The 282,600-nt window shown below is 48.5% G+C and overlaps 8 protein-coding genes and 1 long non-coding RNA gene across 15 annotated transcripts; 6 read left to right on the forward strand and 3 right to left on the reverse strand.

The window, feature by feature from the left end:
* The first annotated feature begins 1,291 nt into the window (after positions 1 to 1,291).
* FHAD1 (forkhead associated phosphopeptide binding domain 1) lies at positions 1,292 to 122,230 on the forward strand. The gene is made up of 34 exons (XM_090268634.1): positions 1,292 to 1,417; positions 4,823 to 4,929; positions 27,915 to 28,121; positions 37,710 to 37,959; positions 43,950 to 44,059; positions 47,144 to 47,377; positions 51,278 to 51,401; positions 53,081 to 53,211; positions 55,432 to 55,521; positions 56,582 to 56,686; positions 62,885 to 62,968; positions 63,699 to 63,848; positions 64,703 to 64,898; positions 74,330 to 74,400; positions 76,630 to 76,782; positions 80,964 to 81,071; positions 81,230 to 81,337; positions 84,725 to 84,832; positions 88,549 to 88,656; positions 92,988 to 93,161; positions 94,168 to 94,393; positions 95,999 to 96,083; positions 98,028 to 98,134; positions 99,055 to 99,214; positions 101,271 to 101,403; positions 105,470 to 105,599; positions 106,041 to 106,165; positions 108,825 to 108,908; positions 109,331 to 109,551; positions 110,090 to 110,255; positions 113,340 to 113,420; positions 115,876 to 115,929; positions 119,847 to 119,996; positions 122,080 to 122,230. The coding sequence occupies exons 2-33, from the start codon at positions 4,837 to 4,839 to the stop codon at positions 119,961 to 119,963; spliced, it is 4,293 nt and encodes a 1,430-aa protein (XP_090124760.1). The 5' UTR covers positions 1,292 to 1,417; positions 4,823 to 4,836; the 3' UTR covers positions 119,964 to 119,996; positions 122,080 to 122,230.
* LOC150014221 (uncharacterized) lies at positions 76,150 to 88,881 on the reverse strand. Its single transcript, XR_016509634.1, has 4 exons — positions 88,747 to 88,881; positions 87,410 to 87,479; positions 86,602 to 86,734; positions 76,150 to 77,313 (listed from the first exon to the last, which is right to left on the reverse strand). It is a non-coding gene; the product is annotated as an uncharacterized LOC150014221 (long non-coding RNA).
* Positions 122,231 to 129,786: 7,556 nt separating the features above from the next.
* Positions 129,787 to 144,248, forward strand: EFHD2 (EF-hand domain family member D2). The gene is made up of 4 exons (XM_090271459.1): positions 129,787 to 130,168; positions 141,438 to 141,585; positions 142,529 to 142,663; positions 143,600 to 144,248. The coding sequence occupies exons 1-4, from the start codon at positions 129,861 to 129,863 to the stop codon at positions 143,729 to 143,731; spliced, it is 723 nt and encodes a 240-aa protein (XP_090127585.1). The 5' UTR covers positions 129,787 to 129,860; the 3' UTR covers positions 143,732 to 144,248.
* A 6,379-nt stretch (positions 144,249 to 150,627) lies between these two features.
* Positions 150,628 to 156,402, forward strand: CTRC (chymotrypsin C). The gene is made up of 8 exons (XM_090268635.1): positions 150,628 to 150,709; positions 151,543 to 151,634; positions 151,720 to 151,817; positions 152,611 to 152,736; positions 153,581 to 153,717; positions 154,479 to 154,624; positions 155,533 to 155,685; positions 156,335 to 156,402. The coding sequence occupies exons 1-8, from the start codon at positions 150,670 to 150,672 to the stop codon at positions 156,347 to 156,349; spliced, it is 807 nt and encodes a 268-aa protein (XP_090124761.1). The 5' UTR covers positions 150,628 to 150,669; the 3' UTR covers positions 156,350 to 156,402.
* Positions 156,403 to 163,941: 7,539 nt separating this feature from the next.
* CELA2A (chymotrypsin like elastase 2A) lies at positions 163,942 to 174,366 on the forward strand. Its single transcript, XM_090268638.1, has 8 exons — positions 163,942 to 164,023; positions 164,608 to 164,696; positions 165,909 to 166,006; positions 167,106 to 167,234; positions 168,362 to 168,498; positions 169,936 to 170,081; positions 171,025 to 171,177; positions 174,292 to 174,366. The coding sequence occupies exons 1-8, from the start codon at positions 163,984 to 163,986 to the stop codon at positions 174,307 to 174,309; spliced, it is 810 nt and encodes a 269-aa protein (XP_090124764.1). The 5' UTR covers positions 163,942 to 163,983; the 3' UTR covers positions 174,310 to 174,366.
* Positions 174,367 to 175,348: 982 nt separating this feature from the next.
* CASP9 (caspase 9) lies at positions 175,349 to 188,904 on the reverse strand. 2 transcript variants are annotated; one of them, XM_090268637.1, is made up of 9 exons: positions 188,642 to 188,904; positions 185,192 to 185,588; positions 182,905 to 182,939; positions 181,766 to 181,942; positions 181,299 to 181,388; positions 179,910 to 180,057; positions 177,512 to 177,691; positions 176,813 to 176,922; positions 175,349 to 175,497 (listed from the first exon to the last, which is right to left on the reverse strand). In XM_090268637.1, the coding sequence occupies exons 1-9, from the start codon at positions 188,771 to 188,773 to the stop codon at positions 175,408 to 175,410; spliced, it is 1,359 nt and encodes a 452-aa protein (XP_090124763.1). In that variant the 5' UTR covers positions 188,774 to 188,904; the 3' UTR covers positions 175,349 to 175,407. The 2 variants fall into 2 exon arrangements, with proteins under 2 accessions (XP_090124763.1, XP_090124762.1); XM_090268636.1 differs by lacking the exon at positions 181,299 to 181,388.
* A 1,721-nt stretch (positions 188,905 to 190,625) lies between these two features.
* Positions 190,626 to 213,286, forward strand: DNAJC16 (DnaJ heat shock protein family (Hsp40) member C16). Its single transcript, XM_090268640.1, has 15 exons — positions 190,626 to 190,722; positions 192,558 to 192,742; positions 196,698 to 196,764; positions 198,337 to 198,676; positions 200,486 to 200,670; positions 202,615 to 202,719; positions 203,426 to 203,584; positions 205,152 to 205,282; positions 206,135 to 206,318; positions 207,180 to 207,362; positions 207,518 to 207,594; positions 208,557 to 208,637; positions 208,740 to 208,838; positions 209,361 to 209,531; positions 209,945 to 213,286. The coding sequence occupies exons 2-15, from the start codon at positions 192,576 to 192,578 to the stop codon at positions 210,342 to 210,344; spliced, it is 2,349 nt and encodes a 782-aa protein (XP_090124766.1). The 5' UTR covers positions 190,626 to 190,722; positions 192,558 to 192,575; the 3' UTR covers positions 210,345 to 213,286.
* A 405-nt stretch (positions 213,287 to 213,691) lies between these two features.
* Positions 213,692 to 222,066, reverse strand: AGMAT (agmatinase (putative)). The gene is made up of 7 exons (XM_090268639.1): positions 221,733 to 222,066; positions 220,595 to 220,797; positions 218,182 to 218,230; positions 216,937 to 217,132; positions 216,064 to 216,243; positions 214,809 to 214,893; positions 213,692 to 214,102 (listed from the first exon to the last, which is right to left on the reverse strand). The coding sequence occupies exons 1-7, from the start codon at positions 222,002 to 222,004 to the stop codon at positions 214,029 to 214,031; spliced, it is 1,059 nt and encodes a 352-aa protein (XP_090124765.1). The 5' UTR covers positions 222,005 to 222,066; the 3' UTR covers positions 213,692 to 214,028.
* Positions 222,067 to 242,453: 20,387 nt separating this feature from the next.
* LOC150014228 (protein DDI1 homolog 2) lies at positions 242,454 to 276,595 on the forward strand. 6 transcript variants are annotated; one of them, XM_090268641.1, is made up of 10 exons: positions 242,454 to 242,641; positions 250,225 to 250,354; positions 252,946 to 253,182; positions 254,765 to 254,891; positions 257,701 to 257,880; positions 258,180 to 258,307; positions 260,522 to 260,650; positions 267,149 to 267,252; positions 268,833 to 269,022; positions 273,934 to 276,595. In XM_090268641.1, exons 1-10 carry the CDS (start codon positions 242,504 to 242,506, stop codon positions 275,817 to 275,819), a joined length of 3,249 nt encoding a protein of 1,082 aa, XP_090124767.1. In that variant the 5' UTR covers positions 242,454 to 242,503; the 3' UTR covers positions 275,820 to 276,595. The 6 variants fall into 6 exon arrangements, with proteins under 6 accessions (XP_090124767.1, XP_090124772.1, XP_090124768.1 ...); XM_090268646.1 differs by lacking the exon at positions 273,934 to 276,595 and adding an exon at positions 271,169 to 271,231; XM_090268642.1 differs by lacking the exon at positions 257,701 to 257,880.
* Positions 276,596 to 282,600: the final 6,005 nt, after the last annotated feature.

Below are 282,600 nucleotides of genomic sequence, written 5' to 3' on the forward strand. Positions count from 1 at the left end.
CCGCTCTTTCTCTGGCTCTCTCCTACCCACTAGGAGCTGGGCAAGCCTCCCTCCTTCTCCCAGGTGGTGTGCTGGGGCCCAAGGCCAGCATTCATTTCACGTTGGATTGCCAGGGCCAACAGGAAAAGCAGCAGGTAGGTCTGGGGAGGGGGCGGGGATGCAGTGGGTGCACTTGCCCTAATCAGGGAACACCCAGGGAAGGTGCCTGGGGTGAGTAAGACTTAATGGGGACAGAGGTTCCACAGGAAGGAAGCCCAGTGTCTGGCAGGCAAGCTTGGTGGCAGGTGAGCTTGGTGGCAGGCCCCAGCTGCACCCTTGGCCTAGTCCCCTGTTCCCTCCTGGCCTCCAGCACAGCCAGGCCTTCAAGACAGACGGGTGCCCAGCAGGTTCATAGATGAAGGAAAGCATGTGTCTTGTGGTTGTGACAACTGTCACCTGTAATCCCTGGGGCGGGGGGGCGGGGGGGCGGAGGAGGCTTCCTTGCCACACCCACCCAGATTCAAATCCTGCCTATTTTCTAGCTGAAGAAACTTGAGCACATTCCTCCATGTCTCTGAGCCTTAGTTTCCTGCTAAGATAGAGTGATTTAATAGAAATAATTATCATCGCTGACATTTTTCAGTTGGTCTTCTCTGCAGTGACCGTGGGTGGGGGCTTCTTAAGGGCAGTGACTGAGCCAGGTCAACCCTGGAGCTACTGACACTAATAGGGACTCAGGGGGTGTTTGTAGAGATAAAGAAAAAACGAATGAATTAATAAACGTCAGTTTTGACAAGGAAGGACAGGGTTCCGGATGTGAAGGTATCTTCTCCCCAGCACTTGGAAGAAACCCTCATTCTTTCCATATTATTCCTTCCACCCCATCCCTCTGCCATCCCCACCCCCGGAAGTGGTGATCCTCCCGGCTATTTTTTCACCTGCAACAAGAAGCACTAGGGATTTGGGTGGGGCAGAGAGTACTAACATCCAAGCTACTCTTGGTTCAGTTCCATCACCTCCCACGCCTACCCACGCCCCCACCCCCAACGCGCCCAGCTTAGAGGATTGAGCCCATTCCTTTCCTACTGTAAAACCTAGGGCCACTTCTGTGAACTCTCCCCGTCTGTGAAATCAGGCTGAACCTCTAAGGCTGGGGATGCCTCGAGGCCCCGCAGCAGACGGTCCTGTGCTAGGGTTCTCCCAGCGCCCCGCCCCTCGCCCCGCGCCGCAGGCCACGCCCCCCACCCTTTCGGCGGCCGGGCGGCGTTGCCATGGAGACGCGCGTACACAGCCCCAGCGGGTGCGCGGGGTGCCGGCCTCTGGCAGGAGACTCCGCGGGAGCGCGGCCGGGAGGCCTCGCCCGGCAGCGGGCCTGGCGCCTCGCGAGCGCGCCGGGCTCTCGGCGGAGGACGGAGCGTGGGCTTCTTCCTCCGGCCAGGTGAGTGTGGCACGGGAGGCGGCGGCGGGCAGAGACCTGGGGCCGGACGGGCCCGCTCTGCGAGGTCACGGGCTGGGATGGCGGGGAGTGACCCAGCCTCACCCCAGCCTCCCTCTGATTCACACTCCTGTCCCCAGAAGCACCCCAGAGGAGGTGTCCCAACACCACCCATTCCTACCTAAGTGCAGCCCCACCTCCCCGAGGTAGCCCGCGCGGGTGCTCTAGGAGCCCCCCTTGGCACCAACTCTGGGATGTCCCGTGGGGTACAGCTGGAAGGGGCGCCCCCAGGTTTTCCGAATTTACAGACACCACTTCCCAGAGGTCAGAGATCCCCCTTGCCTGACCTCCCCTGTGAGGGACTTCGACAGCTCCCAGGCCGCTGAAGACCGTAACCCTCAGAAGAAATGTTGCTCGTATACCCGCTTCTGACCCAGTGAAGGGTCAGGGGGATACCCACGCTTTGTTGTGGCTGGTGCTCTGTGGCACTAAGGATGAATTTACAGTTGAACACATTCAAATTTCTTTCCGCAGTGCTTTCAGGCAGGGAAATGACTGCACAGGGCAAGATCAAGGTGGAGAAATATTGCCCAACCCAAAAGCTAAAGGGATTTTAGGTTTTGCAAAACGTCATCTAGGATAGATACTGAAAGGCAAATGAAGGTAGTTACTGTCAGATTCCTAGCCAGCCGGCTGCTTTAATTGCTTTGAGGTGTCATCTTGTATTTTCCTTCATTCAGCAAGTGTTTACTCAGGCGTTGCTCCGGGCCTGGACATGAGGTAGTAAGCAAAACTCTCAGGAACTCCGAAAGGCTTGAGGTGTTAGCCTGCCCATCTTACAGATGCTGGCAGAAGACAGGAAACACCTGGGCCGGAGACAGAGGACCTGATTATTCACAGAAGAGCAGACACAACACGCAACCAGGGCTTCACATTCACATTGGTTCCCGGGGAACAGCAGAGGTGGGCACTGTGCACACAGTGGGTCTGTATCCCAGCTAAGGAGCTCCAAGCTCAGAAAACCCCAATCTTTGGAAGGGGCTGCTAGCAAATTCACCAGACCATTGCCCCTAAAGGGGGCATTCCAAGTATCTTCATTGTAAGCATTAGCTCTAATCTCCCAGGCTGTTTGCCCTACAGACATCCTTTGAAAGATAGTGCGATGCCTTTGCTCTGAAGGTGGTACAGACACTAGAAACCCATGAAGAATTATGTCAACAAAAACAACACAGTTCTGGCTGTCCTGAAGTATATATCTTGGTGAAAGGAAACACAACTAAATAAAAGAAAAGGACAATGTCAGAGAATGATAGGTACAAGGAAGGAAACGCAGCAGGGGGATATGCTAGCTAGAGAGTGATGTTAACTGGAGGGTGCCTTAGGCCAGGGTGGTCAGATGGTTGCCATGAAGGGGATACATCTGAGCAAAGAAAGCACCAGCCCCGGGAACACCTGGGGTGAGAGCAAAAAGCAAATACGCACATCACCCCAGTTTTGGAGTTTAGTCGAACGGCGTTCCTGCAGCAGAGACATTTGCACAAATGTGTACTTTAGATTAATTAGGCTTGATCGTGTTCCTTGTTAACATGGTCTTCTGCAATTGAAGATGAATAACTGAAATGATTTGATGGCAAGAGGGCACACTTCTTTTGGAAAAATGTCTTTCCTCCTATGTTAACGGCAGCAAACTTAATAAAATGCATTTCTCATGATATGAAAGCATTGATATTTGTAAGGCATCCATAGGCCTCAGAGTTTACAAATATAAAATAAACCAGGTGGTTTATTTTTATTTCTCTTATGAGGTAGGGTGTTTTTCTTTCCTTCCAGAGGATAGAATCCCAGTTTCAAAGCCTCTGTTATTGCATGTCCCAAGTGTCAGAAGGCAGTGTAACTCGCCAACCCCACTCTGCCCCACCCAGCGACCATGGAGGTCTTGGAAACTGAGCTGCGGGAGAGTGGTGCACTTGTTACGTGAAAGTGCTCAGAGTTCTCTCCCTGTCTCTTACTGCTGTGTGACCTTACCCTCTCTGAGTCTCAGTTTCCCCATCCGTAAAGTGGGGCGATACTGATATCTAGTTCACAGGGTTCTCAGGACAGAAAGAGACAATGTGTACAAAAGGAGAGCACAGTGCCTGGCCCTTAGTAGGCCTTCAAGAAATGATGGTGGAGATGTTGATGGAAAGCAGAGGCAGACCCAATATGGATATGATCACAACCATAGATGACTTTTTAAAATCCACAGTCCAGCAACTTCACGTTTCAGTGACCTTTCAGTTGAAAAGAGAGGGACCTTTCGTTCCTTGACATGGCCTTGAGATGAGGATGTCACATTGTAATTGGACACATCTCAAATCAGAATGCAAGCATCACGCGAAGTGTCACCAATATTTTGGAACATGCTGAAGTCACAGAAATTTTTATGTTTTGAAAAACATGTACAGAACCTACTTTGAAATGCATCATTAAAATCCAAAATGGATGAACGAACGGGTAGATGGATAGATATGTGATCAAATACATACAACAAAGTATCAATTGTAGAATCCAGGTGATGGGTATACAGGAGTTCCCCATTCACTTCTTTCAACTTTTCTGTGCATTGACATTTTTATAATAGAATATTCGGAAAATATATGTGCAGAGTCCTGATTGTATGGCCAAGCTATAATCCTGATACCTTGCCTACATCATCTTTTTTTTTCTAAGTATATGAAGAAGTTGAGTGACTTTTTTTTTTTTAAATCATTTAAAGCTCATTTCCTCAAAGACTGACCCAACACTTTAAGAAGCTCTGTAGAAGCTTCGTGTTCCTTGGATCAAAATTCAAGAAGCCCAAGATTAGTAACAGTAATGAAAGTCGTAGTACAAATGTGTGTTTCATGTGTAGCAATTGCCATTCTAAATGCTTTACACATCACTGCACTTAATCCTCACAAAACCCTTTAGGGTACAGTATTATAAACCCCATTTTACAGATAAGAAAACTGAGGCATAGAGACTAAGTAACTCACCTAAGGTCGCAGAGGTAGGAAGTGGAGGGTTAGGAGTAATGAACACAAATACTTGGTATGTGAGATAAATATCCCTATACTAACTTTAATGGGAGTGGAGAACAATACCAGTAGGATTCGGATTTGCTGCTGGGTTGGTTTAGCTATAGTTTATACCCTGAGTTACGTAAAAATGTCTTCTACTTGATTATCAGAACTAAGTTCACCTAGGCTGGACCTCACAGGTGAAGAGATAGTCTTTAAAATATACAAAACCATAATGGTGATCATTGGTAAGTCCGTCTGTCCCCTCCCGCCTCTGCTGACTTTTCCTTTGACAGCAATGATGTATGTCCTTCATTCTGAATGAAGGTTACATCTTTCTAATGAACTTTTTTCTGAAAACCTTCCACAGGGAAAGCAGAGAGCATGAAAGCCTATCTAAAGAGCGCAGAAGGCTTTTTCGTCCTGAATAAAAGTACTACGATTGGAAGGCACAAAGACTCAGACCTTGTTTTAGAGGTAAGAATTTTCCCCAGCCCTCACCACCCCTGCGCCCCCTCCAAAAGCTCTTACTGTTCTGTGGACTCCTCAGATCTCTCTTAAAGCACCACCTCGGGCTAACAGCCACCTCTTTCCTCGATGTGTGCCCAGTAACCAATGACCAAATGTGCTGGATTTCCCTGGGAAACGTAGTGAAAAAGAGCACAATGCCAAGTGCCACGTGCCCTCTGGCCTTTGCTGAACCTGTGTGCGGGTGTCCCCACCCATCATCCCCTCCCCCAGCAGCGTGATGGGGTGGTTTGGAAGGTGGGCAGAGAGTCAGCCACCTTCACCTGCTTCACGCCTGATAGCCAGAGCCCGGGCAATTTTATGTGTTTATTTTTAGAGAGAGGAGGAGGGAGGGAGAAAGAGCGGGAGAGAAACATCGATTGGTTGCCTCTTGCGTGCGCCCTGACCTGGGGCCAGGCCCGCAACCCAGGCCTGTGCGCTGACCTGGAGTCAAACTGGCGTCCTTTCGCTTTGCAGGATGACGCCCAGCGCACTGTGCCACAGCAGTCGTGGCGCTTGCCAGAGTTTTTGGATACTGCTGGGGGATCCTCAGAGCCCACGGACCTCCAAGCAGTAAATCAGGGAAAGCTGTGGGCGGGGCCTCAGCATTTTCTCATTTCATTTCATTCCCTGAATTAGCCGTGGTTTGCTCCACAGCCTCAGCTCCTTGACATCCGAGGAAGTGGGAGAAAGAAAGGAATATTAAAAGCAGCGGCTTTGAGCCTTTTATTTTAACTATTGAAGGGGGTTAAAATATTGAAGCAGGAAGAGAAAGCAATGGAATCCCTTTATAACTGTGAAATTCATGTCTCAGACCTCACACAACAGATTTTCTTTTAACTTTTTATTTTGAAATAATTATAGATTCACAAGAAGTTCCAACAATAGTAGAGAGATAGAGTCTGGGTACCCTTCACCTAGTTTCTCCCAGTTGGTTACTTATTATCTAGCCTTAACCATATCGAAACCAGGAAATTGACATTGGCTCTATGCCATTTGTCACATATGTGGATTCATGTGCAGCCATCACGCTTTAGAACTATTTCATCATCAAAAATCTCCCTTGTGATAGTCACAATACCTCCTCCATCCACCATCCCTAAACCCTGACAGCCACTAGTCTGTTCTCCATTTCTATAATTTTTATCTTTTTGAGAATGCTTTATAAATGGACTCATATGCAATCTTTTTTTAAAGTATATTTTATTGGTTATGTTGTTACAGTAGTCCCAATTTTTTCCCCTTTGCTCCCCTCTGCCCAGTACCCCGCTTTCCCTCCAGCAATCCCACCCCCCTTAGTTCATGTCCATTGGTTGTGCATATAAGTTCTTCTGCTTCACCCTTTTCTATATTATTCTTAACTTCCCCCTGTCTATTTTGTACCAGCCAATTATGCTTCTTAATCCCTGCACCATTTCCCCATTTCTCCCCCTTCCCCCTCCCAGCTGATAACCCTCCAAATGATCCCTATACCTATGATTCTATTCCTATTCTGGTTTGCTGAGTTGAATTTTGTTATTATTTTTTAGATTCAGTTGTTGATAGTTGTGAGTTTGTTGTCATTTTAATGTTCATAATTTTGATCTTCTTTTTCTTAAGTAAGTCCCTTTGACATTTCGTATAATAATAGCTTGGTAATGATGAGTTCCTTAAGCTTTACCTTGCCTGGGAAGCACTTTATCTGCCCTTCTGTTCTAAATGATGGCTTTGCTGGATAGAGTAATCCTGGTTGTAAGTCCTTGCTTTTCATCACCTTGAATAGTTCTTGCCAGTCCCTTCTTGCCTGCAAAGTGTCTTTTGAGAAATCAGCTGAAAGTCTTATAGGCACCCCTTTGTAGGTAACTCTCTGCTTTTCTCTTGCTGCTTTTAAGATTCTCTCTTTATCTTTCACCTTTGGCATTTTAATTATGATGTGTCTTGGTATGGTCCTTTTTGGGTCTAGCTTGTTTGGGACTCTCAGTGCTACCTGGACTTGTATGTCTATTCCCTTCAGCAAATTCAGGGAGTTTTTCTTCATTATTTTCTCACATAAGTTTTCAATTTCTTCTTCTTCCTCTTCTCCTTCTGGCACTCCTATGGTTTGGATATTGGCATGTTTAAAGTTATCCCAGAGGTTCCTAAGCCTCTCCTCATTTTTTTCAATTCTTGTTTCCTCATTCTGTGCTGGTTGACTGTTTTTTTCTTCCTTATGTTCCAAATCATTGATTTGAACCGGTTTCCTTCCCTTCACCATTGTTTTGTGTGGATTTTCCTTCGTTTCATTTAGCATAGCCTTCACTTCTTCTCTTATGCGCTTGCCACTCAAGCATATCTGTCAAGCCTGTGAGCATCTTTATCACTAGTGTTTTGAACTCTGCATCTGTTAGGTTGGCTATCTCCTCGTCACTTAGTTCTCCCACTGGAACCTTGATCGGTTCCCCCTTTTGGGCCATACTTCTCTGTCTCCTCATCTTGGCAAGTTCCTGTATTTCTTTGCCTCTGTGTCTTAGGTAGAGCTGTCGCTTCTGTTACATTGTAAGGGGCGGAGCTTTAGGAATTCGTCAGTACAGGGTGACCCATTTCACCACGTTGTGGCGCTGTATGTGGGGGAGGTGTCAGAGAGGGAACAATGCTGCCTACTCAGCACTTGCCCCTTTTCCAGTCACCTCTCCCACTTCCGTATGGGACTGGTGCCTCTCTAGCTGTTGCCCTGGCCATTGTTCTCAGAGTGGGTGGGTCTGAGGATGTTCTAGGATCGTGGGGCCCTTTAAACCAGTGAACTCTGCTGAGAGACTGGCAGTTTCTTCCTCCACCCCAACCTTCACTGGTTTGCACAGTCAGAAGCAATGAGGCTTGATTTTCCCCGTGGCTGGGACCATGAGCTGTGTGGTCTGGTCTGGTGCTGGCAGTGCTCCCCAGGTGTCCCTCCTGACTTTTTAAAATGTGTGATTGTGCTTTCCATCAGCGTGCCACTGCTTCTGCTGCTGCTGCCGCCGCCACCACCACACCATGTCCTCTCCGCCCCTCCTTCCTGTCTGGATGAGTATTTCTTCTTTATATCTTTGTTTGTTGGACTTCCATGCAGCTCGATTTTCTGGAACTTCTGGTTGTTTCTAGTTTTGAAGTAGCTGTGTTCCTTCTTAGTTGTGGAGGGAGATGCAGCATGTCTGTCTACGCCTCTGTCTTGGCTGGAGGTCCTCATATGCAACCTTCTGAGTTTTCTTTTTTTTTCCCCACCTTGAGATCCATTTATATTATCCTGTCCTTTTTATTGCTGAGTAACAGTCCGTGATATAGATGGAACACCTTTGTTTATTCACATATCAAAGGGTATTTTGACTGTTTTCAGTTCGGTGTTGTCACAAATAAATCTGCTATAAACATTTGTGTACAGGTTTTGGTGCAAAATAAGTTTTCACTTCTCTGCGATAAATGCTCGGGGGTGTGATTGTTGGATCACATGGTAAGTATGTGTTTGGTTTCTAGAGAAACAGCGAGACTTTTAATCAGGGTGACTGTGCCACTCTTCATTCTCATCAGCAATATATGAGACATGGTTTCTCTGCAGCCTCACCAGCTGTTAGTATTATCACCATTTTTTATTTAAGCTGCTTTAGTGTGTAGTGATATTTGATCATGGTTTTAATTTGCATTTCCTGAGTGGCTAGTGATGCTGAGTATCTTTTCATATAGCACTTATTTGCCTTCTGCGCATTCTCTTTGGTGAAATGTCTCATGTCTTTTGCCCACTTCTAATTGGTTTTCTACTCTTGAGTTTTGAGAGTTCTTTATATATTTTAGATATGTGTCCTTTGGCAGATATATGGTTTGCAAGTATTTTCTCCCGTCCAGAGTTTGTCTTTTCATTCTCTCCACAGCGTATTGCACAGAGCAAACGTTTTAAATTTTGATGAAGTTGAGTTTATCATTTTTTTCTTTTATAGATCCTCGTTTTAACACATCACCAAGCCCTTAATTCCGAGGCTTTTCTGTTATGTTTTCTTCTAAAAGTTGTGTGGTTTTGTGTTTAAATCTATGAACCTTTCTGAGCTCACTTTTGTATAGGATGTGAGGTTTAGGTCAAGTTTTATTTTTATTACATGTGGGTATTCAGTTGCTCCAGAACCGCTTGTTGAAAAGACTCTTCTTTCTCCATTGAATTGCTTTTGCAACTTTGTCAAAAATCATTTGGCCATTCTAGGGCAAGGGGAGGGAAATGGTTATTTCTGTGTTCCCTACTACATTTCATGGATCTGTATGTCTGTCCCTCTACCAGAATGATGTAGTCTTGATTATTGTTGCTATCTGAGTCTTAAATCAAATACAGTGGTTCCTCCTACTTTATTCTTCTTTAAAACTTTTTTTAACCTCTTCTGATTCTTTTGCCTTTTCATATAAATTTTAGTATTAAGCCTGTCTATACAAAATATCTTGCTGCAGTTTTGATAGGAATTGTCTTTAAACCTATATATCAGTGTGAGAAGAATTGACATCTTTACTAGGTTGTCTTCCATCCATGAACGTGGTATGTTTCTCCATTTATTCAGGTGGTCTTTGGTTTCTTTTCTAAATGTTCTGTAACTTTCAGCATATAATTCCTATACATGTTCTATTACAGCTACACTTGTCCCCTCCCCCAACTGGCTGTAAATGTTATTATATTTTAAATTTTGGTGTCCACATGTCACTGACCTTAAATACAATTAATTTTTGTTTGCTTATCTGGTACCTTGCAAACTTAACTTCCTAGAAGACTTTTTTGTAAATTTCTGAGGATTTGATACACAAACAATCATGTCACCTGTAAATAAGAACAGTTTTTTTTCTCCTGTGAGAAAAGGAGATCTGAATGCCTTTAATTTCCTTTTCTTGCTTTATTGCACTGGCTAGGACTTCCAGTACTTTGTTGAATGAGTGGTAAGTGCAGTATAAATCTTCCTGCTTTTTTGTTCCTATTCTCATGGGGGAAAGCATTCAGTCTTTCTCCATATGTATGATGCTAACTATAGCCCTGGCTGGTTTAGCTCAGTGGATTGAGCGTCGGCCTGCGAGCTAAGTGTCGCTGGTTCGATCTTCCAGTCAGGGTACATCAGAGAAGGAAAACTCTGACTCCAAAAAACCTCCGCTGCCTTGCGGCATACCTCTTCTGGGGAAAGGCTAAGGGAGTAAACCCCGACAGAAAATCCGGAGCCGGAGTCCCTAAGGCGGTTTGACGTTGTAGTCAACACCGGCAACTCCTGCGGCGCACCTGAAGCCAAGCTGTATCGACTCCGTCTTTCCCTTGGACCCTTCAGCTGCGAAGAGAGGGGGGGTCTGCTGCATGGGCAACAGCAGACCCTCCATATTACCCTGCCCAGGCTCTGTAGCTTCAGCGTCATCGAGACAGATACCATGTCACTCCCGAGTCGGACTGCACAGCCATTCTCGGCGGTGCAGATAGACTCTGAAGAAGCTACACCATCGTCTCTTGAGACGGACGGCTGCCGACGACGACGATGATGCTAACTATAGCTTTTTTGTAAAGATTCTTAACAAATTGAGAAAGTGCCCCCTTTATTCCTAGTTTTCTGAGAGTGTTTACTATAAACTCAACAGATTTAAAAATAGCTCAATGAGCCTCCCCTTGAGATTCTCATCCACGTCGTGGTCTCACAACAAGGACACAGAAAATCTGTTCAGTGCACATAGTGGGAGTAAAAAAGAAAAAGAAAGAATTTCAGTGTGTCCTTTATCATAACAAGGCATAGATTTTAGGTCGTTTTATTTCCTGTCTGACCAAAGTTGAGACAGAGAGCTCTGCTTTGCACCTGACTCTGATATTAGAAAACTATTGTAATTTTCAAAAGCACAGGCTTTGAAGATAGACAGACCTGGGTTTGACTCTCACTAGACCACTTTTTGGCTGTGTGACTTCAGGTGAATTTATCAAATTAAGACCTCATCTTATCTACACAGCACTTACCTCACAGGTTTATGAGGATTAAGAAAGAAATGCACATAAGGTGTTTGGCGCCTGATGCTAAGTAAATTATTATTGTCTCATAAAATGGAGACTGAGAAGAATCCTCAGGGGTACCCAGGGTGGAGATGAGGATCCACTGACATTACCAAGCTGTTTGGAAAAGTGAATTAATGAGGACAGTTATTATGCAGACAGACATTGAGTTGCATTCATTGTATGAAAAGTAACTGGCCGCTTACTGCTCCTTAAGAAGTCAGTCACCACCACCAGCAGCAGTCCCATTGATTTATGAAGAAATAAGTTGCATTTCCAGAAGCACCAGCTCATATTGGCTCCCTGGAGAACAGATGATACGTGAATTGCGAAATGTTTTGTGAATAGACTTGATGGGCACGTCTGTCTTCTCTTAGACAAATTCGTTTCCCAAAGCTTAAGTGGATTTGGGAGAAGAGATTTGCTTTAAAAAGGGATGTGGTGACACAGCTCCATTTTGAAGACTGAAACCTGCAAACATGTCAGCGTTTTCCAGTTTTATAAAACAAGACGAGGTGAAAGTTGCCCCTTCTGCTGACTTCATTGGGCCTGTCTGATTACAAGAATCACCCTTGATCGGTACTGGGCCCCCCTAAGGTATAACTCAATAGTCAATTTACAGTTGCCACTAGAAGTCATGCCACTAAATTAAGTTCAGAAATAGTAATAAAATGTTGTCCTTGAAATTGCCCAGAGGTTACATCTAACAAAAAAAAAAAAAAAAGATTGTTGTATTTACTCTGGTAAATCCTAAAGAATAGGCAGTCATACTTCTAAAGATTTATACTCCTTTGCAAGGCTGACATATTGTTTTGACTGTTGCTGTAATGCAGGGTAGGGTAAAAGTAGGTTTACAGTTGTGAGTATATGAAACATAGAGTTTATGCTTATATTATTATTTATGAATTATTGTATTGTTTTCCATATGAATGACTGTATAAACCTACCTTTGCCCCACCCCGTATTTTGAAATCATTTACTTTTTCTGATAATGGAAGGTAGTTACATGCTTATTATTTTTAAAACATGAGGGAAAGCAAAGTATAAGGAAGAAAAGTCACTTGTAATCATTTGGCTCAGAGAAAATCAATATTGATATTTGTAGGGTTTGCCCTCCAGACTTTTCCTATATCCTGTAAGGAGTTTGGTTCCCTAGCAGCAATAGGAAGCCTGTGTTTGCCAGCCCAGGTTTGCTGTTGTTGTCACTCATTCATTCCACAAATATTTACCTGGAGCCTCAGCACTGACACAATCCTGGGGACACAGCAATGACCGAATCAGGCCTGGTCCCTACAGTAGGAAGCTGCTAGGAGAGAAAGGCCTTAAGTCAAAGATCCCACAAAGGCATGAATAGTTGCATGCCAACACTGGGGCTCCAAAGGAAAGAAATGTGGAAGACAAGGAGGACAGCTAGACAGGGGAAGATGGGAACAGCATGTGCAAAGGTCCTGGGGTGATAGAGCATATTGTGAGCCCAAGGGACCGAGAGAAAACCAGTGTGTCCAGAGTAAGAAGAGGAGGGAGGAGAGCTAAGAGATGCAGAGGTCTCCATTGTGCCGCCGTAAAGATTTTTGTCTTTATCTGAAGAGAAATTGGAAGAAGGCACTGAAGGATTTTTAAATTTCTTTTATTGATTGATTTTAGAGAGGGGAAGTGGGAGAGAAAGAGAAAGAGAGATCAATTTTTTATGCAGTCATAGGTGGATCCTTATACGTGCCCTGACTGGTGATGGAACCTGCCACTGTGGCATATTGGGACGGCGCTCTGACCAACAGAGCTACCCGGCCAGGGCAGCACTACAGGATTTTAAGCAAAGGGAAGACCTGCGTTTTGAAATGACCGTCCCGCCTGCCGTGTGCAGATTGGCAAGCAGAACCTGCCCTCTCCCATTTTACAGGGCTGGAAAGCTTCGCCCTTGTTCATCTCAGAGCCAAACCTTACAAGTTTTCGCTTCTGTGATCTGATGTGGCTTGTGAACTGTAGTTTTTAGAGTTGGATGTGGCTGTTATTTAAACTCTGCTGAGAAAGGGGCCCCATTCTTCCAGAATGAAGAAATACTGGTTGTCAGATTTTATATGTCGGAAAGTGCTTGATCACCATGAGCCCCTACATATTCTGACCCCGTGGGTTTGGGGTCAGGCCCAGGAATCCTCACATTCGTACACTCCCCACGGTCAAGTGGTGACGCACCATCTTGATTACTCATGCTTCTTCCCTTCTGATGTGGGGGCGCTCCTGTGTGTGTGTGTGTGTGTGTGTGTGTACTATTTCAATAAACTTTGTTTTGAGAAAAAGAGAAGGGAAGGTTAAACAGTGGGGAGCTGATGGGCCCTAACCTGTCCCCAAGAACTCCCCTGGCCCCACACAGGGGAGGTTTCGGGATCCCCTTGAAGACTGGGCTCTCGGACATCCCACCTCAGCACAGTGGACAGTGGCGATGGAGGAGAAAAAGCAAGGACAGAAATAACGGGAATGAAGTGCTCGTGCCTGTGCCTCTGCCCTTGGACGTCAGCGTCCTGCCAGCTGGCTCCTTTCTTGTTGCCAGAACACCCTCTATATCATGTGTCAGCCCCTTCTCATCTGGGCTCTGAAGGTCGTAGAACAAGACCGACCTAACAAACACACCAGAAGCCATACAGCCAGACGACTCTTGTCCCTCTGCCTGGCACCTGCCAGCTCTGGGCTGCCTCTTTAAAAAGAACCGTTGGAGCCTACGTCATAACCGCATTGATTATTATGAAACAAGGCTGCTGTGACTGTGTGTTTACATCATTTCATGGCCGTGTGGGTATGTCTGCTGTGGTAAGGGGCACACACACCTGTAACTCTCGTGGGTGTTGCCAATTGCCCACCATAGGTTTACAGATGTAGTTAGTGCCCCGCCAGCAGTGGACATCCATTCTGTCCTAGTGTGTCTCCACTGGTGGGTCTTCACTGATCTAGGGTGTAAAATGTGGCCCCCATGTCATTTTAATGCACTTTTCTCGTATGAGTGAACCCCTCCATTTTGAGACGTGAGGTCTGGATGTGGACTTTATCATCCCCTCTTTGTCTCTATGGAGATGCACAGAAAGAAACAGGCCTGGGGTGCACTTTCTGGCTCATCCCCCTGCCTGGGTCTAGCTGCCACACTCCCCCAGGCTCCCCTCCCCCACCCCCAGAGTACTGTTCCTCTTGGGGTTCACCCATCTGATCTCATCAGGCCCTGGGGAACTTTTTTCTCCCCTGTTGGGGAACAGCAGCTGGAAATGAGGGCTGATTTCACTGGTCGGTTCCCAACACCATTATGGGCCTACTTCCCTCCAGCAGGTGGGTGGCTTCCAACAGGAACAAGTTGAGAGTAAAGGGCTAGATCGTAGTCATTTCTCTCTCTTTCTCTCTCTTTGTGTGTGTGTGTGTGTGTGTGTGTGGTGTGCGTGTGTGGTGTGTGTGCGTTGTGTGTGTGTGGTGTGTGTGTGGTGTTTGTGTGCGTGTGGTGTGTGTGTGTGTGGTGTGTGTGGTTGTGTGTGGTTGTGTGTGTGGTGTGTGTGTGTGCATGTGTGTGGTGTGTGTGTGGTGTGTGTGTGTGGTTTTGTGTGTGCGTGTGTGTGGTGTGTATGTGGTGTGTGTGTGGTGTGTGTGTGTGGTGTGTGTGTGGTGTGGTATGTGTGTGGTTGTGTGTGTGCGTGTGTGGTGTGTATGTGTGTGGTGTGTGTGGTTGTGTGTGCGGTGTGTAGTGTGTGTGTGTGTGGTTGTGTGTGGTGTGTGTGTGTGGTGTGTGTGGTTGTGTGTGGTTGTGTGTGTGGTGTGTGTGTGTGGTTGTGTGTGGTGGTGTGTGTGTGCGTGTGTGTGGTGTGTGTGCGTGTGTGTGGTGTGTGTGTGGTTGTGTGTGGTGGTGTGTGTGTGTGTGTGTGTGTGTGTGTGTGGTAAAATACCATAAGATTTGCCTTCTTCACCATGTTTAAGTGCACAGTTCAGTGGCATTAAGTGCAATTATGTTGTGGGGCAACTATCTCCCCCACTCCTCTCCAGAACTTTGTCGTCTTGCAAAACTGAAGCACTGTGCCCATGAACCATCAGCTCCCCATTCTGCCCCCTACCCTCAGCCCCTGGCAGCCGCCATTCTGCTTTCTGTCTCCATGAATGTCTGGTCCGGGTGCTTCATATAAATAGAGTCAACCAGTATTTATCCTTTTTGTGACACTTCCCTCAGCAGAATGTCCCGAAGGCTCGCCCGCGTTGTAGCGGTTGTCAGAATGTCCTTCCTTCCTAAGGCTGAATCATAGCCATTGCTTCTGTACAGACCGCATTTTGCTGTCCCTTTGTCTGCTGATGGACAGACACATGGGCTGTTTGCACCTCTCGGCTGTTGTAAATAATGCTGCTGTGAACATGGGTGAGTGGGTGTCTCTTCAGGCCCCTGCTTTTGGTTCTTTGGGGGATACCCGGAAGTGAACTCATGGGGTCATATGATAATCTTATTTTTAATTTTTTGAGGAACTGACATAGCAGCGGCACCAATTTACATTTAAACCAACAGTGCACAGGGTTATACTCACCAACACTTGTTATTTTCTGGTGTTGTTGGAGCTCTTGTTTGGGGAGTGCGTGCGTGTGTGTGTGTGTGTGACAGCAGCTGTTCTAATGGATGTTAGGTGGCAGGACATAATCTTTTGAAAGCACAAATAATACAAACAGCTACAGCATATGTTTATAGACTACTGAACGCACCTTGCATGTTTTCATATGTATTCTGTGTGTGTCCTGTATATGTATTTACAGAATTACATCCTCAAAACAATCCTGTGGGTTAGGAACTACTATTGTCATTTTAATGTTCATTTCAAGATGTGGAAATGGGGCTCAGGGAAGTTAAGTAACTTGCCCAAAGTCACACCGTCGGTCAGATAAGAGGGAGCCGAGTTTCAGATTCTAGGCTGACTCAAAGCTTCTAAAGAAAGGAGCTTCATTCTTTGGGTGTAAATTTAGCTTTGGAGAACCGCTAAAAATCTAAATCTCTGAAATTCCATGTGAGTTAACTGAGATCATGCGGTAGTTGACTAAGCTAGGGAAATTCCTAGTGAGGCATCTTAAGGGAGCGTTGTTGGTGACAGGTGAAATGAATTTTCTTGTGATGCTCGTTCAGTCAAGAAACTGGCGCAGCGCCATCTACCGGGGGACTTGGGTAAAGAGGAAATGTTGGCCTGGTGCTTTCCACGGAAGAAGGGAGTGTTGGGGCTGTAAACAGAGGCCCCACAAGAGTCCTGTCTGCGGGTCCCGAAACGCCGCAGAATAGACCAAGTTTGAGCTGCCTCTGTACAGAGAAGCCTGGGGATTTGCCAGACAGGGCAGGCAGGAAAGGACCTCCCCAGATTTTTTTTTTAAAGGGGGGGGGGGGAAGGGAGGGAGAAAGAGAGGGCGCAAAATATAAATGTGTGATTACCTCTCCCATGCCCCCCAACTGGGGACTTGGTCCGCAACCCAGGCATGTGCCCTGACTGGGAATTGAACCAGCAACCCTTTGGTTCACAGGCCAGCGCTCAATCCACTGAGCCACACCAGCCAGGGCCCCAGATATTGAAACAGCAGGTGCTGAGGTCTGGAGGTTGGTAGCAACATGTGGAGAGAAAAAAAGAGGGTTGGTGAGGGGGTCCTCTGGAAAGTAACCTCACAGGGTGATCTGATCATAAATTCCTAACTGGGTAGGTCATGATGGATAGTCAGGTCCCAGGCCTGTGACTTCTTTAGCGAAAGGTTTTAAGCCAGCCCCATCCATTGTTCTTGTGCATCTAGGATAAAACACCTTTGAAATACCAGAAGTAATACCTCTTCAAGGGAGCATTAACCTTCAGGAGAGCACTTTATCTTGTTAACTATCCTGTAATCGAATCCCTGCCTTGCTTTTTCCCCACGTCCACATAATCTTCCCTACCTTTCCTCCTTCATCTCAAATGCGTAAAAGAAGCAAGACTGTTATTCTCTGGAGCATTTGAGATCTTGCTCCCTGACCTTATGTCGTCAGTTTGGCTCAAATTAACTCCTATAAAAACTCTCTGCACCTTTGGACATTCTTACCCCAACAGTGTAAACTGTAAGCCAGGCTGTGTTTGAAGGTGGAACCTCCCCCGGAGAAGGCTTTTAAGATGGGAAGAAATTAATGATCGTTGTTATGTGGGTGGAGATTAGACAGAGAGACCCTAGTGCAGAGCGGCCAAGTGTAGGCCTAGGGTACCAGGCGGCTGGCTCTGAGCCTGGCTCTGCCCTCATGAACTGTAGGGCGCAGGCAAGTTTCGCAGCCATTCTCTGTTGTGATTTCTGTATGGGTGCCATGGGGACAACAGCAGTGACTATGTTTGAGACTGAATTACCGCAGTGCTTAGAACAGTGCCTGGTGGTGGTAAAAACTGTAGCGACCTTTGATTATTGTATTTGTTTTCTACCTAAAACAACAGAAACATATTATCTCAGTCAGTTGGGGTGGACTCTGCTGGTTCCTCCGCCCTAGGTCACATGAGGCCAAAGTCAAGGTGTTGGCAGCCATCACTCTTAACCAGAGTCTCTAGGAAGAACCCACTTCCAGGTCCATTTGGTCCCTGGCAGAATGCAGCCTGTGCAGCCGCGACTGGGGTCGTCATTTCCTGCTGGTTGTCAATTGCAGGTCGTTCTGAGCTCCATGAAGGTGCCCACATGCCATGGTTCCTGGCCCCCCTCATGTAAAGCCAGCAACAGTGGGTCATTCTTGTGCTTTGAATCTCTCTGACTGCCCCTTCTGTGACTCATCTCTCCAATGCAGCCAGATGATGTTCTCTGCTTTCAGGGGCTCATGGGCTTGGTTGTCTGTCTCTGCAAACCACCAATCTGTTTTCTCTATCTATGAGCTCCATTGTTGTTGTGGTGGTGGTGGTGGTTTTTTGAGATTCCACATTTAAGTGAGATCATACAGTATTTGCCTTTAGCTGCCTGACTTCCTTTACCTAGCAGAATGCCCTCAAGGTCCATCCATGTTGTTGCAAATGGCAAGATTTCCTTCTTGCCATTTGCCTGAATAATATTCCATCGTGTGTGTGTGTGTTCTTTCTGATATGCTGTTGAATTCAGTGTGCTAGTATTTCGTTGAGGATTTTTGTATCAATGTTCATAAAGGATATTTGTATATAGTTTTCTTTTCCTGTAGTGCCTTTGTCTGGTTTTGGTATCAAGATAATGCTATTCTTCCATTTCGCCTTTTGAGTTTCAGCTTCTTCATCTGGGAATAGTAACAGAACCCCCTCTATAGGGCTGTTGCACAGATTAAATAAGAGAATACACACAAAGTGCTCCAGTAGGGCCCAGCTCCCAGGAAGCCCTCAAAATACGTTAGCCAATAGTGATGATGAAGATAATAATAATAACAGAAAAGTTTAGTTAATAGTGGGGCAGCTCAGCAGGCTGGAGCTTACACATTCAGCCTGTATTTGCAAGCAGGGCTCTGTCCAATAGTAGCTGTAGCAGTTTTCCATGTAAGAGGAAGGAGCCAGGGGTCTTCTAGGGCAGAACTAGGAAGCTCTCTCTGCGCCTAACATGTGGCAGAACCACGTTCCCTTATGCAAAGTCATTCAAAATTTTCTGCCGCTTTGATTTCTTAATAATGGCTTGACAGCTTTTAAGGAACTGAAAGTAGCAAGGCCTGGGAAGAGGAAATACTGAAATGCAACTCACAGAATTTCCCTCTTGGATGTGTTATCACGGGTTCACAGGGCACAGAGATCAATGGGAATAGTGATGAAGAAGACGTGGGTGGCACTTCCCAAAAAACTAATGAGTTCTATGTTTTTAAAAATATTTTTAGAACTGTTTGAAGTTTACGGGAAATTGAGCAGACAGTACAGAGAGTTCCCATCTGTTCCCCCAGCCCAAAACTCACATAGTTTCCCCTATTGCCAACATCTTACATTAGTGCGATACATTTGTTACGACCAATATTGATATATTGTTATTAACTGAAGTCCGTAGTTGACATTAGGGCTCACTCTTTGTGTTGTACATTCTGTGGGTTTGCGTTTGGGTAAGTGTATGATACGGAGTATTTCATGGCCCTAAAATCTCCAAGCTCCACCTATTCACGCCTTCTCATCTCTGCCTGAGCCCCTGGCTACCACTCATCTTTTCACTGTCTCTATAGTTTTACTGTTTTCAGAATGTCATATAGTTCAAATCATACAGTATATAACCTCTTCAGTTTGATACCTTGCACTGAGAAATATGCATTTAATATTCCTGCATGTATTTTTTGTGGCTTGAGAACTTATGTCTTTTTATACTGACTACATTTCATTATATGGATGTACCACAATCTGTTTATTCAGTCAGCTTTAAAAGGGCATCTTGTCTGCTTCCAGTTTTTGGAAATTATAAATAAAGATGCTACAAACATGTATCCAAAATAAATGAGTCCTAAAACTCAACAATAAAAAAAAAATTTTTTTAAGTGGGCAAAAGATCCGAACAATCTAAACAGACACCTCACCAAAGAAGATATACAGATGGCAAATAAGCATATAAGAAGATGCTGAGTATCAGATATTATTTTGGAATTGCAAATAAAACATGGAATATCTCTTCATTTACTTAATCTTTGATTTCTTTCATCAACATTTTGTAGTTTTCTTCATATAGTTCTTGTACATACTTTGTTGGATTTATATTTAAGTACTTCATGGTTTTGGTAATAATGTAAATGGTATTGTGTTTTTAATTTCAAATTCCACTTCATTGCTGGTGTATAGAAAAGCAAATGACTGTTTTAAAATTATTTTTTATTGGTTTTGCTATTACAGTTGTCCCAATTTTTCACCCTTTATCCCCCTCCACGCAGCACCCCCAGCTCCCTCAGGACATCCCCACACCATTGTTCATGTCCACAGGCCATGCATGTAAGTTCTTTGGCTGCTCCATTTCCTATGCTGTACTTTACATCCCCATGGCTATTCAGTGACTACCTATTTGTGCTTCTTAATCCCCTCACCTCTTCACCCATCCCCCACACCCCGCTTCCATCTGGGAACCATCAAAATGCTCTCCAGATCCATGATTCTATCTTTGTTCTTCTTGTTTGCTTAGTCTGTTTTTTAGATTCAATTGTTGATAGATATGCATTTATTGCCATATTATAGTTCATAGTTTTGATCATCTTCTTTTTCTTAAATAAGGCCCTATAACATTTCATATAGTAATGGTTTAATGATGATGAACTCCTTTCGTTTTTTCTTGACCGGGAAGCACTTTATCGGCCCTTCCATTCTAAATGATAGTTTTGCTGGGTAGAGCAATCTTGGCTGTAGGTTTCTGCTTTTCATGTCTTTGAATATTTCTTTTTTTTTTTTAAGTATATTTTATTGATTATGTTGTTACAGTACCACAATTTTTTCCCCTTTGCTCCCCTCTGCCCAGTACCCCTCTTCCCTCCAGCAATCCCACACCCCTTAGTTCATGTCCATGGGTCGTGCATATTAGTTCTTTGGCTTCACCCTTTCCTATATTATTCTTAACTTCCCCCTGTCTATTTTGTACCAACCAATTATGCTTCTTAATCCCTGCACCATTTTCCCATTTCTCTCCTTTCCCCCTCCCAGCTGATAACCGTGCAAATGATCCCCATACCTATGATTCTGTTCCTATTCTGGTTTGCTTAGTTGGATTTTGTTTTTAATTATTGGATTCAGTTGTTGATAGTTTTCACTTTATTGTCATTTTAATGTTCATAAGTAAGTCTCTTTGATATTTTATATAATAATACTTTGGTGATGATGAGTTCCTTAAGCTTTACCTTGTCTGGGCAGCACTTTATCTGCCCTTCCATTCTAAATGATGGGTTTGCTGGATAGAGTAATCTTAGCTGTAAGTCCTTGCTTTTCATCACCTTAAATACTTCTTGCCAGTCCCTTCTTGCCTGCAAAGTTTCTTTTGAGAAACCAGCTGACAGTCTTATAGGCACCCCTTTGTAGGTAACTCTCTGCTTTTCTCTTGCTGCTTTTAAGATTCTCTCTTTATCTTTAACCTCTGGCATTTTAATTATGATGTGTCTTGGTGTGGTCCTCTTTGGGTCTAGCTTGTTTGGGACTCTCTGTGCTTCCTGGACTTCTATGTCTATTTCCTTTGCCAAATTTGGGGAGTTTTCCTTCATTATTTTCTCACATAAGTTTTCATTTTCTTGTTCTTCCTCTTCTCCTTCTGGCACCCCTATGGTACGGATGTTGGTACATTTAACGTTGCCCCAGATGGAAAGGTTCCCAAGCCTCTCCTCATTTTTTTCAATTCTTGTTTCCTCATTCTGTTCTGGTTGACTTTTTTTCTTCCTTATGTTCCAAATCATTGATTTGAACCCCAGTTTCCTTCCCTTCACCACTGGTTTTGTGTGAATTTTCCTTCATTTCATTTAGCATAGCCTTCACTTCTTCCCTTATGCGTTTGCCTTACATAAGGATATCTGTCAAGTCTGTGAGCATATTTATCACCAGTGTTTTGAACTCTGTGTCTGTTAGGTTGTCTATCTTCTCATTTGTTAGGTTGGCTATCTCCTCGTCACTTAGTTCTCCCACTGGAACCTTGATCCGTTCCTCCTTTTGGGCCATACTTCTCTGTCTCCTCAACTTGACAGGCTCCTGTGTTTGTTTGCCTCTGTGTCTTAGGTAGAGCTGTCGCTCCTGTTATGTTGTAAGGGGCAGAGCCTTAGCTATTCATCAGTACAGGGCAACCCATTTCACCACATTGTGGTGCTGTATGTGGGGAAGGGATCTGAGAGGGAACAGTGCCACTTGCTCAGCACTTGCCCCTTTTACAGGCACCTCTTCCACCTCAGTATGAGACTGGCGCCCCTCTAGCAGTTGCCCTGGCCATCGTCCCCAGAGTGCGTGGGTCTGCAGATGTTCTAGGACTGTGGGGGCCCTTTAAACAAGAGGACTCTGCTGAGAGACCGGCAGTTTCTTCCTCTACCCCAACTCCCACTGGTTTGCACAATAAGAAGCAATGAGGCTTGATTTTCCCCAGCCCTGGGACTGTTAGCTGTGCAGTCTAGTCAGGAACTGGGAATGCTCCCCAGGTGTCCCTCCAAACTTTTTAAAATGTGTGACTGCGCTTTCTGCCAGCTTGCTGCTGCCGCTGCCACCACACCACATTTTCTCTGCCCCAGCTCCGCCTCTCCTACCTGTCTGGATGAGTATTTCTTCTTTATATATTTTTTTGCTGGACTTCCATGCAGCTCAATTTTCTGGAACTTCTGGTTGTCTCTAGTTTTGAAACAGTTGTGTTCCTTCTTAGTTGTGGAGGGAAACGCAGCATGTCTGTCTAGGCCTCCATCTTGGCCAGAAGTCCTGAATATTTCTTGCCAATCCCTTCTAACCTGTAAAGCTTCTTTTGAGAATTTAGCCGAATCTTATGGAGATGCTCCTATAGGTAACTAACTGCTTTTCTCTTGCTACATTTAAGATTCTCTCTTTATTTTTAATGCTTGGCATTTTAATTATGATGTGTCTTGGAGTGGGCTTCTTTGTATCCATCTTATTTGGGACTCTGTGCTTCCTGGACTTGCATGTGTATTTTCTTCACCAAATTAGGGAAGTTTTTTTCATTATTTTTTCAAATAGATTTCCAATTTCTTGCTCTTTCTCTTCTCCTTCTGGTACCCCTACGATGTGAGTATGAGACCTCTTAACGTTGTCCCAGAGGCTGCTTACACTATTTTCATTTTTTAGATTCTTTTTCCTTCTTGTTGTTCTGGTTGGTTGTTTTTTTGCTTGTTTATGTTCCAAATCATTGATTTAATTCTCAGCATCATCCACTCTACTGTTGTTTCCCTGTAATTTTTTCTTTATTTCAATTAGTGAATTCTTCATTTCTGACTGGATCTTTTTATGCTGCCAAGGTCCTCACTAAGTTCCTTGAGTATCCTTATAACCAGTGTTTTGAACTCTGCATATGATAGGTTGCTTATCTCCATTTTGTTTAGGGTTTGTTTTTTTTTGTTTTTTGTTTTTTTTTTTTGAGTTTTGATCTGTTCTTTCATTTGGGCCACGTTTCTTTGTCTCATTTTGGCAGCCTCCCTATGTTTGTTTCTATGTATTAGGCAGAGCTGCTTTGACTATGTGTCTTGGTGGTGTGGCCTAATACAGTGGCACAGCCTCCCCTGTCCTCCAAGCTGGGTACTTAAGTTGTGCCCTCCATGTGGGCTGAATATACCCTCCTCTTGTAGTTATGCCTTGATTGCTATAGGAGGGATTTACCCAGACCAGTCAGCTGCAAGGGCTGGCTGTGTCCACTGTCCACTAGCCTCCACCCTCTGTGAGGATCAGCTGTGCAGTGGCAGAGTGGTGGTGCTCTGACATGGTCTGTAGTGTCCACTGGGTATGCAGGCTTTGGGATTTCCCAGGTGGTGCAGGTCAAGGTCAGCCCCCACTTGTGTTTTGCCCAAGGTGACCCTGCCTGAGCCATAAAGCAATCTGAGATGGCTGCTACTTGTGCTGGGCTTGGAGATTCCCAGGCAAAGCCAAACTGTGAGTCTAGGCATGGTTACTACTAGTGCTGGGGCTGGGGCCTCACTTAGCAAGAGGTATGGGGGTGGGGGCTCACTGAGGCCAGCTGTTGCTTGTTTGAGGGGATTTAGGAAGTTGTGAACCACAAGCTAAGACCAGACATTTATATGGAAGAGTCACAGTTAACAGTTTGGATGGGCCCATAAGTTGGGTGGGATGGGCTCTCATTGGATCTCCAGGGTGGGGCAAACAGTGTTAGCCAGGTTGATGGAGTCTCAGATATGGCACCAGCCTCCTGGCTCTGTGGCTCTGTCGGGGGAGGACTCAGAAAGGAACAATTGCCTCTGCCCACCTTGCTATCTGAGAGAAAACTATCTCCCAGCCCTCACCTGAAGTGATGCCAGACACTTCAGTTCCTCCCCATATGCCACTAGTGCCTTTCAAGCTGCTACCCCAGTGCTAGAGCTCAGAGACAGTGAGTCTGAGTAAGTCTGTGTGTGGATTCTTTAAGGAGAACTGCCTGGGACTCCAGAAGTTTCTTCTACTGACTCAATCCCTGCTGGGTTTTGCAGCTGGAAGTTGTGGGGACTTATCCTCCTGGCACTGGAACCCTGGGCTGGGGGGCCTGGTGTGGGCCTGGGACTCCTCACTCTCGAGATATCCCTCCCAAACTTTTACCCACCACACGTGGATCTGGGACCAGCCCATTCTGCATCTCTGCCCCTCCTACCAATCTGGATGGATGTGGTTTCCTTAATTCAATAGTTGTCAGATTTCCATTCAACTCAATTTCTGACAGTTCTGAGTGATGGTTGTTCTATATTTTAGTTGTAATTTTGATGTGGTTGTGCAAAGAGGCGAGCCGTGTTTACCTATGCCACCATCTTGGCTGGAAGTTCCCTCACTGAAAAGCAAAGGACTTTTGAATATTAACCTTGTACCCTGCAACCTTGCTATAATTGCTTACTGGTTTCAGTTGTTGCTGCTGTTGACTGGATGGAATTTTCTACATGGGCAATCATGTCACCTGCAAACAGACAGTTTTATTTCTTCCTTCCCAATCTATATACATTTTATTTCCTTTTCTTGTCTTATAGCATTAGCTAGGACCCTCCAGTACAATGCTGAAAAGGGCTATCCCTGCCTTGTTCCTGATCTTAAGGGGAAAGTTTATAATTTCTCGCCATAAGTAGTATGTTTGTTTTAGGGTTCTTGTAGGTGTTCTTTATCAGGCTGAGGAGGTTTCCCTCTTATTCCTAGTTTGCCAAGAACTTTGTTTGTTTGTTTGGTTTTTTAATGAATTAGTATTGGATTTTGTTAAGTGCTCTTTCCTCATCTATTGAGATGATCATGTGATTTTTCTTCTTTAGCCTGTTGATGCAATAGATTACATTGATTTTCAAATGTTGGACCAGCCTTGCATACCTGGAATGAGTTTCAATTGGTTGCAGTGTATAATTCATCGTATACGTTGTTGGATTCAACTTGCTTATATGTTTGTTGAGGATTTTGCATCTATGTTCGTGACAGGTAATGGTCTAGTTTTCCTTTCTTGTAATATCTTTATCTGGTTCTGTTGTTAGAGTAATGGCCTCATAGAATGAGTTAGGAAGTATTCCCTCAGCTTCTATTTTCTGGAAGAGACTGTAGAGAATTGTATGATTTCTTCCTTAAATGTTTGTTAGAATTCACCAGTGAATCCATCTGGACCTGATACTTTCTGTTCTGGATGGTTATTAATATTCATTCAAATTTTTTAATAGGTACAGGCCTATTCAGATTATCTGATTCTCCTTATGTGAATTTTGGTAGATTGTGTCTTTCAATGAATTTGTCCATTTCATCTAAGTTCTCAAATCTGTGGACATAGAATTATTTGTGATATTCTTTTATTATCCTTTCAATATCTGTGGAATTACTCGTGACCTTAGTAATTTTTATCTTCTATTTTCTCGGTTAGCCTCCTAGAGGCTTCTCAATTTTGTTGATCTTTTCAAAGAACGAGCTTTTGGTATAATTAATTTTTCTCTATTGTTTTCCTGTTTTTTTTATTTCATTCATTTCTACTGTAATTTTAATTTCTTTTTTTCTACCTGTGTCAGGCTTTTCTTCTTCTTCTTTTTACCCTCACCTGAGGAGGAAGAGAAACAAACATCTATGTGAGAAACATCGATTGGGTGCCTCCTGTATGCACCCCAACCAGGGACCAAACCTGCAACCTATGTCAGGATTATATTGCTCTCTTTACTCTAGTTTTGTAAGATGGAAGCTTGGGTTGTTGATTTTAGATCCTTCTTCTGTAATAGATGCATTCAATGCTGTAAGTTTCCCTCTAAGCACTGCTTTTGCTGCATCCCACAAATTTTGATAAGTTGTAGTTTCCTTTTCTGAATTCAAGATAACTTTTTATTTCCCTTGAGATGTCTTCTTTGACCTCTTTGCATTGAGAAGCGTGGTTTTTTATATCCAAATAGCATGGGATTTTCCAGCTATTTTTCTGCTATTGATTTCTAGTTCAATTCCATTGCAACCTGAGAGCATACTTAGCATAATTTCTATTCTTTTAAATTTATGGAGGTATGTTTTGGGGTGCAGAATGTAATCTGTCTTTGTCAAGTTCCATGTGAACTTGAAAAGGATGTACATTTTGTTGCTGTTAAGTAAAATAGTCTATAAATGTCAGTTGGGTCCAGTTGATTGATGGTCCTGTTCACTTCAACTTTATCCACAGTAATTTTCTGTCTGCTGGATCTGTTACTGATAGAGACATTGAAGTCTCTAACTATCAAAATGGATTTGTCTATTTTTCCTCACAGTTCTATGTGTTTTTACCTCACGTAATTTGATGCTCTATTTTTAGGTACATACACATTAAGGATTGTCATGTCTTCTTGGAGAATTGACCCTTTTATCAGCATATAATACCCCTCTTTATCCCTGAAAACTTTCCTTTCTCTGGAGTCTGCCCTATCTGAGATTAGTATAGCTACTCCTGCTTTCTTTTTGTGTTTCAATATATTGGGTGCCAACGTATTTGGCAGAAATTTGCAAAGTGAGTAAGAGCACAGACATTTGAATCAGGTAAACCTGGGTACAAGCCAGGCTAGTCAAGCTGAATGACTTAGGGCAGATTTAATAATTCTGTGCTTCAGTTTCCTCATCTACAAAATGAGGAATGATCCCTCTGGATTACTGTGGAAATGAAACAAGATAATGCAATGAAGCGCCTAGCAACTTTTCTGGCATGCAACGTTTAATTAATATATTCTGTTAACACAAGCGATTATATTATCACACAATAATATAATAAAGCTATATAGTATAAGCTCATAATAATATAAGCTATTGTTTATTATGAAATTGTGGAACTTTAGTATAGATTTGTAGGTGCAAGGACTCTTTGTATGAACATTAGATGAGACACTGTAAGTAAACTTAGAAAATAATTGCAGAGTCCTGGGTTAGAGTGGATACCTCACGGGCAGCGTCTTGAGAAGACAGAAGACTTCTCAGCCCAGGTTCCCAATGCCAGGGGATGTGGTATTTCCAGCTGGCTGCTGAGTTTTGCTCATTCTTCTTATTAAAGTGAAATTACAAAGGAGCCTTCTGCCCCCACTGCCAATTCACAGACACACTGTCTAGGGTCTTTTTCTTTTGGGGAAGCACTGTCCCACCAGGACCCTTTAGTTAGATCAATTCTGACAGGCTTTTAAGATGCAATAGAAATAATTAATCATTGTACATCGTAACTTCATTGTGCATCAAGGTTTCTTTAAAAGTAGCTAATAAACTCTGTTATTTGGCATAATCTCAATTTTGTTTAAACTTTTTAAAAAGATCGTATCTGGGGGGTAGGATCCTAAGTGATTTTAGTGTCTTCTTTGTGCATTTCTCCAGTTCTCAATTTCTGCAATATTAAGAAAAAACATTACAGTATTTTAAAAATTAATAGAACAAAGGAATGAACAACAACCGTTACTAAACCTCCCCTGAACTTAATATGCCCTGTTCCATGAACTTGGCATTTTTCTTGCAAGAAAATGAACAGTTAGTTGTCACTTACTGACTGACCATCCTGGTTTGTGTTTGGGCCATTTCTGCTTTCTGTCCTGCCATTTGAAACAACCAAACGCATACCTGTGTGGAGTCAGGGAAACAGAAAATGGCCAGTACCCTGGCCAAGCATGTGCCCATTCAGACTCCCCTGAGGTCCCTTTGCCTCTGATTTGCCTGATTCTTCTCCACCCAACAAACTTGGGTACCTGTCTGGGTCTGCAGTCAGAGCGCACATCCCAGCTTCACTGTGCACTAGCTGTGTGACCTTGGGCAAGTCACTTAACCTCTCTGACCCTCAGCACCTTCTTTTTAAAATGAGCATTGTGGTGAGCACCCAACCAGGTGAGGCTCTTGGCACCCCGTGGCACTAGTAACTGTTAGGGCCCCGTCGTTATTAATGCTTCCCTGGCTCTGACTGCCCCCCACCCCACCCATTTCAGTCTGCTGACATCGACAATCATCACGCGCTCATTGAATATAATGAGGCCGACGGCAGCTTCGTTCTCCAGGACTTCAATTCCCGCAACGGCACCTTCGTCAACGAGTGCCACATTCAGAACGTGGCTGTGAAGCTGTTACCCGGAGACGTCCTGAGGTTTGGGTCTGATGGGCTGACCTACGAACTCGTCATCGAAAACCCATCCTCGGTGAGTCCCACAGGGTGAAGTGCGGGTGGGGCAGGTAAGGGAGGGTGAACAGAAGTGCTGTGCTGTGTTGCCTACCGGTGCGGCCCGAAGCTTAGATAGGGCCAAAGGTGGGGCCCATCCAGAGCACATCCTCTGATTTCACGCTGCGCACACAAGCGGCAGCTGGGACATGGGTCTGTGAAGTTCAGACCCATCCCGGTGGGTCCTGGGAGGAGCGAACCCTCGCGCCATCTTCTGGGCATTTTGTAGAATTACATGCAAGAGTTTTATGACGGCCAACGCGGAGCTCCTGGAGTTTTCCTGAAAAGGTGAAGCTAGGGGAGGGGAGGTGGAAAGCAAACGTGTGCTTTTGGAAATTCAGAGATGGATGCTTCCTTTTTAGGCAGGTCAGCGCCCTGCAGCTTCCTAGCTTTGTGACCTTGGCCAGGGCTCTCTATAGGCGTGGGCTTCTGAAGACTGTGTGGCCCTGAGAATAATCCATTCGTAATGCATGTAAGTCAGTGTCCAGCCTTGAGTACACACTCAACACATGGCAGCTGCCATTATGACCCAGGTCAGAAATGTCCCTGGGATCGGGACCTAAAGTATGGCCCCAGTTCAAGCAGAATATAACACAAAATTTGCCTGTGAAAGTCCAGTCACAAGGAACACAATTCACCAGGGAGGCAGGATGCTCAGGGGTTGGCAACAGACTTTTAGTGACACAGTCTTTGGTCAGAATCCCAGCTCAGCTGTGGCTTACGCCGTTCGCTCCTGAGCAAGCCACTGGACCCCTCAGAACCTCGGTTTCCCCCTCTACAAAATGGGGCCAACGCCAGCAATGACCTTGCAGGCTTATCTCAAGGACTGAATGAGATGATCATCATTGTAAAACTAGCACAGTGCCCATTCGTGATGGACACACAATTAATACCTGTCGTATGTATCCCAGAAACTCACTCCCCACCACCGAGAACACTGCCTGGACTGAGACCCCCCCGAGGGTTAAAATTCTTTCTGGAACAAGGCTGAGTCAAAATAAATAAAATTTAGAGAATCTAGACAGAGTCGTGGGGTGCGGGCTCACAGACAGCCCTAGGTATGCACTCCAGGAAGATCCCTGGCATCCCTCAGGCTGCGTGGCCATGGCACTGCATTGATCACGTTTGGCTTTGCAAATCTGGGGCAGTCTTTTTCTGCTGCTGCCCAGCTGCCTTATCTACTTGGACCAACAGTAAAGTACGTTTGCTCTTCTAGGACCCGCTGGCTGCCCTGAGAAGGGGCTCCTGACCCAGAAGAGAATAGACCTGATCAGGGGTTCTTAACACAGGTTCTAAGGATGCCCCACATCAGGACCACGTGTGGAGCAGACCAACAGTGCAGGTCCAGAGGACTCATAGCAGGGTTGGCAGATGAAATACAGGCCACCTGGTTGAACTTGGATTTCAGATAAGCAACAAATAATTGTTTAGTATAACTATGTCCCAAATATTGCAAGGGACCACTTAGGCTATAAAAATCATTTGGTGTTTGTCTGAAATTTAGAGTTAATTATACTTTCTTTATATATCTATTTATTCATATATTTATTCATACAAATCTGGCAACCCTCCACGTATTCCCTGGGAATGCGGCCTGGAAACAATCTCACTAGCTCCCCGGTGATTCTGATGCACGCCCCTCCTAACAGACGAGAAGCCCAGTTTAAATTGTTTGTGTGGTGCATTTACAGGTTTGTTTAGTCTGCACGTCCAAGTTTGGGAAGTTTGGGTCAATGTTTCTCTCACATGTCTGATTACAGGAATTTGTCTGGTATGCTCAGTAAAATTACAGGTTCCCAGGCACCTTCCATGGGAAATTCTGATTTTGTGGTTTCTAGTGGGGGAGGGGAAAATAAGTAATATCTGCATTTTTTAAATACAAAGATAGTCATTGAAATATTACTAACAGAAGCATAAAATTTGAAATCTAAATACTCACCCAAAGGGGGCATTGTTTAATAACATACAAGGAGTTCATTCCTATATGACCTACTGTACCACTTTCTTTAAAAACAGTTTTATTGAGATATAATTGACATACAATAAACTGCACATGTTTAAAGAGTATAATTTGATAGGTTGTGACATGTGTATGCACATGTGAACATGTCCATCATCCTCAACTGTTTTCTCGTGAACACGGCATTTGTTTGTTTGCTTTTAACAACTTCACTAAATTGTAATTTATATACCATAACCTTCACCCATTTTAAGTGTACAATTCAATCAGTTTTAGTATATTTACAGAGTCCTGCAGCCGTCACTACATCCCCTTCCAGAACATTTCCCTCCATGTCATCCCCCTAGAAAGAGGCCTTGTAGGAGCTCAGGGTATTTTTTTGTTATTTTTAAAATTGTGGTAAAATGCACATAAAACTTACTATCTTAACCATCTTAAGTGTCTAGCTGAGTGGCGTTAAGTACATGCACATGGTTATGCAACCATCTCCTGACTTCCTTTTATCTTTCCGTACTGAAACTTTGTACCCATCCAGTAAAAACTCCCTCTTCCTTCCCTGCCACCAGCCACCACCCTTTCTGTGTATGAATCTGACTACTCGAGGTACATCGTGTAAGTGAACTCTTACAGTATTTGTCTTTCCGTGACCATCTTATTTCACTTAGCATAACATCCTCGGGGTTCATCCATGCTGTAGCGTGTGTCAGAATTCCCTTTTTTAAGGTCGAATAATATCCCCCTGTATGGACAGACCACATTTTGTTTATCACTCATTCATCAATGGACACTTGGGTAGCTTCTACTTTTTGGCTATTGCGGATAAGATTGTCATCGAGATGGGTGTACAAACACGGAAGAGGTACTTTCATCAGAGGAGTGTGGGAAGCAGTGAGGAAGAGCTCTGACCTTGACTAGAGAAGAGGACACTTTGTGGAAAGAGAAACCAATAGAGTAGCAGGAGGAATCCCTGAGGTCGACGACACTACCTGCTTTCCCTTATTTAATGCTTACAACAACCCAGGAGGGGGGTCCTCTCCCGATCCCCATTTCACAGACAAGGAATCCAAAACTCAGAGAGGTTCAGTCATTTCCCCAGGGCCACACAGCTAGTCAGCGTGAATTCACCTCTGTCCCGACTTGCGGATAACGGAGGGGAGAAAACCATTTAGCCTGTTGCGAACTAGAGCGGTATTGCCGGCTGGTTTGCAAATAGAGCAAAGCACACCGTGGTCACTTAAATATACATGGATTTCTTAAACTCTTATTTCTACATGTGGTAGCATCTCACTTCTTTCCCCAAATGACTGCAGGCAGCTGTACAAATGTTGCCTCGGCCTGCACCCAGGACACGTCATAGCAGCCCGAGCCTTTCCTGGGAGGGGCTTTCCCTGCAGGACTCTCCCCCACCCCCGAAAGTGCTCTTGGGTGTCCCTAGATTGAGAGACGTTTGTGCAAGCATCCTCTTAGTTCTTATTAATGGAGGGGTGCTTTGCGGGGCCCAAATGAGGGCAGCCTTGTGACAGCAACACATTCCTATGAATTCCATTTCCTGATGACCCAGATGTGCGTTGTGTGGGGTTTTTTTTTTTGGTTTTTTTTTTTACTTTTAAAATTTGATGTGTCTATTTTTAAAGAGAGGAAAAGGGAGTGAGAAAGGGGGAGAGAAACATGGAAGAAATACACAGATCGGTTGCCTCTCTCATGCCCCCAACCAGGACCTGGCCTGCAACCCAGGCACGTGCCCTGACTGGGAATCGATCCAACGACTTTCTATTCACAGGCCGGCACTCACGCCACTGAGCCACACCAGCTAGGGCTGTTTTTGTTTTGTTTTTTTAAAGAAAAAAAATAAGACAGTGCTGAAAAGCAGCTCATCAAATATCTTGAAGCCCAGTTTTTCAAAGAACTTTGTGGGCACTTTGATTCCTGCGTGCTCTCGTTTATGATTGATTTTGGGGTCCCAGGGAAGGGCACTGTCCCCACACTTGCCTGCCAGAGAGTTTCCCGGGAGAATCGTCCTCGTGCCACAAGTGTGGGATGATCAGAACCGCACTATTCCTAACAAAGAGTTCCCAGTGAAGACATTTCCTTTAGCCTTGTGGTGAACATAATCAGTAGACAGGGATGAAACAGTGGTTTATGGGGGCAGTGGGGGGTGCCTGGTGGGGAGAAGAGAGGGGATCAAGTATGTCTGCAGACAGCACAGTGGTTAGAGCGTGCGTCCTGGAGTCGGGCCGTCAGGAGCGCAGCGCCAGCCCCGCTTGTCCGCTGCCTGTGGGATCGGGCCCACATCGCTTCCCCTCTCAAAGACCCCGTTCCCATTGCTGTAAAATCGGGGCGATGCTAGTTCCTACCACGTGAGTTACTGAGGTGTTCGGTGGGCATGCATGTGGTGGCCTGGCCCAGCACCTGGCACCTACGACAGGCACACCATCACTCTCAGCTTTAGAGTCAAGCAGACACACATGGTATCTCCTATGTGAGTGCTCCTTTGGACAGGTGACCTTCCAAGACCCCCCAGCTAGCAGATAGATGCATTTGCAAATAAATTACCATGGAATGGCATACAGGATGGAAAAGTACATTGGCGCCCAGGATATGCCCAGGAGTAGACTTTGTATTATAAATCATCTCTGTCTCACCGAAAGGTAACCTAAGGCTGCCATGTTGCACAACTCCAGGCTCACCTTCACTTCAGGGTCCCCGTGGATGGTGCCCCCTGGGCTGTGCAGGGCCATTTGCATTTACCCTGAAGCAACCCTTAAGTAATAGCATCGGGCCTGCGCCTCAGCACCCGCTGTGGGAAATCGAAGTCACCATGTCGGGCATGCCTGCCGTATAATGCTTTTGGTTTGCTGTCAGCTCTTTCAGTGCCTTCCAGCTGTCCTAGTCACAGTGGTGGCGTCCTTATACAGCAGCTGCATGAGGAAACCTGTGTCACCCAAATGTATCAATCGTGTCTTTCTCAGAACAGAGATACGGCAGATCTAATGGAAATGCCCAGGCTGAGCCCACCCCTTCACCCATGCATGGTGTGGTTCCATCAGCCATGCCCCCACGATCGGGATCTGGCTGACCTTGACCACAGGGCAAGCCCGGAGCGCCACGGCACTGACCATGATTGTCGGTGTGTGGGCTTCCCTTTAACCTGCTCTGCCTTGTTCCCATCTGGATGCCATCCTCTGTCCCTCTTGCAGCATCCTGACAGCCTGTAAAGAGCGCCCTCTGTCGGTCGTATTCCTCGCTGCTCACTGCAATAATGGGGCCGCTCTGCAGAGTCCAGTGAAGAAGCCAGGGCCTTGGAGTTCCACAGACCCAAGTTCACTGCAACTTAACCTTTCCGAGCTTCAGTTTCCAATATCTGCCACGCAGCTATTCAGTTATCATAGGCCCCTCTTCCCACTTCAGAATTTTTAAAGAGGTCGTGAAGACCACCCTTATCATTATATAACTGATGCTCAATCATGTTTGCCCAATTATGTCAGTATGGGTTCATGTGTATTTATTGTATACTTTGGGTTTTCATCATAATCCTACCTACAGTATCTATTTCACTGCTCAAATTAGTCCAGCCTTGGCCACCGGGGCCTATTTCAGGTTGATGGCTGTGTCCTTTGAATGTCTCCACCCTTCAGTCTGGAATCAAACAGGATCACCACTTCCAGGCTGTGGGACCTTGGACAAGTCACTTAACCTCTCTGAGCTTGTTTCTCACTCTACAATATGGGGGTGAAAATGCTCCCCGTACTCCACAATGATTCTGGTGATAGGTGAAACCACATATGTTAAACATACAGCACAGTCTCTGGCATCTGTGTGCCTTCTCTGCACGGCGGTTCATATCACATATCAGTGATTGCTCACAAATAGAGCACACGACACGCTCTCTGAGGGCAAAGTCTGCTTCCCCACCTTCTACCCAGTCTCCAGGGCTCCCCAGCAAAATGCACGTGTCCTGTAGGCACCCTAGGTGCAAACTACCTTGATTGCTTTAGGGTGTCCCCTTCAACCCACACCCTTTACAGGGTTAGAAGCAGATACCGGAGTGATAACACAAAGGGCAAGTAGATAGCCTGAAAAAAAATGGATTGTGATTTCTTGAGTAAATCATTGACCTGTGTTTGTTCAAGCTGATATAAATTCAGCAGGAGGTATGGTCACAGTTGACCCAGGTGGTTGGCAACCTGCTACGTTAAAGGTGGTGTAGAAAAAATCAGGAATATAACATATGCTCCATCAAAAACAAAACAAAAAAACCAACCATGCAATATACCAGATAACAGAAGGGGGGGGCATGGTTTGTTTTTTTTTAATTGTTGACACTCTTAAGAGATATCCCCATTCCCCACACCCTTTGCCTGCCTCCACCCAGCCCCTACTCCCCTTTCTCTCTGGCCATGACCACACTGTTGTCTGTGTCTATGAGTTATGCATATATGTGTTTTTTGGCTAAAGCTTTCACCTTCTCCCATCCAGGTCCCCCTCCCCTCTCCCCTCAGGCAGCTGTCAGTCTGTTCAATTTTAACTAAAGTTTCTAAAAACAGGCTTGTTAATAACTGACCTTGACTCCCAAGATCCACAGACATCCTAATGTGAGCACAGCCCAGAGACAGCTTGCAATGTGACTCTTTTTCTTTTTCTTGTTTTTCTTTTCCCTGCTCCCTGTTTCCTTGTAGTTACCATCAGTAATGTCTGAGGGAACCTTGACCTTGCTGGCCTATAACAGGGCAGGACTGCTAACTAGAAAAAACCACCTTTAACCTTCTGACTAAAGCCACCCTCAATCAATAAGCTTTAAAGGAAAACAAAACTTTATTTTTCATTTTTGAACCCAAATTGCCCTTTGGAGTCTCTGCTGCATTTACACAGCTTTGGTACCTTCCCCTTCAAGGACCCTATTGTTAGAGCTCTGTGTGCTATTGTGCAGGCGATCTAGCCAGCCTCCCAAGCTGAGCAGTTCAGGGTATAGTCCCAGCCAGAGCTGAAAACCAGCTTCCTTATTTGTGCCACTCTGTTCACAACAGCATATTTACAGCCTTCAAGAGGTGGAAACAACCCAAGCGTCAGTGGATGCAAATGGATGGAATATACAAAATGCAGGACATGCATACAATGGAGTATTATTCAGCCTTAAAAAGAAAGGCAGTTCTGACACACGCTACAACATGGGTGAACCTTGAGGACATTCTGCATTGTCACCAACGGACAAATACTGTATAAGTCCGCCTATCTGAGGCACCTAGGGGAGTCCACAGAGGCAGGCTGGTAGCATGGTGATTACCAGGAGCTGGGGGGAGGAGAAATGGGAGTTGCTGTTCCATGGGAATCGAGTCTCAGGTTTGCAAGATGAAAACGTTCTGGAGATCTGTCCTACAACACTACTGAACTACATACGGTTCTTAAAAATGGCGAAAATGCTAAGAGGCATATTGTATATTATTTACCACAGCAAACAGCTTCCTTCTCCACGACTGGGCTCCACTCCCTCATGCTGGCTACATTCTCAAGCCCCCCACAAAGTCACTCCAGATCCAGGTACCCAGCCAAGTTCCTCTGGGTCTCCTTGGCTCTGATTGGATCCCATGCCCCATGCTGAGTCAATCACTACAGCCAGGGAAAGTGATTGGCTGATTGCTCAGCCCCGCCCACAATAATGAGCTGAGTGGGTACCCACCTGTCCGCTACAGAAGTGGAGCCCTTGAGGCATGCGACATGACCCCCCCTTCAGCACCTTTGCGGTCAGTTGATGGCAAGGCACATTTGCCTGAGCGTCCCAACATGAGAGGGAATTCCTCCACCCTCCCAGTAGTCTCCAGATTTGTTTTCTAGCAGGCTGGGGTTAAAACACATTAGAATTTACCCCTCATCACCTTCATCCCATTCATTCAGTAAATCTTTACCAAACCAATGGGAAGCTGTTTTAGAAATGATGGCGGTAAGACAGCCCGGGAGGAGGGGTAGGGTGGGCGGAGAAGGGCGGGAGCTGCTTCTGAGAGTAAAAGAAGGAAGGAAGCGCAGGTGGAGAGGCTGAGATGTTAACATGGAGAGAAATTCAAAACTACGTGAAGGTGACTGCCCAGTCCACTCCCGGGACAGATTTGAGGTGGACCAGTGTCACTATGAATGCTGGGACAGACGTCCCCAGGCAGCTGGAGCTTGATTGCCCTCAACACTATTCTCACTCTCTCCGAAAGAGTCTTCATGGGGGACCCACAGAATTCTTGACCTGTCTGAGAAACACTGTCGCTAAAGGATTGGTTCAGGAGCCTGAGTGAGTGGAGGCAATTCCTGGGAGGTTATGGGAAGTCCTGCCTGCCGGTGCTCCTATTTTGGAAGCAATCTGTCCCGTTTCTCACTGTGTGACTCTGAGGTCACATTCTCTCCCGTCTACAGAGGAGAAAGGTGACCCTGGGGCCAATTGCTATGTGTCTCTACACAGGCGCAAGCCTTTAAACCTCACTTCTGACTGAAAGGCATGTTTTTCCTGCTAAGAGAATTGGGAGAGAGAGGAGGGGAGGGAAAGAAACAGAGACAGAGACAAGAGAGGCTGAAAGGAAGAGGAGAGAGAAAGGAGAGAAACAGAGAGAGTGAGAGAGGTTGTCAGACCTTGACCCCATTTGCTCGCCAAGCCTCCTCCGTAAAACGGAGATAAGAAGAGTCCTCCTGCCCTGAAGAGCAATCGTAAGGAATGGATAGTGAGGTGCAATAAATGATAATAACTGATAGCACTCCCTGATGTTATTGTTTAACCACTAGGCACGGGGAGAAACCACCCAGCATTAAACCGGGACAAAAGCCAGGGGTCAGCACCTCTCACTTGGCACCGGCCTCTCCCCGGTCAGACAGGTTTTGATGTGCTCTCCATCCTAAGTAGCTACAAACATTTTGCCCGGGGCCCAAGAGAGGTTCGCTGGCTAGATATTTGTGGAGCATCTGCCAAGAATCAGAAGCGGTGGGTGTTGAGGGTCAAAGGTTAAGAGACGGTCAGAGTCCCTGCCTCCCAGAGCTCTCGGCTTCCGGGGGGTATGGATGGACGGATTAGAGGTGCCGGAGACACATGCAGTGCGGATGGAAAGAGAGCAGGCTGTAGAGTCGTGGCGAGCTGGGCTGCAATCTCAGTACATCACTCACTCACTCTTTTCAACCTTGAGGGCCTGTTTTGTATGTGCCAGGGATCTGTTCTAGGTGCTGGGGACACATGGTGAGCGAGATAGACCAAAAGCCCTTATCCTCTTACAGGTGACATTCTGCCAGCTCTGCAGCTCAGCAGCAAGTCTAGGGGCCTGGGAACGTCACCAGGTCTTGCTCAGCCTCAGGCTCGTCACAGAGGTCAGGTGAATTAAATGAGGTTAAATGAGGTCATGCACGGGATCCTCTCGGCAAGGTGCCCGGCATGAAGGCCACGCCCAATAAATGCGGTGCAACAGTGTGCAGTGTGACCCACAGTGGGGACCACTGTCGCAAACTTGGGGAGAGTCAGGCAGGGCTTCCTGAGGGAAGCCACTTATAAGCGGAGCCCTAGGGCCACAATTATGTGGCTGGGACATAGGGGTGGAGAGCACCCCAGCTGACGGTAACCTCCCCTGACCCTCTTGTCTCCCCTTGCAGGTGTCCTTCCCATGGGTGAGGGGTCCGGCACATTGGCCAAGGCCACAGCAGCCAAGCCAGTCACCCTTGCCGCCACAGATGCCCTTCTACCCGGGCATCCGGCCAGCGCCGGTGCAGAAGAGCTGGTCCCAGGGCTTCCCCAGGCCCACCAGGGTCCCCTCGGCCCCCGCCAAGCGGCCAGTGAGCGCGGCCGGGAAGATGTTCTCCTTCGTGGTGGACAGCGCCCACGGGCCGCCCGTCATCAAGCAAGGTACTCACGGCGCTTCCACTGCGGCTCGGGGGCGGGCTTACAGCCTTGGGTCTTGCCTTTTGCTTATTTTCTCTGATTCTAGAGTAGAACGTAGGCAATTGGGGGAAAATGGTAAGAAAACAGTTAAAAGATCAGCTGTCACCCGATTCCCGCTGTGGACTTTCTGGTGCAAATCCCTCCGGAGTTTGGCTCTGCCCACATGTACACGTCAGGACCTTGTGGCGTGTGTCTGTGTGTGCATGTGTGTCCATACAAAGGAGTATGAGGCGGGATGTGAATTTATACACTTTGACTCAGATGCGCAGAAATACCCTTGCCTTAGGAGGTTTTTAAATGTTGTATTACCATTTTACAGGTGAGAGGAGCTGAGGCTTATAGAGAAAAATTACTTGCCCAGAGGTGACAAGTTCAGCCTAGTCTAATGTTCTTCAGTCAGATTTAAGGCTGCTTATGTTAGTGGCTGCCACTCACAGCCTGGTCACCTTGGGGACACACAGCCTTCAAGGTTCCTTCCCCCATGACCTCCCCCTGGAAGGCCTCATGGCATCTGGGGAGGAGACAGTCTTGTCACTGTCTCTTGGCCTCACCAGCCTCACTGGCAGCGTCGCTGGGTCTGCTTAGTCCCTGGCGTGATTCCTGGGTTTCCTCCATGGCTTCTGGTGTCAAGGTCCCATTGTCTGTCTTTGAGTCCCAGCCCCAGACCTTTCTGAGTCCCCAGTTTGCTCAGGAGCATTCACCTTGTCATATTCCTCAGGCGTGGAAATCATAGTTATTGCTGTGAAATACACAGACGGGGAAGTAAATGAAACGTATCTCTCCAGGTTACATCATCGTCACTGTCGCCGTCACCAGATGAACCCTCATGTACCCACCACCCAAGTTAAGAAATTAGCCATTTCCCCCTAATATTTTTATATGAAAATGTTCCAATATATAGCAAAAGAAAAAGAATTTCAGAGAACCCCGTCTAGTTCTACCGTTCACAATTTTTCTCTCCTCTTTATTACACCTGTCTATTCATTCTTCACTCATTAATCCATCTCATTTTTTATACTTTTCAAAGTAAATTGCACCCATCCATTGTCTTCTCCCTAAATGTCTTAGCATATATACCATTAACTAGGATTCAACAGTTCTGAGGTTTTTAACGTAAAATTAACATGCGATGTGTATTAGTTATCAATTGCATTAAAATTCTCTCAAAATTTATCAGCCTAAAGCAATATATAGTTTCTGGAGGTCAGGAATTTGGGAGCATCTTAAGAAGGTAGCTGTGTGCACGGTCTTTATAAGCTTGCAGTCAGCTGTGGGCCAGGGCTGCGGTCGCCTGAAGGCTTCCCTGGTGCTGGAGAATCTGCTTCCAAGATAGTACACGCACATGGCTCTCTGCAGGAGACCTTAGCTTCTCACCACGTGGACCTCTCCAGAAAGCTGCTAGAGTGTCCTCATGACGTGGCAGCTGGCTCCTCCTGAGCAAGTGATCCCAGAGAGCAAGGTGGCAACTGCAGCATCTCTCATGACCAAGCCTCGGAAGTCCCTCTCTGTCACTTCTGCAATATCCTGTTGGTTGCACAGTCAGCTGTACGCAGCAGGCAGGAATGACTGGCCATCACCTTGGAGGCTGGCTACCACACTCTGCCCCCGTGGTCCTCAGTGATTCACCCCATCTCCACCTCTCCCTCAAAAGTCTCACCTCATTACAGCAGCAGCTCAAATTCCAGAATCTCACTTAAATCAAGTCCAGGCATGAATGGGACTCATGGCCATGAGTTTCTTAAGTTCAGCTCAAATGCTGTCCCTAGCGATCCGAAGACCTGGGAACCCCAGAGACGAGTGGTCTGTCCCTCACACCCAACACGCATTGGTGGGAAAGACAGAGCTAACTGCTCCAGACACACCTCTGGTTCCAAAAGGAGAAAAACAGGAAAGGCGCAGGGGCCACTGGCCCAAAGCAGTTCTGAAATCCAGCCAGAATAACGCCAGCGGTTTCTTGATTAGGCTTCAGCCCTCCTCTTGCCCAGAAGTGACTGTCCGTGGCTCTTAGCCCCACACCCTGGCCCCTTAGTTCTGCCCTCGGAGTCATCCTGCCTTTTCCGTGAAAGGCCCCTCGTGTTTGCAGCTGCATAGTGTTATCTGTTTCCTACCTGTAGAAACTTGGGGTCCAAAAGCTTCTTTTACTTTTCTGTCTCTTTCTCTGTCAGTCCAAGCTGGCAGTGTCTCTCCTGTTAGGTTTCACCCTATTAGGCAAAAGCCATGCCCACGTATTTCTTCTGAATTCTTTTTCCACCATGGAGTAGATATTCCTGTTCTAGAATCTCAAATAAACGGGACCATATAGTATGTATTCTTTTTTGAAAGGCTTTTTCACTCAACATTTTTGAGATTCATTCATTTTTTTTTTCCATGTTTGGGCTTTGTTCCTTTTTAGTTTGTTCTGTTATTTGTCCCTTTCATGTGAACCTATAGAGAGGTTTTTCATCCATTCTTTTACTGTGGGACTCATGAGTTGTTTCTTTCTTTCCTTTTTTCACTCAGCCATTTTAATTTTCCCATTAGAATCGGTGGACTTTGCCACCTGTTTCTCCAGTGCTGTGCTGAACCTGGGGCTTCTCTATGGGGCGTACATGCTCCCCGGGAAGAGAAAGAGGAGTCCTGGGGCTTAGAGGCCCTCACATCTGACTGGGCTTTATTACCACAGCCTCCCACCCAGGGCTCTTCTGTTTGCAAACTTCCACCCTCGTTCCCCCAACTCTCTGCCCTATCCCCAGAGAAGGGCTTTCTTCTTCACGTGGTGGAAGTTGTCCAGTGTCAGACTCTGGGTCTCTATACTCCAGTCTTTGGAACAGACTCTATGCTCTAGTCCTCCAGGCTGGCTCTTGATTTATTAAAAAAAAAAAAAAAAAAACCTATTTTTTAGGGTTCTAAGAAAACCCTTGCCTCTCTTAACAAAGCTTGGCTTTTCGCCCTGGCCAGTGTGGCTCAGCTGGTTGGTGCATCGTCCCATACACCCAAAGGTTGTGGGTTCGAGTCCCAACCAAGCCACATAAGTAGGTTGCAGGTTTATTTGGGTCCTCTCTCTTTTTTTCTTGATGACTCCGGTGAAAGCCTTTCATGAGTTACTGGTTTCGAGCGTGGGCCAGGCACTGCACTTGTGTCCTCAACACTCCTGGGCACCTTCCGCCACCGAAGGTACGACACAGAATGGAGACAGGTGCGGTCTGACCTCTTTCTGGCTGCGTGAGCTTGGACAGAGGTTTTCTCTCTGTGCCCCAGTTTGCACATCTGTAAAACAGGACTTGTAAACTCATTGTAGGGGCCACAAACTGAGATATGGTCCCCAGTCACATAGTCAGGGGGCTGACATTAACAAAGTCATCACAGAGCGACATCGATAAAGTGACGACTCCAGGCAGGAGAGGTCCCCAGTGCCCTGAGGGCTCATGACTGTAGGGCCTGACTTAGTTGGGGGATCAGGAATGTATTCCAGAGGGAGTGACGCCCAAGCTGAGTACCGGAGGCGAGTGGCATTCACTAAATGTGCAGGGGAGGGAGCTCTGTGGAAGGACCTTGGCGTGGCGCGTGATGGGAGGGGTGTGGGGCGAGTTTAGGGGATGGTCAGTGTGGCGGAACGGTCACTCCCGGAGGAACACAGCTCAAGAGCACATGAAAAGAGCAATGAGAAGTGATGGCCGCTATTAGGCAGGGAGGGGACACGACCCAAGGTCCAGCTGCACCAGGTGATGTCTGACTTTGGATGCATTTGCCACGGCAGGGAAAGCACCGCGGGCGTAACTGAGAAGGCTCCTGCTCGTCTCAACCGGGGGGGAGAGCAGTGGCTCTAACACGCATTAAATAAAAAGTGTGCAGTGATCCCTCCCTTATCGCGGGTATTACATTCTAGACCCGCCCCCCGCCCCCCCCCCCGCGATAGGTGAAAATCTGCGAAATAGGAACCTTACATTTATTTTAGTATTTATATATATTTTAAGGCTTTATAAGCCTTTCCCACAAACTTATAAACTGTTCCCAGTCCCTTATTAACCTTTTCCACACTTCTATAAACAGTACTTATGTTCTTAAACATATTCTACACTCTTAAGCCTATGTAACTTTAACACACGTATACAGTACCGCAAAATCCCGCAATAGAGCGAAAAATCCGCGATAAATAATTAAATATAATATTTTTAAAAATCCCGCGATACAGTGAGGCTGCAATAAGTGAACCGTGATGTAGAGGGGGACTACTGTAGACTCAAAATGAATAAAGGATTGAATAACTGTCCACAGATGTGACAGTGCGCACTTCATTAACGGTTAATGTTAACACTCGTTCATGTTTCATTACCCTTGAAAACAATTGGTTCAATTTCTCACTTCACAAAAAGGCAAGAACGCACTCATAGATCATAGTCGGTTGGGAATTTAAAATACAGCGCTCGGAGCCAAGTGAGCTCAAAAGCAGAATTATAGGAAGCCTTTCAAAAGTTTCTACACACACACACAAAAAAAATATTTTCAGTGTCGATGTGAATACATTGTAATTTTTTTTAAGTTTTATTTTTTATTCTTAGAGAGAGAAGAAGGGAGGGAGAAAGAGAGGGAGAGAAACATCAGTGTGTGGTTGCCTCTCGTGTGCTCCCAAGTGCAGACCTGGCCCACAACCCGGGCATGTATCCTGACTGGGAATCGAACCAGTGACCTTTCGGTTTGCAGGTCAGCGCTCAATCCCCTGAGCCACACCAACCAGGTCTGTAATATGTTTGGTGTGCTATAAAGTGGGGCCTCCAAACATAACAATGCCAGAACCCCTGGAAGTCTAAATTTAAACAGTCCTTATGTAATAATATTGGAGGTAAATTTTTTAAAATATCAGGAAGCCCTGGCCGGTGTGGCTCGGTTGGTTGGAGCGTCATCATCCCATAAACCGAAAGATGGTGGGTTCGATTCCCGCTCAGGACACATGCCTAGGTTGCAGGTTGGTTCCACCCCCAGTCAGAGCATGTTCCAGAGGCAAGCAATCGATGTTTCTCTCTCACATCAATGCTTCTCTCCCTCCCTTTTCATCTCTCTAAAGTCAATAAAGCTGTCTAGAGTGAGGATAAAAAAGTCAGGAACACCAAAACCAGATATCTATCAAGTGGATTCTAGTTAAACACGCTTAGGGACACTTGTACAATGAATGGACTACAATGCTACTATTAAAAGAATGCAGTGTATCTATAAATACTGGCAGTGGGAAGGAATGCTTGGTACATTGTCAAGTGAAAAAAAGCAAGCTGGAGAAAAACCTCTGCAATACAAACACTTTTTTTGTTTGTTTTATTGCAATAAAATATAGCTAACATTTCATGCTAAATGCTCTAGACCAAGGGCAAGAAACCTTTTCCGTAAAGAGCCAGAGAGTAAATATTTTAGTCTTTGTGGGCTACATGTTCTCTGTCACTGCTATTCAACTCTGCCACTGTAGCCGGGTTCAGCCACAGACGATATGTGAAGGAATAACTGTGGCTGCCTTCCAATAAAACTTTTATTTGCAAAAACAGAGGGCCAGATTTGTCACTAGGTCCATAGTTTGCCAACCCCTGTTTACATCATTATTTCGTTTAATCCTCAAATAGCCCTTTATAACAGGCCGTGAGCATCCCTGAATTATATATAGGGAAACTAAGGATTAGAGAGGTGAAATGACCTGCCCAAGGTCATCGGCTCTCAGGTGGCAGAGAAGAAAGCCTGGGAAGAGCACATCAGAGCGAACCCGCACCGTTAACCCCGGGGAAGAGGAATGAGGCGGCTCTTTCCCTTCTAATATGTCTCTAATCTTTACTTCCATTGTTTTTCAATGAGCATGGACCCCACTTTGTCATTTTTTAATTACATAAGGCATAAATCGCAGCGGGAAATGAATGTGAAGGTTAATCTGAAAAGACTCCCTCAGGCCTCAGGGCCACTAACAGTCTCCCCTGTGCTCTCTGTTGACCTTGCGTTAGTGTGGACCGGCGCCGCGGAGCTGTCGGGGCACCCAGGGGCCGAGGGCATTCCCGGGGCAGCGCCTTCCGTGGAGGTTTATGTGGACCAGGACGTGGCCCAGCAGGACAAGGTGAGGGGCCTCAGGGGAGGGACAGAGCTACAGCAGCAAGCAGGACCGTGGAGGGAGCGCCACTGCCTCTTGTTCTAGAACTGCTCTTCTTGGTGCATCTGAGAAACCACCTCTTACTCCCAGGGCATTCAATCGAAACTTTGGGAACTGGAGCCTTGGCTGCTGTGGCTCAGTGGATTGAGCGTCGGCCTGCGAGCCAAGTGTCGCTGGTTCGATTCCCAGTCAGGGCACATGACTAGGTTGCACGTCAGGTCCCCAGTTGTGGGCGCGAGTGAGAGGCAACCACACAGTGATGTTTCTCTCCCTCTCCTTCTCCTTTCCCCTCTCTCTAAAAATAAATAAACAAATAAATAAATTATTTTTAAAAAATAATAATAACTTTGGGAACTGCTCATTATATCCCAAGAAACAACATCTACAACCACAACGTACTGAGCACCTACTGTGTGCTGGACTGTGTCCTGTGCCCTCAACATGCGAGTAACTTATAAATCTTCACCATCTTCAAAATAGATTTTTTTTTTCCACCCTCACTTTACAGATGAAGGAACTGGCGCTCAGAGAGGTTAAGTAACTCACCCAAAGGTTGCACAGTGTGGGGGGCAGCATTGGAATTCAAACTTAGTAACTGTCTGGTCAACCATGAGGGACGGGCGGTGGGGGGGAAAACGTGCTTCTTGGCAGGAAGAGGAGAGCGCTGAGGTCGGAGAGGACTGAGTGGGAAGAGAGAGAGCCAGAGAGGTTTAGCGCCGTGAAACAGGATCGGAAGCCAGAACAGAGGAATCCAAGCAGTCCTGGGAAGGGTCCAGGTTGATTTCTCCCTTGGACACAACCTGAACATTATTCTAAAAGAAGCAGTCACGTGAGATCTTGCTTTCCCGAAGGCCCATGGCCTGAGCCAGCAGCCTTCTCGGAGTCCGTGAGGAGGGCCACCCGGGGTTCTGGTTAGACACAGGAAGCTCTGACACAGGTGTCCTGGGACCAGACTCTGAGAAACGTGGCAGGGCGGTGACAGTATGGTGAGACAGGCAGGGATGCTGTGTCAGTTACCTACTGCTGTCTGACAAGCCACCCCGACACTTAGTGGCTTAACATAGCGATTTATTGTTTCCCAGGTTGACCTGGAAGGTCCTTCTGCTGGTGTCCCCTGGCCTCACTCATGGAACTACAGTCAGCCAGTGGCCTCTTAAGAGCTTGCACAGAGATTGCCCGGCATCACTTCCACTGCATTCAGTTGGTCAAAGTGAATCACAGGGCCCACCAACCAGAGGTGGGGGGTGGGGGAAGCAGACTCCACCACTGGATGGCAAAAGCTGCCATCTTCCTGGAAAATTTAAAGGCCTTCTAGCTTCAGGCATGGCTAGACGCAAGGGCTCAAATGATGTCGTAAGACCAGTTCCCACCACCAGTATCTCCCCTGTTGCCCTCAGAGTTTGGCTTTCGACAGCAGGCTGACTTCATGTGCTGGAAAAGACAAACTCAAGCAACTGAGACTACACATTTAAAGTGTATGACCCTAAAGGAATCAGATCCTTTCCCTCAGTGATTGACATGTGACATCTCTGAGAAAACCCTGATGGGCTCGCCTGAGTCACATGCACATGGAGAGGCGGGACAGGAAGGAGCAGGGCATAAGATTTCCAGCCTTACCCAGACCACACAGAAGAGGGAGCTCTCCCTCAGGGAAGGGCAGAGTCCTCCCTAAAAAGCCAGAAACCACAGCTGGACACCACACCTGCAGGCTTCTTTATACTCCGGTGCCCAGCACCCAGCCTGGCACATAGTAGCTGCTCAATAAATGTTTATTGCATGAATAATCAATAAGCACCTGGCTAAGCAGGGAGGCCTTACACAACTTACCACTGAGTAAAACAAGGGAGGCTGCCCAGGACATCTTGTTGCCACAAGCATTTGCAGGGACCCAAAGAAAGACCCTTGGGACAACGGGGAGGGATATGATTGCGGGAGAGGGGGTGGGTTGGGTGGGGGAGAGAAATTAGGGGAAAAGGGGACAACTGTAATTGAAAAACCAAAATAAAAAAAAATAAAAAAAGGAAAGACCCTTGGCAGCAGTTGGCATTGCCAGACAGGCTTCTTTGTGACCCTGTCCTTCCCCGGGTCAGGGCCTGAAAGATTGTGAGGCTGCTCGGACAGCCCCCCAGGCAATGAGCCGACCTGAAAATTGCCCACTTACCTCCTTCCAACCCATGGAAAATTGTTGGAAGAGCAGGAATTCCTTTAAAAGCAGAGATTCTAAAGCTGCATTTGAAAATGCATCTGGGATTTTTTTTTTCTTTCCTGTCTTTCTGGCATTTTATTGATAACTTCTGGTGACAAGTTTTGGGGGTTTGTTTTCCTTTGGGGAAAAACCTCACAAATTCTTTGACTGCAGAACCTTTCCTTTCAGAGAGAGGGAGGACTGGGTTAATTATACCTGTGGGTAAAGGCAGCCAGTCATTTTTTTTCCGCCCAGAGTTTGCATGAGCCCACATAACTAAGTCACTATTCCTGCCTCATTTACCTTCCAGATTCAATTTCCTGAATAAATTTTTATGTGAATAACCAAGAGAGGCAGGGAATACCAGGAGAGTGGAAAGAGACAGGAAATATTTCAGAATGTATTAAATTTTTTGAAGTTAAAAAATAGCCCTCATTATAAGAGAACGTGGTCGAATAGAATGTCATTTTTCTAATTACCTTCCCTAGGTTCCCCAATGTACTGGGCTGAATATTATAAATTAAAAAATACGATAAGCAAACTTTCTAGCAACCAAAGTTCCCAACAGGATGGTTATTCTCAGTATGAAAGTATAATTTTTAGGGGAAAGGAAAGTTTTAGTACCTGTGTGGCATAAAGCATCCATTTACAGGAGTCTAGACGCAAGTAGATCATTTTCACTGAACTCTTGTCTCCACAAGGTTTTCCAGGTGACAGTGAGAGCCCTGAATGCCTGTCTTTCCCCTCCCTGCCTGCCCTCACTTTCTGGAAAAAATTACACCACACTTTTCCTATGTATTTTTAAATGGGCTTCATCTTGTCCCCAGACCCACACCTAGTAACCTTCCCATCTGGCCTCCACCCAGGATGAAATAATTCTGCTGCTGGGAAAAGAAGTCAACCGTCTCTCGGATTTTGAACTTGAATCCAAGTACAAAGATGCCGTGATCGCAAACCTGCAGAATGAAGTGGCCAGCCTGAGTCAGAAGCTGTCGGACGCAGCCATGTCCAGGGGTGAGCGGGTGGCCTCGCAGAAGTTTCCGGGCCTGGATGAAGACCTCGATGACCAACAGAGAGAGATCCAGGACTTGAAAAGCCAGGTAGGGCTCTGAGACAAGTCAATTGAGCACTTAGAGTCATGACACAGGGTGACAGCTCTCTAGCAGAGCCCAAGGAGAGTGGAGGGAGCCACCAGACAGCTAGAAGTGGGTGGTCAGCACAGCATGGTGGGAAAGGACACAGATCCCAGGGATCAGAGACTTGTCAGCTTTCTAGCCTCATAAGAACAGTATGAACTCTGATGAAGCACCTGCCATGCGCAAGAACTGGTACAAGTGCTTTAGAAGCATGAGCTTATTTGAACCTCCCAGTCCTCCTACACGTACCATTCTGCAGATGAGGAGACAGAGGCAGGCCCAGAGATGCCCAGGGACTTACTTGTTCTAGCTCACACAGCAAGTTAGCGACGGCAGTACACCCTCAACCCCTTGCCGACACAATGCTTTCACCCACTTTAATATTTCCACCCTCCTCAGTCACTTCAGTGACCACCTCTCACACCCACCCCCCGCCCCAGCCAGAAAGCGCTGTGGGCAGCTTGCCAGAAAGGGGGAGACGGGATCCCCAGTGTTCCAGACGCTGAGGCCTTTCCCAAACCCTGAAGGCAGGGGCTGACTCACTCATGGGGAATTTCATCAAACAAGAATTCTCCACCCAGAAGTTTTGCATTTACCAGTCATGTTCTTCCTCTTGAAAAGTAGATCCAATATATTTTTTAAAGAGCTACTCTCAGATTGGCCATAGATTGTGTACATACATTACAGCTCAACAAAATGGATGAAAAAAAGAGCAACTGACCACTAATGAATATTGGCCTCAGTACATAACGCTGCTTAAAACGCTGCTCAGGCCCGGAGCCTCTGCTCTCTGGCTCTGTCACCGCCTTTCCCTTCTCTTAACCAATTCAAGATGCACTGCCTCCGTCCTAGACACGGCGCCCTAGAAAAGGACAGAGGTCATGCCTGGAGAACCTAGGAGAGTCTACCGGGAGACCGTACGCTCCCTGAAGGCCAAGCCTAGTCCCAGTTACCGTCCATGGTCCTTCCACCCGAGAGGGCCGTGTCTGTTCATTTATTCATTCATCCATCCTTTCAGGCGTTCATCCGTGTGTTCGTTCATTGGCATAAGTATCTGTGGGGTGCCTGCCTTGTGTCAGCCTCTTCCAGGCTCTGGGAGCTCAGCAGAGAACAAGACAGCCGTGATCCTTGCCAATTACGTTCCAATAAGGGAGAAAATAACCAAGTCAACAAATAGACGCTCTGACATTTAAATGAGCAAATGACTCTCCCCTGGACCCGTTTTTGAAAAAACAATGAAAGTAGCTGGTCCTTCTGGAACCAGCACTACAAACAGCTGCCTTGACAGGTAGCTGACTCGTTGATGCCCATCTTTGTCTCTTCTGAGCCCACTTTGGCCACTGGATGGAGAAATATCCCTTTTCGTTGTTCTCCCATTCCACAGCTTTCCTGAGCAAAGGGACTTGTCTGGCCCAGGCACACGGACAAGGATGACTATTCCCCACACACCTTTTTTTAGTTGAAATATATCTGACCTGTAACATTGTGTAATGCCCACGAGTCTCTGACCATCCGCAGGTCACATCTGAGAATTGTTTAAAGTGGCCAGTGATATCGGGGAAGGGGTTTTTAATGAAGAAGTTGTCTGGAAAGAATTACACTGACTCGTCGTCCTGTCGCCTTCCTCCGTCCCTGGATCTTCACTTACAACCGAAGGAGACTATCTTATAACAAGGCGTATCCGAGCAAAGGGCTGCCACAGGTTTGAACGCGAAGCGAGTTTGATCCACTCATATTTTCGTTTTCTCAAATATTCTGTTGCCTGTAGGACATTCAGCCAGAAGCTTACGCCACGTGGCAGATGGGTTTATTGGTCTGCTTATTTTATACGTTCTCCCTGGTCCCCCGGTAGTATGTACATCATGGTCTGCCCTCAAGATCTTCAGTCCGCTGCAGTATCACCAGAAAACGCTCACCTCCGTGCGCTCCTGCACGCCTGGGCTGATTAGCAGCCGAATTATTATCTGGAACCGATCGCTCCGCCTTGCACTGTTAACTTTCTTATGACTCAGTGTCTACTTTATTACACAACAGAACAGATCAACTTCTTGGCATTTATGCCAATTGCAGGCAACATTGATGTTTATTTTGATAGTGAAAGAAATGAAGGGGTTGGAAGACTGTTTGGAGTTTTTCCACAATCTGAAATCCTGAAACTCACACTTCGATGGAAATATTTTATATGTCAGAAGCACTGGAGTCTTTGGAGGGGTGGTCTCCCATCCCTTCTGGAAGTTTCCGTTGTGCCTCTGCTATCATGTAAATAAAAGCACTCAACTGAGGAGAGCTAGAAACATTTTTTAAAAATTATCCCAAGTACCTTTTATGGAAAAGTTGCATTTACCCCACAGAGAACAGTAAGAGGTAAAAGAAATTTTTCACTCGGAGTTTCCGAAGCACACGCGTGCAGAAGCACAGCCTTGAGGGGGGTGGGGACAGTGACCTTTGTCCCCCCACCTTCTAGCATGTTACACACACCCCCCCCCCCATTTCTCAGATGCCCCAGGGAAAACGTAAATCTAACTGCCCCAAATGTCACAGAATCTGAAACATGATGGCCCAGGAAATGAGTCAGAAAATAAAATGAAACCTTGATGATTCTATTAATACTACCTGAGTAATGATGACAAGATTTTCTGGGATGAAAACCAAAATCAAAGATCATGAGCGCCATCTGCTGGCGAGGCCTTTACCCACATTCAGGGAGCATGCCCCACCCCCGCCATTTTTACTCTGTGCCTGCACCAGGATGTGACCATCACCAGGATTCCTGCGCTTCCTCTAAACAACAATCACAAGGTGTTTAAGCGAGCCTAGACGAGGCTTACAAACGCACACAGAAGTATTATCAACCTGCCCTCCCCTGAGAGAGACAGAGAAGCTGAAGCAAAAACACGCTGTGGGTAGTCAGGTAAAACGAGTCACAGCTCACACCCGCAGACCGTGTGCCAGGCATGACCCGAGCACTGGCACATAAGCTAACTTACTGAAATCTTTCACAATCCTGTCGGATTGGGACCGCCATGACCCCATTTGCAGAATGAAAAATGAAACTACGTTCGGTGCCCTCCCCACGCTCACACAGCCTTGGAAGAGGCAGAGGCAGAATTCGAAGGTCCCACTCTGGCTCCCAAGCCCATGCTATGCTTCACAGCCTCCAGCTTTTAATACTGCTTCCTAGCGCTATGGGGTGGGGGTGGGAAGATCTGGAACCAGGCAACTAAAAATAGGTTTGAATCGTAACTGCACCTCTGACTAGCTATGTGACCCTGAGCAAGCGACCTCACCTCTCTGCGCCTTGGTTTGCTCACTTGCAAAATGGGACAGCGATGGGAACTTCAGCCTTCAGTGGTGCTGTGACAAGCTGTCAATGGTGCTGTGACAAGCTGTCAAAGAAGTAGCATCTGTGAACGGCCTCTGTAAGCTCCGGAGTGTTCTATGATACATAAGTGATTCTTTTTATCATGGGAGGAAATTAATGTTATGACCTGCTTCCTTCTCTTGAACTTTTCTCTGCATCTAGTGGTGCTGGATGATCTGGAACCGAGGGCTGGTCTATTTATGGCTGAGAGTTCAAAGGTCATAGGAAGTTCAAAGGTCATAAGGGATCAGGGACCAGCTGTGCCTAAGCCCCTGCGTAGGCACAAAGATAAGCTTCATGTTTTGATTACATATAGAAATAATGGTCACTGAAGGAACAGGCCCTCTCCTGTCCCTTCCACGAGTTAAAACTGAAAGGCTTGGTTTCCCCAACCCCTCACCCCAAGGTCAGTCCGACTTGCTGTCCGCCTTTGGAGAAATAGTGGTGGGTCCTGCAGATGTGGGCTGGCCCCCGTCTGACTGTGCGTTGCCCCTGCCCCACAGGTCAGTGCCCTACAGAAAAGCTACAACCAGATGCTGTGTCACACCCTGTCCGAGAGGAACGTAGAAATCACGTCCCTGAAGAATGAGGGCGAGCACTTAAGGAGGGACAGGGCCATCACAGCAGGTGAGCTCTCGGGCGCTGGGCTGAGAGCCGCCCCCGTCAGGCTCGGTCCGGCGCCACAGCACAGGGCACCCATGACCGCCACCCCTGTCTTCCTGGGCGGGGGTGTGGCCTCAGAGACCCGCTCAGCAGCCCTTGGGCAGCCAGGGTCAGGGAATTCGAGTCTGCCCCTAGGGGGGCTTCTGGACACCCAGTTCCCAGGGCAGGGCCTGCTGAATGTGTGAGTGGATGTTGCCTCTTGGCCAGAAGGACGGAGCGCTGGCTTCAGCAGGAGAACGCGGGGCGCTGTGTGGCCTGGGCAGTTCCATACGCCCACTTTCCGTGACCACCAACTAGAATGTGGACAAGTGGGGTCACCGCTTCCGGGCATCCCATCCATTGCCTTACCCAAGGGAAAATGTTTTCCTAACGGACCAGCAGAGGTTGTTCCACGCCGAAGAACTGGGGTGGAGGAGGGGCAGCCAACTGTTTCTCACCCTGGCTACTTCATTCCTGCGTAGTTAGTGAGCACCTACTAGGTGTCAGGGTCTGTAGTACGTGTGCGGGAGAGCACCCCAAGCAAGGCAGATCCCTGAACTCACAGGACTCACATTTGGGAGGGAGTGACAGGCAAAAATAAGGAAACAGATCAATAAACAAGCCCGTTTCAGACAAAACTGGGCAACGTAATGGCAAAGTGCTTCAGAGGGTGGAGTGAAGGGAGACTAGTTCCGTGGGTGGGCAAGGATAGGTCTCTAAGGAGGAGAAAGGGAAGAGCAGAAAGATCACAAGTGCAAAGGCCCTGAGGTTACAGCCAGCTGGCTGAGCGGGAGGAGCCGAAGGCCAGCTGGCTGAGCGGGAGGAACAAGGGAGTGCCTGGCTGGCAGGTCCGAGGGAGGCAGGGGCTGGATCTCAGGGTGGAGTCTGGGTCCAATTCTAAAGGTGATGTGAAGCCATTGGGGGTTTTACAGCAGAAAATGACATGTCTAGAGACCTGAAGAGGGTGGAATCATCAGCAGAGAAGAGGGCAAGGAGAGAAGCAGGTGTTGGGGAGCAGGCAGTGAGTCTGGGTTGGGCCTCTTGTTCTTAAAGTGCCCAGCACATGGCAGGGAGTGTGCGCATTGCTGTAAGAGCTCAGGAGGGCCTAGAGCCCTGTGAGAATCACCGTCTCCATGTGACTCTGCACTCTGTGCTGTGCCCGGGGCCAGCCTGACCACTAGCTTTTCCTCTGCCTCACTCCTCACACACACACCCGCCCCTCCCCTCGCCCTCAGGCCTCTGCTGATGCTCCTTTCTAAGTTGGAATAGCCTAAGATATTTGCTGAGCACCCCTTGCAGGCCAGGCACTGCTCTGGGCACCAGAAATCTAAGGATGGACTTGCTGGGCCCTTGCCTTCCTCCCCGACATCTGCCCATCAAATTCTCTTCCACGCTTCAAGCCCATCTCAGACGTCACTTTGTTTGGTCACCCCGACCACCAGACCAGCCTTCTCTGGGTCATTCCCTGAGTCTCGGGCCCCAGCCCAGACCTCCATAGGCACATCCAAGTTCATAACCCAAGCACGGGGCTGGGTGATGCTGCAGTAACAAGCAGCCCCCCACCACTCTCCGTGGCCCACAATTGGCTGATAGCAGAGGTGACAACAGTCATCCTTATTGCCTCTTTGACCTCAGTGAGTCTTTTTTTTTTTTTTTTTTAACAGGAATGGTGTCCTCTTTGCAAAAGGACATGTTAGCAAAGGATGAACAACTTCAACAACTCCAACAGGAGGTGAACCGGCTAAAAACTGAGAACAAAGAAAAGGATCACCAGCTGGAAGCCCTCAGCTCCAGAGTGAGTGTCGGGTCGTCCTCATCCTCCTCAGGTCCCATAGTAGCCGTCAGGCAAGGGGAGCATTCGGTCCTTCTCACTGACCTTGGGCCCAAACGTCCCTGCCTTCTCTGACACCTTGGTGAGATGAGGCCATGCCCAAGGGCACAGGCAGGACAGCTGCTGGATGGGCCACCTAGAAAAACTGAAAGCTGGGGGCCAAGTTCTTTGCAGCTTTTCAAACACAGCATGTATATGGCTCAGAAAAAGCAATGGGTGTATTCAAACCCAGCAGACGGTTTCTAACCCCTGTTATAAGTTTGTCTGATCCCAACAGCAGGCACGTGATCAGCACGTCTTGCCACTGCGAGGCTGAATAGCAAAGCAGAGCAGGGTTCTCTGTGGGCAGGGGGGGCACCGGCTTCCTCACAGTCCCAGTGGCCACTGGTGCTCCCAGCAGATGTGTGACTCTCGCTTCTGCCCTGAGACTCCAGCGTGTGTAAGAGTTCCTCTAGGTAAAATGAGCCTGGTCAGCAAGTTAAGAGCTTTTTAAATGCAACTTTGACTGTTTACAAACTTTTCCTTCAGTCCTGACCTTAGAATCCTTATCTGATAGGGTAAGAGTTCTTCGTATTTGTATGATTTGTCTGTTTCCATGAGCCAAGGTCAAACCCAGTAGCTTTCAACTCAGGTGGCAACTCAGATTCACAGTGGCTGCCTGATCAGCTGCTATGCCTGAGTCGGTGCCGGGGTGGGAACCGACCGTGAAGTTCCAAAGAAAAGGCAGAAGTAACGTTGGGTGCTCAGTACAAACCCCAATTTGGAGCTAGTGAAAGGCTGAGCCTGATCAGGCTTTGGGGTCAGACAAGCCAAGGTTCATCCCCAATAACCTATTTGGCCTCCACTTCTCCATCTGTGAAACGGGGGTAAACAAAACCATTTCCTGAGATGTGAGCTGGTTTTGACTGCATTCTCTTGCCCCTGCCCCTGGTCGGCCACCTTGCCAATCTCTCTGCCTTGGTTTCGCCCAAGCACATGGTTGTCCTAGGTTCCTGTGGTCAGTTTTGTGTGAGGGTGTGTGTGTGTGTGTGTGTGTGTGTGTGTGTGTGTGTGTTGTACAGCTGATGCTGAGTGGGAGAATATGGAAAAACCTCACGTGTCAGGCTCTTCTACTTCCTGAAGTGCGTTAGGATTCTTTTTCTTCCATTTCCCCTCCCCCTTGACCTTGAACAAGCTCTGCCTTCTCTCAAGCCTGTGCCATCCCATCAGCACATAGGGTCCCCACCACCATATGGTTTCTGTGAACATCTGGGGTGCCTCTCTTTTTTTTTCAGGGTGCCTCTCTTTTTAAAAATAACATGTCGTGGTGTAAATTTTAGAAAAATAAGTAGATGGCCTTAACGAGCAAAATTAAAAAGAGAAAGGAAATGCTACCCCAAGAAATTAATATTTATATTTCAATGTATATTCTTCTAGCCTTGTTTTTATATTTTGCCTAGAAGTAAATAAATTATGTATTTATATCTCACAGTGAATTTATACTGTACACATTTTAAAATCTTAAATGCTTATTGTTTCCCCATGTTATTGAATAAAAGCTTTTATCATGGGTCTTAAAAGCTGCATGATATTTTCCTGGGTGTACACAATACAATAAAGTGGTCTCCTGTTGTTGGACGTGTGGGTTTTTTTTTTTTTGTTTTTTGTTTTTTTAATGTTGCTAACAATGCTGAGAAGCACATCCTTGAATCTACAGATTCGCTGATTTCTCTAGTCATCGTTAGAATACATTTCTACAGTGGGAATTTCTGGGTCAGTAAGGAGGCGCCTCTTTATGCTTCATGCCTGTTGTTGAATTGCGCTCCGGAAAGGCTGTTGCCTTGACCCATCCGCACCGGGGCAGTCGTGTCTTTGAGGTGAAACTGCAGAAAGCACTAAGCCATCCCAGTTCACCAGTGAGCCCTGCCCCCTCCATATGCTCCCGAAAGCTGCAGTCAGTGGTCTCAGAGTAAAATCGTCCCGTTCCTCCGCCCTAAGTGCCCAGACTCGACAAAGCTGGGTTTTTCCTGTGGTGTAACTTGCTGGCTTTTGAAAGAGACTCTAGATGCTTCCTTCCTCAGAACTCATCCCATGCTTCCATCAGACGCCAATGGTCTTGCCTCTCGGAATTCGGGGAGGCCAACGCGTGGGGACTCGGGACCCCCAAACAACCCCGCCTGGCCTTGTTGTTTTTTTCCTCCACAGTGCTCAGTGCTCAGAGAGGAGCTGAAAAGGGAAGATGCTCAGAAGCAGCTCCGGAAAACCCAAGAGCAAGAGTTAAAACTCTGCAAATCTGTGAGTTGAACTCCCTCACGGCTGGGTGTCCACCAGAAGGTTAGACTTTGACCTTCAGGTTTTGGCGAGGGTCCTTGGCCCGTTAGATAGCACAGGGTCTGGGGCTTTAGGATGGTTTGTGAGGATCGTCTCATAACTCTTTGATTTGCTGCCTCTAGGAGGGCGTGGGTGGCAAGACCATGGAAAATACACCTTCCCAGGATCCCCTGGGCGTTGGCTCCAGCGCCCATGCCGGGCTTCCCTTGGAGGCCCAGGTGGCCGCCACATGCTGCCACAAATTCACTGTGGTCCCTGCCCCTGAGCCTGTCGTGTCCGAACTGTTACGTCCCACTCTCACACCTTTATCATAGCCATGGGCATTATTACTGACACAAAGTCTTCCTTAAGTAATTTTATTTAAATACATCAATTTTATTCCAATTCATAAACACAAAACAAAAAGGCATCATTTGCTTTATATAGAAGGTGGCAATAAAAAAAAAAATACAGGGAGAATATGACCATGAAAATGAAAATATTCATCTCTGGGGCCAGCAGAACCCTGGTCCGCATTAGCGGGCACACAGTTTCCCATCTGCTGGGAAGGCAGCGCCCTCGGCCGGCACCATGGAGACTCGCTCTCCTCCCTGTCAGGAACAGCCCTGTTCTCTGCCCCCAGTGGGGAAAAAAGAACATCTGCATTGTTTCGTTCTTCCAAACTGCATCCACTGTGTCTTCCAAACAGCCCTTATGTAAACTGATCTCAAAAACATACCCCAAGAGAAGAGATTCCAATGAGCTGACAGGTATCTTGTACTGTTTAATCCAGGGTACACGCCGATTTTCAAAAGAAACATATCCTTTCCCTTTACCCAGCACCTTTGGTGTATCCATTGCAAAAAGTCTACTTTGCTCTACAGATGTAGAGTTTTTCCCCCGGGGATGGAATTTAGCTAACACCAGACTAAGGTTTTCGCCTTAATGAACCAAGGAAATGAGTTGTGGAGAGTCAGCCCTTTCAGCTCAGGAGGCAGGGCCTACCTGCCAACGGGGAAGCTGACTTTTGTTGAAACTCTTTCAGCAAGTCCAAGACATGGAGAAAGAAATGAAGAAGCTCAGAGAGGAGCTGAAGAGGAGTAGTGCTGAGCAGGGCATGATCTCTAAGACGCTTCGAGAAAAGAGCAAGGTACGGTCAGGGCAGTGTGGGCCCAGTGACCCCTCTGGGCCAGGGGCTCCGCACATGTCATGTCCGTTAATCCTTACAATGATCCCGTGTGGTCTATACTGGCATTAACCCCACTTGACAGTCAGGAAAACGGGGGATCCCAGAGGTGAAGGAAGTTACCAAAGGTCACTCAGACAAAGGAGTTGTGGCAGAACTTGAATCTAGGTCTGCCTAAGCCCAAAGTGCCTGTGTGTAAGCACTACCTTAGACTGCTTTCCAATGTTAATTGTAAAATTATCCAGAAAATAGTTGATCCATGAAGTCAGGTTTGCCAATGATGTTGTCCAGACTTAAACGTTCTTACTGATTTTTCTGTCTGTGCCTTCTATCTTTGAGAGTCGAGGGAGGTATGCCTTTAAAAATCTCATCATGCAAGTGGATTTGTGTATTTCTTCTTTTAATGTTGCCAATTTTTGCTTTATGTATTTTGAGGCTGTGTTACTAGGTGCATATAAATTTAGAATTTTAATGCTTCCCATTGGGGAAAAAACCTTTGATACCTTTTAAATATTTTTTCTGTCATTCTTTAAGGTTTGTTTTTTTTTCTCTTCTAAATAGCATGTTATTTTTATAAAATCCAGTCTGACAAACTTTGTGTTTTAGCCCATTTATATAACATGCAATTGCTGGTATATTGAGGTTTAACTTTACCTTCTTGCTCAATACCAGTTGTGTTACATTTCTGTGCTATGTTTCTTTTTCTCTCCTTTCTTGTGTTCCTTTGAACTGATGATTTTCTATCATTCCATTTTTGTCTCTATTCGCATGGAAATGTTTCACTGTTTATACTCTTAGGAATAGCAAGACAAGAGCTTTCACCCTTGACTTACCAAAATCCAGTATTAATTGAGTTTTTCGCTCTTTTAATGGCCATCCTAAAGACTGTAACATGCATTCCTGACTTACCAAGATCCAGTGTCAGTTGATTTTTCTGCCCTTGGCTTTGACAATGCAATGGCGTCAGAGCACGTCAACTCACTTACCTCCTCCAGATTCACACTGTGTCATTTTTCTTCTGTCTGAAGTACGCCCTTGAGTGTTTTCCTTCAGTGTAGTTCTACTGATGACAGATTCTCTCAAATGTGTATATGTGTCTGAAAATGTATATTTAACCTTCATTCTTAGAACACATTTTGACTGAGTACTGAATTCCACGCTGGCAATTATTTTCTTTCAGCACCTCATAGGTAGCATTAGGTACATCTTTCTCGTGCCTTTTGGTTCCTGTTGTTTCTGTTTTGAAGTCATTGTCAAGCCTAACTAATCGAGTCGAGTCGGCAGCCGTCCGTCTCGAGACATGATGGTGTAGCTTCTTAAGAGACTATCTGCACCGCCGAGAATGGTTGTGCAGTCCGACTCGGGAGTGACACAGTATCTGTCTCCTCCCGTGTTGATGACGCTGGAGTGTCCTCTCCAGTGAAGCTGAAGCTACAGAGCCTGGGCAGGGTGATATGGAGGGTCTGCTGTTGCCCATGCAGCAGACCCCCCCTCTCTTCGCAGCTGAAGGGTCCAAGGGAAAGACGGAGTCAATACAGCTTGACTTCAGGTGCGCCGCAGGAGTTGCCGGTGTTGACTACAACGTCAAACCGCCTTAGGGACTCCGGCTCCGGATTTTCTGTCGGGGTTTACTCCCTTAGCCTTTCCCCTGAAGAGGTATGCCGCAAGGCAGCGGAGGTTTTTTGGAGTCAGAGTTTTCCTTCTCTGATGACAAGCCTAACTAATACACCTTTGCATAATGTCTTGGGCTGCTTTTAAGATTTTCTTTTCCCTTGATTTCCAGCAGTCTTATGATTTATCTAGGTGTGGGTTTATTTTTGCTCACCTTGTTTGGAGTTCATAGGGCGTCCTGAACCTTTGAATTGATGCGCTCAGACCATGGACGACAAAGGCAGCAAGGAGCTACTGCAGGCTCTGAACAGGGGGCTTATGGGATTATATTTGTGATTAGTGATAATGGTGAAAATGATAGCTATGATTTCTCATGTATTATGCCAAACATTTCATCTCTTTCATCCTCACAGCAGTTCTACCTAGAAATTGTCCTTTCCATTCTTACAGATGAGGGAATCCAGGCCCCTAGTTACTAATACAGTAAGTAGCCCCGAAGTTAGTAAGTGGCGAAGGCACGGCTGGGAGCCAGGTTTGTCTGATACCAATGACCATGGCCTAGCCACTAGGCACATGTGACTATTCACACTGAAATTTATCACAACTAAGTAAAATTTAAAATTCAGTTCCTCAGTCACACCAGCCACATCTCAAGGGCTCAATAGCCAGATGTGGCCAGCAACTGCCCTGCGAGACAACGCAGACAAAACGTTTCCATCACTACAGAGAGTTCTATCAGACAGAGCTGCTCTATAGCCTGGTAACTCTCACTATACCGTGAAGAATGTTCTGGAAGGAAAGGAACATAGAGGCGAGGAGGCCAATTACCAGAGGCCACAGGTTCTCAGTGCCCGGCCGGGGCCTTGTGCAGGGCAGGAGCAGAGAAGTGGCGTGGACATGAGGGGGCTTGGAGAACAGTGGGTGTGAACGCTGGAGAAGGGGGCAGCTTGGGGTTGGGGGGCTGTTCACTGTGGCGGGGAATATCAATAAGGGCAGAGGCCAGGGTTGGATTTTGCTTTCGAAGAGTGTGAAAAAGTGCTGAAATAGGGGTAAGAGCACGTTAAGGCCTGGGAGGATTGTTTGTGGAGGAAACTGGGCCCAGAGAGGCTGGATGGCTTTTCCGGGACAACATGGCCAGTTAGAGGCTCCCACAGTGCTCAGAAGTGAGCCATAAAGGGCTTTACTGGGTCCTTTATTACATCTGTGTAAACCAACCCCCTCCGGCCCCCTAATAAACAGCTTGCGGAGTTGTTTCAATACAAAATCCTTTCATTCACTTAGGAGAGTTTGCCCCGTTTCCTCATAATGCCAGAGCCCTGAGCTCCAAACGTGCTCCCAAAATGTTTCTTGTTGAAAAACGAATGGGGCAGCTGCAGGGCCCTGAGATGGCCAGCAGAGGGTAGCACCGAGCACTCCCAAACTCGCTGTTGCCCAAACAAGGGGGAATAAATCTGCAAGCTTCCTGGCTTTAAACACTTCCTCTTAACAGCCTATGATTGATTCATTGCTTAGCAAGCCTCCCAGGGTGGGCTCAGAGCCCCCTTAAGAAGTGCGGCACTAGTCTAAACATTTTGAGTCCCCACACCATCTGTGTGTGACAGAGCAGGGAAATAAATACCTTCCTTCCCCAGGGCCTCAGGGCTTGTTAAGGGCCGAACTGGATTGGAGTCTGCGGTGGGACAAACAGCTGAGCCCAGGATGCAGGGCTTGGCCCTTTGCCCTGGGAGCCGGATCCCCGCGCGGAGCCTCTGCCCCATGCATGCCTGTGACCGCTGCCACATGGGCTGCAGCTGTCCCTGCCCCTCTGGGCCTCCCCTGGCCATTACACCTCCTGGAGGGATTTCCCCAGAGTGCGTTATGGTCACATTAGCAGCAAGTGCCTGCTTTCATCGTCCTTTCAGGTGGAAGAAAAGCTTCAGGAGGATTCCAGAAGGAAATTACTTCAGCTACAAGAAATGGGGAACAGAGAGAATCTCATTAAAGTCAATTTGGAGAGGGCAGTAGGTCAGGTAGGCACACACGGTCCAGAGCCCCCTTCCTTGACCCACGGTCCCTGTGGGCTTTCTGCACCCAGGTGGCCGGAAGGTGGCGGGCAGGTGAGGAGATCAGCTATGGTTTGATTCTCCCAGTTGTGTTGTGGGTAGAAGCTTCATGGGCCTTCTGCACCCCAGTGGATGTCCCTGAAGAGCCTTTCCCTGCGGGGGAGCTGCCCACTCTGGTGGGTCATCGTCGCCCGGGACCCTGGCCAAGCTGCCAGTCCTCAACCCCTGCCCCAGTTAACCAGCCCTGCTGTTCCCTCTTGGGAAGGGTTTGAGCCCCTTAACCCCAATGGTGTTTCTAGTACTTTCTGCCTCCTGACGTTGCCCACTATCTTGCCTCCTCTGTGCCCCCAGCAGATGTCCCTGTCAGTATCCATAAGGAAACGCTGCTTTTCTTAGGAAAGTAAAACCCCAGAATGTCAAAGCTCATGAGAGATGGAGACTCTCTGGGCAGGGAGGTGAGCAGGCCTGGCCTGGATGCTCTGGGGGTGCCACATGCTAATGTTCTGACCTGAGATGGCCCAGGGGCCCCTCCCCTTCCATGTGGTGCTGACATCAGGGCCAGAACATGCAAATGAGACTTCATCAAAGGCTGGGGGGTGGGGGTGGGGTTGTAGGATGAGAAGCCAGGATTGGGGCACTAACCCTCCAGAACATGACCTACCAAGGGCAGCCCCCCTTGGGCTCCTCCTCAAGGGGCCCCTCCTGGCAACCATGGCCCTGGGGCATCCAAGAACATTTAGCATGTACGTGTGTTTGTACTTTTTTTTTTTTTTTCTGGGAGGGTGGCTTCAGCATGCTGCTCTGTGGATTCTCAGAAGGATCTGTGGACCACCAAAAAAAGGCTAAGAGCTGCATTCCTAAGGGTCCTTCCATCCCTCCCAGCCCCCAAAGCCATTCCATTCCACAGTGTCCGAGCCTGACCCAGCAGCGTGACTGATCTTTGTCAGAGGCGCACACGGGTTAAATAATGATGCTGACTCTTGGGCAGGTTTTAAAGCTCCTTCGACAGATGCCACCACCCTCACCCCAGAGTTATTTCTCCTGCGGGGTGCCCACCCTTAGCGAGGCAGACAGTCTGCCCCCCCCCCTGGGCTTCCGAACTTTGTGTACCGGGGCCAGCCCTTCACCCTTCCTGCACTCTGCACTCCCCAGCACCCACCTGATTTGAGGGCATAGTCTGTGCCACTGGCCCAAGTGCCAAGGTCCTGATTATGATTCTAGAAAGAAGTCATCGTGGAGACGACCCTCAGAGACATTGAGATTCCTTCGGGTCTAGACTCAAGAGAGAGAGAGATGAGCCCCCTCTCTGTCCCCAGACTTTCCTACCCCGGCACGTTGTCTCTGTGATCCTGCTCTCTATCTAAGATTCATGTGACCCCAGGACTGAGCCCATCATCCAGGAAAACCTGTCCCTCCACCCCTGAGCAGTCTTATCAGTGCCTCTGGTGGGGGGAGGGGCATGACACACTGGGCCCGCCCTACATAACCTCTTCCTTGGATGAGTCGGGCCCCTCCCCTTGGCTGTGGCACCCCCATCGGCTCCTGGCAGGCCCACCACAGGGACATCCTTAGGAGAATGTCACTTCACTGCTTGGTTCCCCAGAACGCCACCATGTGCAGTCAGCTCTTGTGTCGTGGGACCCACTGACTTCTAAGTTGCTTCCCTGGCCCTTCAGGTCCCTTCAGGACTCTGTTGACCACGTTTTGCCCGTGAACCAAAAACCCAGGCCAGAGGCCACCAAGCTGGTAGATTTCCAGACAAACGTGGGCTCCCGGGCCTCTCCCTTCTCATGGAAATTTGAACTTGCAATCCTATAAGCCCTGATTTAACTGAACTGTGCTCCTTCATCAACCGTAACCTGAAGACGCCAACACCAAGGGGCATTCAGAAGCGGGTTGAGCTGAAGTGAAGGACCCCGTCTCTGACAGATGCTTCTGGTTATAAGCATTCGGCGAATATTTATTGAGTGTCTACTCTGTGCCAGGCTGTACCAGTCCCTGGGGACACAAAGAGGAATACAATAGATGGAGTCTCCAGGACTCGGAACATGTCTGGCACGAGGCACGGAATGGCAGAAGGGAGTGAACTCTCCCGCCCGCAGGCACCCTCGCTGATTACGTGGTCTCCTTGGGCTGACAGCCTCAATATTTCTTTCCCAGTCTGGTGCCAGCTTAGCAATTATGGCAGAGCGCTCCCAGCCCCAGACTTCCCACTGGATAATTGACAGCGAGCGGCTCTTCTGAGGGCTTGAGACATGTGCGCGCTGACCACACGCATCATCTGGGTTAGGCAGCCAGGCCGAGAAAGTAATTAAAGCCTGCTGTTGCCTTCCCTTCTGCGGGCACTGCCCCTCCCAGCGAGACGTGGAGATTTTAATAACCCTTAACGACCATTAACGGGGCACAGACCCTTCTGAGTCCCCCTCGTCCCCAGGGATGGCGAGGCTGCCACCGGGCTTGCCAGCCCCAGCTGCCCGGCTGACCCAGTTCCCTTCACTTTGTGCCCCAGCTGGAGCACTTCCGGAGTCAAGTCATCAAGGCCACCTACAGGCGAGCGAAGCCATTTCAGGACAAACCCATCACCGATCAACAGGTTGGTCCAGCTCGTGCACCGTCTTCTCCGGGGACCTGGGGCTGCAAACACTGGGAGCCTATGTCCCGACTTTTTGTTGGTGGCACACGTTTCTCACACTGTCATAAAGATTTGTTTTGACTTCACAGGATCTTGGGGGGGTTTCAAAGTAAAAGCCAGTTAAACTCCCTTGAAATGTTTCTGCGAACATCCAGTTAAATCACCGGGTATTTCTGGTCACCAAACACGCACGTGTAACCTTCATTAGCACTGGGAGGAAGGGCTGCGTCCCCACAGATGACGCGCTCTGGCGCATTCCTCCTGAGCAGGAAGGGTGGCGGCGAGGGTGGACTTCTGGCTGCAGTGACGGCCTTGTTCATCATCTGATAATCCTGCCCACCCTCCATGTCAATGTGCGGGTGAAGACGCGTGCCTCTCGCTGGCCACAGGGCAACCTGGCCTCCTCTCTGTGAGCCCACAGCATCAGGCTGTGTTATCAGTCGCTCCTCAAAGGCAGAAAAATCTAGAACAAATGAATGACAATGGATCTTGGGATCTTAAAAGCCGTCTCCGAGCCCAGGACACGTGGGCTGGTGACAGAGTGGATGGCCTCCTCCACCCAGAGCCATCGCCAAAACCTGTCAGACCCTCCTTCCTCACCGGCAGAGACGGGATGATGCACCCCAGCCCCTTCCTCCCAGAGCCACCCTGTGTTTTAAATCCTTTTTTTTTTTTTCCTCTTTACCACCAGTTACTAGAGAAGATTACCCAGGTCACCGAAGACAGCATCAACTTCCAGCAGCGAAAACAGAGCCTGCAGGAGACGCAGCTGAGCAGCCGCAAGCAGGAGGAAATCACGGAGGACATTGAGAAGCTGAAGGCGTCGCTAGACAGCTGCCAGGTGGGCCCCTCTCGGCTTCTCACACCTGTCCCCCTTGTCTAAGTTTGTGCTGCTTGTTCGGGAAACCACCCGGCCCTCCTGGAGCAGGTCAGGCAGGAATGCTCTGCTTCTTTGCACGCCTTTTTCTCCTTGGGGGAACTTATTTGAGTACTGAAAGCGAAGGACCTTGAAAACCGCCCCCGGGTGAACTTGGCGTGGCCAAGGATTAGGAGCTCACAGGCCCCATGTTATTTCCCGAGAAACCAAAGAAACATCCTTGCCCTTCACGGGCAGCTTCTTTTCGACCCTGCCATGGAAAGGCTGCCTTTGACCGTGGAGGGGACGGGACCTGGGTGTCCGGCCAAGTCCCTGCGCCCCAACACGGAGACCCTACTTATCAGAGCAGGCAGCTGCTTCTGCTTCTCTGGAAATCAGTAGCTACTATTCGGGGAGTCTGTGCAAAGGTTGGCTTATCAGCTCTTTCAAATCAGGAAGCCGCACTTTCTGACCGGCGTGTCTGTTGACATCAGCAGAAATTTTGACGAATAAAAATAGCCAAATTTGGTTCTCATTTCAGCCAACTGTCCTTGGCAATTTGGCTTTGAAATTGAATAGACCTCCGTGGGGGGGCGGGGGCGATCTCTCTGACCACCAGAAGCCCAAGTTAGAGAACAAACAAAAGAAAGGCTCCTCCCACAACGCCCCCACCCGCTACCAGAATAAAGGAGATAAAACTAACAGGGCCATCCCAGGGCAGCCAACCTGTGGCCCTGCCGGCTTCATGGCAAAGCCAAGAACATCGTTCTTCACGGGTCACGGCAGGTAGTATTTGTGGCGACAATGTCCGGGCACCTCACAGTCTCATCTCTTTCCAGGCTTGCATGGCCATGCCTTGCTGTAGCCACGACCTGAAGAAGGAGGTGGACCGTCTTCACGGCCTTCAGGTGAGCCCACCGCTTTCCGGGCTCCAGAAGGTGGCGCTGGACGTCCTGCGTCTGCTGCAGTCCTGGCTGGAGGACACGGAGCGTCTCCTCCAGGACGTCGGGATCCAGCTATCCAACTCCGACAAAGGTTACTGCGACTCTTTTTCTCACATAGCTGCCTGACTCTAAAATGTCACGTTGAATCTTATCACGGTGGGACATCTGTTGAGGAAGGCGTCTCAGGCATGTGGCCAGGTGTCCCCTTCTCTAGACTTACTTTCCTTGTCTGCCTGAGAAGTGCTTTTCCTTGGAAAAAAACACATGAGGCGTGATTACTAAAGAAAAATGAGACCTGACAGAGGCCAAAGGAAAATTAAATCAAAATTGTACTGCATCTTACCTCTCAGCAATAATGACTGTTCTATATATTTGTAATGGACTTTTTTCAGTGTAGTTTTTGGTTCACTACAAAATTGAGAGGAGAGTTCCAAGAATTCCCATCTGCCCTCTGCCCCAAGACAGGCACCAGAGTGGTACATTCATCGCAACTGACAAACCTACACTGACACCTCATTATCGTCCAGAGTCCGTAGTTGACATTAGGGTTCACTCTGGGTGTCGTACAGCCTGTGGGTTTGCACAACTTTATAGGGACGTGGATCTGCCATTGTATATCATGCAGAGTGTGTACTCACTGCCCTAAACACCCTCTTTGCTCCACCTTTTTATTCACCCCTCCCCGACCCCTGCCCCCGGCAGCCCCCGATCTTTCTATAGTCTCCATAGTTTTGCCTTTTCCAGAATGTCAGAGAGTTGGAATTGTACAGGATAGATGCCGCATCTTCAGATGGGCTTCTTTCACTTAGTAATAAGCATTTGCATTTCCTCCATGTCTTTTCCCGGCTTGACAGCTCATTTCTCTTTGGTGCTGAGCAACAGCTACTCCATTGTCCGGAGGCACCAGTTCGTTTGTTCTGCTGCTGAAGGACGGTCTGGCTGCGTTCAAGTCTCGGCCGTTGGGAGTAAAGCTGCGCTAAACATCCACGTGCAGGCTGTTGAGTAGAATAAGTGTTCAGCTCCTTGGGGTAACGGTCAAGGAGCGAGACTGCTGGGTCGTGTGGTAAGAGTAACTTAGATTTTAAAGAAACCACCAAACTGTCTTCCAATGTGGCTGCACCATTTTGCACTGCCACCAGCAAGGAATGAGTGAGAGCTCCTATGGCATCTGATATTGTCACTACTAGTCTGTTCTATATGTGACTTCCAAGGTATGCGCCCGTGGAAATAGCTGTGTGGTTCTAGGCAAGTCACCCACCCTGGGCCTCAGTTTCCTTGCCTGCAAACGGGAGTAATAAGGAATGCTCATGTTGTGAGGTTTAAAATGCAATGATATATGTAATGGACTTAGTACAGTCCCTGGCGTGGTGTAGGCACTAGCCCTGTGTTTATTGATTTTTTAATTTTCCAGAAGATAGTGTTATACCCATTCTCTTTAGCCTTTTTCCTAATGGTATACCAGGAACGCCCTTGTCTGTCAGTGCATGCAGATCTGCATCGTCCTTGTTACTGATGGCGAGGAATCCCATTGTGTATGAGGATCACGGTGTCGTTTGCCAGTCCTCTATCAGGGGCGTTTATGTTGCTTCACGTTTTCCACACTTACAGATAATGCTGAAATAAACATTCTTGCACATTCTTATACCTGTGCACCTTATCTTTATCACCCTAGGAGTGGAAGGACATGGACCACTTCCACTCAACAAAGATTTATTGCACGCCTACCAGACACCGGGCACCATGCAAGGCAGAGATATAATGGGGTCAGAAACAGGTAGAACCCGGGTCATAGGGTGAATGAGTGTTGGCTGCAAAATTCCTCCCACTTTACATTCAAAATTTTTATAATAAAATATTGGGGGAGAAAAAGAGGCACTATTCTTGCCCTTGTAGATCTTATGGTTTGGGGGAGGGATAGGGTGGGGACTAATTAAAAAATCATTCACATAAAATTTTAATGCTGATGATTTCTACGAACAAGAAGTGAAGGACTTTAACCTGGTCAGGAAGACCAGGATGCATAGCAGTTATTTGCCAAAGAGGGGAGGGGGGGAAAGGCAGCACTCTGGGTAAAGGGAGCAGGGTGGGGGTGCATGGAATACACAAGGGCCTGAATTTAGAAATAGGGGTGGGGGCGGGGCAGGGCCTGTGAGGGAGGTCAGCGGGGACTGTGTCATGTGGGGGCTTGCAGGGCCCTGGTAAGAAGCTCTGCTTTATCCAAAGAGCAGCAAGAAGCCCTTGAAAGGCTTTAAGGAAAGAACTGATGGAACAGGTTTGCACTTGGAGACAGTCATCTTGGCCACGAGTAGAAAATGCACTGGAAGGCCGCCAGCACAGAACACCAGTTAGGAGCTGTCACAAGAGATGACAGCGGCTAGCACTAGAGTAGGGGTGGGGATGAAGAAAGAGAGAAGATTCCCGGGGCATTTAAGAAGAATAGCAACAGGCCTCAGTGTGGGATTGGATGCAGATGGAAGAAAAGTGACAGAGAGAAGGGGGTCTACAGACCTCCTGTTTCTGGCTGCGAAAGGACAGATGTGGTTCCTTCATAAAATCCAGAGTGAGAAAATGCGGCATGAAGACCAGTCTGAGGGTGAAGATGAGTGTGAGGTGCCTGTGAGACACCCAAGATGAGGTACCAGGGATGCAGCTGTCACCCTGGATGTCTAGTCTGAAAGTAGATATTAGGGTTTTAACCCAGAACCCAGAAGAACATGTGCCACACAGTGGGTGCTTATTACCTGTGAGATGGATGATGGATGGTGATGGATGAATGATGGACAGATGATGAATGGATGATAGACAGATGACAGATGGGTGGATGGATGGATGGACGGATGATGGATGAATGATGAACGAATGATGGATGGATGATGGATGGATGATGAACAGATGACGGATGGATGGATAGATGAGTAGATGGATGGATGGACGGAAGCTGGATGGATGATGGACGGATGACAGATGGATGGATGGATGATGGATGGATGGCTGAATGGACAGATGATTGATGGATAATGGATGGGTGGATGGATGGGTTGACGGATGACAGATGAACAGATGGATGGATGGTCAAAGCCATGTGCATGAATAGTATCACTTAGGAAGAATTTATTGACTGAGAAGGGAGAGCCCAGGGCCACACCTTGAAGGACTCTAACATTTTGAAGGTTTTTAATACTCCTTGCCAAACTTTCCTCTGGTGAGACTGCATGAATTTCACATTTTTACAGCAATGAATGAGAACAGAGGAGTGATTTTTCAACTCTGGTGATTCTACACCCCCAGTCAGGATGTCTCCAAAGTAATCCAGAAGGTGGTATAAAGTTCTTCCAAAAAAAAAAAAAAAAAGATTAACTTTTATATAAATACCTGCCCCTTGCACGTAACACAGAGAAGAGGGGCTGCTTTTCTCCCATCAGCGCATGGCCCTCCGGTGCCAGCGTGACTGCTGCTGCAACCGTGGCAGAGTCCTGAGGGTGCGTGAAATCGTGACCACACCTCTATCTGTCCCTCAAGATCGGAACTAACACAGAGACAGAACATGCTCTGTAGTCAGAGGGTGGCCAAGCTCTGTGTGGACTGTCCCCTCCCCAATCCCAAGACATTCTAGTCATTGTAGCCTGTGTCAAAATCTGGTCCTATGTTACCATAAAGAAGTGCAGACTGTAAAGGTAAGCCGCTGGGCCAGCAATTCCAGAAAGACTCATTTTAGGCAGCGGGTCTCAGACCCGCCACCTTCAGGGCGTCAGGAGGCCCGAGCAATATGAAGCAGGTCTCCGCAGATCCCTTCTACACGGATGCGCACTGTGGGTCTGTCAGGACGGGAGAAAGAAGGGTGTTCCCAAAATAAGTTTCTCCTTTCTCGATGCCCCTCCCCCTGTCCAACACCTCTCAGAATACCGCTCTGTGGGACACCTGTTGGGGAAATACAGACTGTATTCTGGGACTACAGCTCTTTTGTTCTACAAAGTCAGAGAGGCAGCGGGGAGGGCCGTAACAGAAAGGGCAGTGAGCAGGGCCCACCCTTCGTCCTGTCAGCAGGGAGGAAGTTGATGGTAAAAGGCATTTGTCTTTCAGTACAAGCAGTATTATGGCAAGGTCCCAAAAGACTTAAAAGAGAGAGAGAGAGAGAGAGAGAGAGAGAGGTGAGCTAGAGTATTCCTTATGCTTTCTATATGAAGTACTACTGTACTGAATTCCTAGCACAGAGTCTTCTATACAGGGATGATGGTGATGGTGATGATGATGATGGTGGTAGTGGTGGTGGTGGTGGTTTTCGGAAGGAGGGGGAGGAGGATAATGGTGATGATGATGATAGTGATGGTCCTGGTGGTGATGGTGGTGATGGTGGTGATGGTGGTGGTGGTGGTGGTAATGATTAGATGGTGATGGTGAGGAGGATGGTCATGGTCAAGGCGGTGATCATGGTGATTATCATTCATTACTCAGCACTTATATTCTAATTGCTGTTTGAAGCAGTTTTTATACACTATCTCATTTCTTCCTTACAACTCTATGAGGCAGGTACTATAGCCTCATTTTAGAAATGAAGAAACTGACTCAGGAAATGTTTTAGGAGTGTTTCACTATGATAAGGGGACACAGGTACTTTCCATTACTGAGGCCAGCAGGGGATCCCCGGCCATTCAGCGTCATCCACAAACAGCCTAAGAGCCTTCTCTGTTCGCAGTTCCTGAGAGATGCCCAGGGTTTTTTTTAACTCTCTTAACTCCTTCTGGGTGCGTGGAGCTGAGTTTGTTGTTTTGCGTGCATTGTGTACTCTTATCCTCCCACAACCCAATGAGCTAGGGACTATCATTGCCTTTATTTTGCAGGGAAAGAAGCTGAATCTCAATGACACTAAGAAACTTGCTTGAGGTCAGACAGCTGGTACATGATAGGGCCGGGACTTAAACTGAAGTCATTTTGATCCTAATGCCTGTTTATTTTGTGACCCCCACATCCCTCTGAGGATCCAGAGGGGCACCAGGTACATGCCTGGTTAATGACAGGCTCTGTCATTAACGTGGGCAGAGACAGAGCTAAGTGTTTCCGTTCCCTCTGGTGCCACCACGAGCCATGCCCGAGGGAAGCCTCTTTTGCATTACGGCCGAATGCTTCGGTGTCTGGGTTTGGAGACCAGCCAAGTTGGCATCTCAACTGCGCACTCACGAATTGTTTGAGAATGTTGACTGCTCTGTGCCTCTGTTTACTGGTTTATAAAATGGGGATAAATTCTCATAAGGTTGAAATGAGACTTAAAGGCTGTGATGAACAGACAAATATCAGAGGTGGGTCACAGAGCCTTAATAACTGTGATCTGCCGTCGGCAGCGGCCTCCAATACTTGCGGAGTTAATGTGGCCTAAATGTGGGCGGTGGGCAGAGCCCTTTCCTGACCCCCTTCCTGGAGTCATGACAATGGGCTGCGTGTCCCTGCTGCCATGTGGTCTAGCTGGGACTCCATCCAGGCCCCTGCCCTTTACCACACACTGCCTGCCTTTCAGAATATTGTTCTAAGAGATTAAAAATACCTAACAAGCTAGGTTTGGGAAGCCTCCCTAGGAGAACCCGGGTCCGGTCAGTGGAGGGGAGAGCCGCTTGCAGTGTTTGGCTCTGTCCTGAAAGGCCCAGCAGTTGGAGTTGCTGCTAATGGGCTGATGGGTGAAGGGTTGGACGTGTGGTCCGGCTTGGGAGATGGGAATCCTCTAAGGAGGAACCTTGAAGCTGAGTTTCCCACACCTCCCGCCTGGTTTCTCGGCGTTTTTTGATAAGGGAAAGAACAAACTTTGCATTTTTCTTTGCAAGCTTAGATTTTGTGTCCATTCCTGAAGACTTTGTCACAAACAAAAGGCTTCCCTGCATCCGCAGAAAAACGCCCTTTCTCTGATATCCCAGATAGGCAGTATTTTTAAGTGAAAAAAAAAGCATGTTGCAATACAATACGCTAGTGTGCTCCCATTTGTGTTTTTTTTTTTTTTAATTGTCAGTATGTGATCAAAAGGAAAATACAGAGAAAAATCATAAACCTGTTGAGAATATTACCCAGCATCTAGGGACTTCACTTCCACTCAGCTGTTCCACAGATATTTATGGCAGGCCTACTATGTGCCAGCCATTGAAGATACAGCAGTGAACACTTTGCACGTGTGGATTTCTGTAATGTCTGGATTTTTGTAATAAGCACCTATGACTTGGTAACCAGAACTTGCTCCTTCTCCCAAAGAGAGAAATCTTGTCATGATTACTGTTCACCATCCCATCCAGAAACCTAACCACCCGTTCTCTCTTCCCCTTCGATATCCATGACTCCCTTCGGTCCCTAACCCTCGCTAGACCCTTCCCCTTGGGTTGCTGGGTCACAGGTTGCCACTGAGCACAATCCCAGACCCATCCCAGTGCGGCCACCGCACATCCAAGCTCGTGCCCAGTTCTCACAGCCCAAGCCCGTGCCCGCCCCCCCAGCCACCTTGCCTCCCTGCCAGCTTCCCAACGCACCTGTCCCCCTGAACACCTCACGGGAGCCAACCCAGCCTCTGGAGACTCTGGAGCCTCCAGCCTCTTTTAAGAGAGAACGACAGCCCTAGGTCTGAATTCTGACCCTACCACTTACCAGACTTGCAGCCTAACCTTGCTGAGCCTCCGCTGGCTCATCTATAAAGACAAACACGTTTCCTCGCTGGGCTGTTTATAATGACAAGAAAATACCAGGTGTCGGCTCTTGGCTTGGTGCCTGGCACACAGCAGGTGCTTAATATTTGACATCTATTATGACATTATTCTCACTCTTCCATGATGGAAATTCTCAGAAGGCTGCATTGGCGGAGATCAGGGCCCCCGGGCACAAGCATGTTCAGCTCCCCTCCTCTCTCCCTCTGTACCCACATCTTCTCCCTTCCCTCTGTCTTCCCCGCCATATGCTCCTTCCCTGCGTCTCCCCTCCTCGCTCCCTCCCAGAGAACAGTACACAAGGTCCTGAATGAGGACTCTGTCGTAGGCACCTGCAGCCTTTCTCTCTCTCACTCCTGTTTGCCATCAGATGTGACTTCAAGGTAGTCATTTTTCACTGGAACCCACTACTCCTTCAGCGCCTTTTCTGCCATTCATACGCCTCCCTTCCCGGTGACCCCGAAGGAGTGCAGTGCACCCTCTGTCTGCACTGCCACGTCCTACTTCATCTTTGCCTCTTTGCTCTGCCCCTGTGGAGTCACGGGCACGGAGCCATCCTGCACGGGCCGCCCACCTCTGTCCCCAGCCTCGGTTCCCTCTGGCCTGCCCAGCTCTCCCAGTTCGCTGTCTCAAAACCCTCTCACCCCTGGGCCCTCCCGGGCCCGGCACGCCCTCCCTCCCTCCTGATGGTCTGCGCGTGTTCTCAGCTGTCCCTTTCTCCAGTCTCTGTCCCTGCCTGAGCTGTCCCCTACTCCGTGTGCTTCAACAGCCACCGCCATGCAGTGATGGCCAGCGGACGTCTCTGCAGGCTGGGCCGCCAGCAGCAGGGGTGCAGGTCGGTGCTGCCGCTGAGGCAGCAGGTGGGGCCCCCGGCCGGGGCCATGTCCACCAGGAGGAAGGGTGCTCTCCCCGAACTCACACGAAGGCCCCGGAGCGGCTGGGCTGGTCTTGCCCACTGAGTGTGCCCAGATCTCTGTGGCCCACCCCTCAGCACCCCAAATGCAGTATGTCTGACACTGAGCCCGTCTGCTCCTTTCCTCTGCCCAGCCCCCCACATCACCCCACCCCGTCTCTTCCTCCGCCTCACCATGGGGCCACTACCCTACTCCTATAAAGGCTTTCTCTCTTCATCCTCTTTTCTTATACCTGTTGCTCCCACCTGGTTTAGAACATTAGCACCAGAGATCTGGCCACGCCTGGGGCTCTTAGCCACGTTTTCTGCCTCTAACTCAGAGGAAGGGGTTTTGCTCCCAGGAGACAGCTGGAGACGTTTTTATTACCACAGCTGGGGTGGGGGTGCTGCAGGCACCCGGGGAGAAGCAGCCGGAGAGGCCGCTGGCCGTCCCGCAGTGCAGGGTGCAGCCCAACATGTCAGCAGTTAGGAACCCTGCGGCTCCTTCCTCTCTGTTGCATCCCAGTTATTTTTCTGGGGGGAAAACAGAACATGGCCTATCAAGCCAATTCGCTTCTCCATCCGCAGCTGAGCTAGCAGTGACTCGGAGCGTGGAGTCCCACTAGCTTGAGCCCACGTCCAGGCTCAGCCACCGGCCAGCAGTGTGGCGCTCAGCAGCTGCAACCTCTCGGGGCCCGACCGCCTCATCTGTAAAACAAGGCGACGACCAGACACAGGAGGGTGATGGGCGGATCGCCTAACCGAGGGCCGCGCACGTAGGACGTGCTCAGTGCATCTCGATGATGTCTAAGTCAAGCTCACGCGTTTTACGCTGGTGTCCCAGGCCTGCCACACGTTGACCTCACTCAGCCTTCCAGTGCATCTCCACCCTCCACTCCCCCACACCCCTCATCTGCTGCAGCCCAGTTCAGCTCAGCACTGACCGCGGGTCATGCTCTGCATCCGCACACCCCTCCTGCTTTCACCACCGACCCCCCCCCACCCTGCCCATGACTTTCCCAAGGCTGCTGCAACAAATTACCACCAACTCAGGGGCTTGACACAAATATTTATTCCCTTATAGTCTGGAGGCCAGAAGTCCAAATGCAGTTGCACTGGGCTGGAGGCTCCAGGAAAGAGTGCTTCCTTGCCTTCTTCAGTCTCCAGAGCTTTGTTCTCTGCTCTCCTTGGATCGAGGTCCTCCCTCCTCACAGCCTGGAGTGTGGCATCTTCACATCTCTCTGCTTCTGTCCCATCACCTCTCCTCTCTCTGTCTGGAGTCAGGTCTCCCTTTTCCTCCCTCTTATAAGAATCCGCGTGTCTGTCCTAGGTCACCCCCGATAACCCTGGGCAGTCCCCCCTGCCTCAGGACCCTTAGCTTCATCGTGTCTGCGTGGTTCCTTCTGCCCTGGAAGGCAGCACACGCAGACTGCAGGGATCAGGACCCAGGTGTCTTTGGGGCCATCGCGCAGCCTGCCACATCCTTCGTTCTGAATTCTGCCCGCACCTGGTGGCTCCTGGCCAAGTAGCCTTCTTTTGTCTCTCCTCCTCTGAGACTCTCACTCCTCCCCACACCGCCCTCAGCAGTCACCAAGGTGCTGCCCAGAGGCGCAGCGCGTTCCCTTTCAGGCCATTGGACCTTGTCTCGCAGGCTGAACTGTTAGCTTCATATCATCCCCCACACTCAGCTTTGCACACAGTGGGACTTAGTCAGTAGGTGTTCTGTTGCCGTTCTGCTTTTTATCTTCCACGTCCAAAACCAAACTGGGCTTTCAGCCCAACTGAGCTGATCAACCATTTTAAAAGCACGAGTTTGGGTGGCAAGTCACGTTTTCCTGGTGGGAAGGCAATGTTACCCTCGTCCACTTGTTGGCAAGCTCTGTAAGACTTTATTTTGGAAAGCACAGGAGGTGAATCGAATAGATACTTAAAATCTTCTTGCTTCTCTTTTTTTTTAAGGATTGTCTTTGTATCTGAAATATCTTCTGGAACATTATAAAAAAATCACTATTCGGACCCAGGAACTTCAGGTAATCTTCTAGCTTTTAGAAAGTTCAGTCCGGCACCTCCTGGGCATTTACACGGTGCTGTGCATTTTAACCCCGTTTTCTCTGTTGGCCAGTCAGTCCACATCCTCCAAGAGGGGAAATGAGATCTCCATCTGCACAGGGAAAGATTCAGGCAGGGTGGCTGGGATCACCCAGGAGGGCAAGGGCAGGTGCTTGCTTCCCTCTATCAAAAACCAGAAAGGCTTAAATGCCATCAGATCTTGAAAACTGTGTTTAAATGCAGAGGAAGAAGTATAGCTGGCCAGAGTCCAGGCAGCAGATTTACCAAAAGTTACACCATGTCAACATTTTAGAAGCAAAATGATCCTTAGGGACCCTATCACCCTGGTAGTTATTACCATACTAGTACTGTGAAATAAACAGCCACACAGCTTGAGTGGCATTCCCCAGCCACTGCTGACTGCCTGCAGCCTGCCGCCAGGAAGACCCCGCTGGTGATGGGCAGGCTCACCCAGGAGTCTGCGTGTTGGCCTGCCCTTGGCTGATCTCACTCAGCTGGCCTTAGCTGGAGCAGCTCTACTGGCTCAGCGAGCCTTCGATCCTCCAGCAGGCTGGCCCGAGCACACTTTCAGGGTTAGCAGAGGTGAGAGAGAAAGCAAGACCAATCATGGAGCACTTTGCCATCATCCTGTTTGTATTATGTCTGTCCTATCTCGTTGGCCCACGCAAGTCGCATGGCTGAGTTCCATGTCAGGGGGCAGGATCGAGTGAGCGCTGAAGCTTTCATAGTCAAAGACACAGAGGGTGGAGTGTTGGGGCCACCACTGTGGTTGACCACAGAGACCCAGGGGTCTGCAGACTCTTTCTATAAAGGGCCAGATGATAAATATGGCTTTGCAGATGACTTTGCCGGTGGCTTTGCAGGTCATACGATCTCTGTCACACTCATTTGTCTCTGCTGCTGTAGAGCAACGAAAGAAGCCACAGAAAACATGTAAATGAGCGTGATGGCCATGGCCCTGTGCCAAGAAAGCTTTATTTACAGAAACTGGTTTTGGACCAGATTTGGCCTGCACACAGTAGTTCATCAGCCCCAGCTCTAGTCCATTCTGTTTACTTTACAGATACAGACATGAAGGTCAGAGGCAAGGTGGCTATTTTAATGTCACACAGCTAGTTGGTGGAAGGATTAAGACAAAAGCTTAGGCCTTCTGATCCTGGCTCAGTGCTTTTTCTCTTACACTCAGCAAATAATAACTAATAATTCTAGCTACCTTTTCCTGTGCACCTACTATGTGCTTAAAGCTTTCCGTCATTATCTAATTTAATCCTTAAAACTCTAAAAGGTGGATTCTAGGATTAATCTCATCTTCTAAATGAAGAGGCATCTAGAAAAAGACCAGAGCTAAGATTCTGTCTAGATTCAGAGTCTGAGCTCTTAACCATTGTACTGCTGTGTTCTTACTAGTAACCAGGCTAAGCATAGATTTTCTTTGTTTTTAAGAAAGTTTTGTATAAACCTTTGTCCTTCCCGCTGTCAACATGAGAAATACACAAACCTGAAAGAATTTTGATGAGTTTATTTGAGCCAAACTGGCAATTGCTGGGAAATAAAATCTCAGAATTGAGAAAATGCTCCAGAGAGTGGTAGTTTAACCACTTACATTATCCATCAGAATTAAAGCGGAAGACATCAGGAGGTTCCATGAAATTTATTGGTGATTGATTAGGAAGGCGGGAGAAAGCCAAGCAGGGGTATCCCTGGGATTGGATAAAAAGTAAAAGAAGTAGACACATATTTCTTTTACATAGGCAGGTATAAGATAGTTAACAGTTAACAATTAACATGATAATAATTATAATGAGAGGATCTCTGATGGGAGATTGTGCCCCGAGGGGTCTGGAAAAAGGGATTACTCAGACATTCCCAAGATGTGCTATCTTAGAGGACAGGCTCAGTTAAGGCAAAGATTGACCTTTGTTAGGGAAAAATACTGGCCTTGGACAAGACTCCCTACCATGACCTGCTTTTAGCTAGACTGTGTTAATTTCAGACCATCCTCTGTGGTTACTTCAGGTCTCTGAGTTTGAAAGGCTATCATGCAGGCCTCCCCTGAGCTTGTCAGGTTTAGTATGTGGCCCTTTTTTCGTCCACACTGAAAAGTTAACAACTTATTAAAAAGTGTAGAAGTGACTCCTATCCTTAGTCCTGTCCCCCATCAGCTTCAGTGTCCTTTCCTCTCATTTCAGATCAAGATCAGCAGTTCTCAGGAAACTCATAAGTCTTTGCTGCAAGAAAAGCTGCGGGAGCATCTTTCAGAGAAGGAGAAGCTGAACGAGGAAAGGCTACAGCAAGAGGAGAAGCTGAAAGCCAGAGTCAAGTGGCTGATGGGAGAGAAGGCGGTAAGGTCCCTGTTGTTTTCTTTACTACCAGAAGCTGATGAAATGGCCTTTTCTATAAGAAATTAAGAGCACGTTCTTTGGTGGAGAAATCTCAGCAACTCCTCATGTGATGTGTGGGATTAAATTATTTAAACGCATGCATGATGTTGGAGGAATAAGCATGAAGCTTGAATTCTAAAACTCAGAGCAAAAAAGAAAGGTTATTGAAATTTCTGTAACTGGTACTGTTGTCAGGGGGAAAGTAGGCTCTTCCAAGGAACCACAAGGAATGCACTCCAAGCATCCACGTGGGAGATTATGTGCAGCAAAGTTTATTCAGGTGGAAATCTGCCCCTGGGTTTCCAGTGTCCCATCTCCGCCGGTCCTGACATGGAAAAAGTCCAACCGTGGCCTCAGCAAGGCCAAAGCCAAGGCCAGTGTCCACAGTTTCTGCTTCACATTGAAGCTCAGTCCTTTGGAGCCTGCGCCATCTGCTGCTGCCCCGGTAGCTGCTAGACCCACGTGGCTGAATGCTCCCAGGCAAGAGAGAACCTGCAAATACATGGGGTGAGTGTGGGTCACCGAGAGAGAGAGGGAGAGAGAGAGAGAGGGAGAAAGAGAGGGAGGGAGGGAGAGAGAGAGAGAGAGAGAACTTCTTTGTTCCCCTGGGGTTATAACCAGGAGCTTTTTCGAAATACCCAATCAACTTCCCAAGCTTTCACGGGCTTATGATAGAGCCACCCCCTAGTTAGACGCACAGGCCCCTATGGTCAAGTGCCTACCCTTGCATCCCACAACAATCCAGTATCAGAGGGCGGACAGTGCTCCTGGGAAGGTTTCCTGTGCTCTGAGGATTTAGTCCCGTTGGCGCCCGTCCCCTGGAGTGTGCGAATGAGTCTGTAAAAGCTATAGCTTCCTGGCTAATCAAGCAGGCTTATGCTCCCCCGTTGATTTAGCTCAATGTCTAATTCCCTTTGCTCTCTTTCTTATTAATAACTAGCTAACTACCTACAGTGACAGTACCTCATTTGTTTATATACTGCAGTTGATTTTACAAATTCAAGTCATCACTGCACATCCCGGTTTGTAAGTGCATTGCAAGACCAACTTTATATCATTCCAGTCTTTTGCTTTCTCTTTATACGTGTTTATTTCAGCCCGTTGCTTTTCCTTTACACGTATCAGGGAAAACAAGTAGCCACAATTGCTACTCACTTTTCTAGAAACCAAGCCAAATAGAGGATACTTGATAGTGGCACCTCCCAAGCTGAAAGGTGCCGGAGGATCACCCGGGGATCTTGTGTGCCTGCAGATTCGGACTCAGCAGCTCTGGCGTGGGGCGTGGGGTTCTGCATGTCTCACAGGCTCCCAGCTGATGTTGGGAGCACAGGCCTGCAGACCGTATTTTCAGCAGCCGGGTCTCGGGGAAAGGCCTTCCCCAAGCTGCCTGATAAGAACCACTGGGACGCTGGTTAAAAACATGGATTCCTGGGCCACCACGCAGACCCGCTGAATTAGAATCTCTGGAGAAGGCCAGGAAATCTCATTTCAGGAGCCCATTCTCATCTCTTCTTGCTATTCGGGGACCTGCTATGGATTTCACCATCTCACTGCCATCAGCTTGGATCAGTGGCTCCTGACTTCAGTTGTCCTTTTGTTACTCAGGAGATTAAACAATAAGACTGCTCTGCCCTCTCCCCCTCCCCCAGGTTCTGATGGAATTGGGCTGAGGGAGGGGCTCATCGTCGTCGGCAGCCGTCCGTCTCGAGAGACGATGGTGTAGCTTCTTAAGAGTCTATCTGCACCGCCGAGAATGGCTATGCAGTCCGACTCGGGAGTGACACGGTATCTGTCTCCTCCCGTGTTGAATCGACATCTTGCGATGACGCTGGAGTGTCCTCTCCAGTGAAGCTGAAGCTACAGAGCCTGGGCAGGGTGATATGGAGGGTCTGCTGTTGCCCATGCAGCAGACACCCCCTCTCTTCGCAGCTGAAGGGTCCAAGGGAAAGACGGAGTCGATACAGCTTGGGTTCAGGTGCGCCGCAGGAGTTGCCGGTGTTGACTACAACGTCAAACTGCCTTAGGGACTCCAGCTCCGGATTTTCTGTCGGGGTTTACTCCCTTAGCCTTTCCCCTGAAGAGGTATGCCGCAAGGCAGCGGAGGTTTTTTGGAGTCAGAGCTCATACATTGTGATTTGTAAGTGTTTCAGGCGGTTCTACTGCATCCCGCCCCTCCTCCACTCCCCTCGAGACAGCAGCAGCGGATCCGCTGGACCCCAACCATTCCCCAGCACCTCCTTTCTTCCCCAGGGGGGCCGACTGGACCTGCTGCTTCCTCCCCACTTTGCCAGGCGAAGCTCAGTGAGCCCCGGCTTGGTCTTCCTCTGTCACACACGCCACCCCCTCCAGACCGCTGCCTGTTTCATGCTTCCTCCAGTTCAGGCCCAGTTTCCTCGGGAACTCTCCCTCCTCCTCCGGCTCTTCTTCTCTTTGCCTCCTTCTCCGCCTTTTCTGCCTTTTGTGAAATAAAAGGTTGAAAAGGAAGAACCACGTGACCGAAATCACACCCGATCCACGCCGAGGCAATGTCAACCACCAAGGGCAATGAGGTATTTTAAAAAGCCAGTGTCACTCAATAGAAAGGAAAATAAACCCAGAAGAAAAGGAAACCTTCACCTTCACAGAACTAACCCCCGACCTGCTTCCTCCCTCCTCCCTGATTAACTTTGCCCTTCCCAAAGGTCTTATTTTATTTTTAATTCGGGGTTGACTTTTTCCGCTGCGGGCGCACAGTGCTTCAGCCCCACCGTGTTCCACCCGGCAGTGGGTACCAGCCTGGACTTCCCAGGTGCCCACTCATCACATCAGTCCCGACAGACAGGGCGGCAAGGGCCGGCTTCAAACCCCTTTTAAACACAGCCAATCTCAGCGCATACCCCCCGCTGCAGAGGGGGGAGCAGCCAGGGGTCCACCCAGAGAGACAGTGGCGCTGCTCACGTTCACCATCATCCCATCAAGGGTCATCATTCCCCAGACACTTAACACTGATCAGCTTGACCCCAGGGACTCTGCTAAAAGTGTGGTTCCAGACTTTAGCACCAGGCGCCCCAATTTTAAATGTACCTTCTTCATACCATATAACACCATCACCCCTACTCTCTCTAAAAGCACGTGTGTCAAAACTCATTAATCAGCCCTGGCTGGTGTGGCTGAGTGGATCAAGCGCCTTCAGCCTGTGAACCGAAAGGGTGTGCCAGGTCAGTTCCCCGTCAGGGCACAGGCCGGGGTTGCAGGCCAGGTCCCCGGCTGGGGGCGCGCGAGAGGCAGTGAATGGATGTCGCTCTCACACGTCGATGTTTCTCTCCCTCTCTTTCCCACCCTCTTCGCCTCTCTCTAAAAATAAATAAAATCTTCTTTAAAATTCATTAATTAAGCTTCTCATGAATCCTGACTTGCTTGAGGACGCTGTTTCAATGGTAAGAAATTTTAGGTTTCTTTATCAAGCTAACATTCTGTTTTATTATTATCTGGTACTAGCGTTCACCTGGTTTCTGCACACACTAATGATTTAGACCGGGGTCAGCAAGCTTTTTCCATGAAGAGCCAGATCGTACACATTTTTGCAGGCTCTGCTGTTGTATTGTGGGGACAGTCACAGACAACCCCCAAGCAATGAGCATGGAGGGTTCCAATAAAACTTTATTTACAGAACTAGGCAGAGGACCAGACTCAGCCCACAGGCCATCGTTTAGAACACAGGCTCCAGAGTCCAATGGGCCAGGGTTTGAATCCCTGCTCGTGTGATTTACGAGTAAATCGGGCAGATTCCTTAATCTCTTTTTTCCTGTTTCTTCCTCTGCGAAGCAGAGATGACGGACAGACAGCAACCCTTATTAATGAGTGGTGATCACGTGCCAAGCGTTTCCTTGTTCATCATCGCATCTGCTCCTCACATCAACCCAACGCAGGAAGCACTGTTGCCGTCCCCATTATACAGACGGGGACACTGAGGGGTCTGTAGCTTCTCACTTCCCCCAGGTCACATCCCTAGAAAGGATGGACCTGGGGCTCTAATCTGAGCCCGCCGATTGGAGCCCCGGGTTCTATGACTTGGGAAGTACTAAGCCAGGTAGGGCCTGACATAGAGTCCGGGTTCCTGCCATGGTAACCATGCCTATTAAACAAGAATCATTGGCTTTCAGGCTTTGGAGGAAAGAATTACTCAAGAGAAAAACAGAGCAAAAAAAGCATTAGAGGAAGAACAGAGGAGAGTCCAAGAGCTGGAGAATCGCTTAACCTGCCAGACGAAGGTACGCAGCGGTCCGGGCCACACCCCCCACCCCCATTCCAATCCCAGGCCCTTGGCTGCCCACCAACTCCTGTGCGGTTGTGAAGCACAAACCTGGCCCAGAGTCCAGACTCCTGCCATGGTAACATGGACTATTAAACAATGGTCATTGGCTTTCAGGTTTTGGAGGAAAGCTTTATGCAAGAGAAAAGCAGAGTGAAGGAAGCATTAGAGGAAGAACAGACCAGAGTCCTAGAGCTGGAAAATCGCTTAACCCGCCAGAAGGAGGTACGCAGCTCGGGACAGGGGCGGGGTGGGGGGAGGACAGAGTCAGCTCGGGCCCAAATCTGGCTTGAGGGTCACAGGTGTAAGTGTAGAGCCTCAGGCAATGGTGGCGCTTTCCTTGAGTTATCTGTCCTTGGGAGGGCTCAGCTACTTCGGGAAGAAGCATGGGGGCTCTAGGAGAGGACCCTAGAGTTGTAGTCTTGACAACCAGTGGGAAAAATTGTCAACAGCATAAAATACAGTCATAGGCAGGGCTCGGGAGAGAAGCTGGGACTGGTGACACTGGTGTCCTCTGCGTGGAGGTTGTCCCAAAGCATAGACGTGGAGGAAGGGAGGAGCTCTGGGACTCCAGGGCTGGGAGAACCCTCCAGCTGGGAGAATCCTCCAACAACATCCTAGACCCATCCAGCCTCCAGCTCCACCGTGAGGGAATTTTACAGCCCAGGGCCGAGGCCTTGGGCTGGCTGAAGAGTCTTCCTTTAGGTGGCGTTGAATCACGCTTTCCCCCCGAGGGTACCAACCCTCCACCTGTCCCCTGTGCCTCTAGAAGACAAGGCCCGCCTACTTCCTCGTCCACATGATAATCTTTTAGATGCCAGGAAAGAGAGGCAGGGGCTCCTCTGCAGACCCAAATAGTCTTTTGTCTCCTTCTGTGCCTCACAGGACAGGAGTCTGGCCTTGGTTCCTTCCTCTGACCTGCCCGGCTCTCCAGAGGTCACAGACTGGCAGCTCCTTGGCTGAAAGGGCCTGTGGAGATGTTATGTTTGGCCCTAGAGTGTTTTATTTTGAATTCATGAAATTCACCTAAAAATCCAGTATTCCATCCTCTCTTGAAAAGTCAAAATACCCGGCTTTCATTTCAACTTGGCAAGAATGAAATGAATGACCCAAGCAGCAGCCATCTGGCCCAGGCCTGCCGTTCCCTGTAGCATTAACTGCAGTGGAGTCTGTCCGGGCTCTGCAGGCACCAGAGTCTCCAACCCACCGTCTGTTTTCTTCCTAAAGTGTTGAAGGCTGGGCCGTGGCCTTGGGCAGGATCTCCTCTCCCTGGCTGAAGGCGTTATACTCCTATTGATGTGCCCACCCTAGCTCTGGGGGAGGCTCTATTACCCCGTGGACTCATGTCTCCCCCACAGTCACCCTCGGGTCCCTGAGTCTCTTCCACACAGTGCTTTCACGAGCTCTTCAACCCTGAGGCAGCACAGAGAAGTGAGGAGAGCAGGCTTTGCAGCCAGAGACACACGTTCAAATCCTTCCTAGGCTGCTTCCTGGCTACCGCAGGTCTCTCAGCACCTACCTGTGTGAAAGGGCAGCTGCAGGGATTAGGGATAATGTGCCGTGGTACCAAGAACCATTTGACCCAGATGATGCTCCCTGAGCGGTAGCTGCTATTATTGTTATCATTATGTCTGCTCCTGTGTAGGCCCTTGTCTCCATGCCCACCCTCACTCTCCCAGTGAGATCCTTGCCCACCCACCCCTGAGGGAGGAGAAGGAGGCGCTGGGTGGGCAGAGCCTGGGAAGAGAGGAGATCTGCTCTAGCGAGCAGAGGTATTCACGTGTGGGGGTCTCCCCTGGGGTCTGCGTGCAGCGGTGTTCTGCAGCCCTCTGTGAGTGGTGTCACTGAGGCCCGGCTCTGAGGTATTTCTCCAGGGTGGTGACAACAGGGAGGGTCACAGGTCTCGCCAGAGCCTAATGCCACCCCGAGGTGAGCAGCTCAGGGCTGGGGAAGGCCCTCAATGTGGAAATTTCGAGGTCCTTGAAATCAGGGACCTCAGGAGAGAGATTTAGGGAAGGCTTGATGGGGGGCACTCGTGGCAGGGAGGAACTGCTCCCAGGTCACCCCGGGCCTGGGAAACATCAACTCAGGCCTCCTGGCAGAACCTCACATGATGTCTTGACTGGGGAATCTGAAAGAAAAGTCCCAGACATAGATGTCCATCAACCGCAAATGATTATTTGAGTTTTCTTTTTTTTCTTTTTAAGGTTTTACTTATTTATTTTTAGAGAGAGGGGAAGGGAGGGAGAAAGAGAGGGAGAGAAACATCAATGTGTGGTTGCCTCTATGCACCCTCAACTGGGGACCTGACCCACAACCCAGGCATGTGCCCTGACTGGGAATCAAACCAGCGACCCCTTGGTTCTCAGGCCAGTGCTCAATTCACTGAGCCACACCAGCCAGGGCAAGTTTTCTTTTCATTAGGCCTTCTGCCACATTTTCAAATGAATCTCTAAGGCCATAACATGGGTTTTGAGGTAACGTTAAAGGTTACCTGCCCAGGAACTTGGGAGCAAAGTGTCTGAGGGGACAGGACCTGCGTGTGAGACAGGCAGGGAGCCACCAAGAGGGGGATCCCGAGTGTAGACCTGAGGTCAGGTGCACTGGACCCGATCGCGAATCACTGGAAAGTGCCCGAAAGTCTCCTTCACAAATTACAGGAAAATGTCTTACTCTTAAAACCTGCCTCAAGCCCTCAGAAACCTGCCTGCTGCCTCTCTGCCTTGTTCAGGGCTGCTGGTGGGACAGCCGAGCGCTGGCGTTTCTCAGATGACTTCTCTCTGCTAAATATATAGCATTCCCGCCGCACGATGGATTAAATACTTTCTGCAGGCTCACCTGGGGCCCTAACCACTGCCAGTGATGGAAACCACGTTCCGAGCTCCAGACATCAGACAGTCAGCTGATGTTTCAAACACAACCCTTTGGAAAGTTGAGGTGCCCTTTCTTGCAGTGACAGTTTATTATCCCTCAGTGATTTCCATTAAACCATTTAATGGAATCGCTTCTCAGCAAATAGCTCCCTAAATAAAAGGCCTGGCGAGCGAGCACCTGACCACACTCTCTTTCCTGCCAGAACTCCGCTTGCGAGGTCCAGCCCCACCCCTTCTGGAAACCCATGTGTTGTGGTTCAGTCATTCAAGACACTACGCTCCTCTGGAGGCCTGATTCTCTTTTAAGAGATTTATTTCGATGATGGGAAATTCCATTATTAATGAGATTCTTCTTCTTATCAGGGAGTCTGTCTGGCACAGTGGGAAGAGCTCAGATTCCGAAACAAGGCAGGCCCGGCTCCCTCCGCCCCTGTCCCCACAAGGCTTTCCCCTGCCTGGGACTCAGATCCTGGCCTCCCTGCCAACGAACCGCATGAGCCTGGGGGCTCACACCAACTTCCTGTCCTTTGGTTTCCTCATCTGAAAAATGGGGCCTCGAACTGCTCGGATAGGGTTGCTGTGCGGGTGGACTGGGTGTGGGGGTGCCGGCCGTGGGCCCCGGCGTGTGAGACCACGCCCCCAGCATTATAGCTCCTCTCGTTGTCCTCGGCATCATCATGAGGAGCTATTTCCCCCTGAATGGGCAGGCAATCAAAAAAGCCGGGTCATTGATTTTCAGGTTTTGGAGCGCAGCATGGCCCAGGAGAAAAGAAAAGCGAAGGAAGCCTTAGAGGCAGAAAAGAGGAGAGTTCAAGATCTGGAGAACCAGTTAACCCAGCAGAAGGAGGTACGAGGAGGGAGATGTAGAGTGGGAGGAGCTCTGGAGCCAACGTGAGGCCGTGCTTTCGGGTCCTGAGGGCCTGTGGTGGTCGAGTGGGCAGACACGGGGCAGTGCCAGTCAGCGAGGCCAGTGTCACCTCATACAGCTCGCTGGCTACGTAACCCAAGGCAGATCACTTAACCTCCCATGCCTCAGTTTCCTCATCTGTAAAATGGGAGTGGTCACAGCCCCAGTGCCTCATGGGGTTCCACAAGTTCATAGACATAAAGTACTTGGAACTGCGCCGCGGACACGAGGGTGACCACCTAGGAAGAGAGATGATGTCCAGGAGAGGGCCCTGGGGTGGAGTCGGGGTCAGTTCCTGCGCCAGCATCCTCCTGATCACCGCCCGGAGGTATTCATGATGCATTCCAGCACGGACGCCGGAGGAAAACTCCCTCCCGGCTCCCGCGTCCTGGTATCATAACATTAGCAAGCAGCCCGCCCCCCACCCCCGGTAAGGGGAGACACAGACATGCAGTCATGGGGTAGGTAGGAACGCAACGAGCTCACATGGAGGTCGCAGCAAGTGGCCGGGGGTCAGTGCCTTCTGGGGTGGATGAAAGGCAGAGAGGGACACGCGGGGATGTGTGAGAGCCAGGGCCAGCAGAGCTGGAGACATCCGCATCTAGCCTCCTCCACCAGCCTGGGCCTGGGCCCTGGGCTGCCGTGAAAGGCAAGCCCCAAAGCACAGGACAGACCCGGCCATGCCTTCCCAGAGTGTCCACTCTAAGGTGGAGGGACAAGCAACCACCTAAACAAACACAGAGGACGACTCCACAGGGGCGGGTGAGAGAGCGGCCTGCAGGCAGGGAGGGCTTCTCTGAGGTGGTGACCCTGCAGTGAGACAGGGAGGAGAGAGGGGGCACCCAGGGAGCATCTGAGGGAAGAAAATGTCACGGGTAAGGTGGCCCAGTGAAAAGGACAGGGACCGGAGTTAGCCAGGGGGACAGGGACCGGGGCATAAGGAACAGAATGAAAGCCAGAACAAGATGGAAGCCGAATTAGGTCAGGGGAAGAAGGCGGGAGGAAAACTCAGACGGTGGGAAGTGAGGCCAGGCAGGAGAGCTCAGGTGGGTGTTGTGTCTGTTCTGGTTCAAATCCCGGCTCTGCCCTACTGTGCTGTGGGGACCCTGGGCCTCTCAGTGCCTTCATCTGTAATGTGGGTGTCGAGACAGACCCACCCCAGGGGGTTACTGAGAGGAGTCAGTCAGTGCATTCATTGTGAAGCACCTGCCCAGGCGAGGTCAGCATCTAGGTGGAGTAGGGAGGATGGTGTGCCCACCAGGGTGAGGAGGAGCAGGGGCGGGGAGTGGAGAGTCAAGCCAAGACCTTGACAGTGGGACTGTGCCAGTCCATGCAGGGAAGTGAGGTCAGAGTCCAAGTGGGTGAGGCAGCACCACACAGAGCAAGGCTCGTTAAGTGTCAGACCCAAACCTGGTCAGCGGCTGTCCCCTGAGCGTCCCTCGTACACATGGGGTGTGGAAGCCCGGGCACTTGCTGGGCCACGTAGCACGCTCCGTGCCAGCCTAAGTGTGAACATGTAAGCATGTCTCCTGCCTCCAGATGGGCGGGGTTTGAATCGGGACAGGTCAGGCAGGGTCCAGACAGAGGCCAGTGTCAGGGGGGTTAGGGCAGGGCTCTGGCATCCGAGCTTGCAGCCCCGCATCCTGGTGTGTGACCTTGGTACATTACCTGCCCCCTGACTGCCTCCCTTGCCCCCTCCGTGTCCTCACCTGTAACATGGGGATCATCGGGCCGATGCTGTCCGGGGGTTGCAGATTAGATGTCAATACGTGCAGTGCACGGTGCCAGGCACCACACTGCAAACACTTCAAGCGTGCTCAGTGTCACCATTGGTATTGTCATCTGTAACGTGCCAAGCAGTGCGTAATAAACGATGGGAAGGAACACTCCCCGCAGGAACTCACAACAGGCAGACACAGACTGCAGGGTGGGGTCTAGACCCTCTTACGCAGGCACAGAGGACAGTAGGAAAACACCAAGCTCTGCGGGGAGGTGGGTCAGAGCCCTGACGGGATGGAAAAGCCTGTGTGCAGAGCAGGGCAGGTGGGCGAGGGCCCTGATACGGTGGGAGGGTCGTCTTCCTCCAGGGCCACATACCCCACAAAGTCTCATCCCACCCCCAGCAAAATAGTCCCAGTAGTTTTTCTTTTTACCAAATAATGCGTGTTCACCAAAGAAAATTCAGAAAATTATAGACTCGTGAAAAGAAGACAATGTAACCTCTATAACCCCAACTCCTGCAGGATAACCTGTTGGGAGAAAGCCCCTAAAGTCTAAATTCAGGATCAGTTCCAAAGAACTGACTCACAGTTCTTCAAATACACACGGACAAAGCAGCTGCCCCCAGTGGTGGTAGGCGGGAACAACCCACACCCCTCCCAGCACAGGGTCCCTTTTTTACAGGGGTTAATAGTAAAACCATAATGAGGGTTGTCACGCTGCCCAACGGAAAGAACAATGCATTCTTAAGTTAACAGATAGCATCAGGCAGGTGTCACACCCTATATAGTCACTAACCTCCTTCCTGGGGGCATGAGGTTTATCTCTGGGTCCATCCGGTTTTCTGGGTAGTCGGCCTAGCTTGGAGCTGCAAACAGGTAAACAGTCACAGAGGGTTAAACAGGGCCCAGCATTTCCCAGACGCCTTTGCTTTTGGAACCATATTCGGAGGTGGATTTAACGGTGGGCGCACCGGGCTCTGGCCCTGGGCCCCGACTTCTGAAGGGCCCTGCAAAATCCCAACTTTACACTTTTTTCTAATGACACCAAGTTTGGTTTCATGACTACGCTGCATAAAATATGGTTAACATGTATTTTTATTTTCCCTGTCTCTCTATCTCTTTTTTTAAGGGGCCCAATATTTTCTTCTGCACCCAGGGGCCTCAACCAACCTTAACCCGCCTCTGGCCATATTGCATCTCTAATTGAGTTCCCCCGCACCCATATTTACATCTTGGTACATATCTCTCCGGTCTTTTGTCTGTGCATACATGTACATATTTAGAATGTTTTTCTTGGGACCTTTATGTCTTTATGGGGGCATAACTGCAAGCGTCCCAACAGCTAGGAATGGAGGCTTCCAACCCCACTCTGGCCGGGTGCCTCCTGCGGCTTGTGTGGCTGAGGCTGGGCTCCAGTCTCCTCCCCATCACCAGACCTATGCAGGGTATATGTTCTCAGTTCCAAACTGTCTGCGACATCAATTTTTGGACTCAAGCCTTCGTAGACTGGATAGAGACCACCACTGTCCTTTGAAGCCACAGGCATCTGGCCTGCTGGGGCAGGAGATGTCTCCCTGGCTCTGGCTCTCGTGACCCACCTCCCAAGAAGCCACATACTTCCAAAGAAGGCCTGCGTTGGTGCCAACACACACCAGCTTACTCATAGCCCAGTGCCAGACGCTTCGAGCTGAGCAGTCACCAGCATGTCACTTCCTGAACACCAGCCCCCAAATCCCGAAGGATGAATAACCCTCCCTTTGACGCGCATGAATAACCAAGACACAGTTTCCGGTTCTCATCTCTCCCCATTGAGCACCCTATTCCTCGAGCTCTTGCTCCCAAACCCTGACTCACTGGTTTCAACACCTAACTACTAATCCGCTTCCCTTTCTCTTTCACACGCACGTCCTCCAATGCCTTGTCCTTGACATCCAGATTTTAGAAAGCAGCGTCACCTGTGAGAAACAAAAAGCCAAGGAGGCCATCGAGAAGGAAAAGAGAAGGTTGCAGGATCTGGAGAACCGCCTAACCAAGCAGAAAGAGGTACGTACGCGTCCCTGCGAGGAAAGACGCAGAGGCGACGGCATGGTGAAGAGCAGGCCCGGGAGGCGGGCGGTCTGGGTTCAGTCCTACCTCTGCCGCTCTCTGGCTGTGGGACGTTAGGCAGGTTACTCACCATCTCTGTGCCTTGGTTTCCCCACTCATGAAACACAGATGATACCAAAAGAACAACCTCACTGAGCTGGGAGGCTCAGTGGTTAAAATACACATAACACACCCAGGAAAGCGCCTGGCACTCTGTGAACGCTGAGTGTATGGGCTGCTTTTATTATTAGTATTGTGAGCTCAGAGCTAGGAAGCAGTGGGGCGGAATCCAAGCCCAGGACAGTATGAGTCCAGAGCTCTTCATTGTCACTCCTCCTCTCTCTGCTGTGCGCTTGGTGGCCTGGGGTAAAAGAGGGGGCGTCAGGATAGGGCGCCTGAACTTCTGATCACCCTGATGCTGTTTCTCCACCAAAAGTTCTCATTATCATTATCATCACCTTCATATCAAACCGCACTTATGATTATTACTGGGAGTAGGAGAAGCAGTAGAGGGAGAAGCTGGCACATGACCCTGCCCTGGGCACCTCCATGCTGTAGGACAGAATTCACTCCCCTGGACCCCAGCAGAACAGGGACACACACACACACACACCAGCAGAACAGGGACACACACACACACACACCAGCAGAACAGGGACACACACACACACACACACCAGCAGAACAGGGACACACACACACACCAGCAGAACAGGGACACACACACACACACCAGCAGAACAGGGACACACACACACACACACACACACACACACACACTCGCACCACAATGGACAGCATCTGACGAGTCAAAACAAGCAATAAACACACAGCCTGACAATAATGGGATAAATTTAAATGCAGGTAATCATGATTTCAAAAGGTATTCAAGACCAGATGGGACTTAAAAAAGGATATTCACATCAGCCTTGGATCCTTTTCTCCAAAGAAAGGTTCCCAAACATCAGCATGTATAGATAGAATCACGGGCAATTTATTTTAAGTGCCCATTTCCGGTACCGGCTGCCCCCAGAGATTCTGACTCACTGCCGGAGGGTAGGCCCAGGAATCTGCATTTTTAACAAGCAGCCCCAGGGATGCTGGTGCACCTGGAACGTCACTGCTCCAGGCGACGTGAGTCACTGAAGCACACCTGGGCTCTATGTCAGTCCTGGGCACTTTGAAAGGGCGTGTCCAGAGAAGGCAGACCAGAGTGGGGGAGGACATGCAGACTCGCCAGCTTCCAGGGGACTCCCTGCGCCAGCTTCTGGGGGACTTCCACACCCAGGCACAATGCCACAGGCTGAGAGAGAGCCCGAGACAGCCGCCCTGATTCCCCAAACGGCTTACCGTGGGATCACCCATAAAACACTTCATTTAGGGGTACAAGAAAAGGAGAAATTAAATCTTTTAAGTAGATTAGTTAGGGCATAAAATAGATCAGGAATGAGACTAATGCAGAATAAATGTGTATCATGAAATCAATGAAGGGGGGGTCACAAGTTTTATTCTAACAATTATGGTGGAAGGGAAGCCCAGTTGGCTGTGCAGTTCACTAAATGAAAATGGACTGATTGCTCATGAAAACTGGACCATTCTTGGTACTCGACCCAGAGAGAATGTTCCCTGAGGATCATCATATAGAGAGGACTCTGTTATGTAACCAACAGTGTCCTGGACAGCAGCCTTAGAACAACAATGACATCAGAGGGCGGGGTCTTGTGACAACCCTCAAGGCAGACTGGTGGCATCACACCAGACAAGGAGAAACAGGACTCCGCCCTCTGATGTCAGCTCCCCGCTGAACAACAAAGACCAAGGAATTACAAGGTCAAAGACACACTCCTACAGAGTTGCTTATTTGAGTGCTGTTTGAGCTGTATACACAGAAGAGCAGTTGAAAGATTGATTTCATCTACACAGGCAAAAATAGAATCTATAAAAAAGAAAGAGGAGAAAGTGGAGAAGAAAAATAAGTTCAGACTTGTGGGGACAGGGACCTTTGTTCTGGGGTCCTTGAGTCAGCTGCTGAGTAGCTGGCCAAGAGCAAAGGTGCCCGCCAGGGTGACCTGCAGCTTCGTGGCCCAGCAGAGACACCATCTCGGTTTGCTGTGGATTCTCCGGGACACCTTGAGGGTCTCCCCGTGAGCTGTAGGTGACAGGCTGCTCCGAGGGATGGCTGCCAGGGTCCCCAGTGAGCATCCCCCTAGGCCAGGTCCACACATGGTCCACACTGGGATTTCTCAACAGTAACAGCGATGTTAAGACCCACGCCCCCAAAAAAAGAATCAAGAGTTCAGGGGTGACGCTGAGAAAATGAGGTGACTTCCTGGGGGGGTGGGGGGCACTGCATAGTGAAAATGGTGTTTGGGGGCGTTTTTACTTGTTTGTTTTTCATTAAAAAATCAGCTTCCCTTCCCAGCTATAAAAGGAGCACCAATTTGCTCTTGAAATTTTGAAAACTACAGAAAATCACTTAGAAGAAAATAAAAACTGCCTGTGATCCCACTGAGCAGAGCTCCCACCAGGGACACTGTGATGGGCTCCTTCCAGGCCGTCTTTATGCTGATGATTTTTATCAACTTCGATCTGCTACAAAGTGACTTGTACTCTTAAAACTGTGCACCCGGATGGGGACACTGCTTTTTCACCATCATCTCCATATCATTGAACGTCCCTCCACAGCCTGCCATTGCGGGGTGACCCAGGTTTGCACTGTGGGGGCTGGGCCCCCCAATTCATTTCCCCTCCCCCCAGAGTCAGGCACTGGGACTGCTTCTCACTCTTACATGGAGTAAGAGAAGTTTGGAGGGACACCCCTGGGCACGTGTAGGGTTAGGTGCTTCTGATAAACTCCCGAAAGTAGAATTACTGGGTCATGGGGTATGAACATTTTCAGGTTCATGATACATGTTCTCAAAGGACACCCCCAGAAAGGTCATGCCAGCTTATACTGCCCCCGACACAGAATGCCCAGCCCTACACCTCAAGAATATATTTTAGGTCAGAGTAGATAAGGTTTGTGGAAAGTCTCCATGCTGTTTGATTCCAATGACATGACATTCTGGAAAAGACACAACTATGGAGGCAGTAAAAGGATCAGGGCCCTGGCTTGTGTAGCTCAGTGGACTGAGCACCCGGCTGTGAACCAAAGGGTAGCAGGTTCGATTCCCAGTCAGGGCACATGCCTGGGTTGCAGGCCAGGTCCCCAGTTGGGGGCGCGTGAGAGGCAACCACACACTGATGCTTCTCTCTCTCTCTTTTTCCCTCCCTTCCCCTCTCTCTAAAAGTAAATAAATAAAATCTTTTAAAAAAAAGATCAGCGGGGGCGGGGTGGACAGGAGGAGCACAGAAGGAGCACCGAGGGTTTTGGGGGCAGTGAAGAGTCTCTGTGTGACACTATTATAGTGGATACGTGTCCTTGCACACGTGTCTGAGCCTGCAGAACGCGCACCAAGCGTGAACCCTCATGTCACCTGTGGACTTGGGTGACGATGCTGGGTCTACATAGATTCATGAACTGTAACAAATGGACCGCCTAGTGGTGGGTGTCGATAATGGTGGAGATTATGCTTGTGTGGGGTGGGGGCGTATGGGGCATCTCTGTACCTTCCCTTCAATTTTGGTATAAACCTGAAACTGTTCTAAAAATAATAATAAAGTCAAATAAATAACTGAAGCTTGTCAAGCAGCCAGCGTAGTACCCGTCACGAAGCCCACACAGCACTCGGTTTGAGGAGGGACTCAGGGGTTGGCTAGAACTGTGACAGTCAAAGAGTGGAAGAACGGGCTGCGGGAGGCAGGACAGGATGTATGAGGCCGTGGTGACTGGAGTCCAGTCTGGCCGGGGCCCCGAGGGGCAGGGGAGGTCATCCCAACACCAAAGCCACGGGGAAGAGTGGAGAAGTGTCCTGAAGGCAGGTTCTGTGACTGGGGGTGTGAAGGAACTCGGCCCATTTACCCTGGGAAATAGATTTAGAGGGAGACATGACAGCTCTCCTCAAATATTTAAAGGGCTCACTCATAAAAGAGAAGTGAAACTGACTCAGTGAGCTCCAGGTAACAGAACTGAGCTCAGAGACCAGGAATCGCAAGGAGACAGGTGCCAGCGGAATATAAAAGAGAGTTCTGTCACCCCTGGAACCTTCCAGAGAAAGCATGGACCTTGGACTTGAGAATCAGCAGAATAATAACAGAATAGAGTTCCCCTGTCTGGAAACAGGGGCGAGGGAGGCTAGGATAAATGTATTCCTGCATCTCTGTTCATTTGATGTCTGTTGTTTGTCTAGGAAATCGATTTAAAAGTGCAGAAAGAAGACGTTTTGAATAATAAATTAAGTGACGTACTGGCCATGCTAGAGGAGACTCAAAAAACAAAGGCAGCCGAGAGTCTGAAAGCAGAGAGCCTTGGCACGAGATTAAATGAAACCTTAGCTGAACTGGAAACTGCCAGAACAAAAATGGTGAGAGACAGGGGAGGTTTCCTCGCAACGCAAGACTACACCACCGCAAGCACGCGTGGTTTAGACCGGTAGTTCTCAGCCTCAGCACTACTGGTGGGGGAGGGGGGGAGGACACATGTTCTGCGCACTGTGGAATGTTTAGCAACATCCCTGGTCTTTGACCACCAAATGCCCACAGCACCTCCCCACCCCTCCACCCCCACCCAGTTGTGGCAACCAAAAATGTCATCAGACTTTCCCAAATGCGTGTGAGTTTCTCCAGCAAAGAATGTGTACACTGGGAGGAAATGATCGTGGAGGCCCAGCATGTAAGTGGGAATGGGGAGCAGGGGAAGGGGGGCATCTGAGAGCAGAAGACGGAGGGTCAGAGAAGCAGGACGGGGCGAGGAGGAGGCCCTGAGATAGCAGCGCCGAGAAGAGCCGCAGGAAGGAGGGGGCGGTCGTGGGAACGGGTCTGAGTCGCTGTTTGGGGACCGCTGGTAATTTGGGGGTTTTAAGAAATACAGATCCATCCACTTTTTTTCTTATAAAAGTGTTCATTCATTGATTCAGTGGCTATTTGCTGAGCATCTAGGTCCCGTGCTGTGGCAGCAATCCAGGCGCTGATTGATGCTGGGGGTGTTTGGGAAATAAGAAAAGATAAACATCTGCTCTCTTGGAGCTTCCATTCTAGACGGAGTGAGAAAGAGAAAATAGATAATTTGGATGGTGGTAAGCACCTCAGGGAAGACAAAATAGGACGGTGGGATAGAAAGTGTCTCAGGCTGTTCCTATGCTTAGGTAGTCAGGGAGGGCCTCTCTGAGGAGGTGGCACTGGCGCTGATACCTGAAACATGAGAAGCCAGCCATGTAGGGAGCCAGGGGAACAGTGTACCAGCAGAGGGAATACTGTGCAAAGGCCCTGAGGTGGGACCAAGCTCAGTGCCTGGGGGCGCAAAGGGGACCCGTTTCTGCTATTTCCTGACCAGGCTCCTGAGATTGTGTTAACCATTTCTCTTTTTCCCAGGTCGTGATGGAAGGGCGGATACAGCTGCAGCAGCAGACAATCAAGGCCCTCCAGGAAGAACAAGAGTCCCAGAAGCGTGGATTTGAAGAAGAAATCATGGAATACAAGGAGCAAGTCAAACAGCACTCCCAGACAATCGTGAGTCTAGAAGAAAGACTCAGGAGAGTGACTGAACACCATAAGAAAATAGAAGGAGAGATCGCAACTTTGAAGGACAACGACCCAGGTAGAGCGCAAGGGACCGCGAGGATATCTTAGTGCCAGGGCAGGTTGGGATTGTCCCGTGGGGCCCAACAGGCTGATGGATAAAAAAGGGTCTCTGCTCATGGAGAAGCTCGCTCAGTCCCAGGAGCCCCCTTTTGTTCTTGTTACCCAACAAGGTTAGGGGCCCTCCAGGCGCAGGTTCAACGGAAGTAACAAGTCTGGACACCCTTTGTGCGGAGCCAGTCAGCCGGGAGAGGCACAGGCTGCCCTGGCCGGTAGGGCGGTGGGAGCAGCATGTCAGGAATCATCTTTTCTACACGGAAACCTCCCAGGCAGGGGCCTTTCAAAGGCTTCCCTCCACCAGCAGCAATTTGTGACTTTGTCTAAAGCACTTTCATAACCAGCCAGGGTTTGTTTCTTAAAAGATAAGGCCAGAAGAGGCGAAAACAGAACTCAGAGCAGTATTTATTTGCCCTCAGTGATCAAGGTACCATTCTTATTGCAAAGACACCAGCTATGTGGAGAGGTCCTTCAACTACTCTCTAAGGCAGTGGTCGCTGCCTCTGCTTACTCAGAGAAGAGTTCTGGGAGGAGAGGCCTCAGGCCAGGGTTTCTTGATGTCAGCACTACTGACACTGGGGACTAAATCATCCTTTGTTGGGGGGCCATCCCGTGCACTGTAGGATGTTGAGCAGCATCCCCAGCCTCTACCCACTAGATGATAGTAGCACCCCTCACCCCAATGCAACAACCTAACATGTCTCCAGACATTGACAAATGTCTCCCAGGGGGAGCAAACCCACTCCGGGTTGAGAACAACGGTCCTGGCCTCAGCCAGTTGACGAGGTGCCAGGGCTCACCTCATGCATTCATTCACCCAACACTCTTACCTGAGCATCTATTATGTGTCAAGTTCACTCTAGGCACTGCGGATTCAGTGATGCGCAAGAAGGCAGGGTCCCTGCAGTGAGCCAGAATTCTACCCTGACAGGTGACCCAGGACGAACAGGGCTCCATGGCAAAAGGACAGGGAATGGGACTCAGTTTCCCAACCCAGGTCCAGGTCAGAGGGAGACTGCTTAAGCTGGGACCTGCAGGGTGACACAGCTTTGTCACCCCACACTTCAATCGGTGCCTGCCATACAGCAGACATTCCATAAGAACTGTTGGATGAATGAGTGAGCGTATGACCGAGTTGTGAGGGTGGAAGCAGAATGCCGTGGACTGAGGAGCAAGTGGACAATGAGGACAGGACAAGACCCTTGTCTGAGCGGAGGGGAGGAGCTAGGGCAGGAGGTGTGGCCTGGTGGTTAAGGCTCCACCTCTCACCAGCCTGCTGAGTGGGTGCAGGTTCCGTCAATCCTGTGCCCATTCTCTCATTGGATGAAGTTCATGATCTGTGTCTTACAGAGTAGGTGGAACAACTTCATCAGCTCATCATGGTGCAGGGTGGTCCTCAGCCTGTGATGGACAACACATGGCGGGCCCCATTCAGCAGAGAGGGTTGTGGGGTGTAGGGAGAGTTTACAGCTCGGGAAAGATGCCCGTGCGTTGATAAGTTAAGCATCGGGGAAGGGGGGCATCCGCAGCAGGACTGTGATAACGTTCACTTGTCCCTCTGGTTCAGCCCAGGAGCAGGAGACACAGCAAGACCGTCCAGCAGGGCCCCCGCTGCAGACGAGTGCCAGAGACCCAGTGTGTGACCACTTGCTGTGAGTACCCAGAGGGTGTGTCAGTGACAGAGCGCCCTCCCTGGTGAGCACATGAGCAAGGACAGTCAGACTCCCGCTTCTGGCCACATTGCCGGAATCTGAAAAAAGGCATTGAGTCCGGGTCCTTCTTGCTGTTATTTGAAATACTTGATTCTTTTAGCAAGTCAGGATGGTAGTCATGGAAAAATCTGGGTGGGTCTATGTTCATAGCCCAACTCAACTCTCTTCAATTGTGTGACCCTGAGCAAGTCATATCACCTCGCTTGACCTGCGCTTCCTTGTTTGTGCAATAAAGAGGTATGTGCCAGGGCATAGAAGTCGCTCAGCAAATGCTCGCTAAATCAATGGTGAGCTGTCTTTCCCAAGAACCTGCTCGAGGCAAGCAGACAGTGCAGGTTTCAAACAGCGGAGACCGCTTGGTGGAGAGGTCCTAGACAGGGTTAAGTTAAGAGGCCAGACTGAATGACCTTGAAGGTCCCTCCCAACCCAAAAGTCTGTACCTTGAGCCCCAAGGAACTGACAATTTCCAGAGAAACAAAACTCATTATTGGGGAAACCATCACCAAGCAGCATATAAAAGAAGAAAAGGCATTCCTGGGGTTCAGGAAGGATTCGGGAAGGTTCTAAAAGGAGGCAAACCACCAGCCTGATCCTTGCACCAAATTCCAGTTACCAAAGTCTGATGTCACAGGGGCCTTAAGCCCCAAAAGGCAGAGATACCCAGCCTCCTGGTAGGTACGCTCTCTGGGGACACCAGCAGCCATGACTGGGAGGAGAGTCAGTACCCACATTGTTCCTCTCTGTGTCACCCCATTACCTTTGAGTCTTAAAGATTCAGCCCCAGGTTGGAAGAGTTATAGCCAAGGAGCTTAGATGGATAGATGACAGATGATAGATATGCACATATATGTGTGTACATATATGTTGTTATTTCTGTTTCAGTGATCACCAGTCTTACTTTGACATTCAACCTGCCAGTATTTTGCTTTATTTCACAATACATACACACTCTACCTTCAAATGTCTATAAAAGAAGAGCTTGAATTTTAAAAGCCTGTGAACTCAAGTGAAATGACACCATTTTCTACCCAAGGGCTCTGAACCCCCATCAGAATGTGCAAGACCTCAACCATTCCCCCAACATACACATGCACGCATACACACGTGCACATACATATGACATATGGCTGCTGAGGTATCTCACACATACTCAGAAATACGTCCCATTCATCTTCCCACGTAAGCCCCAGTGAGGCTCCTCACCAGTTACGCCAGGCCCTTTCCCACGGAACACCCACCACTGGGCATAGCCCTCCGTCAACCACCCTGAGCCTCGTGGTACCAAAGATGTCCTGCCCTTTGAGGTGTGGTGGGGGAAGAAGCTGTCCTCATCTCATCCTGCCTGTGTCCCCATGGTTATCTGGGTCCCAAAGCCCACACTTCCACAAAGGGTCCCATGAACACTGTTTTTTAACTCCCAGCCCCACCTGCCTCCATCAGAAACTAAAAGAAGCTGGTGTAAGAACAGAAGCCACACTCTCCTCCTCTCTCCTTCCTCATCTTCAAAGAACCCCTGGGTCCCCCACCCCCAGAAATAGTCTTCCCCCCTCTTTCCACCGAAGATCAAAAGTCCACAGGCCTATCAATTCATCCTGACAGATGCTTGAGCAGAGAGAGGTATCACACTCATGCAAGTTCTATTTCAAACTCAGACAGAACCCAGCCAGGATCCTTTTTCTACCTCGATGTATTTCTTTTTAATGACTGTACATCAAAATGAATTTTTGTTTTGAGAATTCTTCAAGCCCGTGCCTGTCCCCCTTGCTGGGATCGGTATCGCGTAGACCGTCACTGATGGAGCGTCACTTTGCATTTGTACTTGGTCCCTGCCAGGCACCACGGAGACTGAGTTGAGCTGACTTTGCCTGTTTCTGTGAATTTCAGAGAGGACTTACTGATTGCTCAGAAGGAAATCCTGTCTCAGCAGGAGGTCATTATGAGCTTAAGGAAAAACCTTACGGAAGCCCATGGCCGAATGTCGGATTTGAGAGGTTCGTATGCTTGCCTGTGTCTCTGACTTCCTGGCCCACTTCGAGAAAGGAGAGAAACGAGGCTGGGGAGCTGGGAAGCGTGGCATTAAAATTCCCGCTTGATCTCCTTCCCTGGCTGTTTCTGTTTCAGCCCTTGGCACAGGGTCAGGCGAAAGCTGTATCTGGGCTGTGGCACTGATTCCAAATCAAGGGGCCCCAGGGGACATCCTGCAGAGGGCTCTGGACCTCTATAATGAAATGCAACTTTTTAGGGGGGAGAACCTCCTTTTACCACTGAGAATTTCCTCTGGGAGCAAAGCCCCCCGCCCCCCACCAGGACAGGGCAACAAGTGCACAAGCCCTAGCACTCACCAGCTTTGGGACCTAGGGACAGGTGTCCTCTCTGGGGTCCCCTTCCTCTGATGCAAAATCACCTGCAACACACCGGCTTCCAAAGGGTCACGTGCACCTCAGGGCTACATACAGTGGGGTGAAATGACACGCAGCTCAGACCCACCTGAGCTGTGTGCTCATCTCCACCTGTCAGTGGTGGGAGGCTGTTGCACCTGGTGGGCACCTGAGCACAGCAGGTCCCAGAGGCCTTAGCCAAACAGAGGCAGAAGCAGGCAGCGGATTGTGGACCTGAGTGCCCTAAAATGCCGTAGTTACCAGTCAGAGACGGACAGCATCTGCCGGTGGGACACTGGGCTCAGGCGGGAGCACATGGTCCTCACAGAGCCAGCACTCACTCAAAGGTACTGCTGGTGTGCTATTTGCTGTCATTTGCTAAGATGCAAGCAGACCTCCTGGCTGCTGCTGAAGCCCCCAGAAACTCCCTGGAAGGCAGACCTCCTTGTGATTCGTACCCTGGCAGACCTGCTGTGGCCCTAGCAGAGACCCAAGGCAGGACACCCCCTCCCCAGCTTTCCTGTTGCCCCCAGGGGAGCTCAGTGAGAAGCAGAAGGTGGAATTGGAGAGGAATGTGGCCCTGGTCCAACAACAAAAGGGCGAGCTGAGTGTGCTCAAGGAAAAGGTGGCACAGATGAGCAGCCTGGTGGAGAAAAAAGACAGGGAGCTGGAGGTCCTCAAAGAAGCCCTCAGGTGCGTGGGAAGGTCTGCGTGGCATGGGGAGCCCGGGCACACCCAGGGGCCCAAGGAGCCTTGCACAGAGGGAAGGGGTTCAGGGAGTGCTGACTGAAGAGACGAGTGGATGGATGGATGGATGGATGGATGGATGGATGGATGGATGGATGGATGGAGTGACGGATGGGCGGATGGATGGATGAATGGTGGATGGATGGATGGAGTGATGGATGGATGGATGGAGTGATGGATGGATGGATGGATGGAGTGACAGATGGGCGGATGGATGGATGAATGGTGGATGGATGGATGGAGTGATGGATGGATGGATGGAGTGATGGATGGATGGATGGAGTGATGGATGGATGGATGGATGGAGCAATGGATGGATGGATGGATGGATGGATGGATGGGTAGATGGGTGGTGGATGGGTGGGTGGATGGATGGATGGATGGATGGGTGGATGGATGGATGGGTGGATAGATGGATGGATGGATGGATGGATGGATGGATGGATGGATGGAGTGATGGATGGATGGATGGATGGATGGATGGATGGATGGATGGAGTGATGGATGGATGGATGGATGGAGTGATGGATGGATGGATGGAGCGATGGATGGATGGATGGAGCAATGGATGGATGGATGGATGGATGGATGGATGGATGGATGGGTAGATGGGTGGTGGATGGGTGGGTGGATGGATGGATGGATGGATGGGTGGATGGATGGATGGGTGGATAGATGGATGGATGGATGGAGTGATGGATGGATGGATGGATGGATGGATGGATGGATGGGTGGATGGATGAATGACGTGTGTTCCATTGCTTCACAGCCTCATCCATTAAAACAGGGTTTTGCTTAGTTTGTGCTTCTCAAACGTTCCTGCCTAATATTCCAGAATACAGGTCTCAGCTTAAATGCCACTTCCTCCAGGAAGCTCTTTGTCACTCACCCTCACCAAACCTAGGCAAGGGCTCCTCCTCTGCCTGGGGTCCCTCAGTCAGGCTGTGTTTTATTGCCTATTTAATTGTCTGCCTTCCCCATGAGGTCAGGGTCTGTGTAGACCTTGCCTGGAATTGCCTCCCAGCATTCACGTGGTGCCTAACACACAGGGAAACTAATAAATATTTATCGAACAAATGTATAAACTGGGAACATCAGAGGTCAGCTTAAAATAAATATAAAATACCCCAGTCCCACGAATTTGTCTAAAAAATACATGCGAGTTTACATTTTCATCCACAGCTTATCCATATTTTGACATAACAATGTTTTCCCCAAGAAAGTTAGAGTAGAAGTGATGTCTTATGTGTACCCTGTGGCTTCTCATCCCTCGCAGTTCATAGCCAAAGCATATTCACACAGTGATTAAAAGAACAGGCTCCATCCCTGGGCAGGTGGCTCAGTTGGTTGGAGTATCATCCTGTACACCAAAAGGTTGTGGGTTCGATTCCCAGTCAGGGCACATACCTATGTTGTGGGTTCAATCCCTGGTTGGGGAGTGGACGGGAGACAACTGATGATGTATCCCTCTCACATCAATGTCTCTCTCTCTCTCTCTCTCTTTCTCCCACTTCCTCTCTCTCTAAAAATCAATAAGCATATCCTCAGGTAAGGATTAAAAAAAAAAAAAACCGGCTCCAGACCCAGGCTATCTGGGTTCAAAGACAGGTGTTTCTGCTTGCAAGCTCCGTGACCATGGATAAATTGCGGTGTATCTCTGTTCTTGCCTATAAAATGGGGCAAAGAGAGTCCCTCATTCATTGGACTGTTATAAGAAACAGAAGGGCTAACCCCTAAAAGGAGTAAGAAATAGAATACGCACAGCAGATGCCCCGTAAGTGGCACAGCAGGTATCCCACAGGCCCAGGTGGGAAGCAAGAGCGGGTAGGTGCTGACTTCTCCTGCCACTTTCCTGTAAGTCCCCTGAGGTTCAATTCTCTAGAAATCTGTGGGCGGGAGACTTGAAGTTGGAGTTCCTTCTCCTATTCTGCGGGGGGGACAAAGGGAAATCCGTGGTTCCCAGAACCTTAGGCAGCACAGTGACTCATCTTCTCTGCCCTAGAGCCTCCCAAGAGAAACACAAACTCCAGCTGCACAAGGAGAAGGAGCAGAAGCCCAGGCACGCGGCCCAGATGTGTGACATCTCCGTGCAGATAGAGCCGGCCCCCAGCGACATGGCCGTGAGCAGCCAGGAGGTGAGTGCCTACCCCGTCCTGGGCACCTGGAAGGACTTGCTAGGGAGGGGAGAGCCCAGCCGTGGCTTTCTCTGCTTTTGAAAACCTTCTCCTTCTAAGTTCCACAAACAGTGCTTGCTTCAGTGCAACGCAAAAGTGAAAAAGCAGGGGCCCTGCCTCTCCGATTGCCGTCACCAGACGGCTGTCAGCGGGTTGGCGTGTGTGCCATGGGGCCTTACACATCCTTCCACAGCCACGTCTGTACAGTGGACACGACCTGCCTTGGACCCTCCTCTCAGAAACTGTGACCTCAGGAGGTTACCGTGAGGCAATTCGCTCGTCTGGCAAGTGGGAGAAAGGACAGCCACTAATCACCTCCTGGGGGTGCTGAGAAATAAATTTTATTTATAAACACAAACACAAACATATAAATATATATATATATATATATATATATATATATTTACTTCATAGCTTTTTTTTTTGCAAAATAATAGTATCAAGCCATATGTATTCTATAATTTTTCCCCATATACCACTATTTAAGGGGCATCTTTTCAAGCAAGTCTATAAGAGCTACCTCCTTCTTTTAAATGGCTGCATAGAATTCCATCATGTCCCTTTTGTCCCAGCAGTCCCCTGTTGATGGACATTTAGGTTGTTTCTGCTTTCACACTTAACTCTGATCGATATCCCTGTATGCGTGTAGAACAAGTCTCTAGATGTGGAATTGCTGGGTCCAGAGGATGTCCGAAATGGTGCGTGATGGGGCCAAACTGCCTTCCCAGAGAGCAGTACCCTTTATGCTCCGTGGCTGTCTCGTGGTGACTTCCCTCAGGGGACTGCCCGGACACCTTTGTGCGCCTGAAGTCCCAGGTGCACAGCAAACGGGGAGTGTGTCGGAATGAGAACAGCCGTAACCACTGCACCCACAAAGGCAGCACTCACATTCTGCCCCCGTGACTGGGGCTGTGATGCTCCTGTTGTCCGCGGTTGGCTGAGCGTGGGCACGGTGCTCCCTGGAGGGCCAGGGTTTCCTGGAGTCCTGGGGTGTCACTTCCCCCTTGGCTTTATGAAACTAGAGAGCAGGGCGGTTCAGTAACAGGCTCCGGATTGTCACTTGGAAGCGGAGCCAAGTGTGTCAGCTTGCCTGCCTGCTTCCTCAAAGATGCCGCCCTCCTGCCAAGCAGCAGTGAGCCAGGGCCGCACACAGCTCAAACGAAAGGGCCCGGCGGCCCGGCAGCTGTCCTTGGCACCGGGCACTGCCCAGGGCACTTTCACAGAAGTGTCTCCTTGCGGCTCAGGGTGACCTCGAGCTGGGGCTGCAGCAGGCCCACACGGCTAAGCTCCACAGGGCAGAGGGCGGGTCTCACTCCTGCTGGAATCCCGAGCTCTTAGTGCAAGACCTGGCCCGTATTCATCACTCATTCGACCACTATTGAGTGCCTGCTGCATGCCAGGTCCTGTGCCGGGTGCGGTGGGGGACACACAGGGCTGCCACCCACCCCAGTCCCCTTCCCACTCTGCACGTGTTCGTTGGAATGGACTGCTGACTGGTCACCGTGATGGCTAGTTTCCATGACGAGGCGGGATCGGCAAAGGCAGAGGGAGGCTGCAAGATAAAAGGAAAAAAGGATTTGTTCTTTCTCAGAATGGTTTCCATACTCAGGCCACTTCCTGCTTTCTAAGCCAGAGGGGGTCAGAGGGCTTAAGAGTTGTATGAGAAAGAATCTCCATTTTCTCTAAATAAACAAGTTCCCAGGGGCCATGAGCAAAGGGTCACGTCAAGCTCAGGCGTGCTCTTCATGCAGAGGAAAGGCTGTCTCTGGGCCTCCCTCCCTGCCACCCTGTGGTCAGTATCGCTCCCTTCCCCTTCACATATGTGCACACATGCACGTATGCACATGCTCACACACTCACACACACACACACACACATACACGACACTTCAGGTGTTTACTTCCAGGGCAAGTACGCCCTCAAAGAGAGCGAGGCCAGCACAGAACTGACCGGGAAGTGGACCCACTGTGCATCATGTGAGTGGACCAGGGCCAGGGATGGGGCCCAGTGAGGTCCTACTAAGTGCAGCCAGGGTAGAGCACCCTTTTTCTCTGCTGAGCCCTGGTCCCAGCCGGAAAGCAGGGCAAGCTTCTTCCAACTCCTGTTTCTGACCTCAGTTCACCCCATATTTATTGAGCATCTGCTATGCTCGGGCACAGGCTACAGTGAAGGCAAAGTTTTTGCTCACAGAGCCCACATTCTGGAACGGGAGAGACAGGCAGCAAACAAGTCAAAAGCAAACAAAGTATTCAATGGGTATAGCGCTCTGAGGAAATACAGGGCAGGATTCAGGACAGAGAGGGTGGATGGGGGAGCTCTTTCTGGTCAGGTGGCCAGAGAGGCCTCTCCAAGAGGGGGGAGGCATGGCGGGGGAGGGGCCGAATGAGTTGCAGCCCCAGGAGGACCTCAGACAGGCTGCTGGGCTTCTCGAGGGAGGCCGTGGGCTGGTACCCTCAGTGGCCAGTGTGGCTGCCATAGGGCCTGGGACATGTCACATGGGCCTTTAATAAGCATCTGATTATCGGAAGCAAGAGCTCTGTTCTCCTGGAAGCATTTGCCACTTTCTGGAATTATTTCCACGCCTGTCTGCTGGTTCTTCATGAGCCCCACGGCAGCAAGGCTTGTCTGCCTGGCTCTCTGATCTCGCCCCCAGGCCTAAAACAGTGCCTGGCTCTGTACCTATGTATATATCTTTTCTGAATGTATGAAGTGAGCCAGAATTGTTATTTTAAAAATTGTTAGCCCTGACTGGTGTGGCTCAGTGGATTGAGTGCTGACCTGCAAACCGAAAGGTCACTGGTTCGATTCCCAGTCGGGGCACATGCCTGGGTTGCAGGCCAGGTCCCCGGTAGTGGGGTGCACGAGAGACAACCACACACTGATGTTTCTCTCCCTCTCTTTCTCCCTCCCTTCCCTTCTCTCTAAAAATAAAATAAATAAATACAAAATCTTAAGAAAATAAATAAATAAAATCTTTTTTTTTCAATTGTTATATGGTCATTTGACTGGGACCTTCCCTAGCAGCTCTGTCTAAAACCAAAAACCATTCCCAGCATCCCGTTCCATTGCCATTTCCTTCTCTTTAGCACTTCCCACTGTCCACCATCTATTTTCCACGCTTATCTTACTTACAGTCCGTCTCCCCACACTAGGACACAGAATCCAGGACAGCAGGAATTCTGCTGGTTTTGCTCACGGCTGAGCCCCCAGAGCCTAGACTAAGGCTTGGCACACAGAGGTGCTCAGCAAATCTTTGTGAAGTGAACGAATGTGTGAATTGCGTACCCTAGAGAAGTGTTTAACTTGGACCCTGTGCCTGGTCTTCAGGGGGATCCCTAAACCCCCAGAAGTCATATGCAACTTACTGTGTGTTCACGCATTTTTCTGGAGAAAGGAATCCTGCCTTCTCAAAGGGGTGCATGACCCTTAAAAGGTGAAGAAGACCTTCACTTGTCTGCGCCCTTGTGAGCCCAGTTCTAACTGTGTGGCCGATGGCCACCAGGGTGGATGGTGCACACAGAGGAGGAGCCCGTCACCGCATGTCGGGCAGCGTTGTTCTCGGAGCTCGAAGTCCCAGACCAGCCAAGAGCCATCTCTCAGATTCTTCTTGGCCAATATTACACAACCATTCTTATTACCAGTTAAGAAGCAAGTATCATGTGCTGTCATCCAAAAATGCCCCTTCCGGAGCAGAATTGGACGTGCTATTTAGAGACGAGACCGGAATGACAACAAATGGAAACCCAAGCTTAGATGAAATACAAACAACATGTGGGGAGGGAACAAAGAGGGGATCTTTTGCTCATAGCTACGCTAAATAGGTGGGAAAGTTGGAAATCTTCCTAGATGTGACTTTATATTCCAAGTGAAACTGTAAACTCCTTCTCTGCTGAAACCCCTTAACAGTATTTTCCAAAGAGCTCAGTGACAAGGTTGCTGCTATTGATGTATTGTTCACACTTCTTCGAATATAAGAGAGGTAGTCTCACCCCTAATAAAGCTGCTGTCTGTTCCATTCTGGCCACAGGAGCAGTCCTTCAGTGATCTGGGGGTCAAGTGCAAATGGTCCCGACATGAGGAAGTCATTCAGCGTCAGAAAAAAGCCTTATCTGAACTTCGAGCGCGAATCAAAGAGCTCGAGAATCCCCGCTCATCAAGTGAGTTCCCGCCTTCCTACTCGGCCTCCAGCCCCAGGGTTCACTCTGGGAGCCGACCGCTTTGCCAGGACCACTGCCTTCTATACCTATAATTTCATAACTAAGAGGATGTTGTAGTACAAAAAAAAAAAAATGGTAGTTAAGTACAGAACTTGCTATTAAATAAGTAGGATTTCATGAAAAACCCATACATTGTCCTACTTTCTATTTCGCTGTGGTCTGGTGGAAAGTTTCTCATGGACCAACACCGTGCAAGGATCTACCTTGGGGAACTTCCTAGGATACGTGTTTAGAGGGGAGAGGGCCCTCCAGGTGCTGAGCTTGCTACTGGGTGGAGCACTGGGCTGGGACCCACAAGTCCGGGTTCAAGTCCCACCCCTATTCCTGCAGCCTCACCTTAGCTGTGGCCTTTCTTCTGAATCTGAATTATTTATTTTCTAGATCATAAGGACCCCCTGGATGAATCATGTCTAGACTTCAAGACTCTCAGAATGGAGAAAAATGTCCAGAAAATATTGGACGCAAATCCTGATTGGTCAGCTCTCTCAAGACTAGAGATCCGAGCGGTAGCCAAATCCAATTTGTCTCTGCATGACTGACAGGTGGAAAGGATAGGCATGAAGGCAGACACTAGCTGTGTGCCCTGGCACGGCCCTGCTATCAGTGGCTCGGGGCCGGGCCCTTTCTGATGGGCTATTGTCTGTACTGACTGGTCAGTGCCTTGCATACCAGTGGTCCAATGCTCCAACAGAAAGGTGGCCTTCCCTTTGTGCACAGCATGATATATCTTTGCATTCACATCGGGCCAGGTCAACCTCTGGTGGGCCCTCCTTTGCGCATCGTGTGTTCTGTGCTGCAGAAAATATTCAACGGGCTCACTTATTAACGTTATGCCATGAGTTTGCCTAAAGTTTACCTTTTGCTGTAAACTGAAAAACAACACGTAACAGGTATCAGCAGCAGCCACGATTAAGAGGACACCAGTTCTGGAGTCAGAGAGCCCCATGTTGGAATCCGGGCGCTGAAAGCTCTGTGACCTTAGGCGAGGCTGTCAACCCTTCAGGGGCTCCATGGCCCAGCTGGAAAATGATGATGAAAAAAATTAAAGGAGAAAATTACGTAAAATTCTTATCCCAGCCCCTCGCTCACTGTGAACACTTAATAAATGATAGCTGTTACGATTATTAAATAGTATTAGTCAAGAAAGCCTTCCTTTCTTAGGGGGCGTAGTATTGTTTGACAGGATTTTCAGAAGTAATTTCGTTGTTAAGCTGAAGGTACCCTGTACCCTAAATGAATGTTTGATTGGGTGTTTGATTGACACATGACAAGGGAGAGCTTAGGTCATGATCAATCACAGGAGCCACTGGGCGGGGCTTGCTGCCACAGCTGGATCTAAACCATTGCTCAGGCTTTTAGGAGAAAAAATAGCCATGCTATCTGTACTCACGTTCTCCCCAACAAATTTCCTAGACATTTGCTGGAGACGTGAGTCTTCAAAATTCTGTTGCTTTTCTTGATCAGCTCCAATGCGCCTTCTCCGAGGTTGGGAGCAGGGGGACAGTCTCCAGGTGGGGAGTTCAGCTGGATCTCATATCCTGACCCCGCTTCCAAGATTTTCCTTCCCTTTGACCATGACCCCTGATCCCACTACTGACACCACAGAGCACCAAACCCCCCAACTCTCCTAGAAAAGCCTCAATCCTTCAAGGTCGGCGGTAAAGTTAAAGGAAGAGGAGCAGGGGGAAGAATGACTGACATCTGTTAGGTGCTGATGGGTGCCAGACACTGAGCTAAGCCCTCTGCATACATTATCTCACTTAATCCTCACAGCAGCCTGTGTCTAGTTACTGCCATCATCCCTGGCTTACAGAGGAGAAGACACAAACCTTCTGGAGGTCAAGCAGCTCACCCCAGGTCACAGGATAATGAATTACAGAGCCAGGACTGCGTCCCTGGCAGGCTGTCCCTAGCACCCTGTAGACTGCAGAGAAGGGGGTGGGGACTGTGTAATTGACCCCTGCAGCCCAGACTCTTCCTTAGGTGACCCTCCCTCGGGAAAAGAGAGGGGGGTTCTGTAGAGGGGTGCAGAGAATGCAGCTCAGGGGAGGTGAGGACACTGAGTAGCATCTCAGGATTGTTTTGCAGCAGATCTGCTCAGTTCACTGTTATCTCCAAATAGCTTCCCTTCTTCTCTATAAGTACCTAATAAATATGTCCACTCTTATCTGTCACAGTCACTTTGGGGGCTTCTGTACTTCTGTGTTGGGTTTTTGTTTAAATCTCAGAATTTTACAGCATAGTAGTGGCAAATGCTATGGGCTAGGAGATCCTACATGGCAAGCCCTGGAAGCCCAATTGGGTTTTTAAGGAGATTGACTGGCTATTTGTGGTCCTTCAGATTTCCTGGTCAGTGTGGTGGGGACTTTCAGCAGCCAGCTGGCCGACTAGGGTCTTAGTGAGTGCGCAGCCATAGACACCATCCTGTGGTGTCTCTGGAAGGGGTCTGAAGGGATGCTGACCCACCAGGTTCTACTACTAGGAGAAGGTTGGGCCAAATTTTGGGGGGATATAGTTTCCATGGCATAAAAATCAGATTCCTTTCAATAAGGGGGGAGGGGCTATTTTCTATTTAACCTTCATTTATTCATTCAACAAACATGCCCACTCTGTGTCACTCTGTGCCCGGTGCCATGGTAGGCACAAGAAATGGGATAGTGACCAAAAGCAACATGGTTTCCATTTGGGGGGAGCTTGTCATCTAGACCAGGGTTCCCTGACCTCAGTGTAACCGATATTTTGGGCCAGGTAATTCTTTGTCGGGGGGCCATCCTGTGTGCTCTGAAATGTGTAGCAGCATCCCTGCCCCTCTACCCACTGGATGTTGGTAGCACCTGTCACCCCCTAGTTTTAACAACCAGATGTGCCCAGGCATGGCTAAATGTCAGCAAGGAAGGACAAAGGTGGAGAACCACTGGTCTAGAGGGAAGACAGTGTCCAAAGACCAAGACAAGTGATATGTCATTTCAAAGAGAGTCATGCCCTGAAGAGTAGGGACACTGTTACAAGAAAGCAGTTGACAAAGGAATCAGACCAGAAGGTCAGGAACTGAAATGAAAATCAACTCGGCCAAGTTATTCTTTGGTAACTACCCAGCGTTCTAACTTCTGGATGCAGAAATTCATTGTGGAACACCAAGACTTTTTAATTCTTTTTTCATTTCAGGCTCAAAATGGCCCTGTCAACTCAGCCACCGAGAAGTCGGGAAAGATGGACGTGGCCGAGGCTTTGGACCTCAGTGAAAAGCTGGTATGTACAGACAGCCTCCTGTCCAAACCTGGGTCCCCTGCAGTCAGTGTGAACCACGGGGTAGTTTAAACACCACCGCCACATACATATTTGGTTGTTATAATGGCTCTACAAGACGCATGCACTACCTCAGCATGGGACAGACATGGCATAACTAGCCTCCGCTAAAACCTGCAGAGTAAGAATAAATGTTTATTTCTGCTGTCATTCCCGCCCCCGCTCCCTGCCAAGTCTCAAAAAGGCATAGCGTAAATGGATGTGGGGAAGATGAAAGGCTTACTAAAAACCCCAATTGTATTCATTTCCAAAGTGTGTTTATTACCTGTGATTGCCACAAATGAGTGCATCAGAATCAGGCATTTGCCTCCGTAAAGCACCCACCAGTAGCCGGGCCTCTTATCTGAGAATCACCTTCCTTGTAGTACATGGATATGAGCAAAACGCTCGGGAGTCTGATGAACATCAAGGATATGGCAGGCCACGTGTCCATGAAACACCTCTCCCCCAAAGAGAGGGAGAAAGTGAACCAGCTTCGACAAAGGGACCTCAATCTCGTGTTTGATAAGATCACCCAACTCAAGAACCGGCTGGAGAGAAAGGAGGAGCTTTTGAGAGGATATGAAAAGGACATTGAGCAGCTCAGGTATCACCCGTGTCCCCGAGGAAAGGCCCAGGCCTCTACTCTCCGGCTAAACCTGGGGGCAGGAGGACACAGACCAGGGTGTGGAATAACTAAAATATGAGAATGATGACTAGGGCCTGGTAGTGACAAGTGTCCCGGTGGGACAGCAGCCATCCAAGTAAGTGCTCAGGGTCCTCCATTCACTGCTTTCCCTTAATGAATAAGCTGCAGCTTTTATGGGTTTGTCTTAGGTCTCAGCACTGGTGAACTGTCCGTAGCTTGGTCACACTTTCGGTGGCCGCTGGTCTCACTACCCGCTCTGGGAAATTGGGAGGGGCCGGTCACACATCCTTTGCCCTCCTCACACTTCACTGATTCGGCTGATTTGCTATCTATTCTGCCCTCAAGTCCCCTCAAGTCATTCTCTCCTGTGTGTAATGAAAACACTGAGTTAGCAGTATGTGGCAGTACGTATCTGCAGAATCTCCCACGTCAGGGACGTTGACAGTGAGTGAGACAGATGCAGGGCAAAGAGGCTTTGTGTCTCCCACACGCTCAGGCAGAGCAAAGGGTCCGCTCAGATGTACCAGTCACACGTGGCAAAGCTGGAGGACGACATCCACAAGGGGACCGAAGAAAACGCGCTGCTGAAGGAGGCCCTGAAGCGCATGGAGCAGCAGCTGCACCAGGAGAAAAGGCTCAACAGGGCCATCAAGCAGCACAAGGTAGAGGCCCCCGCTCGGAGCAGGAGCTCTGGCACCGCCCCTCCGCTCCCAGACAAAGGGCCCAGAGGAGCTGGGCAAAGGAAGGTGGCAGAACAGCTTTCGCATCAGACAGACGTAGGTTCAGACCCTCGATCTGTCACTCCTAGTGTGATCTCAGGCAGGTTTCTTAGCCTCTCTGAAACTCATCTGTATTTTTTTAAATGGTGGCTACGATTCATACTTTAACGGTTCTGCCGTGTCCTGGGGATACGTAGATGAATAAGCTCTCTGAGAATAAGGGATTTGGTTTCCCTACTCTGATTGGCCAGAACATAGGAGACAGCCAATAAATAAATACATCCTTGGTGGATGGATGGATGCATGGACAGGTGGATGGGGATGGATGGATGTCCTTGAAGAACGTATCCTTTCATGCAGAGCAGACGGGTAAAGAGCTGACTCAGATGAGTTCCCTGCAGGAGTTGCCCTCCATCCTGCACACCTTCCAGGCCACAGGCTCCCCGGATGATAGCCCCAGAAATGAAAGCAGCACCTGTTCTGAGGGAGCAATGATATTGCGTTTCTAGTGTTCACCCCTCTGAGCTAAACATCACAGACCCCTGTCTGTATATGTCACACCACGCAATGCCAAGGAGTGCTTGACCAGTGACAGAGCTTTGACTTGTCCTTTGATGCGTCCTTTGGAGAGCTCACCCCTTCTGAGGAGCCCCCCAGGGCATGGCAGGCTAGGCCCCAAATCAGAGACACCAGACCATGGAATGGGATAGCAAAGGGCCCAAAAGAGGCCATTGTCATGTGCTGGCTAAAAAAACGTAAGAAAGCCTGAGGATTTACATAATCAGGCTTCACATGCATTATTCACGGTATGCACTCTTCACACACAGTGCAGGGGCTGTGCCCACCTGCTGGGCACTAGGCATCCTTCAGTGGAGAAGGATCTGAAATGACCAAGTTGAACCTGTGACGGGGATCCCAGAAGAGCTAGAGCTGGGAACTTTCAAGTTTATGGACTTCACAATTTAGGGGAAGATGTCTTAAGAACTAGAGCCATAAGCATGGCAGCAACGCTGATGGCATTATCTATCGAGTGCCATGGAGTGGCAGGCAGCACTCCACATAGCACACGCTTCCTCTGTCCCATCAACCCTACAAGGAATGCTGGCAAGTGTCAGCCCATCTGAGAAGGGGGAACGCTGAGACTGACAGAGGGTGTTACCTGGCTACTCAGCACAGAAGCAGGGTTCCCACACACACCGGCTGCCCTCCCAACCCCCAGCCACTTTGCCCGCCCCTTCCTCTCCCTGGCCAGGTCCCCCCTCCGCCCCCACTGCCCACTGCTTTTGGCTGGTTTGCATGCCAGGGCTTGGGTGTGCACTTGAGGTTGGCTATTAATATGTTGTCAGAAATTCCTAGCTGTCAGGAAAAATAATAATAAATGTTTAGAGGTTTGCTGGATTCTGAAGGGAACTTGTATACATCTGTCTTGGCATCAGTTCCTTCCAAGGAGTTTATATTTATTTTTAACATGGAAGTTAAAGGAGAATAGACTCCCTTTTTGTTTTAAGTTTTACACCTAGTATTTCCATAAAGAGTGTTCTGTTTTGTTTTTTCAGTCTCCTGTATAAAATTTCACCCATTCATAGAAATGGCCTGGTTCAAGCACTGGGAACTACCACCCTCTTCTCCCCCCCTAAAAATGTAGTTTGTAGCTGTAGTGTTTGAACATCTCTTCACCAAGCAGAACTTTCCAGAATCAAAAGCCATGCTTCCATATTAATACCTTTGTGAAGAATGAGGGTTGATATAAAATGCTGAGAAAACCTCAGTGCTGGGCATTCACAAGAGGACCTTGTGGTCACGGGCTTCCAGATGCCTCTGGAATGCCCTGGGTCCGCAGCTCCATTCAGGGGACCAAGTAACAAAGACAGTGGCCCAGGCTGTGTTCAGTCTAGTCCACGCTCCATCACTAGAGAAGGCGGCAGTGTCTGTCAGCATTTGCATGCAGATTTTGGAGTCAAACGAATAGGGTTAAAGCCCCACCTCTGCCCCTGAGTGACCCCTGAGTAAGTGGCTTAACCTCAGTATCCCAGGATCTTCAACAAAAAAACAACGCAAAACAGTAGCAATGGCATTGACGTAACGGGGACACTGGGAGGATTCAACGATATGACGCTCGCTTGCTACCAGGCAGAGAAAAGGCAACTAACTCATGGAAGGCAGGGGGTGGGTCCTGTATTTCCTCCGGAGAGTTTCCTGCCAGCTGTCGGGCTCCGCAAACCCTGCGCTGCGTTCCAGCTTCCCTGGCCCCGCAAAGCCGGCAGCTCTTTTGTGAGCCTCTTTCTCTGTTTGGTGAATACAGCTAGGACCACAGCCAAGAAAAGGCCCAGATACTTTTTGTGACTTAGGGTAAGGCTGGAATTTTTAATCGGGCAATTTGAAATGCACAGGAGTTGCCATTTGGGAAGCACGCCAGCCCTTTCTCAGCCCTTCAGTCGTGCTCCAAGGGCGAGAAAGGCTGAAGTGCACTTGGTGACTTCAGGCGGGGGAAGCAGCTCCGCTCGCCTGCCAATCAAAGATCCAGCCAATCAAATCCTGGCCAGGGGGCGTGGCCACAGCCTTGCCGGGTGGTCTCCGCCGGGCTGGGGCCCCTAACCTTCCCTCTGCTTAATTAGCTCAGATTCCTTATCTTTAAGATGAGAATTAAAATGGCACTAACACATAGCATTCGATTCCATGAGAGCGTGCATACAAAACCCTTAGCGCGTGGGGCCGACCACTCGATAGATGCTCTTACACCATTATCATCACTACACGTTATCATCACGTATAGGAAGAGGATGGGATGAGGGGAGGGGGTTGGAGGTGGTACCCTTTGGCCCACACAAGGATGAAAAAGTAAAATGTGGTTAGGGTGGCACAGTGCATGGACAGAAGATGAAGAAAAAGACCCTCGCCCACCCCCCATCTTTTTCCCACCAACTCTTTGGGTCCCCGCGTCTCCTAGAAGCCTCAGAGATGGGTCCCAGAATGGGACAGGTTAGAACACACTAAACGCTCTCTTGCTCACCTGATGTTTTCACTCAGGAACGTTTGGAGGATCACGGACAGAGAAATGCAAAAGAATCAGCACCTGGCAACTATTCCTTCAAAGAGAAGGAGAAGCAGGTAAGGAGAGGTTGTCTGATCTTGCAACCAGACACAAAGTCAATACTATAGTTTTTTCAAAGATAAGGGCTTATGGTGTGTCCGTGGCAGTATGTGCTGCCCAAGGAAGACTACACACCTGCACTCCCTCCCCTTCCCGCAGCCCAGCCCCTGCCAGGGCCCCTGCCTGCAGCCTGAACAAGTGGCCTAAGAGACAAGCAAGCATCTAACCCAGTATCTGGAGGGGAAAGAGAGCAGAGGGGAAGAGCAAGTGTAGTTCTGGCTGATGGAGCAGTCATTTTAGGCTCTAAATGATTTGGGGACGTGGAGACAAGGTCATAAGGAGAGAAGAGTGGGGAGCCCAGGGAACCTCTACCCAAAGAATGGAAGAAAGGAAAAAGTGGGTGCAAAACAGAGCCAGGAATGAGGATGAAAGAGCCCATTGTCACTACCAAAGGGGGAGCCTTCTTTGGCTGTGCGCTTTCTGGTGACCGATGGGAAATGGAAAACCCAGCATGGTCCGGGGTTCACAGTGTCCACGAGATAAGATAAGTGTGATGCTCAGAAGTGCCCTCGGAACAAAGACAATACTGGACTTTCCCTAGAGAGGACATTGTGTGACGTAATGAAAAATGTCCCTAAGAATAGCAGTGAAATGTTGGCTGAGCCATGTCTGAGAGCAGCTTTTGAGACAGGCTGATGTCATCATCACACACCCCAGTGAGTCCGGGCAAAGCAGGTGTCCGGGGGCCAGACGCTGCCCTTCAGCGCTCAGCGGTCCACTGATTGGCTGTAATCCAGGAAGCTATTTTGGAGCAAGGTTCAAACTGGGGCTCGCTGGAGCCCTTGGGTTTCATGGAAGGGTGTGATTCAACATATACACACATACATACACACATAGCTCGTACATACCTTGCTTCCACGAGAGAAGCTCTCCATCATCTGTATTATATGCCATGTTCTTTAAGAGATTTTGCCTGATTAAAGGATTTTCCTACCATAAAAAAAGGGGGGGGGTTGGTTATTGGTTTAAAAGTGCTGCTTTATAGTATCTGGGAATTTGGATGGTGACTGTCCTCTGAGCTTAGTTCCTCTCAGCTAAGTTTGCGATAAATATTGAGTAGCTGCAGGCTCAAGGCCTTCTCCACAGAAAATGCCTGGAGGGCAAATGTCAGGACCTTAAACCTTCAGAGATGGTTGCTCTTAGAGTAGACTTAGCATATTTCCTAAGAACCGAAGAGACTTACAAGCCCCTGTGCCCCATCCCAAAGACAGCCTTCCTTCCTCCAGGGGTTTTGTGAATGTCCCGCAGGGTTGCCAGAATTAAAAGGGGTAAAACAAAATAAAACAAAATGGAATGCTCAGTTAAATCTGAATTTCAGATAAACAACAAATAGTTATTTAGTATAAGTATGTCCCTAATATTATTGCCTGGGACCTGCTTACACTGAAAAAACTCTTTGGTTTCATTCTGAAATTCAAATTTCACTGGGCATCCTGTATTTCACCTGGCAACCGCGCCCACAAATACTGCGCACCTACTAGCCGCCGAGGGGGTAGGCTCAGGAGCAGATGCCGCAAGGTGGCAGCCCACAGATGTTTCATTTAACTCACGTGATTTTTTTTTTAAGTGACATTTCAAAATACAGCACTTTTCACAAAATATGCTGGATTTTTGGCTTCTCTGGGAAACTCCAAAGATGTGGTGACTCTAGGCCCACAGCCGCCGCTGCCACCGCCGCCTCCCTTAGAAAGACGCTGAGCTTGTGGGGTTGCGGGCCTCCCCACCCGGCTCACTTCACTTCTCTTACTTCCCTGGCCCCTGTAGGCGTCAGGATGGTGGCCCCAGTGGCTGCTCAGGGGTCTCTGAGAACGTCGTATGTCCCCTTCTCGATGTCCCTGCACCGTCACCTGCCAGAGTGTCAGTCTGGAGGGAGGGAGGTCTCAGCTCTCTCTCTCACTGTGGTGTCCCCAGCACCTAGGGGGTGCTTTTTCTTCAGCAAACTGTCCCTGAGTTTTGGGGTCTTGAGGAGACCAGGGTCAGCAACAGTAATCACACCCCTGGGGAAGCTCCAGCTTTGTCCCCAACAGAGAGGTTAGCTGCCATGGCTCTCACAGTGCTTGGGTCCTGGGACACCTGGGTGGAAAGCCACTGCACGTCTACAGCCTCTTCCTATGATCTATCTGGGAAGCGCTGCTTCCAGCAAAAGCAGACTTGTTTCCCTGCAGCCCCTCGGCTGACCAGCCTACTCCCCTTGGAGTCCTCTGGAATCTGGGACAAGGGTTGCTAAGGGGCTTAGCAGGCGGTGTAGCATTGCCCCAAAGCCAAGTCCCCTCCCGTAGACCTGTCCCTGGGAAGGCTCACCCTTCCATCCAAATGGGTAGCATCCGAAAGTTGAGAAAAATCCATTTTTCTTTGATGCAAAAGTCAAAGAAGAACATAAGCTAAAGTGTGTCACTATTCTTTCTGTTTAAGAGACGAATGTTTGTAGAGATGGTGAAGAACAAGATGCAGAACTCAAACTCCCAGGTGAGCCAGAAGGAGAAGAGAGGAACAGTAGGAGGCCAAGAGGAAACCCAGTTGTCAGTAACCCCATATCTGTTGTGTATTGAGCATTTAGTACATGCCAGGCACAGAGCTAAGCATCATCTCATTTCATCTTCAGAACAGTCCTATGTGGTGGGTACTGTTAACCCCTGTTATCAGATGAGGGATCTAAGGCTCAGAGACTTAAGTAATTTGTCCAGAGCCACACAGCTAAGGAGCAGAACTGGAACTCAGGGCAGACAAACAGGTGAGTGCTGATTACCCTCCTTGAGGTAATAAACATCCAGGTAATAAACCTGATACGTTTCGGGTGGCATTTATCTTGAATTTCAAGGAAGCATCCTCTAGAATACTTCTTTAGGAGTTGAGAATCAAGACTATGAAATCTTCAACATGCTGAAACATTGCCATTCACAGTTCAGCCCAGGAACTGGAATTGACCCAAGCCCCGTTCCCACTCCACAGAGACTGGAAGCAAGCTCTCAGGAAGCTTAGAAGCAAACACATTTTAGTTGGATAAGAGAGAGGAGATATTTTTGAGTTTGATAAAAGGCCACAATCACTCGCAGACAACAAAATTATCATTGGAAAAAAAAATGATTCTAGGTAAGAGACATTTTGGGAAAATAGAAGCTTCTTCTCAACCCTGTTTTTAAGACTGGAGGGTGGTTACTACCCAGAGCAGGATGTTAGGAGGACAGAGAGCATCCCTCGGGCCCCCCTAAATCTGAGACCTTTGCCACCCTGCAAGGTGGAAGAGAGGGAGCCTACTCACTCACTTATCCATGTATATGGTTGAGCCTGGGAGCAGGCAGAAACCGCCCTCCAGTGAGGTTTTGCTTGAGGACCACCTGGGGATTAAGATGACAGAGGAGTTACCCAATATCTCGGATACTGGAGGCACATGTACAACATGAGATGTGAAGCCTCCTGGAGCTTCAGGCCGCCCCTGGTCTTAACAGAATGCGGGTAGGTGATGCGGATAATGGCGGGGCTTGAGCTAAGAGCAAAGAGCTCCCCGTTCTTCCAGCCCTCCAGCCCACACTTAGAGGTTTGGTGTCTAGAACCTCCTCGGTACAGAAAGGTTTCCTCCAGGTTCCTCGCAAAATGTGGCTTGGGGTCTCGGTCCCCCGCAGTGTGCCTGGAGTCCTTCTGGACATGGAGTCATGGTGACCACCTTGAAAAAGACATGGCAGGTAAAATCTGATCTGTCAGTCTGGCCCCCTCGTAGAGGAGTCTCCCACCCTAGCAAGCGTCAGAACCGGCAGCTCCTTCTGTTTTAAGGTCCTGTGGGGGTTGGTTTTCTGTCCTCCAAAATGCCATTCATTAGTAGTATTTTCACTGCAGCTAACAGTCTTTTATAATTATTTGTCAGTTGTAAGCTAATGAGGAAAATCTTCTAGTTAACAAATATTTATTGAATACCTTCTCTAGGCCACATGCTGTGCTGGGCACTGGGGACAGAAAAGTAAACAAAAAGATACTCTCCCGGCCCCCGTTCATTCAACAAATATTGACGCGAGTCTACCAGCGTCAGGTACCGTCCAGGCGTTGGGATTCAATCATGGATCCCCAGCGGGGGCAGTATCACCCCTGAGAAGGCAAAAATTCCTTTTTCTAAATGTGTAAAGCACAGATATATATATATATATATATATATATACAGTGCTACCTGTGATATTAACATTTCATGGCTGTGGGAGCAATAAGGAAAAAATGTCTAAGAAGGCTCCTCGGGGAAGGACCATAATAAAGAAAAAGGGGGCGGGGCGAGAAATCCTGGTTAGACCAATGAAGACACACAAAACTGCCTGCCTTTCTAGCTTATATTCTTGAGCCACTTAAAAAAAAAAAAAGTAATGATAAGATAATTACTTTGTACAAAATGTTTTAAGGGCAAAGGCCAGCAGACTAAGCTCAGGAATATATTCCACAGGGACCCACCCAGTCCGAGGGACCCACCCAGTCCAAGGGCCAGGAGAGGCCTCCCAGAAGAAGGGCTGTTTAAATGGAGGCCTGAAGTTGTGTGGGAGCCAACTGGGGTCTCTCTAGAGCCCGATGCTTGAAGTTGCCTGGAGCAGCCACTCCGGTGTGTTGAGTTAATACCTACACCTGGGTGTCGCTGTTTAAATGACTGGCTGCTAGCCATGCCTCTTCATTCTAAGGATGAGCCACGGGCTTCCAAACACCCAGGCTGAATGCCTGCCATCGCCTGTGGCCCCATGTTTGGGGTAGACCCCGCCATGTTTTCTCTGCCTGTCCTGCCCTCATCTGCATGTTCAAATATCTCATTCCTCTTCCCAGTCACCCATTCTGGCTGCTTTCTGCTGCCCCGCCCTTGTCCCTTAATAAAGTGGACCAGCCCTCAGGATCCTGGTAGATCTTGGAGCAGGGGACCCTAGACGGAGGACTCTTTACTTTTAACTAATTCCCTGGCTCTAATTCTAGCAGCCAGCGCCACACCGGGTCAGGGCACGGGCATTTTGAAACTGTCCAAGCCAGCAATCTTATTGAAAATCAAATCAAAAGGGCTAAAAAGGAGAGGCGATTCGCAGGGGGAAGGTTTCCAACATTTGCTGTTTTCGTTTCTCCTGGCACTCCGACCAAGGAGTGCTTAGTGGGCCGGTGCAGAGATGTGAGCCCTTCTCCCCCCGAAATGACTTAGAACACAGTCTCCACACTTCCAAGACTCCTGCCAAGGCCTCGGGGCGGGGGGATGCTTAAACCTGTCTCAAAGTGGAAAGGACTCACAAGATGGTCCGGCCGTCCTTCCGTCGAAGCCTACCCAGAACCTCCTCTCGGCCGTGGAGGAAGACAGGCCAGATATTCTGGTCCCTATTTGACAGATGAGGAAGCCCTGGGTCACGTAGTTAGTAAGGGGCAAAGCTGAAATTCCACTCCCTGCCGCCCTCTTCGCCCAGAGTTTTGTGTCCTCACGGTCAAGGCGTGCAGGAGGCGGGGCTGGAATTTAAAGCCTGTTGTCTGACTTGCAAGTTACAACCTACCCACAGTAGGGGCAGAACTGTGGGGGAGGGAGATTCTTGGGTTGCAATTAATACAAACCTATTCAAACAGAGGGGAGGGCCTTTTATAAGGACACCAGAGTAAGTGTCTCATAAAAAGGAAGAGCAGAAAGAGAGTCTGGCCTCGAGAGAGGACAGGTAAGCCACGGGACCCCAGGTATCACGTCTTTTACATACATACATACACACACACACACACACACATCACATCACATCACATCTCCCCTCTGCATCTCTCTGTATCTCCGCTGATCTCTCTCCAGTCACATGACAGAAAGGGGTGACCTCAAGGTCCCCCAGTTCAAAGGACCAGCCTAGGGAGTTGAGTAACCTCGCAGAGCCCATGAACCCCAAATCCTGGGAATGGTCATCTTAAAAGCCCAGCCTGTACCAAGTGTCCAATCAGCTAGACCACAACTAGGGTCACACACATGGCTTCCGGGACGTGGGGGGGCCAGCACTGAGAAAGTGGCTAAACTGACCCCTTCCAGTACCCTTCATTTTCCCTCCTATGTGAAACATAACACATATGCAGGGCAGGAGCAGCCTTTCGAGAGAGATACTCTATCCCAATAAATGTGCCCATTCTAAAAAGCTGCCGGTTTCAAAGACACGAATATAGGAAGGGAAAATGTCACCTGTGTATCTGGAGGGGTGGAACCTAAAAATCTTCCTAATGCTTACCTTGCGTAGTGTGAGAACGGTGGATGGTTTTGGCTTCCTTTGCTCATATCTATGTGTATATTATACAATACTGTGCTTTTTTATAGAACAGTTTTATTTTTGAGTTAAAGAAATAAAACCATTTGAGTAGAATGTTTGGGGATCTCACTGCCATTGTAGAGTTTGCACATTTGTTTCTCTTGCCCTTTGAAGGTCGGAGCCAGAAAGGCCTCCCCAAAGGTGGACCAGGAAAAAGAGAGACTGAGGAGAGATTCTTCCAGCAAATCCAGCCAGAGTCTCCTGTTCTCTAAGCCTGCTGGAAGGAACTAGAAACGTCATCCCACCGGCCTTGCATGATCCTGTGTGAGTCAGTGTGACTCTTCTGTGTCAAAATACTAAGATGCTTTTGTAGGACTTTAAAGGTTGTCACCCTAGCGTGGTACTGGTGTTTTGCACAATGCTATATTTTGGAGTGGGGGGGGGGGGTGCTAAGGGGCTCTTTTTAAAAATACCTAATAATGTATACATACTCAGGCATATGGAGAAGGGGGGGTTGAAATGCAGACTCCTGGGTCTAGTAGATACAATTATGTGATTCTACATTTGAGTTGTGACGTACCCAAACGTCACACCACCAAGGAGCTCCAAGAAACCCACAGTTAAGAAAACTCATGACTGATACGAGGGCCATAGGATGGGATGGTAACCTCAGGGATGTTGGGGCTATGGAACAGTGCATTTATATCTGAGTTTATTATAATACATTTAGAACGCCAATCAGTTTTATCGCTTCTATAACAATGACTAATATTTATATGACACACTGCAGTTTTCAAAACACTTCTCATCTAATCCTCCCCCAAGCCCTGGGAGGTAAATAGTGTTATGTTCTCCATTTAACAGGTGAGGAAGCTGAGGCCCAGAGAGGTTAAGTGGCCTGGCTAAACTCACACAGCTAGCAAATTCAAGAGTTGGGTCTGGAACCCAGGTTTCTAGTTGTACTTCATACTGCCCATTCTGCTATACCAAGATGGCCCAGAAGTTCAAGTCCCAGGCCATCAGGACAGACCAAGTACCCAGTCACCAAAGAGCACACACCACCCAGGTAGACACACCCCTTTTTCGTGGTGTGTGGAGAGACCCTCATCTTCCTTGCTCCACGCTCTGCTCCTCCCATGTCCTGCCCTCTCTCCAGCCAGCCACCCTCTCGCTGCCTCTCTTGTATGGCCAGGACCACCAAACAAAATGAGAAGGAGAGCCAGAATATCATTTTACTTTTTACTTTTCAAAAGCCACAATAAAAATACTTTCATATTTCAAAACCAAACACATTCTTTATACTGATTAAAAGCAGAAGGAAATAGAACATTTTCTTCCTCTCATATTCCACTGAAGGGACATCTTCCATGGGGTCAGCATCTAAAGTCAGTGAGAAAGGTGAGCATTGCCTGATCTTAAAAATATTCTTGAGAATTCTGGGAATTTTTTTTTTTTAACCATAGCATTATTTATTCCGTACCACATCCCAAACGTTCAAAACAGCAAGTTTTTCTCCAGCATCAGAGATCACTTAGTTAGGCAGTAAGTAGTTAAAGCAGCTGGTTCATGTTTAGGAGCCAAATTTTGTGGGGGAAAAATGTTGTTTGTTGGTTGAACATGTATATTAGAATTTGCATAAGTTAAATGTAATGCCTATATATGACTCCACTATATTTTAGGTTTTCCAAAGGACATGTTAATTTTCCTCATATGAATATTACAACCCATGGTGGCAATTTCTTTTCTTCACTCCTTCAACTAAGTAGCCTTTTAGGTGACTCCGCAACCACGCACCCCTTTCCCTGAGAATGCACCTCCCCCCAAATCAGGTTTGCCCTCCCTAAGGCTGCTGTCTTGGCCACAGCTGGTTGACCAAGTGATAGATATCCTAACCAAGCCAGACCCATCAGTTTTCTCTTCCAACTCAAGCTGGGCCAATCAGCCCCTCTGTTTTTAGTGTTTGGAAGTGGACTCTAGGATGCCATGCAAGTCATTAATGGCGTTGGAGCTGAGAGTCTGATGCATTTCTGGAGCTGGGTGGCCATTTCCCACCTTGTGTCTGGAGAAACAAAGCCAGTCTCAAGAGAGAGAAGGCTAGGGTGGATATGCAACCAGTAGAAACAAGAACCCAAGACCCCCCAGAGAGACAGTGCAGCAGATACTACCTACCAGCCCCTTAGTCATTGCCTTCCTCTATTATATACGCTGAACGCTAACCATCTTGATTTCCCAGCCTCCCTTGCAGCTAGAGCTGGCTATTTTGTTCAGTGCTGACCAATGATATGCAAGTGAAGCCCCTGGGAGAGGGGGGGCAGCGCTTCTCTTCTGCAATAAAAGGCAAGTCGGCGCTAGGAGAGAGCTTTCTGTCCTTTATTCCCTTACCTTGTCTCCTTTTTGTCTCCTGGAGCCCTGACTTGGAACTGGAACAGCCATTTGGGGACCACCCAGCCACAAGCAAGAGGCCAAAGCCCACCTCCAAGGACAATAGAATGGAAAGATGCGAAGGGCCTGGGGCAGCATCCCTGTTCTTGGCACCATGCCTGAACTGCCTACCTCCGTACTTCCTGTTGTGGAAGACAAATAAACTTCTTCCTGTTCAAGCCACTGTAGTCAGGTGTACCTATTTGTGTTGCAGGACAAACTACTCAAAACGTAGTGACTGAAAATGACACTATTATCTCTCATGTTCCCATGGGCCAAGCTGGGCACTTATACTGGTCTGGGCTGGCCTGGCTGGGGCTAGATAGCTTAGGATGGCCTCATTTACATACATGCCTTGTCACTGCAGGCAAGTTGGGTTAGGTCAGTGGTCTCAATCAGAGGCGACTTTGCCCCACCCCCCACCCCCACCCCCAGTGACATTTGGCAATTTCTGGACACTATTTTGGTTGTCACAATTGGGAAAGGATTACAGGGAGGGTGCTGCTATCATCTATGAGTAGAGGCCAGGGATGCTGCTAAACATCCCACAGTCCATAGTGCCCACCACAACAAAGACATACTTGATCCAACATGTCAGTAATAGCAAGAGTGAGAAACCCCAGCCTGGAGAGGCATCAGCTGGGACAGTCTGTCTCTGCTTGGCGTAGTCTCTCATCACCCAGGTGGCTAGACCTGGCTCATTCCTGTGGGCTGGGACCAGGTTCCTAAGAGCAGTAGGAGAGATCAAGCCCCAAAGCAAACACACATCTCGTTGGTCTTGGTTTGTTAATATTCCATCAGACAAAGCAAGCCAGGAGGCCAGCGTCAGTCTGGGAGGGGCTCCAAACTTTTGCATTCTACCCACATTCGGAGTTTTATCATTTGAAGCTGAATGCCGTCCAGCTGATACCTGATAACTTTCCGGTTCCTAGTCTTTTTCCCTGTGGAAGCCAGCTCCAACCTCTGCCCCTGGGCTCCACCGGGACCCTTTGTATCACTCAAAGGGTCTTTGGTGGCAAACAACAGAAACCTCCTGTGGCTAACTTAAGCAGAAAGGGGGTTTATTGAAACAAAATGAGGAAAGTCAGAGAATCAAAGGGCAAGCAAAGCTGAAGAGTCAGGACAGTCAGGAACTGGCTTTTCTCCCCCAGGGATTCCCCCTTTTTTGCTTCAGCTGGTTTGAATGTTTGTTATTTGCAACCAAAGTAACTTTCTCTAGGACACTCTGCTACCCAGCCTCCTCTGAGAAGCTAGCAGAAACCTTTCCCCTGGAGTTATATCAAAGTACAACAAGGCACGTGCATTCCCCAAGCCCTCCCAATCTTCTGATCCCCCAAGAAGCTAAGGCAACTTCCTTCCACCCTCCCCCGACGACAGCCCGTTCGCATTCTTGGATTCGTGACTTTGCAGATAAGGTGCCCTTCTCTAGCAACTTGGCAGAGCCTCTCCAGCCTGCTGTTGTGGAAATCAGAGTCATGAGAGTCTGCAGAAAAAAACAGCTTCCGGAGCTGCATTCCAAAGCGCGCTCCTGGTACATGGAGTGGTTCCCCAGTTTTTAGGGTCTTAGGAATGAAAGCAACACGCTAGCGATGAGAGGAAGCCCAGACCCACAGATGCTAACGTGTTCCCCGATTCTGAGCCGAGGCCTCCTGAAGCGGGAGTCAGGTCACCCAGTGAGGGTGGACTATTTCAGCTTATCGGCTTGGCCTCGTTTCCATCAAGATGTGCTGCTGCATCTGTCTGCTCGGTGTCCCAAGTTATTTTGGGCCAATTCGTGACCTTATGTGCCTGCTTTTGTTTTTTAAACGTTTTTCTTTGCCTGTCTGTTCCCCAGGAATCCGTTGCAATGCCTCTATCCCGCGGTGGGGAGCCTCCGAAGCCTCCTGGCTTTGAGCTTCCTCTGTACATTAGCATATTGCTTTCATTCCGAAGGCCCTAAGTGACTGCAGGCAGCACATTTTATCTTCTGGCTGACTGTGGTCTTATCATCATAGAAGCCAGAGGTGCCCTTTGACTGATAAATCACTTTTACAGTTAAACGATCAGCCTTCATTCATTTAGGCAACAAATACTAGGGACCTACTCTGCACCAGGTACTCATGGGCACTGTGCTAGACTTCACGGCCTTGACCTTCGTTCGCCTTTCTTTTCCTGCTCTGATCAGCTGCTCTCCTGAAAAGGAATTGGGGTCATTTACCGGGTACGTTGCATGGAAGAGCCCCCCTGTGCCATTCACATCCTCCTCACCAGCTTTCTGTGGAATCCCTGCTGGGTATTCTGTAGAGAGAGCTGCATGCAACAGTTACCCTCTTCTGGAAGTCTTTGTGCCTTTCAACAGTTACAGTTTAACAGCTAATAACAGCAAACTTTTTACAGTGCTCTTCGCAAGCCATCAGACACAATGGTAAGCAGAGTCCAGACATTGGCCCGCTTGGTCCTCACTATGTGTATGACTCCTGTTTTCTCCGTGAAAATGATGAATAGGAAGTAGCCTGCCCAAGACCAAGAGTGTCAGAACCCGGACTTTGTCCCCGGAACTGCTCCACTATATCACCTTCTTCAGGGAAGTCCAGGAACCAGCTGGTTATCTACTCCTCGATAAGGATAGGGTCAGCAACTCTTCCTGTAAAGGGTCATTTTACTTTGTGGACCAGAGAATCTCTGTCATGACTACTCAACTGTGTCATTACGACTTGATACCTAAACAAATGAGCGTGGCTGTGTTCCAATAAAACTTTATTTATAAAAATAGGCAATGGGCAAGATATGCCAGCCCTGTGTTAAACTCTCACCCAGGCTAGATTATTAATACCTGCACGGCTGTTACCCACGCATGACCGCCAGGGAGGCGGATTCTCAGCACCTCCATCGCTGAGAACATTTTGAGCTTTTACTATGTGCCATGCACCACACTAAACATTTTACATAATTTTTTTCCTCTTAATTCTCTCAAGGGCTCCAGGAGGAGATAACTGTTGCCATTTTGTAGACAATGCAACTGAGACTGGAAAGGTCCAGCCACTTGTCCAAGGTCACCCCCGTGGGATGTTCAGCCTCCTAACCATGACCCCACACTGCCTGTCACCATCAGAGCTGGACAGCTGGGAGTTTGGCCAGTGAATCTGGACCCAGCATGAAAGAATGAGCCTTTGTGATGCACATACCCTTCCTCTGGGCAACCCGGTTTACTAGCCCGCTCTGAGAGTCACCTGCTTTCCTTAGTTAACACCTTCGGTCAGGGGTCCCTGGCCTAGGCACGGTCTCTCTCTTTCAGCTGACTTTGCCTTTCTCTGCATTATGCTAATTTTCTAATTTCCCTTCTGGTTTCCCACATTCTCAAGAGCCCCTGCAGCGGCCACATGTGGTGTTTGTCTGTACCTTCCACTTATTCATTCCACCCTGTCTGCTGAGCAGAGAGCTCCAAATGACCTCTGGGCCACATTGATGCCCAAGGACCAGCAGGTCACTCGGCCTCGATCCCTATCCAATGCCGCTGACACTGTCCTCAGAGGAGTAGAGCACAGACACTTGAGAGGTTTGTTTTTGAAGATCTCCTGTTATCTTTTGTGTTGAGTCATGTGGGTGCACAGAGGTGTCACTTTAGCAGCTTCTCTTTCTTGGCAGTGACCTTGAGACCTAAAAATGGGCCTCTGGATGCTCTGGAGGGGACACTGAGAAAGCACCCAGTCTTTCCCCGGCCTTTAGACAGAGCAAGTCATCTTGCATTCATTCAACAATGATCCCATGCTGGGCACTGAGGAGTGGAAATTGAACCAGAGGGACAGGTAGCTCCCTTCCCCCAGGAAGTTGTGTTGGGAGGGGGGTGGGTAGCATCAGGTATTTTAGTAATAGCTTCATGGCGGGTTGTAATACGTGCTGGGTCCCAGGATTGTTTGGCAGGAAGAGTTTTAGCCTCCCCCAGACCCCTAGTATGGAGTGTAACAAATCTCACTCTTCATACTGCCAAGTCCTGCTCCTCCCACCTACCCCTGCCCCGGACCAGAAGAATCCCAGGACCAGAGCCCAGTGCCCAACACACTTAATAAATATGACTTGATTGCCTGGGTGTGGACACACACTGCTTTCACAGTGTAATATAATCATCATACACGGCTGTCCATTGTATCCCCACCGTTGGGAGGGGTCCCAGAGGACACCTCAGATGCAGCACTGCTTGGTTTTAAGCCACGAGGTACACACACACACACACACACACACACACACACACACACGCACTCTTTGAGAGTTTAAAATAGGCTAAACTCAGGCCTGGTAAACTTGGACAGTGAACTGCCTGGGGTTTAATAGAAGCAGAAAACACACGCCCAGGGTCTTGTGTTTGGTTTTTTTTTTTTTTTCCAGCCTTTTTTTTTCCAAGTTGAGCATATGCAACTAATCTGAAAGGTGATCTCGGTTTTCAGGTAGATTCATCACATCTAAGATAACCACAAAAAGAGAGCTCTATAAATAGATGGCTTGGTTTCTAATGACCTGCCAATGGGTCCCAGCAGCTGTCCCCATCATGCCCTTTTCCTCCTGCCCCGCTCCACGTCCCAGAAGCCCCTGCCTGACATAGCTCCTTCCTTCCCTGGTGCACCCTTCCCACTGCGTCCAGACTCAGCAGGAGGTGAGCGAGCCTCTGAGACCAGCCAGGCTCTGACCCCGTCCCCTGCCATCACCCCTCCAATCGCTCCAAATGAATACTTGGGCTGTCCTTAAACCTTGACCTCTGTGCACCTTCTCAATCCATCAAGGGCTTCCTGGTGACCAGAGTGTTTGCGATGATTAATTAGTAAGCTGGAGTTTATAAAGTGCTAAGTGTCTACTGCACTTTGAGTCAACTTGCTCTCTGCCGGCCTTCCTCGTCCCTTCTTGTCCTCCCAGCATCTCCGGGTGGAGGGACCACCCAGTTCTCTCAGGCTCTGCAACGCCCCTCTACATTCCCCGCATCTGCCCATCCATCACCCAAGAGCTCTTTCCAACCTCTCCAACTCCTTTTCAAAGTGCTATTGTTTTTCTTTATGGGACTTTACCCCTCCCCAAAAGACAGTTACACAAGAAGATGTGGGAGGAAGAAGAGAAACAGAAGTCAATGATGACTAAGTAAGCCTAGCTCCTGCGATGCTGGGATGCTGTCAGAATCGGCTCTCACTTACCCCGCCTCTAAAAATCCTTTGCCGAGGGTGTGATTTTCCCTGAAGATCATTCTTTCCACATGACCAAATGCTGTCATGCGGAACCAGTCCAGATCATTTCTTTCTGCCCAAATCCAAGCCTGGGACACAACACAGCACCAGGGTCTTTTAAAAGTGATTTCCCTAATGAACAGGCAACCGATAGTTCCTGGGAGTTTCACGATTTAATACATGCTCAGCAGTCACCCCCAGTTTTCCTTTCTTCACCACTTCTTTGACTTCTAAAGAAGTGCTTTTCCTGAAGTCCAAAAGCTTCTGAAGGAAAATGTTTAAATAAAATGCAGCCCCCAGCATGCATCTCTGGCTTTAGAGCAGATCAACAGTTGTCTGTTATAGACAGAGCCCAGCTCTGCAAATGGGGCAGAGCACTGGGCAGCTTGAGCGCTCATCCTTCAGAACTCTAAAACCCGGAGAAGCTGACAAAGTCAAGCCAAGGTGGTAAAAGGGCTTGCCCTTCCGGCAGCATTTCCTGAGCTCTGCCTGCGTATTATAGCAAGTCCTGGGCGTTCCACTCCTCTTTCACTAGATGGAATAGGTAACGACCAGGAATTCCCCCACGTGTGCATCATGGAGCCTGGCCCTGCCTCCTGAGGGTGGCGTCCACACAAGCCAAATGGGTAATTGACTGGGGCATTTAATACATACAGCCCGTGTGAATAATTCACACTAAACAGGTTTTTCACATATATGGAAATTTTGTTTTTTTAAAAAACACAAACCTTCACACAATCTCTTCCCTGTTAAAAGTTTGCTGCCACGTCGAGCAGATGCAAAGCATCTCATAATAAAGGCAGCCCTATTTCGTGCAGACCCATTATAAGTCATAGGTTAAAGCAAGGTGAGGTTCATCTTTTTTTTTTTTTTTAAGTAATTAGCTGCTTTGTGAAGAAGGCTAAGAAGTTGGCAAAACTGAACATCTGCAGACAGAATTTTTAAGGTTTCAGTCTGCACCCTGTCCCTAGTCTTTTGCATTCAATAAAAAACAAACTGTTGGACTTCTGTTGGGTCCTTCAGTGCTGCATATGGGAGATACAGAAATCTGACTTTTGCAACTCACTGAGCAACACTGCCCAGGGCCGACAGAAACTTAATTCCAAGTTTTAAAAAAACCAAAATCATGTCATTTAACCAGAACATCTTTATTAAACTCAGAAACAATCTCAACAATAAGTTAATGAAAGTTTCATGTTTTCTGAATGCTGAAGTTGTTTTTCCCTCAATTTCACTCTTTTCTAAATGCCTTTTAAATTAATTCAGCAATATTCTTAAACTATGGCAAATCAACAAGATATCTCAAGTGAGGGTCTGTTCATACCAATCACCTTCAAACAGCCGCTGGCTTTACCTTCTCAGGCGCTCCTCCGCCTCCAGAGCATGAGTTCCCTGTATCTGTGTTTGCTCTGCACCTTGACTACTGGGAGGGGTTCTGCATAGGGGTCTTCAACGTCATCCTGACATTTTAGAAAATAAACACAAAGCACGGTCCTCCTTCTAGATTAGTGATTCTCAGACTTCAGTGAGCAGAACTTCCCTGGGTGCTTCTTAAAATGCAGAGTTCTGGGCCCTACCCCAGAGATCAGTTTTGTCTGCCCGGATTGGAGCCTGGGACTCTGTGTTATTAGCCACCCCGTTCTCTCCTCTCCCCCACCGTGGGTTTCTTAGGCTGGAAGTCCACAGCTTTGCAGTTTGAAGGTGACCATAGAGAGAAGCCTTTGAGGACGACCTGTCTCCTCTGGGGCCCTCACCGAAATGGCAGCATTGAGATCATCCAGTGGATTTCCCTAAAGCAGAGTCATAGGTGACAGCGTGGCCCAGCAGCTATTCTGCCAAGTCATCTATGTGACGCGCTGAACCAGGGGGAAAGGACCAGCCCCTTCACCCTTCCGCGTTCCCCCTGTCTCCGAACACCTTTCTAGGCTGGGGCCCAGCTCCATCTCCCTCGCAGACGCTGGTGCATCCTTTTCCAAAAGATGCATCAGCTTCCGCTGTGGTTAAATCTAAACGGGGGTTCCTTCCTGCTCACCGGGGACACCTTCTTCATACCCATGCAACCCTCAATGACAACGCCAGTGCGTAACAACGAGTCGTCTCCATGACGCCCGACAGGGTGCCACGGACACAAGATTACGACTTCATCGTGTGGAGACTCCAGAGAAGGGGTGCGGGCGGCGATCCCCGAAGCCCCGACCCACCCCCAAACTGCAGTGGAGGAGCCCCTCTTCCTTCCAGCCAGCCAGACCTCTCCCGCTCAGCTGGAGCATTGAGAATGGAGACAGGGGATGCATTTGTACGGAGACCCCCAGTCTCACGGAGCGCATGGAGGCGGGATCGGCATCACCAGCACACTGCGCCAGCAGCACGCAGGAGCCCCAGTTATGACACCAAGCCCGCGCGCGCTGCGCAGGGCCAGGGGCGGGGGCGGGGAGCGGGCGGGCCCCGAGGGGCGTAAGTCCCACCTTCGGGGGCGGCGCCTGGCGCGGGGAGTGTCAGGAAGAGGAAGAGCGCGGCCAGAGGCTGTGCGGGCGCGCGGCGAGCAAGGGGCCCGGCCGAGGCGAGCGCCGCGCGGGCCACCATGGCCACGGACGAGCTGGCCAGCAAGCTGAGCCGGCGGCTGCAGATGGAAGACGAGGGCGGCGCCGAGGCCCCGGAGCAGCCCGGCCTGAACGGGGCGGCGGCGGCGGCGTCCGGGGCGCAGGACGAGGCGGCGGACGCGCTGGGCAGCGCGGACGACGAGCTGAGCGCCAAGCTGCTGCGGCGCGCCGACCTCAACCAGGGCATCGGCGAGCCCCAGTCGCCCAGCCGCCGCGTCTTCAACCCCTACACCGAGTTCAAGGAGTTCTCCAGGAAGCAAATCAAGGACATGGAGAAGATGTTCAAGCAGTGAGTGCCCGCCCGACCCGGCCCCTCCTCCCACCCCCGGCCGGCCTCGGGCCCCGAACCCCCGACCCCGAGCCGCGCCGACACCCCTGCCGCCAGCCTACTCCCCCAACCCCGAAACACCAGTGGTGGGGACCCTGCGGCCCCTTTCAGATAATCATGGACTGCGGAACCCTCCGCCCCACTAGGTGTATGGGTCTGGGGGTTCCCGGCCCCTGGCACGCTGCCCTTCCACTAGGTGACGCCGCCCCCAGTGCACCGCACGCACGCACACGGAGTGGGGCACCCCGCGGCTCCTTCTAGATAATCACGAGTCCCGGCGAGCCCCCACTACCATCACTCCGGGTCGCTGGCCTAGGACCTCTCCTGTTAGTGACTGTTCCCCCACCACCACACACTGAGACTGAGGACTCGCACACCCCCAACCCCACACACGCTGGTCACAAACACCCCCCAGCGCCTCAGCCAAGGTGACCATTCCCTGTACTCGGTGCTACACACATTCCTTGGGGTCCCTTCATTTCCTCTGCCTCTCTCAGATCCTCCTTCCCTCTTCCCGTGTAATTATTCAGCGTCTGGTAGCAAACTAAGGGCAAAGATCCTTCAGCCCCTCCCACCTCTACCGCCCCCCACCTCCACTCTGTTAGCCAGGACCCCAACCTTGATCCCCAAGGAGTCTCCCTAGGGAAGAACCCCTCAGTCCCTGCCCCCTATTTGCAGTATGTGCAACCTCCCCCCACAAATATCCCTTAAGTGCTTAATCCCCTCCTCCCCCCACACATTGCCCCTCCCTTCCCTCGCCCTCAGCCTCCCCCAGCAGCTTCGCAGTCACTGCCCCCCTGCTTCCTCCCCTCACCCCCTCCTCTGTGCCCCTCCTTCCCCACACAGGGTCCCAGATGCCTTACATTTCCCTGACTTCCCAGTTGCGCTCACTCCTATACTTTACTCCATGTAATTCCACACCCTGTTCTCAGCAGATTGGACAAGGCACCCCAGATGGGTGGGCTTCAGCCCTTAGCCCCTTAATATCTCTGTTGAGGGACTAGAGAGAAAGGGCTCCAGGACCCCTCTGGTCCGTCCCTGGGTCAGTCCAGTTGGGACTGAGATGGTCAGCCACACCCACCTCCAGCGGTGTCGAGGGCGGATGGAGGTACACAGCCCCCCTCCCTTAGGTACCCTTTCCACTTCCTGTTGCCCATTGCCATGCCCTTGGCTTCTGTGGGGGACACAGCCCAGGAGTACTGGTCTGGAGTGTATCTGGGAAGATATCCTGAAGCTGAGTCTAGGGTGGAAGAGTCGGGAGGTGTCTCTGCCCTGAGACAAACAGCCCAAGCAAAGGGGAGGGGTTGGAGGAGGAAGGTGGAGCAGTCTGGGGTAATGTGTCTGCCCCGGAGGCAGCTGACTGTCCAGCCAGCAAGCAGGAAGCCCAGGAAGGTGGTGTTTTGCAACCCCAGAGCTTGAGAAAGGCTCTCGCCACTTCTCGCAGTAGCTGCACCTGCTGCTTCTGCATTTGGCCCCAGTGACGCAGGGGAAGAGCTTTCTGGTTCCCAGACCTGGATGGCTGAGCAACCATACTGCCAGGAGTCAGCCTGGGGGGAAACCAGCCTTGCCTCCCCTCTGGGCCTCTGCCTGCAAGTCCCGGAGCCCGGAGGCTGCCTCTTTGACTCCAGGGTCTTATTGGGAGTTCTTTTTAAGTTTCTTTCCAGCCAGAGATTGGCACAGTCAGGAGAACAGGGCTCCCAAGGAGAAAGCTTCCAGGATTTCCAAGAGATGATGATTTCCAAAATTCTGGCAGGAACAGATTTAAAGTTCCTTGAGTTTAGAGCAGGTGTAGCTTCATTGCCTAGCGCTTCCTGGTAGAGCCCGCCCCTGGACTGCAGGCGAGATTATTTATCGCAGCCAAGATCCCTGTATCAGTAGTAGCAAAGACACTGAGGAGCTCACGGATTCCTCCCAGCGACCCCGTGACAGAGCCACCATCATCCCCATGGCGCCGTTGGGGCGTTCAGGCACAGAAGTAACTTGCTGGGATCTGAACCCAGGTCTGTGACTCCAAAGCCCTCGTTCTTCCTTTCTGGTGTCCCATCACAGCCATCTGCTTCCACGTAGGAAAACACACGCCTCCAGCACCCCCTTCCCTGTTCACGGGTGATTTTCTGCCTTATGGGCCCACCCACCGCCAACCCGCTCCTTTCCCCTAGAGCCCTCCTTCTCATGGGCTTCCACAGCAAACCTGCCCCCTGCCAAAAAAGAGAGAGAGAGAGAGAGACTGAGGTGTTTGGGAGAGCCCAGACCCCCGCAGAGCAGGGACTTGGGAGCCTGCAGCTAGACTGCAAGGGGCTTGCGACTTGGGGGGAGTGGTCTCCAAGCCGTGTGTGTGCAGAACAAGCTCACTTTCTACAGAGGCTGTTTGTGGTGTTCATTTGATGAGGAGGACTTTGATGAAGACTTGGGGGACCCGAACCCTTGCAACCCTTCTCTTGGCACAGCTACCGCTTGCTGCTGGGGCACAGGGAGGCGTGAGGGGGCAGGAAGGGGCCAGGGAGCTGGACTTCTAGGGAAGGAAGTGCTGCCCGCGGCGGGGTGGGGGGGAACTGGCGTGACTGGAAAGCGGCAGATTTTGTATTCAGGGAAACAAGGCTTCACTGTGCCAGCTGAGCCCAGCCCCGCCGAGGCCGGCTGTGAACAGCCAACAGACAGGCTCTCGTGGAGGACAAAACCCCAGTTCTGCTTCTGCTGTCTTAAGTGGCACCGCAGCCTCTCCTGATCCAAGCAGGGCCCGAGGACTGCAGCCAGGGCTCCGCGGAGACTTGCACCTCCAGCTCCCGCGGCAGGGAGGAGGGAGTCTGGCCCTCCTGGGAAGCCATCCACAGAGCCAAGTCCGGGAGAAGGGAGGTCAGAGGGAGCCGGAAGCCTGGGCACCTGTCCTAGCTCTGCCCCTGAGTTACCTAGTCTGCCTGCCCTCCCTGGACTTCAGTCTTCCCATCTATAAAAGGAGCAGGCTCTGTCTGATGATTCCTAAAGGTGATTTGGCAGTGACCTTACTTCTGAGGGGTCCTGAACCCTCCTGGATGGCAGAACTGCCTTCCAGAGCTTCCCAGTCCCTGAGGAGCGGGATGGAGGGAGAGAGAAGGGGACAGAGGGAAGATGGGCTCTCCGCCACCATCACTGGCCTCAGGCCACAGCCGTGCAGGTTCCAGTAGGGACAGCCCTACTCCCCATTTTACAGAAGAGGAAACTGAGACCCAGAAAGGTGTGGCGATTTGCTTGGGGTCACAGGGAGGTTTTCAGCAACTGAGCCAGAGCATCCTTGTCTGGCCAGCAGGGATAGTGGTCCCCGCATCGGGGGGTGAAGCTCAGAGCAGGTGACGCACGGTGCCAGCACACGGAGGCGCCACGTCAGCGCAGCCTGGACAGTCAGTCCTCCCCTCTGTGTGGCTCAGACTACATCTACCACCTCTAATCCACCCTCAGCCTGCCTCTCCATGCATCCATCCAGGGCTGTCTCTGGAACCCTCCAGGCAAGGGGGGAATGGTGTGGCCCCAGAGAGCTTCAAGGGGGCCCCTCTGGGCTGGCAGTAGCCCGAGTGGGACTCTGCAGGGTTTTGTAAGCCGAGACCTGCCAGAGATGTAGGCAGCCATGTAATTCTGAACCTGCCGTGGAATCTGAGGACGGTGCCCTAGTTCCGTGCCTGCCCGCCCAGCCTCATCCCCAGCCGTCTCGTGACCCCTTGCATCACAGAGGCAGGCTTCCCTCTCCTTTTGTGGGTACCTCTTCCCTTGCTACCCTGCCCTCCCCTCCTTTTCACCTGCTCAGACCCTGGCTGCTCACAGTACCTGCCCCAGAGGCCTTCCTGGAAGGCAGTGTGGTGCAATGGTTAGAGCGGGGCCTTTAGACTCTGCAGCCCTGGGTTTGAGTCCCAGCTCTGGGTCCTGGGCAGGACACTGCAATTTTTCTGGGCCTCAGCTCCTCACCGGCTTCTCAGGGTTGTTACGTAGCACTTCCCCCAGTGCCTGGGACAAAGTCAGTACTTATACTAAGTCCCTGTCGGTGGTTGTCTGGGCTGTCCCCAAGGCAGCGCCCCAGAAGCCACAGCTGCCTCCACTTACCCCCCACGGTTGAGCCAGCAGCAACCCTCTTGCTTTGGGCTGGAATGACAGGAACCAAACCCGAACCCCAAGAACCCTTTTCTCCTGCTGAACAGACGCTCTTGATTGACAGCTACATGTGCTTTGATGAATAACAAAACTGGGGAAGGGCATTCATTATCACTGAATTCCATGCAAGGCAGGAGGCAGAGAGGAGGGGAGAGCAGACAGCAGCTCTGGAGCCACGCTAGAGCAGGACTCCAGCAGCTGGTCGCCACCGCTCTGAGCGGGGTGCTCGGCTTCTCAGAGCCTCGGCCTCCCGCCGCAGAACCTACCAGGTGAGGTTCGGAGGGTTAAGTCCTGAGCTTTTGCAGAGCCCACCGTGGGGTCCGGTCTGTGGCTTTTAGGAACTTCGGTGATGACTCTGAAAACCCTCAGGCCCGCTCCTCTGTTTGTTCATCCAGCAGCTATTCCGTGAAGTTCCTGCTGTGTGCATGTCCCAGGAAACTAAAGCAACAATAAAGTTCCTGCCCTCGAAGCTTAAAGTCCCAGAGAGTGGCAGGGTACAGGGGCCTTTGGGGGAGAGGGGATAGGCCCACAGGGCTAGAGATGGGAGGTTCCATTTCTCTGCTTCTACCATGAGAACTGGAAGTTCTCCTGAGGACAGCGCCCTGCTCCACGCCCTCCCCCACCACCCCCCGGTCAGTGGAGGCCCCAGGGTCAGGTGCTCCCAAAGGACCTACTGTGTGTTATTTCAGAAATTGAGTTTAACCCTCTTGCCCGCACAGTGAGGTGAGTCCTATCATCCCCATTTGCCAGATAAGGATATTGAGGCTCAAGGAGGTGGCAGGATTACAGCCAGGTCTGTCTCTAGGGAGCTCCAGAGGCCATGTGAGGGCTGTGTTTATGGTTGCGGGGTGGGCCTTTCAGAGCCTTGGGGGACCTATGGTGTGGGGTACAGAGGTTGGGATGTCCCACCAGCAGCAGCCAGGAGCTGGGCTGGCCGGGGAGGCTGGGTTCCCAGCTCAGCCAGCCTCTGTTCCTCCTCCTTCCCTCTGATTCTGAGTCACCTTTCTCCCCCCTTCTCCTCTCCTCCCTCCCCCAGGGCTTTTGGTTCCCCTTTGGTTTGTACCCCTCCCTTCCCTCTGGGCCCAAGGCCTGCCTTTAGCCATTAGAGCCCAGGCCCTGCTGCCTCGGGAGGTCAAAGGCCTTTTCTGCCAGAGGAGCCCAGCCCAGCCGGAGGAGGGAGTCACTAGCGCTGCCACCTCAGCAGTGACAGTCCCACACTCTCCAGCAGCCGAGTTCCCTTTGACTGCTGAGCAGCCTTCTGCTTGGCTGACTTCTGCTTTTCAAGGGCTGAAGGGAAATGAGGGTTCTGTGCCAAAAAGCGCAGCTAGCCGGGAGCCAGGCCCCGGGATCCCAGCCAGGGTGGCGACCCCCCTCCAGGCCTTCCCGGCACTCGGCCTTCATCTGATTGAAGGGCCACTCCATTCCAGGCACCTTTATCTGTGTTGTCATTTCTGAGCGTCCTGTAAGAGTGTCATCACCCGCTTCACGGTTACGTACACTGGCTCTCAGGGAGCTTGGCATGACTTGTCCCAGGCCACGCAAGCTCGTAAGGAGCTGAGACAGGATTTGAAACTGGGTCTGTCTGACTCCAAGTCCCTTGCTCGTGTGGGACCCAAATAGAGCAGCATCTGCATCACCCAGGAGCTAGTAGGGACGCAGGTCCTCCACCCCAGACCTACCGGATCGGGACTTTTGTTCTCACAAGACCCACCAGGGGTGCCCATTGTTAAGGGCGGGCAGGGAAGGAAGCCGGGCAGGGTGGGCTGGTGGGAAGCCCGCTGCTGACCCTGGGAGTGGAGAGAGCTGTCCCAGCCCGGCCAGCACAATGTGGTGAGACCCCAGTTTAGGATGTGCCCAAGCCCTGACAGCCCCCAGCATATTGCCATCAGCCTGGGGGTCTCCTGTTTGACCCTGAGAGCAATGGGTGCGCGCGCGCGCATGCACAGCCCTGGCTGACGCAGGGCATAGGTTGCGGTTCAGATTCTGCAGATAGGGCTGCAGGAAGCGGTGAGCAGCCGGGCTTTCCCCACATGAGTCAGGCAGGCAGTCTCGGGTGGGGGCGTGCGGGAACGGATGGGCACTGCCCTGCTGTCATCACCCAGCGTGTGGGCACCCACATGCACGGGGGAGGCAGGCAGAGCCATGCTGGCTGTAATACCTAGCAAGGCCAGAAGTCCTCTGTCTTCCAGAACATTCCTGCCCCAAGGAACCTGTCTTCCCATTTCACAGGACAGAGTAGAGGCTGAGGAGCTCCTGGGGCCTCCCCAGACAGGTTGGGGAAGGATCGGGTCTATGCATGCTGAGACCAAAGCCAGGTGGGCCTGAGGGGCTCCCTGGTCCATAAACGCCACCCTCTCCAGCTGTCTGACCTCCTGGTGATGCCCATGGGCAGAGGGGCCATCAGCAAAGGCCTAGGGTGGGAATCAGAAGAGACAGAATTGGGTCCCCTGTGCTCCCAAACCAGCTGCTCCTACCTCCTCTTGTGTAATGGCTGTGATAACTCCTCGTTCTGCCATCAGACAGGACAGCACAGTTGACAGGTGGGGAGGGGACGTGTGTGAGGACTGGCTTCCTCCTGGACAGTTCCAACACCAGAATGGGCTGCTTGAGGGAAGCTGGGAGCTTCCCATCCTCAGAGGCATCGAAGTCACCAAGGAGGAAAACTGTAGTAAGGATCTGACCCTCACAAATGGCTAAATATGTGGCCTCCAGGAGTGTCCCTCCCCAGCCTGAGGTTCTCTGCTGTGACGTCAGTAGGCATCGGGGCAGAGCATAGTAGTTAAAAGGTGCTTTCATCCAGCCCGGGATCTGATCCCAGCTAGGTCCTTGTTGACTGTGGCCTCGACCAAGTCTTCCTGAGCCTCAGTCTCCTCATCTATATTATGGGGGTATTTATACCTGCGTCATAGAGTTCTTGTGAGGATCACAGTGCCTGGCACATAGTAAGTGCTCGGCAAAGAGTAGACACTAAGAATATTCTTATGAAATGGGGACGGTACTGGCCCCACCCCGTGGCTCCTGGTTATCAAAGCCGGTGGGAGGAGGAGCAGCCAGCTGGTGGGACCTGCTTTTCCCAAAGAGCAAAGTCTGCCTGGGTGGCGGCCGGCTGCTCTACTTTCAAGGACGGATGGGAGGGGACTTTGTTGCCAGCATCCGGGGCGGCAGCTGCCTGCCAGGCCCTCCCTGTTGGGAACTATTCAGGGGGAGGCGGGTAGGAATGTGGGCACAGTGCCAGGGGCTGGAGAAAAGTACTGAGCTCCCAGCCCGGGAGCTTTGTTGCCAGTCCTGCTGGACAGAATTGGTCCTGCCGGGCAGGGCTCTCAGCCCAGCCTCCCCTATCCCAGCAAGCTTGAGAATTCGGGATCCTCCATGGGTCCAGGAAGAAGAGGGAGAGGCAGGGAGGAGAGATGTTGGACTCTTGCGGTCTGCCAACGGTGTCACCCTGGGCTGGTTGCTGCCCACTCTGGGCCCTGATGTCCCCTCACAGCATGAAGGAGACAGACCGGGCTACCCAGGGGCTCTCATGTGCCACCTCTTTCATGGGATCCTCTGAGCCACCTGCAGCCTTAGTTCCAGCTCAGGGAGAGGGCTGATGGATGAGGGTCTCCCCAGCCTGGGATATGCCTGTTCTTTACCATCTGAGAACATTGTTCTGCATTGCCAGTCATCCACCTGCTGGTGGCACAGTGACAGTCTCCCCCTTTGTCACTTCTCGGTTTGTCAGGAAGGACAGGAGAGTAATCTAGGGCCAAGGCTCCTCTCCCTCTGCCCAGCAAGAGAGCGAAGTGGTGGGGTCTTTGACTCAGGCCTAATGGGAGTAGTGGGATCTTCAGAGGAGGGCGAGATGCTGGAGGGACCTGTGAGATGTCTTGTCCACTCCACGTTCTGGCAGGACGGGCGCTCAGGGGAGAAGCCGTTGTACTCTTTATTATTGTCCCATTATGTGCAAAGTACCTAATAGTATCTGGCGCACAACAAGTTCTCAGTAGCCACTGGTATTAATAATGAGATTAGCAGCTTTCAAGCACCTACTATGTCTGGGCATTTTATATCTATAACCTCATTTAATCTTTAATGCTAAAGGTAAAGAATAACAGTGATCACTTATTTTTATTTTATTATTATAGGTAGTGTGTATTAAGTGCTTACTGTGGGCCAGGATCTGTGCTGAGGATCTCTTTTCAATCGTCTTCCACAATCCTGAGACAGGTCCTTTGATACCCATGATGTAAATGGGAAAATTGAGGTTTGTGGGGGCAGGTGATTTGACCAAGGTCACCTACCCAGCAGGGGGCAGATCTGAGGTTTGGACCCAGGTCAGTCTCAGCAGAGTTGATGTGATCACAAACTTTCAATGTCACCTTCAGGTGAACCCTGGCACCTGGCTGACCCAGTGATCCGGAGCCCACCCCCAGCAGAGCCCAGGGCACATGGTGGATTCCCGTTCCCAGGGTGGGGGCGGGTCCTCAAGGGAACAGCCTTCTCCAGTGTCACCCCAGCACCTGACCTCTCCCTGACTTCCGTCACCCCCGCCACCTTGGCTATTGATCCACTGGCACTGTGGCCAGCCCCCGCATCGCCCCTCTGGGGGCTGGAACTGGCCCAGGATGGAGCTCAGACCCAGTCATTGATTGACCCTTGATTGAGACCGGCAGCGGTTCAAGCCGCGGTTTTGGCTGCAGCCCAGCCAGGCCCGGGAGTTGCCAGAGATCAAGAAATCCAGAGCCCAAGTTTTCGTCCAAGTTTGGACATTTTATCGGCACTTCCTCTGAAACTGAGCCACCCTTGGCTGCGGGAGAAACCCAGCCACTGGAGCAGGAAATAAAGCCGGGCTCTGGAGAGGAGGGGTGCGGCGGTGGGGAGAGTGGTGCGTGGGAATCGTAGAGGTGGGGGTCCGAACCCCTGGCCTGCTGGTTGTGGGGCCACAGCCTTCGCTGCGAGCCCTGTTCCCTCATCAGTCCCATGGGGGAAATACTACTGACCTCCCAGGGTTGCTGAGCGCAGAGGTTGTAAAGAGAAAATGCCTGGCACATAGTAGAGGCTTAATAAAGTTAACTACACCTCCTCATAGTGCTAGCAGCTGCCATTTCTGGAGCCAGCGCCATGTGCCAGGCTCTGTACTAAGTGCTTGGCATTTATAAACTCAGTCCGCACAGTGATCCTGTGAGTCAGCGTTACGCCAGGGGGTCTCAGCCTCGGCTGGAGGCTCACATGGCACAGGGTACTGGGACCCAGGCCGTCTGCTCCAGCCCTGACATGTTGCTGGCCTTCATTGGAGCCCAAGTTCAGAAAGTGGGAGGAGCTCTGTTTTCCTGAGGGGCACTGAGGAGGGGAGTTCCTGTGACGTGCCCAGAAAAAAATGACTCCCTCACCAGGCTCCTCTCCACAGGGCTGCTCTAAAACCTGTCACTTAAGGGTCACACAGCAGCCCCACAGCCCCTTACCAGCTGGCAGACAGGCTACAAAGGCAAAAGGAGGGGCCCCTGCCTTGCCCCCAGCAGCGCTCCTCCAGCTCTAAGTGGAGTCTGGACCATGGATCCTAAGCCAGCCTGACTTCCAGGATCCCACAGGGACCTCCGGTCCAGGTGTCCCCCTCCAGTCCTCTCCCATAGTGGGGAAGAAGGCCTCAGGGTCCCCTGTTCCCTGCAGGGTTCCCAGAGACTGCATCATCTCCAACCACTGACTCACTTGCTGTGAACTATTTATACCCCTCACGCAAATGCTCCACTCAGTGCTCCGAGCAGACGTCTCTGTTCTGCTGGCAACCCCAGGACATGTGGAAGGAAACTGGGCACAGAGCAAATGTGCAGATTTATGAGCCCAGCAGACGTGGGGTGGTGTGGCCCAGCTCTTTCCTGTGCTGCTGTGTGACCTTGGGCAGGTCACTGAACCTCTCTGAGCCTCTATTATAAAACAAGGTTATTTTGAGGATTACGTAAAATACAGTATAGAAAGTTTCTGACACAAGGACAGATAGCAAAAGTGGTTGCCGTTAGATGTCCAAAGTCGTGCAAAGCTCACGTGTAACTAGAGGAGAGGCAGGGAAATGAGATCTGTGTTAACGGGGAACTCCAGTCTCTAGGACACAGGTATCTGGAGCTCAGCCCCACTATCACACTAGCATCACCCAGCCAGCGTGAGGCCTTGGGGACTTCACAAGGTTTCTTCAGTGTCACCTCTGGAGAAGGCCTGGTTTTCCAGCTCTGAGACCACTGGCAAGCCCACCGGGAAACTGGCAGGCAGGTGTTGCTTAGCCTGGTGAGATGGCCCGGCTGGTCTGTGCGAACGGCACCCACATCTGCCCAGCTGTGTGCTCCAGGCGCAGGCAGCAGCCCCCCTAGCCTGGGGACGGGGTCTGGAGGCCAGCCCTGACCAAGCTCTTACTGCAAGGAGGCCAGTTGAGAGGGACGTGTAGACTCCTCCCCCAAGCCCATCCCTGTCTCTGCCAGGCAGCTGGTGGTCAAAAAGAGAGAGACCTGAAATGTGCAAAGCAGGGACACTGGTCACGTAATCACTGTCCCAGACCCTTCCAGCCACACAGCCCTCTCCCCTCTGCTGCTTCAGGCACCCTGCATAACTTGTCCCCTCAACACACCCCAGCCGCCTCCAGGCAAACCAGAAGTGGCCCTCCCTCCTGTGACCTCTGTCCCTGCCCTGTGACACCTGGTACCTTCTGCCTCCCTCCTGGGTGGGGGCAGGGAGTAGGGGAGAGATGGGGCCAAGATGTCCCTGGCGATGGTCAGTGAGTGTTACTGTCACAGCCCACCCTCCCCATCTGTAGCCCCGTGGTATCATGAATTTTTTTCTCCCTGCTTGTTCTTGCCACATTCAATACAGGGAGGCTATGGTTTCAGCTTCCTTTGCAGCAGGCTTGTTTAACATGTGGGAGGCTACCAGGCCATGTGGTGAGTTCCCCATCATCAGAGGTAACCAAGCAGTAGTAGTTGGGCCACAGATCAAGACTCCGCCTGGGCTGAGGTCCCCTTCAGCCGTGGCGGGATGACAAGTTGGTGGGAAGTGCCCTTTGAAGCCTTGTACTCTGGCTTATGACCACTCGGATTGGTCAAATGTGAGGTGTCAAGATGTCCTCACGCCTCCCACCTTGTGCCCACAGGTACGACGCTGGCCGGGATGGCTTCATCGACCTGATGGAACTGAAGCTTATGATGGAGAAACTCGGAGCTCCTCAGACCCACCTGGGCCTGAAAAACATGATCAAGGAGGTTGACGAGGACTTCGACAGCAAGCTCAGCTTCCGGGAGGTGAGACTAGCCCTCCCGCATCATTGACCGTGGCCTTGGGCACGGGAAAGGGGGGCAGTCTCCTTAAGTGAGGAGGGACATCCATTTCATCATGTAGCGAGCACGTTATGGAGTAACTCCTGTATACCTGACCCTGTGTGGGTTCTGGGGGTGCGGTCGAAGGTTCTGTGCTCCACAGGTCCTGGGGTGTAGAGTGGGAGAAGCCAGAGTGAAGTGACATGATGCTGGGATTCAGGAGGAGAGGGGGCCAGTCAGAGGGAGCAACATGTACTGAGCACTGGGGGACTTCACCCCGGATCTCACTCAGTCCCCATGGGTCAGCCGGTTGTGCGGAGGCGGCCACAGGCTCCCTGCCAGTGGCGGTGCTGCGGGACCCCAAGCAGCGTGGGGTTAAATGCCAGGGGCGGCCCCTCTGAAGAGTCAGCTTAGCCCAGGCCCTGGAGAACTAGCAGGAAGCAGAGAGGAGATGGGGCAGAGAAAGGTAAGGGCAGTACAGGATAATGGTTTGGAGTCAGGACATGGGTTCAAATCCTTCCATCAATTTTTGGTGGTGAGATTCAGGGCGGAATTTTTTTTTATCCCTGAAACCTCCTCATTCTGTAAAATGGGCACTGTCATGTACCTTAGGACTCAGTAAATGGAATTTAGAGCAAATTAGTTGGGAGAACATTGGCGACAAAGACAAGAGGTAAATTGAGACAATGTCAAGTCTCTTGATGGGAGCTGAGCGTGGACCAAGCAGGCTACATAGCCCCAGATCCTGGGAGGGCAGAAGGTGGGTCCCCTAGTCTCCCATTGTACAGATGGGAAGACCAAGGCCCAGGGAGGCAAGGGGGAACCCAAACATCTGGCTCCCAAGGATGCCAGGCTGGGCCTGGGTGCGGTCAGGGACACCGGACCCCTCCCTTTTTCTCTGACACCCCCGCTTTTCTTCCTGCTGCAGTTCCTCCTGATTTTCCGCAAGGCAGCGGCCGGAGAGCTGCAAGAGGACAGCGGGCTGCACGTGCTAGCTCGGCTCTCCGAGATCGACGTCTCCACCGAGGGCGTAAAGGGGGCCAAGAGCTTCTTTGAAGCCAAGGTGAGGAATGGAAGGATGTGTGGAGCCCAGGGTGGGGTGCCCTGGCCCCGGCTCAATGACGGGGCTGGCTGAGGTATGACAGGAGCCTGGGTTAGCTCGAGGGTCAGCACCAACCTTTCCTGCCTCTGCTGAGGCTGCAGACAGGAGATGGGGAGCTGACCCCCAGGCTGGGCTGGGCAAGGCCTATGGCGCTGCTGGCTTCTGTCCCCTCCCATCCAGGCTGCGATACTTTCCCGCTGCCCCTTTCTCCCCCTGCCCCTGGGGTGAATGAGGGGTGTTATTCTTGAAGAGAGGACAGGAACCACTTGGAGCTGCCCCTGGTCACTAACCCAAAGGCTCGGAGATAGCAGAGCAGGCCCAGAAACACACAGTGGGTGCTGGGGCCTCTTGGAGACACTAGCCCCGCCAACCCCAGCCTAGAGGAAGCATGACACCCCCAAGGGGCCAACTTCAGGCACAGCACCCTCCACTTTCAGCACATGCTTAGATAAAAGGGGTCAAGTATGGTTCCTGGGTCTTGCCATCCTAGGGCTTCAGGTTACCCACCTCTCCTTTCTCCCTCTTCCTTTGTTGGCTAAGGACATTCCTTCTAAAGGCCACCTCCCGCCTCCTTCTGGGCTTCTAGGGTGGAAGGGCTGTTTCAGGGTTCATCAGTGGGACCAGCACGCAGCTGAGCTGCCCTGGACAGGAAACAAGCTAAGGAAGCAACATCAGACGCTCCCACGTCTAGGGCTATGCTATGCAGCAGCCATTGAATGTGTGTCACCTCTTCCAGCGAGTCCGTGAGGTCGGAGCTATTGAGCATCAGGCTCTAAATGGAGAAACCGAGGGTCTGAGAGGTGGAGCCAGGACCAGGGTTGGAGCTAGTGTGAGGGGGAGGTGTACGCCTTGCTGGGAGGACTCCTCCAGCCCTGAGCCGCCCCCACGCCACCCCAGGTCCAGGCCATCAACGTGTCCAGCCGCTTCGAGGAGGAGATCAAGGCGGAGCAGGAGGAGCGGAAGAAGCAGGCGGAGGAGATGAAGCAGCGGAAAGCGGCCTTCAAGGAGCTGCAGTCCACCTTCAAGTAGCGAGGGGCTGTGGCCCCACCTCCTGGCCCAGGCCCAGAACGTGGCGAGGGCGGGCGAGGGCGGGCGAGGGCGGGCAAGCCGGAGGCCCAGCCTGAATCCTCGGCTCTGTCTGAAGAGACCATACGGAAAACCTTTAAAGGTCTGATTGCAGCCAGTCGAGGGGTCTCACAGAGGTGGCCCGGCCTCTCCCTGCCCCCTGCCGCTATTCCTGAGGCTGGGACCCCAGCGCTGGCTCCCTGCCCGCGTCCCCAAGTCTCTCGCACCCCTGGCTGTCCCCTGCCTGCTCCAGCGCCGCTCTCTGCCCGTGAGCCTGCCTTCCACACACACCCTTCTCTTCCTCAAGCCTCTCCCTGTCACCTCCTCCCCCACCCAGAGGCCACCTGCCCTTAACCAGCAGGCTGCACTGCCCCTGGGGCCCCCAGCCCCTTCCTAGGCTGGGGGAGTGACAGATGGCAAGAACTGAGGCTGGATCCGTGGAGTGCGACCTGAGGGGCCGATGTGAGACGCAAGGATGCTCCACCCGCACCTGTTCCTCCAGCTGCGCCTCCTCCCTGCTGGAGACGGGGGGCAGGGGAAAGGCTTCTATTGTAGTGGAGGGCTCCTGGCACCCCACACCACCCCAGCGCTCTGGGGTCCAGCCAGGCAGGCTGAGGGGACTGCTGTGTCAATCTACCTCACGGGCCCACACCCTCCCAGCCATGCTTTGGGTCATGGGCAGGGAAGGCTCTGGGGGCAGAAACACCGCTCCCTAGTTCCCCAGGGACAACCTGGGGGTCCCAGGGGCTCTGCAGAGGACAGCACGGGGAGGAGGAATGGGCCCGTCCCAGGGACAGAAACCAGTGACCGTCTCCGTTCCCCAGGAGGCGTCCAAAGAAGAGCTTTAAGAGGCTTGCATGACCCAGGCAGTGGGAAGCAGGGGACCTCCCTCCACCCTTTCACACCTTCCTTCCCCAGAGTGACACTCATCGCCTTGTCACCAGCGACGGGACCTCACCCCGTCACACCCACCCCCTGAGGAAGCAGGGGGACCCCAGCCCTCCCTGTGCCACCGGCCCGGCCCCGCACAGCTCCCATGTGCTTGCTCACGTGTGTGCGTGTCTGTGTGTATCTGTTGCTGTGTCGTGAAACTGTGCCCGTCACCCAGTCCAAACAAGTGAGTGGCCGTGGAGGCCCCAGTTATGCAATGTCCAGTGTGTCATGACAGCATCACTGCTTTTTAAACTCGATAACTTTATTTTAGTAAAATGCCCCAAAAGTCTACGAGACCCCCGTCGGCCTTGCAGAGGTTTTATTTTCTTGGCCTTAGACTCCGCAGAGATTAGAGGTACGGACCCCAGTGCAGCAGCCTTGGCCCTGGATTGCGTTTGCCTTAGCGATGTGTTTATACAGATGAATATAAAGAGTTCTTTTCCTTTCGGCTTATTGCTTTTCTTTTTCCTCTCTCACTCTCCTCCCCCCAAAAAGCTACTTCTTCATTCGGTGGTACAATTATTTTTTTTAACTAAAATAAGATAAAAATTCTATATTCTTAGGTGTGTGTGGTTCTTGTTGGTTGGCAGGGAGGGAGGGGATGGAAAGGGGGGAACAGATGGAGGTCACCTGGGTGCCTTTGCTCAGGTGGCCCCCCTGTCATCTCAGAAGCCAGGGAGAAGGCCCTCCTAACGGGAGAGGTTGCTGTCCACCCGCTACCACCAGGCACTAGTCTAAGCACTTCATATATATTAATTCACTTAATCCTCACAAGCAGCCCGTGGCGGGATGCGGTTCCTTTCCCAGATAAGAACAAGAAGACCCAGAAAGTTTCCCGGAGGCACACAGGCAAGCAGGCAGGCAGGATGCAGGCCAGGGCCACTGAAGTCAGCCTGCGCTCCTAGCCAGTTCAGAGGGCACATGCATGTCCGTGGGGCCATGGCGCACAGCATGGTTGCTGGAAGTGGCACCAAAACCATGTAGTTTCTGGATTAATGTACTCCAGAGCCCCCCTACACACACACACACACACACACGACCCACACACAGAAAGATACCCCAAGCCTCACACACACACAACACACACATGACCCACACACAGAAAGATACCCCAAGCCTCCCACACCACACACAGGCTGGTGTGGCGGGGTGATGAGGGAAGAGCCAGGGTACTCCCTGTATGGCTTTGGACAGATCACTATCCCACTGGGTCTCAGTCTCCCGACCTGTTCAATGCAAGGGTGCTTCCCAGTCCTGTGGTTTCCCGGTAGAGCACCTCCCCTGCCAGGTGCAACCATGGGTCCCTGGAGTATGGGCTTAGGGTGGGCGTTACTGCCCCCAGGTGGACGTGGGTGGTGCTACAGAAGCCCAGATGTCCTCTGCCTAGGCTGAGGTGCCTTCCAGCTGTGACTGGATGACATGTTGGCCTGAAACAGCTATGTCCTTGAAGCGTATTTCCTGGGAAATGCCACCCCAACCTGCCACCCGATGCCACCATCATTAACACTCAATGTTAGTTTAAGCATTGCTTTCCCACGGCCTTCCCAAGGGAAGAACATCAGATCCGTAACGTCCTAGCGAAAAGGGTGTCAGAGCTGAGGGACAGATGGTACTGACAGGGAAGGGCTAATTCAAGCCACACACACCCGCCCAGCGGCCCAATGACGGATGTGGGCCTGGAGCCCTGGGAGTGTGAGAGACAGGCCAGCTGTCCTATGCCAGGGCCCTCCACCAACAAGCCTCCGCTGAGAGACGTCTCTCAGCCTGGGTCCACACAAGATCTCCCCAACTCCCAGCCTGGGAAGAGGGTACAGGTTGAGGAATGAAGAGGTCCAAAGTGACTCAGGGATCAAGAGTGAGAAGGGAGACAGCTCCTTAAAACCCTGTCCCAGTCTCATCTTCTCAGTAAGCAACACACACACACACACACACACACTCTCTCTCTCTCTCTCTCTCTCTCTCTCTCTCTCTCTCTCTCTCCTCTCTCTCTCTCTCTCTCTCTCTCTCTCCTGGCCCCCAAAGCCCTCACTCAGCTCCCAAACCCTCTATGAGCCTCCAGGACTTCCATCTGGTTTTAAGGAGAAACTCTGCCCGCCCCCAGGTGGGTCCCCTTTAGTGGGCCTCACTTGACATATAACAGCTGCCACCTGAGAGTCCTGTCCCAGCCGTGAGAAAATCAGAGCCTCTGTCAGTGGCACCTGCTGTTTTTCAGGCTCTCACCGCTGACCCACCCCCACAACCTTGGCATTGCTTCTTTGAGGTTGCCCTTCTCCAAGGCCGCCTTCACCAAGCCACCGTGGTTATTTTTCCATCACAGCTGACGCTGAGGGGCTGGGGAACCTTGAGATCCCAGATCCTCAGAGGCCCCACTCCAGCCTGGAAAATACAAGGTTCAGCGCAAGGGGGGGTGGGGTGCTAGCAACCTCACCCTCTCAAGTCCTCGAGTTCATTTTGTAATCTGTAGAGACGGAGTCCTTTCCAGCCCCCACCCCATCAAGTTCCCACCCAAAACTAATGTCTTCTCGTTCAGGGAATACTTACCACCCTGGCCAGCAGCGAACTCCAGCAATGCTGAACAAGGTCTCAGTGTCTCTGTAGATCCAGCTCTAGCACAGGCTCTGAACACGGGAGGTGCTCAGCAAATGTGGGACGAGTAAATGAATGAATGAATGAATGGCCTCCATGTATATGATGTCAGTGCTTCAGAGTCTGGGCAAAAAAGAGTTACATCTCTAAGTCCTCGACTTAATGCAAGCCCCCACCCCTCCAGTTACAGAAAGTCCCCTCCCCCACGGCTCCCCTCTGCAAACACCACAAGCCTTCCCTGCTGGGGCTGCTGCTCCAGTCTTGGTCACCATAGCCAGAAAATCAGGTCAGCCACCCATGTGTCACCACCATAACTCAGATGGTTTGAGCCCCTTGCAGTAATGATGTCCTGCACCCTCGGCTCCCTGCACCGGGGACAGGTCAGGAGAGGATGACACACACCCAGAGGCAGCTCCCACCTCTGCCTCGTTGCTCCCTGGGAGTTTTCTACCCAGCTGCCCCGGGGCACAGCTAAAGGCACTGCCAGGGCCCAGAGAAGGCACTCATGATGCCCTGACAAACATCCCCCAGGCTGTCCCAGCTGCATGTGAACTGACATGAGGAGGGGCCACGGCCAGGGCTGATGGGCCATCAGTACGGTGGGCACAGCACCTGGAGCCCGTGAGACGTTTAGGCCCACAGCTATGTTTGGTTTCTTTTAAAATCAGGGGGAACAAAATGAATATAATTTACACTGGGTTATGTTAGTCTTTATAACCATGCAGTTGGGCAACAGCAGACCCTCCATATCACCCTGCCCAGGCTCTGTAGCTTCAGTTTCACTGGAGAGGACACTCCAGCGTCATCGCAAGATGTCGATTCAACACGGGAGGAGACAGATACCGTGTCACTCCCGAGTCGGACTGCACAGCCATTCTCGGCGGTGCAGATAGACTCTTAAGAAGCTACACCATCGTCTCTCGAGACGGACGGCTGCCGACGACGACGACGATAACCATGCAGTCATAAAACATAACTTTTAATATTTTTTTATTCAAAAAAAGGGCCTACAAAGGCAAAAGGGCCCAGTGACAGTCCAGACTCAAGCTTTCTCATAAGAACCAGATGACAATGACAGCAGTAACAGCCAACACTTAGATAGTGCTTGCCACATGGCAGGCACCCCTAGGAGGCACGTACCATTTTTTTACCCAGAGAGGTTAAGTCACTAGCAAAAGGTCACACAGCTAGGAAGCAATGGCTCTGGGTTTTCCTCCTTCAGGTGTACGGTCCAATGCCAGGCAAAGCACTCAATAACCCGCCTTCAGCACCTAAAGCAGAGGAAGATGACCTCGGTTTTCTCCAGGTACAACTGCCGCTGGTGCTTCCTTATGTAAAGCGCCCTATCAGCTCAATGTCTTAAAACAAGGAAATTCCCCTAAAGCGGATGCTATCTGCACCTTCCAGAGCAGCCATCAACCTTCTTTCCCATATGAACATTCAAAAAAAGAAAAACTGAAATGACTCTCTCCGGTAACTCACTACCTAATTGCATATTTGGGTACATGTTTGAGTGTGTGGCACATGGCCCTGCAGGGGTCATGTATAACTGAATGCTTTCTATGTAGAACACTACGGTGTGCATGCCTGTGAGTCTGTAGGCATGGGCGTCTGTCTGCCTGCCTGTCGCTGCATCCTTGTGTGTCTACGGGTACGCACACGTGACTGCCATGCACGCTAAGAAACTGTTGTACCCCTCTGAGTGTAAATCAGCAAACTCCTGCACAGAGAAGCCCAGTTAATCATTTTGCCAGGTTGTTCAAGAGAAACTGAGACCCAAAAAGGTTGTCCAAGGTCTGGGGTCACTCAGCAAGTCGCTGACTGAGACAGAAACCAGGAGTCTTAGCTGTTACCTGGCTCAGTCCATATCTCTGTTGATGACGTCAGACCCTGGTGACCCTCTGCTGAGTCTGTGGTGTATCAGGCAGTAGCCGCTGACCAGCCTCTAGAAAGCAACAGAAAGTTCCCATGGCCTGAGATCCCTCAGACACCCCAGACCTGGGCCCTGAGCCGCGACAGCAGGGCAGACCCTACACACGCCCTCCTCTCCCATCTCAGCGTCTTTTACATTTATCAAAACTTGACTGATTTTTATATTGAAAGAAAGAAGGGGAAAAAAAGAAAACTTGGTTAATTTTTATATTACCCAAGTAAAGCCTGATTGTTTCTTCTTTAAAAAAGATTTAATGTGTAAAATATTCAAGTTAGAACCTTCTCCAACCCCAGATAACCACCATTAACAACAGGGCACATGTGCTCTGAATTTTTTTTCTGGGAAATAATTCCTAAGGTGACCAGTGTGCCCAGGTCAGAAGACAGCTTCTGAGGAGCACGCAGATGAGTAGAAGGAGGAGGAAGAGCAGAATCTAACCCACCAGGCTGAGGTCGTGCCTGGAGGCACGTGGATTAAACCAGGCGCTCTATGGGACAGACTGACCCCAAACTGCAGGGGCTCTGGATGGAACCTCTGGGCACCCAGTGCTTGGACCCACACGAAGTGCCATGAACCCACATCTGCCACTCAACCTTGACGTTCAAGTCACGAAACCTTAGGACTGACAGAAGCCTAAGAGTGTGTCTGGTCCTGCTGGCCCATTTTAGAGACGGGGAGTCTGAGGGCAGACAACCAAGCTGGCTCCGAGTAGGAGTCTGGCCAACCAGGCGTCTTCCGGGGGTTGCCCATACCTCAGCCTCTGCCCAAAACCCGGGAAGCGGGTGCTGGAGACAGGGGTGCCCCATGCCCAGACAATACTAGTTGAATGAGGGAGAAAGAAAAAGAGAGAAAACAACAAAAAGAGAAGAAAGAAAAAGAGATGAAGCTCCAAGGATGGAAGGAATTGGGGTGTCCCGGCAGTCTGAAGCCCCGGACTGGTGTTAGAAGCGCTGACTTCCAATCCTGGTTCTGTTGTTGCCCAGCTGTGTGACCGTGGACGGTCCCTGACCCCTGAGTCTCAGCTGCCTCAGCTTTAATAAGCGGATGACAATGTCTACTGCATGTTGTTGGGAGAATTAAGTGCATGCAAGAAGCCTTGACACCATGTAGGTGCCCAGTAAATAATAATTAAAAGAATGAGTTAGGGAGAAAGAAGAACACACTCTGAGCAGAGTGGCGGGGGCCCCCCAAACCTGCAAACCTCAGGATTTGCTGTCTCAGGTTATCTGGGGGAATTCATGCCTTGAGCCCGCCCTCCCCATCTCCTGCCCAAATTAAACAGTAACCACCCAAGGTCAGGGAAAGGGCCTTGTAAGAACAGGTTTCTTCCCAAGGGGTGGCTCAGCCTTGACCGGATGGGGTGGGGTGGGATGGGTGGACCCCACCCCACTTCTGTCTATAAGTGTGTCGCACCAGCCTCAGCGGTCACTTGGTCCTGAGCACACACAACATGCTGAGCATCACAGTCCTTGCCGCGCTCCTGGCCTGCGGTAAGCTGAGGGTGGGGGTCTGGGTGCAGCCACGGGCTGTGAGCTCGCCGGTGGCCTCCCAGAAAGGAGCTTGGGGTCCCCTGCTGCGGGTTCAGGTACTGCTCACCAGCTGTGTGAGATCAGCCACTTGCCTGCTTGGCAACCTCACTTCCATCTCTACAAAATAGAACTGATGACCTGACCTGCCAGGGTGCGGATTAGAGATGAGGGGTGGAGAGCCCCGGGCCCACGGCTCATCCAGGGGACACTCGTCCTTGCCTTTTCCAGCATCAGCATCGCTCCCTTGGGAATATTTATTCCCCCGGGGTGGTGGCCTTCTCCCAGATTAGGGATCAACAAACCTGGCGTGAATGTCACTCACTCTCGGCAGGACCTGGACAAATCTCTTCGCCTCTCTGAATCTCACTGGCTGTTTCGGCAAATGAAAGCACTTGATTAAGAGCCCTTCTAGCTAACAACAACCACAGCAGTAATAATAATAGCAGCTCCTGTTTATTGCATGTTTACTATGTGCCAGGCACTGGGCTAAGCCCTATACATGCAGGAGCTAATCTGATCCTCACAGCTGCCTTGAGAGATAGGGTCTATTAATACCTCCTCTTTATGATGAGGGCCCTGCGGCTTGATGAGGCTCCACCTCTTGCCCAGAATCCCGTGGCTGGTCAGTGGTGGAGCCAGAACTTGAGTCTGGGTCTGTCTCGCTGTGGAGCACATGCTCTTGGCCACTCCACACAGCTCCCAGCTGTGACAGTCTGCCCCAAAGTTCCACCTGCCCCTTCTCCAGTGGGGTGCCAGCCCCCTCACCTGTGCTCTTCCTCTCCTGTCTCCCCCAGCCTCCAGCTGCGGGGTCCCCACCTACCTGCCCAACCTAGCGGCCCGGGTGGTGGGAGGAGACAATGCCCGGCCCCACAGCTGGCCCTGGCAGGTAAGTACTGTTGCAGGAATGGGAGGAGGGTGGAGAGGGTGGTGGGGTGAGGATCCCTGTGGGCTGACATGCGGCCCCCCTCCAGATATCCCTCCAGTACCTCAAGGATGACACCTGGAGGCATACGTGCGGTGGCACCTTGATTGCCAGCAACTTCGTCCTCACGGCTGCCCACTGCATCAGGTGAATGGCGATAATGCCCAGAACGGGAGTCTGATGAGCCGCTTTTATTGAGCATCTACTACACATTGGGCTAAATAAGCTACTTGTATCTGTAACTCTGCTTTCATTCCTCCATTCAACAGTGTTTACTGGGCACCTACTATGTGCCAGGGAACACAGCAGTGAGGACAAAGTCTGTGCTCTCAGCAACCTTATATTCTAGAGGAAGACAGAGCAACAGACCATTAAACAAGTAAATACAATATATAACCTACCGAATGGCAGCGAAGGGAAAAGGCTAGGAGAGAATAAGAAGCACGAGGGGTTCTATTGTAACCGAGGTGGCCAGGCAGGATCTCTCTGCAAAGGAGACTCTAAGCAAAGACCTGAAGGAAGTGAGGGTAGAACTCCCAGCCTTGGGGAAGGTGCTGCCGGGGCAGGGACGCCAGTGCAAAGGCCCAGAGGAGGGAACAGAGTGCGCGAGGGGAGGAGCAGGAGAGTTAGAGGGATGCAGGTGAGGTGACGACGCAGGCAGGGAGCAGTCGCTCCTCGCAGCAGTCCTGGGAGGGGCGTTCCGACATCATCTCCACCTGACAGGTGAGGAAACTGAGGTCTGAGGCTACCCACCTGGGAGTCAAAGAGGACTTGACCAGGGTCCTTCCCTGCGCCCTGGGAAGGGTCGATGGGGCTGGACACTCCCTTCCCCCAAACGATTCCCCCATGGCCACAGAGCTGAGTCAGCAGAGCCCCAGGTTCCTCTCTCCCCACCAGCAAGCAGGCGGCCACCCTGACCCAGTCCCCTTCCTCTGTCCAGCAACACCAAGACCTACCGCGTGGGCCTGGGGAAGAGCAACCTGGCGGTGGACGACGAGGAAGGCTCCGTGTACGTGGGCGTGGACACCATCTTTGTCCACGAGAAGTGGAACTCCTTCCTGGTGCGGTGAGTGCGCCGCTGACCGCGTCACGGCCCCTGTAGCGGTGTAGAAGAAGGCGGGGTCCCTGAGACAGAGCTGCAGAGGCTGCCCCCGCCCCGTCCCTGGGCCCCATCCTCACCCTACACAACCCGCAGATGACTCCTGCATGCAAAACGGCAAAATGCTACACGGAGACGGACACCCCTCCCGTCTCCCTCATGGGTCAGGGGCCCCCAGAAGGTGCACAGGGAATAAAAGCCCCGAGGTCCTCACGGCGTCTTGCCTGGAGTCCCTCAGGCAGAGGCTAAGCCAGGACTCACCTGATTGGGTGCCTACACATTGCAATACGCACGTTATATGCCATCTCTTCTACCACCCTCGCAACAGCCCTAGACAAGGAACTGAGACTCAGAGAGGGTAAGGACTATGTCCTAGGTCACCCAGCCAAGCCAGAACTAGGACTCAAACCAGGTCTGCTAAGGTTGCTAGTTTTCACCCTGGTAACGAAAACACCAAAATATTGCCTCCCCCAGGGTCTCTCCTTGATCATGGTAATTTCCCCGTTACCTTTGCTTAACTTCTGGTTGATGCCTTACCTGCAGTGGCCCAAAATGCTTCTGCTCTCCTCTCCCGTCTGTTAAACTTTCATGATGTGAAGACACAGGTGGGAGAAGCTACATCTAAAGGGATGGGTGATGGTGTTAGAAGGCGGGTCACCTGTCCTCCAACATCTCTGTCAGCCAGTGAGACGCTGGCAGTCAGGATGTTTAAGGAGGACCCCTGGTCACTCTTGGCCTGGCTCTCAACTCACAGCCTTGGCTGGGGGGGCCAAGGCCCCCTGCTCATTCACACCTCCACTTTGAATTCCAGCAATGACATTGCCCTCATCAAGCTGGCGGAACCCGTGGAGCTGAGTGACACCATCCAGGTGGCATGCCTGCCAGAGGAGGGCTCCGTGATGGCTCAGGACTACCCCTGCTACGTCACTGGCTGGGGCCGCCTCAGGAGTGAGTACAGCCCCTGGCAAATCACCAGAGCCTTCCTGGAGGAAGTGGCTCCCACGATAAGCACACCACCCACATTCGCCCACTACTTTTCCTCTTTGCCTAAACATCTTCAGATTTCCTTAGCTCTGTAAGAACAACAGCTCATTTTTATTAAGCACATACCAGGTAACAGACACTCTAACTAGTGCATAAGAAGGGATGCTATAAGGATTAAATGGATTAGGATTTGTCAAGCACTTAATACAAGTGCCATATAAGTGACTATTAAACTAAACAAACCATTTGGGGGTGGGAGATTAGGTCTTATGGTATGCCATACGCCCAATAAATTCCAGCCGAAATAAAAGGTTAAATGCGAATAACTGAAACTACTGAAGACTTAGAGGAAAAGGCAGATGGATGCTTGGAAAATCTTGGGCTGAGAAAGATCTTTTACAGCGCGACACTAAAGGCAGAGTCCTAGAGGAAACAAATGACAATTAAAACCTAGAAGTCCAAGTCACAGAGAAATGGTCTCCGAGTGCTTTCTATGATTCATTCTGCCTCCAGCCCGCTCTCCCTTCCCCGTCCTCAGAGGGGTCTCTCACCCAGACAGTCTGGGACCCTGGGCTCCGAGCCTCCCCATTAAGGGCATACGTTTGGTTCCCATGGAGACTAGCCAGCACTCATGGGGGTCCTGCCCCAGCCCCATCCGTCCCTCTGTCCCCCAAAGGCCGGGACTGCTTGGGCTGCCTCCCCACTCACCGCTGTTCTCTCCCCAGCCAACGGCCCCATTGCTGAGGAGCTGCAGCAGGGACTGCAGCCCGTGGTGGATCACGCCACATGCACCCAGAAGGACTGGTGGGGCGCCATGGTGAAGGACACCATGGTGTGTGCTGGGGGTGACGGCGTCACCTCAGCCTGCAACGTGAGTGCCTGGGCCCTGCACCCCATCCCTATCCAGCTGGCTGGGTGGCAGGGGACAGGGGGGAGGGCAAAGGAAGGTGTGGAGTAGAGAGACCCACGTGAGCATCCCCTTTCCCTGGGAGGAGACTGAGCTCTGAGTGGGCCCAGGAGGCTTAGGAGAAACATCTCGCCCCCATCCCCCAGCACTGTGGCCAGAGCATGAGAGTGGAACATGATATCCGCGAGTCCCAGTCCCACCACTTTGGAGCTGCGTGACCTTGGGCAGGGTGCTTAACCTCTCTGAGGCTGTTTAACCTCTCTGGGCCTCTGTTTCCCCATCTATAATATGGAGATAGAGTACGCACTTCCCAGGGTTGCTATGAGGTCTAAATGAGTGTAACAAGTGTAGAAGAAACTTCATTAGAACCTCTACACTTGTTCTCTCATGCCATCAGCTCTACCCATCCAGGGAGACAGAGGACTTAAGGAGTCTGACACAGAACCAAGACACGTCTAGGACACTCAGAGACTGTCCTGTTTTCAAACTCACTAGTCCTCTCCCTATTCCTGCCTGCCCCACATTCCCAGTTCTATGGCATAGCTGCCAGCATCCTCACCTCTCTGCGCAGCTCACAGAGTCTTAGACACGGTGACCTGAACGGCTAGGGAAGCCAAGGCCCAGAGAGGGTTATCATCATCCCAAGATCACACAGCACATCAAGAGCTAGTTTGACAGCCAGGGCCTCTCAGAATGAGGCCAAGGCAGCCCCAAACCACCTCTTCTCTGCCTCCCTCACATGGGCAGGCTGAGGCCAAAACAGCGGGTACCAAGGCTGAGAGAAACCCACAGCCCCCACCCCACCCTGCCCTTGCTTCCCAAGCCTGCCTCTGGGGGAGGCCTGGAGACTGATTCTGCCTGGTCTGGTGCAGGGGGACTCCGGTGGCCCTCTGAACTGCCAGGCTGAGAACGGCTCCTGGGAGGTGCGGGGCATCGTGAGCTTCGGCTCTGGGCTGAGCTGCAACATGAAGAAGAAGCCTGCGGTCTACACCCGCGTGTCCGCCTACATCGACTGGATCAACGAGGTGGGTGCCTGCCTCTGAGCCCTCCTCCCTGCACGCACCAGCCCCGAAACCTCACTTGCCCATTCCTCACTCACTCATTCATTCATTCATTCATTCATTTGCTGGTTCCGTCATTCATTCGTTCGTGTACCTGTTCACATACCCATCCATGCGTTTCTTCGCTCTCTCACTCGGTCAGGAGGTGTTGAGTGCTTTCCGTCTGCAGCCTTGAGGCAGGGGCAGGGAAGAACAGTCGTTACCTTCCCTGCCCATTTGTCCATTGGGTTCAGCAAATAACTCATGTCCCGACCGCAGGCACCCCACCAGTCCCCACAAAAGAGAAGCGTGGCCCCAGGAGAGCAGGGCTCAGCAGAGGAGAGGGGGCAGCAGGGCTGGCCATATGTAGCTTGAGGGCGGGGCGGGGGGGGAGCAGAGGGTCCATGGGCCTCGGGGTATTCACGCATGGGTGGGCAGATGTGTTCTGAGCCCCGTTTGCACAGCAGCCTGAAGTGCTGAGGGGGTACAGAGCCCTTAGGCAGAGGCAAGGCTGGCTTGGGAAGTCCCAGTGCTGCCCAGGGTACCCCCTTGTTCCTACTCACCCGGCAGAGCCCCAGAAGGGGACCCGGGCATGTGGACATGTGAACACTCACCCTGTTCTCTGCTCTTACAGAAAATGCAGCTGTGATTCCTCTGTGGCAGCAAATCCCCGCGACCACAATAAACCTCCTTCCGTCTCAAGCTGCCTGCATTCTTGATTTGCGCCTCCCTGTAGTTCCCGGGCTCTCTTGGGGGGCCCCTTTCCACATCAGGAATACAAAGAGAGACACACACACACACACACACACACACACACACACACACACTCATCCTGCTGCCAGGCTGGTTAGTTAGGCCTTGGAGTCTGCTCCTGGCGGTGCTAGTGAAGGGGGATCCCAGGAAGCCACCTTGTGCCTGAGGGGATAGGCATTAAGGACACACCAGACACTTGCCCTCAACATCCCACAGTGGTGGCCCTGATCAGATCACCCTCTTCCTGATCCTGCCTCCACAGAGGAGTCCGGTGGGTCCTCAGGCCTCAGAAGGATGCCAATGCTCAGGGACAACTACCCAGAGGAAGAGGCTCCCTAGCAGACCCTCACCCCAGAGCAGACCCCGTGGCTGCTGTCAGCCTGGGCCCACTGAGACGGAGAAGTATTTCATGAGCCCTGGCCCCATGCCAGCTCCGTGCTGGGCACAGTGAGGGTACAGGGGGAAGAGGAGACAGCAGCCCAGCCCTCAGGGGGAACAAGTTTCAGAAAAGCAATGGTTTCCGCACATGGTCACAGCAGGTCAGAGGTGGGAAAGCTTTCACTGTATTAAACAGGCAGGGAAACTGAAGCCCAGAGAGAGGAAAGGGCTGAGCCAGGTCACAGGAACAGAGCCATGGAGACTCAGGGCAGGGAGAGCCCTCCTGAGGTCCCCTGCAGGGCAATTGGGGCCAAAAAAGGTGAGTGATTGAGTGCCGGCCTGCAAACTGGAAGGCTGCAGGTTCGATTCCCGGTCAGGGCACTTGCCTGGGTTGCAGGCCAGGTCCCCAGCTACAGGTGTGCAAGAGGCAATTGATGGATGCTTCCCTTGAACATGTTTCTCTCCCTCTCTTTCTCCTTCCCTTCCCCTCTCTCTAAAAATTAATAAATAAAATCTTTTTAAAAAGTGAATGATCCAGTGTCCAGTGACGGGCAGTCCAAGTGGGGACCCCAACCCCTGACCACACACTCCTGAGAATGTGCTGATCTACAAAGGGTGGTGTCCCTCCAACCCCAGCACCTGAACTCCAGCCTCTCAACTCCTTGGAGAGCCCTCAGAGGCAGCTGCCATCTGGTTGGTCCCAGCGTTGTCCTGTTGCCCCATCAGAATTTGGCTCCTGGAGGTGGTACCAGGACATACCTCTCATATCTTACTATGCCAAGGCAATTCTCAGGGAAGACTTGACTCATTCAACAAGAAAGACATCTCCAGGCAGCTGCCCTGGCTAGAGCATAAGGCACAGGGCAGGGAGCGGGTGACCCAAAGTCCTGGTACTGAGTAGTTCTCTAGGACATGAGACTTTCAAGCGCTAAAACCAGGACAGTCCTGGGATGGTTGGTCACCCTAGCAGGGAGGGGCAAAAGGTGTGGCTGGAGCCTTAGCAAAGGGCTTTCATGGAAGGCTTTCTAGCCATGTTATGGGATGTTTGGGACTTTATTGGGAGGGCAGTAGGGAGCCATAGAGGGCTTTAGGGAGAGAGGCAACCACTATGGTCAGATTACACACTGAAGTATTTACCTGACAGCTGTATGGAGGGTGATTTGGAACAGGCAAGTAGGGAGGCAGGAAGGCCAGCTGCAATGGACTAGGCCGAAATTAATGCGGCCCCGGCCAAGGCAGGAACAGAAAGGACAGAGAGGACTTAGGAGTTCAGGAATAATTCAGTCCTCACTCAAGAGGCATATGTGCAGTGTTAAACAACAGCCCCCAGTCCCAAATCTATATCAACTTTTGGGAATGTGATTGACTTAGCAAAACTAGTCTTATTAGCTAATAAAGGTGAAACATAAGCCATGGTTCTGTTTGTCCGACAAGAACATAAAATCCTCAGATCCACTGCTGGGTCCCAGAGTCGATGTTTAGCTGAGGTAGACAGGACAATAGCCCTCCAAAGATGTCCACATCCTCGTCCCCAGAACCTGTGAATGTGTTACTATCTTATGCGGCAAAAGGGATTTTGCAGATGTGATCAATTTAAGGATCATGGGATGGGGAAAGCATCCTGAACCCTCCAGGTGAGCTCAATGCAATCACAAGGGCCCTATAAGAGGGAGGCAGGAGGAGGAGTCAGAAGAAGAAGAAGTGAGGACGGAAGCAGGGGGTTAGGGTCAGGGGGATTCGAAGATGTTACCCTGCTGGCTTTGTAAAGGGAGGAAGGGGTCATGAACCAAGCAAGGCAGGTGGCCTCTCGAAGCTGGAAAAAGGGAAGGATTCTCCTCTAGAGTCTCCAGAAAGGTCCAGTCCTGGTTTAGCCCAGTGAGATTGATTGTGGCCATCTGACCTCCAGAGTCATAAGAAGACAAATTTCTGCGTTTTAATCCACTGCACTTATGGTAAGTTGTTAAAGCAGCAAAAGGAAATAAATATAGCAGTCCCTCTCTATATTGCGGTTCACTTATTGCGGCCTCACCGTATTGTGGGAGTTTTAAAAATATTATATTTAATTATTTATCGCAGATTTTGCACTATATCGCGGAATTTTGTGGTACTGTACAGTAAATACTAAAATAAATGGAATGTTCCTACTTTGCGGATTTTCACCTATCGTGGAGGGGTGGGGCCTAGAACGTAATACCCGGGATAAGTGAGGGATCACTATACAGTGCCGCAAAATCCCGCGACATAGCGAAAAGTCCATGATAAATAATTAAATATAATATTTTTAAAAATCCCGCAATCCAGTGAGGCCGCGATACGTGAACCATGATAGAGAGGGACCGCTGTACACCATCCCTCCTCTCTTCCGGCAAAATCTAGAGTTCGCTGTGGGGCTGTAGAGGAGAAGGAAGGGCGAGGTCAGGGAGGACACCTGGGACCTGGCTGGGATGACAGCAAGGATTTGTGCACCTTGCCCGGGAGGTCACAGCCCAGTGGTTGGAAGCGAGAGAAAGCGGGCACTTAGGCACTGGCCCTCCCCTCTCCACCTTCCAAGCGGCCCCCATGCCAGTGACCCACTAAAATGCCATCATGTGCCTGACCCACTCGTGCGTACTCAGCACGAGGTGGTTGTGTGCCAGGCACCATCCAAGGGCTTCACATACACTACCTCATTGAATAATCATGACAGCCCTGTTTATTAACCCCCTTTACAGATGAGAAAACTGAGGCTCAGAGAGGACTAACGACTCGCCCAAGGTCACACACCTAGGAAGGGGACTACCCAGTCTTGAACCCAGGCAGTCTGACTCCAGAGCCTACGTGGCTACCACCATGTCATTCTGCCATTAATCCCCAAATCTTAAGGACCCCCCCTACACTGAAGTCCTCTAGCGGCCCTGCCGGAGGGTGGTGTGTAGGCCGTGGGTGTGCTTACAAGCCTGAGCAGAGCTGGCAATGAGCCCAGAGAGACAGACACCTGAGAGGAGACTTATTGCTCACAGATGTTCACGAAGGGCTTGCACTCACTGTACCAGCTACTGCCGGAGTAATTAACGGTGCTGCGTAACAGCCAACCACAGACCCTCAGCGGATTCCAATGACAGGATTTATTGCTCACATGGCTGGGGTCAGCTGGAGGTTAGCTAGGTAGCCCTGCTCACTTTGTCTGGAGTCCCTCATATGTCTGGGGGACTGCAGGCTGGCTGATCAAGTCTGGGTCTCAGCCCCACCTGTCTCTCATCTTCCTCCTGGGAAAACACCGCAAAGTTCCATGGCAAGAGGCATGGATGCAGGGAGAGGTGAAGACGCAGGCCCATGCTGGCAATCTCCATAACCTCAGCCACAAATCAATATCATAAACAATCGGAGGGCACTCGCTGAACTCTGCCACTGATGGGCAGCAACCATGGCTGAGTCACGTAACCTCTCAGGGCCTCAGATTCTTCATCTGTAAAATGGGCACCTGCCCTCCCTCCCCGTCGGGAGCCAATGAAATCACGGGGGCTTGTGATAGGAGTCATTATTTCTGTTGACCTCACACCTGGGCTCCTATTAGCAAATCCTGCCTCTCCTTTGTCCCTTAGGAGAGAGAGCCTCATTCCCAGCAGGCCTTGGGGGCTGGTTCCTGGAAACTTCCTCTTATGAGGCTGGGGCAGGTGTCTGCAAAAATTCTGCTGGTGGTGGGCCAGGGGGGCAGTAAAGTCAGAGAAGAAACAGAGCATCTTCCCAAAGCATCGATTCTCCAGGAAGACTGGTGGGAAGAAAAACAATTTACATTCAAATAAACCCAGCTATGCTATGAAGTAAGCTGCAAAATTCAGATCAAGTTTTAAGAATGAGACTTCAGAGACATTTGCTGCCGTGGTGACTGCTTCGCGCGAGACCTCAGATCATGACAGCAAACTGGAGCCTGCGAACCTAATCTGTTTTGTAAATAAAGTTTTATGGGAAACCAGCTATGCCCAGATGGTCGCTTTTGCAGAGTTGACTAGTTGCAACTGAGACCATATGGCCCGCAAACTAAAATATTTACTATCTGGTCCTTTCCAGGAAAAGTTTGCTAGGCAACATACGAAGAGTTTTCTGTTGTTCTGATATCCGAGGCCTGCAGCTGAAGGATTTAAGAGTGAACATTGTGTTGTACATTTGCTGACCCGGCCGGTCTGGGTGGGAGAGTCTGCACTTCTCACCAGTTCCTACTCTGTGCCGCTGCTTCTGTCCAGAAAAGTGTCTGAGCAGCAAGCACCCAAACCACAGAGTCTGTACAGAAGCACAGGGTGTAAACCCAAGCCCCCAGCCACCGAACCATGTGGCTTCTCAGAGAAACCTTTCTGAATGAGTCATAAACCACATGAGTTCACATCTACGTCTCCCTGCCCCTACTGTGGCCTCGACGTACAAATGGGGAACCGAGCACCAGGGAGGGAAGTGAGCTGGAGTGGCTATTTGCTCTCTTCCTCCCTTGGCCTCCGTTCCCTCTCTAGAACCCGGGACTTTTGTTTCTGTGCTAAACCTCCCCCACTCCTGCTACTTGTGGTCTGGGGGGAAGCCTCATGCCTAGATCGAGGGGCGGGACTTGTGCTCCAGGCCTGGCCAACTAACGTATTGCGTCCCTTCCCCCACCAGAACAGTTGGCTCAGAGATAGGCACGCGATCTAATGCAGGTCCAGAGTTGAGAACCCTAAAAGGTTCTCTCTCCCTGCCGGGTTTGCGGATAAGGGGGTATGAGGCTACAATAGGAAGAGGGAGAGAACGGGAAGAAGGGGTGATTTTGCTCCTCAGGGTACATCTGGCAATGTACAGAGATATTTCTGGTTGTCATGAGCTGTGGGTGGAGGGAAGGGGACTTCTGGCATCTAGTGGGTGGGGCCCAGGGATGCTGCTACACGTCCTGCAAAGAGGAGGACAGCCTTTAGCATAAAGAATTATCACCAAATTATCAGTAGTGCTACAGCTGAGACACCCTGGGTCAGAGATCCTATGGCCATCTTGCTCCCACGGAAGGGACAGCCTGCTGCTTCAGGCCGCTGGATGGAGCCGAGACTGGACCTTCACAGTGGAAGGCAGAACCAAAAATGGACAGAAGCTGAGTCCTGGGGACATCGCCAGAGCCCTGGGTCCAGCCGCGCCTCAAGCTAGCACTGCTCCTGGACTTGTCCATTTTGTGGCCCAACCAATGACCCTCATGGCTTAAGCCTATTTGATGAAGATTCCTGCCACTTTCAACTCCTCAAAGCAACGTGGTGCAACAGACTGGGCATCCGTCCTTCTCTCTGTTTTACGAATGGGTGACCCCTGGCCAGAGAGCCTGTGTGACTTGCCCAAGGTCACACAGCAAGCCCATGGCATGTGCTAACTGGTATTTGTTCAGCGATCTCACTCAGGACAAACTGTGTTTTTATATTAAAACAAACACAGCTACACAAGGCAGAATGCCACATTCGCATTAACTTTCAAGATAAAATAGGAGGCTTCAGAAATAGTCTGCTGTTGTAGTGACTACGACAGATGGTAAATAGGAGTCCGATCACTTGCAGGGACCTAGGCTAGAGCAGGGACTAGATCCCAGGCGTTCTGACAACCAGTCCCACGGGTTCTGCACCCCAGCCGCGCTCACCTTCACACGATCCTTGGGCGATTACAGAATTCTTCCACACCCATACTCTCCCCTGTCCTTACAACAATCCTGCGGTCCGGGCCTGGATTGTTATCTAGGAAACTCAGGTCCAGAAGCTAAGTGACCCGTCAAAGATAAACTTTCATATCTGACTGAGTGAGGACCTGAATCCAGACGATGGAGTTGAAGTCCCTTTCTCTTCTGCTTTTCTGGCTGGGGCCAAGGGCACTGTCCATGGTCATGGAGCAGGGCTGTCTCACAGAGCCTGGCCTGCGTGGCATTGTCCCCTGACCACAAGAAAGGAGAGCGAAGGTCTAAGGCAGAGTGTGGAAAGCCTGCTCACTTTCCACACCCTTCCCCCACCAAACACAAGAGGCCTAAGCAGTCCTAGGGGTTCAGAATGCCATCTGCAGCGGCACCAAGCAAAGGGACTTTGGAATCAGGGCAACTTCAGTTAGAATTCCCATTCTGTCTTAGACGCTCTGCGATCTTGGGCAAGTCACTTGACCTCTCTGACCCTCTGTTTCCTCACCTGAAACAAGGGATCCCCTCGCAAGATGTTGTAAGACTCAGATTAAAAACATGCGAATGCTCCTGACATACATGATGTTCAGTATCAGTCTCTCTTCCCAGGAGGCTCCTGCTTTGACCCCATTTGGAAGATGGCATTATTGGAGAACTGCACACTGCTGTTGCCCTGGGAGCAGATGATACAATACACCTTGCTCCATCCCAGCAAAGCCCTCCTCTGCCAGCACTGTCTCGTCCACCCCACTGCTGGGGCAGCCAGACCCCAAAGGTATGGATCTCTCTTGTGCTTCTCCTCTGTAAGCATGTCCCCTGTGTTTTTCAAATCCTCCCCAGAAGGCTGCAAAACAGACTGGGCACATCTTTCTCTCCCTGTTTCACAGATGGGCAGGCCCCAGGCCAAGAGGTTTGCGTGACTCATCCCAGGCCCCACACAGCAAGCGATGGCCTGGAACAGAATCCATCACCCTTGGCACCACTGACATTGGCAAGGAGACATTTCCTGTGACAGGCCGTCCTGTGCGTGGTAGGACGTTCAGCAGCTCTTCTAGTCTCTACGCACTAGATACCAATAGCACCCCATCCCCCTCCGTGACAACCAAAAATGTCTCAGACATTGGCAAGTGTCCCCTGGTGGGCCGTGCCAGCCCCATTGGAAACCACTGGTCTAGGATGTGTTGTGTTCAGCATACCAGCTGTTTTCTTCGAAAACACAACTCCGAGGGCCAACAACGCATATTTTCCTTCGTCCCCAGCACATAACATGATCTCTTGAAAGCAGGTAGAGTGTATAGTTCAATATCCACCTTTGGCATCTTTTTCAATGTGTTTCCAGGGTGACAGGTGGGAGAAGATGAAAAAAAAAATATTGGAACCCACACCCTGTTTTCCACTGGGCTTTGAGAAAATCCCCACCTTGTGCACTCCTCGTATCTCTCTGGCCGATAAGCCCACCCATAAAACCAGGGCCTCGGCCAACTGCACACTGCCAGGACTCCTACGGACACACCATGATCACGGCCCTGTTGCTGTCTGCGTTGGTGGCTGGAGGTAAGCCCTGTCACCCAGATGCACTTTCCTAGTTCCCTGATGCTACTGGGGATGGGACTTCCCTGCCCCAACTGGACTCAGTCCTCTGGTGATAAGAAAGCTGGAGTGACGTTCCAAAGAAGTGGAGCAAAAGACAGGACTCTAGGACCTCTTGGGATCCTTCTAGAACAGTGGTTCTCAACCTTCCTAATGCCATGACCCTTTAATATAGTTCCTTATGTTGTGATGACCCCCAACCATAAAATTATTTTCGTTGCTACTTCATAACTGTAATTTTGCTACTGTTACGAATCATAATGTAAATATCTGACAAGCAGGATGTATTTTCATTGTTACAAATTGAACATAATTAAAGCAGAGTGATTAATCACAAAAACAATATGTAATTATATATGTGTTTTCCAATGGTCTTAGGCGACCCCTGTGAAAGGGTCATTCGACCTCCAAAGGGGTTGCGACCCACAGGTTGAGAACTGCTGTCCTAGAACAAGGATTTTCTCCTTGGAGTTTGGGGACACAGCTGGTGTAGGTTGTATTGTCTGGGTCACTGCTGCCTAGACTCACGGCCTGTTCTCTTTTCACAGCTCTCAGCTGTGGGGTCCCCACTTACCTGCCCCACCTGTCCAGGGTAGTCGGAGGTGAAGATGTGAGGCCCAACAGCTGGCCCTGGCAGGTAAGTCGCCCACGCTCCACTTCTCCCTCCCCCATTGGGAAAATTCACCAATAAAACACATGTCTGTTACTTTGGTCAACCTTGGAGGGCAGAGAAAGAGGTGCCTTCTCCAGCTGCAATAAGGAGCCACCCCACCCCACTACCCATATGCATGTGTGTTTGTGTATGTGTGTGTGTGGACATGAGTGTACATGTATGTGTGTGCATGTATGCATGTGCAGGGTGATCCTAGAAGGCCTCTGGGAGAAGGTACCCTTAACCACACACTTGTCGGAAATGAAGGAGAAAACTATGCTAATACCCAAGAGAAGAAAATTCCACGCAGGGGGAAGAGCAAGTGCAAAGGCCCTGAGGCAGAAGAGAGTTGGTATATTTGCAGAACCTCCTGGAAGTTGGTGTGGCTGGAGCAGAGGGTAGTGGGAGCTGTTGAGGTCAGGGCGCTCATGTCGAGCCTTGTAGGCCATGGTACAGTTTTGGGTTCTGCCCTGTGTAAAAGGGGGAGCCGCTGGCAGGGCTGAGCAAAGAACAAACGTAATCAGACTCCCATTTAGCAAGGACCATTCTGGCCACCGAGTGGAGAAAACGCGGGGTGAGGGACGGGCCAGGATGAGAGCAGGGAGAACACGTGGGGAGCTCCAGTAAGAACCCAGGAGAGAGATGCAGGTGGTTGGGACTGACCGTGGAGGCGGTGAGAGGGGTGGCATCCTCTCCGCAGATCCCGGAAGTACAGCCTGCGGACTTTGCTGGCGGATTTGAGCGAAGGGTCTGAGAGAAGGAGAGGCGTCACGGATGATGCCAAGGGGTTCGGGCTGAGCAGCCGGTAAAGTGGGGTTGCTATTTACTGAGAGGAGGAAGCCTGAGAAAAGAGCTGGTTTGGGGGGCAGAAATCAAGATTTGGGTTGTAGGCATATTAAATTGGAGGGCTCGTCCTAAGGGAATAGCTCCCACGAAGGGGAAAATCCCCATAAACCACGTTACAGAAAGATGCTCACCACAGAGTTATTTTTTAAGTGTCTTCAGTTAAATCTTTGATATTTTGCTCATCGTGGGTTTTTTGTGTTAATTTTTTAAATGTTGCATGGAAGTGTTATTTACCCTGATTACTGAGTTCATTGGTGCCCCTCGCGTTTTACTCCTGAGACAAGTGCCTCACCCGCCTTCCGCGGCCCCGCACTCGGGGACGGGATGCTGAGCGCCCGCGCCTCTTCCCAGGTCTCCCTGCAGTACAACGCCAGAGGCGAGTGGCACCACACCTGCGGAGGGTCTCTGGTGGCTCAAAACTGGGTCCTGACAGCTGCCCACTGCATCAGGTAAGCTCTGGTCCCCTGACACCTGACCCGCTCGGCCCACTGGCCAGCATTCGTCTCTGAGGGCTGGAGCCCAGTTGTCCTGAACCACCCCCTGTAACGGAGTCTTGCAGATAACGACCTGCCTGGCCAGGAAACAGGCTTCCCTTGACCTTTAACTCAGCCTGAATGCCTTGTGCCAGACACTGAGTGGGAATGTGGGGGAGGGGGAGGCCTGTTTCCTGCCCTCCTGGGGTCCTAGAAGTCGCTTCCAGATCTGGAATTAGGCTCCTTGAGCAACTTGAATGACTTCTCCAAGCCTCAAAACCATCACCCGCACAAAAGCAGATAACAGAATTTAATGTGGATGAAATGAAATGATGTGTGAAAGGGCCTGGCACTTAGCAGGTGCTCAGTGAAAGTGAACTGTTGCCATTACAAAGGCCCACAGGGGAGTAAACGTTTCTACTGCAACATTCATTGTTCTCCTGTCTTTTCCCCTCCCGAGACATAAGACCTCTGCTTATCCCACCCCAGCTGGTGCTCAGCGGTGTTCCCCTTGGGTCAGTGTGACTCTTGATGCCGGGAGGCGTCCCTTCTCCCCGCTTAATTTATAAGCTTTGTGAGGTGGTGGAATAAAAGAGGCCTGGGAGTCAGGAGTCTTGACTTCTAGTTCTGGGTTCTCACTAATTATCTGTAAAACCCTGGACCACTGAACTCCTCTCTGAGCCTCAGTTTCCCCATGTAAAAACAAAGAGGTGGGGAGATTAAAGTAAAAAATGCCCTGGGGCGCAAATGACTGCTGTGTTCTCTCTGCCTTATCTCATTTCCCCCCAAATAATACAGTTTACATTATTATAACTTATGTTATAGTTTATCATTAACATAGTATAGTTATAATTGATATATGGTTATAGTCATCATGTTATATTATAACTAACCAATTGCCCCAGGGAAGAAAATTTTCCAAGCGCCGAGTAGTGGTATACTTGGGCCCATCCCGGTACTATTCAAACCCGGGCCACTGGAGACCGTGCATTGAGGTGTCCCTGCCCATGGGGGGCCAGAGAGGGGACAAGACAGCCAGGACCTGACCTTCTCCGCTCTACTCCCTTTGTCCCAGCTCCTCCAGGACCTACCGCGTGGTGCTGGGCCGGCACAGCCTCTCCACGGACGAGCGCGGCTCACTGGCTGTTGAGGTCTCCAAGCTCGTGGTGCACGAGGGCTGGAACTCCAACCAGATCTCCAAAGGGTACCTTCTGTCTGGGTGCTCTTGGGGGTGGGGGCAGCAGGGACACAGATAGGAGGGTGTCTTGCAGAAGGCACCCCTTCCTTTGCTCCTTCTGTAGGGTGTCATTCTTCTGGTTGTCTCTTGTTGTATGACAAATCACCCCAAAACTTCATGGCTTAAAACAGCAACGATTCTAATTCTCTCTCATGGTCTGGCTGGGCTCAGCTGGGCAGTTCTCACTCAAGGTCTCTCATGAAGTTGCAGACAGACAGTTGAGGTTGGGCTGCATCATATACAAAGCTTCCTCCCTCCCCGATGGGGGGTCAGTGCTGGCTGTCAGCTGGGACTGTTGTCCAGATCCCCTCCCCGTGGCCTCTCCGTGTGGCCTGGGCATCTCCATGGCACGGAGGCTGGCTTCCAAGGACAGGAGTCCTGGAGGACCCGACCAATGTGGTGTCACCTCCTCCACATTACAGGCCCCTGGGGTCCCCTTCTCAATGCAGGGGAAGAACCTAGATCCCACCTCTTGATGGACAGAGCATCTGCATCACATCCTAACAAGTGCCTATGGGATGGCAGAGCTCATAGCGACCAGCATGGAAAATGCAACCTGCTAATCGCTAACAGCTTCCTAGACAAGAGCGGGAGACCAAGGGACGAACCTGGGGGCAGACTCAAGGTGGAGTAAGGGCAAACAACCTTTGCGTCTGAGCATCTCCCGCTATTTTCTAACTGATCACAGGAGGTATATGGTCAGGACAGACATCACCAAGCAACCTGGATGTATTTCCTTGCTAATCCTGGACAGGACCTCAGAATCCTTGTCAGCCCAGCCCACCAGGCAACCGTGACTAATCCATCAGAGTGGGCACCACAACACAAAACCTACCTGTCCTCCCTGTTCTAAATATTCCCCTGAAAGGGCTCAGGGGAATACAGGGCGCCAAGCTCCAGCAGGGACAAAAATGCAACCCTGGGGTTTGACCACAGCTGCTCCCCAATCCCTCATAGCCCTGGCAGAAGGAGGATTCACAGTTAGCCTGGCCAAGAAGGGGATTCAATGGTTCTAGCAGGGGCTAGGTCAGAAATGAAATCAGGACAAGCACAGTTGACCCTCTCTTTACACTCTACCCCTTTTATCACCCCAGGAATGACATTGCGCTGCTCAAACTGGCCCACCCTGTCTCCCTGAGTGACAAGATCCAGCTGGGCTGCCTCCCTCCCGCGGGCAGCATCCTACCCAACAACTACACCTGCTACGTCACGGGCTGGGGAAGGCTGCAGAGTAAGTGGGCGCCAGGAGTCCCAAGGCTGGGGAGGGAGGGAGGCCATGGCATCCTTGTCCGGCCAGCGGCTCTCTCCACACTCATCATCCCATGGTGTCTGGGAGAAACAGTGGTTGCCTTGGAGAGGCAGGATAGCATAGACATAAACCCCAAGGGTCAGAAATCCAGTGATGGTAGGCCACCAGGAAGGAACAGAGGACCTTCCCATCCCTGCAATCTTACCTGAGGTTTGGAAGACTCTAGGAAGGCTCATGCAGGTGATTGTTCTTTTCATAATGACATGAACCTATTAGTATAAGTGATGTATTTTTCCAGAGGTTCATCAACACACATGCACTCAAATAAATTAATACCGCCCCCTTGACTGGCTTATGTGCAAAAACAAGGACACATGGAAACTCAGCAGAAATGAGACGCAGGAGAAGCATATCATGCTTATCAAGATACAAGCAAAGCCCCCTGTTCATTTACCCAGAAAACACCGGGGCAGAATGCATTTCGCTGGAGACAACGAGAGCCAGGGAAAGGTCCAGGTGCTTGGCTTTTAGTCCCAGCTCTGTTGGTTCGCTATGTGACCTTAGGCTTCACTCTGGAGTCTTGGTTTCCTCATCTGGTAAAGTGGAACTACAGTTGGCAAGATTAAAAGAGACGTCAAAAGAACTATGACAATGTTTTATACATTGTGAAATATTATACATGTTAATTACTTATTAATTAAGTTATCTCAGGCAAGCTACTTAACTTTGCTCAGCTTCCATGATCCTATCTGTCATATAGGAATATATGTTTACTGTGAGGTTTATAGCATGTTTTGAAAAGCCTAATAAAGCACAAGTGAAGAATTATAATACTATTAATCCTTGCCATAAGTAACAGTGATAACAGTAATGGAAGTGATGGTGACACTATCATTAAGGGCCATTAGGAAAACTCTACCTTTAACCACATTATAATAGTTTTCCCAACCTGGGGCACCAAATGCCAGCGAGTTCACTGTTACGTTTAAGGTCAGTGATAGAAAACCATGAAGCTAGCTGGTCTCACCCAAGGGCAGAGACACAGCCAGGCTTCAGGAACAGGATAGAATCAGAGACTAGAAGACTAAAAAGCTTTGGAAACCCTCTCTCACAATGACAGCCACTGCCAACAGCTGCCAGGTTTACCACCTCTCTGGCTGGGATTTCTTAGTTCCAATCCTAAATTCCCAGGGAAGGAGCTCATTGGCTTAGGCTGAGTCCGCTATTCACCCCTGAACCAATCAACGGTGACAACATGGTATAAACAAACATGGCTGCTCCCATTGCAACCATGGATGGATGGGAAGTAACAGTGATCAGAAAAAAGGGCTGGGCAGATAGCCCAGTAGGTGTCTATTACTTTTTTTATTCTTAGGAGTCCCTTTGCCCCTGTAACACCTTCTCTCTCATCTCGTGCAGCTGGCGGGGCTCTTCCTGACATCATGCAGCAGGGCCGGCTGCTGGTTGTGGACTATGCCACGTGCTCCAGCCCTAGCTGGTGGGGCAGCTCCGTGAAGACCAGTATGATCTGTGCTGGGGGTGACGGCGTGATCTCCAGCTGCAATGTGAGTGCAGAAAGTCACGTGCCACCCCTCCAAATGAAATGGGGCTGGGGATGGGGAGAGGCTCTTGGGGGTTCTAGAATCTATCCTCCTGCCTGCTAGCAGAAGCACCAGGAAACAGCTCCAGAGATTTGAGACCTTGAACTTTGTCCTTGCGGTGTCCAGAAAAGATGTTTTAAGAGGTTCCTCGTTGTATCCACCCTCTCACTGCTGGGAAGTCCTTCCATGGGTCTCATTTGGGTCTCTCATTATCATCATCTCTCATACTCTTTCCTCTGTTTCAGAACCAAGGGGATGTATTCTCTGGGTAAGGGCCTTTCAAAGGTGACTTAGAATTTATCTGTTGAATTAATCCCATCAATGGCCCAGTGTGTCCCTTCATGGTAGCTGCCACAGAGCCTTCCTGGAGACCGTTGTAACCAAAAGGAATCATAGCAGAGTGAGGACAGAGCTTCGGAGTCTCATGTGTCCTTACGATCACACTCTGCCCCCACACAGACTGGCCCCAGTAGGGTCCCTCATCATGGGTGGTTGAGCACATGGCATTCTAACTGTGGGACACAGTCTCAGCTCCCTCACTTACTGCCTGTAGAACCTGAGGCCAGTCGCTACCTCTAAGGGCCTCAGTACTTCCTCTTCAGTGAAATGTGGATACTACCAATACTTACCCATAGGTTTCGGTGAGGATTACATGACCGAAGGTATAGAAAGTGCTCGGCTCAGTTCCAGGCGCACAGAAAGAATAAACGTTAGGTCTTGTTGGTATGATGGTGCCATCTTGAGCTGTGGCCACGGGGACCGGTCAGAGACCGTGGCGACTGGTGGTGGAGCAATATAAATGCACTGCCAACATGTGAAGCAGGGGGCTCTCGTGGGCAGCCCCTCGCCCTTGCATCACCCACCCAAGCTCCCAGGTCCCTGCTGACAGAGCTCTGGCCTTCCTCAGGGGGACTCCGGAGGACCGCTGAACTGCCAGGGCGCTGACGGCCGGTGGGAAGTGCATGGCGTGGTCAGCTTCGGGTCCTCCCTCGGCTGCAACTACTACCGCAAGCCCTCAGTCTTCACCCGGGTCTCCGACTACATTGACTGGATCAACTCGGTAAGAACTAGCCACGCCCTCGGCCCCACAGGCCCTGCCCTTCTGCCCTGGCCCCAGGAGGGCGATGCCCGCCTAGGGTTTTAGAACCCCCTCCCTCCTCCTGAGAGCCAGGCAGGGGCCCCCGGAGGGCGCTGCAGACCTGAGCAACCCCCACGGGCCCCCATCGTTTCTGTGTGAACCAAGTTGAGTCAAAAGGCATGCAGAGGGTGGCCTTGTCCAGAGGATGAAAACTCGTCACGCATGGAGAGTGGGCTCCTTAGGATGAGTGGGGTAGTCCATGTTTGCTTCTCTGTGTATAAGCCCAGGCCCCACCCTCCAATGCTATAAAGTATTTATCTGCAAAGCCTAGAACCTGATAGGTTGAGACCCTCACAGCCTTAATTATTGGAAACTATTTCCTCTAAAGGGTTCCCTCGCTAAATGCATCCCCAAGTGCAGGTGGTAGGTTTGGTTTGCGCTGAACTGGCAAGTTTCTTAGGATGCAAAACTTTACATTTTAGATGGGGACAGGCCAGGCGAATGGGACTGAGCTGGTCCCACTATTATTTTGTGAATGTGTCCCCAGAGAGCTGTCTCCCAGGAGCTCAAAAACTCATAAGCTTCCACACCAGTTCAATTTTTATTTTAACCAAGAACACACTTTTATAATAAAAGCCAGGGAAATTATTTTTTTAAAAACTGGCACCAGTCTTGGGAGAAGCCATGGTTATAACCAGCAGCAGGTCTAAGGAGCCCCAACAAGGAGTGTCATCAAAAGACAGGCGGGCCTGGGGGAGGAGATGAGAGGCGTGGGGAAACTGAGGGAGGGAGGAGGAGGGAAGGAAGAAGACACTCTATGCCGATTAAGGGTGCTTTTTACCCACCTCCTGGCATTGCCACCGCCTCAGTTTGCCCTTCTGTAAAATGAGACTTGAACGAGGCCAGGACTCCTCTCCTCCACGTGTGTAGGAGCCAGAGCAAGGAGGAGCTGGGTGTTTGTGGTAGAGCCCCAAAGAAGGAGAAGCTGGCGTCTGATTTCAGTCTTAATTTGCAGAGAACTGCTCAACTGACTCAAACTGACCCTCCTATGAAATCAAATATGAAACCACAGCCATGAGCATGTGGTCACAGTGGGGAATCTACACTGTCAAATGGATGCTGTCAAAATAAGCAGGTGGCTGCCTCCGAGTGTCCCATTAATACTTGCCAGCTCCCCGCTCATTTGTCTGCCGGCGTTTCTTTGCGAACAAGTGGTCACAGACACCAGAGAGTCCAGAAAAGTGTGTTAGGGAAAAATGTTAAATCGAGAAGAGAGTAGCTATTCATTTGTAGGGTTTTGTTTTTGTTTTGTTTTGTTGTGGGTAAATTGGGGGAAAGCCACGATTCCATTTTGGCAGAGTAAACCTGAGTCTGGCTTTTAAAGTGTTGCCAGCATTTCAAAGGAGCCTGGCCCACGACCGATTGGACGGAAGGATAGATACATAGAGGCCTTTTCCCAGACAAATCCTAGGATCCATTCCCAGCCCCAGCTGCTGCGTGAGTCACCCGGCGACACCTTGAGGGCCCAAAGCAGGGGCCAGGGACAATTGCCCCAGCGTCAGCTGCTCCCAGCCAGACACAAGCACAACAGAGCAGGCCACAGCCCATGTCAGAGGGGCTCAACAGGGAAAGTGAGCCTTTTGAGGCAACCAGGCAGAGGTCCTGGGTTCACGGGACAGCAGCCCGGGCAGGCACAGGTGCCTAGGGACAGGCTCCAGGACTGGCAGAGCCCAGCGGCAGCTGTCCTCTGGTAGGGGCCACCCCGCCCGGCAGCTGCAGAGGCGCTGATGGAACCTCACAGTGGTTTCGGCCCAGGGGCGCTTGGGAGCACCTGCCCAGACAAACCCAGACAGGTGTCAGGTCAAGGTCAGGAAGCTGCCATCAAAGAGCAAGAGAAGGAAAGCGACAGGCAGAGACAGGTGGCCAAGGGCATTCATTTTCCAACAAATGTTCACGGAGTGACAGCAACACATGAATTTTCAGCAGTCACCACTTCATTTTTATTTTTACTTTAGAAGGTAATATATACTCTTTATAAAAAACATTAAAAAAACATAGGGGTATATCAAGTAAAAAAGAACAAGTACCCTCCTTGTCTAATATTTGCAATTCCATCCCCCCCAGAGATAATCATTGTTAACCCTGTCATCTTGGGGACTTTGTTATGCACAGATATAGTCTTCTAACCAAAAATAGGACTTTACCCTCTAGACCAGCTGTTCTCAACCGGTGGGTCGCAACCCCTCTGGGGGTCGAACGACCCTTTCACAGGGGTCGCCTAAGACCATAGGAAAACACATATATAATTACATATTGTTTTTGCGATTAACCACTATGCTTTAATTATGTTCAATTTGTAACAATGAAAATACATCCTCCATATCAGATATTTACATTACGGTTCATAACAGTAGCAAAATTACAGTTATGAAGTAGCAACGAAAATAATTTTATGGTTGGGGGTCCCCACATGAGGAACTGTATTAAAGGGTCACGGCATTGGGAAGGGTGAGAACCACTGCTCTATACTGTTCTGCATCTTAGTTTTTCACTTAACACCACCTTGCCTGTTACATGTGAGCACATATGTTTATGGCATTCTTTTGAACAGCTCAGTAACATCCCATAGTATGACTATACTGAACAAAGCTTCCACCTGGTTCCTATTTTCCACTCCGACACTGCCCAGTGACCACGCCAGGACCTACGTTCTCGCGCGCTGGTTGAGTATGTATGCCACAGGGATCCAGAAGCAACTCTGGGCCATACAGTTGGCGTGTTAAAACAATAAGAGAAAACTGTTGAACAGCCTCTCAAGACAGGTTTACATCCCCACCCACGGTGCATAACAGGGCCATGCAAACAGGGGTACCTGTTAGCAACTGCAGAGCTCTCGCCCTCTGAAAAACAAAGGAAATCTGAAGAGCATATAATTTGTAGGAGTTCCCCCGGCAGGCTGGTAAACAGCTGTGATAGCACCCCTCCCTTGGTTCACCTGAGCAGCACAGACCCCGGAAGGAGAAAGCCAGGACCCGCTGAGCACCGCTCTCTGCTCCGCTAAGTTAACCTGGCTGTGTTCTCGTGTGTGTCCTGCAGGTGATGGCAGATAACTAACCCCCAGAAGACTTGGAAAGATCACGGAAGGAAAATAATAAAGTGACAGCTACCTGACTCACTTTTGGGTGAGAGTCTTATTAGCAAACCACCTTCGTGTCCAAGGCTCTAAAAGCAAGTAAGAGGCTGGGTCAGGTTAGCCTCAGAGGCCTCAGGGTTGGGGCTTCCTCTGGGGAAGCCCACCATGTCACTGTCCCACAGCATGGTCACCCTGCAGTGACCATGGAGGCTGGACTCAGAAGACCAGGGCCTCCACCAGTCAACAGTGTCCCCCTAGACAAGCAACCTGACCTTCCTGAACACGTGGTTCCCGTGGGTCACCTCCTGGGATGGCATGGGGGTGGCGATCAAATGAAATGTTTCCAAAAAAGCAAAAGTCTCCTTTATAAGGAAGAACAAAGGGTTAAAGCAAAATAAGGGGGGAAATAGGCAAAAGAGAGTCCATAGTCACCTAACATTTATTTTTTTAACAACACTGTAATACAGGAAAAATGAATACTTTTTAAGACATTATTTAAGATTCACAGATTGCAGCTGGTTCAGACTTCGGGAGTCCTCACTTGCTGATTTGAGAGATGCTAGTTTGTCTCTCGCTAAAAACTCCCCACAGTCCAGTGGTTCTCAGGAGGGGTCCCCCAGGGGACATTTGGCAATGTCTGAAGACATTTTTGGTTGTCACTATTCAGGGAGAGATGTTGCTGGCATCCCGTGGGTAGAGGCCAGGGATACTGCTAACCATCCTACATGCACAGGCCACAGCAAAGGATTATGGGACCCCAAATGTCAATGGTGCTGAGGTTGAGAAGCCCTGCTCTGGAGAAAATACAAGGATCACAGACACGGTCAATCGCCAGGCAACCAGCCACTGGTGAAAAGCCGCACATTGTCCAAGGCCACCTTCTGCCCCTTTTCTCCGTCATCAGTCATTTGCTGCTGGGAGCCTGTCTGCCGCCAGTGGGGAACAGCAGACCCCCAACAGGCTACAAAATCCTTCAACCCATGACAGCTGTGGCTGGAGCCCAGGCTTCAGCCGACCCCGGGCGGGGAGCAGGAAGGTTTAGGGGCAAAGGCAAGGCAGGGCCAGAGCCCATGGCTTCCTTAGGTTCTAAAGAAGAGTTTTTTCCGGAGGAAATTAAAACAACCAGGAATCTGTTTGTAAATCCCTCTCTCTGAAACAGCATTTGCGACCTGTGAACACACGAACACATGACGGTCTGTTGAGTTCTCTCGATTGAAGCAAGAATCCCTTCCATATCAGGAATCGAAGAGCAGCTGGGGGTGTCCCCTGAATAAACGCTTTTAAGCAGCTCTAACTGCAGCCTCCTTGGGGCGTGAGGGGTTTAAAAAATAAGCATCTCAACCATAAGTTTAGAAAACTCAGAATTCAACATTTCAAAATTCAAAAACTTAAAAGTTCAAATCAGATGGAAAGGTTTGCTTGAATAAAAGCTGGGAGAAGCAGTGGGACCCAGGAGCTGAGTGCACCACGTGGCCCTGACAGACCCCCGACTCCGACCCCATGGGGCCCCAGGCTGCCTCTGTCGTTCACCTGCCCAGAGCCATGGCACATGGGGGCCCTGCACTTGACCTTTCTTCTCCATTCTGCTCAGCAAAGCACAGAGCCAGAGCCTCCCCAGAAGAAAGGAGTGGTCCCAGCCCCATTTCGTGGCACAAAATACCTGAGCAGAGCAGGAGCGGCCCACGAGTGCTCTGGGACCCTCAGAGGAAGCAACTGCTCTGAGTGGGATTTCACTCAGCCAGGCTGGGGCCCTATCAGGCCATCCTTTCCTGTTCTCTTGCTAGGGGCCTCTCAAGAAGGGGACATCCTAAAGAGGATTCATGATTCTTGAGGGTCAAGAGTAGTCCTGGCCGATGTGACTCAGCTGGTTGGAGTGTCGTCCCAAAAAGCTACAGGTTCAATTCCCGGTCAGGGCACATGCCTAGATTGTGGGTTCAGTTCCCCATCAGGGAGTGTACGAGAAGCAACCAATCAATGTTTCTCTTTAACAGTGATATGTATTTCTCTCCGTCTCTCCCTCCCTTCCCCTGTCTCTAAAATCAATGAGCATGTCCTCGGGTGAGGATTTAAAAAAAAAAAAAAAAAAAAAAGAGCAAAGGGTGAGGAGGAAGAGAAGATGACCACGCAGGGGGGCAAATGCGCAGGGACACAGGGACAGCCCCACGACCTGTCTTCAGGACTGCAACGCTCTGTCCACTGAGCCAGCAAAGCCTTGTGCTGAGGACTGGCTCTGTCAATGGAGGGAGTGGATGCTGTCAGCCTGGGGACCTCAAAGAAGCCAAGGATGGAGGCCCTTGGAATGAGGGGCGAATGTCAGCATAGGTGGTAACACCTTGCATCAGAGAAGCCAAAGCGCTGACTCACGGCAGCCACGGTGCAGACCTGGAGGGGGTTCCCCGCCCTTCACCTTTGGCCTGCCGGCTGCCCCCACCACCCCACCCCTCCCAGCAGCCTCCCCTCTCCTTCCCAGAAGGCGGGGCTCACCCGGAGCAGGAGGCTCTGCAGGTCTTCAGAGTGAGCCCACTGCTCAAAAACGCCGTCCAGGGTCTCGATGTACCAAGAGCCCTTATTGCGATCCCTCCAGGAGACAAAACCTGCGGAAGGAGAAAGGCTGAGCTTCACTGGAGAGCCGCCCCCACCCCACGCGTGCACAGGGGCCACCTCCGGACTCGGATGCGTTGACACCTCCAGCAGGAGCAGCCCACACCACTGCGCTCGGTCCCACCGTGCGTGACCCTGTGGCGTCAGTTATGATTCCGGTTTCCCAACAAGGAAACCAAGCCTCAGAGAAGTCCAGTGACTCCCCCGAGGGACAAGAAAGGAAGGACCCTAACACCTGCCCCGCCTGCTATGTGCCAGGTACTGTGCTCAGCGATACGCCAGCCACCTTGTTAATCCCCATGACAACCCCTGAAGCATGATTCTTATTCTCATTTTAAAGATGAGAAAACTGAGGCAAGGCCAGGAAGAGGGTGAGACACACAAGCCCAAGGGTGCGTTCCTCCTTAAATTTTGTATCCTAGCGCCTCACCTGCCCTGACCCAGGCTCAGAGAGGGGAAGTAACTTGCTCAGGGTCACAAAGGTGGCAACAGACAGAACCAAGATTCACGCCCAGGTGATTTCTTTCACAACGCAATTGCTCCTGAGACAGATCTGGGGGGCCCCCTGGGTACTGTGCTCACCTGGGAAGGTGGAGTAAGACACAAAGATGTCACTTGGTGTGGGCAAACTAGACACGGCATCCGGCTGGTCACAGTTGCCTGGGTCATCCCGGAACGGGGCAGCGTCTGACTCAGGGTTACTGCCAGGGGTCCTGTCCTCAGGGGAAGTGGAGATCACCTCAAACCCACGGTCCTTCTGCTCTGTAGGAAGCAAAAACAGACACCATTTGTCACTGAAACCCAGTCCGGAGCTCCTGCCCCATGTATCTGCTCCCAACCCAAGACCGCCCGATTCCCTCCAGAGCAAGGTCCCAGTGATGGGCAAACATGAGCGGGGGCCAGGACCCTGCCTTACCCCCTTCTGCCTCTCAGCCCCGCGCCGTACTCCGCGGAGGCCCCAAGCCTGCAAAGGCGGCCTCTGAGTTGGGTGAAAGCTGGACTATAGCTTACTGGGGTCACTGCTTCTGGTTATTTTCTTCGTTGAGATTCTGGAACCCGCCCGGGGTGTCTGGGATTGACTTAGGTGGAACAGCAGAGGGGACCTGAGGTGTGAGCGTGGGACTGCTGCGGGGCCCCCGGGCAGCCAGTGCAGCAGGGGAGCGGCGCTTTAGTGGAATAACTTAAAAATGGCCTTAGGAGACAGGTGGGCAGAGGGGCTGCCCGGGAAAAACAGAGCAGACACAGTGGGATCCGAGAGGGGACTATGGGGAAAAAAGAGGGGGTCAGACAGGGGACACTAGCCTTGTGTCCATTCATGTGTCGCCCTCATTCTACAGAGCCGATGGGAAGGCCCTGCTCCAGGGCGAGGCGCTTCATGCCCAGCTTTGTTCTTAAAGAGCCTGGGTAACTCACAGCCCGCCGTGAGGCAGGACTAATGCCCCGCAAGCGTAAGCACACAGCGGGAGGGTTGCTGTCCCCTCTGCACGTAACACCCACAGCCACTGCGGCACACGGAGCTGCCTTCCGCTTCTCGGCGAGAGCTCTAAAATTCTGACGAGGGGACACCCAACGTTAGCAGCTCGGCCCGAGAGAGGCCGCTCAGCTCTGGCCCAGGGCATCACCACGCTGTCCGTCACCTTGTATCACGCTCCTTACTGACATGCCACACCAGAGTGACCAACCTGGACACACGCTTCTCCCCTCTGGCGCCCGCCCTGCCTCTTAATGAAGGGTGTTAGAGGATTTTTAAAGTGTTTTAAATTGTAACGACAGTGAACTTTAAAACCACCAAAATCCAGGACTTTCTGACGCATGGAAACAGGACACCTTGCCGGACGCTGAGAGCTTGCCGACGTTTCTGTGTTTCTGTTCTCAGCTGCCAGGCTGCCCCCGTGTGGCAACAGTGTTAACCACAAGGTCCCGAAGCCTGCTAGGCACTAAGCAGGGACCGGAACTCCAAAGGCAGCTGCATCCTGGCGTTGGAATCCTGCTCTACCCAGGGAGTGGTTTTGGTGAGTTCTTTACCGGTGGGAGTCTACATTATTTCAAATTTTACACAGGTATTTTTATACGGTTCTATTTCCAATTCAAATCTAAATAATTAGAACCCACATAAGATGCCACCAAACCGTGCGCTTTGTGCCAGGCCAGGACCCGGATGCAGGGCAGACAGGCCTGACCCTGCCCTTGGAGAGCTGACCTTGCGATGAGGCTGTCTCAACGAGAAGGTGCTGGGACAGGAAAGAACAGGAGCTACAGGAGCACAAGGGCCAGTGAACCCTGACAGTTCAAGGAAGCGGTTGTTTAGGGAAGACTTCCTGGAGGTGGTGACAGTAAATGGTAACCAGAGGATAATTAAGAGTGACCAGGAGACAAGGCAGAGGATCGCAAATGGAAACGCTGGGGAGCAAGCCAGAGCCTGCGACATCCTGGGAAGGTTGGCAGTGCTGGGGCAGGCATAGCATGCCAGGCTGGGGGAAGCAAAGTGGCCGGGGCCGGATCACCAAGGGCTTTGTAGGCCCCGCTAAGGAGTCCAAAGACACCACAAAGTTCCTTTGTGCTACTGAGCGTGGATACTGGGGTGGGCAGAGGGCTGGAAGACCAGCTAACTATAACCCCCAGAAAGCTGGCCTCCCTTTCTGGGGTAGTAGAAAGGAGGTCTGGTTGATGGGAGTCAGGAAAATGAAGGGTTTTTTCCTCCTCCATTTGGTTTATTTTTGTCAAATCTCAGGAGTTGAAATTGCCAAAGCTGAGGGAGCCTCTGATTCAAGTGCCATTGTGAGACCAAGACTCCCACCTCTAAAGGCTGGACAAAGCCAGATGCAGGTGCTGCCGTTCAGACAACAGCGACATGTCTGGGACTCTCTGACTGCCTGGAGAGACCCCTTGGACATTGGGAGGGGCCAGAAGGGAAAGAAGCAGGAGGCAGCGACTCCTTCCTCATTAGGTTCTTCTCAAGGGGGGCTGCGGACCGGCTTACCTCCACCACAGGCCTGGATAAAAAAGAGCTTGGGCTTCCCTCCCAAGCTGGGGCAGCCGGTTCCATTGAAGATGTTCACGATTCTCTCGACGGACACAGGACACCCATCTGTGCCATAAACAGCCCCCGGGAACTGGAGGTGGCTAGCCTAGAAGACCAAGAACCCTGGTTACAAATCCAAGAAGTTGAGTAGGAATCCAACAAACCATTCAGAGGCTCTGGGGATGGGGGCAGGGAGCAGCAAGCATTTAGAAGGTCCTAGCCAGGGGCACAGGGCTGATTTAGACAGCCAGGATGGTTTTGGATGGGCCCTGGTCAGCTTCCATTCCAAGCATCTAAACTCATGTGCCTACAGGGCCCAAGAGAGCCTAACTGGACAGTGCCAGCCAGCTTCCCAGATCAGTGGCTCTCCAAGTATGGCCCCTGGGCCAGCAGCATTAGAATCACCAGGGACTTGTAAGACATCCAAATTCCTGGGCCCCACCCAGACCTCTGAATCAGAAACCCTGATAGAGGAGACCAGCAATCGGGTCCTTCAGGTGCCTCTGATGCGGCTGAATGCTGAGAACCACTGCTCTAGAGAGATTCTTCTCAAACTTGATGTGTGTGGGGATCTGTTAAAGCGCAGAGGCCTCGGGGGCATGGCGGGGGGTGGGGGGTGGGGGTGGCAGGAGTCTGCATGTCACCAGCTGCCAGGTGCAGTGGCCGCACCGTGAAGGAAATGACCTGAGGAGCAGCCCCTGCCCAGCTTACAGGCCACACAGCATGCTCTGGGAGGATGCTGGCTGGTAAGGCTAGACCTTTGTGGTTTTTCAAGAAAAGCTAGAAATCCTAATTTTGGTATGAAAGCTGCCAGATTTGAAAACACTGTATAACCCAGAGGGGCACTATGGGTCCCCAGCTTGTGACCTCTGACCTTTCCAACCCTCAACTTAGAAGAAAAGGAAACTGGAGCCCAGGAAGGGGAAGAGCCTGGGGCACAATGACCCAGCACATTAGTGCCGAGCCCCGCGTGGATGCCAGTGTCCTGATTCCCAGCCAGAAGCAAAGGGCCCAGAACGATGCCCAGCAGGACCAAGCAGGAGCTGGGAGCTTTGATGCGCTGTGCCGGCTCTGGACAAACCCGGGGGTAGCAGCTTCGTGAGCGGAGCTTGTCTCCTTCCTGCCCCTCCCAGATGCCTTCTCCCAGGACACCCCTCCACCCGAGTGAAGAATCCAGCTCCTCAGAGGACCGGATGGCTCCCAAGAACCAGTAGGAGGTGGACAGGGCCCCATGGCTCTTCCCACAAAGCGGAGGGTGTCCTGGGCACAGGAAAGGGTCAGGGTTCCCACACAGCCTGTCGGTGCGGCCTTTCCCAGGCGCCCGCCCGGAAAGCTGAGGTCCCCCACCTGACAGCCGTGAGACAGGATGGCCACCACACAGCAGTCCAGGGCACCGTGGTCCCGCCGCGCCAGCCCCACCAGGGTCTGCAGCATTTGCTACAAAGGGAAGGTTGCACTGAGCCAGAGCAGTGACGGCCCAGGTCCCCACCCTCAGCCCGCCTGCATCCTGGGGCAGGGCACTTTCCCTGCTCCCAGCGCCACTACTGACGTAATGACAGCCCTAACAGGCACAACAGCCACCATTCCTGGGGCAAAGGTGCTCTTCTTGCTGTCCAGACAACGAAACAGAGGCTCAGGAGTCACCCAGCAGGTGCCGGACAGCCGGACCTCCACCCAGACGGCTCTGAGTCTGAAGCTTAAACTGGTAACCACGGAGCAGTACTGCCTCTCAAGGCCCCACAGACCTAAGGGCCAGCCCTGGGGAGTCGCTTGCTCTCTGGGCCCCGGTCTCTCTGCGCAGACAGTGACCGTACCTTGGCAGTCAGGTCGCACTTCACCTCCACCATGAAATGCAGCAAGTGGAAGCGTCTCTGCAACTTCTCACAGTCGACGTGGGAGCCGGTGCGGGTGCTTAGCTCCGACTTAAGGCAGAAGTTCACGTTGTTGATAATGAGGCAGTGGCCACAGGGGTCTGCATTCAGGACGTACGCCTGCCCAAGCACAGGGACCAACGTAAACGGGGGTCTCACTGCACAGCTCAGGAGGGGAGGAGACCCCATGGTTTTCCCTTGTGTGGTTGACAGTCTGGAGCAATGACACAAAAAATGGGGTCTGCCCTCCCTCCGAAGGAGTAGCAGAGTCTACCCCCAGCTCTGCAGGGCACGAGACAACAGACTGCCACCCAGACTGGGGGTGAGCGCTAGCTGGGTGGTGCCCAGAGAGCTGAGCTTGGGAGAGGAGACTAGTGCCCTCCACAGCATCAGGGGTGGGAGCTGCTAGCTTAGAACTCCAACACCCACAGGCATTCACCCCAAGTGGACTTTACAGACTGCCCAGTCCAGGGGAGCACCTGAGAATCGTGTGGGTGACTCTGGGCGGACCCGTGCCCAGGCCCACCCTCAGAGCACCGACGCCACTTTGTCCCCAGGCTAAAGGGTCCCCGTGTAATCCTCTCTTGCAGTAGCCTGTTCTTTTTATTTATGGTACGTTACACTGTTTATATTGAATACTTATATATTTCTTTCTAGAACTGGCCTCTGCTAGGCTGATGATCCCACGAGGGCTAAAACATAAGTGGTCTGTCCCCAGGTATCGCAGCGCAGAGCCCAGGGCTGGCACACAGGTGGCACACAATCAATGCTATGAATGAGGGTCAGTGACTCGGACTGGGGGCAGGGGAGCCACAGCCGATTCTGTTGCCCTCCTCATTAGGTGGGACCCCCTAACTTTCCAGGTGAGGAAGGAGCAGAATTGGACAATCTGCTCCAGAAGGAGCTGTGCCAGAGTCGGGGAGCTGGAGGGGGCCTGGGACTGGGGGTCTCTCTCCAGCGGGGCTGGGCTCCCTGGGCCCTTGATACAGCTACAGGGAAGGACCGGGGGGGGAGGGGCAGAAGGACCCGGAGGGGCAGAAGGACCCAAAACTGCAGCTGGCCCCAAACCCTACAAGGCTCACCAAATCAGCGTTTCCCCTCAGTCTCTCCTGAGCACCTGCAGAGAGAGAGAGAGAAAGACAAAGAAGGAAAACATGAATGTCGGGGTCCAACAGGGGAGGGGGGGACTCTGTGGACAGTCCCCACAGATGCATAGGAGTGGGAACTGGAGTGGGAACTGCTGGTGGGAGGGAGTCAAGAAGCACAGCCACCTTCAAGGAGAACTCTTTAGAAGTTTCTAATAATTAAACACCCATCTACCCTCCGGCCAGCAATTCCGCTCCATGGTGTGCATATACCCAAGAGAAATGAATGCAATGGACACAAAAACACTTGGCCACCAACGTCCACTGAAGACTTAGTCGTAATTCCTAAAACTAGAAACAGTGCAAATGTCTGTCAACAGGTCAACAGATAAACAAATTGCGATGCAACCAGACAAGGGAGCACCACCACACAGCCTGCACAGGAACGAGCTACTGAGGCATGCAGCACCTTGGATCATCTCAAGAACATTATGCGGAGTTAAAAAAGCCAAAGAAGTATACATGGTGTGATTCCATTTATGTGACATTCTAGAACAGAAGGGTACAAGGGAAGCTCCAGGAGAGCAGAGGCCCCCACTCTGTGGAACCCCCGGGGCCCAGCACACAGTAGGTCCTCAGGAAATATTTGCAGAATGAATAAATGAGCAAAGTTGTCCTTTATTCCTTCAATGTCAAAAGAATTTTCATTTCCATTAGCTAAAAGTCAACAAGCCACTATAAGGTCACAGGATACTTTTTAAGCAAAGAGAACATACTGGCTACCACCAAGACATGTTGGGGCCTACACTCATGAACCGACGATTGTGACATTCATTGCTCACAGCAAACCTGGACCCCTTGTTGGGAACTATTCTCTAATCAATTTTTTTTTAAGATTTTATTTATTTACTTTTAGAGGGGAAGAGAGGGAGAAAGAGAGAGAGAGAAATATCAATGTGTGAGAGATACATCAATTGGTTGCCTCTCACATGCCCCCAGCTGAGACCTGGCCCACAACCCAGGCATGTGCCCTGACCAGGAATTGAACCAGCGACCTTTCGGTTCTCAGGCCAGTACTCAATCCACTGAACCACACCAGTCAGGGCTCTCTCGCCAATTTAAAAGTCACGCCAGTGGAAGATTAAATGCTACATGTGTAAGTCTGCCTAAATAGGTAGCTTAAACTTATGTCAAAATGTCTGCAGCAGGTTGTCAATAAAGTTTAGTCCTTTTTTCATCAAAAAATAATAAATAAAAAATAAAAGTCACGCCAGAAAAGCGTTCACATCCCATGTTTTTTTTAAAAAAGGTTTTACCTAGCCTAAAGGCTTACATTAGTCCACAGATTTAATTCTGAAACTATTGCTCACTTCCAAAATTCCACTGCACCCCAAAAATATCACTACTATCCACTACTGAGGAATTTATTTATTTCTCAAATTTGCAACAATGATCCACAAAGTGAGAGAGCAGCAGCATCCACATGATAGAATAAGAATTTTCTACAGCCTTCCCCTACAGAGAACACCAAGGCTGACAATCACCCATCACTCACGGACAGAGTGCCTTTGCAGAAGTTCAGAGTACACTGGAGAAGTTCCAGCACACCGCTGATGCAAAAAAAAAAAAAAAAAACACCAAGATTAGATTCCTTAAAGAAGCCAGTCAGTAAAGATTAGAGGAAGTGATATTTCTTCAAACACAAAGACAGCAGCACAAGACTTCAAGGAATATAAAAAATCAAGAAAACACAACGCCACTAAAAGAACCAAATAATTTTCCAGTAACCGACCCCAGAGAAATAAAAATCAGAGATTTGCCCAATAAAGAATTCAAAATCATTGTTTAAAGGAAGTTTAGTTAATTACTAGGAAACACAGAAAGACATTCAACAAAATCAGGAAAACAACACACAAAATCAGAAGTTTAACACAGAGCTAGAAATCATAAAAGAGAAAAACAGAAAATCTGGAAGTGAAGACTACAGTGAATAAAATGAAAAAAAAAAAAAAAAAAAAAAAAAGCAACAGAGAACCCCAGTATCTAACTTGATCAAACAGAAGAAAGAATCTGACAAGTCATTTGAAATTATCTATTCAGATAAGAATACATGCTTTTCAGAGGAGGGGCTGCCAAAATTAAAGCCTCTGAAGACTTACCAGAATATGCTATCCATATCCCATGAGGTCTCAGAAAAACACCACCAAAATTAAATTCTGAATTTTAGCCTGCACCGCTGTACCAATGGTCACACCCAACTCCCAGCCACTCTCTCCGTACTCACGGACATCACCGAATCCTCCAGAATGAACATCCACCAGCCTGGGCACGTCTGGTCTGAGAACCTCTGGTCTGAGCTTAGCAGGACAGAGCTCTTCAGGCCCCAGCACTACCGGAGCGAGTTTGCCTGGGGTCAGCTTCGCTGGATCCTGCTTCACCGCTCTCAGCTCCTCTGGTTTGAGGCCCATTGGTCCGACCACCACAGGCATGAGGTGTGGGGGTCTGATGGCCTCCGGATCCCGCTTTGCTGCTTGGCTACTCGTTCTCAGCAACGAAGCCAGGCTATTCTGCCCTGTGTCCTCTAAGCAGGAGATGAACAAAGGAAGGGCCTGACTCCCTCGAGTCTCCAGATCTATGAGCAGCTGCCTGGCCTGATCACGCCGAGACCCGGAGCCTGCCCTCTGTTTGGAAAGAAAGACATGGCCCTATTACTCACGGACTTTCCTGTGACTCTCACCTCGTCCCCTTATTTCCCTGATAGCATAAATCTCAACACTCACGCATGTGAGCAAAAATTGGTCCTGCCTTTGCTTATCTATTCATTCAGTATTTTGGAGGTGTCTGCTATGAGCCCAGTGCCGTAATAAGTGCTGAAAATACAGCAGTGAACAATCTCAGTCCTCAAGGAGCAAACATCATGTGGGGAATGCCAACAGACAAACCCACAATGGCACAGCAAGGAGAAATGTGCCACAGGAAAAGAACATGGGACTGTGAGGGTACGGGAGCACACAACTCAGTCCAAAACAGTAAAAGAGGCTTCGAGCAGCGGGTCTTAGCTGAGGCACTAGAGAACATTAAGAAGTGAACAGCAGGACATGAAGATGAAAGCAGAGGCTGAAGTGATGTGGCCACAAGCCAAGGAATGCTGGCAGCCTCTAGAAGCTGCAGCAGGCAAGGAATGGACTCTCCCCTTGAGCCTCCAGAAGGAAGCAGCCCTGCTGACACCATGACTTTAACCCCTTGTCTTAAAAAAAAAAAAAAAGGCAAGTGAGCCCTGGCTGGTGTGGCTCAGTGGACTGAGTGCCGGCCTGAGAACCAAAAGGTTGCTGGTTTGATTCCCAGCCAGGGCACCAGCCAGGTCCCCAGTTGGGAGTATGCATGAGGCAAGTGGTCGATGTATCTCTCACACATCGATGTTTCTCTCCCTTTCTTTCTACCTCCCTTCCCCTCTCTCTTAAAATAAGTAAATAAAATCTTTTTTTTGTTTTAAAAGGAAGTGAATAGCGAATTCAGAGAAATGGGAAATGTAAGTTGGGGTGGGAACGGTAGTAAGAAATGAGGCATTTGTGTGGTCATGCCAAGAAAGCTGTGAAAAGCCACTGAAGAGTTTTAAGAAGAGGGTGAGAGTCAAATCTGCCATTTAGAAAAATCATCCTGGGAGCAGAGTGGACAATGAAGGGAGTGAGCCACACCCAGGTCAGGTGGCAGCAAAGATGGTGTAGCTCGAAGAGTGAGAAGTCAGAGGACAGACCAGAGAAATGAGGAGGGAGAACCAACAGGGCCTTGCCATTGACTGGGTAGACTTTGAAGATGGAGAAATGGTCACGGCTGACAGGTGTGGGCAAGGTGAGGCCACGCACTGGGACAGGGAGCAGGGTGGGAGCAAGAAGAAGATGCTGGTTATCTGCGGGCTGTCCTTCAAGACCCAGCACTGTGCAAGATCCCCAGGATCTGCAGGAATAAGATACAACCCTGTCCTCAAATGTTCTCCAGCAGCACTGTGCAAGGGAGTTTTCCAAGATGATGGAAATGTTCTTTATCTGAGCTGTCCAACATGGCAGCTATCAGCCTCGGGCGGCTACTGAGCACTTGGGTCCTATGACTGGGGTACTGAATTTTTTTGTTTGTTTAATTTTAATTCAGATTTACAGTTAAATAGCGACATGTGGCTAGTGGCTACTATATTAAAGAGCAGAGACTTATAGTGTCACTGAGAAAATAATTCTCAATAGCAAACCAGCTATCTGCTTCCTCCTGCAAGTAGATTGCGGTATTTTGATTTCTTTCAAGAGTTAAATGCATCTTTCACTTAGTGCCCCTAAACAGCCTTAAATTACAATGATCCCCACTTTACGAAGAGGGAACATGAGTTACCAAAAGGTGCTGCCACTTGTTAATATATTACAAAGCTAGGATGAGGGCCCATATCAACATGGCTCCAAAGCCTGTGGGTTTACCAGCCATCCCAGGTATGGTGAAATGGCACCCGTCGTTCACACAGCATTCTTTTAAAATTCTGAATTCTTGCTAGTATTTCAAAGCAGGCAATTTGACATCAAAATCAAGACTCCCAGCTTCTCTTTAACAACATGAAAGATCCGGCAATGCTGGACCAGCATTCTGGCAAGGCCAGACCCAGATGGAGCTGGGGGGCAGGACAGAGGCTGCCGGCTGCACTGCCCACCCATTGGGCCTGCATGGGCGTTCCAGTTGGTGACCCCTGTGAATGTACCTAAAGGCAAGGATATGGCCTCACACCATCTCCACTCCTCCGTACAGGCCATGCAGCAGGTGCTCCTAAGACTTCTTTTAATACTATTATTCACTGGTAACTTTCCAAATGACACTTGTTCTGTTAACGACTTCCCACTGGGTCAGGCCAAGCTCCTGGGTGAGGCAGCAACTGCACACTCAGCCAGCAAGCAGCCCACAGGGCACTGGCCAGGGGCCTCCAGGAAGCCATGCACACCCCACCGCACCTCAGGGTCGCAAATCCCTCCTGTATCCATCTTGCCTCACAGGTCTGCAGGGAGGGTCAAGTAAGACAAAGGTATTAAAGTGCTTTTAAAGAGAACCTCCGGTGTTTATTATTCCCTCCATTACCTGCAAAGCCCCTTACAAAACATAAACTTAATACGTGAAGGGCTGGCCATGGAGGACAGGACATCGCCAACTACCACACATGAGCCCTTACTCTGTGCCTGACACTCCACTGTTTCACATTCTCCCCCTCACTTAGCCCTCAGGGCAATAATACTGTTGTTCCCGTTTCACGGCCCAGGAAACTGGCTCAAAAGAGGGTGTGGCTTGCCCAAGGGCAGGGTGCCAGGCAGTCTGCGGCCCGAGTGGGTGCGGTGGACGTTCATGCTAGAGAAGGGAAAAAAAACAAAACATGCCACCTTGCTGGCAAAAGCACAGCGCTGCAGCAGCTAACAGTGCACGCTGCTGGCGCAGGGCGCGGAATCGCGTTAGCAAGCCGGTGTCTGGGGCTGTTTGGTCCGGCTGGGCAATCTAGTGGGCTCGCGCCGCCGTGGGCAAAGACGGGGTTCCCACACAATGGTTTCCTAAAAGGGGAGGGGCGTACTGGTTGGCACAGAGAGGGAAGCTCGGCCGTTAAGTCACTTTGCGGCTCCAGCAACCCTCTCCGCGCGGCCTCGCCGTCCCCATCTGTGAGAGAAGTCTGCTCAGGGCAAGGGAGACGGGACGCAGACTGGGAGGGGGCCGGGCGCACCTGGATGTCCTCGATCATGTCCGGCGTGAAAAGCTCGCGGTTCAGTAGAGCGTCCCAGAGAGAGGCCACCTGCAGCTCGCGGACCAGCTGCACCCGGCACCGCCGCAGGAGCTGCCGATCAGCCTGGTCCATGGCTGGTAGACTGCGGGGACCCGGGCCGTCCCGGTCCACTTCCGGGCCTCGGCCACCGCGCCCTGCCCGCTCCTCAGGACCCGCCCCCAAGCGGGCCAAAGCGCGGCACCCTACCCCAGTATCTCCCGCGCCCCCAGGGTCCCGCCCCTAGGTCAGGCCACCTCCTATCCATTCGGCCCCGCCTCTACGCCCTGCTCCGCCCCCAGGACTCACGTCAGTCAACGCCCCGCCCCCGAATTACGCCCCGCCCCGACACGCCCCCGCGACGCTGCTGCTTGACCCGGGCCGAAGTTCGAGACCGCTCGCTTTTACGGAGACTCGGAGTCGGGGTCACACTGCTAGTGAGACACAGCCGTGCCTGGAGCCACAGTCTGGCCCGCCCCATTCCAACTCCTTCCCTGTATGGCTCCCCTAGAGCCCCGTCCCTTGCCCCTATTAAAACCGTAAATCTGCCGCGCCCCCACCCCCGTGCCCTTTTCTCATCGTTCACTGTTCCAAATTTGGTCTCATCCAACCCAGTCCACCTTACATGGTCTTCCATCACCCTCTCTCCTCCCTCCCACCTAGCACCTCTCCCCGCAGAGAAAAAAACCGCCGAACCCTAGTCTTCTGAACTCCCCCTTCGTACAGCTCTTTTCCACATTGGAAAAGTAATTGCTCCCGTTTACTGAGCATTTGCTAAGTCCCAATTATTCCACTAGCCACTGTACATTCTATTACCTCATTTGTCCCTGACTGCAGGACTACCAGGGAAGTACTTTCCCCCCACTTTATAGATTTGGACGCTGGGGCTCAAGGAAGTGAAGTCACCAGTCACGATCACAGAGGTAATAAGTGGCAGGCGGGCAAGATTTAAACTCGAACCCGACTCAAAGTTCACACTCTTAACCGGGAGTCCACCTTAGAATGTATACTCTTGAACAGCAAAACTTCAGCCCCATTCATTTATTTATTTCACAAATATTTATTGCGATCCTGTCTGTGCCAAGGACTGTGCTGGCCCCGAGAACACAGACGTGAAGAAAAAAGAAAGACAAAAAGCCTTGCCGTTAGGAGCTTACATTCCAGTGGGGAGGAGACAAATGATAAACCAAAAGATATATGGTAGATAGTGACATATGCAAAGGAGATTAAAAAAATAAAAACAGGGCAGGGGGTGTGTGTGAAATCTCTTTACATCCCTGAAGAACCTCCTTCATTGGCTCAGCGAAGGTTTCCTCCTTCACCTGTGCCTCTCCCCTTCCCCAACCACCACCACCACATACACACGCATCCCTTTCCCGTGCTAAGGGCAGGGACCGGCACACTCGAAAGTGGAGTTCGCTTTTTGGTAAATGGCTTTAGGACCCCTGGGTTCCAGGCCTTGGGAAAGTCCCTGCTCCTCTCTGGGCCTCAGTCTCCCCAGCAGCATACGGAAGATTTGGACTAGAAAGAATCCCTGAGGTCTCTTCCAGCTGTGCCGCTCTAGGATTCTATGAATAGATTTAAAGAGAACCGGGACCAATGATTGCTTCCCCAACCTAGCAACTGTTGCTAGACCAGGGCCATCTCCTGGTAGGACTGGTAACTCCTGCCTGGATCGGGGAGGTCTTTTGGGCATCCCATCCTGCACCGCGACTTAGCCTCGCTAGGAGGCACGTTTTGACCTCTTTGGTAACGATCAGCCTTTTTGATCCAGCCAAGGAGCGCGCCTCGTTCCCGTGGTAACCGCGTTCGGTCCACACGCAGACAGTGTGTGGCAAGGGTCAAAATACATTCGCAAACTAGAAAGCCTGCACCTGTTCAGTCCGCGCTTTCGATGCGCCGGGCCTTTAAGTATCATGTGACTTCCCTCAGTCTGTCCCCTCCTTTTTCCCCGTCCCCAGGCCCCGGCGAGCGCTGGGGTGGACCGGCTGGCGAACTAACTGGATCTCGGACGCTGCAGCCGTTTAGGCCGGTGCCCTTTCCCGGTAACTCCTTCTCCGCGTGATTCGCGGAGCCGCGAACGCGGCGGGGCCAGGCAGGCTCGGGAATCTGCCTTCAGTGCCCGGTCCCTGCTGGGCCCAGGGGGAACCGGGAGCCGACAGGGCCCGGCCCAGGGCTGTCGGAGGGCCGCGGAGGAGGCGGCGGTCTCCTGGAGGGTTGCGACCTCCGGCGGGAGCTCGCGGCGGTGCTCACACTCAGAGCGGGTCTCGGAGCGGCCGCCTGGTTTGGGGGCTATTGCCCAAGGCCGGTAGCCTACCTGTTGGGCAGGTGCTTTCCTGCCCCGAGGCCAGCACCGCCACGCTGTCTGCAAAAGAACTTGACAGCCCCCCGCCACCTGGGCCCTCTAACGGGAGGCGACCAACACAGTTGCATAAGGCAGTGTTTGCACAGCACGATAGGAAAATAATTGTAACTATCACTTATTGACTTGACCCTGTGCCCAGTAAATACTTTACATGCATTTAACTCCCGTGTTGATCTTTTCAAGATTATATTATATACACCCCCCCTTTTTTTTTTTTTAATAAGGACACTGTGGCTTAAGTTTTAGTAACTTGCCCAAGGTCATAAAGTGGCGGAGGATGGATCCCAATCTTAGTCTGATTCCAGAGTCCGCGTGCTCCCCATCCGGATTTTGGGCGGGCTGTGCATGTTTTGTAGGACAGAATAGGTACTAGGTTGCCTGAACAAGGAGGAAACTGGTTTTATGATTTTATTCGGCGTGCATGCAGTCCGAAACGTTGGCCATCGGGCTCGTCAGTTTTGTGAGGACTCCTGGGGGGCATTTAGATCTCTACCTGTCCGAAACCCGTCGCTGTTCTACAGCTTTTGCCCACCCTCTTAAGTAAGATGTCACAATAGACCCTTGAACCCTAAAATTCGAGTACTTTATGAGAAGTCAAGATAAATACGGCCCTTGGGGAACCTTTGTATGATATCACCAGATCACAGTCCTGGAGGGGGAGCGTCTGTGCAATACAGCACTACCTTGTTCATTAACCAGTCAATATTATTTCCAAAAGCCCACCATGAATTCAGTCACTACACTTAACCAGAGATGGAGCTTTCATATTTAAAGACTATGTCTGGTCTGTAGTCTTTGTCATTAATTCCCCTTCACATGGAAAACTGAATTTTTTAAGTTGAGCATTTTCTGAGGTCTCCATTTATAGTGACCATATTGCTAATGATCAAATTAAAGAGCAGCTTCATTTCCTTGTTCTAATGGACTTGGTGAAAAAGAATAGAACTGGGACATACGAAGTCATAATTGCAGTTTTTAAAGAGTATTTCACTTTTGTATTGGTACTTAATTATAACTCCTAAGAACGTCACAACTGTCTCGTTTTGTGATTTCGGACATAGTAAATTTTATAATTTCATGAAGTTGTTTAGTATATACTCAGTGAGGTATTCTTAAGCCTGGTGTTTTAAGTTTACAGTATTATTGTCAGAATAAGTGAAACTGTATCTCAGATGTAGTGACCTTGATTTTCCTATGTATGTCTTCCCACATTTGCCTTTATTATTTCTTCATCTCATTCATTTTCAGTCATTTCTAAAGCTTTAGTAATGCAAGGATTCTGGAGAGTTGCTATTAATTCTTATTGCTCATCTTTTAATCTATAATAGTTCTCATTTGTGATATAAATAGTAACGAGATTGTTGATATTTTAAAATATAGTCCAACAGCTTGACACTTTCTCTGCAAAATATCTTTTGTTTTGTTTTTCATCTCTATATCTTACACCTTCACCTAAAAAGCAAGACTGTCCAGGTTTCTATCAACTGAAACTTGTTGCCTCTTCAATCATTTCAGCTCTGGAAAGGAAGAGAAATGGAAGTGAAAAAATTGAGCATTTCCTGGCTGTTCTTGATAGTTCTGGTTTTCATCCTGCAAATTCTGTCTGCGTTGGATTTTGACCCATACAGAGTCCTAGGGGTCAGCCGAACAGCCAGTCAGGCTGATATTAAAAAGGCTTATAAGAAGCTCGCCCGGGAATGGTAGGTGAAACAAAGAAATAGTTTAATATAAGCTAAGCAGCTTTAGCAGGGAAATGAAGCCTAAATTATGATTAGCTTTTATTTGCCTCTGTTTCTGTGTTCAGTAAATATGCAATAGATCTGTCTAAAATATTTATTTGGGAGAACTAATGTTCATGTTATTCTGTAACTTTTAGTGATGTGACCCAAAGCCTGTGTTACTGTGAAACCCCCTTACTTGCCAAGATACCATCAGAATATTTAATGTTAAAGTAAAGTAGGAGGAAACTTTAATTTTTTAAATATATTATGTACTCAGAAATGGATAAGCTACCCTTCCCATGATGTTTTTCATAAAGTAACTCTTTATGAGTGTCATTGCTAAAGGAAACGCTACCCAGTCCTATTTTCTAGATTAATTTTTAAGCTGTCAAAAAAATTTTAGAATACGAGCTTTTTGCCCTCAATTTTAAATGAATATTCAGGAATTGAGTATATTACTTTATAGAACGATCCGAATTTTACCTGTAGATATTATATATGCTAGGGAATATACAAGCGTTTATGAGTTAGCAGAATAGCAATCAACTTAACATTGACTTTGGACAGACATCATTAGTTTCCTCCACTGATGCTATGGACCTGCCAAAGTAGAAGTGTCGGATTATATAGTGGAAGGAGAGAAGGGACGTGGGCGACTCCAAGCCAAGGGAACCAAGCGTAACGCAGCGAGGAGGTTTGGGATGGGGACCATCACTGACCACCGGCACGCAAGGCTCCAGGTTCTATGTCTTTGTTTTTTAATCTCAATTTAAGCCTTATAAGTACACTGTGAGGGAGGACATTGCTGCCCCTGTTCTATAGGTCGTTATGTCTGGCTTCCATAGTTTGACCTTCTGCACCCACGGGCGGTTTATTGCTTTTTTGTTTTTGATCACTTGCCCATCTGGGCAGAAGTAGGAGTGAGCAGGTTAGTGTCTGGGGGGTCAGGAAGTTAGGCAGGAACAAAGTCGCCACATGCAGATGACATTGCAGGCTGTGCGTGACTGCCTGACATCGTTCTTCAATGAAACCCGCATCTTAGTTTTAAACTGGTTGCAATAGAGGTAAAAGATCGTTTTAGAATATAATGTTTTGAATAGATATTTCAGACCATACTCCTATCACGAAGAATTCAGAACTGGTTACTAAGAACACAGTCTCTAATTATGTGTAGCCTCTTTACAGCAAAGCTGCTTTCTAAATCTTTTCACTCTTGCCTCTTTATGTTTAAAGCGAAATTTATAAATCTGCAATGAACTCATAAGGTAGTAACATTCTTTTGGATGGGATATGGCCTTTGACAGCATTTTAAAAGCAGAAATTATAGCTTCAGTGTGGAGGGCCTGTTAAAATGTACAGCTTTGCCTTTGCTGTCTTCCACAGCCAAAAAGGACTGTTACGTTAATTAAGCAAGTCATGGGCTTCTCTTCCTCAATCAGATTCTCTCTAGGAGTAATTCATCCCTGCATATAGGGTATCATCCAGCGAAAGTCTACAGTTTGACTTTACCTTTGTATTTTCGCTGTACTGTTATTTTCTGCTGTTTGGGCTAGGGCAGTGTTTTATCACCAAAATAGTTTGTTTCCTTTTGTGGTGGTTTCATAGGCCCTGAAAATAGTCGTGTCCCCCAGTTTGACCTTTTAAGATGAACTGTAGCAGGGGAAGAGGCTGAGTGTTGAACTGGATTCGTAGCCTTCCTCTGGTGTGTTTTACTGCTTAATAGTGTTGCTGAGACTTCTCAAGAGCTTCCCCCTTGCTTGGTGAAACCATTTAAAATTACTTTTTCTCTCAGAAAAACTATCCGTCTCCCAATAATTAAGTTATATCATACGTACTTTCCTTTTGCCATCTACTTGGACAAAATTAACAACAACTTCCACTCCAAGAAAAAGGTGGCATAAAATTTGATTTGAAACAATGAGTATAACATGGTCAGTCGCCAGAACAGTAAATTGATTTGTCTAATACTTTATCATTTTTTTTATGTTCATTATCACTGTTTTCTGTATTTTTTAATTACAGCCGACATTCAAACTATGTACTTTTTAAATTTTACTTATTGATTTTAGAGAGAGAGGAAGGGAGAAAGAAAGAGAAACATTGATTTCCTGTTCCACTTATTTGTGCACTCATTGGTTGCTTCTTGTATGTGCCCTGACCGGGGATCGAACCCGCAACCTTGGCACATCGGGATGATGTTCTAAACAACGGGCCTACGTTACTTTTTCTACCTTTGTTTTTCGTCCCTTAGAGGTAGCTAGACCACCGGTAGATACCCAGTGTGGAATATTCTTCACTTTGCAATTTAAAGGATGTGTATATATTGCAGTTTGTAAAAAGTTTCATATACACTGAAAATAGCCTTGGACAGTACTTTCCTAGAGCTGATTCTAACTGTTTTCAGCTTTGTGTTGTTTTCCTGTGATAAGAAAAATATTCTTTATAAGCGGAAACTGTCCTGTGCTCTCCTCCCAATTCTTGGGCATTGGTTTCCTCTGTCGCAGGGTCTGTGGTTTTAACCCGGCTGCCCTCGCAACTCGCTCTTTGGTTCAGTCTCTTAAAAAGCCCCTTCCTCCCCTCCCCTCCCCATCGCAGAGTTCTGTGTGTTAAATCTTCATTTGTATGATCGCGTAATTTTTATATTCTCAAGCCTTTAGCCTAAGTTTGAATATTTAAAGCACTTTTTCTATCATCCATAAACTTGCTTTGAAAGCGCCATCCTGTTTCCTTAAGTCATACTGTTTTAAGTCATAGCTGAGACTTTTTTCCCACTAATACTCATAACAAAGATTAAATATTAAGGCGTGATGTCTCAATTCAACAGCAAACCATTGGAACTTTCTTTTTACAGAAATCGGAATATGTGGTATAATTCATTCAAATATGTTCCTACTAGAATGTGTTGGTCAAATTTTAATGTTTTTATTTTGATGTACTTGGGTTGGTGCTATTTCTGGTGGTCATTTGCTTTCCAATGGATTTTCTCTTTCCAGAACCTTTGCTAGAGGAAATTTATTAGAAGTATGCAAAAGTGATTATGTAAAGAATAAGGTCTATAATAGAGTCTCAATAAGATGAACACTGAAAAATCAAACACTGATTTAGATCTTAGGGGGTTCTAAGGACATAAAACCCAGCTGCTACTTTCCAGGACTTTAAAATCTCCAAAGCTGAAATTGTTTTAAACACAAACAGATTACAGAATAATATATGACTGCAATATGGATAAGTGCCAGCTGTGTATAATAGCAAATATTTGTTCTCCTCTTAGTTGAAATCACTTCGCTTAAAGTATAGACTTTGCTCACATCTTAAAACGTGGCCTTGAAATCATTATCCATTTACAGGTAAAAGGCAGTCACGGGTAGAATGGGATAACCAGAGTTATAATGAAAAGTAAAATGTTCTGTTTGAACACCAGCAACAAGATGCTGTTTGAAACATGGTTGTTACTAAACAAATTCATGTTGCATCCTTAAAGCTGTTGTCATTGTCTGCCTGATTTATCAGAAGAAATTGGTATCAGTGATATCGACCTAACATTGGGGTGAAATGCTTCCATCCTGGGAAGAGAAGTTGGTTCTTATGGATCAGTGACTTTAGCTGAGAGCCTGCTTTAGCAACGTTTGGGAGCCATGTAGGGGAACACACATTTCCCACCTTTCCTAGTGAAATGCTGCAGTACTGCCTCCTGTTGGGCTTTGAAAATGTGCCCAGCTAAAATACTTTTGGAAGAGATTGTCTGTTTTAAAGTTGCGGTTTTTTAATAGTTATATGAAGCAACTGATTGCTTCTACCATTTATTGTTAAGAAGCTGTCCTAACAAAATAGCCTTCCATTTGCCTCTGACGTAATGAACTGTGTGGGCAAGGATGTTAACTGACCGTGTGTAAAATGTGAAATCCATTCTCACTTCTGCCCTTTTGTGTTTCAGGCATCCTGACAAAAACAAAGATCCAGGAGCAGAAGACAAGTTCATTCAAATTAGCAAGGCTTACGAGGTACTGTGGGACGCATCCATTAGCTCTCATAAAAGATATCTAAAAGTTGTATAAAATCCTCTCCGGCGGGGCATGTTCCCTATGCCCTCGATCCAGTTTCTAGATGATGGTAGAGACCATATTTGGTCATAGCCAGTATGTCGAAATTAGTGCCTGAACACTTCAGCTCTTTAAAAGAATGGCCTATTTTAAAGGCTTTAATTGGAATTGTAGAATTACCCTGAAGGTGTCTTTATTTTCTTTTTAGAAACTTGTATTACGTGCTCACTTCAGCAGCACATGTGCTAGAAACTTCCAAGAACTGCAGACCAATTTGCCTATAGTTATTAACATGATACAAGGTTGCAAATATTGGGTTGGCCAAAAAGTTCATTTAGTTTTTTTCCATAAAATAAAAGACACAGTTTTCATTTTCACCCGTAACTTCGTTGATTGGGATATTTTGAGTATGTTGGCTCTCTCCTGCTGTTGGCTTCCAGTGGGTAGAGGCCCGGGGTGCTGCTAACTGGCTTCCAGTGCCTAAGACAGCCCCACAGCAAAGGATTATTTGGCCAAAATGTCAGTAGTACCAGGAAACTTCACACACCACTTTTGACACGTTTGATCAGTCATAGCACCTTCTTATACACTGCATAAATCTTGTTTTGTTTTGTTTTGGCCTTTTTTTTTTTTTTTTTTTTGCATTTCAGTTGCATTTTTACCTTTCTTGAAACAATAAAGCATAATATGCTGAAAATGTTGTATGTTTTCATCCATCTTCACTATTACAATGGCTGCACAAAAATTCACCAATTTTGATAAGTTTTTTTTAAATGCACACTGATATGACAGCTGCCACCGTACAGTCGAACAAAATTGTTTTGGCTGAAGTTAAAGAAAACTAAGCACAACTAGAGCCATCGTATGGAACAAACCAAATGAACTTGGCCGACTACATTTCACCACAAGGTTTTCAACAGCTCTCTAGCATGTCAGCTTACGCGGGTGTGTCGAGAAGACGCACGGAAGGTAAGTCCTTGGCTTCCTGCTTTGTGCAGGGTGCTGCTCTTCAGTAGACAGTTCTGAGTTCAGAGAACACACATCATCCTAGAAGAGGTTCTCAAGTTTCAGACTTCGAAGTTATTTCTAAGTAAAACAAGGTCAGTCGTCATAAAAGACGCTAAACTCAACTCTGGTTACTTTTTGCTGTTCACAGCCTTTCATATTCTGGTTTGAATCATTCCTACTTAAGTGATGTGACCCAGTAAATTTTCTTATGTTTGAGCCCCGGTGATCAACATTATGTTAAGTTTTATTTGTTTTGCTGATGTGATTAGTATTACGATACCTCAGAGTCCTTAAATCTAAGCTGAGCATGAGTAATTAAGTGACGGAAGCAAGTTGGTCTTGAAATACATAATGATTCTATTGAAAGAAGAATTTTCTGATATGTTAATTAGACCATCTAAGCATGTCGTATCTTTACATTTATTTTCTTTCTATATCTTCCAAGCTGCTTACAGGGAAGTTCTTTGGGTAAACGTGTTTTTTTTTTTGGTTCTATAGATTTCTTATTTTTTTCTGTCCTCGTAGATTCTTTCCAATGAAGAAAAGAGATCACATTATGATCACTACGGAGATGCCGGGGAGAGCCAGGGCTACCAGAAGCAGCAGCAGCAGCAAGAGTATCACTTCCGCCATTTCCATGAAAATTTTTATTTTGATGAATCTTTTTTTCACTTCCCCTTTAATTCTGAGCGACGGGACTCTATTGATGAAAAGTATTTATTGCACTTTTCACATTATGTGAATGAAGTGGTTCCAGATAGCTTCAAGAAACCTTACCTCATTAAGATCACCTCAGATTGGTGTTTTAGCTGTATCCATATTGAGCCTGTTTGGAAAGAAGCAGTTCGAGAACTGGAAGCATTGGGTAAGATCATTTTATTCACTGGAAGATGTTTAAATGGGAGAAGGTAACTTTGAAACCTTGAGTTTTATGGGATGTTGGGGAGAAGGAACAATGCGATTTCACAAGTTCATGGTGACTGGTGTTTTCCAAGGACACATTTGCAGAGAGGGGAAATGTATCAGCCACTTTCATTTTGCAGGACTACCTTGAAGGTTTATCTCTATGGTCTCCTAACACCTAGTTGGGGCCCTAATACATAGGAGAAGCTCAAAATGATTGCTGAACAAAGCAGCCCCCCAGCAGCAATGTTAAGGCTGGTGGTCTTTTCAGATTATTCATATAAGATTTGTGATTTCACTCTGTGTCTTAATTTGCTAGGGCTGTCATAACAAAAAACACATAACAGGAATGTATTTCCTCACAGTTCTCAAGCTCAGAAATCCGAGGTCAAGGTGTCAGCAGGGCTCTCTCCGGGGCTCGAAGGCGGTGCCTTCTCCCTATGACGCGTCCTATCAATGTGGCCTAAACTCTTCCTATAAGAACACCAGTCCTATTGGATTGGGGCCCCCCCCTTATGACCCCATTTGAACTGAAGTACTTCTTTTAAGGCCCTATTTTTAAATACAGTCGCATTCTGAGGTACTGGGGGTTAGAGCTTTGTGGGGGGGCAGGGGAGACACAATTCAGCCCCTAACAGGAATGATCATTCAGAGTTACCATTCTAAATCGCAGATTAGCCTTGCCTTTGTCTACAGTCACCGCTTAGTGCCAGGGAGGTTGTAGCGATCCGGAGAAGGATATTTATTTTAATAGCTCCTTAAAGTTGGAACTACTGAACTAAATATGTGCGTGTGTGTGTGCGTGTGTGTGCTTGTGTTTGTGCGGTGCCTACAGCGGACCTGTTTTTGAATAACTAAAAAGGGACAAACTCATAGGGGCGGAGGGGCCTGTATTTCTCTGGAGAGAACACACCACTGACAGCCATTGGTTCATTTGTTCTAAAGTAGAAGTTTCCCACCTGTTAACTCGGAAGCACTCAGATACTCAGATTTTCAAAATGCTTTCCTAAGATTGAATATTAAATGAGAATTTTTGTATCAAGAGCTTGATATATATGAAGCACTTAATAAATGAACCTTAGAAAATTTCTGATCACTAGGTTTCCTAGTTTACCAAAGTAAAATTTTTGAAAGTGCCTATTTTATAAACCCCCTTAAAAAGTTTTTTTCTTAAATGTATTAGTCTACTTTCTTTAACTCACTGACAATCAAGCACCACCTTTTTACTTATTAGCTAAGCCTTGAAAGGTGATTAGCGGTTGGCTGGGCTGGAAACGGGTGAGTAACGTCTACAGGCAGAGGGAATAGTGCAGGCGGAGAAACAGCCTTCTCAGAAGGACCAGCAGCAGGATGTGACCTGGGTGTAGGTGAGAGAGGAGGAAGCAGGAAGAGCTGGGAGCCTGGTAGTAAGGAGCCTTAAGTTCCAGGCTGAGGAAGCTGGACTATTTTATAATACGTGATAAAGCCAAGACAAGTTTTTCCATAGAGAAGTGACCTAATCAGCTCTGCACTACAGAAAGCTAGCTGTTAAAGCTATGAGGAGGACAGATTAAAGAAGGTGAGGATAGAGGCAGGGAGGTTACCAGCCCTGGCAAGACGGAAACCTTGGGCCTGAACTAGGGCAGCAGGAATAGAGAGACGTGGACAGGTGTCAGATACCCACTCCTGGTAGGGCGGAATCCCAATCTCACACCAAAAAATTACTTAGTGGCATTTCTTCAACTGCTGAGGGACATGAAAAGGCTTCATGTCGGTCTTCCATACTTCTCAGGTGTAGGCATCGGCGTGGTCCATGCTGGGTACGAGAGGCGGCTGGCCCATCACCTCGGAGCACACAGCACGCCCTCCATCCTAGGAATCATAAACGGGAAGATCTCCTTCTTCCATAATGCAGTCGTCCGTGAGAACCTGCGACAGTTTGTGGAGAGTCTTCTTCCAGGGAACTTGGTAGAGAAAGTAAGTACCCGCCTGAGAAGTGGTCGGCGAGGTGCCTAGGACCGCTGACTGCCTGGAACTCCACCTGTGGTCGTTTTGAGCAGAGCCAGACACATATTAATTAAGTCATCACTCAGACTAAGTCATTTCAGCGACGTCAGTCAGAGACTGAAAATCAAAAAGAGAGACTCAAACAGTTCCTCCCTGATAATAATCACTGTGCAGATTTGCACTGTCATAGGAATCTGAGCCTCAAATGACAGTGACTCTTACTATATAAGCAAAAAATAAGATAAAGGATTTCTTTCTGACTCCTGATCTTGTTCATTTGAAGATACTTTTCTTATGAGAACATTCAAATTAAGTTATATTTGATTATAGGTTTAATGATCGTATCTATGGAAAACACCAGATCTAATGAAAACAAATATTATTTTTGGAACTTTCAAATGTATAGTGATGTAACAGTTGGTAAAATTTTATAAACATAAGGTTGAGCTAAAGAAGCCAGGCACAGAGTTCATACTAGCTTATGGTTTTTATATTTAAGAACCATTTCCCCCCAGTCTCTTAAGTCAGGGATCGAAAGAACTAGAATGGGATTCTTGTTTTGCTTTAAATGATTTATTCCTTTAATAATACCAGGGAAAGGGAGCATGTAGACATATCCATTGTATTTCCACATGCACTATTCATAGACTGTCCTGCCAGGATCATTACCCCAAGAAGAAATATTTGTTGGAATTACCTTGAAAAATTTGTCAGAGAGCATTGTAGGCTCCTAAAACCATGATAAGTTGTCCTGGCACTGTGATAAGTGTTGAGGACAATTTTCAAGGAGCTCAGAGTCTAGCAGGTGATTATTTCCATCTAGTATGTTAAGAGCCCATCCGAGAGAGTTGGGAAAGGCTTCCTGGCAGAAATGACCCGTGTACTGAGTTCAGCCAGGTGAGGAGAGAGAAGTAGGGAATGAGTTCCAGGCAGACAGAGGTCTGGGACAGAAACAGCCTGCTTTGTATGAAGTAATCGTTAGTGAGTGGGAGAGGAGATTAGACCATTAATAGGAATCTCGCCATGAGGGATTCAGAGGGCCTCCTGCCCCTTTAAGGAACTTACACCTTGGCCCAGAGCCATTAAGCAACAGAGAAAAATAATGAGATTTAGGTTTTATGTAGTTCATTCTAGAAGCAGAGTGGGAAGATACATTTTTTGAACTACTATTAAAAAATGTCTAGAGCCCTGGCTGGTATGGCTTAGTAGATTGAGTGCCGGCCTGTGAACCAAAGGGTCACCAGTTCGATTCCCAGTCAGGGCACACGCCTGGGTTGCGGGCCAGGTCCCCAGTTGGGGGCGTGCGAGAGACAACCACACATCAGTGTTTCCCTCTCTTTGTCCCTCCATTCCCCTCTCTAAAAATAAAATATTTTTAATGTCTAGATAGAAATTTAATTATGCATGCTTTTAATTTGTTCTCTCAATGGAATTATTTTAAGACATAAACAGGGAAACACAAAATTACCAATTCAGATAACAAATGAAATTGTGTAATGAATAGGTGAGGTGGGCCCACTTATTTTTATTTAAGCTATTTTTAAGAGCAGTTGTTGCATTATGTTCTGTATTACATTAAAGTTAATAGATTAAGGTTAATAGATTTAGAAGCATCGTCTATAAGCAAGAACCAACTTTGAAAGCTCAATTTTTTAAAATAATATGATCAGTAATTGTTTTAGACAATATTATGATTTCAGTCTGTAAGAGCTGGAGCACATGAAAATATAAAATCAACAATCTGATCTTTTTAAAAGTTTTAGCGAAATGAAGACAAAAGCTGTCTGCACTTTTTAGTTTTTACAAAGTACTATTTTACACGTATTTGATTTTATTTAAATATCTACTGACTGGATGATAATACAATTTGTCGAAAATTAAATAGTGAAACTAACATCCTCTCTTCAATCGAAGGTTACAAGTAAAAACTATATCAGATTTCTCTCCGGCTGGCAGCAGGAGAATAAACCGCACGTCCTTCTGTTTGACCAGATGCCTGTCATACCGCTGCTGTACAAGGTACGTCGTGCACTGGGATGATGTTGTCTCTGATTTGGGTGGAAAGAACCTGTAGCCTGATTGTCCTTTCTGTGAGTGACAGCCCATCCCATGACAAGTGTCCAGGGGCCATTTCCTTAAGCACCACGCCCTGAGCCCTGCTGGTGCTGGCGCTGGGCTAGTGCTTCCCACGCACCTAAGAGCACTGACCCTTCAGAGGAGGCCAGTGACATAGACGTTATCCCGAGACACGGAAGCTCAGAGCGGTTGCATAACCAACCCAGGTCTCCCCGCAGTGTGGGGAATACTGATTCCTTGAAGCCCGTCTGACTCCAAACGTGCCCTCTCAGTGAGACCCCATTCTGCACGTCCAGCCCACCTCTGGTGGTCGCTGGGACGTGAGGTGGTCGCTGCCATCTCCCCTAATTGGGGTACAGGTGACCCCTCAAACACTCCAGGCCTCCCACTCACTGCAGATCTCAGTAAGATGAATATTTTGCTCTATCTGAAAAAAAAACAATTGGTGGTGTTTAGCTTTGTTGGTGCCATTTTCATGCCTGGAACACCACGGAGTTCCTACAGCTGGACAAAGGTGTGGCAGCCCCGGGGGGCTGGGTGGTAAGCTGGTGTTCAGCTCTACCCACTGCTGGAAGCGAGTCACACCCGATGTGTCGTTTCCATGCGGTGCTGTTGATTTCATTTCTTCCTCTCGGTTGTGCCCTCACAGTTGACTGCTTTTGCGTACAAAGATTATTTGTCGTTTGGATATGTGTATGTCGGCCTGAGAGGGGCAGAGGAGATGACCAGACAGTACAACGTCAATGTCCACACTCCCACCATCCTGATCTTTAAAGAACACATAGACAAGCCTGCGGATGCCGTCCAGGTACGCGAGAGCCTGGTGGGGTCAAGACTGTCCTCACGTTTTATGTCGGCCCTTCACGTACATACCGAACAGCAGAGTTGACCGAGGCAGGTGGGGAGGAGAGACTAGTTTTCCATCCCTTCCTTCAGAGGCACAAAATTTAAAAACAAGTTTGTTTTCCATCTGGTACTCCTTTGCTTAAAATACAATATTTTGACAGAAAGTAGAATGGTGGCTGCCAGGGGCTGGGGGAGGAACGAAAGGGGGGTTCGTGTTTGATGGACACAGGGCCAGTGTGGGAAGATGGAAAGGTCCGGGAAGTGGATGGCGGTGGTGACTGGAGAACAATGTGACTCTACTTAATGCCACAGAATTATACACTTGAAAATGGTTAGCCCTACTGGTGTGGCTCATTGGGTTGGGTGTTAGCCCACGAACCAGAAGGTCATTGGCTCAATTCCCACACAGGGTACATGCCTGGGTTGTGGGCCAGGTCCCCGACTGGAGGCGACAAGAGGCAGCTGATAGATATTTCTCTCTCACACATTGCTGTTTCTATCCCTCTTTTCCCCTCCCTTCCCCCTCTGTAAAAATAAATCAAATCATTTTTTAAATGGTTAAAATGGTAGATTTTATGTTATGTGTATTTTACCACAAAAATGAAATACCGCCCCTTTATCTGCATGTCAGAGTTTTGATGAGTAGTGTTTCCATTCATCGTTCACGTTCAAAATATTTTCTAATATCTGATATACTTTCTTGGTTCAATAGGTTATTTACAGTGTGTTTCTCAAACATCTAAGGATTTTCTGGTTTACATTTTATATGGATTTCTAGATTGTGGTCAGAGACCCTGCAATATACGGGGTGGGCAAAAGCAGCTTCACAGTTGTTCTTCGGGAAACTTTTATAATACAAGCATAAACTCTGTGTTTTGTGTACTCACAACTATAAACCTAATTTTGCCCACCCTGTATAATTTCTGTCTTTCAAAATGTATGAAAGCTACTAATAACAAAGTGGCCATCATACAGTTTTGTAGTCTGCCTTTTATACTTAGTAACTTTGTTACTTTGGAGTTTAATTGTTCAGTTTGCTACAAATCTTAAGTGAAAGTAAATTTGCCAAAAATGTAAAATGATTGGCTTTTTAAATCTGGCAGCATAAAATACACAGTGAATAGAGCACTTGACTGTCCTTTGACCTGAAATAACTACAGCATTGCTTTCAGCCCTACGTTCTTGCAGTAAGTCACGTTTATTTGCTCCAACAGATCTTTCTTACTTTGTTGTACTACTATAGCCAGGGTAGGCCACTTTTTTTTTTTAAAGATGGTATTTATTTTTTAGAGAGAGGAAGGGAAAGAGAAAGAGAGGGAGAGAAACATCGATTGGTTGCCTCTTGCGTGCCCCCAGCTGGCCCGCAACCCAGGCCTGTGCGCTGACGAAGAGTCAGGCTGACACAGGCCAGTGCTTAATCCACTGAGCCACACCAGCCAGGGAAGCCACAGTTTTTAGAGCTTGCAAGTCAAGCTCATTTGCAGTAAGAAAACTGAATAAAAATCAACCGTTTCTTGGTTTTCCTTTAGGCCCGAGGTTTGAAGAAACAGGTCATTGACGACTTCATCACCCAGAACAAGTATCTACTGGCAGCCAGGCTCACCAGCCAGAAGCTGTTCCATGAACTCTGCCCTGTGAAACGGTCCCACCGCCAGAGGAAGTAAGGATTCAAGGCTTCCATCTGCTTGTCATTGAGTAGGGAGCCAGGTCGCACTTTGCCCCAAGGCAATTAAACATCTACCCTGTGACAGAATGTATCATTTATGTAACCAGTATTGACTGACAACTACTATAGTAGTGAAGTATGTTCATTCAGGGTCCCTCAGGACCAAATGATTGATGTGCCAGCCTGACCTGAGGGTCAGGGAACATCTCCCTGCAAGGCGACACTTTAGCTGAGCCCTGAAGAATGAGAAGACGTCAGCCAGGTGTCAGGGGGGAGCGGTCCCTTTAAAGAAGCGTGGAGTGTGAGAGTTACTGTTCCTATAGAGGGTTCCGCTCCGGGTGAGTCTCTGCGGGTCCCGACTAGGGCAAGCACATCGTCTGTCGTACCTGGCACGGAGTAAGAGCTCAGGAAATGTTCGGGAGCGTGGACGAATGAGTGATTAGCTAAACTGTCCATTGGAATCATTGCAAAGGAAGCCCTTCAGAATGAGGCCCAGGGGCTGGGGGGCTGAGAGAGGGGTGACCAGCCTTGCCAGTGGTGGAAGAACTAGACCCGATGGCTTCTGAAAGGCCCTTCTGCATCCAGGACTCAGCGACCATTGCCTTAAATCCCTAAGCGTGGTAGAGTTTGGTGTGGAGAAAACATCACCAGTCTGGAAAGGAAGCAGGTCAAGAGTAACTTGGAAACCCTTGCTCATTAGAAATGTTGAATATATAGTTTCCATGAGTCAAATGAGTGCCCTTCTCTAAGATGAGCGCATCCTCTCCTTCATCTTCCCTTGCCACCCATCACAGGTCCTAGCCATGGCCTCGGGGATCGGTTATAATGTCTTCCGTTGTGGTGCAGGTACTGTGTGGTGTTACTGACTGCCGAGGCCACCAAATCGAGCGAACCCTTTGAGGCCTTCCTGTCCTTTGCGCTGGCAAACACACGGGACACGGTGCGCTTCGTGCACGTCTACAGCAGCCGGCAGCCGGAGTTCGCCGACACCCTCCTGCCAGACAGCGCGGCGTTCCGAGGGAAGTCAGCGGTGAGTCACGGTGTCCATCCTGATCCCAGGCTCTCCTTCCTCGGGAGTTTTGAATACAGATGCCAGGAATCCAGACATCTCGGAGCCTATTTCAAAAGCCTACTCTTATTAAAACAGTCTTTCAGCCTGGTGATTTCACCTCTTAGATTTTCAGCAGGTACCTTTCCTGTGAGTGAAGATTGAAGACCATCAGTCCTTTTCTCTGGTTTTTCCCACGACAGGTCTGGTCTTGCAGGATCTCGTTCGCAAAATCTTCCTTAGGCTGCCAATAACACACTTTCAAAATTCCCCTCCTCCGCGTTTGTGGCATCTCACTGATCTCCCCCCCCACCTCCTTTGTCATCACCCTATAGAAGCATGCAATTCTCCTCTGTCCTTTTCAATCCAAAAACAAAGGGCTCCTTTATTTATTTATTTAAAAGATTTTATTTATTTTTTAGGGAAAGGGAAAGTAGGGGAGACAGGGCGAGAGACGGCGCTGTGTGAGAGCAACACTGAGCAGCTGCCTCTCGCACATTCCTGCCCAGGGACCCGGCTCACTACCCAGGCCTGTGCCCCGACTGGGAATTGAACTGGCCACCTGTCAGTTCACAGGCCGTCACTCAACCCACTGAGCCACACCAGCCAGGGCAGGAGCTTTAACTTTTAACAGAAGCTTCAGAAAATCACCATAAAAAGTCGCCGTAATTTATTTTGACAAAAATTTAAATCTCCCACAAAAGTCTTATGCTCATCCGTATTTGTTTGAGTTTATTGCTGACTTCACTAGGCCCTTTTTTCCATCCTCTCCGAAAAGAGACTAAACAACAGTAACTTGATATTCTTTTGAGAATTCTGATGTTTTTCTCTTTTCCCTCCCAGGTGTCAATCCTAGAAAGGCGCAACACAGCAGGCAGGGTGGTGTATAAAACACTGGAGGGTCCCTGGACAGGGAGCGAGAATGACAAATTCATCCTTTTGGGGTATCTCGACCAGCTGCGGAAAGACCCGGCTCTTCTGTCCTCGGAAGCTGTGCTCCCCGACTTGACCGATGAGCTTGCCCCTGTAAGCATGTGGCCCAGGAGAGTGGGCGCCGGGCAGGGCTAGTGAGCTCCCGGGGCCCAAGCAGAGGTTTCAGCTACAGCACCGGGGGGGTGGGGGGGGAGGACTTCTCCCACCAGGACTCAGGGTCCTGACCATCATCTCTTTTCTCTCAATAGATTTTTCTTCTTCGGTGGCTTTACTCTGCTTCCGACTACGTCTCAGACTGCTGGGATAGCATATTTCACAGCAACTGGTAGGAATATGCCTAGATTGAATTTCTTTTGCTCCATTAATAGCAGGGCCGCTGCTTTTCTGCTGAAAGGGTCCTTCTTGGATTTGAGTGTATATTCAGCACAGGCAGGTGGAAGAATGTTTACACATTTTCAACACCGTTCCCCTTTTTCTTTCTTTTGCTAACTTCACGTTTTTTATTTGTCCACTCTTTCCCTCTGGTTGGGAAAGAAAGGATCACCCCTGGCTGCCCTTCCAGACAGCAGAGCCTGGGACTGTCCTCTCCATCAGGGCACCTCTGGTGCCCAGCCCAGCCCCTGACGCACATGGAAACCAGTGTATAAGCATACAGACCAATCAGTGAACTGATCAGAGGGGGGATCTGAAGGACAGAAGCCCCTGATGGCTGTTCGTGGGTGAATACAATTTTAGAACACCAGTCCTAGAGAAAACTGTGAAAGGTCAACGTTTTCTCCCTACACCACCCCTCTGAGCCACATCTGAATTATTCTAGAAAAATCAAAATAAGGGAAGTAATTCCACACTTTTTAGTCACAGCCACTTAGTCAGTACCATTAAAAGTAATGGCATTCCCCTATCCTGATAACATCTCAACTACCCTTGACATCAGAGTGTTCTTCCATGCTCACAACTTACATCTGCCGTCACCCCTCTTACTGGTGCCTCCTGCAGGACATGCTGAGCACAGCCTGTGGCCCTGAGACACGGAATCGAACTTTTAAAATGAGCTATCTGTGAATGATAACAGTGAAGGAAAAATCTCTGCTTCCCCACCCCAAACCCCCAAAACCTCTATTTGTATGAAATTAGAAAGGGCTTATTGATAGGAAAGCTTTTTGGTTTGGAGTTATCTTGGGTTTTGTTCTTTGGAGCCAGAGAGAGGAAACTGAAAATCATTCGTTGACACGTCCCAGCAGCCCACGGCGAGCTGAGCAGTCTGTACGTTTGTTAACTTGGTTTCAGGCGGGAAATGATGCCCCTTCTGTCCCTGGTCTTCTCTGCCCTCTTCATCCTCTTCGGCACGGTGATTGTGCAGGCTTTCAGGTGAGTCCTCCGTGGCTTCCCAGCGTGGGTCCGAAGGGCGAGCCCCAAACCTCGTGGTTGTGTGTCCTGGATTTTTATACATCTGCTTTTCTCCCACTCTAGTGACTCCAATGATGAGCGAGAGTCAAGCCCTCCAGGCAAAGAGGAAGCCCGGGAGAAGGCCGGGAAGACAGAGCCCAGCTTCGCCAAGGAAAATAGCAGGTTTCTCTAACAAAACCCCAGCCCCCCTCCCCTGGGTGGCAGGCCTCAGACCGTGGGGCCTCATACAGCCGTGTCCGCTGAGATGGTCTATATACACTTCCAGTTCACCTCCCACTGCGTGCGACTGGAAATAGGGAAGGTCACTGCTGCCCCAGACCCAGCCCTCCCCCTGCTCAGCTTCCCAGTCTTGGCTTTAATCCTGAGGGCAGGAAACAAAGAAGCGTGTCAGAGAGGCTCAAGGAGCCAGAAACAGAAGGTGGTGCATTACCATAACCGCCGATGCCTTTACCTGTCCTAACGCTGCTTCGGTGCCGACTGAATGGCAGCATCCGAGAGGCTATTTGTAGGCCCGGGATTTCCAAGTAGGGACCATCCCCGTCCTCCGGTGTGTCAGGCTCGAGAGAATTCAATAACATGTGTAGTCTGGTTAGAACATAGCGCTTTCTTCCGCTCGATCCCTTTGAAAGCGTAATGGCATTCCCCTGCCCTGAGAGCGTCTAACTCCTCCATGTCACTCCACAGCAAGATCCCTAAAAAAGGCTTCGTGGAGGTGACTGAACTCACGGACGTGACCTACACCAGTAACTTGGTGCGCCTGAGGCCCGGCCACATGAACGTGGTCCTCATCCTGTCCAATGCCACCAAGACCAGCCTACTGCAGAAATTCGCTTTGGAGGTCTACACGTTCACGGGGTAAGCGCGAGAGCACGTGGATGGAGAAGGCAGGGGAGACGGCCCCCCGAGGGGCTTCATCCGTGCAGCAAGACGTGGGCCGTGACCTTTCTAACCCAGAAATCGAAGCCCTTGTGCGGGGACCGTTATTCCCCCTTGACTTCATGTCCTTTTGGTTCTTCTTCCCTGAGCCCTTTCAGGAAGCTGACTAGTCTGTCGCTCCCGTGTGTTTTCCTGAAGCTGGACGCTGGGAATGATGGAAGTAACACCCCGCGGGGACGGGGACCGGATGAGGGTCGTGCTGCGGCCGCTGCGGAAGCCCTCAGCTGCCCCAGAACTCCCTCCCGTTTTCCCCACTCTGGTGCCGCAGACGTATCCCCTGCAGTCGGGGTTGTCGGGAGCGAGCTCACGTCCTCATTCCCTTCCTTCCACAGGAGCAGCTGCCTGCACTTCTCCTTCCTGAGTCTGGATAAGCACAGGGAGTGGCTCGAATACTTGCTAGAATTTGCCCAAGATGCGGCCCCCATCCCAAACCAGTACGACAAGCACTTCATGGAGCGTGACTACACTGGTTACGTACTGGCTCTGAACGGCCACAAGAAATACTTCTGCCTCTTCAAGCCCCAAAAAACAGTTGAAGAGGAGGAAGCCATGGGGGCGTGTGCTGATCTTGACTCTTCCCTCCATCTGGGAGAACCCCGAGGGAAATCTTCCAGCGGCCTCGGGTCCAGGCCCGTCAAAGGAAAGTTGAGCAAGCTGTCCTTATGGATGGAACGCCTGTTGGAAGGCTCCCTGCAGAGGTTTTATATCCCGTCTTGGCCCGAACTAGACTGAGAGGATTTCAAAGAGACTTAAACTCTTCAGACTTTTTACAAGTCCCTGTGAACAGGTATTTTCAGGACTCACGCTATCACAACAGACACAGTATAGATTTTAGATTATTCTTCTAAAACAACAGCTAGAAGAATCTTTCCTTTGTCCTGTTCTAACCTAGGGGTGAAAAACACCACAAGTTGAATTCCCTAGATCAATACACTTTCCTTCGGGTGTTTTTCCCTCATCTGAATGCCGCACTATTTAAAATAGTCTGCTCATTCTCTCTTCCTTTATGGTCCCCGCTCTGTGCCAGCTGCCTCCCCCGCCATGTCTCTGTGCTGTGGGAAAGCACAGACGCTCGCCCTGCGGCGGTGCCGGGATGGGACCTCAGGAGCCTGGTGTGCTGGGTGCCGGTCGGGTCATTTCCCCGCCTCCCTCGCTCCTCCCGGCCCCACTGTGCTTCTGCCACGGTGCACACTGGAGCAGTGGGAGTACGCACAGCAGCTTCTAGCCCCGCGTCTTGAAAGAGGCCTAGGTCCAAGCAATCTTACGTTTAACGGTCTTTCCGGTAGTAAGTGGCTAAAGTATATTTTGGGGGTATCCCCCTCCAGCAGCTTGTCAGCCATGGTTTTGAAAGTATAGGGATGAATGGGGGTTCTGCATGTGAGTTTGGTTTTCTTCCCAAGGCAAGAGAAGGGGGGCCGGGCGGTGACTGAAGTGACCTCTTTGTGAGCTTCCCATCAGCTGTCCCCCCGACACTAAACATTGTCGAGACAGATCCGCACGGCAAACAGTACTGTAATGACTTGAGCCATTTACGTGTATGTTTTCAGATGCCTTTTCTGCCCCTGTCAGTTTTAGGGTATGGATATTAGGAGCCATAACTTTAACCTTGTTCTCTGAACATAGAGATAAGCTGCTATAAGCCAGTAGAGGTTAAACCGAAGACCCGTTATCCCCCCACTTGCCATGAGTGGGGTCTCTAGTAGCATCCCAGACCTGTCTTTATATCAAGGACCCTAACATTTCTCAGTTGTGTTGTGAACACAGTTACCCGCAAAGTGCTGTATCTTCAAGTCTTCTCTTGAGACAGGTAAACCAAGAGTGTCCTGACTCCTGTTTGGCAGAAGGCTTCCTTTGAGCTCATGGCCTGTATCTTAATCGCTTCCCTCCTAACTCACAACTGCTTCCCCAGTGACAAGGTCAGGCCTGGCATCAGCAGGTAACGTGTAGTCCAGGCTGGACCACTCCCGCTGGTTGGAGAGGCTACCTTTTCATTTCAGGGCAAAACTAACAATGGAGTTGGAGCAGCCTCAAAGAGCGGTCTGTTCAAATGTCGAAGCAGATTGCCCTTTAAAGGCAATTTGTAAAGTGGCGGAACAAAATAAGTTAGTATTTTCTTTAATCATAACTGCTTTAAATTAAGCCATTTGGATCCTGATAGCTTCAATACTGAGCCACAGTGACAAGTAGTAAATTATTTGAGCCCAGGAATTTCCGTCATTTTCATGGAACCTATAGCTTTATGAATAAATAAATCACTGCCAGGCTTCATTTTGCCCCATGATCCTCTAAAATGGATGCTTACTCTGCCTGCGCTATCTCACGGCACCTGACCCAGGGAGAAACGATCATGGAATTCGTTTGGCACCTTGAAGTACCTTTCCTCACAATTATTTTCTAGGTCTTTTATGGCCACATTGCTCAAAAGAGTATGTTTTAGTTTGATGGTAGGTTTTTATTTTTAATGTCTGGTCCTAATGGGATTCCTGACCATAATTTCTGAAAACCAGAACCTCCCCAGATTTGTTCACTTAAAAAAAACTTCATCATTAAAATGAAAAGCACCTTCAGACAGCTGTACCTTCCATTCATACTCAGAAAGGAGAGTGATAATAGGGTTGAAAACATTCTTGGCAAATACTTCAGTCCAAAAATCCTTCTACAGGTCTCTTTGGGGGCAGAAGTGGATGCCAGGAGGACCAGGGAGCTCTTGTTTGAAAATGAACTTCACCCTTGACCACCCACGCCTTCCCTCCTCAATACTGTTTCCATTAATTTGTTCACTTTTGTGTCAAATGTATGAGCCATTATCAAGCTCAGCCAATGCCACCATTTCTCTTTCTGATGTATGTAACCACACAGGCCCAGTTTAGGTTTCAACTTCCTAGTCTTCCAGTAAGTATCTCAGAAAGACAACATGGGTGATTTTAGAGGTAGGTGTTTCTGGCCGATAGAGACCATGCATCGTGTGGAGCAGATGGGGTTGAAGACTGGCCTTAACAGTCCTTGTAGAATACACGCCCATTTAAAAAATATGTTTTTACTGCCAAGGTGCCAGAGGCACCGTTTGTGTGGCGTGGAGGTGGACAGCCCCGCCGCAGCCAGTTCCATGAGCAAGGCCACCCCGGCTTCCCTTGGGCACCACGGTCTCGCTGCCATCTCCTGACCATGAAAACTCGGTTGTGGTTTTCAAATAACAGGTGGATTTTCTCCTCCTTCAGGACATAAATGTTTTCCTGATAGAAAGAGAAATGGGATCTGAATGTTTTTGAGTGATTTGATTTGTTTGGCAAATGGCATTAGAAGCAAACGCTCAAACTTTTTTTTTAAGGAAAATTCTTTAAAAGCTGATCCAAAAACTTTATCAAACGCATTGTTGCTCACATCCAAATACCTGCCGCTGTCCCTTGAAAATAAACACAGTGTGGCAGCTTCTGACTCTGTTCAGTTTGTCAAGGAGAATACCTACACTTTTGAGAAAGATCTGCAAAGGAAGTGAATATTTTGCACTTTTGATACTCTTAGGAACAAATAACTTATTTGGCAAATGGTGTCTTTTTTATGTTGTCTTTGTTTTGTATTGTGACCAGGTACTAAAGCTGATGTTATTTTTATTTTAAGAATATTATCAACTGGAAACAGAAATAAACTATTTTAACGTGTGATGATTACGGGTAGCTCCTGCATTACGAGATGATGATTTATTTGATCATGGGCACATTGTCAGCAAAACTCAATTTGCATGTAACAGCACATGGCTTAGGATCAGCCCGCCTAACTGCAGATTTCAGGAACTACTGTCAAAGAGGATGTATGGGCTAGAAGGGCAGATAATGCAAAACAGGCTTAAGGAAGTGTCACGAAGGGCTCTTTGGAGGCCAGCTGGTGTTGTCTGGTTTACAAGATGTTTCATGTACCCTCCTGGGCTTTTGAATCGGAAATTTATTAGGATATATACCTGTTAGTTTCTTTTTGTTTTTGATCATGATGGTCCTAAAACCAAATTGCAGCCCCAAGCTCCTCAGAGGGGGAGCTGTATTTAAAAGAATGATACTATAGAAATATGGAAGGTTTATACAGTATTGTTTCATAGTCTTTATTTTATTTCGTTCCTCCAATTTTTAGATAACCTTGAACTAAATTCTCCATCCCTTCCCCCTCTGTCCTCCATCATCTTTCATTACAGGAAAAGATCAGCACAGCACAAGTGCCTGTTTTTTCTGGTTAATTCATATTCCTTAGAAATGTTGACTGTTTGGATTAGGAGTTTTATTTGATGCTCTGATTTTACAGCCACCAGTGACACCTTCAGCAGAGAGTTTTATCGGCATAAACTCCTCAGTACTGACTGGTCGCCCATAAATCCTTGAACATTTGTCGTTGATGCGATCTGCTATTTTGTCCTGAAGAGCACAAGGTTCAGATGACTTGCACTTTGGGGAGAACACACAGCATCTCAAACAGCAGGTTAGCCGCCAGGAGGGCTGTGTTTCCTACAAAGAAGTAAAACCCAGAGTGAAGACCACTTCCCCAGGCCACGCCTCTTGGGGACAGCTCAGCCTTCTTCCCTTTGTCTTCCTTTCCGGGGTCCCCACCTTCCATGCCCTTCCCAGTGCTGCCCAGCCACTCCACAGACAGGCTTTCCCTGGCATTCTGCTCCATCAGTCGTTTGGAAATAGTATTCTACAATTCAGAAGTTCCTTTGCTCTGCAAACAGGTTTTCCCCCAAATGAAGACTTAACAATAATGGTGTATATTGTATTTATTGTCTAACTTTGTAGGCCTTTCTAAATTAAAATTATTGGAACAGCCTCAGCTTCAAGCATCTCTCCTAAGCCAGCTAATTCCCCACTTGATTAGTATTAATAAATATTATTTATCCTTTGAGAATTCACTTTTCCGTGAGATAACAGGATGCTGGCAGAGTGCCATTCTATCACTAAAGTACAGGCTGGCTTCTTTCCTTTGCTGACTGGTGGGCAAGCTAATAATACTTAGCTACCTTCCAGGAGCTTTGTTAGGGTTCATTAGCTCCTGTTTGTAAGGTGTGCAATAATAGGTTTATTTTTGTCACTGTAGGACAGACTCAGCAGGTTCCCCAGTTACATAGAAGGACCCATCCATCTGCTACCTATTAACTAGATTAATATAATTGAAACTAGCAGCTGCCTACAGATCATAGATTTCTTGTTTACTCACCAAAAGGATCGTATGGCGGCGAAACCTCCACAAGGTCACAACCCACCACGTTCAGGCCTTGACAACCCCGGATGATCTCCAGAGCCTGTCCAAGATCCAACCACAGGGGTAATCATTTACGATGAGAAGCACCCAGTGGATTTCTCCCACCGCGCGCCCACCTTTCGACATGGGACTATTGCTGTCCCTTAGTACACTGGCGGGTGTCACCAACGACCAATGCACAGTCCCTGCCCCTGAGGGCTGCACAGTGCAGTGATGGGGACACGCAAACCAATCATTTCAATGTCGTGCATTAAGTACTTCCAAGAAGAGCAAGCAGAGAATAGGAGAGGAATACGTAATGGCCCGAAGAGGCGGGGCAGGGCCTCCCCAGGGTGGAAACACTTAGCTCGAGAAACTGACCGAGCAGATGAGCAGGGAAGGGCAGCCCAGGCAGAGGGAAGAGGCACCAAGCCAGAAGGACCCATAGTTGGATGTGGCCAGAAGACAGGATGAGGAAGGGGACTGCTTTGTCGGAAGGAGTTCCCGTTATGCAGATGGAACGCCCAGAAGGATGACAAGCGGAGGCATGAGGGCTGTGTTCTAGCAATCTCTCCGATGGGAACTGAAAATGGCTTGGAAGACGTGTATGGCCATCCTTTCATAGAGGACGTGAGATGGTTCGTGAGGCTGACGCAGTCTTCATTCACTTCCTCACAAAACTGCGAGTACCTACGATTTGTATGTCAGTTGCTATTCTAGGCTCCAAGGACAGGGGAGTGCCCCAAGGGCCCTAACCTGGAGCTCACCTTCGCGTTACAACCACACTTCAGTTCTGCCTCCCTGCGTGTATGCTCAGCACAGCCTATGGGAAACTACTAGGCAATTTCTAAAAGTCTTGGAACTACCTTGGGAGCTAGATAATCCCGCTGTGCGTACTTGGAAAATTTAACCCCCAAAAGATAAGTCTAGTGTTCTTACGAGGGGTACTTCGATATTGTCCCCAACTGTAAGCAACTGCAGGTGGACCAGCAGCAGAAAGATCAAGTAAAGGACTATGGTATCCCAGGTAAGAAATGAGCGCCCTGTCTAAAATGATCCAGTCTTCAGTAGGTTGGTGTTCATTCCTAGGGCAGCTGTGAGAACAGTCAAGGCCTACATGCTCTGCCTTTAAAATCCTATCCTGATTCCCAAAGCCTCGCCACAAGGCCCAGGAAAGCAGGGAGTTCAAAATCCTCACCCCCAGGTACGATCCCTGGTGGAGCCTCCATACCTGACTCGGGGTGAGACCAGCAATTTCAGGTGTTCCTGTCCCTGGGGCATAGGCAGGATCCAAGCCATCAATATCAAAGCTGATGTAAAGGGGTTTGCCTCCCATCTGCTGCCTCACTTCCGCCATCAGGGGAACCAACGACTTCATCCAGCAGTCTTCCGCCAGCACCACCCGGAAGCCCTGAGGAGGGAGGGATTGAAGAGCGGGAGGCCAAGGCTTCTGCATGGCAGCGTCTACTGGGCACTTCCTATAGGCCAGCCCCGTGCTGAGCTCTCTGTGGACCCTCAGCCTTCCTGAGGAGGGAACGATCACCCCGTTTTACAGGTGAGGAAGGGAGGGACAGTGACGATGACTGGTCAAGCGGGGGAAAGCCAAAGCTGACCTCGGGAAGTGGGATCAGAGAGAAGCGTGGCGAAAGTGAGAGGGAGACACTCAGGACAGCTCGTGCTGGCGCCTCCTGAGCAGCTCTGTCCAGGGGACTGGCCTTTGCACGGACACTTGAGCCATTCCTGTTGGGTCTTGTCATATGTGTCCACCTGGGAGCCACTCTGTCCAGCGGGGTGTGAAGGTGAGAACTAAAGTGCCACTCGACTTGGGTCTGGACCCCCCCTAGCTCTCTTCCAAGCCAGCAACATCCCAGGGGCTGGTTCGTGTCTGCACGTCTCCCCACCCCAGCAATTAGAGGCCACCTCTGCCTCATGAACTAACATCCTCGCTCCTGTCTGCTCCACTTGACCCTCTGGGTGCAAACTCAGCCTTTCGTCCCCATTTTCTGAACCTGATGATTAAAGCCCCTGTTGAATCCATAGCCACCACTGAGTGGAGAGGAAGGCACTTTGCAGGCAGGGGACAGAGGGAGGGGCTGTCTGTCACCTGGCTCCGGCTGTATCTGTAGGGATCCAAAGTCATGGAAGAGCCCCTGATGCCAATCTGTACTACGCGCTTACAGTCCAGAAGTCCCTCGTCCACGCACCGGCGGAAGGGCGACCCATGATAGATCTTCTCTCCCAGGGCCTTGTCTGTTGTGTCCATGTGGGCATCCACGTGCAGCAGCCCCACAGGGCCGTGTCTGAGGGCAACAGGGCAGCTCAGAGGCCGGAGCCTCCTTACTGGGACTGAGCACAGCTGCGCTCCGGGCCACCACCACTTTATGGCCACGCACAGCCAAGGAGGGGAGACCTGGCATCAGTTACGGGCCTTGCTGGTTTCTGTCTCCAAATGACTTAGCATCTCAGAGCAATAAACTCAGAGGAGTCAGGCCGAAAATAGACCTGAGCTTTAGCTGCCACCCACTACTTAGCACCCAAAATTTTCCGCACTTTTACACGGATAGAGCTGGGAGGATGACGCCGAAGGGTTAGCTCAGAGGAGCTAAGCAGAGCTGCCCTTTCTCCAGCTGTGGCACCAAGAAGCAGCTTGGACACCCAGCTCTCTCACCATAACCTCCACCAACCCTGCTAGTCAACCAGCAGAAACATACAATCCAAAACAGTGCAAGGCAAACGCAGCTTCAAGAAAAGATTTGTACCCACCCCACCCCCTAATTAGAATTCTACCCACGTGTCCTCCTCATCTATGAATTCTGGAGCTGCCACCGACTTGGCCCATCTGTCTCTTTCGCAAACGAATGCACCCAAGTTAGTCAATCCCTGGTAGATTTCTGCTACCGTAAAAGCCAGCTTCTCCCAGCTTTCCTGGGAAAGGGGCCCTTGCAGGCAAAAAAGCAGGTCCTCTCTTCAGCAAGCAGCCCCATCGAGCCCGTCAGTATTCGGTTTTGGCCTTTGAGCAACATAGAAACAACCGGGGTTGTGTATTTCTCTAGGGGCTTATCATCCCAAAACAGAGGCAAATGCTGAGCGTGCATAACAGGGCAGACCTCGGGCCAGGGAAGGCGGCCAGAAGGGTTAATAATAGCCTCGGCTTCTTGCTGGTGACTGACGGAGACACCTGGAGCCCGACCTTAGCTTGGACCCACAGAAGCAGCTCAGTCGGGGAGTTCCCATCACCCCCAACAACCTGAGCCAGCAGAGGTCACCTGATGCCAACCAGCAGCAAACAACTTCTTCCCGAGCTCCCAAATTTTGAAACCTTGCTTGGGCGCAGACATTGGGGACTTACTTTTTGGCCATGGCTTGCAGTATAGGATATGTGATTGTGTGATCTCCACCTGCAAAGAGGAAAAAGAAAAAAAAAAAAAAAGGAAAACATCTGGAATGTGGATAAGAGGAGAGGACTGTGTATGACATAGAGCACTTTTCAATTTGCCAAATTCCGCCACCCTTCCTGTGAGACTGAAGAACTACAACCCCAGCTAAAATAAGGTTTTGTTCAATGGGGAAAGGAACACTGGGTGTTCGAAGTCACGTCATTTAAAAGAAGAAATTAAACAAATTAAGGCTTACAGGTAAAATGCCAAGAGCAGCTCTGTCCAACAGAACTTCCTGCAGGGATGCGCATGTTTTATAAACGCCCTGGCCAATATGGTGGCGTCTGATCACATGTGGCTATTAAAATGGGGCTCAGGCAGCTGAGGAACTGAATCTTTTATTTTATTTAAACCAGTAATGAATCATTTAATAATAATTTCAATTACTTTAAAATTAATTTTAATTTAAATAGCCACATGCAGCTAGGAGAGTATTTACTATGCCTAACTCTTACTAATAATAGCTAATATTTACTGAAGCTCAAAATAAGCCAAGCACGATGCTGGGCCTTTTGTATGCGTTTTCATTATATGTCCTTCACACAATAGAATGTGTTAGGTGGTGGTGGTGTTCTTATTCTTACTCCCATTTTACAGATGAGGAAATGAGGCATAAAGTAGTTGGTGGCATGTGGAGCTGAGACTTCAAACCAGGCCATCCACAAACCACCATGCTTTGCAAGCCAGGCTCTCTATTTTGGCAACATTTTCTAACTTTGCTGTTTGGGAAAAGGTCCCTGTCATTTTAACTCTTTGTGAACCAGAAGAGAAAGAGACGCTACAGTGAGAGTGGGCAGGGTGGGGGAGGGGAAGGGAAAACCTGCATTGGCATAGGCCCTGAAAAGGAGGACACCGCCCTGTGTAGTTGTCTCAACGTCATTAACACAATGTCCTTGAAATAGTTCAAAAGTCACACTGAGCCCCTGTTGGCAGTCTTCCCCAGGCCTGGGACAAAGGTGAAGTGAGTGAAGTGGGTGATGCAAAATTTAAGGGATGCCAAAAACCTCAGTAATCAAGATAAATGCTCTTTTTAAAAATAAAAATTGCCCTGGCTGGTGTAGCTCAGTGGATCAAGTGCCAGCCTGCAAACCAAAGGGTCTCCGGTTTGATTCCCAGTCAGGGCACCTGCCTGGGTTGCGGGCCAGGTCCCTGGTTGGGGTCATGTGAGAAGCAACCACACATTGATGTTTTTTTCCCTCACTTCCTCCCTCCCTTCCCCTCTCTCTAAAAATAAATACCATCTTTAAAAAAATAATAGAGTGCGGTGACGCGACCGATCCCGGAGAAGCCGGCGGGAGCCCCGGGGAGAGTTCTCTTTTCTTCGTGAAGGGCAGGGCTCCCTGGAATGGGTTTGCCCCGAGAGAGGGGCCCGTGCCTTGGAAAGCGTCGCGGAAAAAAAAATAAAATAAAATATAGAAAATAAAAACTCATGCAAAAATAATCCATGATAGGCATGCTCTCCCTCTCAGAAGCAGGCCCACATCCTTCTACCCTCTCAGGCGTGCATCTCCTAAACCCTAAGGGTCCCCACAAGACTTGCAACCAGGGGAGCAGCAGGCAGTGACATCTCATCCGGGACTAACTAGCTGAACCTTTCCCTAAGGCCCCTTTTTTCAGACTTCCCAGTGAGCCAAGGCAGCCCCACCTAGGCTCTCCTGTTGCTTTTTCTATGCTAAGCCCTTGTTTCACTGTCCCCAGCTTTAGTAAACATACTCTCAAAATAAAAAATAAAAGATAATAAATTTTAAAGAAGAATGGGGCCAATAACTGTGCTGTTCTGAGCCACAGTGGAACCCAAGGCCAAAGGGGGAAATGAGTAATACTGTTGCCTTTTACGGCACCCCTTAAATTGTGCAGAGAGGCGAACGCCCCACTTGCCTCGCCCTGGTCTAGTCCTCTCTCATACTAGTCTGGCATTTAAATATCCTCTCCTCAGAGGTTCAAATACATGAATTAATAATGTTCTCGCCCTGGCTGGTGTGGCTCAGTGGATGGAGCGCCCGCCTGCAAACCGAAGGCTCGCCAGTTCAATTCCCAGTCAGGGCACATGCCTGGGTTGCAGCCCAGGTCCCCAACTGGGGGTGTGTGAGAGACAGCCAGTCAATGTTTCTCTCAAAGCACATCAATGTCTCTTTTCCTCTCTTTCATCTTTTCCTCCCCTCTCTCTAAAAAGTAAATAAATAAAATCTTTAAAAAAAATAATGTTCTCTCTCCTACTGTCTCCACATTCACAGCGGCTTGCTCTGGAGAAGGAGCCGTACTCCGGCCAATAGTAAATAGTCCCTGAGCACAGCGACCTGCACTAGCCCTTGCGGATGCCCTTACCCAAGGTCAGAGGAACACAGCCAGAAGCCACAATTTTCTGATAGGCCTCTTGAATTAGGCGGCAGCTGTCCTGAAGGTTGTAAAGATTGACGTTCACATCGCCTAGGTCTGCGACCATGAGGGACTGGAAGGGGAGGGCCCCTGTGCTAGGGTTGATTGTCCGAAGCATCACTGATTCTTCCCGGATCCGTCGGGGTCCAAATCTGGAAGAGGAAGAAGGAATATCCTGTGAGCACCCCTAAAGGCTTAGAGACCCTTCCTAGGTAGGGGCTTCTCAGCCTTTGCAATGGCGACATCTGGGGCTGGATGTTGTGGGGAGCCACCTTATGCATTGCAGGATGTATAACAGCATCCTGATCTCTCCGCACTAGATGCCAGTAGCACCCCTTCCCCCAAGTTCTGACAACCAAAAATGCCTCCAGACACTGCCAAATGGCCCTTGGGGGGCAAAATAACCCTGGTCCAGAACCACTGTTCCAGGCCACGCATTGAAGAGATGAAAGGCACAGATTTCGGAGCCCACCCATCCCTACCTACTAAATGGCAGGGATCATTTAATCTCCCTGAGCCTCAGTTTTTCTAATCTGTAAAATAATAATAATATTTACCTTGCCGCATTGTTGTAAGAATTAAATGAGATGATCTATACAAAGTGCCTTCCTCTTAGTAGACATTTAATAAATGGTGGCATTTATCATTCAGACCAGTAATCAGATGTATTGTTGCTGAGCTTAATTAGAAATAGCTGAAGCTCAGTAATTAGGAAAATGGTTTTCACTTTTCTGATTTGCACTTAAGAAAACTGCCTTAATTTGAGCAATCCTTGAAGCAGGTGACATCCAGAGGTTTGGGGAAGGCGTAGCCAGCTGCTTCTCTTCTCAAATACCCCCAGCCTCCATCCCAGCAAGGCCTGGGGATCAGGGCCTAGAGAGGGATCCCCTTTCTTTACCAATGGGTGCCACACGTGTTGAGCCCTCGGGTTCAACAAGGGAAATTAACTCTCAAACAATTAGGGTCACTTTGGAGCCAGGCACCAGCTTCCAACCTGACCCCGATGAGCAGAGGCGCCCGTGCGGCTTCCGTGCCCGGTGGCCCTCCGGTTCTCTAGCCACGTGTCCCTGAGTCCTCTGGGCCTTACCTCGCCCCGGGCCGGTTGGAGGTCCCAATGTCCAGGGGCACCCCGATGAAGGCAGCATCCAGCCCCTCAGGGGAGGTCTGCACCGGCAGCCGCATCATGGAACAGACGCCCACGGTCCGGGCCACGGAGTCGGAGCTGGGGGGCTGGTTCGGCGGGGTGTCGGAGGCCTGGCGGCTGGGGCTGCGGCAACGGTCACAGGGCCCCGCGGCCGGGCGCGTGGCCCCGCCGGTCCCCGGGCCCCGCGCGCAGCGGGACACCAGCAGTCGCAGCATGCCGCCGTCCGCCCGAGCGGGCTCGTCCCCCGCAGCGCCCAGGTTGCTGGTGCCAGCGACCGAGCCGCCGAGCTCAAAGGGCAGGGGCGCCCAGTGGATCAAGGGCGGGGGAGGGGCCCCAGGGACCCGGCCGTTCTTCCCTACACCCCCTTCTGGACTTTGACCTCTGGCTTCTCTGGTCAATGAAGCCAAGCCAGGGGCTTCCTGTTCACGTCCATCCGCACTGACCAGGTAATGTCTGCGCCTCCCAAGGCCCTTGGCAGCTTCTCCTATTCAGAGAAATCTTTTTTAAAACCCAAAAGATTAGAAAAGAACTTTCTCTATAAACGAGAGAAATTAGAAATGCATTAAAAAATAATAATGTATCAAGAAATGTCTGTGTAGGATTCTCAGGAAGCTGCGAGTCTTTCTAAATAAACTTTTTAAAAAAGGAATTAGAGCAAGCCCACTAGTCTGCAGCCCTCTTCATTTCTAAGGGAGGGGGGAGTCACGTGGGAAAAGGGAAGGGATTTGTCATGCAATTATGTGAGCTACTTAGTGGGATATATTTTTTAATCTCTAGAGGTTGAGATTGAATGGGAAAGGCGTTAGTGTGCATTAAATCATAACCTTTACAGGAAAGTCATGCATTGAATCCCACCCCCGCCAGCCCTCACTCTGCAGAACAGAGCAGTTTCTTAGTGGTCAGTAATGGATATTCGGGGTGAGAAGAGGTCAGAAGAGGCTGCGTAGGAAGCAGGTCCCCACCTTTTCTGGAACAAATACAACAATCTTTTGGTTATCCTCTTAACACCCCTACGCGCAGACTCTACCACGATCTCTCATATTGCTTATCCTGAATGTCTCGCTTTCTTACTCCTGGTTTTTCTTTTATTCTTCTCATAAATAGTTAAGTGCCTACTATGTGCCAGGCACTAAGTGACAATGACTCCAACTTCTCTCCATCATTCGCTGCTGCTGAATACTCCCTTCCGTTAACCTTTCCTCAGGTGGCTTCTCTGAGCAGGTGTGCCCCCGCTCTCCTTACACCTCTGTGACCCGCAGGCCAGTAATTCACAGCCCAAATTTCAGCCCTGCGCTCCAGTCGCCCATCTGCTAACTCCCCACCGGGATGTTTTGACAACACCTCAGGCGGGGAGTCAGAGACTTTCCACCTCCTTGTCTTGGAACCTGCCCTCTGCCCCATCCTTCGGTAAGTCAGTCCTGACGGTGTCCTTCCTGCAAGCCCTCCCTCCACTCCTTTCCCCTGCTGCTCCGCTGGTTCGGGCCCTCCCACCTCTGGCTTTCGAACCTGGACGCACCACTGCCAGCATCACATACACTTCTCTGCCAGGGCACATTTCCTGAAGCCTGCCCACCTTTCTAATCATAGTTCCCCTTTCGCATCTTCATGTACTTGTCCTTCCAGCCGTTGTTCACCTTCCACAGCCCCACTGTCTTGCCCCCCAACTTTGCTCATGCCATATCCTCTGCCTGGAATCCTCTCGCCTCCGCTCCCAGCTCCACGTGCCCAGCATTCAGCAGAAGCCCATGCCTAAACCACTCTGAAACTCTCTTGAAACATTAACAATTTTCTACTTAAGATAAGTATGGGATCTGGAATCAGGGGGAAAATGTTAAATTCATGTATCTCAGTCATTTATAGCAGAAGAGAGTGGTCATCCCCATCCCTGCAGGTCCAGGGCGGGAGGTGGGTGTTGCATAGTTCAAAGCTGCCCTCCATTAAGTACAATGTTTCTTTGAAGTTTCATATTTGAAATCTTGCAAATTTGTGGAAAGTTTTCAATTTCATAACACATATCTCTTTTAGCATAAAAATATTTTATATTATTTACCAGTTAAATTGTCTCCCAAAACTTCCAAGTAAAGCTGTCATTCCAATAACCTATTAACTCAGCCCACCAGTGTGTACATCCCTGAGGCACCCAGCTGGGGAAGTGTGGACTTAGCATGTCAACTGGAGCAACTCACCCTTTCGAATCTACTGCCTGTTCTGTAGAATGGGATGATAGTCCTTCCTGGTTGTTCTTACGAGGATTCAATGAGGGCCGCGCTGGGAGAGCCTTGTAAGGCTCACGTTGATATCCTATTAGGTAGTGTTGTCATTCAATGCTTTATTTCCTCTACTGCAGAGAGTCCTGACCAGCGGTCATAGCACACTGGTGTATTACAATTGGGTCACAGGTAGGACACGACATAAAGGTCTGTGGCCCTAAGGGCCGCCAGCTGAGTCAGTCACTTCTGGGTAATCCAAGAAGAGGATGATGCAAGCAGAGCACAGTCTGACATCCTGCCCTGCGATCCCCACAAACACACAGCCAGACCAGTGTCATTTGCTGCTTGCCATGTGTCCCCACCTGGGCATCCACCTCAGAGGCCAGCTAAAGAGTACACACCCTGCTAGAGGAGTTGAGTCCCAGGAGCCCAAGGAGGAGGAGCAACAACCCAAGGTGCAGGGGGGAAGGGGCTAGGAGACTGATTGGGGGGTCTGGCCAGAGCCGCACCAGATGGCTGACCCAAATCTGTCTTCACAGAGTTATCATGTATTTCCACCAATTTTGGCTGGTGCCCAAGCAGTGTCCAAGCTAACGTCAGAGTGACTGCTCTAGCAATGCTTCTGGGCATGGTGATATTAAAAATATTTAACATCTGAGATAGCACAGACATTGGCCAATCAGAACAGAAACCAGCTAGCCATAAACAGTGAATAGCAGTACATACCAAGGGGATATCAAACCTGAAGGAACATGGTTTTTTTGTTGTTGTTTTTTTCATTTTTTTAATTGTTCTATTACAGTTTCCCCATTTTTCCCACATTGCTCTCCCCTGCCCTGCCCACCTCCCCCTTCTCCCACAGTCAATCCCCACCCTGTTGGCCACGCCCTTGGGTAATTTATACGTGTTCCTTGACTAGACCCTTCCCCTTCTTTCCATCCTTCTCCTCCACCCCTCTCCCCTCTGGTCACTGTCAGTCTGTTCCTTGTTTCCATGCCTCTGGTTCTATTTTGCTCATTTGTTTGTGTTGTTCATTAGGTTCCTGTATTAGATGAGATCATCTGTCTTTCGCCTCCTGGCTTATTTCACTTAGCATAATACTCTCCAGTTCCATCCATGTTGTCGCAGAAGGTAGGAGTTCTGAAGGAACATGTTTTAAATCAGAGTTATATCGTTATTTTAAAATGCTTGCCATGATTTTGATTGGATTCAAAATCAATTAATATTATAAGATATTTCAATTACACAATGGATACTGAAAAAAAAGACATTTCTTTAAATATTTTAACTTTTGTAATTTTTTAATGTTAAAATGTTTTAAATTTTTATTGCCTAGTTGAATTTCTAATTATTTACAGCTGTCAGAAACTTGAAGTGACCCTCCTTAAAAAGTCCTGATCATTACTGCATATAGCCATTTAAAGCATAAAACCTGATATTAAAAAGTTATATTCATTGAAGAAAGCTAAAATTTTGAAAATACTTTATTTAGAAATTTTGTAAAAACTCAATATTTAATGCTGTCTCTAATACATTCATTTTCTGTTTCAAAACATGATTTGTATAATATGTAGAAAATGTAATTAACTGTTTTTTACCCAACACATACAAATGCCCCTCAATCCCCACCCCCAGTTCACCTCAGTGGGACATACAGTTGTATCATTTTCTCTGTGCCGTGACAGAATAAAGGCTCTAAAGCACCTATTCTAATAAACTATAAGTTCCAATACCTGCTTCATCCTTTAAGCCAGCCTCTCAGTGCAGTGCCTTGTAAAAAAAAAAAAAGGTAATAAATGTTTGCTGAGCAAGTGAATGAACAGATCATCTGGAAGCTGTGGAGAGCAGCACTGGGGTGATTACTATTTCATCCAAAAAACTGTGATAGCCAAAGAGAATGAAGAAAACACCACGTACATTTCAGCTGTCTGCATGGATCCCCTTTGGCCTAGTGCATGAGGCAAGGATTCCATAGAAGGAGACAACACCTTGAACTTGTCTGTGCCTGCACAAGCTCAGGAATGATCTTGCAGCAACTCCAGCCTCCCCAAGACACCTGACATGTACCTTTACCTTCCTTGTTCCCTGGCCCTAAAGAAAAATACAGGCATTTTTTAGCGTGTTCAGAATACTTTCATCAAAGCTTATCTAAATCTTCACTCTTCCACTTCTTTTATCTGGAAACTGACACACTCAGCCATGCCTCAGGGAATACTTTACACACTCACATGGAGTTCTCCCCAGTAACAGAAAAGAAGAACATGTAGTATTTGAATATGAGATTGGTTGGTTAGACTCTCTATTCAGCTTGTTGAATGAACATCTGCAGCCTGATAAATCTGACCACTTTTATCCAGACACCAAAGGAATTGGCCCTCTTGGTCTCTCTCTATTAAAAATGAGAAAGGGAGGGCAGAGCGTGAATTTATCTAAGGAAAGAGCCACCCAGTCAAATTTAAAGAATATCACGTTATGCAGTTTCAAAGTCAAGCCAGGAGAGGGCACAGAAAACGTCTGCTTGATCAGCTAATAAAGAAGAATTCAGGAAATGGAAAGAGCCCTCCTTCAGTCACCCATCAGGAGACACACAGTTGAGCTGGTTAGTCAGCCTGGTTTCATCCTGAGACCTCAACAATTTTATTATAAAGTAGGCTATCTTAATATAATCTCGGCAGCATTTAATTTCTTTTTCTTGAAGAAAAGGTTCAGGTTTTTGCAAGCCCCAGCCAGTTTCCTATGCATTTCTTTTCCATGGCATCCTCTTTGCCTCTCTGAGCAAGTCAGCTGCTTCTGGGCAGCTCCCCTTCGCCTGCAAAGTGGAGACTGTAAGAGCAAACCTTTTCCGACTTCTGGTGATGCTGCAGAGCCAAAATCACACCATCAACCTGGTCCTTAGAGAGAGAGGCATTAGACTAATGCAGGGGCCGGTTATTAATTATAAACTCTATACTCTGGGTAAACAGATCTGACTTGAGCTTCTGGTAAAACTGAATATTCAATAATTGATGACTAAAGGGACTGTCGCTTAAAACTTGAGTGTCTAAAGTGACACAAAGTCATGGGACACACGGGAAAATGCTGTCGAGACAAATCCATCTAGGAGCCAACTCATGCTCAGCAGTTCAACATCATTATACGTGTTTGGAAGGTAAGAAAGAATACTTGAAGTAGATAGAGACCTCGTATAAATAAAGCAGGTGTGATGCAATGCAGTGTAATAAAATCAATGGTACGATAAAGTTGCTGTTGTTTTAGTAAGACTTGCTTTTACATCCCAATTTCCTTCTGAGTGCAACATGATATATATCACACCTCATCTGTCCATCCAATTATCCCAGAAAAGAAATAATACATATTATTTATACCCAGAAAGGAAACTGAAGTGCCAAGCCAGCAATGTCACTGGATGTTGCAAATCAACTTCCTCTCCAGGATCCAGAATTAGAGATGGTTTCCCTGGTTGGGAGAGAAGGGAGTGTCATTACTTATCCGGCTGCCGAGAGGATAAAAGTATTCCCCCGTATTGACATCACTCCCATTGCTGCTATCAAAACTATTTCAGAGCTTCACTTAAGTGTCAGATCCAGGCTCCAAGTGTTCACTTCATTTCTTAAAACTGGTTCCTGGAACCATGACCAGCAGCTGTGCGTCTCAGCTCAGAGTTCAAATAGACCCGGAATTCAGGCTTTCTGATTTCTAACCTAACATCCTATTCTCTACCTTGTGGATGGGTCAAAGAGACCCCCTTTTTTTTTTTTTTCTCTTGTTACAATCCTTTATTTTCTCTCACTTTTAATTAAAAATTTTAAATCTTCCTTTAAAGATCTTTATTTTTTCTGATTACAAAAGCAATACACGTGTGTTGAACAAAGTGAAAGGCCACCATAGTCTACACCTACTGAATCAAGGTTATATTTCAATGCATATAAAGCTTTTGGAAAAATCATAGCTGGGTTCAGCACATATGAAGTGGTTGGCAACTTCCTTTCTCACCTTAAAATGTTTTGGAAATCTTTAAGATAAGCTTTTTAAAAACTCTGCTTTATTGAGGTGTAATTTACATATTCAATACCACAAAATTTACCTATTCTTAAGTGTACAACTCAATTATTTTTATAAACTGATGCAAACATCGCCACAGCCCAGTTTTAGAATATTTCCATTATCCCCAAAAGTTCCCTCATGCTTGTAAAGGGTGCATTTTTGTGGATAATTATAATCATGAATAACAAGTCCCAGAAATTTCCATCCTGCCTAGCTTTCATTTCCTGCTGGCAGACAAGAAGAAAATTGCAAAAGCCCATCAACAAATGCTGGAAGAAGACACCATAAGCTGATCGACAGCTGTTTGCTCAAAATAGTTTATTCATCCTCTCCAGCTTTACTGAGTGGCAGCCAAGTGCCAGGCTATTGGTTAAGTCTGCAGTAATATAAAGACAAGATAATAAGCTGTCTTCTCCTGGAATAAGTTGAATTTCAATGCTGAGTTCGACAGTGTGCAACCTAACTTAAGAGTTTCAATCTTCAATGGTTTGGAATGGTAAGTGTTCCAGATGGGTATGATATCTAGACTTCCACTTCTAGAAGTCAAGATAGGGATACAGGAACCAGATATACTTTCCCACTTAAAGCAGCCAAAAGAGGGAAAAAAAAAAAAAAGAAAAAAAAAAGAAAAGAAAAGAAACAATGGGTTTTCAATACAGTGGATATCAAGCCACCAAAGGCAGGAACCCCTGAGGAAAAGAAAACAAACGAGGTGAGCCCCAGAACTGCCCCAGTTTACTGCCTTGAGTTTCCAGGCTACAGTGCAGGGAAGGAAACTGAGGCATATCTCAGTGGCATCCCTGATTTGAGGAGACAGAGCTTAGAGTCCAGGGAGACCAAGGCTGCTAGAGTTCATAAAACAGGGTGCCAGAGAGGGGGGAGCTGTACAGGGACAGAGAGAGAACCCCAGAGACCCATAGAGGGTCCTCTTCTAGTACAGTATTCGCAAAACTGCATCAATTCTATTAATCATTATACTGGGTTCCTAGATATCTAATTTTTCCTACATCATTTAAAATTTCTTCTCTTATAAATATAGTATAAATTGGAGAGGCTTCATGGCTTAGTCTCTGTGTTCAGAACTTCAAGTGTGTTCTCACTGATGAAACTTTTAAAAGAACCAAAGGACTGGAGATGCTTGGTGAGTGAGTGGGAATCAACTTTGGATGCATGGATCCTCTGAGTTAAATATGTCCTTCAAAGTCAGAGGGAATGTCACCTTCTTTATTTAGTTAAAGGCTTTTTATTTATTTATTTATTTATTTATTTATTTATTTATTTATTTATTTTTAGAGAGAGGGGAAAGGAGAGAGGGAGAGAAACATCACTGTGTGGTTGCCTCTCACTCGCGCCCCCAATTGGGGACCTGATGTGCAACCTAGTTATGTGCCCTGACTGGGAATCGAACCAGCGATAAAGGCTTTTAAGAACAAAAAGTTTGATAGTTTTAAGTATGTTACTTTAAATAGTGTGAATTCTCAGATGATCAAACTAACCAAAATGAATCCTGTATAGAAATAGTGTGTGGACTATATGCTTTTGGTCATTTCCATCCAAGGACTTCCCCTTCACATGTAACTAAAAGTTCGCAGATGTTAAGAAATTGCTGTTTGGTGCCCTGACTGGGTAGCTCAGTTAGTTAGAGCGGCCTCAGGATACACTGAGGTTGTGGGTTCGATCCCTGGTCAGGGTACATATAAGAATCAAACAATAAATGTATAAATAAGTGAAACAACAAATTGATGTTTCTCTCTCTTTCCCTCCCTTTCTCTCTCTAAAATCGGTAACACTGCTGTTCAGGCATAAAGTCAGATACAGAAAGGAGGCAGTTGAGCCATTAGCTAGGAATAACAATTATATAGGACTATTGCTATTCAATGTATGCAGAGGCCAACAGCATCACCTGCACCTGGGAGCTTGTTGGACATGCAGAAACTTTCAGCTCTTCAGACCTAAAGATTCACAACACACATTTTAACGAGACCCCCCAAGTGGTTGTGCTACGCATTCAAGATTGAGAAGCACTGATGCCTGGGAAATAATTTCTCTGATCATGTTTCCTTACGCATTAAAAAAAACGGGTAGTGAAACCTGCCCACCTTATTTCACAGGTTCATGATTAGAATGAAATGCAACCCAATCCAAATATAAGTTAGGTACACATGAAATATCAAACTCTCTAAGTTACATACAAGCCACAGGCACACTACAAGTATTTCTGGATTGAAAATACTGAACGGTAAATAGACTGCCACTATTATTAGAAATATCAAAGGCCTTTTTATTTTTTAAATGTTAAGTACAGCCCTGGTTGGTGTGATTGAGTGCCTGCCTGCAAACCATAGGGTCATGGGTTCGATTCCCAGTCAGGGCACATGCCTAGATTGCAGGCCACCCAGCCATCAGGTGGAACAGGAGCCCGCGGATGCCGGGACGCCGCCCGGGTTCCAGCCTCAAAGCGCAACGGTGCGGGGAAAAGGGCGCCATCGGGGCTTTCGCCAGAGTGAAGACCGCAGCCGCTAAAAGGCCTCGCAGACACCAGCACATCAAAGAATAAGAGCTGGCTCTGAAGTTCACGGCACTAAGTCCCAAGATAAAGCCAAACAGTGGAAGACCGGCGGGAGCCGGGGTCGCCTAGCAACCAGGAGTCCAGAGCACGGACGCCAGTCATTGGCCAGCGTGCGTCACGTGAGCAGGCGCCACTGCCCTCTGGGAGATTACCCCGCAGGCCCCTGATGCGGCTCAGGCGCGTTAGCACGAGGCTCACGACTTTTGGGGTGACGTGTCCTTCTCTAGGGAATCCGCTTCGGCATTGCACGAAGTCGGGGCTTGGCTGGGGTGACCAGAGAGGGACAAACCGGGCAATTTAGACCTTCCTGCGCCAGCTATAGAGAAGCGATGCAACGGTGGTACATTGCGCTCATGAGGCTGGTCTGGTCGTGGGGGAGCATTTCCTGAGATGAGGACGCGTGAGATGCTGAAGTCTGCCCCCCCCCCCAATCCCCGAAGAAATCTTTGACCAACTAGTTCAACAAGAGTCGTGAGTGACAAAGTGCGGAAATTAGGGATGTTAAGGATGTTAAGGATATTGCGTCGGGCAGTGCATTCAGCGCAGGCTTCAACAGAGAGGCGACATCAAGGCAACGGTTCTGCAGGGGAGGCCCGGGCGCTTCTTGCCGAGGCCGTTACTGAAGTCGAGCTTCCGTTGTGAATTTAGAGGGCTGCTTCAGCTTCTCCTGAGCGAGGGGGCAGAGCCAGTCATCCGCACGTCAGTTCGCGGAATCTAGGTCGCAGCGTGCACTCGAGGATGCGTGAGGACCCCGCCACAGGCCCGTGAGGCCTGGCCAAGAAAACGTCGAGTATGAATGGGATTTGAGGAGGTAATCAGCATGGCCCAGCCTTTCTTCTTTAAAACTTCCCCGGAGGTTGTCGGCGCTACCATCCTTGCATTCCAATCAGTTTCCCTCCAGCAAGCAGAGGAATTTCAAGTCGCATGTCCGCCTTGTGCCGTCCTTGATACCTTTCTTCCATACCCCGATTTCAACACATCAGCACGTCCTCTTGGCCCTTCCTTCAAAATGAGCTCAGAATCTGACCACTTCTCGCTACTACACGCCAACCAGCCCGGTCACACCCCCGTGATCTTCCACCTGAGTTACTGCACCCGCCTCCTCACTAGTCCCCTCCTGCCTTCCTCCACAGGTCAGCCAAAGTGACCTTTTAACACGCACAAGACGCCCTGTCACTTATACGCGCAACACCCTCCCGTGGTTCTTTCTCAGGCAGTAAAAGCCAAGGTCCTTAAACAGAATCTAGTCCCATGGGCTCTTATCCACTCTCCTCATTCATTGTCCTCCAAAGTGCTGTTCTTCATGTTTTTTCTTGAACGGGGTAAGTATGCTTCCGTGTTCAGGACTTTACACTTGCTGTCACCTGTTTGGAGTATTCTCACTTGACGCCTACATGACTCACTTCTTTACTTCATTCATCTGCTTAGATGTTACCTTATAAGACAGATTTTTCCGGACCACCCTGTGTAAAGTAGCAACACTGCATACACCGGTTTCCCACCCCTTCCCAGCACTCCCTTTCTGCTGCTTGCTAACCCCCCACCCCCCCGCCTGAGTCTATAATACTTATCAACACCTAACGAATTTATATGTTTGTTTGTTTGTCAACCACCCCTGCTCAAATGTAATAAGCTCCATGTGGACTGGCCCTTTTTCTTGTTCCCTGCTGTACCACTGGTACCTAGAACAATGTCTGGCATGCAGTATGTGTTGTTAATTGTTGAAGACGTGAATAAATGGTCTGTGCCCAATACGGTTGTACTGCTGATTATGGTGAGCAGACCAAAGCTGTTCTAAGTGGCTAATCTTATTTTATTTTATTTATTTGTTTTTAGAAAGAGGGGGAGAGAAACATCAATGTGTGATTGCCTCTCACGCACCCCCAACTAGGGACCTGGCGTGCAACCCAGGCATGTGCCCTGACCAGGAACCGAACCAGCGACACTTGGTTCGCAGACCGACGCTTAATCCACTGAGCCAGAGCAGACAGGGTCCAAGTGGCTAATCTTGAACGTATTCACAATATTGTCATGATTTTGACATTGGCAGTGCCCACTCTCAGAATGTTTTGTATCCACTTCGTATCTTAAGAGCTGGCTATACACTCTTAGCCATGACTGAGATTCCTTCACACCGGATGTGGTGTTCCAAGAAGAAAGACATTCAAGTTTTTCATGAAAAACAAACAAACAAACAGGAGTTTCTTGAAGAGAAAAAAAAAAGGAAAAAGCAATTTAACTACCAAGGTGGGTATTGAACTAGATGTATATCAAGGATAGATCAATAAAGCTCTACTCCAATGTCAACAGAGTAGGTAAAGTAGGTTTGTGTCAATCCGGAAGGTTCTTGGGAAAATCTACCTTCCCCACCAAGCTCCCTTCAGCCTAGAAATCTACAGCTGATGATTAATCCTTTATCCCTTATTAGAATCCAAATACCCTGAGAGAGATAATATTGAGCGTCAGCAGTCATTAGTTCCTTAGTGTAAATTACTCCAAATTCTTTCTTGAGAGCAGGTTTTGAAAAGGCAAGGGAAGAAAGTAGGAACATATGAAAACTAAGAGGAACAAATAGAAAGTTCTGGAGCCAAGGAAGGAGCATAAAGTTGAGCCTGCCAAGGGTAAACTTTGGCCTATTTTGTCGTTTTGCCCAGGGCTGTCTCTGGTAATCAAAGTACAGCAGGTCCTCAAATAATGTTTCCTTATGACGTTGATGAGGAAAAAAATTTGAACCCTGGTATAATTACCTGAAATGTTTTGGTAACTCAGTGAGTACAAGGTACATTGGAAATGAAGAGGAAAGGTTGACCTAGAATATAGTGGGACTGAAAGGCTATCAGATTTTGGGAAAGATAAGCAGGAAAGGGAGGAGGCATTGCATTATACATATGCACATGATCCTGGCCTAAGAAATAGGAAACCTAATGAAAAGAGTTTTTGTGTTAAGGTAAAATGAGTAAAAAGGAGCGCCCTCTGCTCTGGGTCCCCGTGCCAGAAACAATAAGGTGAGCTAGGCTTCTCTGAGCCACCAGCAATGGATGATGAGGAGGGAAAATACTCAAGAACAATATAGACATGCTTTTTTAAAAAAAGAACAGGCCACAAAGACCAAACAAGCACCGCAGTGTTTGGGGAGCTTGGTTCTTTCTTATAGCAGGAGTTTTTATAATCAAGAGAGCTGCCTTTATTGATTGGTTATTTCTGGTAGAAAAGAATTAGGCAAGAACCTAGAGGTAAACAAGAACTTTGCTGATGGAGACCATATGGTGAGGGAAGTCAGAGTTTTGAAGCACAGCAGGGTGTTCCCACATGCAGTACACCAGGAGTGCGTTTGTGCTCTAGCTGAAGGTTGGAAATAGATGTTTTCGTTCGTCAAGTTTCTTCCAGTTTGGAGAATCTGCCACTCACTAGTACAAACCTGGGCAAGTTTAAAACCCCCACATGTCAGTTTCCTTATCTATGAAACGGGAATGAATACTACTAGCTCCTATCACTGAGGTCTACTATTTTTATGATTTTTTATTCTCGCTGAGGTCTTTTAGAAGGAGGAAATGAGGCCTCACATGGAGCAGTGTAAAATGGTGGTTGAGACTGTAGAGTCGAGTCAGAGTGCCTGGTTTGAATGCTGGAGCTGCCATTTATTATTTGTGTGCCCTTGGGCAGGTGACTGAGCCCTCTCTATGCCTCAGTTTCTTCATCTGTAAAACTGAGACAACACCTCATAGGATTTTTGTGCAGATTAAGTGATTCCCACATAAAATGCTTAGAAGAATGTCTGGCCCAAAGTGAGCATTCACTAAATGTTAGCGATCACTTGCAAGGTTCTTGACACACAGCAATGATCAGTACAGGGGACTCATCTTTGTGGTATCCCTGTTTGTCTGGGCCTCCTCTCAAAGTCCACCCCACCCCATCCTGACTTAGAAGGAAGGACTGGAAATGTCTCAAGTCATTTGTGATCACAAGTAATAAAAGTGCAAAGTCCATCTCAAAGAGCAGCGATTTTCAACCTTTTCATCTTATGGCACACATAAACTAATGACTAAAATTCAGTGGCACACTGAAAAATATACTTTTGCTGATCGGACAAAAAAATAGGTATAATTTTGATTGATTTACAAAAAAAAAAATAATAGTAGTAATAGGAATTACCTATCCTTTTTGCTCTAAAGTGACTTCTTTAAAAAGCAGGTACCTATACTTATATATAAGGAGTGTGCCTGGTAACAAGAATTAGTCAATCAGATGCAACCTTATTATGCAACATGACCAATAAGATGAAACTATTACATGACCTATATATGTTTCAAGACAAGGCATTCACACTGGGCGGCTATTGTGTTGCCGGTTGTCTTTTTTTTTTTTTCATAGTCTCAGGGAAAAGAGGTCAGTGCTCCTGACTAAATAGTCAGTGATTGCATGTTTTAAAAAATCTTGTGGCGCACTGGTTAAAAATTGCTGTCACAGAGTGATGAGAGAGAAGTGGGAGCCCACACTGTGAACCAGATCCCAAGAGGCAACTGAGCAGAGTCCAGAAGGTGCGGGGCCCGAGAGGGAAGGAGCCGAGTGGTGAACGGCTGTGGGAACTCAGCGCCAGAAGTGGCTCTCTCAAGAGGGGCCGGAGGGTAGGGAAGGAGTTCTGGGAGATGAGGTCAGCCAGCAGAGCTGTTGGCTGAGGGCTCGGCCACACAGCTCGGTGAATCCCGTGGGAGGGTGTTGTAGCTCTTCCTCCATTGCTAGAACTGGGACCCTGGGTCTGAATCCTAGTGCAACAGACAGACTGTGCATCTTGGTTAGTGGGATGTGTTCAGTGTGTATTGTTTCCTGAGTTTCCTTTCTCTTAACTCATGAGTTATTCCTCCTTCCTCATCCTCCAGTTCCAGCCCACGAACAAGTCCTGTTGACTCTTCAGACTATCTCTGCAGTCCACCCGCTTCTCTCAGTCCCCATTGCCGCCTCTCTGGCCCATCATTCCTCTCGCCCGGACTCCTGCTGTAGCCCCCTAAACGTTTTCCTGTCACCCTCTTTGCCCCAGGAAAACGCATTTTCTGTTTAGCCGCCAATATGAACTTTAAATAAATTTCAATCGCTTTATTGAAATAGAAAACACATATCATGCACATTGCCCATTTAAAGTGTCGAATTCAGTGGTTTTAGTTTACCTAATATGGTTGTATAACCATTGTCACAATCAATTTTGGAACATTTTCATCTCTCCAAAAAAACCCTCTGTACTCATCCTCCATCCCCCACCTGCCTTAGTCAGCCACTGATATACTTTCTGTCTCTATGGATTTGCCTTTTCTGGATATTTCATACCATTGGAATCATATCATATGTGTCTTTTGTGAGTGGCTTCTTTAACTTAACATGATGTTTTCAGGATTCACCTATGCTGTTGCATGTGTTAGTCCTTTTTTGATTTCCAAATAACATCCCACTGTATAGATGATACCACATGTATTCATCAGGTGCTGGGTGCTTGGGTTGTTTCCGTTTCTTGGTTATTGTGAATATGCTGCTATGAACATTTGTGTACATATTTTTGTGTGCAGATGCATTTTTATTTTTCTTGAGTGTATACTTAGGAGTGGAATTTCTGGATCATATGATGACGCTATACCTAACTTTTTGAGGAACTGTGGAACCATTTTCCAAAGTAGCTGCAACATTTAAAATTCCCTATAGCACTGTGTTAGGGTTCCAATTTATCCACTTCCTCACCACCTCTTGTTATTATAGTCATCCTAGTGGATGTAAAATCATAGCTCATTATAGTTTTAAAAATATATTTTAAGATTTGATTTATTTATTTCTAGAGGGAGAGAAACATCAACATGTTAGAGAAACATCCGTCGGTTGCCTCCTGTGGACTGGCCCACAACCCAGGCATGTGCCCAGGCCAGAAACCGAACCAGTGACCTTTCAGTTCACAGGCCACCATTCAATCCACTGAGCCACGGCAACCAGGGCTCATTGTTGTTTTCATCTGCATTTCTCTGATAGTTAACAATGTTGAGCATCTTTTCATGTTGGATGTTTGTGTATCTTCTTTAGAAGAAATGAGAAATTCTCTTCATAAGAGAAATATCTTTAAAAATCCTTTGCCCATTTAAAAATTTGGGTTACTTGGTTTTCTTTTATTATTGAATTGTAAGAGTTCTTTACATATTTTAGGTACAAGTCTTTATCACGATTTGCAAATATTATCTCCTGTGAGTTTTCTTTTTACTTTCTTTAGGATTTTATTTCTTGATTTTTAGAGAAAAGGAAAGGAAAGGAGAAAAAGAGGGAGAGAAATATCAATCAGCCCCAGCCTGCAACCCAGACATGAACCATGACTGGGAATCAAACCTGCAATCCTTCACTCTGCGGGATGACACCCAACCCACTGAGCCACACCAATCAGGGCCCTCTTCTCTTCCTTTTTTTTTTAAATATACTTTATTGATTATGCTGTTACAATTGTCCCAATTTCTTTTCCCTTTGTTCCCCTTCACCCAGTGACCCCCTTCCTCCAGTTGTCCCCTGCCCTTAGTCTGTGCCCATTGGTTGTGCATATAGTTCTTCTCAACATCTTCCTGTCTACTCTACTCCCTCCTACTATGCTTCTTAATTCCTGTACCATCACCCTCCCTTCCCTCTTCCCCCTCCCCACTGACCTCCCCACAAAATGTTCCCCACACCTATAATTCTTTTTCTACTCTCATTGGCTACTTAGTTTGCCTTTGTTTCGGTTCCCTAGCTTCTGCTGTTGTGATACAGTTTTCATTTTAAAGTCCATAGTTTTGATCCTCTTTCTCCTAAACAAGTCCCTTTAACATCTCATAGAAGAGTGGTTTGGATCTGATGAACTCCAGTTTTACTTTGTCCTGGAAGCACTTTCTCTGCCCTTCTTTCCTGAATGACAGCTTCGCTGGATAGAGTAATCATGTGTAGGTTTTTGCTTTTCATTATTTTGAATATTTCTTGCCAGTCCTTTCTTGCCTGCAGAGTTTCTTTTGAGAAATCAGCTGAAAGTCTTATTGGGACCCCTTTGTACATAATTGTCTTCTTCTCTCTTGCTGCTTTTAAGATTCTCTCTTTATCCTTAATTTTTGACATTTTGATTATAATGTGTCTTTGTGTGGTTCTCCCTGGGTCCAGTTTTCTTGGAACTCTCTGTACTTCCTGGACCTGTAAATCTATTTCTGTTTTAGTAAACTTCTCTGTTCTCAGAGCCATCTGAAGAGAGTCCCTTCAACCCCCTCTCCTTTCATCACCTTAAAAACCCCTGCCTCGCCCTGACTGGTGTGGCTTATGGATTGAGCACCAGCTGGCAAACCAAAGGGTCACCGGTTCAATTCCCAGTCAGGGCACATGCCTGGGTTGCAGGCCAGGTCCCCAGTTGGGGGCACATGAGAGGCAACCACACATTGATGTTTCTCTCCCTCTCTTTTTTCACTCCTCCCTCTTCTCTCTAAAAATAAATAACTAAAATCTTAAAAAAAAAAAAATACCAACAACCCTGCCTTACTTTTGTTGACTGCTCACACCTTAGGGTCTCAGCCTGCCTGTAGCAGCTGGCCCAATAAATCTTTTACACTCATGGCCTGTTCTGTTGTTTCTCCTCTCACTCTTGCCGGACCTAACAAAATTATATAGTTTTAGCTCTTACACTTAAGTCTGTGATTCTTTTTTTTTTTTGAGTTAGTTTTATATATGGCGTGAGGTAGGGATCCACCTTCATTCTTTGGCATGTGGAGATTCAGTTGTCCTAACACCGTTTGTTGGAATCTTCTTCTCCATGCTCCTCCAATACACCTTTAAGGACTGCAGCGAGGGTGTCTTCATTCACACCAGATCCGATGGCAAGCTCTACAACCTGGCCCATCTACGAGCCAAGACCAAAGTCAAAGAGGTGCTCATCCATGAGATGCTCTTCGCCGACGATGCAGCCTTGACATCACACTCCAAAGAGGGACTCCAGCAGCTAGTCACTTGCCTTTCCCACGCATGCAAGGAGTTCGGACTAGCCATCAGCCTGACGAAGACGAACGTTATGGCTCAAGGCACGGGGACGCCCCCATGCATCACCATCGACGGATACACCCTGGAGGTTGTCAACGACTTCACTTACCTCGGGTCCACCATCTCGAGCTCTCTATCAGTCGACTTGGAGGTCAACCGGAGAATCGCCAGGGCAGCCATAGTTATGGCCAAACTGAACCGGCGAGCGTGGAACAATTCCAGCCTCACTGAGAAAACCAGACTGCGCATCTACCAAGCCTGCATACTCAGCACTCTCCTCTATGGCAGCGAGACGTGGACCACCTATGCAAGGCACGAAAGGAAACTCAACAGCTTCCACATGAGGTGCCTGCGACGCGTCCTGCATGTCGCCTGGCAGGATAAGGTCCCCAACACCGAGGTGCTGAAGCGAGCCAACATGAGCAGTTTGCATGCAGTTCTTAGTGAGAGACGCCTCAGGTGGCTCGGCCATGTCAAAAGAATGGATGCAGGCCGTATTCCCAAAGACCTCCTCTACGGCGAGCTAGCAGAAGGCCAGAGGATGACAGGGCGCCCAAAACTGCGGTTCAAAGACATCTGCAAAAAGGACATGACACAATGCTCCATCAATCTCAACACATGGGAAGTTCAAGCAGACGACCGCCTAGCCTGGAGGCTCGCGGTCAGGCAAGGTACGTCACGTGCAGAGGCTGCGCGCAACGAGGAGGCGGTCCAGAAAAGATCGAGGCGGAAGCATCGTCAGCAGCAGCAACAACAGCCATCTGCCTTCACCTGTACCAAGTGCGGCAGGGATTGTCACTCCCGAATCGGACTGCACAGCCATTCTCGGCGGTGCAGATAGACTCTCAAGAAGCTACGCCATCGTCTCTCGAGACGGACGGCTGCCGACGACGAACACCGTTTGTTGAAGAGACTATTCTCCCCCCATTACATAGTCTTGGCACTATTGTCAAAAAGTAATTAACTATAAATGTGAGGGTTTATTTCTGGACAGCATGAACTTTTAAAACATTTATACTTGCAAGCGGTTAGGGAGGGAAAGCTAGTGATTGGAAGGGAGTATAAAGGGGAGCCTGTGAGGTACTGGGAATGTTCTGTTTCATGAACTGAATTCTGGTCACAGTGTTGCGGGAAATTACCGGTCGGGAGAAACTCAAGCAGCAGTCAGAGAGGCAGAGGAACAAACTTCATTCGCACATGCAGGCCCAGAGGAGTCGTCTCCAAAGGTCTGAGGCCCGAGCTGTGCATCTCGCAGGCTTTTATGGCATTTTGCCAGCAAGCGTGGGAATCAATGCTCATTGGCAGATCACCTCGTGGGCAAACTGTTCATTGGTGGATTGTTCGCGGGCAAACTGTTCAAAAAGTTTTTCTGATGCAAATACAAGTATAGTTACAGACACGGAACATGGCGATCATGTCTTTTTCTGACGCAAATATACAAGCGACAGTTACAAAGACAGAACATGGCGATTATTTTCCCTTTCAACACATGTGTGTTTAGTTTGTGAAAACTCACTATACACTTAAGATAACAGACATTTCTTTTTGTATATTTTACTGCAATAAAAAGTTCTCTCTTTGTTAAGGAGTTTATTTGCTGTGCCTTTATTCAGTGTATCAGTAACCACCCCAGAGTTGCTCATGTAAAATAATCATTTTATTGTGCTCACAGATTCTGTGGGTCAGGAATTCAAAAAGAGTACCGTAGAGACAGTTCCATGATGTCTGGGGCCTCAGCTGGGAAGACTCAAAAGCTAGAGATGACTCAACGGCTGGGGTTGAAATCAACAGGAAGTGTCTTCATTCATGAGTTTGGTGAGTTTTCCTGAAAATTGGCTTTGATCTCAGCTGGTCTGTTTCCTGGAACATCTACAAAGGTTCTCTCCGTGTTGTCTCACTACCTGGGGGTAATTTGGGCTTCAGCACAGCATAGCTGCTGGGTTCCAAGAGCGAGTGTTCCAAAAGAACCAGGCAGAAGCTGTATTGGCTTTTATGACCTAGCCTTAGAAGTCACACAATGACACTTATGCCAGAGTCTTTCTGCCATGATTCAAATGGAGGGACATACATCTTCATTTGAATGTCACAATATCATTGTAGGAAGATTATATAAGATGGGAGATCCTGTCATGGCCATTTTGGGAAAATAAAATCTGTCACCCTTGGACGCCTGAGCACTACTAGAAAGAAAAAAAAAAAAGGAACAGAAAAATTAATCAATTTCCTGATTCCAACTTCAACTGAATCCTTGATACCACCTGGCAATCCTACATCATTTCTCTGTTGAACTTGCTTCAACTTGGCAATGGTTATTTCAGACTGTCTCTGCACTAGTGGGAACTACGTACGTACGTCTCAACTAAGACCCATTCCTAACCCCTTTTTCCCCTCCCGTCCATGCATGTCCTCTCTAAGGAGGTGAGAAAAGCTAAACACTTTTCTAGCCTTTTTTGCATCTATGTGAGACAGTTCTGGCCAGTGAGATGTCAGCAGAAACCTACTGAGGCACTTCTGGGAAAGTTCTAGCCTTGAACAAGAAAATGTGTGGAGTGGAGGCAGCCAACCATACTGTGACCCTCTGGGAAAGGTCCCCCTGTCCCCCACCTTCTTTCTTGATTCTGCACAGATGATGTTCCTTCATCCTTTGCAGAGAAAAGCCTTCAGCTGGTCATTCTCTGACTTCCTTGGCCTACCTACTTACCTGCCATCCATCCTGTTCCCTCCTTCCCTTCCATCAGAAGAAGGATCCCTACTCCATGGATGGGGAAAGGGGGGAAAATAAGGAGACGCCCATCTTGCATCCATTTTATTTTCCTCTTTCTTTTTTGGTTTTCTGACTCATCCTCATGTTCTGGGCCTCTATCACTCATCAGTTACATGGTCTTAAACAAGCCATTGAAGTAGCAAATATTTTATCCAGCGGATTCTAAGCCCAATAAATGCACTGCCCTAGGTGCTGGAGTATGCCAGGGCTAGGAAAGAGACAACCCAAGTAGCGAGAAGACTATTTAGAAGGAAGGAGAACAGAGCCTTGCTGGACCTGAAAGTCACACTGTGCTTGGGAGGGCAAAGCGTAGGAACGGCTCAGGAGGTAGGGCTGGAGAGGAAGACCGGGGCGGGGGGGGGAGGCAGAGGGAGCGGGGTCCTAGGGACCAGAGACGCTAATGAATTTGCTTTTAACCTGAAATCATCGGGACAGGAAGTGAATTAATCTCTCTGAGCCTCAATCTCTACTTCGGAAAATGTGTTTTAGAACTATACGCTTAGTCGTCAGTCTCCGGTACTTGCTTTAAAGTTCAAGGGCAAAGACCTGTATTTTTACGCATCTTTGTTATCTAACCTGGTAGGCGCTTCATAAATGCCTGTTCGATGAATAGAAGATGTTGTGGAGTCCTCCACAGACTTCAGTTATTAAATCAGCCAACCGATCCTCCTCCTCACCCCGCCTCTCCCTCCTCTCTTCTCGCCGCGCCTCCCTCGCCTCTCCCACGCCCGCGCCCACCCTCTTCGGGCCGCCAGCCTCCCTCGCGGCCCCGCCCCCCCCTCTCCCGCCGCGTCGCGGAGGCGGGGCGGCCGGGCGGGCTTTACGGCAGGCGCGCGGCGGCGGGGCGGGGCGGGGCGCCGGGCGGCAGGCGCGCTTGGCGGCAGGGGCGGGAGGCCAGCCGGCAGGCGGGCAGGCGGGCAGGCAGACGGAGTCGGAGGAGGGCGGCGGCGCCTGTGCTCGCTGGCGAGGGCGGGAGGGAGCAAGTCGCCGAGCGTGTGTGAGGAGCGGAGGAGCGAGCGGCCAAGCCAGCACCGCAGCCCCAGCCAGGCCCTGCCGCCGCCCGCAGCCCCGCGCCGAGGCCGGGCCGAGCCGAGCGGCGCCGGGTCGGGCCCCGGCCATGCTGCTCACCGTGTACTGTGTGCGGAGGGACCTCTCCGAGGTGACCTTTTCCCTCCAGGTCGACGCCGACTTCGAGCTGCACAACTTCCGAGCGCTGTGCGAGCTCGAGTCCGGCATCCCCGCAGCCGAGAGCCAGGTACGCCGGGCAGCGAGCGGGGCCTCCGTCCGGGGCCGGCCCTCCCGCCTCGGGGCCTCACGGCCGCCCTCGCTCCTGGTGAAGAACTGGGGGCGGGGGAGCAGGACGGCCGTTTCCCAGCTCGCCCCCGCATCCGGGAGGGAGCTGCCATCGGCGGCTGCCCCCACGCGCCCCCGGCGCGGGGCGGGGTGCTCGGGGCGGGAGCGGGACCTGACCTCAGATGCACCCGCTGCAGCCGGAGGGGCGCGCGGACCGCCGGACGGCCCTCCCTGCCGGTTCTTTGACCCGTTCTGGGGTGTCGTCGCGGACCTAAGGCGCAGCCCCGGGTTCGCAGGGGCGCAGGCACCGCGCTTCCCCAACCAGAAATACCAGTTTGGGTCACCGGCAGAGCGATGTTCATCCGCACTTTCGGAGAGGGTTCCTGCCTAAGTCGGCGTCATTTACCCCTAAACGCCCCGATCTGCGTCCTGAGGGCAGGAAGAAGTTTGAGGCTGGCAGGACCTTGTTCTGGGAGCTTCGGAAATGCTCTTTTTCCCTCTTCCCTCCCTCGCTGGTTTCTGGTTAAATTCTTTCAGAAAAGAAAAGCAGTTATTAGTGCGATTCAGACTGTTTTGTTTCTCTCTTTTCTTCGCTGGTAGGAGGCCAGAAATCCCTCTTTCTCTGAGGTCACAATTGAGGGTTTGGGTCAGTTCAAAGCTCGGGGCTTTAGGGCGCTATTTGCATTAAAATGGCCTGCTATCTGCTCACTGTGATTTGCTTGTCTCGGTTCCCCACCCTGCTGAGACGTTGAGCTGCTCTTATTTTAAATAAGCTAAGTAATTCTCAGAGTGCTTGGGGGCTGCCACCAGACAGAAGTGGTGACAATAACACTGGCTTTCACACTGACATTGAAATCCTGACATGATACGGGGCTCTTGGAGGACATAGTCTAAATATTGAGAAAATTAAAGAAGTCTTCAAAGGCCCCAGAATGTAAGTCTTGATTTCCTACTGCAGTTATGAAATCGTTCCAAAAGCTATTGCCCAACTGCAGCTGGGTTGATGTTTTTTTTCAGAAGTGAGTATGATTCCTTTACGCGGTGTGAACTTTAGAACTTTGGCATAAAGCTGAATATCAAGAAGTAATTTATTTCAGGGCACAGTGTCACTCAAATATGCAGCCTGGCAAAAGCTACAGAGAAATTGGTAAAAGGATTTTTTGCAACTTCTATGAAAAGCTAATCCACAAAGACTCAGGAATCAGTTCCTGTCAATGAACCCTTCAAGCTAGGAAGGGACAGTTTAAGTAGGGAGGGAAAATTAACTTTTTTTTTTTTTCAGATAACTTTTTTCAATGTATTTTTTTTCATTACCATTTATTCCCCTCATACCCTCTTCCACCTCCATCCACCCTCTCCCCACCTAACTCTTAAATTGTTCTTAAAAGATTTATTTTTTAGAGAGGGGGAAAGGAGGGAGAGAGAGGGAGAGAAACATTGGATGTGTGAAACACTGGTCGGTTGCCTGTCACACCCCAGCTGGGGACCTGGTCCTCCACCCAGGCCTGTGCCTTGACTGGGAATTGAACCAGCGACTTTTGGGATGGCAGACCAGAGCTTAACCTACTGAGCCACACCCGCCAGGGCTAACAAATTTTTGGAGGTGCATTTTTCTTCCCCTTTGTTCTCTTCCCTCTGGGTATCATATTACCCTGGTTATAATCACCAGCTGGTAGGGGAAATGAAAATTAATATTAAGTTGATTTTGTTGTTTTTAGGACTTGGGAGAAGACAGATATAACCAAAAAATTAAAGAGGGTGTCAGATTGAAAAACAATTGTATGGTCAAAGCAGGCACTGTCTTCTGCCCAGCCCAGAATGTTAGGAATACCTTACCAATTGAACAACTAGGCTAACTCCAAATTCTTATACAGTAGGTCAACGTTTTGGCATTTACTGCCATCCCAAGCCACATTAGCATATGGAAACCTGGGCTCCAACCAGCGCTAAGCCTGTATTACATAGCTGTAAACAGCTCCTGTTTTTCAAGTTTGTTCTGTTGGCTCTATTGTAACCTAACACAGTGTCTATTTTAAGATGTCTGGTGGTCGGTTGCCTTTCAGTTGCTAGCCCATCAGGCAGGAACAGGATCCACCCTAGACACTCGAGTCATTTCCTTTCACTCAATTATAATAGTAAACATCATTGTAGTTTTTGCCCACAAATAGATCATCTTCAATCACTTGCGGTCCCCACCCCCTACTTTTAGCTCCCAGGATTCTCCCATGTTACTCCTTCCTTTCCTCCCTCTCATAATTCTTGTCTCTTCCTCTTCTTACTTACCTTCTCCATTCTCATCCTTCACTTCCATTTCTAAAGGGAGTATATATATATATAAATATATTTATTTATTTTATTTACATATTTTTTCCTCTCTGTTCTTGGCTATTCTTTCCTGTTGCTGTGTCCAGACCACTGGTCTCCAAACTTTTTCAGTCATGAATCCCTCTGAGTAAAATGTTTTGATACATGCATCATTGTGAGGTGTATAAATTATGTATAAACTAATGTTATTGTATTATGTGTGTATGTGTATTATATGTATTAAACAACTAATATACATGAAGTAATGCTTTATGTACATTATAAACAGGCACAGAATAGAATTTAAGTAAGGATAAAAATAAATGAAATGGAAATTATAATATCTTTTCTTTCTACATCTTTAAAGCATTCTCTGGCATTGAGGATCACTGATTTAGAATCAGCCTTTCATACCAGCTTTCATTGTACATAGGCGTAAACTTGGGAAAGGTGTTAATTTTTAACATCTCTGGTCTGGTTATAATAGTTATAATGAGATGATAACAAATTTAGAATAGAAACCATCTCTACTCGTACATGTGATTAAAGCTGGGCATGTTCCATCTCTTGATACAAGTGTGGGCTTGGAAGCCAGTGTGGCTGTGTTTGAGGCTTTGTTGCAGACTTGGGTAAACTTCAAACAATTATCAGAACTTAGTTTCACTTTAATGTTCTTGTATCTTTGAAACATTGTTATAGTTTGCCTCTGTGTGTGGTGTGTGGTAAAGGGTGCAGAATGTGTAAGGACTCCCAAATGGAAGACATTTAAGTGCCAAGAAATAGCAGTGAACTGTATGATCCTGGAAATGTCACTCTGCACACAGCATGGTTTGTGGTTTGTAAAGTGCTATTTAAAAACCAGTGGAAACTGAAATTTTCTATTCTAGTTAGTTTTGGTATGTTTATTTTCACAGGTAATTTCCATGCATTTTTTCCTGATAAATACTGTGTAGTCATTATAGAAAACTTGTAACATAAAGAACACAATTACCTATTACCTCATAACTCAAAGATAACTGCAATTTAGCTTTTAGGGTATTTTTTTATAGTCATTCCCTTTATATAATTAAAATGTATCTTTTAAGTGTGATGGCCTGAACTGGCTAGACAATTTCATATCTTCGGCCAACACTACACTGTCAGCATTTTCCCATATGTTATAAATTCTTTAAATTTATTGTTTTAATGGCTACATGATATACCATCATATAGATATACTAAAATTTCTTTTATATTTCCCTATTGTTGGGTATTTGAATTGGGGAAAAGAAGCAGTTTTGAATAACATTTCCAGGGATGGCTGTATATTGAAGGGTTTGTCTTCGTTTCTGATTATTTTCTCCAGATAAATTCTTAGGGGATTGTCAGGTCTTTTGAAAGGCTTTTAGTAACTATTGCCACATTATCTTCCAGACGCATTGTAAACGTCGGCTCTTACATGGGATAGTGTATGTGGGTCCCTTGGCATGTAGTGGGCTTTCAATTAATAGTAGATACTAATCATGAAGCCATTCAGATGTGATTCCAAGCATTTTGTGGCCAGTGTATGGTCCTTTATGCTAGAAATAATGTTGATTTCTGTTGATTGAAGACATTCATCCAGAGGCCAGAAAACATTTGATGACATTCTTAAACATCATGGCTTGTATGAATTAGATTGTTAAATGTTGACTACGATCAGAATCCTATCTCTAGGATGCCTCCTGGTGCCACTTCTTCAGATTAAGAACCTGTACTTGTATGAATTGTCCTGTTGTATGTTCTTCTAACTGTCAAAACTTGAGTTTTGAGCTTTGTATGTAGCCTTTGAGACGGGTGTTGTGAAAGGTGGGAAGCATCACCAGTGCCATTCCCAAAACTCATTTTGTTTTGACTGGTAGAAATTTGAAACCATGGTCTGATGGATACTCATATTAAGTTAGAAAATTGTTCAGATTCGATCTGGGATTTAAGCTGCAAAATAATTCTCTTTTTTAGATTCTTAAGCCTGTTTTAACAAAGAAAATAGTTTTTTGTTGCAGTGATCATTTCATCTAAGCTTTTGTTTATTTCATTTGTGTCCTTGGATTAAAATGGAACATACCAGCCACTTTGTCATTGTGAAGAATGTTTGTTCCTCACCTGCAGTGTTCGGTCTAGTATTTTTAGAAAGCTGGGGCAGATGGCAGTATTCTGTGTTTCATATACAAGTTTCACGTTAGTGGTTACCTGGATCTTACATTGTTATTGTTAGGTCAGGCTGCCCTCCTTTAAAAAAATTATAGTGTCTTCTGAGGAAAGAGTGTGCTAACTGAACTGTGGAGTGCTATGTAGCACCTGTAAAATGGGAGTCCAAACGGAGGGGGGCGGGGTTGGTGGGGTTCCTTGGTGTTCAGGGCAGAAGACACTGCTGTGTTCCCCCACCTGGTGAACAGGGGCCCTTATGGTGATGGATGGCTTAGTAGCTCTTGTTAAGGTCACCCAGCTAATTTCCCGGACCACTCTGGACTTGTTTGGGAAAGCGGTGTGTGGTACAAGGGAAGAGAGTATGGGCTTTAAGGTCCTGCCAGGTCGTTCCACTTCCACGGCTCTTCTTAGAAGCTGGGTAGCCTTGGGTCACTCTCCCTGTCCATAAAATGGGACAAATAATGCCTGCCTCTTTAGATGCTTGTGAGACTTAAATGAAAGGATATGACGATTAAGTGAGAGGCTAAGTACCTTTTGCAGCGATTTTTCAATCTTTGTGCTGCCAGAGTTTTTAAAACATGAAATACCTCTTTAGTTGGGGGCACTGACCTCTTTTCCCTTAGATCGTCAATTTAAAAAATGACAACAGCCAACACAATAGTCTTCTGGTGTGAATGAATCAAAATTTTACTTTTTGGGGGTGGGGGTCAATTAGCAAAAAATTATTTTTTGGCATGCCACGTAATTTTAGTACTTAGTCTATGTGTGCCGTGGGAGGAAAAAGGTTGAAAGCCCCTGACCTAGTGTGAGGCTGGCTCTTCGTAGCTCTCAGTGGTAGCTCGCTGTCTGCTGTTTTAATACGGCTTTCCACGTGGCATTTCCAGCCTAAAGAGCAGTCAGTAGTCTTGTGGGTAGGGCCATTCTGTACTCCTTCAAGTACAGTTAGAATGTACCGACTGATTGTGTGTGTCTGCTGCACTGATGGTTGAGTGCCGAACCGGGGAGATGAAGACGTGGGCCTCGGACCACTGGTGCCTGCCTTGTGGTGGCTCCGCCACGTCGGTGCCGCCTTGTGAGGGCCGCCTCCGTGGCGTTGCTCTTGGCGTAGCTCTTGGCGATGCTCTTGGCATGCCCCTTCTTCCTGGGCCGCGCGTCCGTTCAGATTTGGGGTGGTTTTTCCAAGCGATCCCGCAAGTTACAAAATGACGCTTGGGTTGTATTGTATACAATCTGTGTTGATTCTGGCGTATATATATTTTTTGTTTGTGATTCTGGTTTATTTTTACTGTGAGATAAATACATAAGTTAATGCGACCAGGTTGATCGTGACAGTTGCAACTTCTTATAGCATGTTTTAAGTTTGCGGTTGAGGGAAAGAACTAACAATACTTTTCTAGTCGCGTGTAGAACATATAAAGGATAATTGGATCTTCAGACTCTGCAAATAACTTTTTTGCTCATCCCCGGGACTTTTTTATTTTGGAGGGAACTAAATTCAGTTTCGTGTTAGTTCTGTTCCTTATTTCACTGCAAGTTCTGAGAGTAGATATGACAGATCTTTTCTTTTCCTGTTTAAATGCAGTTTAAATCCTGTATTTTTCCGGTTCTGTGTCAGGCAATCTTAACTCTGAGGAGCTGGGAGGAGGACATGTGAGGAAGCATTGTAAAGTGCCAGTGTGGCAGAAAGACCTGGAACCGAGAGCTGTAATGGTTATCCAGCCCCACCTCTTGCTTAACAAATGGGAAATGTGAAGCCTGGACCAGCTGAGTGACGGGGCCCCTGTCAGAGCCAGTACGGAACTCGGGTTCCTCAGTTTGCATGTGCCCTGGTGAAAAGCAGAGGGTTGGGAAGAAAACCTTACAAAGCCTGAGTTTACTCTGACTGCCCCTCTGGGGTATAATGATGCAGGGAGGTTTTATGTTCCTTCGTGGTACACTTACAGTGTGTCTTCTGTGTGTCCCTTTTCTTCCCAGAGCATATTGTCTCTCCTTTTTGTATGCTCTCGGCCTTTCTCCAGTGTCGGATGGCACATCAAAAGATCTTCTCGGCAGTACGTCCCCGTTGCTTTTTCCTGCCTGTGTTTCGTTCTTTTCGGCGTGCCCTCCCCTTTTACCTTCCGCTCACAGACATGAGTGACAAAACTGGGGAATGAAAAGAGACAGAAGGCTGCAGGAAGGGTGGTATTTGGGGATCTTTTAGACTTGCTGGTGTGCAAGTTCATTTAAAAATGACCACATCGGGATATAATGTGTAATGCAGTAACTGAAGTTCATACTGGATCATATCCTTAAAAGTTACTAAGAGAGTGAATCTTAAACGTTCTGACAAGGAAAAAATGTGTAACTGTGAGGGGATGGATGTTAACCAGACTTCCTGTGGTAATCATTTTGCAAAATACACATACAGCAAACCATCATTCGTGTATCTAAAATCAATACAGGTTTTATGTCAGCTCTGTCTCACTAAAACCGGGAGGGAGGAAGTGGACCCATTACTTAATAGTATTGTAGTTTGCATACCTGGAGTAAATCATTCCCATTTCCCTCCTTGCTCAAAATTAAATCTGAGGTTATACCCTCTTCTTCCATAGAGTCCTTCATCCTGTAACTCAGTAAGTGGTTGGGCGTTACTTACGGCACAGGCCCTGTTCTAGGCATTTGAGATACTGCAAGCAAAGCAGTCTTTGTCCCCAAGTAGTGGGGGCTGGGGGCCATAAGTAAATATATGTGCTAGGAGAAAGTGATTAGAAAGGGTCTCTGTGAAGAGGTAACGTTCAATCGGAGATCTAAAAATGACAAGAAAGAACGTTCCTCAGGTAGAAGAGCAGGTGGAACAGCCTTGAGAGGAAGTCGATGTTTGAGAAATGGCAGTCGTGGTATGAGATCGGTCAGGGCCCGAGCCAGGGGCCAGGTCGTTTGGGCCTCGAGGTGCCGAGAGGGGCTTTGCCTTTTGACGGGAAACCATGGGAGGGCGCTGAGCAGGAAGTGGCATCCATCATCTGAGGAGAGGACTGGTCTTCTTTCCCCCACGGTGCTTCTCACTGCTTTGTACTGTTCTGTCTCTTCTGGTTGTAGATTGTCTATGCTGAAAGGCCTCTCACGGACAACCACAGGTCACTGGCTTCTTACGGCCTGAAAGATGGCGACGTGGTGATTTTACGACAGAAGGAGACTGCAGACCCCCGACCCGCAGTGCCGTTTCCAAGTAAGACATCTCGCTGGGTTCACATCCCCTGGCACGAGCCTCAGTGGGCAGCACAGCACAGTGGTTCGGAGTTTGGATTTGCCTTGAATTCGGACTCCTGGACTTGATGTGAGAATAATGCACGTAAAACCGTCAGCACATAGCAAGCCCTCAATAAATGATAGCTTCTTTTCTATCAGTGATAATTTGATCGCTGGGAAGGACTTCAGAGGCTACATATGCCTGATTCCTGACTGACTTTTGCTACGTTGCGTCTGGAGTATAGTACCAGGCCTTTGCAGTCAGCCAAGCACTTGAACGTAATCTCTGAACTCAGGTGGGGAGGGGTAGAGGTTCCTCTCTACCAGTTACTATCAATAACAGATGAAACTCTGGTTTTAAATAATGTCTTCCAAGTTACATAGCTAACAAGTGAAGGCACAGGAGTTAAAGCTTGGTGCCTTTTCCATTGCACTCTGCTTTGCGAACATTAAGCAGCTAGACACCAACTTCTGGTTCTTTCTCACCGGCTTTGGCAGTCATGTAAAAACAGACTGTTATTATCTTACATGCTCCATCCAGAATAGGTGTTTATAACCTGGAATCTGCATTGGGATTTAGGACGTTTCTGTGTCCCCAGAATAAGCAGAATTGTGGGTGTGGGCATTTGATGGGGACAGGGTTCATCTTGCTCAAGATACTCAAAGGGATTTATGATCTGCTTAAGTTTATAAGGTTCTGCCACGAAACTACTTGATGAAATGTCTGTTTTTATCCGTTCCCTATCATAGCCTGATAGATTTCTTTAAAACGGTGTTTGGTCTCTAGGTCGCTTGGCTTTAAATTTTGTGGTAACATCTGATAGGTGTGTGGGTGATGACAGTCTCCAGCTCAGAACACAGTGCATTCATTCAGCCTGAAACTGGGGCTACAGGAGGTCACCAGGCAGGGTCCCTCCCGGATTTGGATTGCATTTCTCCCTTGGGACTGCTGTTAAACTTCAGAAACAGTAGTGGTTCAAATATGCCAGTCAATAAAAATGATATCTTCCTTTGATTAATTTGGTGAGATTGTTAGTTATGGAGACCTGTTTGTTTTTTCTTTTGTTTGGGTTTTTGTTTTGTTTTTGGTTTTTTGTTTTTCCTGTACTGTCCCATATGGACAAGAGAGCTAGCAGGTGAGGGAAAGGATGGGATCTGGTCTATAAGGTAAACAAGGTTTTCAAAATTATTCTGAATGAATGGGTTCTCAAGATAAGTATAACAGGGTTGGAGATGAAATTTCTCCACCCACGAAGAAGGCCTGCCATATATGTTTTGCTAATTGGTATAGTTTACCTCACAAAGATCATGCTATTCACTTCGCCTTTTCACTGGTTGAAAATTGATACATATGCATACACTACTAGCTGCCAGCTAAGGTCTGTTTGAAGGAAGTGACTAGTTGAACTCAGGCCAAGAGGCAGACACCTTATGTCTTGAGTGTAAGCATTTCCTCCTAGTTGGGGTCCAACAGGCTTCAGGGTAGCCCCAGACTTGGGAGAAGTGTGACTATCAAATATATATTTGGGACTAGAGAAATGTGGATTCCCCTCATTCTGGCTTTACTTCTCTTCTTCCTTTTTAAAAACAGAACTCTTTACGTAATAGCTTTATTGAGCTCTTTCACATGCCATACAATTCACTCATTTAAAGGATACAGTTCAGTGCTTTTTAGTATATTTGGAGTTGTACGGCTGTCACTACAATCAGTCTTAGCGCATTTCATCGCTTTAAAAAGAAACCCTGTCATTCCTCATCTGCCCCCAAGCCTCCTAGCCCTGAGCGACCATCAGTCTGCCTCTGTCTTCTGTGTATTTTCCTGTCTGGACATTTCATACAAATGGAACCATACAGTATTTGGGTCCTTTGCGTAAGGCTCCCTTTCATTTTAATAAGGTCAGCCCAGCCTGGAGTGCGGAACCCGGGAGCTGTAGCCTCTAACCCTGTTACATCTGTTGGTGGACTCAGTGCTGAGAACCTGTGCCAGTTCTTTTTTCCTGGTTTTCTTTCCTGTGCGATGATCGCACCTGCCAGCTCCCCGGGGCCATGAGAAGAGTTAGTGTTTCACAGATAAAAGTGTAAATTCAAATAACTAGTACGTATGGCACCGGCTTGTAACATTTAACATCTAATATGTATGCTGTTTACCTGATATGTGTGGTATTCTTTGCCCAAGGCATCAGGACCCTCTGAAGCATTTGTAAAAGCAGACCAAGAATTTTCTTAAGAAAAATCCAAATTTTTGTAGTTACATTTGAGCCTACCTTTAATTTTTTAAAAAACAAATTAAAACATTTATCCTGTGATACTTTATAAACCGAGAAGTTGGGGTTACTCCATGGCCTGCTCTCCCTCCTCCCTTCCGTATTTTTTTCTACCTGGTCACTCTCAGGCTGCAGTCTTTTATTCAAAGCCAACGTGAGAAACTCAAGCCAAGGGAGGGGGTGTTAGAGTGTCTGCGATTACCACCTACCACGGTTACATACCATGTATGAGCAAATGTTTTGCTGTTTCCCTCAGATGCTTGCTTTTATGGATCATTTGAAGTAAACAATCAATTTTCCCCAACAGACTTACCCCGAATAGACTTTCGTAGTATAGCTGTGCCTGGCACGTCCAGCTCCCGGCAGCGGCAGCCACCAGGAGCACAGCAGCCCCACTCATCTCCCGGAGACGTAGCTTCATCTCCTCAGGGCCTGGACAATCCAGCCCTGCTCCGAGACATGTTGCTGGCCAACCCCCATGAGCTGTCCTTGTTGAAGGAACGCAATCCGCCCCTGGCAGAGGCCTTGCTCAGTGGAGATCTTGGTAAGCTAAATTTGAAAGGCTGTTGAGCTGACCCGAGGTGAAGTTGTATTACAGCAAATGTGGAGAAGTTCAAGCAGCTAACGTGTTCCGCCCACTGTGTCCCGTGATTTATTGAACATATTAGGTGGTCTGTGGGAGACAAGTCAGCGCCAATGTCACAGGCTGAATTAATGGACAACAGTGACAGAATTTTAGGGCTCCGTGGAGTTCTGAGGTTCCCCTAAATCAGCCCCTTCTGTTTACATTTTTTTCTAATTATTTTAGCAGCATGTAACCCAGGTACTGATATTATAGCCTGTTAGGCCTTTAATTAAAGAGAGCACCAATCAACCTGCTGGTGCGTTTTGGTCATGGGAAGCAGGTCCAACACCTTTAGCTTGTATGGCAAAATGAAACCCCCATACTTTCATCTCCCCCAAGTTTAGTGAAAGGTGAGTTGTTATCAACCGTTAATTTGGAGCTGTATTTGAGCCATTCTTTTATTTAACAGAACACTTTTTTTAGTCATCTTTATGAATAAATATTTCTCTGTAAATTTATCTAATTTTACTCAGGTTTATGAAACTATTGATTAAATTAAAAATATACTTAATATCTCATTCCTCAGTAACCATTTTGTAAATTGAGATAATATTTACCTACAGAGAAATATGCATATTTCCTGTATAGAGTTCATCAAGTTTTGGCTAACTCAGTATCCACCACCCCAGTCAAGGTCTGGAACATTTCCCTCCAGAATCCTATTATGTTTTCTTCCCCTTGTAGGCTACCGCTTTTCTTATAATCACTTTAGTTTTGCCTATTTTTGATCTTCATGTAAATGGAATCATACAGTATGTCATCTCGTGTCCAGCTTCTTTCACTCAACTTCATGTTTTTTAGATTCATCTATATCGTGTGTATTAGTTCATATGAGCATTACCTTGGTTTCTTTAATTTCTTACACAGCTTATCTAATTGCCAAAGGCCATGATGATGACACAGGGAAGTTTACACATTTAAATGCACTCCCATTTAAGAAATAGCAAAACAAAGGTGGTTTTTATAACAAATATCTTCCAGCAAGCAATCTTTTTCTCTTTACTGATTTTCCTGCCTGTTACCCATTGGGTAACACAGGTGGGCTAACAGTAGTTTGCATTTAATTTGTCTGCTTTAAGGCAGAGACTGTTCTAAAGAGATGAGACTAGAAGAGGAAAAGGGGATTCGTAGTGCTCTTTTATTTCTAGATAATAGAATAATAAGGGCAGCAGGGAGGGGAGGAGTGGGGTCATTTGTCTGCCTCACAGAAACCGTTTCCCAGATTTAAACGGAAAAGTTGTTATCTGAGTAGAAACAACATGGTGGGTAACTTCTTACAAGACTACATGATTTTTCCAAATGCTTTATTTCTTTACGCTGAATTAAGGGGAAGAAGTATTCTTGCCTCAGAAGATAGAAAGTAAATGTAATTGCTCGTTTCATTTTTAGGCATCTTTTCTGCATCTCTTACAGTTGTATTTTGAGAATTTGATGTGGAAAAGTACTAATAAGGAATGGAAATAGAGCGGTAATGAAGATTTTTCCCCTCTTTCTTTTGTAGAGAGATTTTCTAGGGTCCTGGTGGAGCAGCAGCAGGACCGAGCCCGGAGAGAGCAAGAAAGGATTCGTCTCTTTTCTGCTGACCCTTTTGATCTTGAAGCTCAGGCAAAAATAGAAGAAGATATAAGGTAATGGTGCCTTCAGCTAAAGAGCAAGAGTTAGGGAACGCAGACTTCCCAAACTACTGGCTGTCTTGTATTAGTTGAACATCTGCTTTGAGGCAGATTCCTTATTTTGCACTTAAGATAGTAATTTTAGTCTTGTCTTTTATTTCTTTTTCCTCACATTTTGATTCAACATTACGAAGATACCAAGTACCTAACTTAATGACTTCTCTAAAATTTTAATAAAGACTCCCTGGCTAGCCCAGTGTGTCGTTAAAGCAACTCCAAGTAAATGACCCGAGGACTAAGCAGAAGCCCCCGATTTTGGTGAGGCTGATTGGACTCTCCTTGGACATAAGTTGTGAGCCCTGATTAAATCCAGGGCTTGAGCATGTTTATATTGGGGGCAGGGGGGGAGCTCTAGACAGATGCAACCTTGTAGTTAGTTGTAAGTCTTTTCCCTTCCATGGTTCTTGTTCTGGCCTCTGGATAAACTGGCTGCTGGACACGTTTCCAGCTCCAACTTTTCAATGCTGTGGTTCTTACCTGTGGGCACATTAAAAATCAGGTTCGAAGCTTTTCAAAATGCAGGTGCTTGGGCAGCGCTCCCAAAGCTGATGAATCCAAGCTGAAGGGGTGGGGCCTGAGCAGGTAAAGGTAACCCCCGTGTAACACAGTTGTTAGGTTCCTAGCGAATGCCATGTTATGCGAATCCGTGTTATACGAAACAGAACTAGTACAAATGGGGTTAGGTTCCAAAAATTTAAAAAACATACTATTATATTTTTATAGTTAAGAGAAATATGTTTATTCAAGCAATTTTCATCACCTGAAAAATTTTAATATATATGTGTAATGTAGCAAAAAGAGTTAAAGTTTTGAAGTATAATTAATACTCCTTGAACAAAATGGGTTTAAAATTCTGATTAATTTAAAAATCCTACAGGCAAATCTGATACAACATACGTACTTGAATGACAAATTTTAAATGAGTTATTTTTTGCTCTTGAAAAGCTTTTATCACGTTCAGTATTGTACGGGGATTTCCCTAATTTTGTGTTACACGGGAGTTTTCCCCAATTCTCTAACCATGTTAGAGCGAAACCGTGTTATAGAAGTACCGCGTTATGCGGGGGATGCCTGTATAGCAATGCTAATGCTGACCTTGGTCACAGTGGTCACAGCCAGATGCTGTTCAGCCAGTCCTTTGAAGAAAAAAGCACCTGCTCCCCCCCACCTGCCCATTCAGTGTCGGTGACACGTGGTGGTGGTTTTAGTGCTAATCAGAAGATCATAAAAGGACCAGTACTGTTAGGGGTTTGTCATCATCTTTTGTACTTAAATGGAGTCTTGGTTGGTCATTATATTACGCTGCCAATTTGGAAGTCAGATAATAGTTTTCTTCTTTCTTATTTCTCTGACTGCATTTGAAATCAGAGAAATGTAAATTGTACGCCAGAATCACTTGACAGCCCTGAGCCATTCACTTGTGTTCTTGTTAAGTGTTCCCATTAACTGTATCAGAAATTTTATGAGAGCTAATGAATATCTCTGAGAAGCATCTCACTAGTTAAGTCTACCCAGAGAAAGAGGAAGATACATGTGCTCTCTGAACAAGACTGCATACTATAAGGGAACCTTATGTAATTCTTGAGAATAATTGGGTTCAACCCAGGAAGCAAGAAGGGTGGGAGGGCGCGTGGTGAGGCACCAGAGCCCAGCCCTGGCCCTGAGCTGTTGGAAGAGTAGAGTGAAATGAGACATATCCGTGGGGCTCGTGTTTCTTCCCAGGGCAGGGGAAAGGGAATGGGGTGATGCAGACAGTCTTTCAAAGGAGAAAACCTAGTGCCTGTAAAAAGAGACCACCTACCAAGCCCAGAACAACCAAGTAACTGGTGTTACCTCAGATTTTTGCTGAAACTTGACCTTGGTTGGCGTCATTGCAATGTCAGGAGGGCACAACTAATTTTAGGGTATTTCTAAATTTAATAATAGAGAAGGAAAGCTGTGTAATTATATCAGATGCCTATTAAAGTTTTGTTGGTTGTGCTGCACCAGTGATTACACAGGGCATGTGTCCGCTGGGGTGTAAGAGTTTACACGTTTGACTAGGTTATACAAGGGAGCCTTTGAGTTTTCTGACAAGTTTAATATTTTAATACAGAATGGTTGGGGGGGCAGAATATCAATTCAGTTGAGCTAGATTATTAATGCATAAAGGACAGTTTAAAGCAAACTTTCCATTAAGGGCAGGAGTGAACATTTTAGGCTTTGCGGGCCGCACTGTCTCTGTGGCCAGCATTTAGTTCTATCAGCGTGGTACGAAACGGCCAGAGATAACGCCAGTATGAAAATGTGGTAGGCTGTGTTCCCATGAACGTTTATTTACACAGATGGGGGGCTGTAGTTTGCCTACCCCTGGTTTGCAGTGTAATTCATCTAAACCTTGGGCCCCGTTCTATTACTGTCTCAGCCTTCCAGTAAGTGACCTAGCCCCTGCCCTAGTTTCCATTAATGTTGGTCGTATTTGGTTATTTTTTTAAAGGGAGGTTAGGAATGGAGACCTGAGATGCTGGAGTAAGCTGGACTCCCTCTTATATGCTTTTCTAATGTAAGACCCGGAATGTTCAATTTTTGGAGAAAGTATTTGATGACCAGGTAAACGATTCATATGTGTGTGTAGTTTTCTAAGTGATAGCTAGCTAGGTAGGTGGATTTTTTTTTTTTTTTTTTTCGTGTTTTTTGGACATTTGCTCTTATGTTGGCGTTGTGAAATAATAGGTGCCTTCTATGTCTCAGCAATCCTGTAACAGGAATTCTCTTCATTTTACAGACTAGACAACCCAGTCTTGGAGGTTAAGAAGCAGCTGCAACACAGGCAGTTAGGACATTGTGTATTATATTTGCAAACGGTTTTTAATACACTGGACACAGGAAATATACCCAGATACGCAGCAAAGCCTCAGTTAAAATGGAGCATTCATGAAGTTCGAACATTGTACAGGATAAAAAGGTTGTGACCCTTACTTTCCAGAAGTTTATTTTCCTGTTTTTGAGCTTGTAAAGGAAACAGACATAGTCATTTTAATGAGAGTAATTTGTATGCCTATAATTTTCTCCTAACTGTATATTTCACTGCCTCCTACTAAATCCCATGCTTCAGGATGCAGCACCAATTTCCATTTCAATGAGTCAGCTGCTAGAGTTAGTGCAGAAGATATGCACCAGTCTGTTTTTAATGTTGTGACTTTGAAACAGATCTCCTGTCATGGCAATAATGCTCTCAGTGTACCTGGTTTTGGTTTGTTACAGGCAACAGAACATTGAGGAAAACATGACGATAGCTATGGAAGAAGCTCCAGAAAGTTTTGGCCAAGTAGTGATGCTTTATATTAACTGCAAAGTGAACGGACATCCTGTGAAAGCCTTTGTTGACTCAGGTGAGGTCTCCATCTTTTGTGTCTTTGTCTCTCCACCCAATGTCCTGACCTGACACAGAGAAGGGGAGACCCTGGTGTCTGTTAAAGGTGGCGCTCGTCCTTTGGACCGCTAACCAACAAACCTGGGGGTTATTATTTCACTCGCTGGTCTTGTCTTGCCTGTAACAGGTTGGTTTCTTTAATTGGTTTTGTATTTGCAGTGTCTCCTTTATCTTCCTGCTTCCCTTTTGGGCATCCTGAATTTCTAGGATGCCCCTAAGGCATTGGGAGTCTTTGGGTTTAGAATAAGGAGCTATAAGAAGGAGCTGTGCAGAGTGCAGGTCAAACAAACATTTCCTCCGATCCAAGCCATCACTGTGCCAGGAGCAGTGAGCAGTGTGGAATATAGGTCATGGTTCTTGCCCTGAAAGAACTTGACAGCCAGGTAAGGAGGCAGGGAATTTTGCACTTGGGGATTCAGATAATCCCTGCGCTAACTGTCGCCTTATCTCGGAGTGACAGGTCTTTGCTGTTTACAACACATAGGTAGCACCATGTGGGTGTGACAGCGGTTGTGTGTCTTAATTCTGGGTATGACATTCTAGAGTAGTGAAAGCTCCTCCTCAAGTAAGTTTTCCACCATTTGTTCATCCACAGATACTGGAGCACATGCTAGGTTTTAGCTGCTGTTAAGAGTTCATGATGAGATGCATACGTTCCTGGGAAAAGTAAACTGGTGATTATTCAGTTTTAAAAATGTCTGTTGAGTGCTGTGTGCAGGGCCTCGTGCTGAGGGCTTGCGGGGTAAGACTGACTGCTTCATGGAGCTCCTGTGAGCCAGGCACCATGCCGATTCATGCTAAATTAACTAAGGGGCTGAATGTCTGTCACCTTGCTCACTTCTTATTTAATGCCCAGAATATGCCCTCTAAACTGTTTTACTATTCTCCCTATTCTCTAGATGAGGAAACTTAGAGTGGGGAAGTCACACTTCCAGGTGTACAGAGTTTGTGAATAGATTTTGGATTCAGGTCCTGGTCCGCTTGAGGCCAGAGCTCTTAACCACCATGGAAAAGTCAGTTGCTTGTCGGATAAACCTAGAAACCGTGTTCTCTCTCTGCCTGGGATGCTCAGGTGTGGCTCCAAAAGAGGGCATTTGCACTGAGCTGCCTCCATGGGCAGAGCTGAGTCTTGAGAAGAGGCAGGAGAACGGTGACAGGGACCCTTCTTGTCCTGTACCTCAGTCACTAGCTTCTGGGGAGTAAAGGGGGGAAGGAGGAAGGAAAGAAAACTGCCTTCCCAAGTTCCCCTTTCCTTCATTATTTCTGGGCCTTCCTGAATCTAACCTTCCTCAAATGCCAAGACCTTCCAGTGCGCATAAAATGTAAGGTGCCTAATGAGTAACAACAGGAAATGTTGAAGTTGAATTTGAGGGGACATCACTGGGAAAGGACAGTCATTTTGGGGGCATGCGGGAGGACCCTTGAGCTGACCCTTAAAGTGGAATTCAGAGAGAGTGAAAGGGCAGAGGGCACTCTACGGGAGGGTCAGGGTGAGTACGAGGCAAGGGAACACATTGCTCCTGGTAAAGTGGAAGGTTTGGAGCCTTGGGGAGGTAAGGCAGGTGTCCGAGTGTTCAGGCTGCCGTAACAGAATGCCGTAAACTGGGTCGCTTATAACAACGGATGAGAGGGGTGTGTCCCCCCGCAGGCCAGCTCACACTGTGGGTGAGTGCCTGTCACTGCAAGAGAAAGACCCTCACTGCCTGCTTCCTGGAAGGGAAGGGGTCTGATTGTTGGAGCAGACAATGGGAGTTCACTTCCAGTTTTTGGAAAGACTGTGATGAATTTTTTTAACCGGTAAAATAGTGTCCCAAAGTTGGAAGGAAAAATAACTTGGTGAGTTGTTTAAAGAGAGACTGAAAATAGATCAGAATGGAAAGTAGCATTTAGTGAGCATTTCCATCTGTAGACAGTTTGACTTTTTGGAAGTCCTTTCCAGGTAGTTTTGCTTTCCCTCAATGTCAAGTTTCTGCTCTATGTTTTAGATTCCATTGTGGAACTGAAAGGTGAACTAAGCATAGCAGGAAACCGCCAGGTAGTAACAATGTTACCCAGAGGGAGCCTGGGGTATACGTGCTTTCTGCCCTGTTCTTAATGCTGCATTTTTTTTTTTTTTTTCTTACCACAAACATGGATTTTGTCTTTATTTTCTGATATTTCCCTCCACCTTCAGGTGCCCAGATGACTATTATGAGCCAAGCGTGTGCAGAGAGGTGCAACATAATGAGGCTGGTGGACCGCCGGTGGGCCGGGATCGCCAAAGGAGTGGGCACCCAGAAGATCATTGGAAGGGTACATCTAGGTGAGCAAAAGGCACTGGGAGTCTTTGTAGGATCACAGATTTAAATTTTTCTCTCTTGGAGACAGGTACACCTGATCCAGCGAGGCTTAGCCCTAGGAATTGAAACTCCCTGTTGAAGTCACATATATGTGCATGTTTTAGCTGGAGACAAAAAACATCAGTCCCCTGTCTCCTGTTTTCTGCTCCTTATAGATTTAATTCCTTTCAGCTAATTTAGCAGATTTCTGTTGGTACTTGACATTTCCAAATAACGTGTTTATAGGGCTGTTTACTGTTCTGACTATATGAATACTATTGAGAGCGTAGCCATCTAATTGAAAATAAGTGCTTTCCTTTTCTTGTAATTAATAATTGTCTTTCCCCCCATTGGATTTTTTGTGCGTTACCATCCCAGACACCTAGCTGTGTAAATCTCCTTAGTACATTCCATCCCAGTGAAGATGCTTCTTCCAAAGCCTGGACTGTCAAGGCTGCTTCATGGCTGCTGTTTGGAATCTCCCTTGACTGTGTGTCTGAGGGTTTCTTTTCCCTTGGTCTGATGCTGGACTATAGGAATCGCTTGTCTTCCTCCTTTTATTTTGCTCCTCAGTTTATGAGAGCATGTCTTCCAGTAACTTGTCAGAACCTGTCTTTTTTCCTCTACATTACACCAGTCTGGCTAAGTTGGAAATCATTTTCCTTCACAATTTTTGACAGTATTGCTGTGGAAAAGCTGGCCACTGTTCTGATTCTTGATACTTTATGTGGAAGACTTTCATTTCTGAAGGTTGTGGAATCTTTCTTTTGACCTCAGTGTTTTGAATTTTCAGAATGATGTACTTGGGTATAGTTTCTTTTCACTCACTGGACTGGGTGCTGTTCAAGCCTCAAACATGATTTTGAGGATGATTTCCTCCTTTCTAGGGTTTCTCTTACTCCGGGAGGGTAATCTTCTATCCCGGTTTTGTGTTTTTCATTGTGTTCTGGGGGTGTGGGGGGAGGGTTGGTGAGATTTCCTCAACTTTGCTTGCAACCTTTCTGTGATGTTTTGTACTTTTTTTTTTTTTTTGTCTTTCGTGTTAAATGGCTTTCTCAAGTGTCTGGTGGTCCTTGGCATCTACTCATATTGAAGAGTGGGACACCAAAAGGCTGTTTGGAAGGTTCCTTGGGTGGGCAGCCATGGCGGTTGTGAACAGGAAGCTGGGAGGGAGAAAAAGGCTCGTGTCCCAGCGAGCTTTCACTTGCCCCCTTGGTTTTGGTGAGGTGCTTGTGGCGGTGCCCCTGTCTTCCTTCACCCTCTTGAGAAAAAACCCTCCAGTCTGCTGCTGAGATAGAGGGAGGGAGGTGCTCACCTGGCCGAGCGGAGTGCAGGAGAGGCAGCCCCAGACCCCAGTGGGCCTGCGTAGGCCTCCAGCCAGCCTCGCTGCTTCGGCCCTGCCTCTGCCCCCGTCTTCAAAGGCACTTGTTTCAAACGCTTCACCAGCCTCTGGGCACTTCTGTGATAGTACCTGGGTTGCTCATTAGTTTTTCTTACTGTCATCTACTTTCTAGTTCCCAGATTGTGTTATACTTGTCTCTTCCATTATTTTTCATCTTGGTGATTTTACCTGTTTTAAAAAAAAAAAAGGTTTTGGACTTCGGCCAAGATGGAGGCATAGATAGACAAGCTTTACCTCCTCCCACCACCATAAGGATTACATCTAGCTCAAGACAAAAACAACCAAAAATACCAGAAAATCAAACTGCATGGAAGTCCAATAAACAGAGATATAAAGAAGAAATACTCAGACAGGTAGGAGGGGCGGAGCTGGGGCGGAGAGCGCGCTGTGGCGGCATCTGCAGGCCAGCAGAGAGACCAGTCACGCATTATAAAAGCCAGGAGGGACACCTGGGGAGCGACCTAGTCCCAGGCCAGGCCACGCAGCTCACAGTCCCAGCGCCAGGAAAGTAAACCCTCGTTGCTTCTGGCTGAGAAAACCAGTGGGGGCTGGGGCGGCAGAAGAAACTGCCCGTGTCTCATGAGAGTTTGTTTAGAGGCCCCCAGTCCTAGGACGTCCGCAAACCCATGCACGCTGATAATGGTCACAAGGGCAACAGCTAGAGGGGCACCAGTTGCATGTGGAAAGCAGATGAAGTGACAGAAAGGGGGCGAGTACTGAGCAAGCGGCATTGTCCCCTTTCTGACCCCTCCCCCACATAGTGCCACAAGGTGGTGAAATGGGTTGCACTGCACTGACAAATACCTAAGGCTCCTCCCATTATAAAGTAACAGGAGCGACAGCTCTACGTAAGACACAGAGGAAAACACAGGAGTCTCTCAAATTGAGGAGACAGAGAAGTATGGCCCAAAGAGGGAGCAGATCAAGGCTCCAGTGGGAGAACTAAGTGATGAGAAGATAGCCAACCTCACAGATGAGGAGATAGGCAACCTAACAAACGCAGAATTCAAAACACTGGTGATAACAATGCTCGGAGTCTTGACAGTCATGATTGAGTACAGCAAACATATAAAGGAAGAAGTGAAGGCTACATTAAGTGAAATGAAGAAAAATCCACACTTAACTGATGGTGAAGGGAATATAGGAAGAAATATAAACAGTCAACCAGTACAGAATTAAAAAGCAAGAATTAAAAAAGATGAGAGGCTTGGGAACCTCTGGAACAACTTTAAATGTGCCAACATCTGAATCATAGGGGTGCCAAAAGGAGAAGGAGAAGAGGAAGAGCAAGAAATTGAAATCTTTGAAAAAAATAATGAAGGAAAACTTCCCTAATTTGGAGGAGGTAATAGACATACAAGTCAAGGAAGCACAGAGTCCCAAACAAGCTAGACCCACGGAGGACCACACCAAGACACATCATCATTAATATGCCAAAGGTTAAAGATAAAGAGAGAATCTTAAAAGCAGCAAGAGAAAAGAAGAGTTACCTACAAAGGAGTTCCCAAGAAGTATTCAAAGTGATGAAAAGCAAGGACCTACAACCAAGATTACTCCATCCAGCAAAGCTATCATTTGGAATGAAAGGGCAGATGAAGTGCTTCCCAGACAAGTTAAAGCTAAAGGAGTTCACCATCACCAAGCCATTATTGTATGAAATGTTAAAGGGATACATTTAAGAAAAAGAAAATTAAAAATATGAACAGTAAAAGGACGGCAAACTCATAATTATCAACGATGAATTAAAAAACAAACTAAAATAGGAACCGAACCATAGATATAGAGGTGATATGGAAGGTTGTCAGTGGGGAGGGAGAGGGGAAGAATAGGGGAAAAGGTGCAGAAATCAAGAAGCATAACTGGTAGGTACAAAATAAACTGGGACATTAAGAATAGTATAGGAAATGGAGAAGCCAAAGAACTTACATGCATGTCCCATGGGCATGAACTAAGGGAGGGGTAGGATTACTGGGCGGAAGGAAGGTACCAGGCAGTGGGAGGCAAAGGGGAAAAAATCGGCACAGCTCTAATAGCATAATCAATAAAATATACTTTTAAAAAAAAAAGTGTTTTTTTTTTTCTGATTTTTATAAGGAGTAAGTGGAGACATATATGTGTTTAATCCTTCATCTCACATCAAAATTGTTCTTTTTGTTTTTTTTTTATTTCATAGATGCTCGTTGTAGAGAATTTCAAAAGTATAGAAATGAGAAAACAAGCTAAAATACCTTAAATCCTTTTATGTTAGGATCAGCCATTAATGGCATTTAAACATACTTCTTTTCAGCCTTGTCTCCATGCTTTTTTTTTTTTTCTTGTAAAAGGTAGTCATATGATGTACAGAATTTTATACTCTGCTTTGTAATATTTTCCAAGTGTTATTGTAAATTTCATGAGCATCATATCAATAAATCAGTAACAATCTGTTGTATAGATTCAGTGGTCAGCTTGGGGGATATATTTTTTCCCCAATATTTTGTCACTGACATGGCAGTAGCTTTCTGTGTAGTTTTATGTACGCTGTTTATTTTTTCCCTTAAGATTCCTCTAAGTACCAAATCAAAGGTCATGGATACTTAAGACTCTTGATATTGCTAACTGGTACCAATTTGCTTTTTGTAGTACTGAATACATATTCATCTCAACGTCCTTGTACAATCAAGTATTATTAGTTTTTATTCCTTTAATTTGTAGATAAAGCAGTTTTTATATACTACCTTACTCTCATATACTTTCCCACACATAGTAGGACTCAAATTGAGTAGGACTACCACAAACTGGTTACTTCTGAGTCTGAGGCCTTAGTCTTTTCATGGTTTTTAAGTTAGAAGCTAATAGGAAGAGGCGAAGTAATCCCAGTCCCTTGTGTCCTTCCTTGTGGATGGACAGTTGTGCTACTTTGCAACTTTGGCTCTGATCAGCGTGAAGAAAACCATAAAACAAGGAGAGCTGTGCTGTGGATAGGAAGACTCCCATCTGTTGAGGATGATAATTCTCCCACATTTATCAACAAAATCCTTGTTAAAAGCATCAACATCTGCCTGAGAGGTGTGATGTGCTAATTTTAAATTTTCCATGGGCTCCTTACATCACACACACACATCATTTAAAGGTTGGTTAAAGGCCTGGATGTGGAAGCAAAGTCAGAGCTTTTAGAAGAAAATACAGGAGGATATCTTGCACAGGAAAGGGGTTCTCTCTAAAATAGGAAGGAAATTATTTGATAAATTCAACCTTATTAACACGTTGTGTACCGGGGAATTTAAGTGCCTTTTAGAAATGACGAGAATTCTCGCCACCCGTACTCAGTATGTCAAGATGAACCTTTCATCAAAAAACATCATAAAAAAGTGAACAAACAAACTAGGAGGGGTTTTTTTTTTTTTTTTAAGTAAGGTGTAACTAATAAGACTCATATTCAGAAAATACAATATTCAGAATATACACATATTGTGTGTTTGTATATCCTCCAACTCAGTAAGAAAGACTAAAAATATTATATAAGTACTTTGAGAGGGAACCCAAACAGTTAATAAGTCAATGAAAAGTTGCTTAAGTTCATTATTAACCAGGGAAATGGAAAATCATTGTCAGATTAGCAGGGTTTTTAATCTAATTATATTGCGTGTTGGTGAGAATGTGGAGCAATGGGAGCTTTCATGGACTGCTGGGAACGTTTTAGAAAACAATTCAACATCACCAAGCAAAGTTGAGCATAAAATCCTCTAGAAGCCTATAGTTCCACTTCTTAGGTTGTACCTTAGAAGGACTTGCGGCACTCCAGGAGACAGCGCAGGAGTGTTCACATCAGCGCTGCGGTGACGGCAGAAACTGGAAGCATCCCAGAAAGTCCTGTGACGGTGGAATGGGTACATCAGTTCTGGTGTCTAAGGGGTGATGTACAGCCAGTGACGTAGTTATGTGCATTCTACAGGGTAAAAACAAAACTAAACAATATGTTGCTTAGAAACCATACAAAGCTGATAAGAAGTCTAAGAAGTGCTGGGATTAACAAAACCCAGGGAAGGTAGGGGCAGGAGGAAGCTGTGATCTGTAGGACATATGGACACTTACTGTTCTCTGTTTCTTAACTGGGGGAGAGGTGTGTGGGTGTTCGTTTTATTATGCTTTATACAGTGCATATATCTCATACCCTCCTGCTTATAATATGCATGTTAGGCAAGGGGAGTAATTGATGGAAGAGTCGGGGCAGGAGGCTCCAAGCAAACCCAGGCCTTGGTGGTGTCTTTGGTTTGGCAAATAGAGGCTTGATTCTAACAGGCAGTAATCAACAGTTTACGTTTTTGGAGGCTAATTTAAAAGGTTTCAAGTGTACAGATTGTATTTCCCTTTCAGAAAACTTTTGAAGATTTTATTTACTTTTAGAGACGGAAAGGGAGGGGCACAGAGAGGGAGAGACACATCTATCGGTTGCCTCTTGCACTCCCCCAACCAGGGACCTGGCCCGCAACGCAGGCACGTGCCCTGACTGGGAATCAAACCAGTGTCCTTTCGGTTTGCAGGGCATCCTTTGGTTTGCAGGCCAGCACTCAATCCACTGAGCCACACCAGCCAGGGCTAGAAAACTTTTTGTAAGTGTATAGGAAGTGGGAGGTTTATTGGAGGAATTGGTCTTCCTTTATACTTTTTTTTTCTTTTTTAATACACTTTACCAGCTGGTGCTTTCATTGGCGTTTGTTTGTTTTGTTTGTTTAAGACTATTTATTTTTAGAGGGAGAGAGAGGAAGCGTAACATTACTGTGTGGTTGCCTCTTGGGTGCCCCCAACTGGGGACCTGACCTGCAACCCAGGCGTGTGCCCTGACTGGGACTTGGAACCGGTGACTTTTTGGTTCTCAGACCAGCGCTCAGTCTACTGAGTCACACCAGCCAGGGCTTCGTTGGCTTTTAAAACTCATTATTAGTTGTAGAGGATTTTCTTTTTATACTTCACCTCTTTGCATGCTTTGCCTGGCTTTTCACTGATTGTGAGAAGCAAGGCATAGGATGATAAATAACACTTCCAAAGTTTGTGTTGGGCTTTTGAAGCAAAAATCAGTAACCTCTTCATGTGCTTTTAGCTCAGGTTCAAATCGAAGGGGATTTCCTGGCGTGTTCCTTTTCTATACTTGAGGAGCAGCCCATGGACATGCTTTTGGGACTGGACATGCTGAAACGACATCAGGTAATTGAGCGTCCCTTGCTTTTTGCATTGGCTTTTTGTATGTTACCTGGTTATTGGTGCATCATTTCTCTTGGCTGTGTCCACTGGAAAACTAAGAAGTGTGACTCTTCAAACCTGGAAAGGCACTTAAGTGATGATGATGTCATACAAAGTTTGAAATTATGTGTAAGTAGAAATAGAATCTTTAGTGAAATCTCTCTGAGTCTTAAGTCTTTTCACCTGTTTTGAGATTAAATCGGGCCGTGGTTCCCTTGTGTAATTTTTAGTTTCTGACTAAAACTCAAGTAATTTTTTGATGGGTTTGTAGGGACGTATAGGTAACACAATGATGATTTTATGCAAGTGTTTGTTTAATAAGTTCTCAGTAGCTGGGCAACAAGACTTGGGGAAGAGCTTCAGGATTAAGGGAGAAGGTATACATATAAGATGTTGGGAATAGAAATATTTACTGCATGGAGAATGTTTTATAACTAGATTCATTTGCAGTAATATTTATAGTTCTCTGCAGCCTAATAATTTGTTGATAGATAAACAATTCTCAATGAAGAAGCAATTAGTGTCCACTGGGCAGTAAAATTTTTCACAAGTTCATATTTAGTCAGTATTTTTATGTCATTAATACTCTTTAAATTTTTTAATACTATATTTCCATAAAATATATATTGCTTTGAATCAAGGTGCAGAATCTTGAGTAGAAGGAATGCGTTAATGCCTATATAAATAAAACCTACTTTATTGTCACTATCTTTCCTTATTTTTTTAGTCATGGTATATACCAGGAGTCTCCAGCTTTACAGATAAAAAGCATATATGTGGGTAACTGTCACATATTAATTACGAAAATACACAGAAAAGTATAAAATAAAGAATAGTTTTATAGCCCTGGCTGGCATGACTCTGAATTGAGCGCTGGCCTGTGAACCCTGGGGTCCGCCGATTCGATTCCCAGTCCAGGCACATGCCCGGGTTGTGGGCCGGGTCCTTAGTTAGGGGTGTGCAAGAAGGAACTGATCAGTGTATCTGTCGCACATCAGTGTTTCCCTCCCTCATTCTCCCACCCTTCTCCTTCCTAAAAAATAAAATCCTAAAAAAAAAAAATTTTATAGAGATTGCCTTGCCTACATACCATTTTTTGGAGAATATTAGTACAGAGTTTAAATATAATCTGTACTTACACAAAAAACAAAAGGCAAGATGTAAAATTATATAAATGGTACGTCTCGGTTTTGTAACAAAAAGTCACTTATATGTTTGTAAAAGGTAGGGCCACTGATTATGTCTGGGTTTTTTCAAATTTTGCACAATGAACACATGTTACATTTGAACTTCGAAATGAACATACACTGTTTTAGACTGTGTTAGACAAATAAGTTTAAACTATCATATAGAGATAACATATAAATTTTAAATATTAAACATTCTAAATTAACAGTGTCACCTAGGTTAAAGTTTAAATACTTTTAGGTAAAGTTGTTTTGAACCATCTCTGTCAGTGTTTCTCTTTGTGAATGGAGTTTTAAATTCAGGGTCATAATTTTTTATCTGCTATCATTCACTGGTCTTTGATTTCTTCTTCTAAGTGTTCCATTGACCTCAAGAAAAACGTACTCGTGATCGGCACCACAGGCTCACAGACCACCTTCCTTCCCGAGGGAGAGTTACCGGAGTGTGCCCGCTTGGCGTATGGGGCCGGGCGAGAGGAGGTGAGACCAGAAGAGATTGCAGACCGAGAACTAGCAGAAGCCCTTCAAAAATCCGTACAGGATGCAGGTATTTGCAGTGGCCGGGTTCTGGAATGACTCTTATTACTGGTGGGTGAGCCAGGGAAGTTGGAGCTTTGGAAGGGGTAGGGACCTTCCCAACTCGTCATCAGTCTCATCGTCCTGTCAGATGTGTTCCTGTCCTCTTACTGCCTCCTTCCGTCTCGAAGTCAGCAGAGAAAGCATGGTGTTTCAGCAGATGAAGAAACAGCAGTCCGTTGCTGTGTGCAAGATAGATTGGGGAGTTGTTTGCTTAGGCACAACAGTTAGCAGATAACTTGGAGTTCATCAGTATTTCCCTGAAATTTTCCTTTGTTTTTCTTAGGCCCGTTTATTTTAAAGAGGAGCATTGCCTCTGTGACTAAGCAGCCCAAACCTTACTAATATCTATGGAAAGTGCTGCCACCAAAGGCAGAGGAACATTAATCAAAATACATTGTTTATGCTATTAATGAGGTCACAGTAGTGTGTCATTGGGCCAGATCAGAACCGTATGTGAGCTTTTGAAATGAAGCTACCCTAATACTTCTAATTCTGAATTGTTGTAGCTTATTTCAGTCTAAAACCTCAAGTTTCTGGGTAAAATGGAGGGACATGGTTTTGCTGAAATCCCACTTCCATGGGTAATTTTATCCTGTCTTCCAGAACAATGAGTCTGGGATGCATTTTCTAGAAACTGAAGAGAATTTTAAGTTTGGGTTATTTTAAAGTCTTGAGCTGTAGTTATTCATCAGTGACTAACATCACACGTCGTGTTTTCTGATATAATGAAGGGGACTGGAACAAGTCAGACCATAGCTTGCTTCTGAAGACAGAAAAGACAGGAGCTTTAAAAATAAGCAGCTGGATTTTGCCAGTGTGTTTTTTTTTATGGCTAGAGAACATCCAGTGGGTCAGCCTTGTGCCTCTTCAGAACGGGCATGGATAGCAGGTGGAGGCTTCCAAGCTGGTCTTGTTCACAGTCTTCTCCTCCACCTCGTAGCTCAGTTTTACAAATAAAGTACAGTGTTGAACATAACTATTTTGTAGGAAGGGGAGAATTTTGATCAACCAGACAGAGGATGAATTCATAGTATTAATCTTCCCTGCAATGCAGGCTTGAGTGAGTTTGGCATACCTACTTAGAAGGTTTTACATTTTCTTAGTAACTTGTCAGCTTAGTCATAATACTATGTATTAGTAATAAAATAGGATATATTATCATTTTGTGAAACAGTTTTGGTGGGTTTTTTTTTTTTTTTTTTTTTTTTTTTTTTTAAGAAACACTAGCTGCTGGTGTTTCTTAAAAAAGAAGTTACTAATAACAATTACTGTCTTTGGGTAATTGCCTTATTTCAAACGTTTAGGAGATTAAAATAGAAACCACAGATTTTTTAGGCATACGAAGGAGGTGTACCAGTTATAAAAGATTAAAAATGACTCTTAACTCGTGTGACCTTTTGTACTGACACTGTATTGGCTGTGCTGATTTTGGTAATGTTTAAATAATGAAATAATTCTACGACATCAGGTTCTATTAGTTTGGAACACTGACTTCCCAGTATCATCAAAATCAAAACTCTGGACATAGTAGGTGAAAGAAAGTATTTTTGCTAAAAAATGTTTCTTTGGTAGCTACTCCATACCAAAGTATCTTTATCTTTTCTATCAGTTGAAAAATAATTCAGAATAGGAGCTATATCTAATATGTTTTCTAAAAGCTGATTAAAAGATAAAGAAGTTAAGCCAGGACAGATAATAAGGTTGGTTGTGTTTCTTCTAAAAATAAATCTCAACCGAGAAAGAAATTTGGAAAGTGACTGTTACGTGTGCTCACTTACTCCATAAGAAGGTGTGCGTGTCACATAGTTCTGTCTGTGGGCCTACTTTTTTTCACCTGTCTCATGTGTCTGCCCATGAGTTCTCTGTGTGTGAAATTAATTTCTTTCCAAGTTTTATTAAAAATCTGTTGAAGGTGACACATCACTTTATGTATTGTGAGAGAATTAAAGCAACCAACAAATCCTTAAATGTCCAAACTACAGAAACATTCCCCAGCTTTGACTCTGCCAGTTCCTGATATTAAAGATGGCAAAGGAGTGGAGACTATAACCCTGCATGCTGTGTGGTTTGCATTGTTAACCCGAGTTTGCTTGTCTGTTTCCTAATTCAAACAGAGCGTCCGAAGCCATGATGCATGTAGTGTGTGTGTGCTGCAGCTGGAGTGGGCCCCAGAACAGGTATTTATAGATACTGCATTCAGCCTTCCGTCCAGTCGTCCTCCGTGGTCTGTATCTGCAGCAGTTTTGGAACTTAGTGTCCTTCATTCGCCATTTCACCTGGTTTAATCTGGTTACAACTAGCCTGCATGTTCATATGGTGGCATTACAGATCCACATCGAAGCATAGTTTATTATTTAAAAATTTCTCAATTCTTAGAATAGCCCAAGGGTGGGAAATCACAGTGAAAACAGTGTCCATCTGGCCATTGTGCATATCAACTCAAGAGCAGCGTCATAGCCTTCTGTTGTTGGCAATGACGAGGCTGTCAGAAATGTCCTAAGTCCCTTTCTTCTGAAAAACTGCACACAGCTACCTAGAATTACCGAGGAGCAGAAATTTTCATTCTGTTGAGGAGGAAATGGGTACAGGCCAGGTGACCTGTCCAGGGTCATGGAGTCAGTAGTAAAGGTCGGACGGAAGTTTTTCTCTCCAGCAACAAGAGCTGAGACCGTGTCTGCCTCGCCCCCTGGCCTGCCTGGTCTCCTCGCTCTGCTCCTCTTCCCCTGCAGTGCAGACACGGTCGTCATCAGCCTGAGTGTATTGGCTGGTGCATCAAGAGGAGAAGTGGTCTTTCAAACTAGCAACCTGGGGCTTTATAGCGGTTTGCAGGCTGGTTGTAATTAGATACATAGAATTTAATTTCTTCTTTCCTTTTCTTGTAAGGATGGGTTGAAAGCAGGCATAGTTTAATTATTCTTAATATCCATTGTCCTCCTCGTCTTCTCCTATCCTACGGTACTGACCCAGCCCTCCCCTGCATTTAGGACTTAGGCCAGTGAAACTGACCATCTCAGCTACAGGAGGACTATATGCTGCCTTCATAGTGAGTACAAAATACATTCAGGCCGTGTTCACCTTGACCTCACCCAGTTCTTAAAATTGTCATACCAGTTGCCAGAAGGCCATTATCATACTGTCCTTCCCACCCCCACCCCCTGCTGCTAACGTGATAATTTCACTACAGTGTGTTTTTCTCTTCACATTAACTCAATATTGACTCTCAGATTCAGCCTGAGAGATTGATTAAAAGAAACAAAAAAACTAATAACTGTGTTTTTAGACTCTTAATGGATATAGTTTGCACTGAGAAAAATGCTGTTTTCCTGTTTACCCCTCAACTGTAAGTAGGATCATTTCATAAGAAGTCAGTAACTTCCTTACATAGCTTTATCTTTTCATGCTGTTAACCAGTGTTGGATTAAAATGATCTAGAGCCATGTGAGTTGTAACTGTATTGCTTCATGACTTAAAGAGTCAAGATCAAGCCCCCACTTTGGATGCTGATGTTCAGCACAAAGCAGTTGAGTTGCAGCTGCCCTAATAGTAGATCTTACTGTGAAGTCATTTTTGTTACCCATCTCTGACTTTTAAAGATCTTACAGGAATTGCATAGAGGTTAGTTGTTGGTTTTTTTTAAATATGCTTATTGATTTGAGAGAGAGAGAAACATTAGTGTAAGAGAGAAATATTAGTTGGTTGCCTCCCATACACACCCCTATCGGGGATCAAACCTGCAACCTAGGTATGTGCCCCGACCTGGAATCGAACCCCCAACCTTCTGGTGTACAGAATGGTGCTCCAATTGGCCAGGGCCATAGAGGTCGGTTTTAAACTGGATCAGTGGCAAACAGAGAGTTAGAACTGATGTTTAATGACATGTTTACAGTGGGTTGATGTTTTACCCTGCCATCTTATGTGACAGGTCAGAAAGTTGCAATGGATCTAAATCGTCATTGCTATGGAAAAATTGTCTCCCTCCACTGCCCACACTACCCCCCAGCCCCCATGGCCCTGCCCTTAAAATACTTAACTGTTCTTATATAGTTGTACTGTATTAGTGTGATAAAGTAACTGATAATCTTTTTTAAAGTTGCATTATTTGGTAAAATGATGGTTGGAATTTAATCTGTTTGTTCTTTAGCTTTACTTTTGTTCTCAGAGTCAGTACTTGCATAGTTTTGTCATCATTTCGGGGAAGTTTGGATAGAAACAGAATATCTCCTTCTGTGTTTTGGAGATACCCGAGCATTACATTCCTCTTCCTCTTTGTGATTCCTGCTCTATCCCACATATAGGTGGTCTTAGACGTCTTGCTTATAACCTCAGTGTTTACACTTGAAACATTAAAAATGTGCAGGCATCCGAGAGTCATTCCAATACAGAAAGCTCCTGAATTTATAATGCACTTAAGAATCACCCAAGGACCTTATTGAAAATGCAGGTTCCTAGGTTTACTGCCAAGGTTGGTGTCCCAGAACCTGTGTGCTTTATAAACATCCCAGGTGATTGCAGGACGAGTGGTGGCAAGCACACACTGGGGACTTATTCTCGGGTTCTGAACTCACTAAGAATAAAGATACGTAATGTCCTTCAGTCTGGAGCACTAACCCAGGCATCATGTGGGTGTTTATGAGGGATCCTTAGAATATCCAATTACAATATGCATGTTTTATTAAGGACATGCCTGCCTCTTATTTTGATGCTGTGATGTCAAATCGTCTACCACAGTGGGACCGGTTTTTGTATAAGTCTGTGAATACAAGCAAACCCAAGTGTAAGGACCTGATTAAGTTCTGTCCTGTCTAGATTTGTATCCTCTGATAATTTTGTGACCTTCGCAACCTGTTAATCTGTGTTCCTTTCCCTTTGTCACATACAGAGAAAAGCAGTGAAGAAACTACCTCACTGGGAATGTCATCATTACCAACTTCAGATGGGTTCACCCGGCTGGCCCGTCCTTCAGGACAGAGTCCTGAGATTGGTGATCCTGCGGGTCTTGCTCACTCTGTCCCTGCTTCAGTCTGCCCTGTCAAGCCCAGTGACCCAGACAGCATCGGACCTAAAGCTGGGAAGACCTCGAATTCCGCTGAATTCCCAATAACCTCTGAAAAGAAAGAACATCTTCCCCCACAGGATCTCGCTGCTCGAGCTCCTTCAGCAGACAGTGCTCCGGCAGCCCAGCATCCAGCCACGCCTTTGCATAATTCACCCGGAGAAGCCACTGTCACCGATCATCTGGAGAAACCTGCTGAAAGAAGCACCCAGGGCCTCCAGTCTCATCTCCACACAAGACAGGAAGTATCTGTCACAACTGCTACGACACAAGAAGCACAGAGGTTTCTAGGTGGGAAAGGCTGGCATCCGGAGTGTCAGAATCTGAGTCAAGCGACTGGCCTTCAGCAGCACGAGGAACCAGGGAGTGAACAGCATGAGGTTGTACCGCAGAATATGCCACATGACCAAGAACATCTTTGTGTCACAGGGGACCTTGAACTTCCTGGGAAAAGGCAACAGCATCAACCAGAAAGCGTTGATGTGGAAGCTACAATGCAAGAAGACAGGCCGCAGCAGAATATGGACCTTCCGTGGACCCAGAGAAGCAGTCTGCCTTCAGAATGCTGTGACTGCGAAAATTCCGAAACACGCATGGAAGTGGGTGCAGGTGAACGGTCCCTAGTTGCTGTGCCTAATTCAGCAGGTGGTCAGAGCGCCAGCATCCGGGACATCAGTGCGTCTACTGTCACCTTGGATAATCCCCCGATGGAAGTGGAAACATCAAAATGTGACCCTTCATCTGAAATGTTGAGTAATTTCCTTTCCACTCAGGATTTACACCTCCCAGGAAGTAATGTGGAAATGTCTGGAACAAATAAAGACTGTGGGAACGGCTCCCCCTCTGTAAGCCTGTGTGGCAGTTGTCAGCCCTGTATGCAGGCAGCAGAGGGATCTTGCTCATCTGTAACAGCAGCCTTGAAGGAACTTCATGGACTTCTGGTCACTAGTAATAAACCAGCTTCAGAAAATATATCTGAAGAAGTTATCTGTCAATCAAAAACAGTAACTGAGGGCCACATAGGTTTTGGGATCCTTTCTGAAAGATGGATCCAAAATGATCAGCTTACAGCTACCCAGAATGAACAGTGTTCACAAGTCTCCTTCCATCAGGCCGTGGCTGCGTCAGTGAAGACAGAAAAATTAACAGACCCTTCAACTGGCGCTGGAATAGGAGATGCAGAAAATATTAACTTCAGGGGTCCAGGCGATGGCCTATTAACTGATAAGGAAGATGTCCCCAAGTCTAAGGAACCAATCAATGAGCGCAGTTCTGTAACTCTAGTTTCAGATAAAACATCTAATCAATTACACTGCACCTTAGGTGTAGAAATTTCACCCAGACTTCTATCAGGTGAGGAGGAGGCACTTAGTCAGACTTCGGAGCCAAGTAAGGCCTTGTCATCAGATTTCATATTGATTAAAGATTTGAGTCAGGGCACACAGAGTCCAGTGACAGACAGGCCTGAGACCAGAGAAGATGTCTGTCCTGAAGCTACAGAGCCTCTTCTTGAATTTGAACCACCTACCAGCTGTCCATCATCAAGTCCCTCCATTCTTCCACCATTTGTTTTTCCTGCTGCAGACATTGACCGGATTCTCCATGCTGGCTTTACCTTGCAGGAAGCTCTTGGGGCTTTGCATCGGGTTGATGGAAATGCAGACCTTGCACTTCTTATTTTGCTAGCAAAGAACATTGTAGTTCCTACATAACCATGGAAAAGTGGGCTAGACCGTACTCCATTCCCTAAAAGTAAAAAGCTATAAATACACACACACACACACACACACACACACACTCACCACATAGACAGTATATGTAGAAATCTGCAAGCAGAATGTTGAGCCAGATTTTTTTTAAAGATTTTTTTCAGCCAAAGTAATTTATGATCTCTTGTCTGATGATTTTGTCTAATCTATTTGTTAAAATTTGGGCCTTTTTAAATGTATTGGCAGTATGTGCATATGAAAGCTTTTTATTCTCATTAAGATGATGTATTCTGGAATAAATGGTCGGTGTTGTGTCTAGCATACCACTTCAGAATGAGAGTGAATGCTTAGAGGAGCAGAAGCCCTGAGAAATCTCTCCCCCCATGCAGCTAAGAGCAGATCAAGTTCACATTTAGGCTGTGTCTGCTCTAGCCAAGTTATGGCTCATTGGTTCAATTGTCAATTTACAGATTTCGGACCATATGGTTTGGGTGTTCAGAACTCTCCTCAGTGCTCTGTGTGTTATGATTCAAGAATTATAACAAGAAATTGAAGAATAATTGAACAGTATCTCCTAGCATGCTATGTTACTATTCACATGATTAGGATTTGACATTTTAAAGGGATGAAGCAGGAGGGTTTAACACTTGGGTTACTTTGTACATCACAGGCTGCTGCATGGATTGCCACATGTCTTGGACGGGATATTATGGGGGGATTAACATAAGAGTGAAACATGGTGCTACCCAGATTAAAAAAAAAACAGACCTGCAATCCCATTTACAGATGTCTTGGTGATGTTTCAAGAACTGTGAGTGAAAAATAATGACCTAAACACTGGGATTTCCTGCAGAGGGGGTTTGCTAGCATCTCACTGGTCACACCTCAACCCTTAATGACTGCTCGTGATCTGCAGTTCAGCTGATGGGCTGTTGGCCAGCAATTCATTTCCCTTCTGAACTCCTCTTCCGCTAGGGAGTTCCCCTAAAGCTCGGTCTGAGCTGTGGTCTGAGTGAAACACTGAAGCGTGAACTGTGTCACTGGTTCGTCCTGGTGCTGAGAGTGGCCGGTCTGTTTGCCGAGTGTGCTTCATGGCAAGGGCACTAGTCATTGCCGTTGGACTCAAGTGGCCTTGGTAGTGTGTTCCATCCCTTTTCCTCCCTCAGGAGTTCCCGTTCTAGGCAAAAATCCGGCATGTCTGTGTTCACCGTGTCAAGGTAGAGCGGGGCACAGTATATTGGTGTATTTATTGTGGCCTTTTTAAATATGAGGACTGGCCCCTGGAAGTCATTGTCCTGTGGGCCCCACTGTGTAGTTATCCTAGTGGGTAGGTTTTACATCGTCCCCGCCCCCAGGAGGCGAGGGGGACCACTTCCTTAGGTACCTAGTGGGAATCTGAAATACTGGTTTTAAAATTGAAAAGCATTTTGAGCATGATAATTCCCAGTTCCGGGTTACAGCTTGCAATGTATTTGAAACAGAACCTTTCAGACACTGGTTTGTGAACTTAGTGTTAAATGGTTTTGTTAAGAGTCTGACTCGTCAGAAGGTTATTCCCATCAGAATTTAAATCATCGAGCACAATCAAAATGGAGGCTCACATGTCAGGAGTTCCTGAAATTTTAATCTGGGGCTCCTTCAAGGCGTTTCTCTTCTACCCTATTCCGTCGTCTTTGGCTGCGATGTTTGTGGGTGTGTAAGGAGACTTCAGTAAAGTGCTGGAAATTCACCTAGGTTCTTCATGCTCCCCTGGGGTTAGGAAATGGCAGGAGTTACGGTTGACAGTTGACAAGAGGGTGCTCAGACCAACAGGCAAGCCAGGTTGTCTTTAAAGTGTTCTTTCAGACACTCACACGCTGCAGACCCTTTTGCCTGCCCGTCACCAAAGCCGTCGGACACGCCAGGCAACGGCTGAGAGGCTTCTGTCGGCCGGGTGACAGCTGTGTCTGTCATTGAGGAGCTGGTGCTGTGACCGAAGCAAAACCTGGTGGCAGTGCAGCGTTCCCCTGCATTCCCTTTGTGAGTGGTTTCTGGGAATCTGTTCTAAGCTTATAAATCTTCAGGGCCACAGAGAGGGGTGGGTGTGGGGTGGAAGAACTTAACCAGTGACAAGAGACACCTCCCAAAAGGCCTGTGTGAAGGCAGGCCTTGCGGTTCTCTGTGAGCAGGCGGCGCACACCCCCCAGAGCCGCGGCCGCCGGCTTTTCAGTGTGGAGGCGGGAGTCGGTCCCACCGGTGGGATGGGGAACATCAGTCCGGAAGAGGTTTCATCGCGGTCGTTTTTTGTGTGTGTGCGTATTTATTTTTAGGAGAACATCGATTAGGCCTATACATGTACATGTGTTCTTGTCAGGGGTACTTCGAGTTTAACCCACTTGCCAAATATCCTTGTCCTTTTTCATCATTTCTTTTCCAGTGTGTAATTGCTTTTTATTTTTAACGTCTTATTTCCTGTCCATCTGCATGAAAGTAAAGTTGTTGATAGTGTCAGGGTTTTGGGTCACTTGTAAATTCATCAGTTCTAGAGCACAAAGGGAATTAAGGAACAAGACACTGGTCGGCCGCTGCCGTCCGTTTTCATTCAGAGGGCAGACGTTGGAGGTTAATTTCTCCAAGAATACGACGGAATTATTGTGAAACTCCTCTGGTTGCCAGCCTAACCAGTAGTGGGCCACTTGACTGGTCAGTGCTTACCTCCAAGGGTGGTCTCGGTTTATTCACCAAAGAAGATGTTTGTGTATAACGGCTGCGTTTTCCCTTCAGTTGGTTCCTGTGCACAAGAACGTGCTTGGTACAGACACCTGTATCAGGGTGACAGATTTTGCCCATTGAAGGTGATAAGAATTATCTCCACTTGTACCTGTTGAGGCCTCCAGGCATCATCCAATAGCCTTCATCCCCCAGGGGGCTTTAGCCGTAAACAAAGATTGCCAGTTTCTTGGCAAAGGGAACGGGGTAGTTGGTGAGTGTGTGAGAAAACTGTGGGCTTGCAGCCTACCCTGCGTGTTTTTTTTTTTTTTTTTTTCAGAACACTTCTCCAGCAAGCGGGTTGCGTAAAAATGGACAGATCCATGAGGCCTTGTGCACTGGTTTTATAACCATTTCAAGTGGAATCTGCCTGCTTTTCCTTTTATCACTCCTGTCTCTAGTAAAAGCCATAAAAATTTAGTTGGTTTAACCGCCAGCTGATGTGTATATATAGATGTGTGACTGATGAATATCCTACACTTAATTTTACATAAAGAGCAATTTTCGTATCTACAGATACATCCTTGTGGCTTTTATCTCGTCATGTATATATAAAAAAACAGCCTTGCAGACAACTGGCCAGGAAAATTGCAGTGCTTTCTGATTTCCTTTTCTTGCCTGTTTGACACCTGCCCTGAGGGTAAACAGCGTAACTGAACTGTTACATGCTCCAGAGTTGTTACCGCTGGGAACTTATAAGAGAAACTTAACTGGCTTAGCGTTCTACCGTTCTCTAGCACGGGTGCCAACAAGCCAGACTTTGGAGATTTGGAGAACTCTGGCTGAACTAGAAAGAAACAGTTTCCCTTCCTACAAGGTGAATGTTACCTTTCCTGTTAGGAGTTCATAAAATAGCTTTTTCTCTGAAAATTTAAAATGCCAGTTCCTCTTAACAAAGTAAATTCAAAGCATTTCCTTGAGAACTGGGAAATGGAAAATCATAGCTCATGTTCTAGACCTCAGTGGTCTAGACCTTAGTGGTCCCTCAGTAGGTGTCACTAGGAGTTGACTGAATAAACAAGAATTTGGGAATGAACCTTGGAAGGCTTGATTTTCTCTTGTGCCTTAGTTTCTCCAAATAGCAGAGGCGTTGAATTTGGGTGGGAAATGGAAGTGGAAGTATAGGGGGGCGGGCATTAAAAGTGGCCCTCCTGAAGACAGCAGGCACACACGAGGTGGTCTGGAGGCTCACCTTTGTCGTCCATTCAGTTACCGTGCTCCAAATCATTGGTAGGACTGGAGCACGTGGGGCGCAGGGCTGGAGAAAGGTACATGGAACATAATCCTAAAAGTGCCCCAGTGATAGTCACCTTCACCTTCCATCAGGCCCTCCTCCCATGCAGGGCGGAGATGAGCTGCTGCGGCATTCTCCCCCCCCCCGCCCCCAGCACGCTGCCCTGGAACACTGACCATCTGGGCCGACAGGCCTTGGAGGATTCTGCAGGGTTTGCTGTTTTCAAGCAGCTGAGTGCAAGACGGGAAAAGTCTCTAGAGCAGAAAAGGAAGTGAGAGGGCGTGGGACTGGCTGATGGGCAGCATTTATAAGAGAATTTGATACTCTAGCAAACCTGTCTACAGGACAGCTCCATCAAAAGGGCAATTCTTTAACCCATCATTTAAGATGTCATGTATGTGTTAACCTTGGAGCATACAGGGAGGATTTCTGGACTTGAGCAACTTAAGAGGTTTATAGTGAGTTAATGTATTGGTGATTGGTAACCTGGGCCTTCTAGGGGCGCTCTAAGGTAAGAGGATATAGCTGATAAGTTTCAGGGCATGGTCTTGTGGGATGAAATCTACAAGGGAAATGGCTCAGCGGTGAAGGAGTTAGAGAATATTTCTTTTACCTAAAAAGCAAAGTAAACCTCAAAAGGCCTGGAATGGAACTGTGGAATACAAAATGAGAATACTTTTCACAGAACTCTCTCTCTGAATATGTACCATAAGGTTTTCAATAGCTGACTTGACGAAGGGGCATGCTGGGAGTTTTCCTGGGAAATACATGTCTCAATGGAAATGATGCTGTTCACCAGGAGTTTGTTTTACACATCCTTGAATGAATGCATCTGTGGCTTAAAGAAAAAGGGGCAGGCAGATTGGTTTATTCCTAAATTCCTTTGGTCTGAGATTGCCTGGTGCTGTCCAGATACCTTTTTCCTTCTCTGAAGCCTCCACAGCTGAGTTTCTGCCACCCATCCGAGACCTTTCTCTCTTGAGTGGTTCTATTTCCATTCTCTATTCTCTTAATCATTCTTTGGAGAGAGTTCTGGCAATAGAGCAAACTCAACATACTAATTGCATTGGCTTTTTTCACTGTACGGACGATGAAAGTTGATTTGCTCATTTTAATTCGAAATCTTATCTTCGTGGCAAGTTGGGCCAATAGCCTTTGCACTCAGTAAGGTTTGTTTACTAGTTTTATAGCCATATTTGGCAAATCCTAGCAAATAGAAATTGCTCCTTTCCCCCTTTTTCTTGCAATTGCTCATGTATGCTTTCCTGACTTGGCGCTTTGAGACTACTGCATCTCACAAGAACTGGGCTGATGGGCCAGGTGGGTCCACCAGTAGCTCAGTCTCTCCCATAATGCTTTGGTTTTGAGAGTTGAAAAACTGAGAGCTTAAGGGAACCAAACTCAGGAATCCCAAAGTCGGTTGTGTTGTGCCATTGGTTAGGGGCTGGACGTCTGGCCAGTCTGCAGCTGAGTGAACTAGACGCATCTGGGTTTGAGTTTTTGTCATATAATGAAGTGTGAGTCAGCCCTAAATAATTAAAACACTTTATTTGATTCTTTTTTTAATAGGAACTTTCTGAAGAAAAGTGATGTGTAAAACATTTGATATTTAAGACAATAAAATTTTTATCATAAGGCTTGTTTGATCAATTTCTTTTAAATTGAGATGGTTGGTTACCTTTATCCCTGTCTCTTATCTCCCTGACCCTTTACGTAACTTCTGCCCAGGCTCTGTGACTTGCCATGTGCCTGAACCCCAGAGAAAATGGGCATCGCCGAGCCACTGAAGTAACTTCAGAATAACTCCTGCAGGAGAGAGTTCTCTGCTGATGTGTAAGTTGTGTGTTTTGTGGCTCTGCAGGGGCAGCTGACGCACAGTTACAGAAATGACACTGGTGATGCGGTGTTGGGGTTCAGACTAGTCTCCAGAGCCAGGCTGCTTGGGTTTGAATTCCAGATTTGTCACTTGCTAGTTGCCTAACCTTTCGGTGCCTCAGTTTCCTCATCTGTAAAACAGGGACTTTCAGGGATTACACAAGTTAATACACATAAAGTCCTTGGAAAATCACTGGCACCTAGTGCTCATTAGCTGGTGGTAGTCATTGCCTTGCGTAAGAGATTTGAGAAAGCTAAGCAGCATTGCCAGAAGTTGGGCAATTCTAGCGGTCTGGTGTATGGGACGGGAGGGCTCTGCCCTCTTCAACGTGTGGCTTCCAAGATTACTTTGCAGCTGACATACCAGGAAAGGAGAATGGGGGTTCATGGGAGTTTTATACAATACCAGGTGTCGCTTCTCTACCCCATGTTGCGCTGGCTGGAACTTAGTCACACGGCCGTATTACCAAACTGCCAGAGAGTCTTGAGATCTAACCCGTCGGTGTGCCCAAGAAGGTGCGAACAGTTTGGTGGGCAGCTAGCAGTCCTTCAACTCCTCCTCACATGTAGATCACACATACCTTTCCCCCAAGGAGAGGGCCCATAGCCCATCCAGACCCTCACTGCCCTCAGCCTGGAATCCCCTGTGATGCCCTGTTCTCCAGGTCTTGCCTGTGGCTTTTTATGGCTTGGCAAACAACTGGAGATAAGTTATCTGCGCCCGCCCGTGTGCAGGTGTTGGCACGGGCAGAGTCGCCGTGAGAGAAGTTACATAAAAGGGCTCAGTTATCACCTGGGCTGCTTCCCTGGTCACGGCTCTTAGCGTACGAATGGGGTTAACCAAGTACTGCAGTCCTTATCGATGGGTTTTGTCCTTCAAAAAATTAGACCGAGGGTGGCTTGGTTCCTCCTAGGAAGTTACTAAAG

The sequence above is a fragment of the Furipterus horrens genome, unplaced genomic scaffold (genome assembly GCF_987537825.1).
Source record: "Furipterus horrens unplaced genomic scaffold, mFurHor1.1.pri manual_scaffold_3, whole genome shotgun sequence".
Taxonomy (NCBI): domain Eukaryota; kingdom Metazoa; phylum Chordata; class Mammalia; order Chiroptera; family Furipteridae; genus Furipterus; species Furipterus horrens.

Bases quoted from the DNA above. Each gene is read 5' to 3' on its own strand.
- FHAD1 (XM_090268634.1), top strand. From the start codon at position 4,837: ATGAAAGCCTATCTAAAGAGCGCAGAAGGCTTTTTCGTCCTGAATAAA. The intron at 53,212-55,431 runs GTGAGTGTCGGG...TTTCCTCCACAG, and splicing joins TGGAAGCCCTCAGCTCCAGA to TGCTCAGTGCTCAGAGAGGA. The intron at 94,394-95,998 runs GTAGAGCGCAAG...CCTCTGGTTCAG, and splicing joins TTTGAAGGACAACGACCCAG to CCCAGGAGCAGGAGACACAG.
- EFHD2 (XM_090271459.1), top strand. From the start codon at position 129,861: ATGGCCACGGACGAGCTGGCCAGCAAGCTGAGCCGGCGGCTGCAGATG. The intron at 130,169-141,437 runs GTGAGTGCCCGC...TTGTGCCCACAG, and splicing joins ATGGAGAAGATGTTCAAGCA to GTACGACGCTGGCCGGGATG. The intron at 141,586-142,528 runs GTGAGACTAGCC...TTCCTGCTGCAG, and splicing joins GCAAGCTCAGCTTCCGGGAG to TTCCTCCTGATTTTCCGCAA.
- CTRC (XM_090268635.1), top strand. From the start codon at position 150,670: ATGCTGAGCATCACAGTCCTTGCCGCGCTCCTGGCCTGCG. The intron at 151,635-151,719 runs GTAAGTACTGTT...GCCCCCCTCCAG, and splicing joins CCCACAGCTGGCCCTGGCAG to ATATCCCTCCAGTACCTCAA. The intron at 153,718-154,478 runs GTGAGTACAGCC...TTCTCTCCCCAG, and splicing joins TGGCTGGGGCCGCCTCAGGA to CCAACGGCCCCATTGCTGAG.
- CELA2A (XM_090268638.1), top strand. From the start codon at position 163,984: ATGATCACGGCCCTGTTGCTGTCTGCGTTGGTGGCTGGAG. The intron at 164,697-165,908 runs GTAAGTCGCCCA...GCCTCTTCCCAG, and splicing joins CCAACAGCTGGCCCTGGCAG to GTCTCCCTGCAGTACAACGC. The intron at 167,235-168,361 runs GTACCTTCTGTC...TTATCACCCCAG, and splicing joins TCCAACCAGATCTCCAAAGG to GAATGACATTGCGCTGCTCA.
- CASP9 (XM_090268637.1), bottom strand. From the start codon at position 188,773: ATGGACCAGGCTGATCGGCAGCTCCTGCGGCGGTGCCGGGTGCAGCTG. The intron at 182,940-185,191 runs GTGAGTACGGAG...CTCTCTCTGCAG, and splicing joins TGGAGGATTCGGTGATGTCC to GTGCTCAGGAGAGACTGAGG. The intron at 180,058-181,298 runs GTGGGGGACCTC...TTGGTCTTCTAG, and splicing joins TCCTGTCTCACGGCTGTCAG to GCTAGCCACCTCCAGTTCCC.
- DNAJC16 (XM_090268640.1), top strand. From the start codon at position 192,576: ATGGAAGTGAAAAAATTGAGCATTTCCTGGCTGTTCTTGATAGTTCTG. The intron at 205,283-206,134 runs GTAAGGATTCAA...GTTGTGGTGCAG, and splicing joins CGGTCCCACCGCCAGAGGAA to GTACTGTGTGGTGTTACTGA. The intron at 206,319-207,179 runs GTGAGTCACGGT...TTTCCCTCCCAG, and splicing joins CGTTCCGAGGGAAGTCAGCG to GTGTCAATCCTAGAAAGGCG.
- AGMAT (XM_090268639.1), bottom strand. From the start codon at position 222,004: ATGCTGCGACTGCTGGTGTCCCGCTGCGCGCGGGGCCCGGGGACCGGC. The intron at 216,244-216,936 runs GTGACAGACAGC...CTCCCTCCTCAG, and splicing joins ACAGATACAGCCGGAGCCAG to GGCTTCCGGGTGGTGCTGGC. The intron at 214,894-216,063 runs GTATGGAGGCTC...GATCTTGGACAG, and splicing joins CTGGTCTCACCCCGAGTCAG to GCTCTGGAGATCATCCGGGG.
- LOC150014228 (XM_090268641.1), top strand. From the start codon at position 242,504: ATGCTGCTCACCGTGTACTGTGTGCGGAGGGACCTCTCCGAGGTGACC. The intron at 253,183-254,764 runs GTAAGCTAAATT...TTTCTTTTGTAG, and splicing joins CTTGCTCAGTGGAGATCTTG to AGAGATTTTCTAGGGTCCTG. The intron at 267,253-268,832 runs GTAATTGAGCGT...TCTTCTTCTAAG, and splicing joins ACATGCTGAAACGACATCAG to TGTTCCATTGACCTCAAGAA.